General features: G+C 41.7%; 8 protein-coding genes across 8 annotated transcripts; 2 read left to right on the top strand and 6 right to left on the bottom strand.

Annotated features, from left to right (window-relative positions):
* Positions 1 to 5104: 5104 nt before the first annotated feature.
* Positions 5105 to 9157, bottom strand: LOC306944639 (transmembrane protein 14C-like; the record flags this gene model as incomplete). Its single annotated transcript, XM_079533217.1, has 4 exons — positions 5105 to 5162; positions 5361 to 5448; positions 7473 to 7574; positions 9082 to 9157. The coding sequence occupies 4 exons, from the start codon at positions 9155 to 9157 to the stop codon at positions 5105 to 5107; spliced, it is 324 nt and encodes a 107-aa protein (XP_079389343.1).
* A 2925-nt stretch (positions 9158 to 12082) lies between these two features.
* Positions 12083 to 20931, bottom strand: PAK1IP1 (PAK1 interacting protein 1; the record flags this gene model as incomplete). Its single annotated transcript, XM_079533952.1, has 10 exons — positions 12083 to 12263; positions 12993 to 13119; positions 14901 to 15000; positions 16405 to 16502; positions 16587 to 16732; positions 17197 to 17249; positions 18017 to 18091; positions 18187 to 18307; positions 20065 to 20227; positions 20869 to 20931. 10 exons carry the CDS (start codon positions 20929 to 20931, stop codon positions 12103 to 12105), a joined length of 1107 nt encoding a protein of 368 aa, XP_079390078.1. The 3' UTR covers positions 12083 to 12102.
* Positions 20932 to 24985: 4054 nt separating this feature from the next.
* Positions 24986 to 30758, top strand: LOC306944499 (tRNA selenocysteine 1-associated protein 1-like; the record flags this gene model as incomplete). The annotated part of the gene is made up of 7 exons (XM_079533040.1): positions 24986 to 25015; positions 25109 to 25251; positions 25796 to 25927; positions 26799 to 26918; positions 28970 to 29165; positions 29670 to 29715; positions 30503 to 30758. 7 exons carry the CDS (start codon positions 24986 to 24988, stop codon positions 30637 to 30639), a joined length of 804 nt encoding a protein of 267 aa, XP_079389166.1. The 3' UTR covers positions 30640 to 30758.
* A 5069-nt stretch (positions 30759 to 35827) lies between these two features.
* NUP153 (nucleoporin 153) lies at positions 35828 to 81424 on the top strand (the record flags this gene model as incomplete). Its single annotated transcript, XM_079533951.1, has 22 exons — positions 35828 to 35944; positions 53821 to 54034; positions 56169 to 56417; positions 57632 to 57771; positions 57854 to 57982; positions 60110 to 60226; positions 60353 to 60397; positions 60509 to 60562; positions 62568 to 62714; positions 63810 to 63862; positions 66868 to 66991; positions 68487 to 68624; positions 69752 to 69844; positions 70077 to 70167; positions 70474 to 70593; positions 71882 to 72496; positions 74154 to 74348; positions 74880 to 75722; positions 77371 to 77739; positions 79372 to 79644; positions 80728 to 80887; positions 81340 to 81424. The coding sequence occupies 22 exons, from the start codon at positions 35828 to 35830 to the stop codon at positions 81422 to 81424; spliced, it is 4371 nt and encodes a 1456-aa protein (XP_079390077.1).
* Positions 81425 to 85201: 3777 nt separating this feature from the next.
* FAM8A1 (family with sequence similarity 8 member A1) lies at positions 85202 to 91173 on the bottom strand (the record flags this gene model as incomplete). Its single annotated transcript, XM_079533985.1, has 5 exons — positions 85202 to 85346; positions 85595 to 85734; positions 85943 to 86066; positions 88089 to 88209; positions 90624 to 91173. The coding sequence occupies 5 exons, from the start codon at positions 91171 to 91173 to the stop codon at positions 85202 to 85204; spliced, it is 1080 nt and encodes a 359-aa protein (XP_079390111.1).
* A 4809-nt stretch (positions 91174 to 95982) lies between these two features.
* CAP2 (cyclase associated actin cytoskeleton regulatory protein 2) lies at positions 95983 to 160069 on the bottom strand (the record flags this gene model as incomplete). Its single annotated transcript, XM_079533237.1, has 13 exons — positions 159974 to 160069; positions 148645 to 148769; positions 145046 to 145146; positions 129397 to 129474; positions 117041 to 117184; positions 116727 to 116812; positions 114960 to 115065; positions 103173 to 103368; positions 102143 to 102318; positions 100758 to 100881; positions 100464 to 100546; positions 97659 to 97799; positions 95983 to 96066 (listed from the first exon to the last, which is right to left on the bottom strand). The coding sequence occupies exons 2-13, from the start codon at positions 148766 to 148768 to the stop codon at positions 95983 to 95985; spliced, it is 1443 nt and encodes a 480-aa protein (XP_079389363.1). The 5' UTR covers position 148769; positions 159974 to 160069.
* A 29845-nt stretch (positions 160070 to 189914) lies between these two features.
* Positions 189915 to 198219, bottom strand: RBM24 (RNA binding motif protein 24; the record flags this gene model as incomplete). The annotated part of the gene is made up of 4 exons (XM_079533577.1): positions 189915 to 190245; positions 196399 to 196453; positions 197466 to 197589; positions 198052 to 198219. The coding sequence occupies 4 exons, from the start codon at positions 198217 to 198219 to the stop codon at positions 189915 to 189917; spliced, it is 678 nt and encodes a 225-aa protein (XP_079389703.1).
* A 31563-nt stretch (positions 198220 to 229782) lies between these two features.
* STMND1 (stathmin domain containing 1) lies at positions 229783 to 238611 on the bottom strand (the record flags this gene model as incomplete). The annotated part of the gene is given in 6 exon segments (XM_079533850.1): positions 229783 to 230055; positions 230554 to 230598; positions 230600 to 230680; positions 235233 to 235387; positions 237541 to 237721; positions 238528 to 238611. Coding segments are annotated over 6 exon segments (819 nt in total).
* Between the last annotated feature and the right edge of the window lie 49747 nt (positions 238612 to 288358).

Raw genomic sequence — 288358 nt, forward strand, 5'->3', positions numbered from 1 at the left:
GGGAGTCCTGTGGGTTTCATTCTGCGACTCAAACATATCTAACACAGTCTACGGCTGTTTTCTGTCTTCTTGTAACACACCGCTCCCAGCACTCCCAAGCTAACAGCTAACCAAAAAATGAATAATTGCAGGCTGCTGCCTTCTCTGCCTCAGAAAAGCCTGTAGCCTTTTACCATCCACTATAGGGAATATTTGCTGGCTCCTAGGGCAGAGTGACTGATGCACTGCTAAACATTGGGGATGTGTAAGTAGCTGGAGAACGTGGAAGATCATATTCACAGATGATGGGTTATGATACATTCAGAGGATTTTAGGGTTGCCACTGTGCCCTCTGTCATGGCCCTTGGCTTCTTGCAGCCATCACAAAATATTTCCCTTACCACCCAGTATAGCCTTTCTTTCTTAGGTAAGTGGACCAGTCTTACCTTGGAGTATTTCAGGTCTCCTCATAATCCCACAGACTAATGAGAACCTCCACAAAAGGAAATGTCCATCCAGAATTCAAAAGCATTTACTCTAATGCTGCTGCTTTCCATCCATTTTCTCTCCTGCTGTTGTATGTTTCCTTCCCCTGCTGGCAGTGGTGCTGCATGCTGATGGAACACACCTGGCCCATCCCAGGAGGAAGCTCTGGATGGGTTTATTGGGGAGCAGAGCAGCAGGGGGAATTTCAGTGCATCCAATGACTCTCCTACCTATGGGATACCTGCAGGTAGCAGCAGATGCTGCCATTTCCTATGGCCACAGCAGTGCTGCAAGCGTGTGACCTTCAGAGAAACATATCCAGCATCCTCTCCCTGGTTACATACTGTAAAGCTGTAATGTTTATCTATTTCTTAAGAGAGAAAAATCCCTATAAGTGCTCGAAAAAGGAGATTTGCAGTGCTAAACTCCTCAGGCTGGCTGAACCTGCAGATTTTGTTTCTTGATGCAAAAGTGCGTGTGGGAGAAGCTGGGCTTCAGATACACTTGGGAAGTGATCTCCTTCCGAGGGCACAGGAGGAGAGGATGGGGGCCTTTATTTGTTCTTTGTGTGGCTCTGCACTCCTTAGCAGCGCTGGCGGGATGCTGTAACACTGCTGGTGGGCCCCGTAGTCACGATGGAGAAGCGGCCGGGCTCTCGGGTTGGCCTGAGCGAGGCCTTGGCAATCCAAATCTGACAGCTGAGGAGGGAGCCCCGTTTTAGAGGCAGGGGAGCTCGGATCAGGGCTGCTCATCCCGGCCAGCCCCTCGCCCAGCAGAACGTCGGATGGGCACTGCCGCCCTCTGCCGGCTCCCCAGCGCGCATAAACGAAAAACCGAACCCTAACCGAACTAAAAATGAATAATAATAACAAAGAAAAAAATGAAACCCACGGAACCGACCAAAGAAACAAAAAACTCAGCACGAATATGCAAGACCAGATCACAGAGGAGCGCAGGGAACACGCTGCTTGCTTTTGGATTTTGCTCAGCACGTCATAGCGCTGTTCGTACCTCAGTGCCCCTGAAGCAGGGGGCTGTTCCTGCCAGCAGGCTGCTTGGAGAGAAAGGGAGGGACCAGCACTGAGCTCTCCCGGACACTGGGAAAAGAGACGTGGAAGAATCTCCACGTACTGAGGCAATGGGGAAGTGGTGCTTTCAGCAAGCACTGTTCCCTTCTGTGTCACTGGGCTCACAGAAGGAATCATCCTCCTCCTAATCTCACTCCCAAAATCTGGAATCCTTGCTTCATCTTTGAAAATGAAATATGTTAAGTATTAATACTAAAACTCACCTCAACTTATAGTACTTACAGAAAGGGATTTTAATGTACTATGCAAGGAGTTGGGCTTGATCTCTTCCAACTCAGAATATTCTATGATTCTATGAAATGCTAACATTTAATGTAATGATAGAAGGAAAATAACTCTACTGTATTTTTTCTTGCTATTTTTTAAATGAGGATCAAATTAAAACAAGGACAGGCTGTGTTAGTTACTAGCAATAAGCAGGCATCAAACTTACTGCTCCTCGCTCCTGGGGCAGGGAACGTGAAACGCCATGCGCTGTTACCATCAGGGATGTAGAAAACAGTGTACAGGAGAGGAGAGAGAAAACATTATCACCAATTCACATACTGAGAAGAAAGGCACAGGAATACAAAAACCATCCAAAGTCACCTGTGAACTGAGCTGGGGGTACAGCACAAAAGCCTGAGCACTTTGATCTGCTCCATTGTGGCACTTCAAGGAAGCAGGAGAGGAGACGTATCAGGATGTCTCTGTGCCACTATTGATGCAGAGCTTTGCCATTTTTTTCTTGTAGGGATTCTGGGGGAACAAAGACTTTCCTCCTCCTGCTGTCACTGCCTGGAGGTTCTCTTGACCTTTTTTTCCCCTCTCATTTTTCCAGGTGATTAAATTGTTCAGTCAGAAAGCATGAATGCATTGCCAAGAAGCTAGGAATTTTACCACCACAGCAATGATAATTGCCGAATACTTCAGGCCATATTAGTTTCAGCACAGACTGCCCCTCAGCCAGGGATGACAGAGTGCCAGCAGCTCCAGCACAGTGACTGACAGAACTGGGACGTGGCAAATAGCATTTCCAAAGCCTGCAGCAGAAGGAGAGCTAGAGGATATGCTTTGCATTAAAAACAGTCATTGACTATATTCTTAGAATGAGGGATAAAGTAGAATGGGCCATGACTACTCCCTTCTAAACCATTTCACTCGAAACATTCCCATCCTCTCATTCTCCTTTGCTATGCTGAAAGACTGGCACGTGTTCTACCAGCATAACCTTACCTGTGTTCCTAAACTACATTATGTGTTTGTACTAAATGAAAGGGATTTTGCTAGCCATGAAAGTCATATGAATTGAAAGAACAGTTTAGGGTGTGACATCCACTGATAGGTGAGTAAAAGGACTTTTTGCTCCCCTCAACTCAATGCTGCCATTGAACTCAGTACTTCACTGCTGTATTCCAGGTCTCTATCCTATGTAAGTAAAGAGTAAAGCACAGTCGAGACACTGAAGATTTTGACCCCCGAACAACCTCCATTCCAGCCAGCTGTGTGGTTTGTAACATTCCCAGCACATCCATGCCTGGCACTGCCCAGGTGTGAGCAACTCACCTCAGCCAGAAGAGATCCCTCAATGGGACGCCAGCCCTTTGGGCTTTCAGTCTGCAGAATAAAGATTTGCCTACCTAAATTCTCTTTTCCTTCATTACTATGATGTATTTATTGAGTTCTGGAGGCACAACTAAACTCTGATTTGTTTAAGTCTGATAACTCAGTCTATGTAGTTTTCCTTTTCCAGGTCTAAAAAAGCAGCACTCTTTCCATGCTTTTTTCATGCTATCCACTATCGGCAATGTTTTACTTCTTTCTAATTTCAGAGTCTGCTTTGAAAAGACTAGCCGTAGCTTAATTATTTTAACATAACTTTAATTATTTTAACGATTCATTTCCTGCAAATAATTGAATTTTAATAAGTTAAATCACTCCTTAAAAATGTTACATTCAGAAACAACCTGAGCAACAGCATGGAGCTTCTCTGAAGCCATGGCATGGTCTCAGGATGAACTCAATGCAAAAGGAATAATCTCAGTTTATATAGATCCCACCCTAGGTGGAATAAAAATACAACACCAAAACCAAAACCTACACGATAAAATAGGAAGTGGAATTTGTAGAACTGCCTAAATACTCAGCTTTAAAGAGTATGAATGTATTTTATTCTTGAATGGCTAAAGAAAATTTCATAGCAGGGATGGCATTTTCCATTCAGTTTCATACAGTGGATTAAAAATATTCTAGGGCCATTACAAAAATGCCATTAGGTTTTACTTACAGCACAGTCAAAAGAGAACTGTGATTTAACTGAGACTAGAATTCAGACATAATTTTACATGCTTTCAGCATTGCTCCCTGCAGATTGGGTTATTTATGGGTTAAGTGCCCAGAAACAAGGGAGGTCACAGTGTGAAATATGTTTGAAAACCTGGAATTAATTTGATAACTTTTGTTAAGAGAATTAATAAAACACTGCACGATTGGCCCAGCATCTACAGATCCACCTTCATTCTTACTTTCTACTGTAACAACGCTCAATCTACTACATGTGGGTTTCCATTGATCCAAAACAATGCAATTGTCACTCAGGCTCAATGTTGTTAAATGAAATGTTCAGAACAAGAAATACATCTTGGGCAGTGGCCAAAGAAAGAGTGTAATTAAGCAGTTTAAAATCAGCTTGCTGTACTTCCCCAGAGAATTGTTATATACTCCTTTCAGCACTACCAAATGAGAAGTAGTTGCGTAACGTTTCAGTTGTATATCTTTTCTATGTCATGCTGTTGACAAAGTTTGGTATCCTTCATGGCACAGAGGTCCCAAAGTCAAGTCTTAAGTAGTCACTACACAAAATATCACTTTAGATTATGAGTTACAATGTGGAAGTACTCAGCACATCAATGGCTGTAGATCAATAAAAGATAGTGTGTTAACAAAGGCCCCTAACTTAATCTTCTGCTCTTCCACTTAGAAAGTGATTTTTGAATACCATCAGAAGACAACACTCATAGAGGGTTCACTGCAGAGACTGAGGTAAGGACAAGAAGGTAAAAATAAAATATACCCCATACACACAGAAAGGATCACAAAAACATACCCAATGAAGGTTTGTAACAGGTTTTACTTGTAGAAAAGCAATATTTCAGCATCATTTCACAATAATAAGATTTGTTTGGTGTTACACAGACATGATATATCAACTCAGGATACAGCAGGTAAAGCATACTGTAGTACTTGGTATAAAAGTTATGAGATACAGTGCTGTATTCAGCCAGTTGTTTCTGGTGACACTGCATGGTTGCTTGCCTAATTACAGATCCAATCTACTTCATATATGTCATCAGTATATTTTGGGATATAAAAATCAAAAGTATCAAAATACATTGAAATGTGTTTAAAAAAAACAACCAGGACCAATTTCTCACTGCACAGTAAGAGCTCTACCAGATTCTTGAAATAAATGGCACTTCATATGTAACTATCCATCCTCATTTTCTTGCTTCTGTGTTCACAGTGTCATCATCAGGTTTTTTCATGCAGATGATAAGCAGTAAAATCAGCAATTACTTTTCATGGGGCTTCTCCACCATCTTCAGTGCTAATCTTCCAACCATCAGCAAACTGTATAAGGTGAAAAAGACCCAGTAAATTCACAGAACTAAACAACAAGTTATAACTTAGCAACTCATTTTCAAATATTTCTCATGTAACAGGTGCAGAGAAACAAAAAAGATGCAGAAAATAAGATTTACTCCATCTCGGTTGAATTAAGGAAGTAAAAAAGCCCCAACAAAACCAAAACAGTATAGTGTGTTGTACCTGACACCAGCAATCAGCCCCGCAGGCATGAACTTTCCAGAGTTGTAAAACCTTGTTCCCATTACGGCAGTCAGTGTTCCAGATGTAACTTAAATGAAAGATTAAAGAGTTCGGTCAGAGGAGATGTGCATGTGTAAGAGAGAGGCTGCAGTTCAGAACAGAAATAAGTAAAAACCAAGTGAAAAGTGGAAAGGGTTATTTCACATGATGGATTTAAAAAAAAAAAAGGAAAATAAACTGTAAATTTTGGAGTGCCTCAGTGCATGAAGATCGCATATTCTATACCAACTTCTGGCAGATGCTGCACCCTGTGCTTCTGCACACACACTGCAAGTTTGTTTGTCAAAGTGAGCTTCTTTAGAGACTGGAAATAACCTACAGCATGTCACCCTGGAACTCGACTCTTTCCCAGCAAAACGCTAAGCCTGCACATGTAATTTCCCCACTTCTTGTAAGAGGGAGATAGCATTTTCTTATCTGTTACCAACCCTTTACAGCCCCGCTTCACCTACTGCTAAGATCAGAGATAGCTATCCACCCTGACCACCTGACACTGAGAAAAGTGAAGGAGTTTCACCCAGATAGTGAAATAGAAAGGGCAATCTCTAGAACACCGGATCTTGAAGAAATTCCAAAGAAAACTACATGGAAATGGTGCGATGAAATGCTTAGCATGGAGCTGCTATCCAGGGGTAACAGCTGCATGTAACAATGCGATTGGAACAACATGTTATCTGGTTGCACTGCTTCTGTGTGATAGCTGGGCTGGCAAAGCCCAGCTCATTCTCAGCCCTAGTCATGGCATTCTTCCTCCCTAATGCTACTCTAAATATTGTCACTGACATCTAACAGTCTTGTGTAATTACATATGTAAAAGATTGGGACCACAATCCAACAAGAAGAAAAGTATTTCAATATTCAAATGCCTCCAGCTCTGATCAATAGCCAGTATTCAGAATGTGCACACCAAACGAAATGCATTTTCGTCCAAAACATACCTTCTCCAAAAACCTCAAAGCGTGAAAAGGAGAATAAAAAAGCCTCTGTGTGTTACTGAACTATTGAAAAAGTATCTGACTGTCACTGACATTTGGGAAAATACTTGGTCTCAGTCCAGTTCATCTGGCTGTGCTCACAGCTGATGCCACTCGATGAGGCGTGACTGTGCACAGCCTCTGACCTATCTAGTAGCTGGGGAAATGGAAGTGAGCTGCACCGCAGACAATGCTAAAACAGAGAAATGCTGAGCCCTCTCCTTTCACTTCCAACTTCCATATGTATGAAAAAGAGTGAGGTGATATGGCACAGCCTCAGCAAATGAATGCTCTGTCAGTGGCACCCCTTTAAGCATGAAGTAAGCAGTGATCCTCAGCTTGTTGGCTTCTCAAAGGGGAGCCCCAGTTCTGAGAAGGAGGAAGAAGAACTCCTGAACCTTGCTTCTGTTAAACCTCCAGAACCGTGCACACATCTGTCAAACATAAAAATAAGCCAATTACAATCTCTGCTATTTTCAGCAATAAGAAAATAACCTGCTGGGGGCACAGGCAGCCTGCAGGGAAATCTCTCCTCCTGAAGCTCCAGACTCATGCTGGCTGCTGAACATTGGATCCAGGCAAAAAGAGGACGCGCAGAGGTTAGACATCAATTTACTAGAATTTTCCTTTCACTGTGATCTTCCAAATACCCCAGTGTCAGACAGGTGCATGGTGCCATCACCAGTTCAGCCAGTCCAGGGGGACTGCACCATGGCTGGCACCAGAGAACAGTCACATACTGTGGGAACAGTGTCTTCTGCAGATCAGGAACAGAGAGAAGATACAGCTAACACAAAGACTGGCAAGAGAATTACACCAACAATGCACTCCCACAAGCATCTGAGATGTAGCAGCCTAAAATCTAAGCAATGCAGACAGCTCATGTTCCAGAGAGAACAGTGCAGATTGGCCACTATTAGAGATTTTCACTGGACGTAAGTTTAAAGTTCTGTTTTAAACTAAATTTATAGTACTATCAGTTTAATTCCTCAGCAAAAATCTGTAGGTGTTCATCTTTAGTATCCAGATGTTTTAGGGTAAATATACTCCTTTGTAAATAAAATGCTAAAAGACTTACTCAGAGAAATCCAAACATTGCTTGGATTCTGGGAGAGCTGATAGGCACCCAGTCCAGCCAGACTTCCAAAGAGCAGCCCAGCAGCCAGCGATGGAACACTGCCTGAATAAAGAAAAGACAACACATTTATTGGAAGCTCAAGAACAAACTCATTACTTGTTTTGTAAAACACTATAAATAACAAAAAATGTGGACATTCATTGCTGTGAAACAGAGAAATGGGGGAGGGAAAGGGGGGTGTCTTATAAGATTTTAAGGCCATGCTGACCTGAACCGAGAATCATATCAGATACTCTTGCACGTGATACAAACAGCATCGGTATTTAAATCCTTAAGTCATGAATATATTTATAGCAGAAAGGCCAATAAGAAAAGTGAAAGAATTGATGTTTTCTTTTTGCAGACAAAAGTACTTTGTTTCAATGCAACGATTCCAGAATTTCTTGAAAAGCAGTGCATGTTTAAGATCAGAAAAAAGAGGTGAGAACTGAACGAGGCGGGAGGGATTTACACAAACGAGAAGTTTCCAAAGTAGAAAGGATTCAAACACCCTGGGCTCACCTCGATCAAGGGATCAAGTTCTCAGCACAAGTGATAATCCTGAGCTACACAACACTGGTAATTTGTTCATTGAGCAATGAAGCGATAAGATTACAGGGGGTGAATGCTTTCAGTCAGGCAAATGGAGAGTTCAGGACTTAATGTTCATGATCTGAATTCCCACAGCCACGTCCTCCCTGCCCAGTCAGACGTCTCCCACACCATCATGGCCTCAGAGTAATGCTGAAGAAACTAGTTACTGAAGTTCTCAGTATTTGTGCCAGGGGAAGTTTAGGTTGGGTATCAGGAAACAATTCTTTACAGCAAGGGCTGTTAAGCACTGGAAGAGGCTCCCTAGTGAGGTGCTTGAGTCACCATTCCTGGGTGTGTTTAAAAACCATTTGGATGTGGTGCTCAGGGACGTGATTTAGCAGAGGGTTGTTAGGATAGTATGGCTAGGTTGTGGTTGGACTCAAGGATCTCTAAGGTCTTTTCCAACGTGAGCAATTCTATCATTCTATTGTCTCTCCTGCTCTGAACTCCACTTGCAGCCCAAAGGAAGAAGCAAGCCAGCAGAAAGCAGGCTGGAGTGGGCACGAACACCTGCGTAGCCGTATCTACTGGGATGCTTCTTGGTGTCTTCCATAATGAACTCACACACCTTTGTATTGCAAATATTATGTAAAAGGACTTTCCAAATACAAAGAGTTTCAGGAGGGATGAATCCACACCTATGCCCAGAGTAGGGCAAAGTGGGGAAGCGATAGCAACAGGGTGGCAACTCAGCACGTGACGGCGAGTCCGGGCGAGCTTAACAACAGAAGAGCATTTCTGAAGCGAGCTACGCCAGGGCAGCCGCACCGCCCAACGCCGAACCGGGCTATCGGCGCTCCGCAGGAGGCGGACTGCGGCTTATCGGGCCCAGCAGCAGCTCTTCCTACGGCACCGCGCCCCGAGCCCCGCTATCAGCGCCCGGCACAGCCTCTCGCTTCTCTCCCTCGGGACCGCGAGGTGGGGGGCTGTCGGAACAAGCAGGGAAGAGGGTCGGAAGGCGCTTCCAGCACCGTACCTGCTTTAGCGTAGCCAATGAGCCCTCCCGATGTCACCAGAGCGGCGTAGCTGAACCCGATCCAATCCACGGCCATGCTGAAAACCGGAAAATAAACTGGGGGGGGGGGGGGAGGGGGAGTCGTTCTAAACGCGGTTGGGGAGGGAGGCAGATAATAACAAGGATATTTGTTTGCCGCGGGAGGACCTGCCCGAACCCCAAGCCAAGGATCACGCAGGATGAGCTGGGAAAGCAGCCGTGGGGCCGGCTATGGGGCTGGCTGTGGGGCTGGCCGTAGGCAGGAGCGGAACCCGGCCGTGCCCACCTACCGGCCTGCAGCGGGGCGGAGCGGGGCGCCTTGCGGAAGGGGAGGCGAAAGGGAGTCGGAGCGCGGAGCCGCCCCGTTCCGTCCGATTCGAGGGAGAAGCGACAAAAGAGCCCGCCCGTGCTGATGGGTGGCAATGGTGGCAATGGTCCGTGTCTTCTCATTCGGCTAGAGTTGCGAGTAAAGCGCCTGGGGTGCTGAGGAGGCCCCCAAGCTGCTGCTCCTGGTTTGCTTCGGGGTTCTTGTGGCGTTTTACCACTGCCACCCATCTCGCTGTTCTTAAGGCAGGATGAGCTTTTTCATTTCTGGTACCTCTTTGGGTCGGCCTCTCCCAGGTGACACCGATAGGGCGAGAGGGAACGGCCTCAAGTTGCACCAAGGCAGGTTCAGGTTGGGTGTTAGGAAAGATTTCTTCTCCTCTGAGCGGTGAGGTGCTGGAATGGGCTGCCCAGGGAGGTGGTCAAGAGTTGTGTGGATGTGGCACTGAAGGACGTGGTTACTGGGCATGGTGGGGATGGGTTGGCAGTTGGACTTAATGATCTCAGTTGTCTTTTCCAACCTTACCCATTCTGTGATTCTTTTTCTCTGCTGCTGCCTTCTGTTGTTCTAGCTAGTTCTCTGAAAACCAGAATGGGAAACATTCTGAAAGGGACAGCGTGCACCAGAGAACAAATTGCAGTGCTGCCAAGCGCTGGTTGGTGGCCAAGCGTGCACTCAAGGTATATGAAACAAGACTTGCTTCCAAGACTTTCTGCATTTCATCTTAGAAGCTGTTTGCACTGGATTTCTCAGTCTCCTCTTCACAAATTGTTCTGAATCTGATGAGATGTTAGTACCAAGGGAGTTTGGATTTTTACAAATGTGCAATTTGATTCGTAAGCCTAAAGCTCCGAACCAAAGATCCATGGAAGTTTTGCTTTTTCATTCTTAAAATGATGTGCAGACTGGGTTTTTGCTGGTGCTCATGACACCTGGCTTCAATAGCAGTGATGCTCATGGCCATGGGCTCATGTATTTGAAATTTCAGTGGAAATTGCTCTACTAGTGACAGCCATTTTGCTAAGCACAGACATAAGGCAAAAATTTTAAATCTCTTGTACTTCATGAAGTATAAACTTCAATGAGAGAAAAATGTAAGTTCTACGTTAGCTGTAGGAGCCTATTTAAGTTAAAAACAACCCTTTATTGCTGGGCTCATTTAAACGGAGCGCACTGCCTATTCAGACGTGGTGTTCTCATAACTCATCTAAATAAAGGGAACAGTTGCAAAGGAGAAACACAGACATCTGCCTTCAAGAGAAGATTGCTATTGGCACATGAGCAATCTCATAACAGCTCAGATGCTCTGTTTCAACATCTGAGCATTCTCAGAGCTAGGCTGGAGTTGTACCTTATTTTACAAGCCTAAGGCAGGAGGCTGCATTTCTCGTTCCAGATTGGGCTCACTCTTCTTCCTGTATTTTTCCCTGTACCTTTTCTCTGGTGACACTGATATGGAAGAGCATATTGTTATTAAACTGAGTAAGGATAAAGCCTAATTCCAGTTACCTTATGAAAACAGAATAAATAATGACTATAGTATAGGAACACAAAACATTAGAATCCCTTCATTTAAAAGAACAAAGAGAACTTTGAGCTGGACAAGGTCAAATACTACACTTTGTTTTTCCCACTGTGTAACTGAAATAAGACTTAGGACAAAATTCTGTTCTTGCTGACTGAGAATGCTGAGAATGCACTTTCTGTTTGAGTGCAAAACAGATGGCTGACATTTTATCAAGGTGACAAATGTTTCAAATGTTAGATTTTTTTTTTTTAAATGCCATGATTCAGATCAAGGACATGAAAAAATATGGTATGGAGAAGAGACAGTAAAACCCTATTAACTCTTCCATGTAAACATACATGCTGTATTCTGAACAAAGGATTTCAATCATGTGAATCCCCAAAGCCAATCTATCCATATTTCATTCACACTGGAATTTTGGAAGTTCTTGAAAGTATACAATGTAAAGTTTTAATAAACACTCTTAAAGTGTTTAACTGAGTCAGGAAACTCCTATAAAAAGGGGGGACCTAGACTTTATATAGGGTGCTTATAGGGGGACTTAAAGAAAAAATTAAACACATAGAGTATAGAGTAAAAAACCAAATATTCTGTTCATAAAATCTCTGTATAACTCTGGGTTAAGAACTAAAAAGCAGTTTTTTGTGAATGTATGAATGAAAAGTGATAATATTGTAAATAATTAGAATATATTCCTTCTTAAAGTAGAAGTCATGAGAAACAAAGGCAGATTATATTTTCAGTGGTCTGAACAGAGAATTTTCAACGTAAGAATGACTTATGAGTAAAGAATATAACTTTAATATGTATTTAGCTGAGACACAAAAATTTAACTGAGACAGATGTAGCTGTTTTTATCATTTTGGCTGCCTATTTCAGAATCTGTTAAAAAGTGTATGCTGCTGTAAATATAAAAATACAAGTATTACGTACTGTGAGTTTATTTCAGCCTCATTCTCTCAGGTAAAGTTGCCATCCCTTTTACTATTTCTCAGAATGATCAGCCAATTCATCTGGGTAAAAAATAATGACTCTTGAAAACCGTATCAGTTCAGAGGTGTTTGTCCCGTCAAGAAGTTTTAAAACATCCTTGTAAAAACTACAGCAACACCAGCATTTACTTCTTATTCAGGAGAAAAAGCATTCGCCTTCATTCTGAGCTGTTCGGCTTCTTTTTCTTCTTTTGCAGTGGAGCTTCCAATTTTCGCTTAGCTGGAGCAATTTGTCTGTGTTGTTTTGTCCGTTTACCACTTTTATTCGTCCCACAGACTTTCTTCTTCTTGTCTACTGATGGCTTCTCATCTTCATTTGCTGAAAAAAGCAAGAAATTATTCACTCTGACATTTATTTCCAGTCTGTAGTCTAAAACATTACAGAGGCTTATTTGTATCTCCCATTAAAAAAGGAGGAATTTAAGCCATAACTGATTTACAGCAGAGTGTGTCATCTATGCTACTTTTTATTAAGAAAATCCCTAAAGATCACATATGGAAGTAACTCAGTATACAGGAAAACAACAGCAGCAAAAAAAATCAACAACTCCTGCCACCAACCAATCAACCAACCAACCAACCAACCTCTGGGCCAGACTTTGCCCAACTGCACTGGCATCAGATCTAAGTTCATAGCAGTACAGGAACATTCCGTTCTATCAGACTGTTCATTCCTTTGTTATCTGTCCTGAAAGCTTCAGAGTTCAGTTATTCCACTAAAGAGAAACAAAGCTTTCGTATCATAGAAGTGAAAAGATGTCCTCTCATTACAATGCAATGTATCACAAATTAAGTTTCCACAAACAGAAGAACTATTTCCCTCAGTTCCAAATCATCACTCAGTTCCTGTGTGCATCTGCTCACAAAGTTTCCATAGTTGTGGCTTTATTAAGTGCAGGCCTGAGACTATTAAGTAGATGTAGATATCTATGCAACTTGCCACATCCCCAGTTCCTTAAACTACAAAAGCATACAGTAAAAACGTCCCATTCACTATCTTACATTTCACAGTCACGGTAACAACTGAAAATACAGATAATTTTATTACCTTGAGTTGATGTTGCAGTTTTTTCACAATTTTCTTTCATTTCTGAAGCTTGGTCAAGCCACACTGCAAGGCATGTCAGCCTAGCTTTGGTGCTGACTTCACATAATAAAGATGGCACGTTTTTAATCTGAATATGGAAAAAGAAAATTAAACATCCCTTCTATTTAAAAATTTACTAAACTATCTAAACTGAGGAAGAATTGTATGGCCCAGTTCCCACTTCTTTTCTGGAGAATCATAGAGTCATAGAATGGCCTGGGTTGAAAAGGACCACAATACTCATCCACTTCCAACCCCCTGCTGTGTGCAGGGTCACCAACCAGCAGACCAGGCTGCCCAGAGCCACATCCAGCCTGGCCTTCAATGCCTGCAGGGATGGGGCATCCACAACCTCCTTGGGCAACCTGTTCCAGTGCTTCACCACCCTCTGAGTGAAAAACCTCCTCCTAAAAATGGTAGGGTGCCTAACAATGTTAAGAAGCAGAGGCTGCACGCAGGTTAATGGGCACAGTTACAGCCCTGTTTCTGCTACCACTCCTCAGTGGTGCTTTTTATAAAAAAAACTCCCAAGAGCTGCCAGTGCACATCTTGCTAAATGAAATCAGCATGCTTTACCATGCAGAGGTGGTCTGACATGATGAATAAGCAGACGAGTCACAGGCCCACAAAAAAAAGTGAATGTTTTCAGAAGTTTATCCAGATTACAAGGCGTTTTCAGTAGAGTTAAAATAATTTGAATTAAGTTACTGCACCAGGTTCTTTTTGTCCCTCACAAAAACATGGCTGCTGATTGAAAATAATCCCTACGTAGTGTGTTTCAAATTGCTTAACTGCATCTGTATGCTCAGCTCTGCAACTGTTGAGCAAAATCCTACTACTTGATCAAGGGTAATGTGTCACAAACACACGTGCAAAACAGCAGCACTGATCCTCTAGAAACTACTTCTAGGAAAGGTATTGTGCCTCTCAGAGCTGGGCAGAGCAACCCACACAGTTATGCAGGGGTTTACAAAGATTTGTCTGTGCAGTAATAAGAAAGAAAATAAATCACACATTTGGTTAAAGTAAAGACAACGTTACAGAGGAAGTTAAAGAGTTCCTCGATCGCTATTTCAATCATGCAAAAGCAGACCTGGGATTTCAGACAAAGGGGAAAAAAGGATTTTCACTACTGCGCTTAAAAGAATATAAAAACCGTCACGAGGGCTGAAATTAAAAATGTATGAATTCAGAATAGAAATACAAAGTGAGATTTCTTTCAATGTTAAGATATTTATAGCAGAATACAGTAGAGCCCTTATTATTGGGCACCAAATGAAAAATCTAATTCTGATTTTACAAGGCAAGTCCCAGAACAAAACAGTAAAGAAGAAGAACTTGAAAGATAAGGCACAATTCCTTGTTAAATTGTGCTACTCGGAATTGTTGGAAAATACATGAAATAAATGTACACAGAATAGTAATGGACTTGGTGATTTAAGGTCTTTTCCGACCTGAGCAATTCTATGATTCTGTGATCTGAGTTTTTCTGCACAACAGTCTTTTGCACCTTTAAATGGTTGGCAACAGCCAACAGCACTACACAACTTCACTGCAGTCATTGTAACATATCTAACTGTTTGGACAGTGGAAAATTTTGCCAGCTGTATTTGAAGAGAAGCATGATTTCATGTATAAAAGAGAGCTTCATAATCTGATTTTATAGCTTGTTAAAAGAAAAGATGCCAAAATATACAGGTGCATAAATTATGCACATATATATGTGCACTGAACGTAATGGGGAGAGGGATCAAGACGTGCAGATTACAAATAAAATTCCACCAGTGCTTTAAAATTGATTATTACAACAAAACACTCCACAATTCTGATTGATGCTTTTCCGTAAGTTGAGCAGTTCAACAGACCCACCTTATTAAGATCCAGATTCCACACTTTAATGTAACCATCACTGGATGCAGTAACAATAACATGTTGTCCTTCCCTTTCAAAACTATAGATATCTTTTATTCTGTGAAGAAAATGTTATACTTGGTTACTGCGTAACACGGCAGATCCCTTCAGAACAGTAAGCTGACAGCAATTAGAGCTGCACAGGCAACAGTACAGGAGTCAGTTTGAACAGTAAAAAAACCCACAAAGGACAGGCAGTAACTTGGAAAGATGACCCATTTTGAGTGCTGCCATTTACAGTAGGAATACATGTCCTTGCTAGGCAGATAGGATTCAGTTCAGAACGTGTCAGTACCTTTAAGTACACACTATTGTCTGCATCAGGGGCACAGTAGTTAAAGTTTTCCTGTTTTGATTAATTAAAATAATTAAAATCAGAACTGGGAAAAATACATAAATAAATACACGACATCTCACACATACATAAATAAATGTATGCAACAACAGAGAATATCCTACTGTCTGGAATGAATACAACTGGTATGTTTTATGTAAGTATCCTAAACAATTAGAAACTGTAAAGACTGAACATTCTTTAGACAGCCTTGCCTACTTGCCAAATACCAGTGCCCACTTTCAGAAATACATGAAATACACTGAGAAAAACTGTACACATATATATGTAAGCACGTTTCATATACATATATAAAAATGTTACATATATATGGCATGCATTTGATATCAAATCCACTAATTTGGTAGGACCTTTTGTGGTTTGATCTCCCCACCTAGCAGCTTTCCACTGCAAAGACCCCAGGGTGACCAGACATTCAGAGGAACCAGCCACCCTTGAGCAGCTCCCCACCAACCTGCTGGGTAATTCACAACTGCCAACGGTGCAGCTGTCATGAGGACAGAGCTGACTATGAGAGTCAGACATCACAAGATGTCTCCTTTCAAATGTGCCTGTCCAGTATAATCCAGTTTGGCAGTGGAAACCCTGTTGAGCAATTTTCATCTCATTGGCTGAGAAGAGCTACAGAACCCAGTGGCCCCATGAAGGTTTTCGGTATTACAACTTGTAGAGATGTATCAGTTCAGACACAACAAAGCTTTGAGGAGGGAAAAGAGAGGAAGACCTTCCTTGTGAAAAAAAAGTATTAGTGCACAGGCACACCAGTAAATGTAGGTCTTATATTTAAGACATATATTTAGACATGATCTATACTGATCTGGAACTTAAGACCTTAATATTTTACACAGTACTTAAATTGCTAAGGTTAGAACTGTAATATTCCTAATTCTAAACCCAGCTGTTTTTGTAGCATGCAAGGATAGCACAGTACTTCTGCTCATGCCAAAAGCAAACAAGTCTGTTCCAAACTTGGAACTTAGCACATTGAGTAAATTTACTTTCTATACAAATACAAGAACAGTAGTAAAATGTGTGAACACTGCAACTTTGTATACTGAGTACTCAGCACTGCCATAAATATTTAAGTAGTACACAAACATAAAATACCTGTTTTCATGAGCTTTAAATTCACACAGACATTTTTGAGAGTCACAGCTGTAGAACCTTATAATTTCATCATCTCCAGCTATGGCAAGGACAGAATCCTTGAAATGGGAAAAAAGAAATGCAAGTGTGATTAAATTCATGTTTCAAAGCAGTTAGCTTCCCAGCTTTTCTTTTGTACTTACTGTAATAAATCTAATGGAAGAAATTCTTTTCTCTATTGTGATAGTGCCAGTGATTGAAGCTGTATCGAGTTTGTAGATATCCACTTTATTTGTTATCACAGTCACATATTTCTCTCCATCAGGGGACCACTTAATTATGTGGGCATCTGTAGACAGAGGAACATTCTTAGATACATATACACAGTTTTTTGTATTCTGCAACGCATGAGACACTAAAAGGAAACATCCTTCTAGTGGCTACCTCCTATGTTCTAGGTGAAGCAGAGAAAAATTCAGAGAAAAAATAATCTAGTCAATGTATGCTCTTAAATGTTCTGATTGACAGAAGTGCATAAAGGAAGGAAAAAAACCCATATTTATTTAAATGTCCTGATATCAAACTTCAAGGGAGGAAAAAAGGATTTTTACTGTCACAACGTTTTCCTTTTGGTAAATGACTACAATTCAAGGACACGTACTTTCCAGCATGTGTAAAATACACTGTGAAAATAGCTCACAATTAACTGACTTGTTGATTTAACGCAGTCTGCCTTTCCTTCTAGAAAAAGAGAACAGAAAACCCCCAACTGTCTAATTCCACTTATTAATGGATTTAGACTGATAAACTCACTTTGCTTCAGGTTTTTGATAAAGGCTGATCGTCCTTCTACAAGATTCCAAGTTCTGAAAGACAACAACAGATAACGTGCATTCTGGTTAAACGGCACAGTGAAACCGAAGCCCTGTCAGCTCACATCTGAAGGAAGCTTTTAAGCATCTCTCTATCTTTCCATGCTTTCCTTAATGCAGGAGAAATTGATGACTTAATGTATTGCTTGTACACTGCAAGGCTGAATCTGTGATATTTATTTTTTAAATCAGTTTGCAATGCAGAGCACAAAAGGAAGCCAAATACCAATTTGTCTTGATAACACAGCACGCTTAAAATACTTGTACGTATCTGTAGCAACTCATATACACTCCAAGAGTAAATTTACTTTTCTAACACGGAATAAAACTTGATGGCTTTAATTTTTATTCCAGAATGCAAATGTACACATCTACAAGTGACTAAAAAGAGTTAGAATTCAGCAAGAAGAATCATAGAATCATAGAATGGCCTGGGCTGAAAAGGACCACAATGCTCATCGAGTTCCAACCCCCTGCTATGTGCAGGGTCACCAACCAGCAGACCAGGCTGTCCAGAGCCACATCCAGCCTGGCCTTGAATGCCTCCAGGGATGAAGCTAGGAATAGAAAAGACTATTTTAAAAAGACTTGATAATATTACTTGTACTTAGAACTTTAAAAGACAAACAAATGATTTCATGTGAAGATATGCTTCATCAGTCTCACACAGTCTAGTCACAACAAGGAATTGTTGCTTATAGCAGAATTTACTAAATTACTGAACTATAATTCGGAGCCCTTCTTCATTAGTTTGGACTCACCTTAATGTTTTATCTGTTCCTACTGACAAAGCTAATTTCCCGGATGGATGAATAGAAAGAGATGTCACATGCCCTCTGATAAAAACAAAACAAAGTGTTAGCCACATATATTATTTACAAGGAAAATAATTACGAAAACTCATCTGAATATGCAGATTTTAGAAACTCACTTATGCGCCTTAATGGATTTCAGGCATTCCCATCTCTTTGTGTTCCAGATACAAATTAGTCCATCCTCAGCCCCACTCAGTAGATGTGCAGTACCATAGAACTCCAGACAAGTTATTGTGCCTAGAAATTCAAGCCAGAGCTATCAACAATCTTGTACATACTGAACAGTTACCACACAGAGAACGTATTAGCTAACAGAGGTGCTTCTAGCATTGAAACTAGCTACAGACATTCCTGTTACATTTGTTGATGTGCTCTGTTAGTTCCTCTACAGTCCTACATGTCTGAAATGTCTGATCTGCTCTCTGCCATAGCAGTACTTGGCCAGCATGGTGCAGGTGACACACAGGTTCTACCAGTGATACGCAGTGTTCTTACATCAAAGCCTTGCTCTTGGCACACAGCTGAATTTACCACTGTCCTGGTTTCAGTTGGGACAGAGTTCATTTTCTTTATAGAGCCCGATATGATGCTGTGTTCTGGCTCTAGGAGAAAAGCAACACTGATAACACAGACGTTTCAGTTGTTGCTGAGCAGTGCTGCACAGAGACAAGGACATTTCAGTTTATCAGCTTCTCGTACTGCCCTGCGAGTGATGGGCTGGGGGGGGACAAGGAACTAGGAGTGGACAGAACCAGGACAGCTGACCTAAAGTGGCCAAAGGGATATCCCACACCATATGTCATCATGTGAACAAACTATAAAACTGGGGGAAATTGGCTGGGGGGGTTCAGCTGCTACTCAGGGACTGGCTGGGAACTAGTGATGAGCAACTGCATTGTGCATCACTTGTTCTGTACAAACATAATTATCATCATCACCATTTCCTTTTTCTCTGTCTTAGCAAATAGTTTTTGGGTTCTTTTTTTCCTTTTTTCTTTCCTCCATTCCACTGGTGGGGATGGTGAGCAAATGGCTGTGTGGTGCTGAGCTTCCAGCCAGCTTCAACTGTAACAGAAGCACCCTGTTTACTGTACATAAGTTGAACACAGATACCACGGTGAATTTAGCTCCATTATACTTCTAGACTATCAGGAGAAAAAGGACAACTGGGATTGAGCCCCAGGTGACCTGAACACATTTATATGGACTAATATCAACTGTCTTTTTGACAACTGTAATTTAGGAAGCACACAAATCAGGCAAGGTGATAAGGAGGATGTGACAAGGCCTCTTCTCCCAGGCAACAAACAGAAGCCGAGGAAATGGCTACAAGTTGTACCAGAGGAGGTTTAGGTTAGACATAAGGAAAAACTTTTTCTCTCAGAGTGGTCAGGCACTGGAATTGCGGCCCAGGGAGGTGGTGGAGTCGCTGTCCTTGGCAGTGTTCAAGAGGTGCCTGGATGAGGAGCTACAAGATGTGGTTTAGTGCTTGTGGTAGCAGTGATGATGGGAGGACGGTTGGACTACATGATCTTGTAGGTCCTTTCCAACCTTGTGATTCTATGATTTTAAGGTACAAGGCAATCTTCCTGGCAGCAGCAGCCTGTCCTTACACACAAACCATCTCTTTTGGGTGAATGATGGAACAAGGACACTGAGAAAGATGGCTGTTTGGAGCAGGTATGGTCTGGAGAAACTGTCCTGGTAGAACAAAAATCATTCTTAACGTCATTTCTGGGCCATAAATTCTGAAATGAGTAAAACTAAAAACATTTGGAAGCAGCAGATGTATTTGTGGTCTGACACCTAAAACAATTTTTGGATTTTCACGCTCAAAAGCTTGCCTTGTTTGTATCATCAGACCACGGTGGCTGAAACACCACCACTATTAAAGACTACAGCCTTATGAAATGCAGAACAATCTGAATTTTCTTCTTCTGGTAACAAACAAATGTTCAGAAACTCAGTTCTGAGTTTCTATCCCCGAAGCTTACCATTGTGCTGCAGCAGTGCCCCATGCTCCACCTTCTTCCTCATGTCATAGATCTGGATCGACTCATCCCTGCTCCCCGTGACCACATACTTGCTGTTCACTGCTACAGCCGACAGAGAAGCAGTGTGGGCATGGTGGGTAAAATCGGGGGTAACCGTCCAGGGCTGTGAAGGAAACAAAACGAAGGGGTCTTTCTGAAGAGAAGATCCTCACGGCTTCATCAGCCAAGAAGTGACCAAGATAAGAGTTCACAAAATCTGAAAAAGCCGACGTATAAAACGCAAAGAAATCACACTTAGCTACAAGGATGATGGAGCAGCATCGAGTTAACATGCTGTTACAAGACCAGACAGGGCGATCTCAGCGCCCAGACCACCTGTTATAATCAGCTCCGCTTTCAGACGCGGCTGTGCGCACGCAGGACCCGCACGCAGTTATCAGCAGAGGACTTTGGCGGCCCGACTGCCCGTTCTCCCCCGCTGACACCCGCACGCCTCCCGCCTGGCGCCGGTCCTCGGGGATCACGTGGCGGCTCCCGGTGCGACGAGGCCGACAGGAAGGCAGCAGGGCAACGAGCCGCGAAGGACCCGCCGCTCCCACGCGCCGTGGGCCGAGCCCGTGCTTGCGGGCAGCCGCCCCGCCCCCGCCGAGCTTTAAAAGCCCACCCCGAGGCGGCCCCGCGGCCACAGCCCGAGCGAGAGCGGCAGCGACGACGACGAGCAGCAGCAGGGCTGCCTCAGGTGGGTGGCGGCCGCTGGGCCTCCGCGCGTGCTTCGCCTCCCCTTCCTTCCTTGTGCCGCGTTACCTGTCCGGGCCGCGCGGCGAAGCCGAAGAGGACCTGCTCGTAGCAGCCGGCCACCAGCTCCATCGGCGTGGTCGCCCCGCTGCGCCCCGTCGCCGGCTCTCGGCCCGTCCTCGGCGGTGCCTGCCGGGGGGCGGCGGTGCTTTGAGGGGCGGCGGGGGAAGGCGCAGCGCCGCGGAGTCAGGCGCGCTGCCGGGCAGCCCGGCTCAGGGGTCCTCGCCGGGCAGCCCGGCTCAGGGGTCCTCGCGGGGCGGAAGCGCGGGGCGCGCGGCTCCCGATGGCGGCGCGGACGGCGAGAGGCGTTAGTGCGGGCCGGGGGCGGGAGGGCCGGGCTCGGGAGGCGGGAGGTGAGCGGTCGAGCGACGCCAGGCAGGGAGAAGCGGCGCCTCCCGTAACTCGGCGTATCGGGGCCGCCCCTACAGGGCCCGCGGGGCGTGGAGGCCGCGGCCGTTAGGCCGCGTCACCCCCGTGGCGGCGGGGGGAACCGAGCGGTACAGCCGTGGCCGCCCTGCCTCCCCCCGCTTCCTCCCCACTCTTGGCTTCCTCGTGATGTTGCTATTTTTTGGCGCTTTTTATTGCCGTGGGGCGCAGCAGGAAACGGGCAGCGCGGCCCCGGCGCCAGGCTGCTGCGGCGGAGGACTTTGACCGGGCGGGGCGCTGTTGTCGCCCGCGGGGCGGCACGGCGGCGAACAACCCACCCGTGTCCCTCTCTATGGTAGGCCGGGAGGGGCGGCCCGGCCCGGCCCAGCGCTGCCGAGACGGCAGTGCGGCGTATTAACAGCTAATGTGCAGCCAAGCCGTGGGGCGAAAAGCCCGGTGGAGAGCCTATGTAAGCCAGAGAAGGAACTGCTTGAGTTCCGGAGGTTATACCTGCCCCACCGAAGGGATAAAGGTGCTGTGAGCGTAGCTGGGCTTGAAGGTGTACACGCCACGTCACACGCGTGCTCTCTCAATTGGTTTTTAAATGTGTTTTTGACTTGCAGTGAAAAGAGGCACCACTGAAGAGCGGATGGGAGAAGAGTACGAGAGCAGTTGTGCATGAGTCTGCAGTAACTGTGGTCGCAGAGCTGTTGCATCGTTTGCCCTCTCATACTTTTTTTTTTTTTTGGTGTAAAGTTGTGTTGTAGTGTTTGGCATCTCCTGGTAAATCTGCACCAGTGAAGAGTGGTAAGTTTTCTGAAAATAAATAAAATAAAGCATTATGCACTGGGGAATACAAAGATGAGTATTCCAATATTGAAGGCATTAAGCGTTTGAGCTTTTTAATAAAAGTAAGGTTTAAGTTAAGGAACTGAAGTTAAGAAACTTAAATTAAGGAACTAAAGTCTATTCTTATTAATACAACCTCCTTAATTGGAAAAAATATGCTGATGATCATCCCTCAGCACAGTTACGTTTAGTGACAGGTTATACACTGACCTTACTGGTGTGTCCCTGTATTTAAGGACTTGTTTGTACTTAATTGGGTGTGAAATGGAGATGAAGTGCATAGCTACCTTGTGTGACACCATGCCTATCCTGTGTCAGGATAGCGTAACCCATTTTCAGAAGCACCGTGCTGAACTGTTCACCTCCATGGCCACACCTCTAAGGCATTACAAATACTCTGTAATTATGCAAACGTGACTCCAACCAATCAGTTTGTAGAGTGTTACATAACTCGTTATGTGGAAATGGGAGTTAAATTCCAGCAATCAAGCGTCTGCTTAGAAGAGTTACCTTGGATATAAAAGCAAAAAGTAGTGGTGAATTGGAAATGTATTATCCCCTTGCACACAATCCATAGGTTGCTCTGATAGTGATGCCTCCCGTTTATTTCCACGAAAGCTACAACAGATAGAAAAAGCCTAATAGCACTGTTTTTCAACATAGTCACCAACATTAGCTGTGTGCTTTTGGTAGCCATGAGCAAGAGCCTGCAAGTCTGTACCAGCAGAGGTGACCCACTGTTGCTACTGTTGAAATACATCATTTACTGTGCTCACATCTACCTTTTGGTTTCCTTAAATGTTCAGCAACTGTTGATGAATGTCAGTGGGTGCTGTTTTTTCTCCATGGAGGAATTAAATTCCATCCCTTTGGTTCATACATGCTTCCATGTCAGATGCCATTTTGTCAGGCTGCCCCTCTGCTGCTGTCTGTCCCATGGCAACAACATGGAATGGGCTACTGGTGGGAAGGTTCAGCCTTTACTGCCACACAACAGCATCCACCTCTGGCATTGTGGGTCAACATAACAACATAGGGGGCATTGCTCTTAGAGCAGCCCTTGTATTCTGTAAATGAAAATGTTTTCTGGGGGACAGGAAAGGTTATCAATTGGAAATAGCTGTATGCTTCTTAAGGGTGTCCAGGATTTTAATAGTAGGAAAAGGTCCCTCTTTGTTGCTAATTCATTCGTAGGGAAGTCTGAGAAGAGACAAAAGACAAGATATAACTAAGAAAAGATTCGGAGAAGGAACAGTTGGATCAATTTTACCTTTACTATTCTTTCTTTATTTATTCTCTTATTCATCAATGCTTAGGAGGTATCACTGCTCCTTTTCAGCTGTGTAACTTTGTGCAATAGGAAGTTATAAATCCTTATTTAGCTCAAAAGGGGGTGGAGAGTGGGGTGAAGCAAACCTTGAGATATTGTAGAAAACAGCTTGCATTTTTTTTAATTATTGCCTTGTTTTTAATTATTTTTAGAGCTTGTAAATTATGATCTGGTGTGTTTTCTGGACATGAGTAAACTATAGGTAACTAAAAAGCTGTTTATAAAACGTTGTAGTGCTTTGGACAACAGGAAAAATCTGTGAACTGCTACAACTTCTAATTGTAATGCCCTTAGTCATACATCATTTTTATTTCTATTGCTTTAGCAATGACAAGTCAGAACTTACATTCCCTAGCTGTGAATTAATAATGTTAAAACTGTTAGACAGAGTGAACATCTTTGAAATTAATTGATTTCAGAATTAAGATTCTTGGTCCTCCCTCACACTTTCTTTCAGCTGAAGGATTGCAATAAACTGAACTGTTGCATCTGCGCCCCTTGAAGAAGGCAGAAGACAGATTTTTTTTTCAACCATGACGAGCCAGGTAAGATCATTTGGTGAGAAATTCAGGTTTGTAGCATCTAAATGGGTTCCAGAACATTCAAAATCCCCGGTGAATGTAAAGCTGAAATAGCTAGCTCACTCTGAGTGGGGTATTCTTCTAGTCCCATGATTTCCTCTGGTAACTGGTGGTTGTCCTGTGTATGCTTAATTGTAACAACCGAAGCAGGTTGGGAGCATGGCATTAAACTTTGCAGTTTGGATTATTTGAGCATGAGTTCTTCTGAAGGATCTTGCAAATAACACTCTCTATGTAAGTTATGTAGAGGTGTTCTAGAGGAAGAACGTTAAACGCTGCGTAAGTAAAGTTAAAAATGATACTGAAAAATACCATTCTTATTTTTGGAAATTGTTCTTCAGAATATTACATGAGGGAGGCAGCCTGTTAATATGGCTGGTTTTTTTTTTTTTTTTTTTTTTTTTTGTTACCCCACATTTTTTAAACTGGCTTTTGGGGTTTGCAGTTTGTTGTTTGTTTTTTTTTGAGGTGCTTTTTATGCCTCTTTCTTCCTGGCCTTGCATCTGGGTTTAGCGCTTTCCCTCAGCCAAGTTGGTTTGTGGTCTTCTTCTTACGTTTCATTAATGGGCCTCCTGATGTTGTTCCTGGCCTGGGAGAGTAGCCCACTGCTAGCTAGTGAGGAGAGGCATCTCATAGAAGCAAAGAAGAATTCCTAGGAGAGGAGAAGTAGGGACAGCTGAGATCCCTTTCTGAGCAAGAATGATAGTTTGATATATAAATTTTTTTGGCTCACTGTGCCACTGAGGGCTTTTTATTTTTTTTTTGAGAGTCTTAGAGCTCAGGTGGAGCACAGTCCAGTCCTGGAGCTACTTAACATTTAGGATTGACCAGCATCGAAGGACTAACTGCTTTCTTCCGAATTCCAAGAGGAAGCTGTCAATCCGTTAGCCAGCTTGACAAGTCAGGGGAATGTGGCTGTTCATACAATCCTTTGGCTCTGTTATTTTTGCCAGGCGTTTTCCCCAGAGGCTGCTTTCCCTCATGGGAGGCGGAGGGAGAAATGGGACCCCAGGCTTCTTTCAAGGGCAAGGTGAATATGGGGAAATCACCTGTGGTGATGGGGAGTGGGAGGGAGGAATGTAAATGAGGCTAAATACTATAGAGGTGTTTTTTATCCCAACAGGATTTACTTGGGAAAAAGCGAGAATGTCTCCAGGCCTACAGCTGGTGGAGAACACCGCAGAAGAAGCGGAAGAAAAAGAACAAAATAAAACCAGGAAGAATAGAGTTTGTTAGTGCTACTACTACTACCAGCAGTACAGTCAGGTAAAGCCCTTGTAACATGAAAAGCTCTGGCTCTCTTTATCTGCTGAGGTTGATGGTGACCACTGAATGTCATCACTCACTTGAAAAACTCTGTGGTCACTGGCAAGCGGTGGCAAAACAGTCACAGCCGCGGCTGAAGTATGAGCTAATTTGTCAGGGTATTTCTGTGCCTCTTGTTTGGGCAATCATAGAATGCTTTGGGGTTGGAAGGGACCTTTAAGATCAGCTAGTTCCATCCCCCTGCTATATATATATATATATATATATATATATATATATACCAAGTAAATATGTTGATTTTTTTGAAACAAATTTCTGAAAGAAGATGGATCCTTGTTGCTAAAGCAGTAGAGTTAGACCTACAATACTAGAGAACCGTGCTGGTGTGATGGCATTGCAGTTCTGTACATTTCAGTGTCTTTTGCACTGAAGTGCTCTAGACTAATTTGTCTGGTTCTAACAAGCTGTAATATAATAATTGTTTTAATACTGGAATCACTATTTTGGTCTGAAAGTTTTAAAACTGTTCTTTATCTTCTTAAAGACCAGATTATTCAATATTTGTTGGGGAGCTTACTCCAGAAGTGGATGATTTCCAGCTCTATGACTATTTCCTAAAGAGGTATCCCTCATGTCTTGACTGCAAAATAGCAACGGACCTGCTGGGATATTCCAGGTAATCCAGTGGGGATTGTAATGCAGTTGGTTGTGCCTGCTTCTGTAGTGATATGTAAGAACTCGTGGCAGAACTTCCCTGCTTTTTTTCTGAAGCAAGAGGAATGAGATTAGTTTTAAGCACTGCTTTTCTTAGCAGCACAGGTCCTTGAGTTTCTGAAACGCTGGTTTAAGCAGTTAGTTAACTTTGAAAAGCTTTGATTTAGTCATGTAGATTTACATTAAAAAAAAAAAATAATCAGATGCTGGGAGAAGGGAGAGCTGTGCACTGAAATCGGTGCAGCTTTGTATCTGTCATCTGCAATACTGAGGTCAGAATTCCCATTCTTTGTGTGGGAGAAAAGCACGAGGCCTGGCAAATCTGAGGGGTTTGGGAGATTGAATACAATTTTACTGATAGTAAATAAAGCCTAGCTGAAACTGTTGGCCATGCAGTGAGTCAAGCAGGAATGCAGGAGTTTATGCTCAGGCGGTGCTGCCTGTAACAGACTAATTCAAGAAGCTTAAGAGAAGGCAGTTGAAAAGAATACTAGTGTTCTACAGTAGCAGGAGTGTGTTAATAACTGATAAATGAACTCTGTCTATGCAGAAATATAGAATCTGATTACTTATGCAGATAGCAATTAAAATGTATTATTCTGCTGGCTCTCAGCAAGTTGCATCTTATTGCTAGCAAAGAGCAGGCTTTTTGCTTCTGGCCCAAGTTTTTGATTTGGTGAAAGCCTCTTCCGTGCATATGCCAGAGAGGTTGCTTAAATAATAGAAGCGATAGTAGCTGCTACCTTCTGTTTTTGTAGAAGACAAACTGAATTCATTAGTCTTGTAACTGTTATGCATACTAGAATTTGTTTTCTCCCTTTTGAAAATTGTAGAGGGTATGCCTATGTCAGATTTGGTGAGCAAGGTGATCAGATGAGGGCACTGCAAGACTGCCAGAATGCACCAGGTCTGGGGGGAAAACGAATCCGGCTGAGCATAGGAATTTCTAAAAGGTAACCAATGAGTTGTGCATTGATACAGTTATTCTAAATAATCAGATTCTCGTAGCTCTGCCTTTGTAAAGTCTGTGGCCCTTGCTGTAACACTGGCTGTAGGATGCAGTCTACAAAATCAAGAATGCAGAGAGATTGTTTTGACTCCCTGGATTTATCAGCCTGTTTCAGGATTGCTGGGGGAATCCAACTGCAGTCTAACCACACAGCGTAGCTTGGGCTTATCTGCTCTTGCAGCCAGCTTTATTTCATTTCTTAGCAAAGCTGAATGCATTTGTAAATATTTTCCAGGTTTGGGCCTGAATAAAGTAGAAGGGACAGGGAGCTTTTGTTCTTAGACCTTTCTCTCTAGTTAGAGGAAAGAAGCACATCCCTGGTTTTACAGTAGGCTGGTGGGGAAAGGAATTCTTAAGTGGGGAAAAGACGTAGGAATATAGGGAGAAAGTCAAGGGAAATTTTGCTAGAACTGTTTTCAAAGTACTGTTCTCTACTTTCCAGTAGCTTAGGCAGTGGGGAGTGTAGCACTTTCTGAGAGGGATTTCACTCTTTTCATCTCAGGTCTGTCAGTTACTTAAGGCAATTCAACTCCGAACATTTAAAAGAATTAATACTAAATTTGATAAATTTTGATCCAGGATACTGGGAAAAAACCCTTCATATGAACAATTTCAGTATGTATGCGAGGTTAGCTTGTGTATTCTGTTACACAGAAAGAAATGTTACTTTTGTTTCTGTTTACCTGGCATAATTCTGCACATGTTGCCTCTTTTTGCTTTAGAATGGAAATGCTGTTGCCTGAGAGAGCACTATCTAAAATTGCTGTGACCATAATTATTTTAGAAACAAAACAGGTCACACAAACATGTTTCCCTGCTTCTGCTGTCCAGAAGGATGTTAACAGTACTTTTAAGGAGAAATGCAGTTGGAAGCAGAAGTCTCAAGATAATTGTTCCCTACAGTAGCAGGGCAATAGAATATCTATATTAAGACCTATGTACTTTACAGTGATGAAACAAATACAACGTAGGTATTAAAATTTACATCATTAGTATGTTTCTGAAGGGCTCAGTATCTGTCTTGGCATCAAAATATCCAGTTGTCAAACTAAACAGTTTGACATGAATGTTTACTCATTTTGGTGACTGTTTCTGAACTCCTTCAGTTTCTATTCAGCACACACAAAAATGTACATGACTGATTTTTCTGCTTCCCCACTTTAAGAGGAGGTCTGCCTGTATAGAATTAGTGAAAACATGTCTAAAAAGGATTTTCTGCAGTACGTAGCATGGTTATCTGAATGTCCTTTATGCAGTGTGCATTAGTTTTAGTTAAGATAACCCTTGTCTTGATTCTCGCCACTTGTGTGAGGCTGCCCCAGAGAAAAATCTCAGGCAAGGGGGAGTAATGAAAATTAATCACGTGGCCCCTTTTTCATTAAAAAAAAAGTGTATTTCATAGTTCCCCCACTGATTTGGTTGTCTTGCTGAACAATTAGAAGTATGGTGTTAAGCAAGACTGGCTTCACCTGACAGCTGTACTTGGCCACTAGTGAATGCTTGATAAACTAAACTGTGCAGGTAGAGGCAAACTAGCAGGCAGTGTAAGATGCTTCTCTGCAATGGATAATCTGACTTCATTCACATCTTTCTGGAAGAAATATCTTGTAATTAACCAAACAAAATATGAAAGGGTTAAGACTGCATCTTTAAAGCAGCTGTGCTTGAGAAATGTCTCTGGTTTTAAATTAATCTTTGCAGAGCACAAAGGCTAATGAGCAGCTTGCTTATGCCAACACTAAGAATACTCTGTATGATAGTAGTGTCAAAGCTCTGGATTTAATGCAAAGCAATTGCTTTTGATATTGGCGAAGGTGAGGACATCTGCTTCTGTTTAAACACAAGATCTTGTGCCGTGCCTTAAGCTGTCACTTAATGCAGCTGTTTAGGAAAGCTTCCTTTTAAGCTTTGAAATGTGTAAGCTGGCACGTTGTGTAACTGGAAAACTGGGTTTACAGTTTGTGATTCTCAAACTCTCAACTTTTCGTGTTTCAGACTGAAAGCGGAATTCCAGCGGTACCAGTCATACAACTACAATGATTATTACCAGGATTATCAGAACTACTACTCACAGTGGAATTATGATGCATATGCTGAGTATAACTACAACTCCTATGCTGCCTATGATAGCATGCAAGCTATTGGGGACTGCTCTTTAGGAGATGCTGTTATGGCCCCAGCTGTGTTTGAGGTAAAACACACTACGCACTTGTCTTAAATAAGGAAACTTTATGGATAGCTGTACAAATTGTGTGAATTGGAGCAAATATGTTCTGAAACTGAAACTATGCTGTCTGCTTAGCATGGAGATTAGAACAGCAGACTGCCTTCAGAGGTATCTGTGCTTATAGTGCTTATAGTTTATGCATAGAATTAGTGGTTGATATGTTATTTGTTTATGTATAACAAATAACAGTTTTGACAGCACAACTATGTATGCTTCTTCTGTTCTTTCTTCCCCAGTATGCTTTGCTCAGAGCAGATAGCTGTTGCAAATGAGCTTATCTTGGTCAGTTAGTCAGTTATGACCTGCAGAAGTCCCTTCCAACCTCTACTCTAATACTTGCTTTCTTTTAAAAGTAACCGCAAGGGTAAATGGCGTTTTGTATGTCTGTGGAAAGAGAGAATGTCTCAGGGTAACAGCATTATTTTGAATTTATAAAGCTTTGTAAAATGATTACATTCTGTCTTGCAGGAATCTTCGGCTATGGCTGAAATCAGTGATGACCTGCTTACTGAAGGTAATGATGATTCTGTCATTGTGTCTTCTGTCTTTAGCCATACTTGTGCCCTTAAACAATGCAAGGCTGGATGAACTGGAAGAGGATCTTGGAAATGGAGCTGATACAAGAGTCAGCCCTCTGTGGTTCATCTGAGATCACTTAGGGGTTTTAAAGCTAATATGACATATGCTATATGAAATAAAATGAGGCATCTACAGTAGGGTTCCTGTAATTGTGCCTTCAGTCTGTTTTGAAAAGTTCTGATGTGGGATTTATTTTCCTTGTATTGATCCACTAAGCAGATTCTACATGAGGAAACTCATTCATAAGCATGAGCTTTGTTTTCCATACTGTGAGGTAAAAGCTTTACATTGCAGGTTCTAAAGGCAGGTTCAGCTTCCACTTATAGATTTGGTACAAAATGTAATTCTTGGTCTTGGGAAGCTTGCAGGCAGTTTCTCGTACGGAGGCATCTTGCTCTTGTGTTGAAAGCTTTATTACATGGAGTACCTAGTATAGCAGAAATGAATACATGATTTTTGTGAAGGCTTTGTTGTTGATTATTTCTAAACCTGATTTTATCTTGAATGACAAATAGAGTCCTAGCCTTCTAATACACAAATCCCCAGAAGAAAATTGGAGTTGTCAGGTTTGTTTAAAGTTTTAGGGGAATAAACGTCTTATTAAAATTATTACTAAATCTATTTACTTTGGTTAGCAAAAATGTTTTACTAGGCATATCTCTTGAGATTTTTGTGTGCATACCTCAGTGCTGATGCTTTACTTACTGGGCTTTTATTTTCAGATCCACAGTTGTATTTGGATGTTGATGAAATGAACAGACAATTTATGGAGACAAGTGAAGAACTCTATGATTCGCTTATGAATTGTCACTGGCAACCTCTGGATACGGTCACTTCTGAAATCCCCTCTGCTATTTAAGTGTCTTATATAGCATGGCCGTTATGACCAAGGTGCTAAAACTACACTTCTACATTATTCTAGATCATAAGTTTTAAAGCACAACGATAGGTTGGATTTTTTTTGCTATGCTTTTGACAGTTTCTGTAATCCTTTTTTTTTTTTTTTTTTGTTCATCACTCTATTCTTGGAGCATCATGAAATCATGTAAATATTCTAGAAATGTAAAGAGTTAATTGAGGTCTAAAGATAGACTTGCCTGTGTAAATAAAATTTTGTTTCTGCAAACCTGCCAGCAAGGGACTTCACTCTTACATGTGCGTAGGACATTCTCTTCTGGCTTACAGAATTTAATTGGGGGTAGTAAGGGCATCTCATTCATCTTTATTTTTGTACGGGTGTTAGGACACTAGCAAAATCTAGCACTCACTTGTAGACTACTTGTTTAGTTCAAAAGTACAGGGTGGGAAATGTTCCTAAGTTTTGCTATGAAATTTCTTGTGCTCCCTTCCTCCTGCAGACATCTGGCACTGTTATTAATCTGCGTCAGTTAAAATTGGTTTATAAATATGGTACTTTAAGCATACAGAAGTTCAGACTTCAGCTGCCATAGCTGCCGAAGTTCCATGTACTAAGGATGATCCCTGCTGTCAGTTTCAGCCTCAGCATTCAGCTCTTGCTTACCTTTCTAAGTGTTATACTTCTCAGCTCACACTTCATACATTTACAGTGTGTATGTTGTATACGCGTGTATACAATGCACTTTTCAACCTGAAAATTATTGGAGATAACTTGCTGGCTCAAAGGAGGGAATAACACATTGGGAACAACAAAAAGCAAACAAAAACACAAATATCCTAGTAACAACTCTCCAATTTCCTCCCTATCGTTGGCAATTTCTGTGATATTCCTGGTGATTTAAATGTTTTTATAGTTAGGAGGTTACAGAACTTTGAAGTGATGACTATTCAAAGAAAGGAAGGCGGGAAAATTAGTTTCAAGTTAGTTTAGAAGCACCCACATTGCTACTTTCATCTTGAAAGCTGTAAATTATTTTCCAGACATAGGGTTTAGTTAACCCTCTGTGTATTGGATTACTTGTTACTTAATGTATGTAATGATAAATAGGTCAGGCTAGAGACAGTAGAATATTCTAGGAAAAAAGAGAGCAGAAAGTGCTGTAACAATAGCTGTGGAAGCTGCTAAAGCCAGGTGAGGTGGTTTGATACTACTGTGTGTGTTGTAGGGGAGATCTAACTGTTGTGATGGCAGGCAAGAATTAAGTTCTTTGGCCTTTTTTTATGGAGTGGTGTAGGTTATGGCTTGATGCAGGTAATGAAAGTAGTGGTTATAAGCTATGTGCTATTCCTGAATGAGCTGATGACCAGAAATTCCCTCTGTTTTCTTCACTGTTTTAAGTTGTGGTGGTAATATTGTCATAATGTTGCCATGAAGCCAGGACGTTCTGAAATGGAAGAGGCCTTTGGACTACTAGAAATGCGTTCTTCCTGCTTTTAGTGCAGGCATATGTGTAGGAAGGCAGGGGTAATGGCATCACTTTGAGCAGCTGCAGCTAGCTCTCCCCAAAGCAGAGACACGCTGGAGCTCAGTACAGGGATTTGTTGGGCCATTCCCTTGTGTGAGGTGAGTCTTTGGAGCATTAGTGTGAGGGGATTTAGTAACTAGAACACGATGTTAGGGAGAGGTGAAAGATGAAGCAGAGAGAATTTAGAGGGAAATAACTTGCTTGTGTGCATATATGGAATTGTTTCAGGGGACTAAGCAGGGGAAAAACTCAAGATGATAAGCATAGGCTTCTTGAATTTGGATGGTGGTGGTAAAGCTTCAAAAGCTTACAAGGTTTGCCACTTCAGTTGTACATAGCTGTGGTGCTTGAGCTTAAAAGTACAAATTGGTCAGCTAAGCAAAGGACTTTATATCTAGCATCCTGACTAGCAGCAAGACTGCTTCCAGGTCTGTGCCTGCATAATAACTGCTTTGACAAAGTTTGCATAGCATCACTGAACCCTGTGTTTAGGTTGCCTTCATTGTGTTATGGAAATATTTGTTGTTATCCACCAAAAATGTGATATTAGGGATATCTGTTGCCATAACGAATACTGTGAAGTACCTGTGCTAATTTTTTTTTGTATTAGCAAAGTTGGTCTATAATATGTGAATTGTGTAATGAGGGGCCCATGTAGGTATGTGATTTCACTTAGTCTGATACAGTGATGGTGTATGACCAAAGTATGCCAACCTCAGAAAAACAAGTCTGGCCACCCCATTTTGTGCAGTCTTAATGCTCTATGACTGTTGTCAGATACATGCTCCTTCTGTTCCGGACTATGAAGTACCTAGGTAGTGAAAGTACTATTTTTTTTGTAGCTCAGTGAATGAGAATTGTTTGAGCCATTAGTTCTCCAGATCTGAGAAATGTTGGAAGCATATTCTCTTGCAGTCAACACTAACAGAAATGAGGTGAGGAAAAGGGTGTTGGTTGCAGCTGGTGTGCAACAGTTCTACAACAGTTTTCTGACCTCTTTTTTGTCTCTTGAGACTTATTGGTGTATTCCTCTTTCCTGCTAGGAGTGTGTACATGGGATTAGGGTAGCGTGTGCAGTACAATTCTTTGCCATCAGAGCATAGAGGATGGCAGGTTTCTTCCTGTGCTGTTGCTGGTGGATGGCCAGTACAAGAAGATGGAATTGCACCAAAACTGCTAGAGTGCTTCTCTGAGTCTTTTTACTGAGTAAACTCACAGCTGTTTGACAACTGCCAGCCTTTTTAGCTGAACACATCATGTGGGTGTCTGCTGTCAGTTTATCAGATCTGCAAAGATGGGATGGCAATGGGAGCTTGATTTGCTTCAGACTTGTTAAATTAAAAATATATACATACTACTTCAACCCCACAATAGCTTGCTTCTAGTTCTGTTTTGTTTCACTCAGCTGAACTGGTGTTTACTTTTGTTTGAAGTTTTCTACAAGAATACCCAGTAATGAGTAATTTCATAAACTCTTTCATTTGGGTACAGCTGCAATAGAGGGTACCTTTACACAGAACCTGCTAGATTGTTCAAGAATAGTAGTGTTTCGTTTCCTATCTCTTCTGTGATCAGGAAGGTTTGAGGGGCTACTACTAATCTCGTGGTCAGTGAGCAAGGAAAAAGCAACTGTCAAGAAAGGTTAAAGAGTTCTTAAAAGAATGCATGAAGAGTAAATGGTACTTAAGCCATGAATGTTTCTTTTTGCAGGGATGCTCTGGACCAACCGCTTCTTTCTAGCGCTACCTCAAAGTAATGTGCAGATATAACTCACAGGGAAGATTGATCAAATGGTGATGATCATTATCATACTGCTGGATGCATATATATTTGCCTTTTTGTTTTGGCTCACTTTTAGCAACAATTAACCTAAGTGACACATGTTAATGGACACTGACTACATTTGCAAACATTTCTGAGTCATGAGTGTCATTAAAGGCCTGTCGCTGTTTAGAAATTGTTCTAAATAAGAAAAATGGAAGCAAAATAAATAAAGCAGCATTTGAATTTACGGAGAAAACAGCGTAGCTGCCTTTGATGCTGAGCTTGAAAAGAAAATCATGTTACCATAATATGGTTACCTTAATGTAATTAGTGTGCATGAGAAAAAGGGAATTGTATTTTACCTCTGCCTAGCTATTAGATAGCCAATGCAGATGTGATTTTAGTCAGATCCCCAAGGAGATGCCATTCCAGAAGTCAGCATTTTCTCTGCTCAATGTGTTTTCAAAGGGCAATTTATCTCTCTTTGTGAATCTTGCTCCTCCCAGATTGGAAATGCATTGTGAAACCCTTCTGTTAAGTTAGAATTTAGTATGATAATCATGTTCTAGACTAAAGATGAGGGTTTTTCATGTTGTGGAAGGACGGTGTTGATGCAAACCATCCTGCTGCAAATGAAGGTGTACTGACAGCAGGTGAGAGAAGAAAGCTCTGAAAGTGCAGAGTGTGATATGAACTACCTGGCAAGTAATTCTGCTTGGGGGGAAGGAGGGTTCAGAAGTCACTTGTATGGCAGTGGAGGCAGGACTGAGGAAAAGAAAGCTAGCAAGTTCTGGAAGACAGCTGGGAAAAAACCAGAGGGGGGGGGTTAAAAAAAAAATAAATCAAGGCTGAAACAAGCAGCAGAGATTTAGTGCAAAACTCCTGACTGAGACTCCTGTGGCAGTTCCTTTGCTCACTGATCAGCATTTCCCTCAGCTGTGGACTTTGGGCAGACACAGGTAGGAGGGATGTGGGCATCTGTGCCACTGAGATGACGTGATGGCCTCGGTCACCTGGGTCCTCTCCACGTGAAAGTATTCTATGATCGCCACCTCCTACACTATTTTTAGCACATTCTGTACCTGAGGATGCACATTCGTGCTGAATTCTGTGCAATGAAGGTGCTGCGCCTCCCTGCTCTGCTCACCCCCACACAAACCACCGCGCTAAACGTACCACAGAGCCACAGCTGTACCCTTTCAGTACCACGCTACAAAAGGACAATTATTTTACGTGTTTCCAATTCACAACAGAAAGGCGTATTTCCTTTCGAGGAAGCGCAGGCCGCGCTGCAGACTCCGTCCGTCTCCCCGCCCGCCCAGTGAGGCCGCGCCCCGCCCGCTTTGATCGCCCTTCCCGCTCCGCTCGCCAGCAGCCCACGCGCCCCGCGCTCGCGCCGGGGTTTCCCGCGCAGCCCCGCCCACCCCGCGGCGCGGTGCACGCCGGTCCGTCGCGGCCGGATGACGCGACGGCGCGTCCGGTTGACGAGAGGCGCAGTGTGGTTGGTCGGAGCCGAAGCCGGAGCCCGAAGGGGGGTGGGGGCGGGGCGCAGCGGCTCGGCCGCGAGCGGGCGGGCGGGCAGGACGGGGCCGGCCGGCGCCGAGCGCGCGAGGCGGGAGCGGGCAAAGGGCGCGCGGCAGCGGGGCGAGGGGGGGCGCGCGCACGGCCGAGGAGAAGGGGTGCGCGCGCGCGCGCGGAGGAAGGCCGGCGGAGCGGAGCTTTGCCGAGCGGGGCGGAGGGGAGGGGAGAGGAGAGGAGAGGAGGGGAGGGGCAGGCCGCGCGGGGCCCCCGCTCCTTCCAGGCCGCGCGGCGCGTGGAGGGCGGGGGACGGGCGGTGACAGCGCGGAGCGAGGGAGCGGCCCGGCGGGGCGGCGGGCGGCCGAGGGGCCGCGTCCCAGCATGGCCTCGGGCGGCGGCGGAGGAGCGGGAGGAGGAGCCGGCGGCGGCGGCGGCAAGATCCGGACCCGGCGGTACCACCTGGGAGCCGCGAAGCCTCCGTACGGCAGGAGCAGGCAGGTGAGGCGCGGCGGGGGACGGCGGTGCGGGGCCGGCCCTTTCTCGGTCCCCACGTGCGAGGCGCCGGGCGGGGGCGGGCCCGGGGCGGCCCCTTTTGTTCCCCTCGGTGCCGGCGGTGGGACCGGCGGGAGAGCGGAGCGCCGCGGGAGAGGCCTCGCCGCCCGGCGGCACGGCGCGGGGAGGGCAGCGGCCTTCTGCTGCCTCGAGCCGCACGCCCCTCGCTCCGCGTGCGGCCCGGGGCGAGGAGGGGGCGAGTAACAAAGGCCGGGAGCTCGGGGCCCCTCGGAGCGGGCGGGGAGCCCGCCGGTGCCCGCCGCACTGGGGGTTCCGGGGCGCCTTCATCGCGCGCCTGGAGTTGGCCGTGCGGGTGGACCTCGCGTCTGTTCCAATAGGAACGCGAGCGACGGCGCTGCGTGCCGGGCGCGGAAGTCGGGGCGCGTCCCGCGTGTGCTCCTGCCTGAGCCGCGTCCGGAGCTTTGGGGGAGCGCTGAGTCTCGCACGTTCCGTTGACTGAGCGACGCTGTCCACGTGAGGCTGTCGGCACTTCGTGGGGAGCGTCGCCGCGCTGACAGAGTGCTGAAAGCCCTTGGTGAACGAGCGTTCAAGTTGCCGTGAATTTCCTGCGCCGATACAGCGTCGATAACTGATAAGCCTCGCGATTGTGTTTAAAGTAATCGGCAGAGATGGCTTTCTAGCCCCGCTATTGTCTGGTATCTCGAAGCGTTTCTCAGCAGGTTTGTTTAGGCAGCGCAGTGTGCTGGGGGATGGATGTTTCACGGCTGTTTTCGAGGCTGGATAGTGATAGGACAAGGGAGAATAGTTTTAAACTGAGACCGGGGAGGTTTAGGTTAGATATGAGGAGGAAGTTTTTCACACAGAGGGTGGTGACGCACTGAAACAGGTTGCTCAAGGAGGTTGTGGATGCCCCATCCCTGGGGGCATTCAAGGCTAGGCTGGGTGTGATTCTGGGCAGCCTGGTCTGCTGGTTGGTGACCCTGCACATAGCAGGGGGTTCGAACTGGATGAGCACTGTGGTCCTGGAAATGGTTTTAAGTTGAAGGAGGGAAGATTTAGATTGGATGTCAGGGGGAAATTCTTTCTCTCTTACAGAGAGAGTGGTGAGGTGCTGGAACAGCTGCCCAGAGAGGTTGTGGATGCCCCGTCCCTGGAGGTGTTCAAGGCCAGGTTGGATGGGGCCCTGGGCAGCCTGGTTTGGTATTAAATGGGGAGGTTGGTGGCCCTGCATATGGCAGGGGGGTTGGAGCTTGATGGTCCTTGAGGTCCCTTCCAACCCTGGCCATTCTGTGATTCTGCCCTTTTCAATTCAGGTCATTCTGTGATTCCGTGATTCTTTGATCCTGTATTTGTGGGTTTTGCCTGGTAGTGGGTACTGCAGAGCCAATGTGTAAACAGAACAATAGCAGCTTGTTGGAGGGGAAAAATGTAGTCAGTTAGTAAATGGGAGACTGAGAGGTGTGCTTATCATAGTGAATAGCTTTTTAACTGTATGAACTGTATAAACTTGTGTTACATAAAAGAATGAGCTCTGGGTAGGTAGCTAACTGAAAACTGAGTTGAAATTGAAATTAATGAACATGTGTTCCTGTTTTCAATGTAACATTCGCTTTCCAGATTTACTGGTCTTAGTGCTGAGTTTGGGAGGACCTGAGAGCAATTGGTGCAATTTTATCTTGAAGTTACACCTTTGATTCTGATCTTCTCCCCTCCAACTTTTATCATTGAGTAGATTCACTGAGAGTGAACCTGGTTGAGATGCTCTTGGTCAAAATTGTGGCCCTGAAAACCCTGTCTCATACCATCAAGCTCTGAGGGTGCCTGGGCACTGTGGGCAGCATAGCTGACAGCTTTGATTTTCTGGGAAATCGGATTGATGTTTGTTTCCCCCTTGTGTGAGGGATGATTAGCGGGATGCCCAGTTCATCGCCGCCTGCTTTCTGGATGTTGCTCTTTAACTGTAGTTCCTGGGGATTTTTGTCAGCTGGGAATTCTCCGATCATCTCCAATATATGCTGCAGTCGCTCTTCTACAAAATACAGTGACAGCTTTGGAAGGCATTTGCAAGAGGACGTGCTGATGCTTTTTAAAAACTATTAGTTAAAGCATTTGTTCAGAATGTGGTAGACCCTGCTTCAGTTTCCTTTTTTGCCTGGAGCAATCAACCTACATCTTCCACTTTCCAGGCAGATATCCCAGTCGTCAAGCTGAGTGTTATCCTCAGTTCTCTTGGTTGAAGCTGTGCTGCTATCCAGAAAAAGAAAGCATGATTCACTGAGCCAGAAAGAGGATATATAAGAAAATGCTGCCCTCCAAGCATGGAGGTGTTCAGGCTCTGGTCCATGGTTTCAAAACTTGTTACTTGTTTTACATTAGATGTTCCTGCAGCAAGCGTCCGAAGCCTGTTATTTCCTGCCTGTATGCTTGATGATTAATCATTAGAGCCATGCTTCGTTATGTTTTTATTTGCTTGTTTGTTTTTAAGTCTTTGCCTTTTTAAAACCAGCCATGATAGGAGAGGTGAACAGACGCTGCCTGGAGAAGAACACTTGGAGACTTGCAGTTTGTGTGCTGTCCTGAGAGATGGAGATACGGATGTTGATTGCCCCACTAGTGAAGGAACTTAAGCCATGGTGCTTTCCCTCCAGGACTGCCATCCTGCCTTACAGCAAAGGGCACCCTCAGTGGCTGTGTTATCAAACAAACAAGCGAAAAGTAGCAGCACTGCTAAGTAAAGGTGGGACAGTCGCCCACTGTGATGGCAATCCTCAGAGACAAAAAGGCCCTTCTGTATTCCTGGAGGTAGAATTTAGAAGTCCCTCCCAGCGACTGGGTTTCCTGATGGCTGAATGATGACAGCTCCATGCTGATTGTGTTGACTTTAGGTAATGCCACACTTGGCATGCTACCTGTTCGCTCAGCTGCCTCGTGCTGAGACTTCCATTCTGTGCTCCACATAAAGAGTTTGGACACTTGGCTTAAAGTCATGTCTGTGCTCTGAGGGCTAAGTATGGTTGGAGAAGGGAGCTGTTGTGCCTGGCATGTGGGTTTCATCTTCCGGACATGGCCGCAAGTGCTTTAAATGCTGGGTTGTCCTGGTCATTCAGGTAGGCTGATGACTGCAATTTCTAGGGTGGGTGTGTTAAATGGGATGACTGTTGACATTATTAAGTTATTAAACAGCTTCATTATGATATCTCCGTGTTTTTATTGTTGGCTTTAGGTTTAGCTTTGCTTTTTTGTGTCTGTGTACCGATGAGCCTGGAATGGTGCCATTCTGTTCCAGGTAGAATATAGGTAAGCTTCAGAGATTCAAAATTCTCATTATAGGAAGAGACTAAAATAACCTTTGGGGTTATTATTTACTTGCTAATTAATCCTTCAAATGAAAATGTCAGAGAACTTGGATTCTCCTGTACTCTTAGACTCCTACAAGAAGATTCAGGCATGAGAAAAAGATAATCAGTTATACTTGAGAAGCCTTTTTAACCTTCCCATAAACCTGTTTGCTTATGTTAAGCTTCAAATTAGAGGTTTTTGGTAACTGGCCTTCATATTTGTAGACTGAAACTTCAGGTGGTTTTTACTTTTTGTCAAACATATACATATGTTCTCGTGTGTACTGGTAGCGATGCTACCCTGGTATAAAGCAAAACAATCTAGGTGCTTTCATTGAAGAAACCAGCAGAAGTTGCTACATGTTTGTGATGAGTGTGATTCTGAATCCTTGGGATGGTATCAGAAAGAGGAGAGGTGCATTTTCTGTGGGTCCCAATCGTAAAGCACCTCTGCTTGGATGGTTGAAGTTTAGAATCACGTGCGGTGTCACGTAAGGACAGAGTAGTTATGGGATCGGGAATCTAAACTGTGTGCAGCAGTGCCTGAATCATTACATTATCACCTGATTGTGTAATGAAGACGGGCCAGTTATAAACTCGTACTTGATTTATGCCTGGGATTTTCTTGGTCTGCAGCGCCTGCAGGCTGTGGGCTGGAGTTTTATAAACTGCTGGGTTGGTTTGGGGGTGAAATCTTGAAATTCATGCAAAGAGTTCCTAGAATATCCTGTTGAGTAATGTAAGTTAGTTCTTGTGTCGTGAATCTTAGGAAGCAAAGTATTAATCTATAAAAATCTTTAATCTATTAAGAATGTCCATATGGAACTGAGCACGTATGACTATTGGTTTAATTGTTAGCAATAGGATCATACCTCAAAGCGTGCTTAGGTGCTTGTGTTCATACTTGATGTCTCTCTCTGCTAGTTTTGATTTAGTAGCAGGTTAGCACCTTGGGCTAAATGTTTGTAAACTTTAAGGAATGTTTAGAGTGTCATCCTTAAATGATGTTTTGTCTCTGTTCCAGCAATATCAAATTGTATTAGCAAAATGGATGTGAAAATGTATTACTTGGCTTTGGACTGGCATCACATGCAAATTATGTATCCTGGTTGGGAAGACCTTAGCTGAGATGCTGAGTTTCCCCTCACTTAAGCTGTCAGTGGTACAGCACACAGTAGAATCTGATTGCTGTCCCATTTTATGAATATTTTGGTTTCTGTCTTGCAAAGTGTTTTCATGACAGCCTTGGGGAAGAGTAATATTAGTGAGTGGTGTCTTCAGACAGAGGATTTTAAAGTAGATGAAAGAATTGTCCCTTAGCTGGGGCGCTGACATTGCCTTCATTTGCCAGCAGCTCGTCATTTCCTCCGCGTTATTTATTCCTCCAGTCAGTAATTAGCATTGGTTCCTGTTTCCCTGCTGTGCGGGAACTGAGCTGCTGATTCAGAAGACTGAGGATAGAGTACCAAATTTCTTCTGCTTACCTGAAAAAGTTTGAGCAGAGCTATTTTGGGTCGGCGTGAATGCTACCGCAGCGTTGTGTAACAAATTTAACACAAGCAGGATGGATGTCTGGCTCAGTCAGCGTGGCTCACCTGGAGATCAGCAAGGCACTCAGCATGGTCTTCTGTATTATTCTTGCAGACAAATTGGGGAAATACGTGCTCATCAAGGAGGCCGCCAAGTGGCTGGAAGACTAGCTGGACACTGACTTAAAGGATTGTGATGGTGGTACTGAGAGACACTGACAGCCAATTGTTAAGAGTCTCCTGGGGAGATATTTGGACTAATTCTGTTTTATGTCTTTAGTAAGCAACAGGGATGAGAGAAGTGCAGCACCCCCACTGGGTTCCTGGATAATAGCAAACTTAAGGAACCTCCAAATGCTGAAGGACAAGGCTGCTGTTGGGGTTTCTTGACAGTAATGGGCTGGCAGGAACCTCGTGTTGTTGGGGCATAACAGCTCCATGCAGCAGTACAGGCTGGGGAAGTGTGGCTGTAAAGCTGTCCAGCAGAAAAGGAGCTGGAGGTGTTAGTCAACAGCCAGCTGAACGTGAGCCATCAGTGTGCCCAAGTGGCCAAGGACACCAGTGGCATCCTGCTCTGTGTCAGAAATAGTGTGGCCAGCAGGACTGGGGAAGGGATTGTGCCTCTGTATGCAATGTAACTGATGCACATCTCAAATCATACAGTCACAGAATCGTTTGAGTTGAAAAGGACCTTTAAGGGTCACCTGGTCCCACTCCCCTGCAGTGAACAGGGACACCTACAGCTACATCAGGTTGCCCAGAGCCCGGCCAGCCTGACTTTGGGTGTCTCCAGGGATGGATCATTGATCACCTCCATGGGCAGCCTGTTCCAGTGCTTCATTACCTTTACTGAGAAAAATATCTTCCTTATATCCAATCAAAATCTTCCCTCTTTTTGTTTGAAACCATTTCCCCGTATGCCATCACAACAGTCCCTGCTAGAGAGTCCTTTTTTCTTACAGCCCTCCTGAAAGGCTGCTATCATGTCCCTCTGAAGAGAGGCTGAGCATCCCCAACTCTCAGCCTGTCCTCAGATTTTTGTGGCCATTCTCTGGGTGTGTTTGAACAGGTTCTTGTCTTCACATCTGGATGCAGTTCAGTTTTGGGCCTCTCACTATGCAAAGGAAACAAAGTTGCTCTAGTGCATCCAGGAATGAGTACTGAAGCTTGGGATGAGACTAGAAAATATGTCTTTTTGAGGGAATTGGGGCTGTTTAGTGTTGAGAAGAGGAGGCTTAGGGGAGATGTCATTGCTCTCTACAACTATATGGCAGGAGGCTGCAGCAAGGAGGCTTCCAGCATCTTTTCTCAGGTGACAAGTGGTAGGATGTAAGTGATAGCACGGGAGAGGCCTAGGTTGGGTATTGTGAAGAATTTCTTCATGGGGAAGTGATCAAACACTGAAATGGGCTGTCCAGGAAAGTGTTGGATTCATTGTCCCTGGAGGTATTTAAGAGACGTGCAAGCGTTGCACTAAGGACGTTTCAGTGATGAGTCTTGGTAGGTCAGGTTGATGTTTTGATTTAAAGCATGTTATTGAGAACACTATCCAAATTCTTCTTGGACACTGACAGTTGTGGGACATCAACCACCAATGTAGGAAGCCTGTTTTCACTTTGTTTTCCTCCTCTGGATGCATTCAGGTATTTAAATATATTTTTAAATTGTGGAGCTTAGAACTGCACATAGTATTCGAGGTGAGGCTGCAGCAACACTAAGTGCAGCAGGAGATGTACCTGTTTTGACCAGCTGGCTGTGCTGTGCTCAATGCACCCCAAAATGCACTTTGCCCCCTGGCTACCAGACGCTGCAGCTCATGCTAAACCTTCTGTCACCTGCACTTCCAGGACTCTCTGCTGAGCTGCTCTCCAGCCACTTCTCTTCCAGTCTTTGCTCGTGTCTGGCATTGCTCTGTCATGGGTGCAGCACTTGCATTTGTTGGACTTCATGCCATTGCTGATGACTGAGTGTCCTGTCCATCATGATCCCACTTCAAGGCTTCTCACCCCTCCAGGGAACCAGCGGCACCTCCAAGCTTACTGTCATTGGCAGTCTTGCTGAGGATGCAGTCCAGTCCCTCATCCAGGTAGCTGATGTAAATGTTGAACAGGACTGACCCTAGAATTGAGCCCTGGGGAACACTACTGGTAACCGCCTGCCAGGCAGGTGTAACCCCACTCACTACAACCCTTTGAACTCTGCTGTTCTGCCAGTTCATCCTCCAGTGCTCTGTGAACCTGTTCAGCTCGCTATTGGACAATCTGTCCAGAAGGGTGATGTGAAGGATGCTATCAAAGGCCTTACTGAAGTCCAGAAAGACTGCATCTACAGCCTTCCCTGCATCCACCGAGTGGGTGACCTTATCCCAGAAGGAGGTTGGATTTCTAAGGCAGGACGTTTCCTTGATGAACCCACACTAACTACACCTGATCTTTAAATGCCTTCTGTATTCCCTGGGATAATCTCTCTAATTTTTCCAGGCACTTATGTCAGATTAACAAGTCTATAGTTTCTTGGGTCTTGGCTCACGCCCTTTTTGTAGCTGGGTATGAGGTTGGCTAGCACTCCCCAGATCCTGTAGCGTGGGTAACTTGTTGAGCCAACTCCCTCAGTACTCAGATGAGGCCAGTCAGTTCCAACAGACGTATGTATATTCAGCTTGATGATATATTGAAGATGTTTTCCAACCTGAATGATTCTATGATTCTATGACAAAAGCAAAAAAGTCCTTCATCTGGAACAAAACAACTCCCCAAAGCTGCTGGACTACAAGTTGAACCCGTGTCAGCAGCATGCACTTGGGGCAGAGGAGGCCAACTGTGTGCTGGGCAGTATTAGTAAGTTTGTGGGCAGGAGGCTGGGGGAGGTGGTTGTTCCCGTCTGTACTGTACATCCAGGAGTGTTGTGTACTGGAGTTGACAAAGCTGGACACACACACACAAAAAAAAAGACATTGACATCCTGGAGTGAATCTAGCTGAGAGCCAGCGAGATGGCTAAGGTTAGGACACAGAAGGAGGGACTGAGAGAGCTGGATGTGTTCACCTTAAGAAGGGGAGGTGAAGGGGAGACCTGCTGTCAAAAAATGCCTATCGAGAGTATAGGAAAGGTGGAACAACGTTCCTTTTGCTATTTCTGGGTGGTCAGAGCAATGGGTAAAGAGGCAATGAATTTAAGTTTCAAAATGGGACATTCTTTTTCATTGCAGCATAGTCTTTTATCTGCCAGAGAAGACCTGTCAGAAGAACTTCTCACAGAGGTTTCCATCCTTGGAGATGCTTGAAGCACTGCTGGACACAGCCCTTGGCTTGGCAGACTGCTCTTCCTGTCCTTTCTCTGAGTTGGACAAGATAACCTGTGGTGCTGTGCAGCCTCTGGCATTGCTGCTGTTGGACCATGATGTGGTTTCAGCATAAATGCCAATTCAGGTGCACAATCCTCTTTGTTGAGGGAAGCGTCTTAAGGGCAGTGCTGCTTTTTGAGGAAAGAAATAACGCTTCCATGATGCTGCTGCATGTTGTCTAGAGTAAATTGCAGGGTTGCCCTCAAGAAGAACCCCGCTAAAGAGACTTCTGTAGGGTTGCAATTTCCAACTCATTTTTTTTAAAGTAGCTATTGTATTTTTAATGATAGGTCGTGCAATATAGCTTGCCATGGTTTTTTTCCAGTATTAATCGAGTAGTGATCATACAAATAGGAACTGTTGAACAGTGGTGTTTATAGAAGCATGATTGAAGGTGTTCCCCAATATACACCATTGGTGTTTTCTACAAAGACAACGTGATGAAAACTCTCCTTTGTGCTTTTTGTAACATAATATACACATCTGAGGCTGAAGAATTATTCGATGTCTGTAATGATTTTCTAATGAAGAATTTTAGCTATTAGGTAGATTTTCTTATTACTGTTAAGCTATTCAGTAATTCATCTATTCAGTTTCATGAGCAACTCTCCTGAATTTGGACTTTTATTACTTTCCCTTGTACCGATGTCTTGTGCCGTGGATCTCCCATTCATGCCACTATGTTCTGTTGGCTTTTTTTCCAAATAGTTTTGCATTAAAGCCTGGACTTGCTTTCTCCTTTTGCCCAGGTCTTCTCTACCCATTTCGATGTTGAATCAAAGACATGGTTTATGTTCATTTTTTAAGCTAAAGAGATGTTAATTTAGCTAACAGTTGAGGCACTTGAAGCTGGTGTTACTCACAGCTATGCATCACCACTTCAGCTTGTTACTCCCTCACCTCTGTTAGTGAAAGGGACTGGAAGATTACTCGGAGCCCTTTCAAGCCAAGGCAGATGGGTCATCAGAAAATGGGGCCAAGGCGAGTAGGAACTAGCTTGTTTGACTGCCTGAAGCATAAGGCATTTTGCAACTTGCTGATACAGTATTTGTCATTGTGGTGTTCCAGATTACTTTACAAAAATGCTTATTAATAAAAAGATCCTCTCAACTGTGCTGTTTGCTTTTCTTTGTTGTTATTGGAGAGATTGCAGACATATCCCCCTTCTTTTGACAAGAGAGGACTTGAAGTTATTTTTCCGCTGTCTAGGAAATAGCACAGCAATGGAGCTGTTGTGTTGGGGCAGCACTGCTGACGTTCTCAGGGCGGCAGTTCCTTTTGAGATTCTGTAACTCATCTTATAATTGCACTTTGCATTTAATTATAGTGTCTGTATGTGTGCTTGGCGTGGTTGTGATCGCCATCTTTTTTTAAAGTAAGCGTAAGCTCATGATAATCTCTATTGCTGTGGAAAAAATGTGTGCATTAACATTTATACCTCTAACACTAAGCTTAAAGCTACAGTTCTAACACACGTGCTTGCTTTGCAAATACCTGTGCCAGCAGAAAATTTTCTTTCTCCTTGGTAAGGTTGTTTATTCCTGTCTCCATAGCTCTGCTTGTTGGGAGGAGTTGTGCAAGTGTGTCCTGAAAAAATAGCTGACTTTGCTTTGAAGCTGTAGTTTCTTTTGAGTCTGACTCTTTTCTGCATGAGCTGGGTCTCGTGGCTCCTTCCCCTCTTAGTGCTCTACCTCTGGTTGCCTCCAAGACCAACCAAAGATTTGAACTGTTCATCTGTACCAGGGACGTGGTAATTCTAACGTCACAACTGCCATAATGTCAGCCTTAAGGATTTGTTAATAAACTTAATATGCAGAGCTGTAGAATATATACAGATTTATAGAGCTGTATACTACTGTTTACAGCCACTGGATAGATCTCTGTGCAGTGACAATCTTTTTTTTGTATTAGTGGTAAGAGAATGATATTTACAGATCCGTTGTGAGATGCTCTTGATTCTGTCAGATGAACTGTGGAGAAAACACATGGCCAGAAATATGTTGCTGCCCCTATTTGTTGGAGAATGCTGCCCTGCAGCAGAGGTGAACCTGTGTTGGCTTTGCCGTTTCAGAATATTAGCTTAAAATGTCAAAGATTATAACCATAGCTGCAGCTAAAGCGGCTGTGTCTGAGTCAGCATTTTAGTTTGTCTTAAATCTGGTCAGAAATGTGTGCAGCAGGATCAAATGTAGTTCAATTTTTAAAACTCCTGCCCTGTTTAATTGCAGGTTCTGCTGACTTAGTTGAATTGTGAGATCTGACTTGCACATACTAAACAGCACTGATGTGTGATGCTTCAAAAGTAAGAAGGCTTAGAGCTTTGCTTACTTTCAGGTGAGCGCAGAGAATAACTAAAGGTGATTCTTTGATTACTTACTTTTAATTTGCAAGGTCAAGTTGGTGTATAAAAACAAAAAAGATTCCGTGTTTAGCAGGATTGACATGATAGATTTTGTGTGCCCACCAGCGTGCGCTGTGATCAGCTCAGTTTGCAGCTCAGTAGTTGTTCAGAGGGAGCATAAGAGCAGTTGGTCATCTTTTATTAACACCCCATAAAATGAAAAAATGTAGTTCCAGTCTTCTTATTACAAGTTTATGATTTACTCTGGAGTGCTGCCCCAAAGTGACAGAAAGCACTTCAAGTTATCTGTAAGGTCTGCACTAGAAGACATTGGGCATGGAGATGAGCATCAGCAAGCTGTGACTTGCCCTTGAATGGCATTTAACCGTTGCTTCAGAAGCTGCTGCGGGATTTGGCCTGCTCTTGCTTGTAGTTTACCCACAGAACGTGTCCTCTCTGCTCAGAGCTGTAGCTCGTGGGTGCGTTTAGGCAAAGTGGCAGTGAAAATATTGTTTATTTAATTGCTGGGAGTCAAATATATTATCAGAGGTAGCAGATGCATAGGATGAGATGTGATATGTGGAAAGCATGCATTTGTATGCATAGACTTATTTCCTGTGAAGGGGGGGAAGGAACAGAAAGGTTGCCATTTCTTTTGGCAGATAGAAATGAATATAATGAATCGTGCCTTATTGTACAGAGAATATCTACAAATAAGATTTTATGCCTAAACTCTATTTAAATCCGAAATATAAATGTTTGTTATCATGCTTCTTGCTAACTCTCATAGCTTGTTCTAATGGCCTTGCAAAGACCATCTGGTGCTTTGGGAAGTGTATTTTTTGATAATTTTAACTTTGGACCAATTAGACTGCGTGTCTGTGTGGTTGTGAGAGTTTGCTACCCTGGTACCATGCGTTGCTTTAGATGTTGAATAAAGACAGTTTAGACTGTGGGGTACCCTTACAGGAGAAGAAAAATAAATCGAGCTGAGTTTTGGTTGGTAGAATTAGGGCCCTTGCAGCTGTGCTGCAGACACTCTGCATTGTGCAGCAGTCTTTCAATAAAAAAATGTGCTGATAGCCCCTTCTTAGATTAAGAATGAATTCGGTCAAAACAGCTCATGAAGTCGTAAGTGCAGGTTGTCTCCTTAGTCCTAATTTTTGTTTTTGATGCTGATAGATCTCAGTGTCTACCACTCCATATGCACTTCATAATTTGCAGCACCATCTCTTGATTTCTGCTGAGGGTTGGCTGGAGCCTCGCACAGTGCTGGTACCAAGAAGGGAGGCATCCTGTACATTGCTCCATCTTTTGAAAATGTGGCTGTAGGTGTGGACTAAACTCGAGATAAAACTGTTTGGTGTAACCAGGATTTAACCTGGGTGTTAAGTGGGTTAGATGCTGGTTTACTTACAGGAGCACACGCTGGTTTTTTGCACTTGGATGGAAGGGATAATGATGGGTTGTTGTCTTCCTTGTGGAAATGTACAGGCAGTGCCAGAATGCAGAACAGCACTAGTGTCCCTGGATGTCCATCTTAGAGCTAGGCTGAGAAAGGCTCATTTCACACAATAAGAGGGAAGTACTTACATCTGGAAGCATAAACCCTTCTTCATGGTCTTTGGAAATAAATTTGTACTAGTCCAGTTGCCTTAAATAAAACAGTTGTTTTTTTCCACTGTCACATAATTGATGACATTCCTGTAACATATTGTTCTTATTAAGTCATAAGTTTTATTGTCTGTTTTCTAAATGAAATATCAAACTGCTGTCCTACATCCAGACTGAAACCACTCCCTAAAGGAAAAGAGCAGAGCTAGTTCAGAGCCGCTCTCCGTCTGTGCTGCTGCAGGAGACAACCATGTCACGTTTCCATTTCTAACCTTGCTTTTGCACTAGCACCACTGTAACCAAATGGTGAGCTGTTGCAAGCCGTAGGTGAAATTTTGGCTGAGTCAGTTCGATAAAGCCCTGATATGGATGTTACATGACTGAGTATCAGTGCATATTTGGTCAGAGGAAGGGAGAAGTCTTGCTGCTTCTTTCTCTTGTCCCGCTGCCTGATCTTTCTCCTGAGCCATTTCTGTTGCACTGCGCCAGCTGAACTCATTAGTCCAGCAGAGAAACATGTGCTTTTTGCCAGATTAACAAATTCAGCTAGTAAGGAGAACAGCCTGCTGCGCCAGAGCTGGCACTGGGTAATGTGGGGGATGGAGGGAGCCCGAGTTCTGTCAGTGGTGGGAAGTGCTGCTTCTCGCTGCACTTCGCCCTCAGGTGCAGGCTTTCTTTTTGAAGACTTACTGATTTGTATATTTCAAGAGCTTGAGCTTTGAAATGGGAAGCAAAATAACAAAAAATCTGAGTTGGCCTTGATGCTCTTAGAGGTGTGCATATAGGGAAGTAGAAATTGGCTCTCCTGACAGGTTGTGCTTTTTGCATCTCTGAAGGGTTCATGTCAGTGTGTAGCCCTTCTGTGTTTTTTTTTTTCTTCTTTTTTTAATACATCCCTTGTTGTACAGTGGGATTTACTTAAGCCTCTTGGATTGAAATCAACTCAATTACAGAAACCAGAATTACCAGAACCGTTTTCTGGTAACGCATTGTTTCTGAGTATTTCTGCCATCACTCTGCCCCCACTGCTATGTGAGAGACCCCTGAGGAGCTAGACAAACTGTCCAGTTCATAAATAATTATTGCCAGGAGACGGCCTGCTTTTAAGGTTGAAAGTCAAACTGCAACTGAAACCTATTGGTTTTTATTTCTCGATATAAACCCTTTCAGAAAACGTCATTTTAAAGTAGTGAATTAGGATCCCTGCTTGTTTACTGTCGGGTGCCTACAGCTCATCATTTGTTTGGAGTCGCATCCCAAGGCAGCGTGCCTGTGAGCTGCAGCTGTAGTTACTGTTGCTGTGGTGGTGCATGTATGTGTTGGTGGAGACATACCCAGCAGTGCTGCAGGCGCTTGGGATGCAGAGTGTTTGAAGCACTGTTGTAAATACCTGTTCATAAGCTATTGGATCTCTTCTCAATGTTCTGTGCTTTGTTCCGCTTTCCTGCTGCTATTTTCGGATGAACATAGCGTGTGAGTGCATTTAACATCAGCAGATAACCGTTGGAACTGAGAGAAGTTCTCAAACTGCTGAAATCAGTGAGTTAATTCTGAATCTGCTGAAGGACCAAAACGTATTCACTGACTGAATTGCTGCAACTACAACTGGGATTCTGCCTGTCACCGTATCACGTTGCTGAGCCTCCTGGTCCGGTAGCAATGAGGAACAAAAGAGCTGCCCCTCCTCTGAGCACAGGGCTGGCACCAGAGAAGTTGCTGTGCGGCAGCATGCTGGGCATATGCAGTGAGTTTAGGTGACGAGGGAGGGCCTGGTAAGTAACTGTGGTGTGAGGGGTTGAGCATTACACAGGCATGTCTTGTTACAAAAGGAGGCACGTCTGATTCTTGGGTTGTTTCCTTTTTTTCTGCATTGCATACATTGTCCAGTATATTCCAGGAATTGCAAGATTCATTAAACTTTTTTTTTATTTAAATGAAATTAACTTGGAAGTTGTAGGTGAAATATAGGTGGCTTTTTACTTGTATTTAATGTGCTTCACCATATGCATCGATGGATTGATAGGCTCAGGCCAGTTGTATGAGGTTCATTGAGACCAAGTGCCAGCTCCTGCATTTTGCTCACAACAACCCCATGCAATGCTACAGGTTTGGGGCAGTGTGGCTGGCAAGCTGTGCGTAAGAAAATGATCTGGAAGTGCTAGTCAGCAGCTGGCTGAACATGAGCCAGTAGTGTCTCCAGGTGGCCAAGAAGGCAGCCTGGCTTGTATCAGAAATAGTGTTGCCAGCGGAGCGGGGAAGTGATCATATCATCCCTCTGTTTTCTGTGCTGATGAGGCTGCATCTCAAGTACTGTGTTCAGTACAAGAAAGATGTTGAGGCCCTGGAGCACATACAGAGAAGGGCAACAAAGCTGTGAAGGAACTGGAACACAAGTCTTACAGGGAATGTCTGAGGGAACTGGGATTGTTCAGACTGGAGGAGACCCAGGAGAGACCTCATTTCTCTCCACAGTGACCTGAGAGGAGGTTGTAGCCAGGTGGGGACTAGCCTCTTCTCCTGGATAACTAGTGACAGAATGAGAGGTAATGGTCTAAAGTTGCACCTGGGGAAGATCAGGTTGGATATTAGGAAAAATTTCTCGTCTAAAACAATGATGAGGCATTGGAACAGGCTGCCCATGGAGGTGGTGGAGTCACTATCCCTGGAGGTGTTCAGGAAACACGTAGATTTGGCACCAAGGGACATAGATTAGTGGGCATGGTGGGGATGGTTTGGCAGGCGGTCTAGATGAGCCCAACCTTAGTGATCCTATGCATACTACTGAAAGCATCAGATTTGATCTCTGGAGAGCTGCTGCTACGGATGAGATATACAGCATCCTTGTCAGCCTGTGTCATTCCGCTCGGTGGGTTGTGAGGAAGTAGGACAGTCCCTGGTCTGCAGGGGTTGTGGAGGTGACAGAGTCAGACAACAACTCAGAGCAGCAATACAAAACAATTTGAGTTTTCCAACTACAATTAGTCAACTACCTTGAGGCGAAATGAGGCAGCTTTCTACCAACAGTAAACATTATGGATAAAAGATACTCTGACACAGGTGTTATTTCCTAGTCAGCTACTTTGAGGCACATTTAGGCAATGGCTGTTAGAGAAAACAAATGAAAAGAGATCGAGGGGAGAAACAGGAAGACAGTGAAAGATAGACAAAACAAAAGTGAAAGAGATTTTTCACCATGTTCTTGGACCCAGTGTTGTCTTGAGTTGGAGCCTTGATCTGTGATTCAGCCAACAACAGAACGTGCATGCTCACTATCACGTAGTCCAGTTGGTTACAGACTGCCCTGGACGTGGCAGGTCCCTCATGTCTGCTCAGCTGGGGGGTTCCAGAAGATTGGGGAGTTTCGGCAACGGCCTCTGGTGCTTGTGCACCCTCTCCTCAGTAAGTTGCCATAAGAGGAAGTGGGTAAAACTGCTCGCTGCTCTGCCTCTGCAGGACCCAGACCTCCTCTCTCTTGAACTCAAGTCTCTGAGTCAGTTTCCCACTGGTCCCTTACACCACCTCTGGAGGGACTGCTGATGCCCATGCAGGGAACCTGGAATGTACCGGCAGCACTCTGCAGTATGGCTGGGTGGAGGCTCCCAGCTTCTGAATTGTTTAAGGAGTTATCTTGGGCTCAGAAAGGTGGTAGCGTGGACAACGGTGGCAAGGCAGCCATGTGCAAGAAAGGGTCAGACCATCTTGGCTTTAGATGTGGATGATAAAACGTCATCTCTAACTGCTTGTCTAGCTAGACTGCAATTATTCATTTGGATTACTGCAGATTGACAGGGTGATTGCTCTTTTGGATGCCTGCAGCTTCTTCCTTCATCTTTGGCAGCGCTCAGTACTGGTGGGATTTCTTCAGCAAGAGAAACCCGTGGGCCTATTGTAATAGCCGTGCTCTGTGTGAGCAACTCTCCAGCAATAGTAGGTGAAGCAGTGCCTTTAGTGAAAGAACGCTGCCTTGGGTGCCTGAGCGTTTGCTCTTTTTTGCAAACGCTATCCTGTATGATGCTTTGTCCCGATGCTCTTTCATTCTTAGGGCTGGTAAAAAGTGGAATGTGTCAGAGGAAAAGGTGTCAACGAGGGGCTGGGGGATTAGAAGGAGCCGCTCTGCTGACACCGTGCGTTGAACTGCTTGTGAACTCTGGCATCAGCTGCATTTGTGGTTTCTGCAGAAAAGCTGAGGCTTAGTGTTTAAGAGAAGAATAGCAACGTTCTGAGCACTTTGTACTCATTTTAATGAGTGCATTTTAATGTAGTAATTGTGATGGATGTGTTTATTCCGTGGTATCCTGCGCGGCTGAAACTGTCCCGGGTATTTATTCTGTCCTTGTGCAAGTAAACAACAGAATAACAGATCATTAGGAAAAATGTCTAATTGTGAATTAGAATGACTTTCTTCCTGTGAAAAGACTTTTTGTTTTCTACTCTTTCCTCTTCCCTTACCTCCCTCCTAGTTCTGGGTTCAAGGGTGTATCAGTGTTTATAATTCTTGTATCTCAGTGTTTGCGCTGTCGTCTATGGAATACTTCAGTGATACAGGCTTCTATTTTGGTTATGTGGGGTTTTGTTGTTTTTGTGTGTATGCACGGTTGTTATCTCAGAATTTTGTTAGTCTGTAACTAACTTCAGCATGTTCAAAGCATATTATCAATTTTTTACACCCAAATAATTATTTCAGCTAGAAAGTTCTATTTCCCAAAGCCAGAAAAGTGGTAGAGCAGGACTGTTGCTACAGAACCAGGCGCACACATCAGCAACCGCTGAACACATTTTTTGCTGTATTCCATTCACATTTTGTCACTTCTTGGTTTTCAGTGTTGGAGTTGCTGAGTCAGCCTTCATGTTTGCTTGTAGCGCAAGGAGCCAAGCAGCTCCGTGGCTGTCAGCAGTGTGAGAGGGAGTGCTGCAAGCCATTGGACAGAAAGGGATGCTAAAGTTTTGAGGGAACGATGGGGAAAAAGTGAACATCTATAACATGGTAAATTAGCATTCTTATAATGAGGAATGTAAGAATTGCCAAGGATTTGTAAATGGCAAAATGGAAATGGCTGTTAAGCGTATAGTAGTTGTGGAGTAATAGTGTTTGGAGGTCCGAAACTTTAATGTCCATAAAGTGAAATTTGATCAGAAGGGGTCTATTTAACATATCTGCTGTGATGCAGCTGATACTGCAGCTGTAGCTGTGTTTCTTCCTGGATTTTGATCAGGTTACACTGACTGTTCAGAGTATAGCAATGTTTTTTTTGATGCATGTTATTACTGTGATTCAGCATGAGAAGAAACAGCAATATTTAGACTCCCTGCTCTTAGTGGATGGAATGATCATCACTGTCGCTGCAGGTAACTGCTGGGTTTCTGTTTTAGGCGGTTTCCAATTGAGTATGTGGAGGAGGAGTTGTGGAACAAGTATGTAGATCAGGATTATGTAGAAATAGTTTCCTGATGGCCTTGTGAATTGACAAGCTGCTGGAGAACTTCGATGGAAGCTTCAGAACTTTGAATATCAATAGATAGTCAGGAATCAATCTTAGGGGAATTTTAGGCATCCCCAAGGATCAGCCTCCCACATCTTACTCTTGGTCTCAGTGTTTGCTGTATAACCTCTGTCTTTGAGGTCTGTGGAAGATTGTATCCAGCACATCCTGTTGGCTGAATTTCTGTAATTAAAGAAGTATTTCTTCTTTCAAGCAGGGAATTATTAGCAGAATGACAGAATCAGTGAAAAACATCGTACCAGGATGGCTACAGAAGTATTTTAATAAAAGTGAAGATGAATGTGTAGATACAAATGAATCTACAAATCAGGAAGAGAATCCAGTAAATTATCATCATAATTATAGAGATGAAGATACCATAATGACCGATGGGAGAGTCACACCTGAACCAGCAGGAATTAACCTGGAAGGTATGTGAAAAATCATTGAGTGTTCTGGTTATCTCTATTTCTTCACAGATTTCTGGTTTTGAATTTGAATTTCCAAAGGAATCTGCTAAGAGGGTTTTGATGTAATTAAAACCAGCCCCTGCCCTGCAAGTTAACAAAAAAACCAAGCCTCAAAACAACAACAGTTTGTGAAACTGTCTCTCAGCTTTAAACTGTAATATGGTTATAAAGCATAGAACTTAGAACTCTTGGAAGCCATCCGTTAACTTCATGTACTCTGTTAGTCAGGTAGCAAATGCTGAAAATACTCATTTACAAGTGTGCTAAGTTGTATTTTCTTCTTTCTTTGTTAGAAGACCTGGAATGAAACTTTGTCTAACTGCCTAAGGCAATTAAAAACATTAATTTGTTTTGAAGTCCTGAAAACAAAAAGTAGATTCAGAGGAAAAAAATTCTTCTCATGTCTTGGTTTTTTTAATGGTATTTGTTTACCTTTTGGACTTAAATCAATTTAGTAAAGCTCCTTGTTAGCTTAATGGCAAACTGGGGAACTCGTGCATGTGATTTATGTCAGTATTTTTAGAATATTCAATAAAATTAAGATATGTGTTAGTGTCTGGGCTGTTGTCTTTGAAAAGATATTTGGACTCTTGTCAGAGACTTGCAGCCTCTATACCATGTTAAAAATTCATCTTTGTTTTAAATCAGGTTCCTCCCACTGATTCTGTAGTCCTGCTGTGTAAATTTGCTTGTGCTTTCAGTTGGGTTCCTCTTTGATAGCTGTTGGGGGAATTTATCTTTTAATAAGGAGAGTGGTTTTGTCTGAGCATGTAAAGGTAATCATAGATAATATGGAAAGTCAGTTGCTTCTGTTGTCAGAGTCAAAAATAATGAGGAAGTATCTTTTCCTCCAATGTCATCTAATTGTAAACAAGGAGTTTATTGCTTTCTGTGTTGCTGTAGCATGGGAGTAAGCTTGAATAAAGCAATAGATAATGTCTTCATGACTGGGGAACACATGCTGGCTTTTCTGTAGAACTGTGTGAAAGAACCTTTTAGTAAGAACAGCTGCACAGCAAGCTCACTAACTCCAGAAGATCAGGAGCAGGTGGGCCGTGTAGAACCTTTGTAACTTATGTTGCTGTCTGCGTTTGTTACTTGCTATGTTTAAGATTTGTTTTGATTTTTTTTTTTCTTAAGATTAGTTATTACTACAATTGTAGATAAACGTGTTTCTTCAGCTGTGAGACACCTATGTGCTAGAGCTTGTATTCCTTGCTTGGCTGATGAAGTATCTCAAGCAATACTGTCCTAAAAATCTGCTCATGTTTTGGAGAACTGATTAGTGGTACTGCAGTGGCTATGAGAATTGAACTAGCTAGTTTGAGCTTCGGTGCAAGTATCAAGGGGAGAGCTGCTCAAAATCGTTTGAATTCCCAGGATTCCTGAGAGAGTGAACTTTCATCAGGCAAGATATTTATTAGTAGTCCTGTTCATTTAGCAAGTTGGAGCTGTGAGGCCACCCCTTCCAGGCCACTGGCAGTGTTTGTAGACCCTTTGGTTCCAGAGGGAAAAATGCTTGTTTGGTTACTTGGGCCAACATGCTTACTTGTCTCTTGGCTTACAATCTCAGAAGTTAACGGATAGGAGATAACGTTTACATGTGGTGTGACCTGATTTGTAGGTTTGTTTGGGAGGAAAAAAAAAAATGCTGAAGTACTGCAAACATTCATTTTCATGTTGTATTCAAACTAATGAGATCTTTGTGCCAAGATTATATAAACTGCAGTGTTGTCTGCAACTTGCCACATGATCTCAAATTTTGGAAGTTTATTGCAAGCTTTTCAAGCAAGAGGAGGGAGTCTATATGCTTGATTAGTAAACGATCCAGCACATGAGCATGATGTCAGAACCTGGTGTTGTAAAGCCCCATACTTAACTTTTTCTTGATGTGATATTAATACTTAGAATTGCAAGTAGTGTTGCTGTTGTAGTCACACAGATGAAACCCTATCTGGATGAGAAAGAAGTTAAATTTGGCTTCTCTATTTTTGTGCTTAGATCTTGGCAATAGCTTGACTGTTGATAGAAAACAGGTTTTGGCTTCTATGAGCTTGTCTATAGGAAAGCTGATCATCTCCCTGTTTGTATTTAGAACCATCCACGAGTAGATCAGCACTGAACTTTTCAGTTGTGTTAACAAGGCCGTCTCTGCATCGGAGCCATTTGAACTGTACCGTGTTAGATTCTGCTGTACCACCTTGTCAGCCCTCTACATCTTCTACACTTGGCATTGGCAATCCTGGACTGTCTCTCGTAAAAGAAATAAAAGATTCTACCTCTCAGCACGATGATGATAACATCTCAACAACCAGTGGCTTCTCCTCTAGAGCGTCTGATAAAGGTAATTTTCATACTTTCTTTTAATTTTTAGTTTTGTTCTTACATAACGTGAAGTACTTTGCATTCGTTCAGATTCCTCATCAACTTAGTAAAATAAGTAAATGTCAGCTTTGGAAGTGAGAATTGAATTGAATTTTTAGTGTTTAGAAGTATTTGTTTCAGTCAAAATTTTAATAGAATTGTGCTCGGAAGTACATTTATGAGACCTTGATGTTACAAAAAAATCACTGCTGATTACCTACTTTCAGCTAGTTGTATGTAGGTTTTGAACAGTGGTTCAAAATGGGGTGGTAGCAAATGAAAGTGACTTGTTCTGGCTTGACAGCTGGGTTGATTACTTGGAAGAGGGACTCAATGTCCAACAGACAGCTAGTTAAAAGTGAGGAACTGCAGGTGACAAATGGAAATGCAGGTTGTTTTCTTGTGTTTCACAAAGAGCAGATAAAGGAACCATTCTGACTGTGTTTGAGCTGCTTTTCTGGCCTTTCTTGAAAGAAGGCTTCTGCTGTCGATGCTGCCATGTTTTATGCTGAGCTCACTAAGGAATGCACAGTATTTTAAAATAAAAAATGGATGTTGTATTGATGTAGATGGGTACCTGGGTCACCTCACTGTGAAAGGGCAAACAGCAGGTTTGCAGCTTTTTCTAGTATAGACATGGATTGAGGCATTCTCAGCAAGTTTTGTGGAGTACATATTTTTGAAGTTCAGAGTAGATGTTGCCAGGATTTAGCAATATAACCTTTGCCTACTAGAGCATTCTGATGTGTCTTCATAAAAAAGTACATGGGAAACAAATTAACTCTGTTAGATCAGCCTCTGGGGAATCTTTCAGGTTTAAAACCTTGTGCAGTTTTGACCTATCTGGCCTCCAGCCTTTCACCAACACAAGAAAAACTTTGTGTCCTCACAGATGCACTGGTGTTATGCAGTTCCCTTTAATCTTGATATGAAAGAAAAAAAAAAAAGACTTTGCATTGGAAACATAGAATTGGCTTCCTAAGATTGCTGAAAAGTAACTGTATTTGTGTTGAACAGTTTTCAAGTTCAGAATTGGTACTTGATTTTCAGACTGTATGTGAAATGGATCTGTTTAAAGAATGCTGAAGTCAAGGTTATTTTTTGTATTAAAGAACTCAAGTCAGTGTGACCCTTAATAACAGGAGTTCTTTTTGTACTCAAGGCATTTACATCCAGTGTGTTTCTTTTTGGCAGATATCGCAGTTTCAAAAACCAATTCAGCACCACTGCTCTGGTCCACAGAAGCTGAAAGATCTCATTCCCTCTCCCAGCATTCTGCATCTAGTTCAAAGAAACCTGCATTCAATTTATCTGCTTTTGGAGCTCTCTCTCCTGTAAGTACAGCACAGTATTTATTTGAATCATTTTAAATGCGTGCCCATTTTACTAACCAGTTACCATACTGTGTTTCTGTAGTCGCTTGGAAACACTTCTGTCTTTAAGACAAGCCAGCTTGGAGATTCTCCATTTTACCCTGGAAAGACCACTTATGGTGGAGCAGCTGCAGCAGCAAGGCAGACAAAAGTGCGAATTGCTCCTTATCAGGTATGGGAAAAACAGCGTGGTAAGAAACAGTGGTTGAAATACTAAAGTTGTGTACTATAGCTTTCAGAGCAGAGCTGAGAATGTGGCAACAGCTCCTATTCTCCCCTCTCTGTCTGCAAGAGTAGAAATTTAAATGGCAATTGCTATTTAAATTATTTTCAGTAGGTATTACGTAAAGATTTGTTGTAATGAACAAGAATGACTGTTAAAGCTAGATGTTTGTAGTTGGGATTTCCTCTATTGTTAAGTCTTTAAAAATATTCCATTTGAGTGCCATTGTGTACCTCTAACTGTATCATGTTTAAATGACATCACGCAATTAAAACAGTGACAGCGTAACATCAAAAACCTGTGTTTATAGTAGCAAAAGCTACACTAGTCAGACCTGTCTGATATTTATCTGTAGAACTTACACAGTCATATCTATACTCATGCTATGAATAAATTGTATAAGGCTGTTCATTCTAAAATAGCATTGCAAATCCTTTATTCTACTACTGCCCAGAGAGGGGCATGCAGGACTAAATGCAATCTCAAGGTGAGCAGTAGCATTCTTTTTTATTTTGTTTCATACTGTTCTTGAAAAGAGTTATTTGCCTCTGAGAGTTCTGGGTGCTCTGAAATGAAGCTGTAAGTAAATGCTGATGGCTCTCAGTAACAAGAGTTGAATCAAAAATAGAAGTCAAATCAGGTTTGATAGGAAAGTATTTTAATCAAAATGCCCTTTATAAAAAAAAAAAATCAAAAGGAACTTGAAGGAAATTGAAACACAGCTTTCTGGATTTATTCTGGCAGTCCATTTCAGACATGGAACAAGGGCATTCTGATGCATGGGAAACCTTGAAAACTTGTTTTTAAAACTTCCTGCAAGCTGGGAGCCCTCTTTGATCAGTTATTTTAACTTTTTGCAGTGTAACTGTGGGTTACACCAAAAAGAGGAACCAAAAGATTAGGCTTTTAATGGAGAGAGTAGCTTGCTTATTCCTGTTTTCTGTGAATTATAGCAACATAGTGGGAAGAGTCCAGAAGAGGGCCACCAAGATGATGGGGGGATTGGAACATCTCTCACGAGAGGAGGCTGAGAGAGCTGGGCCTGTTCAGCTTGGATCAGGGGAGGCTCAGGGAGGATCTCATCAATGTCTGTAAATCCTTGAGGAATGGGTGCCAAGAGGATGGAGCACTGGGCTCTTTTAGCAGAGCCTCGTGCTGGGACAGCAGGCAGTGGGCATAAACTGGAACACTGGAGGTTCCATGTAGTTACCAGGAAGCAACTTCTGCGCTGTGTAGGTGATGGAACATTGATACAGGCTGTTCAGAGGCTGTGGAGTCTCTTCCTTGGAGATCTCTCTGAGATGCCTTGATGCAGGCTTGGGCATCCTGCTCTGGGTGTCTCCGCTTGAGCAGGGGCTGGACTTGGTAGACCCAGAGGCCCCTTCCCAGATCAACCATCACATGATGCTGTGAGCCTTGCTGAAGTTTTTGTATGCTGTGCAGTCTGCTTCCTATCTTCACACTGTGTGATAAGCACAATGTGGTTACACTGCCATGCTGAATTAAATTGTGGTGCAAGTAAAATAGTTTACTTCTTCATTGTAATGTGTTTTGATCTGTTACTGTTCAAGTCAGAGCTTTATCTTACTAAACAGAGAAAAAGATTTGCAGCCTCCCCTCCTGAGGGAGAGGAAGAAGCAAGAGAGAAGTAAAACTAGGAATTCTTGGTTGTGGTTGTGTGCACTGATTTAAAGATGGTACACTTGCACCATTATGAAACTCTTCAGATGTGTTGTCAGTCAAAGTGCTTTCTGCATAACAAGCCTTTGCTTCAGTTCTGTTTTTCTGATTACTACTTCAGAGATGCTGGCACTCATAACATCTTCTATCTTTACTTTCTACGCATATGGATTTCTTTTTTAGTTTTATCCCTTGTGCAAGATGTATTGGAGACCCAGTTAAACTGCTATAAACTCAGAATGTATTTTCATTATGTCTTGAACTCCCAGTGAATGCATTTTTCTCTGTTGTCAGAGAATGTTGGTTATGTTGTTTGTGTAGCCTACGGACGTAAAATACATGTGTATTTAAATCAAAATTGAGCAGCATGACAATTACAATGTTGGTTTTTTTCAGACACCAGTAAGAAGGCAAATGAAAGCTAAACAAGCAAACGTGCAATCCTATGGTGTGACAAGTTCCACAGCACGGCGCATCCTGCAGTCTCTGGAGAAGATGTCAAGTCCTCTGGCAGTAAGTGGCACTCCTTTTTATCTGCTTTATTTCATATACTTATAAAGCTTAGTACACGTGCCAGTAAAGAATGAAATTCTTCCCTATGTTGGGCCCTGTTTAATTTATTGATTGTTTTTTCCATAGGACGCTAAAAGAATTCCATCTTCTGTTACCAGTCCACTGTCTTCTGTAAGTTGACTGTGAAACCCACGCATTTCTATTGCATGAAACTCTCTCTCGAGGGGCGGGGGGGAGGAAAGAAAGGATCTCTAATATTTAGGCTTTTTTCCTTTCCCTTAGCCTGTGGACAGAAGCGTGTTGGATATTACGGGCTTCCATTCCTCTCGAAAACAGGTAAGAACCAGTGATGTCTTAAACTGAGAAATCTTCTTTGCTTCAGTGCTATCACAAGAAATTTGACCTCAGTGGCACTGTACGCATGAGTACAAGTTAATGTTAGCATTACAGGTACAAATTCATATCTTGGTCATGTGAAAACAGCTAAAAAAAATGCCATTCTACCTGCACTAAATGAAGAGCTGTGAAGATTACTTAGGTTAAACATTTATGTGATCTTTGTGTGGTGGTGTCTTGATATGTCAAATGAACAACTTTTCTAGAACACATAAAGTAGTTTTGTCTTGTCCTTCATCTTGGAGTGAAGCTGTGTGTTAAAATTCCTGTTTGGGAAAGCTTGATCTTGAAGAAGTGATCACAGATAGCAAAGTAATGATCAAGTGGTCATATAGATTTAGTGCAGGCTTCTGTGTTGATTCAGGTGCAGAGAAGGAGTACTTCTGTTTATTATCACCATCCAGATAATGAAAATGAAAATTGTTAATTTCTGTCCTTTATATAATCCATTGATTGGATGTATAATTAAGTTTACAGTCACTTCAGTGTTTACAAACATCTGAGACTTCCTGCACCTTCTTTTTTCATGTGTGCTAAATTATAAGATTACAGAAAAGTAAAGTACAGCATAAGTATTACCCAGTTAACTGCAAACAGATCTGGTGTGAATTCTCAGTTAAATTGTAGAACCACACCTGTGATATGGCATTAAGAAAGATCTGCCAGATTTGCAACAGAGAGCTTGAAGTTGTCAGGCAGTAAACGAGTGTTGCACACAGCTGTCACTGGGTAAAAGGAGGTAGATTGTCTATTCATAATGCTAGGATTCATAATGTTTGGCAGAAGAGTAGCCTGTGATGAAAAGCAATTATTTGCAAAGGACGTGGCTCTCTGTTTTCCTGCTGAAGGGAGCGGTATGGTTGACAGAACCCTTGTATGCTCAGGCAAAACTTTTGCAGTGGGTAGCAGTGATGTATGTGGTATTCCACTTATTTCAAGGATCTGCACTGGGCAGAATAGCTCTCGGTGTACTAAACAGCTAACTGGGCAATTTTTATTTACTTAAGTCATTTACTTTTAAAGCCAGCAATGAAACTGTTCATTCAAAGCAGAACTGTGAATTTAAATAAAACGTGTTCTAGTCAACGTTCCAATAATTCTTAGAAAGATGCATTTTTAATCACATTATAGGTAGTGTGAATTTTATTACTGGGTGCTGGGAGAAGTTAAAGTTTAGTGTGACATTTTCTGTTCAGAAGAACAGCAAACGTTGTAAGACTGATTCTTCTGTTCATTGAGACTGTGGATGGAGCGTTTGGTAAATCTCATAGCCTCTTGAGCTTGCTTTCTGTTTGACAGTTCAGTGAAGTCAGTTTTGCAGAACATTCAGAGCTTTCTGTTAAAAAAAAAATCAGTTCTGGTCTGTGAAAATACTTTGAATGGGGAAATTGAACTAGTACTTTAAGTGTACTTAGTACAAATCTAAAATGTTAGATGACGTTTTAGTGAATGAGATTATTTTAAGGTTATTTGGCAGCATTTTTTTTTAAGTGCTCTAGTGTTTGTTTGGCTTTGAAGGAGGAAAATGTAGGTAGTATGAAGCCCAGAAGGCTCTATCAGTTGCTTAGTGCTTTGAATGATAGATCAGTGGATTAAGCTAGTAAAAAATATCACAGTGTAGGCAGAGGAAAAGAGAGGACTATTATAGGAACATGAGTTATTTTGATTATGGTAGCGTGAATTGTTTTGTCTATGAAATTAACTGCCCAATTTGAAATGAGATTTAGTCAAACTTTGGCTACTTCTGTGTAGGTTTCTGGGCTTTATCACTGATTTTCTGATGATTTCCCTCTGTGAGTTGAATGCTTTTAGAATTTTTTAATGCTTATCATTGAGTTCCAAGACTAATGGAATGTTTATAGTTCTGTAATTGTTTTCATCCATAAATGCTGCAGTTAAATTTGGTGGGTGCCAGAATAAATTGATTACTGCTTCCCTTTCTAAGATGGAATCTCACCATCCGCCTGTTCAAAAACTGGTGACACCAAAGGCAATCTCTCTGTCAGGAAGTCGGACCCAGTATTTTAAACCATCTCTGACTCCATCTGCTGATTCTAGCAAAATTCACCAGAGAGTAGATACAAAGCACAAAGTAAGTAAATTCTGCAGTCCTTACCTGCCTGGAATGTTTGTAACCAATTACTTTAACGAGATGCTCTTTCTTTGCAAAGAATACAGATAGTATGCTTGAGATAGGCATGAAAGCAGTGGGAACTATTGAGAAAAGGTTCAGGTTTTCTGGATTTAACTACGTTTTTGGAATAATTAAGTGGCTTCTGGTGGTTTCACAATGTAATGATGTACTGTAGGGTCAGGCTGTTTTCAGTGAAAGAATATTAAAAGACAGAAGCAGTGTTTTCCTTTTATATCCTCCTGTACACAAAGTTGTCCTTGATGGAGCATGCTGATGTTGTGTGTAAGCTCTCCCAGGTGAGCTATGAGTTCCAACTGAGATTTCTGACAATGTGCTTGGTTGTAATTCTTGGTCCCTTTGGTGTAGATGGAGTCTCTGGTAAGTTTTCTGTAAAAACAAGAGTGGCATCTCTTTCTGAAAAACCACCACATTCCCAGTACTGGTCTGAATGGAAAAACAGCCAGGTGTTAAATCTGTGGGCCTTCTAGGCAAGAGATGAAAGTGGGCAGTCCTTACTGATTGGGTACTGCTTTGAAATCTCTTAATCTCTGTATTGTTCAACCAGCACAATCTTTCTTTAACAGAGCTCTAAAAAAGAGCATAGCAGCAACTCTTGTGTTTGTTTTTTTTGAAGGGAAGGGTGTGTTGTTTTGTTTTGATCGTTGATAAATGATATAAGTGAAGCCCTTTTAATGGGTTTGTAAATTAGCACTAGCTTTATTAAGAAAACTTGATTTGATTCCCCATCACACAATACGATTACCATTATGTTTCGTTCAATTACTTTCTTTAGAGAGTAGAGAGTTTGACAAATGTGATTAACTGTTCTGTCAGTTCATCCTCAATGCTAAGAGAAGCAACAGTACTTGTTTTAGCCCCCAAATTTAGCTGTACCTGGAATATTGAATTAGAGAACAAAATTAACTAGGTAGAGGTGTATTTAGTGGTATAAATTAAAAAAACTAGCAAAAAAAATACAAAAAACAACACAATTCATTGTTTGCACTTTGTGTATAGTATATATGTTCAGCTAAATCTTGAAATAATTTGCAGGAAGTGAAAGAGAAGAGTTTGCCTGAAGAACAGCGTGTGGAACCATCTGAAAGGTATGACAGATCTATTAATTTAAGGCTAACTTGAATGAAGAAAACTATCTCCTTTGTCACTGCATTCTGCCTGCATGTCTCTCTGGAAACGCAGTAACAGTTCTAGTAGTGGGAACAAAAATTTTGTCTTTTGAGAGCTGTAAAGTCTAAATCACATTTGAAGATCAGTATAAGTTTGAGAAAATTTTTGTTTTTAAGAAAGGAAGGAAAATGAACAAGAATGAAATCAGATTATCAGTGATGTGTAAGTAATGATTTTTTCCCCATGTCTATCTCCTTAGTAGGATATGAAGGTTGGAAACAAGGTATTGAATGTAGCAGAAATGCTAAGTCACACCTGAGGCAGGATTGAGCACCTGGTGGGAAGGCAGGAGCTCAGGTACATGCAGTGCTCCTGAGTGACCAGAAGGGGTGTGGAGCCAGGATCCAACCCTTTCCAGGCCTCATTTAAAGGTTGGCAGTGGAGGTGAGGGTATCTTGCTGGAGATCCCTGCCTTCCTGAGGCCTTCCAAGGGCAAGCAGGTTTTTTCCTTTTTTTCTGCATCCGTCGCTGCTGCATTTGGGCTCATCCTCACCTGCTGCAGCCCAGGACTTTGCTACCCTGCTGTGTTTTCCATGGAGTTACAGCATTACAGTTATGATGCTGTATCCACAGAAAGGGTATTTGCTATGGAGGCCTTTTTTCTTTAGGAAGTAAAGATAGTTTAGTTTTCAATTCAACTAAATCACTAGTGTTAGAAATTTCAGTTTGGCAGATATTTTGTAGTTTATCAGTTTACTTATTGGCAATTAAACCATTTATCCATCTCGATATTATCTGGAGTAAGAGCCATTAGTTTTAGTGATTTGTTTAGTCTAATTGCTTGAAGCTTGAAAGCTGGGTCCTAAAGGAATGATTCTTTGTGAAGGATTCTTTATAAGACAGAGTGGTGTACAGCTCAGGAGTATGTTTGTAGTTATCCTTTGGTTTGTTTGGGTGTTTTTGTTTGTTTGTTTTGAAATTCCTATCTTGGAGAAGTCATTTCTCTGCTCTGAATTAGCATGAAAACTAAGAGCTTCACAGAACCCTTTGAGGTCCAATGTTAGCTTGGTTCTAAAACAACATTCCCAGGGAGCTAACAGTTGTGATTGCCTTGAGGAGATTGTTCTGTGCCACACGGCTTACTTGGTTTAGGTAGGTAGAATGAGTTCTGCTCCTCATAGCTCATAGTGTTTTCAATGAAGCTGGAGTGGAGGCGCTTTGCACTCTAATGTTATCTTTTGGGGTGTGGATTTTTCTCTTCAAACAACACTAACAGGACTCTGTTCAAATGCCAACCCATTCCTGTGTGGCCTGGGGCATTCTTTGGCTCATACAAAAAAAAAAACAAACCAACCAACAACACCTCAACGCTTTGATTTGGTGTCTAAAAGTTTGATTTCACAACAGCTGCCTTTTCGGGAGTGTGAGATTGGCTGTAAGGTTTTGGTATGAATGCAGAGAGGTGCTGGACTTGACTTGTGGTTTTTTTCCCCCAAACAGTTCTAAATTGTTGTTTGCAGAAATCCGTTCTCCTCCTCCATGTAAAAAGGAGATTCAGAAAACATTCTGCATTTTATTTCATTCTCAGTGCTCATTGCAATGTTGCCATGTCTTTCTTTTTGTTCATACAGTAGGTAGATGTTATTTTCTTTCCTTTTTTTTTTCCTTTCTCCCTTTTTTGAAGCCAGTCTTTGTGTGTCGTGCTGTAGATCAGGAACACAACACTGATACTCTGGCAAGAGTGGAATACTGGTTAAGCTATTTTCAACCTACCAAAGGCTATTTGTTCTTTAAACTTGGCTGGTTGTAGGATGGATTTACTCGAAGACTGACAAATGTCTTTGCCCCTTGAAGCTGATATGTGTTAGGAGAAAGAATTAATAGACTCTTCTGTGCAGGCTATAGTTGTCTGAATAAAGATCTGTTTTGACATAAGGCTTTTTTCAGAATTCTGATTGACTGGCAGTTTGGTTTACAGAAAAGCCTGAGCGTATGGCCTTAGGGATCTGGCTTCCTCTCAGCAGTTACAGTGCTAATCAGACTGCTTTCAAGTGTCTGACAAGTTTACACCAGTTCTTTTCTTCAATCTTCCAGAAACTGGACTTGGTGTCTTCCAATGTGATCTAATATAATTCATTCTTTAATGACTGATTGGATAAGCTTTGATATAGTGATTTTTTTTTTTTTTTTCAGGGATATTTCATTTTGTTGCCATATTACTTCTGATGTTATTCTTTATTTCACTTCCGGCTTGTGATGTGGTTTTTTCTTTTTCTTCTCTTAGCACTTGCATTAGGAAATCTTTCTGGTTTTGATCAAGGCTTTCATAACAAACAGAGAAATGCCTTTGTATGCATTACAAAAGGGATCTGTGTTGGTGTCTGAAAAGAATTCTGGAATGTTGGCACACCCAAACACCTCTGCTGTTCCTTCTGATGGCCACATAAAAGCCTGAGCTGCTTCTGAAACTTCTGCCATATTATCTCACCATCTTGAGGGCTCTCTCTTCCATCAGAGCTGTTGGCAGTGTTTTTCCCATGTGTGCATACATACACTCTGTGTATTTTCGTGAGTTGTTCTTTATATCCTTGCAGAATTAATGTTCGTCACAGAATTGGAGAACCAGTCCATGCCCAGGCTATCTAAAAGAAGCATTAGAAATTATCAGTATGAATCAGCTCTTCTATTTCAGGTCTTCTGGCTTAGTCATCATTCCCATATGGATGTTGCAACTTTGTATGTCATTTTCCTTGCTTTTTTTAAAACCATTTTATTTTAAACTTGATGTTCTAAATAGCAAAAATTGTATTACCAGCATTTGGGAACTTATGAAGCAGCTTTACCTTTTTCCTGATTCTGATTAACAAGTTTCAGTTCTAGGACTGATGATGGCTATAATAGCTTGAAAATAAATTGATAACTTTTTCTTCTCTCTTTTTTCTTTTTTTTAACCCCCAACCCATGTGTTGTTATTCTGTGCTAGCAATTTGACCTACCCCAAATTCAGTACTCCTGCATCCAATGGTCTGACTTCAGGAGGAAGTGGTGGCGGCAAGATGAGAAGGGAGAGAGGGGTACACTACGTATCAAAGTCTGGACAAGAACAGGTAAGTGACTTTTCCTTTGATTGCTGTCTTTGAGATGACTGAAGTCTGTCAGTTTTATTACCTCACAGCGAATTATAAGAATGCAGCCTTAGGTTTGTGGGTTTTTTTTTCTTGTGGCTTCAGAGCAAGCTCCTGTTTACTTACTCTGTTTGAGCCTTGCTATGTAGCTCTGAAATCTGTAGTTCTGCTGTACTGGAGATTCCTCGCGCTAGAAAGTTTCCCACCAGCAGTTAAATGAATGAGTCCTAAGAACAGGAATGTTTTAGTGGAGATTTGTATCATTTCTGCACTGCGGTGATCCTTGAAACAAGTGCCAAGTACGTAAACAAAGCATGCTGAATTTACTGTTTCCTATTTACATCTCGTAGACACGTGGGCCAGGAGTTCATAAGAGAATTAGAAAATGATGTTCTGCACGTCTGCTAATGATAACTTAGCATTTCTGATACTTACTCAACTTGTTGTGAGGGGGGTTTTTCTTGTTCTAAAACTGTAGTCACAAATACTCAAAAGATGATTTTCTGATTGGATGTTATCTGAGCTGCCTGTAACTGTATCTGTAGTGTAAGTCTTTAAGTTGGTCTTTCAGCTGATGCAATATAAAGAAATCATTAACAATGGAGTATGTATGTGTAATTCAAATAAAATAGTGATAGAGATAAAACTAGCTAAGTTCTGTAAGCTTTCCTAATCAAAATAGTGAAACATTGTAAGTCATAGGATACACTGAATGTCTGTGGTACCAATTTATCTCTCTGCTTAGTCGTTCATTTCTGTTGAGATCTTGGTGCTTCTGTGCAGATTGTGATTAGGTTGGTAGTTCTCATTTAAACCCAAACTCATCCAGTCTTGGTTATCAAATAGCTTAAAAGGCAAGAACAAACCCAGTTCTTTTTGAGATGTACTGATTTCTGATTTGCATCCTCATACATGGCAGGATTTATCAGAGTACAGTCTTCTGTAGCTTTCTTTGCAGGCATTTTCTGTTTTGTTTGTGTACTGAACCCACATACCTTAAATGTTACATTTTTCTAAATTCACTGTTGTAGTGGCTTCAGAAACTTGAGCAGCTGCCCTGTCCAGTTCTGCAAGAACACTTTCTCATTTGTCTTAAGACTTTAATATTAAAGGAAGAAATGTGAGGATATTTAGAAATGGTGATGTTTCTTTAGAGCATTAATGACTAAAGCATAGAAAACAGCAACAAAAAAGTCTGATCTGTACCTCTCTGTTCTGCACAGGTAACAATTTTGAGGTAACTCCAGTATTCTTACTGGGCTAGTGGTGAATGTGATGTAATGTGAAAGCAGGCCTGCCATGAATTAAAACTGCACAGACTGAGATGGGGAGATTAGGAAACCCTTTTGAAAACTTGCTTTCTCTTAATCTGTGTCTGTGTTACTTTTATTGTTTAATTTTATTAAGAGGTGAGAGTGGAGCAGGATGAGAAAGTAGCATGTTTTGTAAAGGGAAAAATTTTAATTTACAACTCTAGGAAGTAGAGGAACCGGTACTCCCGAAAATATCCCTGCCCATCAGTACTGCATCACTGGCTCCTTTCAACTTCAGTTTTCTGACTAGCAGTACTGTCTCGTCGTCACCAAGCACTGTTTCCACATCAGTGATGAACAAGGTAAATCTTTGTTGTATGCTGTGAATGCTTTTCAGTATGAGTATATATCTGCTTTGTTGCAAGTTAACTTCTGTGGTACTCGTGGAACTAACCAGCATTAGTTCATACTGAGTTGAATAATTCAGAGTTGTATTGCAATTTGGAGAGAAAAATGCAGTTTTTTGATTGTCAGTCTTGAACTTGCAAACATCTGGTTAAGGTAACTGTATAACTGTGGAATTTTAGGGGGGTGGGATTTTATGCCAAGTTGTTCATCCTGGTTTTGGCAGGGATAGAGTTAATTTTCTTTATAGTTATAGCTGTGCAAAGTTGCCTGTCTGCAATGAACGCAGTGTTGATAGCAGACCAGTGTTCAGCTGTTGTTGTGTAATGCTTATACAGCATCAAGGCCATTTCTGCTTCTCACACAGCCCTGGCAGCAAGCAGGCCAAGGTGCACAAGGGCTGGGAGAGGGCTCAGCCAGGACAGTGTCCTGTGTGACCGCAGGGATGAGCCATACCAATAGCAATGTGCTCAGCAGCAACACGGGGGAACAAAAGAGGGGATGTGCAGAGGCACAGCATTTGGTTTTCCAAGTGGCCATTGTGCTACTGAACTTTTACCTGTCTGATTCTTTTCCCTGCCCATGTGAAGGGAGTGACTAGCTGCCTACGATGGTTACACCATGGCATGAGGTTATTGAATGAGAGCTAGATTAAGTGGTCGTTCAAGCCTTGCATAGAACGAGCTTAGGGTGCAATAATTTAGATTAGTATAGAAAAATAAACGTTAATCAGTTCCAGAATACTTGAGATAATTTTGCATTTTTTGAAGCAGATATCTGCTTTAACCTGTCAAGGAAGTTCTTTAGTAGAGCTGAGTTTAGACATCTTCAATTTCCTGCTTTTCCGTATGTTTAGACCTAAGTAGCATCTCATCTTTTTCTCTTGGTTTGTGTGATGTAGTTTTAAAGATGATGTCTTGTGTACTCGTTAGCAGACTTCATTTTATTTTATTGTTGCTTTCATCTGTGGATTAGAAATAACTAAAACATCAGATTTCTGAACTTCTGCAAAACTTCTGTTGGATTCTGAATTCAGGTAGTTGCTGCTCTTAGGTATAAACTTCTGATTCTTTTGAAAATGCAGGTACAACCAACAAGTAATGTTGGCAGTCCTGTGTTCAGATTTTCATCTCCTATTGTGAAATCTACTGAGGCAGAAGTGCTACCTCCGTTGTCTGTAAGTAAAAGAAAAAAACTCAACTTTTTATCAGACCTTTAGTAGAATATTGCAGACCATTAAAACAGGGCTGTGCTAATGGGAAAAACGATTATGTAGGTTTCTGGCTTATAAGCAGTCATCCAGTATGTATACCGAAAATTTGGAGATTTGGTGTCAGACTTGCATTTGTGTGTGAATTTCATTAAATTTCTTTAGTTTCAGACTCTGAAAAACCTCTCTTTTTTTGTAGCAGATGGGGTTTACATTCAGTGTTCCTGTAGTAAAATCGGCAGAGCGCTCTGGATGCAGCGATACAGCAGCGACGCCCTTCCTTACCCGCGGTAACTGCAACTTTAGCACTTCACTTCTGAAGTGCAGGTCTTCTTTTTTGTGTTATTAAATACTGAATCTATTCTTTCTGAGCATGCTAGCGATTTCAGACAGTGTTGGGCTTCTGCAGTATTTTTTTTTTTTCAGTGACAGATCTGCTTTTACAAGGTGTAACTAAAAACTGTAAAGCAGGTTGAATTTTGAAGATTCTTAGATTCGGGAAAGTTGGAAGTTCTTGTTACTGGCAAAAGTGGGTGTATTCTGTTCTAATTGGATTGCATCATGAAAGATGTTTTTGTTTTCTCTTGTTTCTGAAGATACCAGCGCTGTAAACAGCATCAGCAATAAAAAGGAAGAAAAAGAAGAGTATGATGGTCCCTTCAAACCTGCAAAGGTCTTAAAGGAAGGGAGTGTGTTAGACATTCTAAGAAACCCTGGTGAGATAATGAACTTCTTCTTAAAAGATACAGCAGAAAAAATGCTTACATGGATTTAAAAAAGAAAAAAAAAGCTTATGTCATGGTTAATGCAGTATCAGCTCTAAATACAAATGTAGGAAAGCATTAAGTGCTATGTCCATTAGGATGAATCTGCCCCTTCTGAGTGGTTTTTATTGCTGAAAGTAAAACTGCACCTTCAAAACCAGATGGATTACATCTCTGCTGTGCTAGGATGTAAATGAGTTATGAAAACAATCAAATAATCAGCGCTTGATTTTAAATAAGTAAACTTTATGGAATTGAAAAGGAAATGTTTGTAAACCTCAGCGTTCCTGTCCCACTTTCAACAGTCCTGAAAATATAAATATATATGTAAAAAAAGAAAGAATAAGGGATTCCATTCCTGAATATGTTGCAAAAGCTGCAAATCTTTGGGCCTTAAATTGTAATTTTTTTTGTACTGGAAGGAGCTAAGTGGGAGAAAATTCCTTTGTTTAAGGAAAGACCTCTGAATGAAGCGACAGTCACTTTCTTCTTCAATTTAAGAGAAGCAGGATCTACATCCACACTGTTCAAAGGCTTCATTGCTGGCTAAAAAATAAGCCAACGACACAGTATTTATTTTAGCTTTACAGGCAACTTGAGCTGCTACTGAAGGTGCATTTCCTTTACTGTATCTTTGTTAGTAGCTTCTGTTTTCTGTTAGAATTGGCACCTTAAAGGAACAAGTTGGCCTGTGTCCAGCGCACTTTAAAGGAAGATTATAAAATTGAGACAATTGTTCTACTGTCTTCTTGTTAATTTATATTCAGCACCTGTAGGGAAATAATCGTGCAGATCAGTGTTCACAGGGCAAACTGCTGCACGGTTACTGAAGTGAATTTGAATAGTTACTACAGAAGGAATGGCTTCAGAAATTTGATTTGCTTGGGCGTGGTGTCTGAATGAAACTGAATTATTTCCAGTGCGTGATGGACAGTCAGATTTCAGTCAGCCACTGTTTGCTCACACGTGTCAACTAGTGAAAAAATTGATTTCAAACTTTACTGAAATTGAAGAGTTAAATGAAGCTTTCTGTTGTGTCTCAGTGCAGCATATGAAACTCAATCCCTTTAGATCAGATTTCCAGGGACTTCCTTTTGCACTCAGTCTGAATGTATATTTGTAACTGTTGACATTTGAGTTGAAATTAATTTATAGGCCCTGTAGTGTCCTTAGTAACTCTGCTAACTGTAGTGAGGTACAGCTTTAACAGGAAGATATGTATATTTTTTTCCTCCTCCAGGATTTACATCTGTAAAAACACAATCCTCTGCATCTGCACAGCCTATCACAAGCACAGCGGTCTATACAAGGCCTGCAATAAGTAGTTTTTCTGCAGGTAAAGAGACCTCGAAACAAGCATCGTCGTATTGGCAGACTGATCCGTGTGACCCGTGTTTGCAGAACAAAGCCACAGACAGCAAGTGTGTCACTTGCCAAGCTGCTAAAGTGTCAACAGCTGAGAGTACGAAACAGACGATGAGCTCAAGTCCGAGTGGCTCCACAAAGGCAGCAGCCTCTCCAGTGGGGATGCTGGGCTTTGGAGACAAATTCAAGGCAGCGCCTGGAACGTGGGATTGTGATACTTGTCTGGTCCAGAACAAACCTGAAGCTACCAAATGTGTAGCATGTGAGACACCAAAGCCTGGCATGGGAGTAATGCCTACTCTGGCATTGCCAGTGACCACAGAGAGCTCGGTGACTGTGACGTCCTCCTCCAGCAGCACTGACACCACAGTCACTCTGGGCTTTGGAGACAAGTTTAAGAAGCCAAAAGGCTCTTGGGACTGTGCAACATGCTTTGTATCAAATAAGGCAGAAGATAGCAAATGTGTAGCCTGTCAGTCCGAGAAACCAGGTATGGCCTTTTTTTTTTTTTTTTTTTTAACCTCCTGTTAAGAAAACCTGTTGTTTCCATCTTAGTCTGTGGTTTTTGTTATGGAATTAAAAAAAAAAAAACAACAGAAAAACATAGAAAATATTTTGAACAACACAACAGCCAGATGTGATTGGTGGATGAGTGCCTGTCTGCAAGAATGATTACAGGCACTTTCAAGGTGTCAGCCCAGGTTCCAGCCTATCCCATTAATTGAACTGATTGTGCAGTGTGTAAGTACAGAGCTGAGTCAAAGCAAATACTCCCTGCATTGCTGTTGGTGAGGAAAGATGTCTGAACTGGGTGGCTTAATTTAAGAACTATTCACTGATTTTTCACTAGAAAAAAATGTGAACTCTGTAGAAGGAGTTTAAAAAAAAAACAAAACTTTTTCAAAAAAGTAAAAATCATATTTACAAACCACAGTCAAAAATATCTCCACTCACCTCTTGTATTACATGAGGGGAGATAGGAAGCTGGATTTCAAGACTGTGTAGTCCTAACTAGTCTTCTTTAGCTAAAACAAAACCTGATGTCCAGGTATCTCAGTGAAGGGCAGTGGTAGGCTTCAAGAACACAGGTAACCCACTGGGTTCTTCAGTCCGGTTCTGGATTGTCACCCTCTATTTGACATTGTAAATGTCTTGACTCTACACATCATTTAATATACTAATATGTCAAAAAACACATTTTCAAATATATTCCTGAAGAAAAAAAATAAGGACCAACTAGATTTTGGTTTTGTAATCATCCTGTACAATAAGAGTGAAATTTCATCAGGTAAGATAATGCATTTCGGGGGGAGCTGATTCTATTGGAGAGCCTCTGAGAACCTTTATCTGAAACTGCAGCCGTTGCAAGGAGGGAACTGCATGGATATGTTACATCAGTGAAGGGGAAGAGTGTTGAAAATAAGATGAGGATAAAGTCTGCTGGGTATACCATGAAAGAGAAACCCTGCCTTTATTGTTTCAAATACAAGGGATTTTTTTGTTTTTTTGTTTTTTTGCCTCCCTTTTAAAAGCTGCCCTCAGTGATTTAAAACAGTTGGAGTGAAGATGTCAGTGTGATGCTTTTGTGCCTTCTGGGTGGCTGCTTCAGTCCTCATGCTTGTGGAGCTACAAGTTTTCTGCCGCAGCATCAACTATTCCTTTGCAGGGAGAAAAGTCAGAAGGAAAGCAATGTCTTTCAGGCCTCTTTCATGGAGGTTTCTGCTGCTCTTGATGACAGTGCAGTTTGTGTGCTGAACAGAGCTGCGTGTCTGGAAGCTTTGGGTTCCTTTCTGTTTGTTTCATGATGGTATAGTTTCCAACATGTCTGACTTTGGAATTTGGAGATAAATAAATCTGATAAATTCTTAGCTTCACATCACTTTACACTCATCACCGATTTGTGTGTGCTAACATTGATTATGGGTTACTTGTGTCAGCAGAAATTATTTTTGTAAGTTTAGTTGATAAGAATATCCATGAATTACATCTGAAATGGGCTGTGTTGTTGAATTGTATGAATAGCTGTTGTTTGATGTTTCACTGTTGCACCTGTCTGATTTGTAAACCCGAGAGCATTTGAGAGGTTCTTAAACTTCATGTTCACTTTATAACTCAAGCAGAGTGTTTAATTACTGCTTATCTCCTAGGGAGTTCAGTGCCTGTGACCAGCAGCAGTGCGTCTGCATTTGCTGCTCCTTCTGGAGAACTTCTGGATTTAGACAAATTCAAGAAGCCTGAAGGAAGCTGGGATTGTGAGGTCTGCTTGGTCCAAAACAAACCGGAGGCCACAAAGTGTGTAGCCTGTGAAAGTGCAAAGCCAGGCACCAAAGCAGAGTTCAAAGGTAATACTGAGTGGTTAAAATGAGGATGTGCATTCTGCAGTTTGTTTTGCTTTGACTTTTTTTAAAGCTCAGTTAGTTTTTTTCCTTAGAGCTAGGGCAGGTCTGTTCATTTTTTCTTGTAGTATTGTCTAGATAAGGTCACGTGTATGTTTCCACACATTTTCCCAAGAATAAATGTATGCTTTTTAGAGAAAAGCCTTTTTTAACAACATGCTTGTTCTTACATGATGTTCATTTGCAGTTTAGACAAAAAGTGTAATAATAATGTAATGTGTATTACATCTAATACCAGTGCACATCTCAAAGCCAAGCAGCAGACAGAAAAATGCCATTGTGAAAAGGTTTATTTAGAGAGAAGCGTGAGGGAATTTTGTTTTCCATTTTGATTTTGGGTTGTTTTTTGTGTTTTGTTTTATTTTTACAGTTTTGATTGGGAAGTTTGGAACTAGAAACTCACTAAGTAGCTGAAGCCTTCATGTGCCACAGATGTACCATAGAGTACAAAGTAAACGTTATTTCTTACTTCTGCAGGTTTTGATGCTTCTGCTGTGTCCACAAATGCTGCAATGCCATCATTTACATTTGGTGTTCAGTCATCATCCTCTGATTCTCAAACATCGAGTACCGCAGGAAGTTTTAAATTTGGAGAACAAGGGAGCTTCAAGTTTGGCATTGCATCTGAATCTGCATCTTCTAACGCTGCGCCTGGGGGATTCAAGTTTCCTAGCAGTTCAGGGAACTTCAAATTTGGAGTTTCATCCTCGGACTCTAAATCAGAAGAGAATAAAAAGGAAGATAAAAGTAACAATTTTACCTTTGGCCTTCCGTCTACAAGTAGTCCGGCTCCTTTAACGTTTCAGTTTGGGACAGCAAGCCTGGGACAGCAGGAAAAGAAAGAGCAACAACCAGTATTGGGAGGTTTCAGTTTTGGTTCAAGTTCTACTTCTTCCATAACTACCAATGAGAATAAAACCGCAGTCGCTGGCTTCACTTTTGGAACTGTGGCAGAAAATGAAGTTGCGTCAGCTTCTTTTGCATTTAAGAAACCAGATGAGAGAAAGGACGAAACTCCTTCAACAAAGGGAGGCTTCTCTTTTGGTAACGTGGAGTCGGCACCTGCCTCGCAGTTTGTTTTGGGAAGGACAGAAGAGAAACAGGATTCTGTCAGTTCTGCTGCTCCGTTAGTGTTTGGGAAGAAAGCTGACAGTGAAGAGTCAAAGGCACAACCTGTCTTTTCCGTCGGGCAGTCTGAGCATACCAAAGAAGAAAGCACAGCAAAACCTATGTTCAACTTCAGCTTTGTTAAACCATCAGAGAAGGAAACTGAGCAGGCAAAGCCAGCTTTTTCATTTGGGGCCCAAGCCAGTACTTCAGGTAAGCAGAATATCTTTTGTCTTCAACTGTCTACGTCCCTCAAATAGTACCTCTGAAGTCATAAGTTACAGAGTCTGTAGGAGCTGATAAGGTTCACGTACTGGAGCTTTAGAAAAAGCTTAACTACTGTACGTAGTGTAATTTCTGTTCCAGTTGTTGATGTATAGACAATTAGTAGCAATTCCTATTTCAATTTCAGTGAGTTTTAAGACTAGGTTTGGACAAGAAGAAAAGAAATCGTTGCACCTTAATGAATTTGTGTTGCATCCCACACGAACACAGATGATTTGTATGGTTTCTGTGCTAGCACCATCATTGGTGGTAAAGTTTTTAGCGTGATGACAGAGGCTTCATGCTATGGTTTTCATAGTGAAGGGAGATCTGTGAAAGTTGTCTCATTCGTGTGTACTTGCAGCTGTGCTGCCGGGTGTACTGCTGCAGTTCTACTGCCACAAAGGTGTGGAAGTAATTAAATAGATACTGCACATTCTGTGTGTCTTTTATCTTCTGAAAGGCTGGACTGAAAGATTTTAGTGACAATTACTGTGTGGAAAAATTCTGATTGTAATTCCTTTTTGTATGACTTACCATGGTGTAGAGAACAGAGTTCGTTACTAACTTTGGCTAACTTTGGAAGTAATAAGGGAAAGAACAGGGGGAATAAAAGCAATGCATAGGGTTGTGGTATTTTTAATCTTTGTAGTCTTACGATTGAGCTGCTACTGAGCAGATTGGGGATTGGGGGATTTGGTGGAGGGGAGGTTGTATTGTTTTGGCTTTTTTTCTCTTCCAGTTGAAGTTCTGGAGTTTGATTTAGTCATGGGAATTTGACAAAACACCTTGTGTAACAAGGAGACTTTAACAAGCCTTCTTCAACACAGTGGAGAGTTACTTACAAGTGGCATAGATGGAAAAAGGTCCATAACTGCTGGAAAAAATGGCAGTGGGAAATGAAGAACAGGGTCAGGTATAATAATGAGAGAGCAGAAGCTTAGGGAAAGCTGAAGAATTATATACTTAAAAAAAAAAAAAAGCTTTAAATCTAAAATTGCACTCAGTACTTTGTGACAGCTTTGTAACAGAGTGCTGTTCTCCATGGCTCCCAAATGCAGGTCTTGAAAGTACTGAAGTGCAGTGAGCTTAAGCCGTAAGAGTGAGGCTGCAGGATGATCAGCTTAGCTGGCTTTCGGGCTGTAGGCTCGGGGCTGTAACTTCAGGAGAGGCTACAAAAGAAACCGTTCCACTGTTGTTGTTTTGTTTTGTTTGTTTGTTTGCTGTGTTCTATTTAACAAACTATAGAAGTGTTGCAGGTAATTGATGTTGTTCTTCTGGGAGCATCTGAAAGATATTTTTGTTTGAAGAGATGTACTGGTTAAATCTGGTTCTGATTATTACAGCCAATGCTTGGTGTCTGTAACTGCTAAAGCCTACAGCTGTGGTGGTGTCATCGTTCTTCACGGTTCTCCCATTCCATTAATTGTGAATGGCAGCAATCAGTGTATTAGATCTGGATCTTAAGTAATCCACAGTAGCTGCATAGTAGCTGAGGCATCAGTCAGTGTTTCTCCTTGTACAGCCTTTGGGACAGGGTCTCCGTTGCGCACACTTCGGTGTTTGGCAGCGTTTCATGTTCTGTTCTGCCCCGCAGATCAAGGAGCAGCAAAGCCATCCTTCAGCTTCTTGAGCTCCAGTTCCTCCAGCACAGCTGTGCCCACCACTTCAGCCAACAGCAGCAGCGTGTTTGGCAGCGTCACCTCTTCCTCCAACCCTGCGCCGGTTCCCACTCCCTTCGTGTTTGGGCAAGCCAGCAACACTGTGAGCAGCACTGCTTTTGGCAATTCTGCAGAATCTACAGCATCTCAGTCATTTGGCTTCTCTCAAGAAAGCAAACCAGCAACCACATCTTCCACCACTGGTGCAGCAGTTGCTCCGTTTGTCTTTGGTTCAGGAGCCAGCAGTAGCAGTGCAGCAAGTTCTGGCTTTACCTTTGGAGCCACGGCCACATCAAGTTCAACAGGTACGTTTAAGCAGGTGCTTTTGTTTTTGCTGTTAGGTCACAAAATAGATAAATGGAGCAGGGAAATAGTGTTTCATGGAGAACGTGTAGGCAAAACGTATGGAAAGAAGTAGTGACTATTTACATTCAACAACATATAAACAATACTAATGCTTGGGGCTCAGGTTTTCGGGCAGTCTGGGAAATACAGTTTAGGAATCAGCTGGCTGTGCTGTTATTCTGTGCAGTGGACAATCCTTTACTGGCTTTCATTCACGTAGGAACTTGTCATCGTGAGAGTGAATTTCCCTCTTCTCAGTATCAATCCAGTGCTGAAGGTTAAAAGTCAGTGACAACTTCAGTTTTTTTTCTCCCGTACCTAAAACTATCAAGCACTGTAAATAACATCAAGATTTGTAATGACCATCCTTCACAAGTGTATATCACAAACACAGTATTGATATATGCAACTGCTGCTTTGTGAAGGGTGACTTCTGGAGAGCATTATAGCCAGTCGTTCATTTTCTTGGTTACCTGAACACAGAAACAAGAATCTGGATATTTTTTTTTCACGTTCTATATGCATTGCTATTGAAGTGCAGCATGAATTTAGCAGTATGGCATAAGGCTAAAGTTTCCAAATAATGTGTATTTCTGCCTAGAAATCGTTGATAATAAAATTAAACCTGTAAGAAAGCTACAACTATTCTGATCAGTTTCCTTAAGCTTGTCATTCATGGGAATTAAATGTTATTTTTTGTATATCAGCAACAGAGAGAGAACAGCCCTACGTTACAGCAATCAGCAGATCAGTCTTAAGCCACTAGCAAGTCAGGACTTCCAGCATCTTTTTGTTAGTAAACAAAGCTATCAAAAATCTTCATAAAAGTATTTAAATACCTTTTAGCCTGTCTTACCTTCTGTTTTCCTTCTTGGAAAAACAGTTAGCCATTGTGTTGCAGAGATGGATATTTTTTCATTGCATGACGTCTGCTTAAATTGCATTAGATTACCAGTGCTATTCAGAATGTCTCTTTTTGCTCAGCAGCAGTGTGTGTGTTTGAAGTCACTGTTCAGTCATGGATTTTCTTCTCATTATTTCTGCTGGCCATGCAGAACCAAAGCAGCTAATTGAATGAGCTTGTTTTCTGTTACATGGAGGGACGGAATTATTCTGGTAGCTGGGTTAGGTCCCTGCAAGCCTGATTTGGTCTCCAGAAATTGATAATTGTAAACACTTGGATGAGGAAGGGGTGCAATTGCTTACAAGAGGAAAGATTTGCGTTCTCCCGATTCCAATAGATCAGGAGCTGTATTTTGAATGATTGAAATATTAAAAATAAATGAATGAGTATTCTTTACCCGTGATATAAATAACTCCTAGTAAACACAGATCAGCATGTGCTATTCGTGGGAGTCTGTTTCTAGAAGGTGAATGGCTAACGGTAATTTGAGGCTAGACAACCAGTGTTTGAGGTGTATGTTGACTGACTCTTGAAAGCATGCTGTTTTTCATCTTTCTTACAAGAAAAGGTATAATTCCTATTATGAAGGAGGTACTGTTTGTTGTTTTACCTACCCGGCTGCAAACATAAGCTCTGTAACAAACGAAACAACCCAGCACATGCTGAAATTGCTCTTCTTTTCCCTCAGGGTCATCCTCTTCATTTGTCTTTGGGTCTGGGTCTTCAACGCCTGCTGCTGGCCCGGCCTTTGGTGCCGGTCAGCTACCAGCATTTGGCCAGAGCCAGGGCCCCGGCCAGCCGAATGCTCCCAGCTTTGGATCCCTGTCAACAACGCTGTTTTCAGCCGGCCCTCAGCCTGCACCTCCTGCCTTCGGCTCTGTGACGAGCAGCACTCAGCCCCCTGTGTTTGGACAGCAGTCGAGCCAACAACCGGGTTTTGGCTCCGGCACCTCCAGTGCTGGTGAGCGTTGACCATCCTCTTCCTTTCTGGTGTCACAGAGAGCTTGCTTGGTCGGTGGGTTGTTTTCCATGAAGTGCATCTGAAGTTTAGTGAGTGAGATGACTTCTGCCTTTTGCACATACTCAACTGTAAGAATTAACCTCCATAAAAGGGAGGACCAGAGATGTGCAGGTACACATAGGTTGTACAGACAGACCAGAGCAGCAGAAGCGCTGCGCAGTTGTTTTGGGATTTGTTACAGAGTAGTTTTTAGGGTTTTTTGCCAACTTATTTGGATTGGAGACTTTCTTGTGTGAGATACATTGCTAATACTAGACCTGTATGGGCGAAAGCTTCATTTAAAGTTCTTTTTCTGAAATATGCTGGCAAGAATGATCCTTGCAATTTAAGTGCAAGACCTGTTCCACAGTAATAATTATTTTTTCAACTAAACACATTCATAGGTAAAACACTTGTATTTGATAACAGGATCAGATACAGAAAAGGGTTAGGGCCAGTTAGAAAAGAAAAGCCTCTTTTCTTCTTGGATGTTTTACAAAATACTCTCTGTTGAAAGCAGCCTGCATTTGTATTAATCAGTAATTAGTTGGCACACCGTGTCAGTTGCTCTTTCATTCTGTAATGAATGAAGTAGGAGTTTAAAGAGAAAAGTCCCCGTGGTTTGTCTGTGTTACTTTGATTGTAGGAACGGTTAATGTTATTTTCCAGACTGCAGTTACACAACAAAGTTTGTTTAAATGGTATATGATAATTCAGTACTGCAATTTGAGACTTCATTGATATATTTCAGTGCATGCAGGCATAAATTAATGGCAATACAGATAGCAGGAAACAGTTCATTAGCAGTGTGCCAGCAATCTTATTTAGAATCCCTTTATGATTCTCTACTGAAGCAAATGAAGTTTTTTAGTGTTGCTCCTGTGGTAATTTAGCATTTCTGGTAAACCTTCCTCCCACCCCAAGCTTTGCCATCTTGAGCAATGTGTGACAGAGGTAGAGGGAGGATGGTGAGGTTTTTGCTGGAAAGAATGAACTCAAATTTCATTTTCTTATTCCTTTCTGCTTCTGCCCCATCTTTCTTAGGTCCCGTATTCCAGTTTGGAAGTAGTACTTCTAATTTCAACTTTACAAGTAACCCAGAAGTATTTACTTTTGGTGCAAACCCCCCTGCACCAGCAGCACCGGTACAGCCTTCTGGCTCTTCAGGATTTTCATTCAGCCAGCCTCCAGCATTTACAGTGGGGTAAGAGACCATATCAGAATTTCACTTGAGCTTTTGGTAGTATCAGTGGACTGTGTGCAGCCTCTGCTGATGTTAAATTGTGAGGTGCTCAGATGAACATTGGAATTTATGTCTAAGCACGGCAGCTTTCCTCGCTCTGTTAGCGTGAGCAGCTAAGTGAACAGCGCTAGCTTGACAGCAGCCTAGTTCTCAGAAATACCATGCACCCATTGAAATGTTCTTGAAAAATAAGGTCTGCAGTTAGCCACTGTGTGCTGCTTACCTGCTGAATGAGAGATTTAATTGCTTTTGGTTTCTGGAACTCTCTTCCTGTTCGTCATACGCTGTGTGTTGCCAGCTGCTAACTAGTGAGCCAGATGATAACACAGTTGTTCTGGAATATCTGCTCAGTGCTGCTACTGCATTGTCGACTATACTGTCCTAAACTCTGCACTGCTAATTTCTTTTGATAGGACTAATGGAAAAAATATTTTCTCTGCCTCTGGATCTTCAGTTTCTGGTCGGAAGATAAAGACTGCAGTTAGACGTAGAAAGTAATCGCCGATTGGTAAAGCAACTTTGAGAGCAGCTGCTGCCCTGCATTGTTCAGTTGTTGGGATCGTACCTCATGCTGGGTTAGCTGAAGTCAGATCTGCCTAAAGGAATATAGAACTCTGCTGCCCTTTCCTTCCCTCCCTCCTTTAGTCTTTTTGTAACAAGTAGAGTTGGCACCGGGGCCGTTCTCAAGCAAAACTATTTTAGAATCCAGCAAGTTACTTGTGTCACTGACTCGGCATGGTTCGGCTATAGAGATGCGCACAGCCCGCGCAGTGAATGGCTTGTACAATACCTCTTCATCTGCACCGCTCCGTGCGCCCATCTGCGTTTACTGACGCCTCCGAAATGTAATTATACCAGTGAGGGGTTCTGTATAGAGTAGAGAATGTTGGTAACGAATGATTTCTATGCTGAGTTTGTGCCGGTGTATGTGTGAAGTGAGTGAGTTTGGGTGTATCGTGCACTAAAATTTTCTGATAGAGGAAGACTGATTACAGGACGATTCATGCTAAGGACTTGTTAGATCTGTAGTTCTCCATTTAATAATTATATGCTATTTCTATATTTTCATTCTTACAGCCCTTTATCACCTGTCTCGCCTTTATTATTTTATTATGAAACGTGTAAATACAGTTTTGTTTCTCTATGTACTTTTTTGGCATAACAGATCTGTGAAATGGAAATTTTAATTTTGTGTGTTACGGCCATTTTTGTTTAGTATTGTCTCAGATTTTATTATGTAAATCCCATTATTCAAAGTTGCCTAAATCCATTTAGAAAATCTTTAAAATTGGGAATTCTTAAAGTAAGTTTATTGGCTTTTCTGATCCATTTTTGTTTGGACCAAAAACCAGTATTGTACAAAGTATTAAGTATATATTTTTATATTTACTGAAATGGACTGTGGTGACTTTGGATAATAAGGAAAAGTTTAATATTAAAGCCATGTTTATTACAGTATAATTAACATGTTAAACCATGGGATAAATGCCATCAATAAAAATATGAAATATTGTCTGGCAGTTTTAACTCCAAACAAAGGCCTCAGTGACTACAGCTGTGCTGCAAGGCAGTGTGCTCATGCCCCGTGCTGTCACATGCTTTCTGCCACCACAGTGGACTTGAGAACTCTTTAAATTAGCAGGGAACTGGAGCTTCTCACTTGTTAGAGTTTTATTGTAGGCTTGCTTGGAGCCGTAAGTGTGACTCAACTATTGTAGCTATGAGGCTAACTTCTGCTACAAAACTTAACTGTAGAAACATTCACCACAGCAAAATATACCCAACTGTAAGTGCATGATGTGTTTTTTTCCCACTTCTACAGGAGTGAGAAAAGTTTCTTAGAGAGCAGACAGTCTAATAGAGGAAGGAAGGAGGCTCTTGATTCTTCAGGGACGACAGCTGAGCTTTTGGTAAGCAAGAGCATTTAGTTTATGGTTAAGATCCAGTCATTTACTGCAGCAAACAGTGAAAGCACCACTTCCATCTCATAGTGCCAGGGGAGAAAAGCCTGCATGGCCCACCTGGCTTAGAGTTGATATAAATAATTTCAGATACGTTAGTGGTTACTTGGCAGCACTTTTGCCATTCAGTGCTGCTTTGCATTTCTACATGCCCATGTTCTGAAACTCTTCCAACTGTGAGCTATGCTTCACAGGAGGGCAAAGGCCAACTTTCACTTCTGTCAGTCTTGCAGCATGTGTAGAATGGATCAGTATTTCCATATACAGAAGAAGCGTTTAGCAACTGGACTTGAAAAGCACGGAGCTAAGCTGTTATTCACGTGGTCACATCTTACTGCTGTGGACAGATTATATGCAGTTAGATATTTCCAGGTGTCCAAATCAGAGAAATGCCACTCAGTTTTCCTCAGCCCTTTTACCTGCCAAGTACAGAACCTACAAACCGGAAAAATAAACATGCACTTGTCCAGGCAACTGGATATTTGTTTTTCCCTGGCCAGCTTTAGCTTTTCTGAATTGTAATTTTTTCTTTGCCTGCTCTGGACAGGGTTGTATTTTTCTCCAGGCTAAGAAAAATCTGAAGCTTTAACTGAAATTTTATCCAGCTATGGTTCTACCTGCCTCCATCCTGAATCCCAGTTTCTAGATCACCACGACAAGAACACAAGTTCTATCTGTATTCATGGTGAAAATATAAATAGGCAACACCCAACCCAGCATGGCTTTTGTCAGTTCTAACAACTTCAGCTTCTGTCAGGCTGGGCAGCCCCTCCTCAACTTCTAGCACTCAAATCAGCAGTGCTGTTCTTCGTGTTTTGGTACAGATACATTTTCTGATGATGCCTTTGGAAGTGGGCTTTCTAGGTAAGACAACTGATTGCTCATAGCAAAGAATCTGAGAGTTATTATCCAAAAAGGCAGAGACTTCATTCTGGAAAGTTGTAGAAAGTTCAGTGAGGAGAAAATGCCATTCTTAACAGATGGCAAATAAAGATCAGAAAGTGTATGCAAAAAGTTCTCTTCATAAACAAAGTAGCAGCCCTTGTCAAACTAAACTAATGCAGAATATTAACATGTTACTGCTTTTAAGCTGTTTCACCTGAAGAGAGAAGAAGAGCTCATACAAGTACTTCCACTGTCTACCTCCAGAAGGGAAGAAAGGGTAAGAATTTCAGCAGCAGAGCAGCAGGTATGCTTCAGAGAAGAGCAGACAAAAACTGCTCTGGGAGAATTTTAAACTCTTCAAATTTTAATAGAATATCAACACAGTTGTAGATGGCCCTTTCCAAGATGCTAATGCCATAAGAACAAAAATCAAAGCTATGTATAATCATGCAAAATATTAGGCTTTTTTATTCAGTATTTAAGTTATTCTGAATATACCAACAGTTAGCCAGAATATAAAGAGAAAACAAGTAGTATTTGTACTTTGGTAGACTTACACCCATAACACGTGTTTCAGTTAATAGTTCCTGCATGCTCCTGGAAACTCAGTCAGCTGTTTTGCTTGATATTATATGCAAGAAATAGACAAGTGCTTTCACTCCAGAGAGAAGCAAATTACGTGTGCTGTTCACAGCTCCAAAATTATATACATGGCAATTCACTAACACTGCAGTGTAAAATGCCCTTCCCAGATAAAAAGCAGCTACCATTTCACCTCATTAGCTTTGACACATTAAATAAATGACAATACTTAAGATAATCATGCAAAAAAAAACTTGTCACATCAATATTCAGATAAAATACTTTTAAGAGGTGAGGGAATATGATCTGTGAAGCAATAGTAAAGGCAGCGATAAACACTGTTTTCTTTCTACACACCGGTCACTGTAACTCAGTGAATATGCCTTACTCTCCAACACTGCAGTCCCCTTCCCCTCAAAGAGTCTGCAACGACACAACTCAGGCAACTGCTTGGAAAACAACATTTTCTAGTTAGTTCCCTCCAATACCCAAAACTGCAGAAAAACACTTCTTTCGAGGTGGAGTATTTCTCAGTATCTGCTTTCACCCCAGGATGACAAACAGAACAGCAGCGTTCTGCAGTTATTAACAGAGCCACTTATTTTCAAGGTGCGGTTAATACACATCATTTCTCTCACAATTCTTTGGCATTGGTGAGAACTCCAATACTTTGAAGGTAGCTGCCGGCACCGCTCTGGAGCAACGCATTTCCTTTAGCTGCAGAATGATTCTGCTTTAATTTGGGCTTAAGATTCGGACGGTCATCTCAGTGTCAGTTTCGGGGTAGGTCTTTGTTCATTTGGGAACGGTATTCAAAAACAGTCTGGGAGTCTATCCTGTTTTGATATCATCTGATCCCATTTCTTCTTACCACAATAGTTCCTGCTACAATATCGTAGGCTGTTCTGTTGTGCTGAAAAAACAGCAGCGTAATGAACGCAGGAAAAAATGAAGCGATAGAAAAATTCTTGATCAAAGCTCTTATCGTAGACCTGAAAAGAGAATAAAAGTATTCAGTGCCTTATTGTCACTTCTCTGCTTTCCCCAAACCCACGACCTCCAGAGTTTAGAGATTATTTTACCACCTGAACTGGAAAATATTCACAATGGAATAATTGCTATATTGAAAGAATCTGAGAATGGCTCTTGGCAATCCAATTCCGGCAAAGCCAACAATAAAAACACGGTGCATCTCCTTCCAAACTGCACGCTTTCCATACCATTGACATGAAATACTTACGTTGTCATACTGACATTAGAGGATGGAATGACTAACACACGACTGGGTGCGATGAGCACAGACGTATCACATGTCACAACTCGCAGTCCAAGCAAGAACTTCCCCGGGGTTGCTCCGCCTGCTCCCCAAATACAGATTATCTGCAAAAAGAAGTTATTTCAATTCCATACAACGCACTGCAGTTCACTGCTATGGCAAACTTAGCTTTCAACTGAAAGTCACGTAGCTTCACAGAACTCAAAGTAAAAAGGATTTCCTTCACTGGCCACTGATGATACATTTGTTTTGTTTGTTTATTTGAGAACTGCCACGTATGAATTACAGAAGTTCCAATGTAGGAGTAGTTACCTCGTAGAAGCAGACTAACAACCTGTAGATGAGAGCTACTACCATCATTTTCTGCAAATCTTCCATGGATGTATCTTCATCTATTTCTTCTATTATGTAATGCATAGCAAATTTAGAGATGTCTCTGTTGAAAATAAGATAACTTTAAAAAAAAACAACAAAAAAACAGCAACAACAAAACACTACACAAAAGCCAGAACTCATTTGTCCCTTCTAATACTGGAATTCACTTCAGTCTGTTATTAAAAAAGAATAATAGCTTTTCAGCTTCTGTGATCTTAAGCCATCCACTAAAATTCCCAACACTGGTAGGCTTCCTTCTGAGTTGCTGTTTGGTTTTTCATTATGAAAAAATTCACTGTTACCACGTTTGCAACAGGATGGCCTATGTAGTGAGCTGCAGAACTGTTAGGAAAACTCTCATTCTTGAGAGATACACAAGGGATTCCACAGTCATCTCACTAAATACACGGATACAAGTATCTTCATTAAAAGGTAGGCAAGGGAGATGGGAACCCAAAGCGTTGTTCTCTTGCAAGGCAGAACTTGCAAGTCACTAGGCAACAAAGGACATTTCTCCTTTGCATGACCAGGGTTTGTCTTCTCAGCAGTTTCAAAATGCTTTCACTGAGCAGTTGAAACTTTGAGCCACTTCCCCTAATGAAGCTACGCAAAGCAGCAGCCTGGAATCAGCTGTGTATTTTCACAAGCCAAAGCACAGATCTGACATCTGATACGTGGAATAGGCACACTTGCAATGTGTACTCGGGAGGTGACTTTTCAGTGACCTATCTAGACTATAATTTCCATTCAAATAGGTGTGGTCCCACCTGAAAACAACCCATACGTGCACTACTTGCTCTCCTCTCTGTTCAGGATCAAAAAAGATAAGGAACAGAGAAAATGAAGTATGGCACAATCTGCTTTTCCCTTCAGTGCAATGTTGGCCCGAAGCGTTTGTCTTCAGTGAGGACGTGCTTTTTCACGACAGCTCAGCCTGGCCTCCAGCACACAGCTCACCAGGAAAAACAAATGTTTTTCTGAAGCTGCTTGTAAGCAACTTTGTAGCTCTTGCAAGAGCAGTAATATTCAATATGCCGTACATTAATTCAAAAAGAAAAAGATTCTCTTTCAATCACCAGCACCATTTTTGCAGAAGCAATGCACGTATAGCTGTTCTCTTTCTTGTACCTTCTGTATCATTTTAGGCCTACAAAACCAAGCTAGAAATACAAGCTGCCAGGTTAGAGTTGGAGGTTTTGGCAACTGAACAGAACTGAGAGGTTGGCATTTCATTTGCCTGCTTACTTGAACAACGAACACCGAAAATTTACACTGACATTTATTGTGTTGGTTTTAAGCCTCTTCCCCACACCCTTCAAGCAGCAGTTCAACCTGTCCAGAAGATGTTATCTCTGTAGTATCAGTTTACATCCAGCCAACATTTGGAAGGCTGTTTTAGCAGAAACCTTCAATTCTGAAATGTAAGTGTATGGACCATACTAAGCCTCCATCTCCTCGTGAGACTGAAATACCTGAATGTATCAAAGTGGAGGAACTGAATCAGCTATGGAATAAGAACTATTGCAGAAGGAGAGAGCCTTTGAGGTAATTAAGCACTAAAAAAAACCAAATACATCAAGTATAAAAACGTGAAGACTTTCATTCTGGTGCATAGTTGATGCATAAGATGCTTATTCCATTTTCCCTCCGGCTTATGCACAGTAAAGCCTGCAGCATGGCAACGTTCCTAGCAACCTTCCTGCTGATACATATTTGACGTGATCTGAAATAAAAACCTTCTTTAAACAAAAAAAGTTTCCCACAGAGATTTTTTTAAGAGCATTTAAAAAAATTCTTGCTAATTTCCTGAAAATCATACACTGCAGGTCAGTCTAATTAATCCTTAGTAACGAGTTTGTGAGCCTACAAAATTACTCCAAAATTCTTCCCCCTGCCATCAGCTGACCCCAGATCAGGAAAGATTTAAAAGGAGGTTATCCTATAGTGGGGCTGTTTCCTCTACCTGTGCCAGTTAAGAAAGAGACATCAGATGCATAACCACAGCACATATACATCATGACACCTCAAAGAGCGCAAAGACCTTAAAGCTGTGTACAATAAACCTTTATACTGTTCTACTTACTTTATCCCACTGAGGTGCATAATACTTAAAACTATGGTTGCCTTTATGAAGAACAGAATGAAGAAATCCACCATCTCTGCTATGAACCTGTGTGCCAGCGAAGGGATAATGAACTCCCGACCTGCAACAGAAACAGTTCGGATTACCCAGCTTGTACTGCACTAACAAGTTCAATTCTCTCAAGGATGTTTCACATATACCTTTCACAAGAACACAACCAACAGCTTCATCTCAGCTCACACCAAGAATTCTACTAAAGAAGTCTATCAATTAAAAGAACGCATCTGGATTACTTCAGTTATATGAGCCTTCAGGTTAGACCCAGAAACAGGAGCAGATGAAAGCATTAGTCACATCTGTCAGAAAGGTTCCTATGCTGTTTATTATAATACAACACAGCACAGCGCTCCATAACGAGCCAGAAAACATAACCCATTTCCCCAGCATCACTGGCCAATGGCAGATGGGGGCAAAATAAACAGCATTTCTGCAAATGCCTGTCCCACACACAGGAAAAGGAGAAAAAGGGGGGGAGGGGGAAAAGGAAATTCTCACCCCAATCTCAAAAAAACATCATAAAAAACATCACTGCTCTATGCTAAATTTCACCCAGAACAGTCCAGCTTCCAAAACTGCTACTGCCAGCCCCGGCCTCACAAGCTGTGCATGTGAAGCTGCAAGCCCAGGGCACTTCTGTACTTTTAAATGCAGTAAGTACAATAAAGCAGTGATTATGCAAGAGCAAGTTTTTGCTTAACGCAACTCAGCTTGTATCTTCCCTTCACAGCTGTTTACACTGGTAACTCCACATTGATACTATCTGTCAAGCAGCACGACTTACATAAGGAATACTAAAATAGATCCAGTTTGCACTGCTGAAGCATATCCAAGTTGTCAAAAAACTTCTAACAGAAGACTCTGTACCTCAGCCTCCGCTGGCCCAGCTTAAGCATGTAGCAGCAAAAAGCACAGAGCAAACGCCCTCCTCAAATGCAGCACAGTGGCTGACAGTAGCAGCAGTGCCATTTGGACACACAGACACAGCGACTGAGGAAGGCAGAAGTGTTTGTGGCTGTGGAAGTATTCAAGTTACCTTAAATTCTGCTGAGACTTCAGCGTATTTCCCCCACAGCAATTTAAGGAGATGTTTTTTACATCACAAGTTAACATGTGTGGTGGGGACAGCAGAAAGCAACGCGCAGCTCAAAGCCCAGGCTGTCACATGAAGGAGGGGTCACACTAATCAGGCAGTGACACAGGGCAACTGTGTCTGAGCATGCTTTGTTCTACTGTGCTTAGTGTAAGAGTGGTAACCTGCTACAGTAAGGCAGCAAAGGGCAAGGGGACGAAGCATCTTAAACCACAATTAGCATCCAACAAAAGCTTGCTGCTGCCCAGCGTACAACTACGTACGACTAACATACAACTAACATGTTTTGACACTCGGCTGCAGGCAGACTGAGCTGGGAGAGGCGGTCACCTGCTCTGCTTTTTGACGCTCCAGCTAGAAATGTGCAAAGTTCAGCTGAAAAAAGTGACAGCCTATGTTACATAAGCACACAGAGCTGTAAACTACAGCAGCACCAGGATGGAAACATGTCCTCTCCTGCCAAGCTTGCTCCAAGGACAATAATCCGCAGCAGAAAAGGAGATGTAATCACTTGAGCTGTTCCAGATGCATCCCCTCGCAAGCTGGAGCACAAATGACTGCATCGGAGCACTGGAGCATGCAAAGAATTCCCTTAGGAAGGCCGGGTGTCACGACAGTAACGAGCATTCAGAATGACCACATTCACCAGCAGGAAGAGCAATCTGTGCCCCCAGCTGCCTTGGGCATACTGCATTTGTTCCTGAAGAGCTACGTAAAAACCCAGGAAACATTTCCATCCACCTTTGTATCCTCTGCCTTAGGGACAGGGAGCTTCTGTTCCAAAGCAGTCTATAAAAGCAATCTATAACCCCGAACGAAAGCAAGCACTGCTTTGCACCGCAACCAAACAAACCACGTTTAAAAGTCAGAATCCCTTCCCTTCGGAGAACAAGAAAAAAAAGGAAGGAAAAATGCTCTCCGGAGAGCGAGCTCACACCAACGGCACAGCTCTGCCCGCTGCACTTTGCCCTGCGGAGGGCCAGGACACCTGGCTTTTCTCCAGGGGCCTCGGCAGCACAGTCGGATGGATGCCCGTCCATCGGCAGCCCCGGAATAAAGGAGGCGGCCATTCCAGCAGCCGGCGGGGAAGCACCTGCACGCTGCCCGCGTTCTCTCGCACGCAATCAGTTTGCTTTGCTCTCAAGAGAACGCAAACAGAAGCAGTGCTATACACACTCCGCAAACACTGACATCTGAAACGAACTCCAGTTCCCGCTGCCAGCCCCACGGCTCCGCTTCTTCCCTTCGACTTGGCCAGGCGATGTCACCGCAGCACGGAAAGAAGCAGATGAAGTCAGTTCGGCTCCCGTCACCCGAACCGCGCTAGGAACGAGCGGCATCCACACGAACACGGCACAAACGCGGCCCAGGCCGCCTTCACTCACCTGCCGGCCGGCCCGCAGCCTCCCGCGGGGCCGCACTGCCGCCGCCGGAGCCGGGAGCCGCGCGGGGCAGCGGCGAGAGCCCGGCGGCAGCCGGCGGCCAAGAGGAGGCGGGGGCGGGCGAGGGGGGGGCGCGGGGCCCCGGAGCGGCGGCGGCGGGCGGCGGGGCGAAGAGGTAGAAGGGGCTGTAGTAGGCGGCGGGAGCGGAACCCGGCGGGGCTGAGGGAGGGGGCGGCGGCGGCGGCGGCGGCGGGGCGGCGAGGCGGGCAGCGGGGCCGGCGGCGAGCAGGGCGGGCAGGCCGCAGTGCCAGCTGAGGTAGCCGCAGTACGAGTCCCACAGCCACTGGTGCACCCTCCGCGCGTACTCCGCCGCGCTCAGCGCCTTCCCCCCGTCGTCGCTCCCCGCGGCCGTCGGTGCGGAGCGGGACGGCGGAGGCGGTGACGCGGGAACGGCCTCTCCGCCGCCGTCGCTCCTGTCCTCGGCGCCCCCGGCCGTCGCCGCCGCTCCGGCGCCGCTGCGGGCCGTGCCCGGCTCCGTGCCGGGATCCGCCATCTCCGGCATCGCCGCTGACGCCGAACGCCGCCCGAACCGCGCACGCGCCAGGGCGCGCCTCGCCTCTCCCTCTCGGCGCGGGGGTGAGCGGGGAAAGCCGAAAAACTCCGCGCGCCGGGAGGGAAGCGGCTTTCCCACCCCTGTGCCGCCAGATGGTATCGCCCAGCGAAGAGAGAGGGCCGCGCTTAGGCCGGGGAGCGTCCGAGCGCCCCTAGCGAGGGGAGCAGCGGCCCCGCAGCCGCCCCGGCTGGGCGCAGGCAGGGCCACTCCTGCCCGCCCCCACCGTGCCGTGTGAGGGCGCGAGGCGCCGCGGCTCCTCAGCAAGTCAGCGCCGCTCCCTTCCCGCCTGTGTGTGACGCAGTGAAGAGTTTCTTTCGAAATCCGAAACCAACTGGGAAACAGTGGCACTGGGAAACAAGGATCTAGTTTGCTAGATGGCTGGGAAGACTTGTGGATTTCAAATGCAGGCTTGGCATTGCTCAGCCTTTTCTCCTCTGCAGCTCTGTTGAGTATTAGCGCCACGACCGGGTTTTTTATGACGTGCTTTTAATGGAGATGGCGTTAATTGTGGAAGTAGCGGTGTTCAAAGAGCAGTCTTACGTTATTCCAACAAGAAGATGGTTTTTCTTCTTCCGCGCTCAGTCCCCTCAGGCCTTTAACCGAGATGATCTTTCAACGTCTTAACAGTGACGCTCAGAGAGCAGTTTCTCAGTCCCTTGATAGACAGCGCGCACAGCCTTTCCGAACACGAGCCCAGCGGTAACAGAACAGCGCGCCATTGCCCGCGCCTCAGCTGCTCTCTGCCATCTGGTGGATACGCGGAGTCACCGCTTCGATACTTCCCATTTCCACAAAGGAAGCGATGTTCTGAATAACTAAGCCGGTATCGCACAACCGCAGGGTGGCTGAGGCTGGCAGGGCTCTCTGCCCACCTGGCCCAGCTCTGCCCCAGCAGCGTGCTCAGAGCCGTGGCCAGGCGGCTTCTGGACATCTCCAAGGAGGCGACCCCGCAGCTTCTGGGTAGCCTGTGCCTGTACTCCATCACCTGCACAGCACAGAAGTGATGTCTGGTGGTTAGACAGAACCTCCTGTGTGCCAGTTTGTGCCCAGTGCCCCTTGTTCTGCTGCTTTCTACCTGAGAGGCCCCAGCCTGTCCTGGGTTTGGCCCTTCTCCTTGTTGCGCATGAAGCGGTCCTTTTACAGAGGAGCTATTGAAGAAAGCGTGAGATCTCACAAGAAAAACACTGTTTACATATGAAAACTTACATCAAAATCTCTCGTGCATCTTACCAGCTAATTTGCAGCCTAGTGAACATTTGACCCACAGAGGTTTATAAAAATGAACAGGCTAGTTACACCATACACATTCATTCCATAACAATGTATGCACCACAGATACTGTTCTCTAGATTCAGAACAGAAGCACAATTTCAAAGCAGTGCAGACTGTATGGGAACTGCTGAATTATGGCCTGAACCTCTGATTGACCACCTGAGACGAGCACTGCATCAGCCCAGGGAGTACAGGTGAAGGCAATTCAGCTGTGCTGCTGGAAGGGGGGGAGCCTGGCTGCACCTCTCCTAGACCTATTTAAGAGCTGGCTACCAGTAGGAAAGGGTCTGTTTTTGGAGATCCCTCAGTTTGAAGTTTTCCAGTGAGCCCAGGGCAAGGGTAAGCCCTTTGTCTATTCTTTTTTTGGTGTAATAACCTGCTTAGCTGCACTGTCTTGTTTATTTCTTACTTTTAGCATCTGTGCATTCATTGATTATACAGCAGACCAATGTGGAATACATGGCATATCTCCTGTGGCAGCGCGTAGTAAGAAGAAAAGGCTGATAGAATGTTAGGACTGCTCAGCATTTAGTGCTTCTTTCCTTGCTGCAGTAAGTCTTTAAACACAGCTCACGTTTGCTGGTGAGGATGTGGACGCAACTGACCGCAGTTGGGATCTTTCTTCAAATCATCATTCTGCAGCTTGGTGACTATTTTTAAACTCAAGATGTATGTAATGATTCTTTAAAAAAGGAGCTTTTTACATTTAATTGTACATGAATTCATATAGGGTAGAATCAGAACCTAGGATTTATCTTGTTTATTTTGCATTCCTCTGCGTTTTTGAAGACAGGTTGCAGAGAGCAGCCTGAGAACACACAGCAAATATTTTTCCCAAGGATTACAGCTGACGAAACACAGTTATGACTTAGTGCCACATGGCTGACTTTGCGTACTTGATAAAAGATGTCTGCATGTTTAACAAGTCTCTCTCCCATTCTACTTTTCTGGTGCCTAATACTGCATGGACTTTATTGGCCTCCATGCCTCCAGTTATCAGCATTACCTTGTGTCTTTTAATGTAAGGCCTCCTTCCTTATCTTTTCAACCTCTGCTCTCTGACAAAGTTCTCAGGTGTGGTCAGACCTTCAAGCACACAGTGTGACTGGACAGGACTCCTTCCTGTTAAGAAACTCATCAATGATTGTGCTTGGGTCTTGCACGCTGCAGGAGTGTGAGTGTAGAGAGAAGGCTTAGCCACAAGGGAGTTTGCTCTGAAATGTTTAAAAGGAGACTGATACAAGCAAACCAGCCTCGAGGAGAAAGCTGAACCCTTTGGAAGAACTAAAGGAGTTTGTCCTTGTAACAAGTCAGAGCTGCATCACTGTTTTCTGTTCACCAGAAAGCATTTTAGACTTGCTTTGTGCAATACCTTCACGGGAGCACGTGGCTTCCTGTCTTTGTGCAACAACTTCATCCCTGTTTGAAGCTGGATTAAAAACATGGCTCAGTCGCTCAGATCAGAATGAGGTCGTTTTACAGAACAAATCATGATTATGATTTGAAGATGAAACAATCCTCCCACAATCCTTCTATCACAAGTATGTGATGCTATTTTTCAGATATGCTGCGTGTCTAAGTGAAATATGGGATGGACTGCTCCTGGAGCTTGTTAACGTGGGAAGGATGTATCCAAAGACATGTAGAGAAACAATGGGAAAGGCTGAAAATAGAAGGTAGACCTTATAAACTTGTTCGGGTCATGACATCTCCCTAGACAAAATCTCTGGAAGATACAGGTGTACCTAGAAATGAGAACCACGAACAGCTGGGTTCCAGTGCTGTCACAGAAGTTACATGCACAAAACTTCACCTGCTCACATGCAACACAAGCACTGCTTGCTGTCAGGTGAGTGATGGCTGCTGGTGTGCTGATGTTTCCTTAGATGGGAGGAGCAGCTACTACTTCTCATTTAAGCTAATGAAATGGCACTTAAGATGGGGAGGGCGTGTGGGACAAACATTACGGCACAGTAAGCTCTGAGCAACTTTATATTTAAACAAGTACATTTTTCCTTTTTTAATCCATAAGAAGTTTACTGTTGAAAAATGCTATATACTAAGGCAAACACATTATACATATAGATTAAAGATCAGATAGCAAAACCTTGCAGAATGAGCACTACTGTTGTTATGTAGGGTTTACAATTAAAGATAGTTAAAAACCCTCAAGGATTAATGTACTTTCAAGGTAAATTAGGCACAAAATTTAGCTTGTAACTAGCTCTGCAAGCATCTCACTGATTTCACCATTACCAAGTATTACAAGTGATCAAAAACATATGCTGGCTGCAAAACTTTAAAATTTTATTGTACTGTGTGCTGAAATAGTACAAATGTATACAGGACTCCACCTTTGTTAAAAAAGCATGTACAGTAGGGACTATAGAAAGCAGAATTGAAGGGCCAAGTGGGCTTTGTTTGGGCTCAACTGGTAGGTCATAAATCTATGGCTTTGCTTCGTGGATGTAATTGAAATTGAGTAAGTGTAAGAAATGGAAAGATATTTTAATTAACAGAAGCTATGACAGCTATGATAGATTTTAAAGGAACTTTAACAAGCAAACTAAGTGAATCTGCTGTGTGCCTCTCGCCCTGGGAAAACCACCTGCCCAGTCATGGTACTTCCCATGCCAGCTTGCTGAATAGCAAAGGTGCAGTTTGCAGGATACAGTGTGAAACTTTAAAGCATGAGAGATTGTGTCTATAAACAACAACAAAAGATACCTGTGGAGCAAAAGCTTTCAGGTGATTTGCTGCAAGCTGTTAGCTCAATGAGGCTTCAGTTTCAAAAAAATTCCTGATTCTTAAGAAACGAGAGGGTTACAGCAAGTCTGTGTGGACCAGAATAAAACCTTGTGTCGCTGAAAACGCAGGGATCCTCTAAATATGTGTATTAGAAAAGTGTTAGATTAAAATATCGTATCATTTCATCTTCCCTTAGGAAAATGTATTGCTGAAAGTTACCCTTTTTTGCTTGCTTAAATAAAAAGGTTGCCAGAGAACTACAAGGAACTGTCACATAGTTCTCTCTCAGGATGCGTTTGTACTGCATTGTACAGGACTAGTGTAAGAGGTGAGAATCTCATCTTAGTCTTAATGCTGTTTTTGATTAGCAGAAACATAAAAAGGAATGCCCGGAAGCAATGTGGTAACAGTGTATCATGCAGTGTTTTGGCTTAACGAATAAAGTGTTTCAAACCAATGAGGTGGCTGGAAGGCAGGGGTTTCAAGCCATTACATTCACATGACATCATTGAGAAGTAAAACCGTAAGTGAAGGCAAACTGGAAACTTGAAATGCTGAGGTGCCTAACAAAAGCGTGCCAGACGAGTTATAGTTTCTAGCATGCACAGCTAATGCTTGAAGGCCTATGAGAGCAGTAGGAGCTACTGCTGTTTCTAGTTGTTCACGTTGCTGCGTTGTTTCTGCTGGCTGTGGTCTGATCACGGTCAGTGAGCGCCGGGTGCTGTCAGGTTAACCCACGATCTCTGCAGGTTCAGTGACCAACTTAGATCCATCCCACGCTGTCTTGAACTGTTCAGGAACCGGAAATTCTTTCTGGTAAGAAACAAAAGCGCCAACACTGATTAGATAAACAGCGGATACCTCGTGAAAAGTGGTGGGATACTATTAGTGCTACATGACTGGGAAAGCATTGAGAGCTCAGACGTGCCAGGATTATAGAGAGGCCTTCCTCATTACCCTAGGAAGCTATTTTCAGTGCCGCACAGGAAAAAGCCTTACTGCTACCTAGTTTCAAATAGCCTTGCTGTGGTACTCCTGTGTAAAAATCCCTCTCACACCATTATTTGGGACAGCTAAGTAAATAAACCTCAGGTCAGAAATGACTTTAGGCTCCATCAATGGCTGGCCTGGAAGACAGTAGAAGGGATCTGATGTGGAGATTTGGTGAGGAGACTAATTTTAAAGAGGAAAGCAAATAATATAACACAGAAGAATGAAATCTAAAATACCAGCCTATCATTTTACACGTGATAAACGTCAAGAGACATGGCATTCTTTGTGGGCCAGACAAAACAAAGCAGAACCTTGAGGGAAGTTTCCTTCCATTTCATGTGTTCAACGAAAGCATGAGAGATATTGGATCCTCCTTGGTTCTCAGAGAACAAAAGTGTGGAGGAAAGGATTTTTTCTTTCAGATCTCACAGTGTTTTGGTAGCCAGTGACTTCACACAACAATTTAAGGAGAGAGACTCATCAAAGAGATTTTTTTTTTTTTTTTCAGCAGGTAAAGATATGGTAAAGAAGCAGGTAGATATGCACTCACTGAAAAATAATTCTCTTTTTATTTGCCTGAAGATGAGCATCCAGTAAGCACTTTAGGAAAAGTGGAGCATGCAGATTCTCTTGTCACATCTTTTCCTTTGTAAAGCCTAAACTCTTCTGCCATACGGTATTCCAGAGTGGAAGACTTATGGCAAATTCAAGTTCTCTCTCGAGTCATTCAGTGCAACTTCAAAGCTACTCTGTTAAGTATGCTTTACCTGCATGTTGCCTTGCTACAGTGTGACACAGCAGTGGATAGCTTTAGTAGAAATGATGGAGAGACAAGTATTAAGGTCTCACTAGGACAAAAAGGAGCCTTTGAGTTAGAAAAGGCAAACCTCATGTTTAGGTGATGTTTAAGAACCGTATTTTGAAAAAGCACTAGAAAGAATTCTACAGATACTGCCTGCGTATCAGCAGTCTTAGGAAAAAAATAAGTAATACTTTATCATTTCACTTGGAGCTGAAAGATTTCTATCTTAACTTCAGCGTCATCCTCTTCAGTCAGAGTGCTCTCAAACAATGTGTGAAGTGAGTCCCACTGGGAGGTCATGTTTAGGAACCAACTTCAAGAAAAGAAAATTAAGTGGATGGGAGATGAAGCCATCATCTGTATTTAAAAAAAAAAAAAAAAAAAAAAAAAAAAAAGATAACATCTAATCTTTAAAGTTTGTGCCCCTGCCAAAGAAGTCATTCTTTCTGCACTGATAGCTGAGAAAACAGAACACAGGAATTCAGTTGTTTTGGATCATCTCTTGATCGTGTTCATACGTGTGGTGTGTGAGCTCTTTCTTTCCTAGCAGTTTTATCTAGCAAGGCTAGATGGGTAGAGGGAGAGAATCTCTAAAAACAATCTCACTCACATAATCGCCATCTTGGGGGATGAGGATGTTCATCTCAGAAGACTTGGCACTCACGATCTCACAATCTAATGATTCCTCACTGAGGTAGATGTGACAGCCTTCTGTTTTGTTGATGGAAATGGTTGGCACTTTCCCCATCACCTGGAAAATGAGATATACTCGTTATTGAATCTTAAAAAGCAAATAAAGGCTCTATTAACCTAATTTTTATTGCCTGCCAGGTCTAATTTTGCCCGTCAACATCTGATCTGTATGTCATCTGCCTGCATGATGCTTGTATTTGAGATAGAAGCTACCGTTTGCTAAGCACTAGAAGTTCTTGGTGGTGACAACAATGTTCTCTATGCAACTGCAAGCTTATAATACACAGCAGACTTTTAATGTATGACTTGGTGCAAATTTTTTCTCCATTCTCTCTGCTTCCAGTGATGTTTTTGTGCTGATACTCAGGCAGCATTCAGCTTGTTCATCAGCAGGATGGCAAGAAATCAAACACATGAACTCCAACCCATTCTAGGCAAATGTAGGATCTCAGCATCCGAAAGAAGTGTTTTGTGATGCGTTCCAAAGACTTAAAAACTCTTCCTGGATTTATAGCACAGAACAGGAGAGGGTTTTATCCCCTTCAGGCAAGATAGAGCCCTAAAAAAGCATGAAGATCAATTTAATTACATCTTCAAAGGTATTTCTTACATCACGTTAAAAGCGAGCACAAGATTTACTTGAGGGGGGCAGAAGGAAGTAAACTTTCTCATGTTGACCATTCTGCAGGTTAAAAGGTCACTACCTGGCTAACTGGCTGACTCATGGCTGTCAGTAAAAATTCCTCCTCCTCCTCCTCACTGGCTGAAAGCATCAGTACGCTCTGGTCAGAGTATTGAAAGGGCAAAGGTAGCTTTGAGCTATAAAACAATAACAGCGTGTGACAGATAGCCACTCGCTAATAAAAAAAGTGTCTTCCATCATTCGAGTTTAGAATGTAATTTCAGCTTCAGTTCCTTACATGTGATGGCAAACAAAGAGCAAGTGGTCTGTCTACTGCACTCTGCCCTCCTCCTGAATTCTGAGCTATGTGATGATCAGTGCTTCCTAGCCTCATCTTTCCTCTCTTTTGCCCTCTATTGCATGAGATCCTGCAAAAGGAGGCTCTGTTTAATGTTATACATTTAGCAAACAGCAGGAAAAATAAAATGCTGCTGGGAGAAAGGAGAGCCAAGAAGTAAGGCACTGAAGTAAATATAGAAAAAATTATAGGGTAATTCATTGCATTAATATGTGATATATTTGCAATTTATGAGCTCAGATCTTCAAAATACTGAGAAAATGCAGGTTCTGAGCACTTGGCATGCTCAAATCCTTCAGAAGCAGGCAGCTTATAGCAGGAATCTTAAGTGTAACTCCACTCTGTTCTATGCTGTAGAAGCCTTATGCAATATTCATAGAACCTGCTTAATCAAAAGAATTTTTATTCTTAGTAAAGATATTTCCTCTTTGCATGAATATTAACAGCGTCCAGTTTTGCTGTTCCTTACATAGGAGTTTTTGTCTCTCATGAGAAGTTCTAGAAGTGCTGATAAAAATAATCCATTTATTTAGGAAAAAAAAACAGAAACCAGCCAAATGCCTGGGATGTTCAAATGCCTGTGCCATAAGTTGTGTAGTGATCATGACAAACCTGCTTGTTACAGCTCAGAAGATGACGTGCAGCTGGTAGCAATGTCAGTCACTTGCAAGAGGTGCAAAACTGCAAAAAAAGCCCTGCTGTTTTTTAGTGTGGTATCTGTGACCAGTATTTCTGAAGTACAGAATTTACTGCAGGCATAACCTTTTAAGCAGAAGACCTCAGCTTTTGTGAAGAAGACAGGCAGTTTAATATAATTTAATTTCCATTTAATTATTTTTCTCTTAAAATAAAACATCCCAGAGGCCTTTCTTAAGATCATCTGTGTTGGTCCCAGCTTGTACAGTTAGACCTCTTTGGAACGGAACGAGTGAAGTGCTGTAAATGCCAGGCAGGCTGTCTGTATTTTGAATAGGGCAATGTCCAGTACAGGGAGGGCAAGATCTGGATTTAAAAAGTGTATATTTTCATTTCAAAAGAACCACAAGAGAAGGTGATCTCTGATGAAATTTTACTCGCTGGTTGTCTTGGACAAAACCAGAGACTCACAGCCCGTATCTGGGTAAGTTGTCTGCATTATCTTCTCATGTAATGAGTCAAGTTGTTGGCAGGGAGATCTTCAAAATCCAAGAGCCTGCTTTCACTTTATGTCACTGAGTTGTCCTTGATAGTCTATTTGAGTGTTTTCATTGAGAGAAAAAAAAAAAAAGAAAAAAAGAAATAACCAACTTCTGGGCTCAGAAACCAATTAGCTAACTGCCAGAATTTGAAGCGCTGCTAACCTTTCAATTTCAGGAGCTGTTTACCATGAAAGCAACAAAATTAAAGCCAGAAGTAATAATATTTCAACCCTGCTTGGGCAGGAGGATTGGAACTGAATGACCTCAAAGGTCCCTTCCAACCCAAGCTATTCTATGATTCTGTGATTCCACTGAATAGATCTCTCCGTTTCGCTGGAACCAGGTGTTGGACTAAATGAAGTTTATTCAGTAACGATCAGTAGTTTTCATAAGCACTTCCTAAATACATCAGCAGAATTCACTGTATATTAAGATAGGTTTGGCTGCACCAGTCTCTCACTCGTCATGTGCGCATGAGTTTCTAATAATCTCTTGCAGCCACGTGTCAGGCTTGTTCTTTCTGTCTGTTCTCTTTCTCTCTTTGTTTCTCAAACAGATCTTTACCTGAATCTGAATATCCCTGGAATTGATCACTTCCACGATTCCCACAACGTTGTCAAACACAAGGCCAAACTTTTTACAGTTATCTAAAATAAAAACAATCATAAATAAGAAAGGCAAGATAAAAGCAAATATATGCACATCGGTTGCATTAATTACAAAAGTTTCCAGTCTCATGCTGTGTAGCTAATCACTGGTGATCTGCCCATCACAATGAATGAAATGATTCTGATGCATTATAATTGCATAAGTTTTTTCAAGATTGGCATTTAAAGTCCAGCTGAGCTATTCACTCACCAATAGTAATTGAATTGATCTTTCCTTTTATCTGAAGTGTAGACTTGTTACACTTGAAGATGTAGGCTACTTGCTTGAGTTCAGTGTTGGTAATGACCAGGTCATTCTTATCCTCTTGATATTCCTATTTCAGAAGAAAATTTATTTATTTGGTTATCTTTAACTAGCTCACAGTCAGAGCTTAGTACAACACATCATCAAGTCATTGCATCACTGCAACAGAACAATATCCTCCTGGTGGCTTAAAAATCCAGTGTGATTGGTGGCTGGATATTTCACCTACCTCAGCCTTTGGTGACGCATGTGTATGTTCTAGAGCTGAGGAACTCGGCACAGACCGAGACAAACCCACTGACTTGGTAGCAAAGACATTCTGCTCTCAGCAGTGTAAGAATGCCTTCACAGCAGTTTGGCTTTCATTCAACTTAGAACCAGCATGTTGAAGGCCAAACCAAGTTTTCACTCCCAGCAATGCTATCTAGGGCTGTATACAGTATATTGTGAGATGGTGCAGGCAGCAATAAGGAGAATATTGCAATAATATTGCAATAAGCAATATTCCTCCTTAAACAATAAGGAGGAATATGTGAAGAAATTTTCTCTCATTATGAAGTGCAAAAGGTTGTTTACAGTCAATGTATGGCAAAGAAAGGCTAGGGATCCACAAGGGAAGTTCCAGGTAGTAAAGCCCTAAAGCAAAACAACAGAGGTAAATTGTGGCTACACTCTGTGCAAACTTTACTCCATTGTAATGACTGTGTATTGAAACTTCTGCATGACTAAATTGCTTACTGCTTTCTCCCTCTTTAAACCAACACAGTGACATGGCTTTTCACTCCCAGACAGTTTGGTATATGCCTCCATAAATTAAATTCCATGTTATAAGCAAAGCTATCTTTGTCTTCTGTAGATGGAGCAAAAGGAAAATAGTTCTGAACTTTAAAGCATGAGAGAGGAGCTGGCATGGAATGAGCGACTGAGTGATGAAAAATAAATGTATAATTCCATCAGTTAACAAGGATGGAAAAAGTGCTCTCTGCTAATAATGTATGTTTTCTCACAAGAGCGGCCTGCAAAAAGGGATTTTAATTGGGATTCTTCATGGGATTTGTTTCTGGAGCGCTGTCTGATTTTGCTACAATTTATTTGTTGGTTTTGACATTCTCCGTTTCGGATGAAGTATTTTGGATTCTCAGAGACAAATGAATTAACTTTAGATCTCAGAGAATAATAAGCTAAACTGGAATAAGGCATGGTAGTTACAAATTTTAGTTGCAAACTTGATCTGTTGCTACTTGATCGCGGACAGCCTTGTGCAAGAAGCTCAGTGCTCAGGCTGCTCTGCAATGTGCAGCGTGCAATTCCGCGCTGTGACTGGAACGCACCACTCTCCATTTTTTCCCCTCTAGCTCCAAGACGGGGGCATGGCTCTGCTGCGGGGAGTTCTTGGGGGAGGTGGGACTTGGAGTATGGCTTTTCGTGGGAGAACGAGCGGGTGGACCTTGGGCACGTAGGCTGGGGTTCTTGTGAGTCTTCTGGTCATCAGAGACATGGCGAAGCCCTTGGGAAAAAAAAAAAAAGGGTCGTTATTATAAAAGAGAATCTGTTGTCTTGTCCTAAGGCTATTCGTACTGAAATAAGAAAGATAGTATCTAAGTCATTTGCAATTGTGTTAAATTATCTGATGAGCTGACATTTTTTATTTCCTCGTGCTTTGCCAGGGTAACCACCTGAACTGTAACTGGCGTAGATGTTTTTAGCCCTTTGTATAAAACCTCTTTGACCTGGGATGGGCTGTCTTAAAATCTTTAAAACGCAGCAGTCTTTTAGTCCCTCTCCATCTGTAGAGAGCTCTGTGATCTTGCTATCGAGTATTTTTACATCCAGAAAAGTGAGATTCTTTTTCTAATTTGGCACTAGAGGCAGACATATGAATTGTAAGTATTTAAATTCACAGCCATCCACTTTAATTACAACTATCCAGTGTTAATACAAAAGGTTTTATCACACTGATTTGTGAGCCATACTTTTCCACGCAACATATGAGACATTTTGACACAGGCTGGTACACGGACTGTGGGTCAGAAACAGGAATAACTTCTGACTGTAATTGCAACTTTGAAGTTCACCAGCTGCTGGGGATTGAAGATGTCTAACACGGGTGCATTGAAATTAAATGGGGACTTTGAAATAAGTGGTGTAAATTTCAGGAATACTGAACAATTTTGAGTGCTGCTACTTCTAAAGGGGGTTTTAGTATATGCTGTCTCATCCAGATGGATCAGTACAAGCCTTGGAAAAATCTCTGTTGCCAAAACATAGCTTAAAAACATTGGTGGAATTTGGGTCAGTACATACAACAGCTGTTGATATAGTTTGACTCAAGGGTCAGAATTTGATTTCTTTTCTCCTGACCTTTGGTAATTGCCTCTCCTTGGTTAAGCTGTGCAAACAGGGCTGAGCGAGATGCCGTTCCTTCATCCTTTGGGGGGGTTTCTGTATCAAAGATGGGGGGAGGTCCTGGGGGAGGCGGTGGTGGAGGAGGTGTTGAAGAGGGGCACGACCCACTGGTTAGGACAGACCTCATAGATGTGGGTGATGCGACAGGACCCTGTGTGGGATAGATGGAAATTAGTTTTAAATACAGTGTGACAAGGAACACTTTATGGTGATAGCTCTTACTTGTTAACATCCTTGGATAGTGTTGAGTTTCATTGATTCCAGGCAGCCACATGCTCAGAAGAACTTCTAGCATCATAAGTGGTTATTAAACACTATTAGTCTTTCCTCACATTGACGGAAACCAGGCTGGAAAGGCAGGCAGTCCACACTGCCACTCTGCTGCAGAGCTACTCCGCCTAACGTATTTATGCAAAATGCTTGCCAAGAGTATTATTAAACATCTTCAATATTAAAGTTTCCATACGATTTACATGTGCTGTGATATATAAATGCTTCTCAGATGTAAAAGCAAAAATCTCTCTTTTTTTTTTTCTTCAGACACTGTATGCAGTAACTTGATGTTCAACAGAAAACTTTCTGTCTAAAAAATAACTGAAGGGGTCACCAAATGTCAGTTATGCATATGCAAGATTCTCAACTATAAAAAAATATGTAAAATGCTGTTCTCCAGACTGTTGAAGTAATTGCAAAGATTCGAGTTGCAGCAGAAAACAAAGCTATGGTCGTTCAAGTTCTTCATGAAATTCAATATTTTTTGATTTCTCAAATTATTTTTTTTCAATTGCAGGAGATCACAGCACATGAATAATGAGTGAGGGGACCCTGATAAAGTAAGTAACGCAGTCATTCTATTAGTTTGTGTAATCAAAAGTAAATGTTTTGGTCTGAATGGTGATGCTCATATATAATATTATCAAACAAACAGGGAATAGTGATAATGAGCTGATCACAATTTTATGCATCCTACCGATTGAAAAGACACAAAGAATCTGAGAAACCGAGAATCACTTTTCTTGTCTTGCCACTGAGTGTCACTCTGATGCCAGAAATTGCTCATCCAGACAGCATCTCTGCAGCAGAGCAGACACTTTTATAAGAACTGCTGTGAAAAAATTAGGTTGGTCTGATTAATTTAGCTTCCTATCCAAGTGTTGTGCATTGCACTAACTCATTCGATAGGTAGGTAGATACAGTGGAAAAATGACAGAGAATTACAGAGTCGTGTCTCCTAATTGGCTGCCTTTGTTAGGAGATATAGGTTGTTAAAAATGCATCCCAGGTAACCAATACTGGAAAGAGATATTGCTTAGCTGGACTCAAAGGATATTTTTAATTGTTTAATGTGCCACCACTTCTGCTTTGCACTAAGTGAAAACATCAAAGCATGCATCTGGCTCACGAGGTGCACACACTTTTGTTATTCTTCAGACATCCTTTAAAAAAAAAAAAAAAAAAAAGACTGGCACACTTGTGTACCCAACAGTATTCAGACCTCTCAGTCTGTATGACCCTGAGTTAAGCAGCACGGAAAAGTAATAACAACATTAATTAACATCTTAATGTAACCCTTCTCTTGGCCCATGAGTCTTCAGCACGGGGGTACTGTTCCACTTGAGGCAACCATTGATGTTATGGTAGTGATAAATACACTGCAAGACACTTTGTCACATTAGTGGCATTAAAAGTGCGCTTGCACAGTAAGACTCAGGTGAGTAACAAAGCTGATGTAACAGCACGGTCTGATTGTTTCTGAAAGGATCTGTGATCTCTTAAGGCAATGAGTTCTCCCCCGTGCTGCTAAATGATTTTAATCAAATGTCAACAAAAGAGAATCCCCTTCTGGAATTGATTATCATTTATTGTCAAGATACACCAGAACCAGGTGCTGATGTTTTTTGCTCTTAAAGACATTTCACTGTTGCACGGATACATTTAACTCTGAGCATTTCTGCATATGTACTTGGTAATTATTGGTTATTATTTTAGTCTGGGGACAGCTCCCCCACTGGGAACTCGATTTACAGGGCCCATCTTCCTGCCTGTGCTCATGTCAGTAATGTTACCTGCAGCAGAGTCAGCACAACCGTGAATTACTATAGTAAAAAATGAATGCAAGTGGATTCAGTGGCACAGTCAGTTATTGCTGCCTGAGGTGCAACAGAGATCTTCCCTATCTGTTGCCTGCAACCATAGCAACTGAATTCACTATGTCCTGGTTATCCAGAATTATGAACGTTGCATTTGCAGGTCTTTTTAAAATCCTTAGCTACACAGAAATGGCACTCACCATCCACGCTGCAGTGTGAACCTGCAGCTATAAATTATGTATGCTTTAAGTGAGTAGATTAATGGTAGTACTGGCAGTAGTGGTTAATAACTTGTGGCTTGAGATAAAAATTTGACCTTCTGATTTCCCAACATACTTTATAGCTTCCACCTGCATAAATACAGTAGTGTGATTTTCCAGAAACTTGAATGTGAAAGAGTCATTGTTTGAGGAGCAACTGTCACCTAGAAGCAGAAGCAGCTGACATTCTTTTGTAATTAACACCAATGAAATTCTGCAAAAGCTACAAAGGTGCAGGAGTTATCTGCGTGTTCTGCATACAACACAGAACAGTGGGTCGCTGCCAATCTCTGCTTCAGGTGCTAAAGGCCTATGCCTGATCTATGCAGGAGACTGTGAGCTCAAACGATGATGCTAAGCAGTGTATCAAAGGGCAGTTTTCCAAACAGGAACAAAGGGAAGGGAATGTCCAGTAACCAAAGTAGAAGCAAAACTCAAAGGAATTTAATCGTGGGAAGTGGATGATCCCCCTCCCAGAACTCTGAAAGGACTATCTAGTGAAAACACAAACAAAACAGAAGGATTTTAAATAATCAGATTCAGACGTGGTCTTATGTGACTAGAGAATGTCTAATTTACTTTTCAAGGGCAGAGGTGGGAAAGGATTTGGGCAATTACAAGCATGTTCTTCTTCTAAAGCAGTACTCATGGAGATAAGCCAAGTCTAGTCAAAAACCTCCACTTTTCTTTACAAGCCTGGTCCATCCTCTGAAGTCAGTGGCTATCTACTGAGCTCAAAAGATGTTGGGTTATACATAATAACAGCACAGGAGTGTCACAACTGGGGTTCTTCATTTTTCCTCGTAATCTTGTGAAATCACAGAAATAAGAGATGGACGGAGCCTTTGTTGTAAACTTTTCTGCTTCGTGACAAATTCTTGTTTATGACTGAGTTGCAGCTACAGAAGCTAACAGAACATGGTGACGTTTTCAATTATGTCTAAACATCTATGGCCAGGGTCTGAAAATCTCCTGCCATTCTGAAAACTGTAAACAATTTCAGTCATAATTTAACACAGGCAAAATGAAAAGGCAAGTCAAAGTCTAAAAAGGTTGCTAATGATAGGGCCAGGACTAACTGCTCCACTGTAAATCTACCATCTAATGGCACGGATACATGCAATACGACAATCCTCAAATGAAATAGAGCAGCGTGGAGAAAACATAGAGGTCTGGAAGGCTTGGGAAGGTATACAGAGTCATGCTGCATGGAAAGCTCAATCTCACTCTAGCTTTTATCTTCTTTATTTTTCCATTTTGATTTACCTGATGGAAATCAAGCTAACAGTCAAGTCAATATGAAATTTTTTTGTGGGAGGAGCATCTCAGGGTAACACTCAGAAGGGGATGGAAGGCACAAGTGAACTGGAAATGCAGGAAACACAGTGCACTTCTTGCATTCCCTGCATGCCAGGGAGATTGTGCTGGACTAAAACGCGCTCATGCCAAGGGCAGTTTTAAAACCAGACCAGAGAAGTGGCCAGGAACTTTCTTCTTTTGCTTAGTTTCAACCTCTATTAATGCACAGACCTCAATGTTATCAACCTAAGTCACTGGAAATTGCTTTCCTTTTCTTAGTCATCTTTCTAAGACCACTTAGATCCTCGGGCTCTAGAATATTTCTGAACCAGACTCCTAAACTGTTCTGGTATCTAGCAGTACTTATGTATAGTCCTATCCTATTTCAACTAAAGTGCTCTTCACAAAGTCCATTCATTTCTTTTCTGTATAGCACGGTGTTTACAAGAGCTGCTGGGAATAAAATAGCACGTTATATGCCCACAAAAGTTCATCTTTCCTAAGGCAGCAGGTGCTTACCAGCTTTGCTATTTGCAAACAACTCTTTATATTAACTTCAAGCAGATGTTAACAACAGTGTGTCTTTACACAAAGAGTATTAAGAGCCATTTGGACTAGCAAAGGCGGTTATTTGCAAGCCGCCTTTCTTCCTCTTTTATTTCAGCTGTTTGCCTTGGTAACAGCTGCTGTTCTCAGTGCAGTGGTGTCTGTACACGTCGTGACAAGTTGTGCTGATAGCCAAATGTTCTCATTGCCATGTTGGTGAGGTCATTTTTTTCATCATTTGAAAATATTCCCCTTGAAAGAACTGCGAGGGGGATAGATAGCCTCAGCCTTTCGTTATGAAAATGCAACATAAAAACAAGCCATTAATGTTTAACCTGTCAGCTTTGTATCAGAGTGAACTTGATATGATTTCAATCTTGTTCTGGCTTCCTGAAATATGGGAGAAGGTGTCATTCTCTAAGTCAGGTCCTATCAGGAACAGAGGATGCAGGCCCTGTGTCATGTAGAAATAGTTACGAAGAGGACAAAATATTCCAGAATTCTTCTCTCTGGGAAAAGAAAAATGTCTTTGGCCTCCTTCTAAACTATGATCTGAATGAAGGGACAGGAAGGGGTCAGGGATAGCCTTTGCTGGATAGCCCAGAGCCATCTGCAGAGGCTCAAGAGCTTCCCATTGCCTGTGCCTCAGCCATTTCCCTGGAGCCAGCATCTGAAGCTGCTGACAGCCTTGGTTCTGATAAATGTACATTATCGCCATGGAAGGGTTTGCAGGATTGCAGTACAAGCTCAGAGTAAGCTGTATTTCTACCTTTATCTCATAGGACTGGCAGAAGGGTGAGGTATTTTTTTTTCCTCCAAGCTGTCTGCCTACCTGGCTCAGTGGAATAAAGAAGAGACTGTTTATTTTGGGGGCAGCTGGCTAATTAAAATTCATCTGTGCTGCATCTTATTTAATTCCCTTGAAATTACAGCAGAGATGAGTGAAACCCTTGGCTTCTGGGGAGGTAGGCCTTGCATACAGAGCACGTCTACCAAGGGCTTTCCTTGGAGCACAATGCAGTGGCAGTCTTGTCAGAGAAACACAACAGTGTCTATACAAGTGCTCTGTAGGTCCTAGAGGCTGTATGCAGCTTGACATGCTGTTGTGTTCGTAGTATCGTAACAGCCTAATTAGAACCCTAATTAGAATCTCCTGCCTCTGTCATTGGTTCCCAGTGGCAGCTGGGAAGAGCTGAAATGGAACCATGCAATTTTATCACATGGGCATGCTGCTGTCCTGGGGGAGGATGAGAAGGTCTTGTGAGCCAGGCCCTGTACAAACCACCACAGTATTTCTCTGTGTTTATCTAGCTTTAGCTGACACAGTGCAGCATGTGTACAGGGAGGAACAAAGTTCTTATGGTGGGAACCTAATGTGGAATAATTTAAGTGGACTGTCATCTCTTGTAACTCTAATGGACAGTTTTAACCAAAGACATTATAAATATCTATACAATGCATATAAATAAATTCAGTATGAATGTGCACATGATATATGGTACTTTTGTGTTTGTAACTCACGTTAAGATGTAAGTATCTATCTGTGGCTGAGGCAACAAGTGGCTTAGAAATAGGCATAAAACCCTCCATTTATTGCAAAGCCATCTTTTCAAGGCAGCAGGTAAATAGAAATCTTAACAGGGACTATGTTCTCCTTTAAAAAAAAAAAAAAAAGAAACAAAAAACCCCTCTCGTTTGGTAATCCTAGTTTCACACCTAAAATCACAGCATTCTGTATTGTTCTTGTACATATGCACAGGCAAAGATGAGAACTGTGGAGCTCAAAATATCGTGTGTCAACCTCTGGGAACAGGTGGACTCTGACTTAGGGGCGCAGAGCTCTTGTTAAGGTGTTTGGGTGTGCAAAAGTAGCTTAGCACAACAGTCCTATTACGTACTGTATTTATGCCACCTGTCTGCATGGGGTTCTGCTGCCCTCAGACACAGTTTACTAGATGAAACAGCTGACTTGCAGGGCCTGTAATTGCTGAGAGTTAAATCACAAAACAACAAAAACCAGACTAGGCTCTTTTTTTCTTGTTACTGAGTCCCAGAATTAGTTATCTGTTGAGTTTGCAAACTTTTAAGCCCCTTTTAATTCATTTCTGCCATTTGTCACCTGTTGGGGATTTAAAGTGGTCCTCACATCTTCCCAGGTACCCAGTCAGAAATGTTTTACACAGCCAAGGTCTTCTAAATCATCTGAAAGCCATATCTTAGTGCAGTTGTCAAGGAGGAACTTGCTCCCACAGGTACATTAAACCATCCTATACTTAAACAAAAATCCAGTTAAAAAGAAGATGACTCTACTGCATTACACTGAAGTTTTAATAGATGTTCTTTTTTTCCTTTTCTCTCCATTTTACATGCTTTCAGTTTTCTCTTACCTTTCCCTTTTCCACTGAAACCAGGCTGCATTATGTTACATGTTATGTTTGACAGCTGGTGTCAAACAAACCTCTCCCAGCCTCTTCTTCAACATGTCTGAGCGGTGTTGGGTCACTGATGTTGAAAGGACACCACTGATAGCCAGCAGACATGTATTTTCAGCCATTTTTAAAATAAGGGAATAAAACCACTTTTTTCAAAGGCACTTAATGTCATAGTGGCAAATTCCAACGGAAGCAACTAATTGTAGAGTTGCTAGGATGTTTCTAAAATGATGGGCAACTTTTAGGGCAGTTTCCAAATAAGATGTTGCCTTAAGAAAAGGGATTTTTTTGTATCTTTCTGGTGGCCAGTTTCTAAATTAATCATATAAAAAAGCATGTATGTTGTATATTCTCTGAGAAACAAACAGCTAAAGGGAACAAATTTTTAACATAAAATATAAGGAAAGGAGGAGAGGGAGAGGAAGAGGAAGAAGAAAAGGGAATAAAAGGGAAGAGAAAGAGGCAGAAGAGGCAAAGAAAAGCTATGACAAGAAAAACTGAGCACTCTGAAAAAGTGTGTGTCTTATCCAAGGTATAGACATTTAAATCAGCCTATCCGTGCTGCCATTAGTTCTGTCAGAATGAAGCCTCTGGGATTGCAGTTGCGGCTTTGGATGGAATTTGGCACTACAGTTTTGACCTTTAGCTTCAGTGAAGTGGCTCAGACGATGGCTTCTTGATAAGTGAGTCAAACCAAACAGCACGGAAGAGATACTGTAATGATAATAGAAGGCTTTCGCCTGCAGGATTTGGTCTTTTTCAACTTGTTCACATTGGTATTTAGAGAGTTGATACGTTGCAAGAAAGTATTTTGATAGTACAGGAGACAGGCAGAGCCTTTTAATAGGAAAATGTCTGCAGGTGATTATTCTGGGTGAGCATGAAATGGCCAAAGGTTGCACTGAGGCCAGTGTAATTGCACTCAGGCTGATGTAGGAAGCGTGATGGCCATTTGTAGAACCTGTGGGGAATTTCAACTTTTAAAGAATGTTTTTAGAATAGTATATGGCCATATATATATGTATATTAACGAAAGGAAAAAAGACTTCAGGAGGTCCCTTCCAACCCAAGCCATTCTGTGATTCAGTGGGAATAGATATAAATAAATCTCAACTGATTCAACTACAGCAACTGCTATGCAGATGCAGGCTTCCTGCTAGCAATTTGTTTTGATTTGTAAATGGGGGTGGGAGAGCATTCATTACTTGAGTGTCGTTTTGTGTTCAACCAAACACTGTAAAGAAATTCACCCCTATTTTGTGAATACCTCTTCAAATCCTGCTGTCAAAATTTGTCCTAAATGACAACTGTGTACAAACAGCAAAAACTTACTGCAGCTCTATCTGCAAGTGAGAGGAACATTTAGGACAATTATCCTTGAGCAAGATCTGTTTCCTAACGCTTATTTGATGTACAGGAAACTACAGCAACCTCTCATTATCGCTAGTTGTTTTCTTGCTGCAGAGTTAACCTGCTGTAATAGGAGCAGAAGTTTCACTTCCCCCAGCTTACTCATGCAGTCCTTGTAGCAAACAAACTTTTATGAGGCATTCTTGTGAGCTTATATTACCAGCTGTTCGTTTCTTTACACCACCAAGAGAAAGAAAAAAAAAAGCAAGCAGGGAGGAAAGAAAGAGCTGTGCTTCAATAGAATCCCTTCTTTAGGAGGTGGGGGGAAGGAAAAGGACACTTGCTATTTTCAGTAAAGACTGAAAAAAGGACGTAGGTTACTGTTACAGCTGTACATTTCATGTTTAAGTCAGAAAGCTGTAGCAAGCAAACATGACAGTTGCTGCATGGGTAAAATGCTGCACCGGACATTTACAGCATTTCATTTTTTGCATAGAACTCACTGACACTTCAGAATTTCATATATGGCAGCAAATTAATGCTTGCTTATTTCTATTAGGTGGGTAATTGCTATTGTTCCAATTATCAAGATGCCTTAACTGATATATAGAGAGTATATTGAACTGGTACTCACCACAGGATACATTTATGTGTTTTAGTTTTAGTGCATGTCCTGTAATTTATTAAGACATTTCTGACACTTTTCTCTAAAGTGTCTGCCTGTGTGCTGCTGCCAGAGCCAAGAACTCTACTGTATGTACCAATGATTTGTTACCAAGTTGGCTGCAGCTGCCCTGTGCAGCTTGATGGATGGGTACATGGGGGCTGGAAATTGCACAGCTTTGTGATACTGCCTTGGAGCACGGCCAGAAATGTGTGTGCCACACCATGCTGCATCTATAGATAAAGAGGCCAACTGCCCATTAAAAAAACTGCCCCGTCCTTTTTGGAAGCTCAAGTTTAGCCTGATCTGGGCTGATGCTATTGGTGTTTTGCTGTAGTCCAAACTATAATAATACAGCTCTAAGAAATGCAGTAGTGAATGTTCTCCCTGAATATTGAATTTCTTTAGAAATGCCCAAATATCTCACTTAACAGCTTTCTCTATTAATGCTTCTAGCATTGCTTTGTTGACTTCTGCAGTTAAAGGCTAAATTATTGCTATAGCATACTTAAAACTGTGTACTTACACTGCTCAAAGACTTGCTTTCTTTCTCTCCCTCAAGCAGAATAGCTTTTCTGTATCAACGTCTCCCTTTCATAAATGTACCACCTTCTTAATGTCTTGCCACACTGTTTTTTCCTGTTATGCATATAAGTGGAAGCTGCTGTGTGCCGTGATTAACAACTGTCTGGAATATTTCTACAACTTTTAAATATTGCATTTCATAGAATCATAGAATCATTTGAGGTGGAAGGGACCTTTAAAGGTCACCTAGTCCAACTACCCTGCAAGGAACAGGGACACCTACAAGTGAGATCAGTGCTCGAAGTGTGCTCCAGCCTCACCCTGCACATCTCCAGGGACGGGGCATCCACCACATCTCTGGGCAACCTGGGCAACCCTTATCATAGAGAGCACTTTTCCTTATATCCAATCTAAATCTCACCTCTTTTAGTTTGAAACCATTTCCCCTTTTTCTATCACAGCAAACCCTGCCAAAGAGTCCATCTGCTTCTTTCTTATATCCTCCCTTTCTGTCCAGGCCCTGATTCTGCAGACCTTTGTGCTTAGCTTCACGCAGCATGAATCCGTCACTTTCATTCTCACCTTAAAATGCATTAAAAAATCACAGTATCATTTTAGTAATTCATTGCTTTCATGGAGGTATTTGTTACCAATCTTCATAAAACTATTTAAACAACATCTACACAACAAGGTACTTAAACAACCTGCTAACTTACTGGATTCCAATGTCCTTACACTCACATGAAGTAAAAATTTACCAACCCTTTTCCTGTAGACGTATAACCTTTAACTTAATCTTTCTGGCATACACTAAATGAATGATAGTTCATATGAACCATACCTCCAAGATATCTTCTTTCAAATGAAAGTGATATCCGAATGGAGTGAAAGCAAGGCTTTAGATGTACTAGTGGACTCATCACTCAAGAAATAACAAGCACTGTTCACAGTAAACTACGATTAATACGAACAAACAAGTCACACCTAGATTTGGCTTCAGCAATTTGCTGCACATCTAAAGAAAGGAAAATAGAGAGGTGTGATGGCTGAGATGCATTTAAAACCAGTCAAATACAATCTGCAATAGCCACACTCTCTGTGAGATTACCAGTACTCACAGCAGAGGCTTCCTGCTACGTTGTATAACAAATATAACAAATCTCTATTGCACTACTTCTGTTCTTGTAAAATTCCATTTAATTAAAGATGCACTGATACATGTATCTTTCTTTATTAACAGAACTAAACTTGTTCCAGATTTTAGGATAATTCTGCTAGCAGGATGCTATAATTTCTTACACTTTTCTAACAGTCACTTAAAAATCATCAGCTCTTCTCACACTCACTGATTACAATAGAGTCAGATGTAGCATATATGAAACTTTGTGCTGAATTAAGAAAGAGCATCATATTTAATATTTCAGATTTTTACAACAGAAACCTACAAAGCAGCAGATAATTCCAGTCTTTCAATTGATCAGGTTTAAGTATTTTTGCATTGCTTCAAACTAAAAAGTACACACAGATCTTAGTGTCTCCTGTATTTGAACTTGCATTTGAATACTGTAAGGACTTGTACAGCGTCTGTAGCTGAGAACAAGTAGTGTATGTTCTACATTCTTTCATATGATTATCTCCTCCATACGTGGGAGATGAAGAAACTTCTCCAGATACCATGTTAATATACATTCTATCATAAAGATCTGTTTCACTTCCTTGTGTTGTCACCGTGATTTGGGTCTGAGAATTAAGTTATCTGATGGTCTATGTCAGCCCACTTAACAATCTTTCAATTAAAAATAAAAATGTTTGCCTGTACAGAAGTGATAGTCTTGGTATGAATGACTGTATGTGCAAGTATGTGTGTGCACTGGTAAGGTTAGAAAATTATGACAGAAAATCTTGTAACTTGGTAAGAAATGTGAGTACATTATTCCAATCTTATATAGAACATTGCATGAATGCAGACTATTGACATAAACTCTCACCTTTATGTCTAACAAAATTCATTCCTACTGTTTTTTACTTCTTTTAGAGAACAATATTCATTGTGGTCATCTCGTTATGCGTTTCAGATGTATCACCCAGAGATGCTGATACGGAGAGCATAAATAGCACAGTTATACATGCTATCTCTCTGAATATATATATGAAATATATATATTTCAGAAATTATCTCTGTATGTATAAAATACTCATTTTATACAGTTGACTATCTGTGGACTAAGAACTTGGCATGAATTCCCTGTGTTTCTTTTTCCTGCGTTCCACTGTATCTGGCCTGGAGAACTGTGCCTGTCTTTCCTCGCTATCTGCAACTGGGAATTATAGTTGTAATCATCCCAAACAAATCTTTGTTTCTCAAAAACTGTACCACAGTGGCCTGATAGATCAACTTCGCCTGTCTTTCAGGCTTCTGTCATCTTGGCTAGGAAGTTCTTTGGCCATGAGTTCTGTTTCTCACCTGGGTGTGTATTTTTCTAAGTTAATGACCTACATTAGAAGTCAGATTGGTTGCTTATATTTTATGTGGGGTTTTTTTGGTTTTTTTTTGTGAAACAGTAAAGGGTGCTTACAGTTTTACTCCAGGTGAGACCTGTAGTATGATGTTCTTTGATATATGCTTGAAGATCAGACCAGATGTTCAAGTAGGACTTCACCCAATCAACATGACGTGTATCACTGTAAAAAACAGAAACAATATTTATATCTGTGTTTGTACTTCAAATCAGAAAATGCTGCTATTCATGCTTAAAGCAAATAAAGCCTGCAGCCATGGACAAACCAGTCAGCAGGCAGCAAGTCAGCACAGTGCTGAAGATACTCAGGCCTATTACACTGCAAAGTTTTCAGGCCCTTCCAGAGGACAAAGAAGGGCAAAGGTGCCTCTAGCACAGCCTGCTGGTAGGGTGTTACGTGTTACCTCCTCTTGTTCAAACTCACAGTCAACTGAAGAAGCACTGAAGCTATCTGGAACTTGGTAGCAGCTTCCTGGACTCAACTCTGAATTTTAGAAAATGAACTATTTGTGGGTTACCTACAGTGCTCTAGCTCCCAAGTTCCTATGTAGCCAGTGTGATACTAGCTCATGTAATAGGCATCTGACTGAAAAACTGATACATCAAGAATTTTTATACAAATTAAAAGTTGCCTCTGGAATCATTATTTGGAAGGCTTAAGTCTTCCACTGGTACATTAAGTGTGAACAAGAAGTACATACAGATAGAGAAACTGCTTGTAAGATGTGGTCCTTACTTAGGGAACTCCACGTAAGAATAATTACTGAAGAGTGACTGCCATGGAGTGGATGCTCACAAGTGCTTGGGTACCTACCCCCTGTTTATTTCCTTGGGAGCTTGATGTTTAATACAGCTGAAGATCTGGGACAGTGGGTTTAATCCAAGGCCTAGGGAAGTCAAGAGACAGCTTTCCACTGCTTTGGAAGACATTGTGATCTGGTCAAATATTCAGTTAAAAACATGGGAAGAATTCCTTTTTAAGAGAAGAGCTAACTTTATGCCTAGCTAATGCACCCTCCTTATACCTTGATGTGAGATTTTATTTTGCTTTAGGATAAGTACCTCCAAAACTACTTTGTAAAAATGTTCAGTTACCTCGAGCACGTCAACTAAGGCTTCAAAAATAATATATAATATATATTTCACACACATAGTACATACAGAAGAAACTGAAATCTATACATAAAATTACATATTTAAATACATAAGTATATAAAGTTTTCCTTGCTAAAGAGAAGAAACTCGACTGCAAACACTATTTTTCACTGAGGATATAAAAATAAAAAGCCAAAATCTGGCCTCCAAAAGTACCAAACAAACAGGATTTATACATGACGTTTGTTAAGAGTGCATGGAAAGGACCTACACTTATTCTCTTTTTTGATCTTATTCATGGAACTGTTCTGTGAATTCCCTGTGCTCTTTAAGAACAATGCAGTAGTGCAGAAAAAAATCACTTTGAAAGCTATGAGAGTAGATGCTCAACTGTACACACTAAGCATGTAAACACGCATTTCCAAGCGGAGACTAAAAACAGCAACAGTTTGAGTGCACAAGTGAGACAGAGACACATAGCAGCTCGTTGGCCAACATTCTGGCACTCCCGAAAATTAATCATATTAACTTGCAGAGAACAAAAGCCAGCATTGCTGGTCTAAGATGAGGAGGGGAAAACAAGCTGCTGTGATCAGATTTTAGCAAATGCTTTTTTGTTTACAAAATGTTTTTTTGTGTGTGTGTGTGGTGGGATTGTGAACCCTGTTAGTGTGGTTAATGCTCTCTTCTCTCATGGTGGCTAGTAGATACTGGGGCTTTGCAACATACCTGTGCTTGTAGTCCTTTAATACCCTGTTTGTATAAAAGGTGGCAGCATCATTCATCTCCTTGACATAAGGGCCTGGTTTAGGAGACTAGGACCATCAACCCACGGTAGCAGGAAACAACAGAAGGAGAAAGGAGGTAAAACATTAGTCAGACACCTTCCCTGATATATTAGGTATAATATAAAGCAGCTTCTTGGATGTAGTAGAGTGAAGAACTATGCAGATGAGACTACAAAGTTCTGCAAGATCTGGACCTTTCTCTGGGCCACATCCAGTGGATTGGCAGCCCTCCCAGCTGGCCTATGTGTGACTTACCACTGCGATCCAGCCGAGCGCAGGAATGCTTTCACTGACGGCTGAGAGATGGTTGAACATTTGACTTCCTCTGTTTCTTTCTCTGAAGTTCTGTATTTCCTGAATCTTCTCTGATATTGGTTTGAGAAGCACTGCCACTTCATTCTGCAAGAAAAAAAGAAAACGCTGCTGTTAACAATCGGCGGGCCAAAAACACCCTACGGTGTAACGTTGTCCTCCCTGCCCATCGTGTTAACAGTGGGAGGAAAAGGAAAGCATATTCTCCACATTAAAGTAACAGTTTAATTACCCTGCTCTGGCTGTAGCAGCAAAGTGCACTGGCATTAACTATTAATAACGTGATGCAGCAAAAATTGTTCTCAGCACTGGCAGCATTTTTACACGCCATCCTGGTTAAGGCCCATAGAGACCCCGCATCTCAGAGTTTTAGCATTTTTCATGTGATCTTTCTGGAGCTTTTTCAGAGTTTTTACACTGGCTGGAGCTTTTCATATTAATCACCACGCTGTTCTTTCCATAAGAAACAAATTACCTGTTAGTTAGTGACCCCTTATCATCTGGCGACAAGATTTAGAAAGTAATACAGTGAAGGTAATATCCATTTTAGTTCTCCCTACTGGTAAGTTTTAATGTTTAAATTTCCCTTGGCTGCAAGTAATATGGGAATGCTTCATGGGAAACACACTGCCTGCAAGGCATGGCTTGGAGAAATTCCCCTGTGTTAATCAGAAAGGAATGGTATCCAGGGGAATGACTGTTGAGCGGAAGGCACAGTGTCTGGAGTGAGGAGAAAAGCAGAATGAATGTAAAAGCTATCCAAGCTCTTCTCCTCTGCAAAGTGAATGTTAATCACACAGATTCAGTGTCTCAGAAAAACTAATTTGGAGCACTTACTTGCTGGGAAAAATTCTTCCACTCAGAACAACGCATTCATGGGAGAAACAGTCATTAGTTTACAAGCAAAAGAGCTGCTGAATTTTGCAACTTTGTAATATGTTTCTAGAAAAACAGTCAAAATCTTTATTGCAAAAGTATGCCTGCAGAACCCATACTATGTCCCACCAAAGAGAGTGCCCCATTCTGAGTTTCCCTGACTCTTCACTCAGAAGTCACTCAAGATATTATTTTCCTGACAAAGTAGCAGAACTCTGTACTTTCTACTCACCTTTTTTTTTCCTCAGGAGTCCTTGTTTAGTGGATGTGTTTGCCAGAGGAAACTAATGCTCATAATTTCGAGGACTGTCCTGTTATCACACAAAACAGTGTGTATATACCTGCTACTTGGTCTCTACATTACATCTTTCCAGCTTCCCGTGAGACCTCAGCTTCACAGAATATTATGTCATAGAATTATAGAATCATGGAGTAGCTTGGGTTGGGATGGACCTCGAAGATCGTGTCACCTGAAAATAAGCATGTTTGCTATGGATCGAGAAAACTCAAAAGACACTCGTCAAGATAGGACAAAAATAGGTTATGAATTTTGAAAAGAATTTTGATCCAACAACGGAGCCTTAATATTTTAGTGGTAATGTAGTTTTGAGAAAGGCTTGGGCATCTCAAGTAAATGGGAATATTTGGTCTTCTCCTGCAGCAAAGTGGGCTGGGAGAAAACCAGTGTTTACAGTACTACTAGGAGATGGAAAGATTTTTGTTTATGACTTAATGACCAGATAAGTCATTAAGTCTGAAAGAGCCCCGAAACCTCTGCGATTTACAGTCAAGAAAAATTGATTCTGTGTCCTGCAGGAACTCCTCCTCCTAATTTTTCTTGTTTACAACACACTGCAGCTGGTTGGTTCTTTGGTTGTTTTTAGGGAAATTTTAAGTATGACAGCAGTTAGCAAAACTGAAATTGAAGACAGTGCTTGTTCTGCTTTGAAATGATGCCAGTTTTCCTCCTATAAAGTTGAAGGGATATTTACAGTCTTTGGCTTATTGTGAGTCTTCATGGTCCAGTTCCAGACAGAGAGAATATCAGGACTAAAAATACAGCTGTGCAGATGCCTGGCATATCTAGAAAGCGCTGGGAGGCAGCACGCTTCTGTGGATAGGGCACTGAAGTGGGAGTCTGAAAAGGGAGGTTCTGTTTGCAGCTCTTCCACCAAATTCCTGTCGGATTTTAGGAAAGCAGAGTTACCTTTCTGTGCTCCAGCTTCCTCTATATAAAGCACTGTTAATATAACTGATTGCCTTTGGAGAACATTTTAATATTTGTATTTATTTTGATAAGAAGGCAACATCAGGGCTGAACATTTTCCTCAGTGGGAACCTAAGAGCTGCCCCTCCTCCTACTCCGCTTACAATGTTGGAAAAACTCCCAACCACTTTTGTGAAGGTTTCCTCTCACTGGTACAGACAGTATTTCTGTGCCTCAGAACACAGGACTTAACCTGTAGGGAATCAACTGTTAAGAACATTGTAGTGAATGGAAGTAATTTCACAGAAGTTCAGTGTAAGAATTTTAAAGGCAAATAATAAATTGCTAAGGGAAGTAGCTCAAAGAAATCATTCACTTGGCAAAGAACCACAAAGGGCTTGAGGATATCTTCAGCTCTATCCTGTCTATTTTGCACTGTAAGAACAGTATAGCTTACCTTCCCTTCTCTGAGCACTTATCCCATCTTGAAATGATTTCTGCTTGTCTGGATGACTGTGCACTCTGTGTGTGTGTGTGTGAGCTTCTTCTGATCTGAGCTTCTGTGTAATGGTCAGGAATGAAGGAATACAGGCCTGCACAGAACCACTTGAGTCTTGTCTCCATGCAGTTGATTCAAAACTTTTAGTTAGTGATTAGACTGCAGATGAATTATAGTGTATATGGCATATGGATATAGAAAGGTTTGTTAATTCTGGCACGAATCAGTCTTGTTTGGCTCTACAGTCGTGCTAAGGGTTCTAGGAGAATGATCTCTTCATGGTAATGACTATAAGAACAGCTACTAATTAACCGATTGTCCATATTGTATCTCTAGGAAAAAATGAATTCAAGGAGATGAATCAGAGCCGTTGGAAAAATCTGCAGCATGCCTTTGGCATGTGCCAGATAAGATGTCTTGTCATTTAAGACACAGCACAGTTGTTTAACAGAATTTTAACAGTCTCTGTATGAACACTATTCCTATTATAAGATCAGTTTTGCTGAAATGTTTAAAAATGCAACAATGGCATAACATAAAAATACCAAAAATAATTCCTGTATTCCTTTGTTCCTTCTTAATGATTATTAGAACCAGACTGTCTTTTCAAATATTAATACCCAAACAACTAATCAGCTTCGATCCACGACTCTTAATAGAAAATCAAGAATAGTGAGACTACTGCACTGAGTAGGAAAAAAACAACAACAAAAAAGTTACAGAATACAAAAAGAAGTGCCTTAGGCTTTGGATTCAGAGGTTGAACAGTCCAGGCCCACTCTTACAGAATGGCCTGGAATACCAGTATTCCCACAGAACCTACTGAACACATTTTTTTTCCTTCAGATTCTTCATAATACTCACAGAAATTCCACCAGTGACAGGTTAACAGGACTGAGGCAAGTGGATTTAATTCAGAGAAGGGCCAAACTGTTGTATTTTGGAATGTGACTATTAAGGCACAATAAAACTGCTTAAATATGCATAATAAAGCTTGCTTAACCTTTGGCTGCTGGACCAAGCGACTGTTGAAAACCTCAGGCTTCACTGGAGAAAACAGTATTTTCTCAGGTATTTTCTCAGGATCGTTGTTGTCCAGAAGCCTGCCAGCATGAATCGCAACAACACAAAACCCAGCAGGTAAATAAAAATACAGCTCTTAAAGAACTTATGTACTTTCTGGCTAATGTTACGTGGTGTTGAGGGTTGAGATTGTTAACTGAAGAATTTTTATGTTGATGGGTGGTGACTTTTCAACCTCACTATTAAAATGTTTAAGCCAACCCAGCCTTCTGTGAAAAAAACATGGCCAGGGAACAAGTACTCTTTTAAGTTGTGTTAAATGAGGGGGTGGCAGCCTTTGGGATAGGACCAGTAAAAGAAAACTGAGAACATCTGAGACCAACAGGGCCTTCATTTTACTCTGCTGCAGCCTGAACAACCTTAATTCTATGCTGTCTCCATTCCACAGTCCTATTATTTTCTTCCATCAGTTCAAAATCTCCGTTGCATTTGCATTATATTTTTCACAGGCAAGTCTGAAGCAGAGTTGATTTGAATCATCTGTCTTTGTGCATGTTGGCAAATAGTGCAGCCTAGTAGGAATGGATCTGTAAAGCAAAACAGTTGGTGCTGAGGACCTGGCATTCACACTGTATGCATCTCTGGGGGGTTATTTTGGACTAGCTGTAAACTGTAGTTGAGGTGCTCTATGAGAGTGCAGCAATCCTCCATTTAACGTCATCAGAAAGGTACCCATTTTGCACATCCTCAGACTGCGGTGTGATCACAGCACAGTAAGTAGAGCTGATTTGGAGAAAAAGCATTACGCCCCTGTGAATTAAAACAGTAATGTAGATTCAGCCATTCTATCTATGTTAACAACCTAGTACGGTCCCATCCCACGCTTTCATGGGGTGAAAGATGTCATGGACAGCATCCACCACATGCAGGTCTAACAGCTTAAGGAATGAGGATCTGCTCTCTCAGCTGAGACTTAATTTCCTCTATTGTAACTGAAGAAAGTGATATGCCTCAGGAATTCTTTCTGTCTTTAATAGATGTTACAGTGTGAAGATTCCACTCAAGATGTGCTGCCATTAACTGTAAAGAAGGCCCAGAAGGACACCTTAAGCAAGATGCCTGCCTTGACTCTTAATGCTGATGAGCACAATCTCGTTCTGTTCTGTATGTTGCACCCTAACATATAGAACAGTAGTTTTAGTGACCACCAGCGAAGCGCGTTTCTTCTATGGATGGCTCTGATATGAAACTAAAATAGTTTCAGGTCAACTGTACTTTCCCATATTTTGTAGGAGGCAAACTACAAGGAAGACTTGAAAATTGGAGCTGATCCCTTTTTTGGCATACAAGTGGTATCAGAAGGGCTTATCTTTTCTGTTGCGTCTGTGTATGTGAATGGAATCAGTGCTCAAATTAGGGTGAGGAATAATCTTTCTACGGAGTATATGGAAAACATTTTTTTTCAGGGGTGAATCTAAGCTAGTTCATAACTTTCAGCCTCCAAGTAATGCTGCTTGTAGTGAAAATCTGGATTGCTCAGACACTTACATTTTTTTCTTTACCTCATTTTTCCAGTGAAACACTCAGGTTTTTTTTTTTTTTATTGGCTGCCACCAAACTTCTCTTCACTGCTTATCTCCATCTCTTGTAGCATGAAGTGTTTCACATCACAGTGTTTCATATTCCCATTTCACACCACAGTGTAACCTACTGCACGTGAACCCAGTGGTTCACATTCCCATCCTTAGAATATACTGATATTTCTAGGGTTCAGAGGTCTCTTAGCTAATGACAGAGAGAGCTTAATTTATTTTGGTCTCGTTTTCTTAGCCTGTACATTTTCAGCATAGTGGTATAACAAGTATTTGTCGATAGTACAGGTTTTGCCACTTCAACTCACTGCTGTGCAGCAGGACTACGGCACAGGGAGATAAATGTGCAGAAATGTCTCGTCAGCTTCATCCACACGGAAGCTTAGACACATTTGTGTGCTTCCAAAGTGACTTAATTGGTATTTGGCATTTATTCCTCTTAGCACATAAATTCTCAATCTAACAGCCAAGTTGAGCTGTAGCAATTTTGTGCTTGTGAAAAAAATGGGAACACAAAAACCGAATCCCACATGACAAATTTAGTCATTTTGAAATGCTAACTCTTAAGAAAGGTAAATGGAGAAGAACATCAAAGAGAATAGCTGCTAACCTGTGGAGAAATCCAGGGCCTGATAGGAGCCACATGCAGCAGTTTGCAGCAGTGCCAAATCACACTCTATGCTTTTGGACAACACTGTTTTTTAAATAGACTTCAGTGCTCTCTATATTGTTTTCCTTTCCACTGCAGATCCTCAGCAGCACCTTTAGCACGGAAGGGTGCCTCCTGCTTGAGGCACACAGGCCAAAAACCATCCCACATATCATCAACAAGAAAATTACACACATGAATTGTTTCCAGCCTATTGATTTACTCCTTGATCTTTGCTGCTGCGATCGCAGTCCATGCCAATGGGCCCTAGGCCATCTGAATTAGCAACATTCTTTCAGAAAATGGTATTGTATGGAGCCACAATTGTTCTGTGCATAACATCTGAGATCTCACAAGTTTTTGTTAAGGCTGGTTAGGTTCCACATAGGTATCTGCCGGCACAGATATGCTAGATGCTCGGACATTCACGTGGTTCACCTGAGATCTCCCTAGTGAAAAAATATAAAACTGACAAGTTCAATAAGTAGTCTATGAATGAGCATAACTCTCAGAATTCAAAAGTTAGTTATTGTGGTCCAATTTATTCCAAAATGAATTCAGAAAACTTTGGAATCAACCGCGAACCTGAAAAGCCCTTCTTTTCAGTTGGCTGTTGCCTAAATCTTTCCCTCTTAGCAGCTCACACGTAATCTAAAAATCCTGGGAAACAATTGGGGAGCACAGGTACAGGAGGGTATTGTTTTGGATTTGCATTTAACGGAACTAAAGAACATTATGCTAAGTGGGAAAGGGGGTGTCCCAGCAGCACAGTTCACTGGGCTCTTACATGACATAGTTTGAATATGAGCATTGCTAGAGGGATCGAAAACTAGTCTGGTGATTTTAGGACATTATTTGAGGGCACAGCAGTAAGAGCCTATGGGATCCCCAAATCTAGTTAGCGGGTATATCAAATGAAGAGCTAGGTCATATGTGGAGTGCCATCTTGGCTGATGTCTTCCTTATATGGTGATACTGTTCTTAATCCCAGTATTGATGTATGAAGTAAAACAAGGGAAGAAGCCTGTGCTTACTGGAGCCTGGCTTTTGCACTGGGCATTGGAATGCTGGAGAGTCTCTGCTTGACGGTGTTGGCATGAGCCAGTCTAGACGTGTGTGCTGATGTGCATCTCTGCCTCTGCTTCCCTGCCGTAGTGACTGGGAGATGTGGCACCAATCTGACCCTTCTGTGTTCTCTGGATCCTGAGGTGTCTCTGGGCCTTCTTACAGCCAACTGCTCAGCTTGCGGGACAGAACTGAATTTCACTTGCGTCATTCTTTTCACTAAGGGATTATCAATTTGGGAGTTTTGGTAAACACAAGCGAGGAAAGAGACATGGTACAAGAATACCTACAGATATTAACTACACTATCAGAAAATATCATGAGCTTATGCTGCTTAAATGCTATCTAACACTTTTGAGACAACATTATGAGGTAATAGGTGCCAAGGGGTTATCTGGCAATACACCTGCAACAAAGAAATAATCGAAGATGAAAGCCAGTCTGAAACTAAGAGTTAGCAACAATATCCAGAAATGAGCCTGTGAACACAGCAAGGCAGCAGAATAGCAACTGGAAACTGTCAGTTGGTCCATTGCTGTGGCTGAGACCACACATCTCATGCAGTTGTAGGCGTGCTGATAACAGAAATATGTTAACAGTTTGACAAGATTTCAGAGAAAAGGATGGGGGAAGGGGTTCCCTTTGGAGCTCAGGACTCTCAGGGTCTGTCCATGTCACTCTTCGGCACCTTCTGTAAGTTTGAGACCTGAGGACCTTAAAAGGACTGAACCAAATTCTTCCTTAAGCTATTTCTAGATGCAAAGGTGAAGCTTTGCAGCAGTCAACCAACTAAGTAGAGTGGCAGCAAAACTTGGCTCAAACTCTTTAGCATAAGTAAGTAATGAAAGAAATGGAGAATATACTGCTCTTTATATTTTTGGAAAAAAAGTAAGGGTGATTCTGGGAGGTATGGGGAAAAACAGTGGGAAATGGAATGACGTAAGCAAAAACCAAGTCAATATAATTAGAAAACAAAATCCTGCTAGGATGCAGGACTCCAAGGAGTTCTGTTACCAGAGTGATTTAAAAATAGGAGAAAAAAAATGACTAATCCTAAATTGAAGCAGAGTATGAAAGTGTAAATCTCCATCTTTAATTTCTAGAAGAAAAAATCTGAGAATAACTCTATTTAGAGAAATGACCAGAACTATTCTGTTTCTACAATGGAATTTTTGCTTGACTATGAAGAAATTAAAAACGTCAGAATTTGTTTCCATGGTTCTCGTTCCAACTTCAAATACAGTTTCCTGGGTTTATGTTTTTCCACTTTTCCAGGAAAAAAAGGAAAAAAGAAGGCCTTCTCTCACCTCTCACTTCCCCATGCATACATTCTGGATAGTTAAGCAGGTATTTCATTGGAATGTTTGTCTAACCATGTTAGTAATTAAATCCATGAGTTCTGCCAGTCACATGAACTCAGCATTTTATTTTAGTTCAATGAGGAGTTACGTAAGCATTTATAGTCTGAACTGCATTCGTCACTGTTTGCAGTGCTTCTTACCACGGGATGCATTCGTCCTGAGTTTTGCCTAATTGCAAGGACATTTGTCTGTTTGTGGGAAGGCTTAAGATATGCTAAAACACTTAAAAGTTTCAAGTCACCAATGTCAATTTATGTACCATGCTTCATTAACTAAAACTAACCCCCTTCACATAACAGCTCAGAGGATCAAAGTAAATGTGTGTAGCTCCCATTAAACACAGCAGCATCTTACCTTATTCTATCATTATTTGTTACTGTGAGCTTCAGAATTAATAACTAAAAACAACAATATATAAATAATATAAAAATAATACATGAATACACTGTTAAATATTGCATAGAATATTATATCACTAATAAAATGTGTAATTTAAAATTATTTGAACATTTAAAATGAAATGAAGCAACCTATAAAGAGGAGATGATATAAGTTACTGTTGACAAGGAGTTTAGTGCAGTGCCTCATATGTTTGGTGCAGTGATCTCGTGTTTGTGTACAAGATCCTGAATTTAAAAACTTGTAAAAGAGTTGCTTAGGAAGGCTAATAACTTTTAACATTATTATACAACATAATAATTTTTCAGTCATAATTGTATTTGATTCAAACTACTGGGAGAAGAAAATTCACATCCAAAACATGTATCATAAATGTTTTGTGAAGGTGATGGTTGACGTTCCTTTAACACATTATCTTCTGAATTGCCCCAGCAACATCCTCTCCAAATACCTTTTCAAAAACATCTCCCAGAATAAATTGACAACGTGATTTGTTTTCCATTCGCCATCTTCTTTCTGCTATCTCTATATAATAAACAACTTCCTACAGACTTTTATTTTCAACATTTGAGGTTTGATGGCAGAATGTAATTTCTGAGAAGCAGATGAACTCAAGTATTCGCTCTTGCTGAATGAGCCTGCACCCAGCAGCCGTTAACTGGGACATACATAAACAGGAATATCAAACGGTGGTTTTGCCATGTGATCTCTTCCACTGCACACACAAATATAGAACATGACCATAAAAAGTAACAGAACATGCTCTCTGCTAAGTAATTTATTGCAGTTGATGCTAGATCGGTATGCCAGCTGGAATTACCTTCCCAGCTCCTACTGTTTTCACATATACAGATAATAGAGGCTATGCGCTGCAGCAGATTCCAATGAAAAAATATCAGCTTTATTATCAAGGAGCAAAACTCTGCAGAAGCAGCTTAAGCAAGCTGAACTGAAAATGTTGCTAGTGACTCACAGAAGGAGCTCAAGATCTGAAAGAACACTTCAGCCTGCAACATTTTCACAGAGGGGAAAATTTTGCTTGTTGTGTGATACGTATTTCTCTTCCTTTTTTGCTAAGCACAGAAAAGTCTAAGGATCATGATACGTGTAGGAGCTTTCTTTTAGTTTGAATTCCTTGTTCATTAGTTTATAAGCTGCAAGAGCTGAGCTAATTTATTTTTGCAGGGCATTTTCCCCTCCCCCTTTTTTTTTTTTAAAGGCACCACGTATGACATCCCAACATGACAGGAACTCACTAAATCCCCTCAGTCTCCACACCGCTGTCTCTGAATGTCTGCAAAGCTACTATGCCATAATCGCAGCCCGCTGGCTCATTCACAGCTTTACATTATAAAGCAAACAGTCTAGACAGCTGAATGACAGAATTACTCTCTTTTCTCTTGCATTTATAGATATGCTGTCATCTTCATTTGCTTTTCTCTACCCTGTGCATTCTGATACACTAATGACTAGCTTTCCTGTTTGGATTCCACACTGACTCTGTGGCTCTAGGCTGTAAATACAACCAGAGCCCAGATGACATTGCATCAATAAAGTCCTGGGGGGGGAAGGACCCCTGATTCTTTCCCTCCCTGGCGTTATCTGGTGTTAACTGGCTTTTTCAAAACTGTTAACCAATACAGCTTTGCAAAAGGATTCTTTTCCCCACTGAGATGGAGATATAAAAAGCCTGATGCTTTTTGTGCTGTCGGTCTCTGCAGTGGAGCATGCTATTCAAGTTGCATACAATAGGCAGCCTTCAACTAGTTTCAGGTTGTCTGCTTTATAGCTGCATGTAGGACCGTGCAAAAAGTATGTGCAAAAAAGAGGAGAGGAATTAACAACTGTACAGTTTTGGATGTCTATCAAAAACCTATCCAAAAATGCACCTAACAGTCTTCACTTTGAAAAACTTTCAGTAATTGGATTGGGTTTGTTGTCACTGAGAAACGAACCTTAACCTGTAATATTCCTGCCATTGTAACATATGTGTCACCTGGCACTTCCTCTGACCTAAAAGATAATTCAATGATAAAAAAATACTTTTTTTTGCCATCAACAAGCTGAACAATTCTATGCAAGCCTGATAATGCCCAGCTATACATGTGGCCAACTGTGGTTATATTTATGGCAAGGTTTTTATTATTTGTTGCTTTTCTTAATGCTTCTGCAGCTGCCGTTCTGGATCGCAGGAGAATCTCTTTTTACACTTGTTCTTTTTTTTTTTTTCTTTGCTTGTTTTGTTGCCATTTTAAAATGAAAGTTTCTGAACTTTACAGCTGAAGAAATATCAAATTTTTGACATCAGGTTCAGAAAATGTTAGGGATAAAATTGAGGAGAAGCCACTCCAATTCCAATTGAAAAGCAGAGAAAATCAGACTGGTAGCACATCACCAAGCAGTGAGCCAGAGCTTTAACTTTCACCAGAGGGGGACAATGCCAACAATCTGGAGCACTGCATTACTTTAGTGGCCGTTGGAGATTGTTCATTGGGGAATATTTTACCAGCAAGCACAAAGAGTTTTGTGGGCCTCTGGGTGCAACTGTGTTCACAGCCAATACAAATGACTTCTTGAGGCCTGTACCAGCGGGAATTTTGCCGGTTCTCTGCAAATCATGACTCACTTTTACTCTCTGAGATCAGGGACAGATGGAAAAACAACAGATCCCTTCCCTTGCTTGGAACTCCATAAATCAAAAGTCTCATCTGGAATATCTGTGCTTTTCTTTTTCTTTTTTTTCCTTGAGTACATTAAAAGATACTGATTAGTAACACTTTCAATTTGTATCTCTACGATCCACAGTGACAGCAAAATTTCAATAATCCATCCTAGTTGCAGAGAGCTCAGATTTGAGAATACAGAATCTAGTGAACTATGAGCTACCAGAAAAAGACAGAACGGAAGGCTGTGCAAGTAGAGTCTTCATTCTCTGCACACTCACAGAAGGAAGGTTGGAGAACAGTCCCACAGAAGGGCTGCCCAATCATTGTTCCCAGGACTCACACAGTGCTGCTATCCAAAACTTTGTGCCCTGCCGAAACCACAAATGACATTTCATTTCATTTCAAATGACATTTCTTAACAACTCCACAGTCTCCCTGAGCCTTCTAGTTGTGAAAGCTTACCACTAAAGTAAATAAATCAATTTGATCTAAAATGCCTTTTCCCTTTCTTGATGAAAAGCATTGCCTCTTCCAAAATCAGACTAATCCAGAGCTCTGAGAGTATTCAGTCTAGGGGCTAGTATTGATCTTTTTTTCTTTCAATAGCTTATTCCCTAACTTCCAAGTCTATTACACAACATCCCTGTGGGGTAGCAAGAAGTCATTATATTGCCTAGTGTCTTCAGCTTCCAGAGAAAAACTGATCCTACTTACAGCCCTATAATGGAAACCTCCTTTGCTTTCTACAGTGATGTTATATGTATTGGTTCAGAAAAATTCCTTCACTCTGGTTATTGTAAACTTTCTGGTTATTGCAGTACCATGCTAATAACACTAAAAGCAAGCATCTAAGTACACTGTATAAAGTAAGAGATAGAAGCAAATGCAGGGATGATACAAAACATGCAGGAAGACAGCCTTTTGATGCAGTGACTCTTGAAACTGTAGGTCAGTTTTCTTACCTCTTGAGGCTCTTGACATTGAGATGCTAACACCAGGAAAGATCTCTGTGCTTGGAAAGCAGCACGTACCATCTCTGCCTGTAAGGAAAGGAGATAAGTTAAATCTTAGCCTGTGACCTCCAGTACTTCTCTTTGGCAGCTCAAAGTCAAGTGTGACAGCTCAAACTTTTCTTGCTGTTTCTCATCTAAATCACAGCAATGCTGACTGGAAAAAATGTACTATAGTGGCTTAGCTATATATATATATATATATATATGAAATCTCAGGTTAGGCTTCCTATCTTCTTCAGATAGGAAATAAAACAAGTTGATATGCAGCCTTTTGCTTATCATTTTAAGATAAGTCACGGAAGGACTTAATTTTACCACTTCGGAGAATGTTCAGACATTTTGATGGCAATGTAATGGCAGTGTTTATACTCAGAGTGCAAGATAACAACTTACTACTGCTGAGACCTGCAGCCTGCAAACTTTCTGTTGAATGATACCTTAGGCTGTAGTGATGTTCAAGAAGAGTTGAGTTTGGCATATTTATTGAGAGATGAGCTGTTAACTCATTCCTTTCCTGTATTTCCCTGTGCAGACCCTAAGACTGATGGCTACGAGAGATGAGGGTGGCTGAGGATTTTTGAGCAATTTCCCCCCACTGAACTCTAGAATTTGGACTAAATCTGCAAATCTGACAAATTTGTTTTTGAACACTACACATTTTTCTTCTATTATGAATGATGTATGTTGTTTTGAATCTAATCAGTATTTCAGTATTACCTATATCTTATTCAAGTGGATGAGTAAAGACTTAGAATGATGAGTTATTAGCAAAGAAAAGAACTATTCATAAATAGTACGTATTAGCTATATAAAACCAAACCAAATGCTGTTAAGTTAATCTAATATGAATGAGTACATTTATGATCACTTTGTGAAAGGGTGGGGAAGTTCATGCTATTTTTCTTTGAGGTTCCTTCAGTCTAAAAAGAAAACAAGAAAACTTTATGTATGGGCCTATGTGGGTGCAACTTAAATTACATTACAGTTAGGAAGTTCAAAGTTCAAAACCAAATGGTGTTTATCTATCTTAAAATGTGATGGCATGAATAAAACTTAATCTGTTAGGATGAAAATCACTGCAAGGAAAGGTGGTAAAAGAGAGCAACTTGGACACTATTTGTGTAGAAGGGGGATGTTATGTTCTGACAAGCTGAGATTTGTAAGAAGGCAGTCAACTCTATAAATGGATAAATAAATAACAAGGGAAATTATATGAGTACAGAAAACAACTTTTTTGGACAGACAAAAATACTACCAATAATGGCAAGATTTGGGTTTTTTTAGGCATTTCAGAAGACTGACTTTTGGTACAGAAATTTGTAAAACAACATGCATGCTATTTTAAGCTTAATTTTTGTGCATAAGGAGGACCTTGCAGAGCAGCTGACCAAAAAATAATATCCGAGGAGGAGTGATTATGAATGGATTTAGTTCTTCTCAAACTGCAAGATGGACAAAATAAATCTACAGGTCGGTATTTCTGAAGGGCCAACTTGTGGAAAATAGAAAAGTCAGTGAATGAAGATGAGTGGCCTGAGGAATTCAATTAACTGAATGCAGAAAAGAATGGATTTGCATTAATAATGGAAATAATCTGCACATGCTGGACGAGAGAAGAATTAACCAGTCTCTGGATGCACAAATGACTGAAGCAAGATACTAAGTACAGAACCTACAAAGAGTGAGAAAAGGCCTCGATTATCAAGGATAATTTGGTTCAGAGATTATAAAATAAAAAAGCAAGGGAATGAAGGATAAAGGCCTTGTTGTTCTGTATTGCACAGAGAAGTAAAACTAAGCCATAGGGTTTTTTTTAGCTACTGGAACAATAAAGAACGCAAGAGATGAATTGAGGCCATGGTCATGAGCTGAAGAGTAAGATGAGCATCCTTACATCGTTCTTGATGTATAACTTCATAGAGTCATAGGATGCCTTGTGTTGGAAGGGACTTCAAGGATCATCAGGTTCCAATCTCCCTGCCACAGACAGTTGTCAACCACTACATCAAACATCTGATCAGACTGCCTGGGGCCCCATCCAACCTGGCCTTAAACAGCACCAGGGATGGGGCACCCACAACCTCTCCAGGCACCCTGTTCCAGCTAACTCAGAGGTGAAGTTCAGAAGGGTTCTTCCAAATTCCTACATAGAGATAACACTATTTAAGACAGAACTTTGAATGCTGATGGATCACAAAACAAGAGTTTGAAAATAAAAAGTCTGGCTTTTTTTTTTTTTTTTTTTTTTTTTAATACTGCATTAAATCCATACTTTTGGGTTCCCATTTACACATTAGACTGAGTAGAACTTCTTTCTCCCCTCATAGTATGACGTAACAATTGGTTTTGTGCCTAATTTTTCACTTCTTTTCTGCTGATGCTCTAGCATTCCACATTGTTTTTATTACCCCTTACTTATTGTAGGACATTGGAAACACTCATTGGTCAGTGCACTCGTATTGACTGGTGATACCACATCCCCTGAGATTATCCAGCCCCATAGGCTTTTAGCTGTACAGGGGGAAAAGCACTGATATTTCTTACCTTTGAAATTAAGTCTTAATCAAAGGATTGTGCTAACACAGGTTTTGAATTTTTACGAGCCCAATTTCAGAAGACTTCTGCAACAGATACTTCCTTCTTTCTCCAGCAGCATTAAAAATGGGTTTCTGAGTTTAATGTTTCCAAACATGCAGTATTTCTTTCCATGCATCCTATCAAAGTATTAGAAGATCTTCTAATTAAGAATGCATTAGTTCAGTTTATCACCACCTCAATTCTTTCAGTATTTGAAATGTGACACTTCGTTGCTACTTCCTTCTTTTTAGCAAGCTGGCTGTGTAACCAAGCAGAAGCACTTTTTAATATGGAACTGACTCTTTCATTAGACCTCCATATCCACTGAAGTCTAGTAAGTGAAAATGGACCAGAGGGATTTTTCTCAACAGCTTGTGCTGCTCAGCCAAAAGATTGCCACAGAATAAATCAACGGAGATTCTTTCAGTTATAATGAATGATAGTAATGAAGACTGAGTGTCAAAAATGTATGGAGATTGTGAGTAAATTTATCAGAGTAGACCAGAACACAAACTTGCACACATTTTTCTGCAGATAGAAATGGGATATTTTGGAGCAGCAGATAAACATTATCTCAGAACTTGGAGCAATCCTTTTGGCATTCTTGGGATTATGTACTGATACAGCAATCATCAGATAGATTCTGCAGCTGAGGCAAACATTTTGAAGGAAGCAAGTGCTTCAGAATATTTTCTATTCTGCTAAAGGCTGGAGGAGATGGCTGTGACTTTGGGCTCTAATGCCCAGACTGCCTGCATGCCATTCTCCTCCTCAGTTTCCCAAACAGTAAATTGTGGAAGAAGCTGTCTTAATCCTCTACCTAAGGTGTGCTTTATAGCTGCCTTAGCTGGTTACTATGACTGGAACTGAAGAATTCTGATATGTCAGCCCAGTTCCATTCCTGTTGAAATCTGTGTCTGACTACAGGGAGTGGCCTCTCCATCAATGTCACAGTAACAGCATAGACAGACCTCTTCACAGTTCAGCTTGCAGAAATTAATGGAGAAATCATTTGTCCTTAAGATGTCTCTTTCTTATTTTAAACATTTTATTTAATCTAAGTTGCCCATCACACTGGTATCCAAGCACTAATGAATACAAATATTACTTATGTAACAACAGTTTGGCAGCCTACAAGAGGAAGACAAGCACGTGCATTCAGATCTCGTTATGAGTAAATTCAATTTTTGGAAAAAAAAATAGTAAAATAAAATAGAAATAAGAGAAACAAGAGATTTCCTTATGAAATTCAGTCAATAAAATTAATCTATTGACCTGATAATATAAATTGGCAGGTGTGATTATATTTAATAACGTATTTCCTCAGTCATAGCACTAAAAAGCATAATGTAAACATCAGAATTCACTGAACTTCTATACTTGGAGAATACTACACATCTGCATATATATACACTCGGGCATTAACAGTGGTAATTTGCAAATCAAAATACAGATATATGTACATTTTAGATTTTGAAAATACCCACGACGACTTTGTTCTGAAACAAAATATTAAAGAGGACACTGGGAAAGAGAGTGAGGATTTAGTTAGTGGCCCAGAGTTTTAATCACAGGTTCTGCAGCAATCATTTGGGGTCCTTTTGATCTAGCAAAAGACACAATGACTGTTGTCAAATAGCAACTACAGATGGAACTTTAGCCTTATGGGCTAATACCCAATCTTTCTGTGAAGGGAACAATGCTGCCAGAGAAGGAGAAAGAGTTCATCTTCTACATTCTGCTTTCAAGAGCCTCTACAAAGTGAAGTGGAGAAGTGGCTGGTGGCTTAAATGGAGAAGCAAGAAATGGAAAAAGAATGGTGTTTAGATTAAGTATGGGGCTGCCATAGAAACTACCCAGGCCAGCTGAAGAGATACTATTTGTTTTGTATGGTTAATTGGCTGATATAGATTCCTTTTTAGAATTGAGCCAAATGCTGAAGTTAGTGACAGTTCTCCAAGCAACGCACTTGATACGGGAAAAGAAAAGAAAAGAAAGAAAAAAAACTATCACCTTTTCTTACTGGTATATGCAGAAAACAGGGTTGAAATTGTGGTCAAAATTGAAGTCAGTGGGAAATTTGCCATTGATTTTGATGGAGCCAGACTGCACCCCAGATGTTTTCTTTTCTATTTTCAGTGACAGATAAATTTGGCTACCACTAATCAGCTGTCCTGTATTTTTATAGTGTTTTTCAGTCTCCATAGCTATGTCTATATTAGGTAATTTTTGCTAAAATTTCTCAGCATTGCTTCTGCCTGTCCAGTACCAATCTAAGGTTAGAACAGGGCTGGTCTTTCTAGTTGTTTATATCTATTGGTGTCTTAAACACAGTCGTTTAACTGTGCACAGTGCTAGCCAATGTTATTTATTTGTTGTTTCAGAGAAACATCTGTATCTAAGTTCACTAATTTTACCTTTCAGATAGCTTGACTGATTTAAAATACTCAGAGCTCTTAGAGTTCTTACTTCCAGTGAAGCTAACGACCTAAGACAGATAGTAATTGTTTGGCACAAACCTGTATTCACCTGTCATCTTAGTTGTCTGTATGACATGAACTGTGTAGATGCAGGGGAGCAAAGGAGTACTTAAAGCCACATCAACTTCTTTTACATAAATTACAAAAATATTGCCTTAGAGAAAGAATACACAGTCTCTTTTGCACTATAAAATTTGCTCCAGTGCTCTAGAATTTATGCTCTACCAGTTTTGAGTGATGTGAACAGGGCTTATTGATCTTACAAGACTGTTAATTTTAAAACCCGAAGAATGTCACTAAAATGCCAGCTTTGTTAAATAATTCTTCATTAATTTGCATAGCAGAAGTAGTCAATTAGTTTCTTCGTCTGTCATTTCAAACAGAAAAATATTTGGCTGGAGGGCCAGTAAGACTACTAACTACTGCCGAGCAAAAAAGTAGATCATATTCTTCCAAAACATCTCTAATATCCCCCCAACCACTAGAGAAGAAGAGCAATACCAGACCAAATCTGTACTAGTTGATGCTTTCTAAAGCTCAGACTGCTTTTTTGACTTCCAGATTCTTCAGTTCCATGAATCTCCTTGCAAATAGCCAAAAGTATCTCCTGACCTCTGCTCCTTTCAGCTTTTATAGGGAAGTTCTGAAAACAAATGTAGAGTACTGATGGTTGGAGATTCAAGAAGATTCAGTATAGAAAAGTACTGAGAACTGTATGCAAGAATTAATCCAGACATTACTGGAGTTGTGATCTACTTACAGACTAGAGGGTTGGGTTTTTTTTGTTTGTTTGCTTTCAATACCTTTATTTTGAAGATTTTCAAGAATTCAAGTTTGCCACTAGCATTGCAATCTGCTATCTTCTGCAAGGAGCCAGTTACCTGCTAAAGAGTTCAAATCTACCTCATTGCATAGTGTACAGCTCAGGATCTGCATTTAAAGGACTCCCCAGCAGTGGAAGTAAAAGACGGTACTGGCACATTGCAACCCATGATCTTCCAGTCTCTGGGGCTTATCTGAACATTCCCAACACTGATTCTCAGCTGTGAAGAACTTGTGTTGACACATTCTGCCTTTATAATACATAAATACTGATCATCATTGAAAATAACCAAACAACTACAACAAAAAAAAACAAAACCAGCTGATAAAAACATCCAGATATTTTAAGAACAAATATAAAAACATCGTAACAAATGGATTCTTTACGCTATAGAGGAGACATCACTACAGTCCATACTAGGCCAGCATTGCTGATTTGAGATTTTAATAACTAAAGACAGTCATAGTATATTTCATGAGATATAGAATATGTGAAGCAGCAGCCAGTGATCAGTTGGTTTTGACCTGCCTTCAAGTTGCCTCCAGAATTCCTGAGTTGAAAGGCTAACACTATTTCTCTATTTCTGAGAATGACTACTCATAAAATGATGCAATTTTCCAAGGAGAATCAATTAATTAATGATATTATGAGAACATTCTTTATATCACATCAAAGGATGTGGCATCCCAAAATTGCAATTTTCTTTTTAATCAGGGAGGGCAGAGAGAAAGCACCCCAACCTGCACACACATTTACAGAAGTTAACCACAGTCTTTGAAGAAACAGCTCTTGTAGCTTCACATCCAGACTACCCTGCAAAAGCAAGCTTGTTTCTCAAAGACAGATGGGAAAGAAAAACCAACTCACTCCAGGACTTGATTAAAGAACAGAAATCATGGTACATTCAAGTCTCACAGACTCCCAAAGCTTCTAGTTTCTGCTATTACTTGGAGCTGCACTCTGTATCTCAGAAAACATGTATTACTTCCTGAAATCAATAGAAACCACATAGTGTGTACCAAATAGGTGAATTCCAAAATTGACTGTTATCGGGGTCAGTCATTTTTTAAAATTTAGGTTCCTTTTTTCTCCTGTTGAAGTCCAAGTTCAGAATTCTTGTAGGACCTCACTGCGTGTGTTTAGGAGAAACCTCATTTCCCCAAGTAAAGGTAATTCTACATTTTCTGCAAGGGACAGAAACCATAAAGCAGCCCATCTGACAACAGCCGAGGTCCCAGCAATCTGCAGGCCTCTTTGCCACTAAGGTTTTCTGCTAAGGCCAAACTGGAACTGGACTTGGAAAGGGGTGCAAAGAACAAAAAAGTCTCCTACAGGTACATCAACCATAAAAAAGTTGAAGAAGGTGTACCTTCCCTAGTGAGCAATACAGGCAGTCTGGTAACAATGGACAAGGAGAAAGAAGGCTGAGATACTCAGCAACTTTTTGCCTCAATTTTCACTGGCAACTGCTCTTCACACATCCCTTGAGCAGATGGGGGTCAGAAAGTGGGACTGGGGGAGCAATGTCCCTCCCACTGTAAGTGAAGATCAAGTGAGCGACCACCTGAGGAACCTCAACATTCATAAGTTCACAGATCCCGACAGAATGCATCCCCGGGTGCTAGGGAATTGGCTGATGTAGTCGCCAAGTCAATCTCAGCAATATTTGATTGCTGATTTGATTGAACTGTCAGCCTCACCTCTGTGCCAGGGAAAACCATGAAACAGATACAGTCTCCTGGAAGCTATGCTAAAACACACTGAAGAAAGGGAGGTGATAAGAGACAACCAGCATGGCTTCACAAAGGGCAAGTCCTCCCTGACCAACTTTGAGGGTACTGGTGGATGGCAAGCTAGACATGTGCCAGCTATGTGCCCTTGCAGCCCAGAAAGCCAACCATATCCTCGGCTGCATCAAAAGAAGCATGGCCAGCAGGCTGTGGGAGGTGATCCTGCCCTTCTACTCTGTGCTGGTGAAGCCCCATCTGGAGTACAGCATCCAGGCATGGAGTCCTCAGTACAGGAGGGACATGGACCTGTTGGAGTGCATCCAAAGGAGTGCCACAAAAAAAATCCAAGGGTTGGAACACCTTCCCTATAAGGACAGGCTGGGAGAGCTGAGGCTGTTCAGACTGGAGAAGAGAATGCTCTGGGAGACCCAAGAGCAGCCTTCCAATATCTAAAGTGGGGCTGTAAGGAAAGAAGGAGATAAACTCCTTAGAAGGGTGAAGACAGGACAAGGGGAAATGGTCCTTGATAGCTCAAGGGGAAATGGTTTCAAAGTAAATGAGGCAAGATTTAGACTGGATGTAAGAAATGTATGATAAGGGTAGTGAAGCGCTGGAACAGGTTGCCCAGAGAGGCAGTGGATGCCCTGTCTCTGAAGACATTCAAGATCAGGCTGGATGGGGATCAAAGCAACCTGATGTAGCTGTAGGTGTCCCGATTGCAGGGGAGCTGGACTGGATGATCTTTGACCTTTAAACACCACTTCCAACTCAAATGATTCTGTGACATCAAAAGTCCAGGTATACGTGGAGGCTGGATCTCAAGCTCTCTGAAAGGAAAGATGCATGTTGATGTGATTGAAAAGTAAGCCTGTAAAAAGGTTGTTCTTTGAACAGAGTATGTATTGAAGCAACAAAAAAGCATTTCAGCCTTAAAGATCTCCCTCAAGGTTCCAAATCAATCTTTCATTGCTCTGAGCTCTGGAATAAAACACAGTTAAATACCTGAGACAAAAAAAAAGCAAATAACTGAACTGTTTTGCAATTCAGATTAATTATAGAAATACATCCACTTATGGATGTCAAGAGACTAATGGAAGTGAGCAGTGGCAGTGACATGTTTTAATCTCCTCTAATGGACTCTTTAACATTCAGAAATCCTGCTACATGGATCATACAAATCAAACTGGATAAAGAGGCAATACAGATTTGTAGCCATATTCTATCTCATCATTCCTGACCGTATTCCCAGCTTATTAAAAACAACACTGAAACTGCACATTGGTTTCCCTTGTGGCTTAGTTTTCATTATTCACTGAACTCCTTTTTGCTAGAAACTATCTGAAGAGCCAGATTCTGAGCTCATTGTTTGGTTTTTTTTTTTTGCTGACTGCGATGAACAGCCTTCTCACTTTCCAGTCCTAGCAGTTCTATACACTCAAAACATTTGCAACCACCAACTCACAAAATAAAAGCAGGGCAGGGATGGGGAGGCAGGATGAGTGAGAAGAGCGTATATGTGCTTTTTAGAAAGAATGAGAGTGAACATTACAAAAGGCTTGCTCATAGCCTATAGCAACATATGATGTTAATCAAGCACAGGAGATAAGTGTCACAGTATGGTACCAAAAAAGAAAAAAAAAAAAGTTAAAAAAACTCAAACATCGATGGATGCATATTCTGCAGCTTGAAATAAATGAGCTTACATAGCGTTACAGCTTCAATTCGAAGTTGTAGTTCCTCCTACAGCAATAAGAACCATGAGCATTGGTGTCAATAAAGGAAGAGTTTTCAGTCACAAGAAGTTCATCCTGATGATGAAAGCAGGAATTGTCTCTCTGCTTCTCTGTCTCAGTTTTCCTGATGGATCAATATGGTCTGATTTGTGAGTGGTTCACTGCAAATTACTCTTGTAAGAAGCCCAGACCTCACTTTTCAGAGGTGGAGTAACTAAAAATGACTGACACCTACGTCCTCATAAGCCCGGATTGCTTTGAATCAGAACAGTAAAAGACTGAAATCCGAAATCTTATCAAGGCTTCTGACAACTCCCTCATGGGCCTTGGGTCTCTGCCATCTCCATGTCTCAAGTCCTCCCCAGTAATCTTCTCCGTGGTTTCCTCTAAGATCTGTCCTGCCCCATGACTTTGCAACAGGCTCACCGAGAAGCAGTCACACTGTGTTTGCAGCTGTGAGTGCAGCTGGTCCGCACACAAAAACTACCTGTCATTTGGCTAACTAATTTAGTCGCGTAACTTTATTACCTTATGGCTTTTGGTTAAATTGCTGCAATGTTCTTCAACTTGTGGGGCACTTCTGCCTCTAGGTCTGCAGTCTACTTGTAACGAGTCCATAGAAAACCACCAAGAAGAACAGTTTTCATGTCAGCAGATTCAAATTTGCTCTTAAAGGGCTTCAATGAAAACATTTTAGAGGATAATAAAATTAGCATGAGCTAGAGCATATAATCAGTTCTGACTTAGAGACTTAAAACGGCTGGACAAACATGATGGAGTTTTAATTTCATTTCCCATTCTTCTAAGACTTCCCACATAAATCTTCCTGATACCGTTTTTCAGGCATCCTTTTGAAATCAGTCTTATTTTACTGGATAACCACACACAGACATAATTTCTGCTTTAAGGATATTAGACTCTAATCCAAGAAATGTCCTCTGATCAACTCCACTATGAAACAAACATTTGAATTTAGTTGGGAACTACTCCATATGCAAAGAAGCAAGCTCCATGAAAACAGGCTATGAAAACTGTTTGACAGCATTGAGTGTTAATGTTTTCTTATGTTTCTGACTGAGGCAATACTGTATGGAACATCTTCATTGTATATTCTGACCAATACTACACTGTATTTGCAGGTGCATGTTTCTCATGGCAGCAATACACTAATTGCCCAGTACTGACCACCATGTCATGTATTTTTCAGTATGGTCTGTTAGACTCTCTTCCTTGTCTTTTTAAGTAAGAGAAAAAGCAGGCTGCATTTAGTACAATGACATTATTGAGAAACTGTGAGCTCGATCCAGTTTTCATCAAAATTAACAGAAAACCTCCCAGTCTCTCACGGATTGTTGGTTTGGACAATCCAGGCCAGGTTATTCATGTTTCAGAGCCATTCTTCTTGCCAACCAGGTGTCTTACAGTTAGACAAGTGTAACCATGCCTTCACCTGACCCAGTAAATCCTGCTTATTTTGTAAGCCAGATCCAACCCTTGGTCTAGAAATGAAGTCATCCCTTGGAGCAGTTGTAAAGCACCTCAAAGTGGTAATTGCTCTGGATTAGCCACTTGGCTTCATTGTGTATATTGTGTCATATTTAAGCAAACATTTTTCATAGCTTATATTATGAACTATCTTGTTGTACATGTGCAGGGTGAGAAATATGACTGCAATATCATTAAAAATCAACTCTAATATTGCTACGTTCCCAAGGCTGTTTTTTCATTGCAGATTATTTGTTTCGGTTCTTTCTGTTTGTTTTTGATTTTAGTGGATGGCAGTACTGTTTTCTATGCTTAGTTTCTTTCTTTCAGCTGTTTTGTTGGTGTATAAAAATACTTGTCTTTATTTATATTTTTTTTTAATTCTGTTTTTTCCATTCCTGTGGTAGCTACTTGGTTTGGTGTTTATTTCATCCACCAGAAAATACCTCGCATAGAAATGCAAAGGCAGCGTGACAGCAAGCTTCTTTTTGGGCATGTTGACATCATCCTCTTCTCTGAGCTCTAATTCAACTTTCAACACAATGCCTAAAACCGCACAGCCTCTGGGCACAAAAGAACAACACGAGAGTACACTTGTGCATTCTGTTGCCCTGTAAGCAAATTGCTTGTTAATGAGGAATCAGCCAGATAATGGGTTTGATAGTCTGTGCTTTGATTAGGTAATATGAAGTGCAGAAGTGTTTTTTGGTGTACCAGAGACAGCACATCCTGTTCAAAGTTCAAGGCTATGAAAGTCATTGAGTAACTCATCAACATCACGCACAGGAAAAGACAAGATGTGGCAATTTCACGTGTAGTAACTACTTTTTGGATGAAATGAGAAAGCGATGATTTTTTAACTTTGTTGACAGTCCAGACTGGAACTGCGCTTTTCTAAGAGCAAGTATAAAGATAATTCATGAAATGTACCTCATTAAAGATAGCTCTTGCCTTCAGATGCCTGACTGTATTTACACAGAATGTGCCTGGAAAGAGTAGAGGCTTTCACACAATAGATAAAGAAAAGAGAACCTCTGTAAATATAAGCAAATAAAATTTCTGTAATGTGAACGCTGCCTCCCCTGCTCACAATAGTAGATCAGTGCATGCACACAGAGAGCCTCTGCAGATGGGATAACATGCTGGAAATCGCTGTTCCCCAGCTATTTGTTTGTGTATCACACATGTAAATGAGTCGTATCTTAACTGTCCCAGGAAGGAGCAAGCCAACCAACAAACTTTTTATTGCTGGGCACTCTGATGTATGCTCCACAATGTTACTGGTTGTCTGTCTGAGCTCTGCAGGTCAGCAGCTGGAAGTTGATGATAGAGAGGAGGAAAAAGATATCAATATTTCTATAGTTTTCCTTTCCAGGCTAAATAGCTTGGATGAGAGAAGCAGGAACATAACTGAATCCCCTAGACAATATTTTCTCTGAAGTGGTGGGGTTGGGAGGTTAGGAGATTTTTACAAATATAAAATAATTAAAATAGGAAGTATTAGTCGATTTGTTTGACAGGAAGGCTGTAATTCTCCTCTGTTCTGTATCACATAAAATATCATACTATGGACATTTTATGTTATCAGTCCTTTTCCTGTGGAACTAGTACATTCTCTTCTTATCACTATGTCCCATCTGGTACATTGTTCAAATTCAAGCCAAAGTATCTTATCACTTGCAGTATCACATAAACAAAAACAATGTGAAGAAGTTCATCACAAAAAATCTGCTCGTGGCCTTCTAAGATCCTGCTTGCTCTGCTGTGACATGACAGAGCCCATCAGACATGAATGCCCAGCTTCCTCACCGGGATATGATCTGAAGACAGGCTGTGTCTCCCACAGGCAGCTCTCCATCATCCTCAGCACATTTTCTGTAGTGGTGGATGGGCAAATACTGATAGGACTACATTTTGTGATCGAGCAGTCAGCCAGTGCTGTCTATCTGCTGGATATAAGAACACTGTCTATACTGCAGACCCACCATCTATCCTCTACTGCTTTTGAATTCCCTCATTTTGACAGAAGAATGGTCCAATGTTGGCACATATGGTCAATCAGCTTCAGGGTGGCTGTTCTAAACTGTAATAGCTGGTGACAGCCTTCAAGACACGGGTATGTCAGGCCAAGGACAGCTGGCTGGCAGCAGTCCTGGCCGTATTCACTCTTCCACTGATTTCACATGATCTGTAGTTACGACATGGACAGAATACAAGTTCTTCATTAATTCTATGTCTAGGTACAGCTTCATAAATTATATGCCTGTGGGGCACTTTGCATGCCACAGAAGTACCCATATAATCACCAGGTCTTTCTGCTGTAGTGACAGGACAGCCAAAGGATCTCATCCTAGCCATTTACAGAGGTAATTTTGTTTTAAACAGACTATGTAAAAAACCTAACTATTCTCTCTGTCTCTTTATGTGGTTAGTTTCCGTACTGCGGTTGACCTCAGAGATTCAGCATTGCTTATACTGTAATCTGAATGAGAAATAAGTTGCTTTCAAGATTGAGTCTAAGCAGTACGCTTTTTTGATAAAATAATCTTTGTGAAATCCACTGTGCTGCATGGAGCCAGGAGCTAGCTGCTAGTTCTCTTTTTTTTTGTTCGCTTTCAATAGACTGTTTCAGCATGCTGAAAGAATAGGAGTTGGGCTCCCCAGCGGATATTAGTTATGGCTGTGTTCTTCCTTTCACCAGAAACACAAACCACACAATTCTTACAGCAATCAGCACAAAACATGTTAAATCCTTTATTTCTGTAGCATAATATAAAGTCTCCCTTTCTCTCATATTACCATTCTGGTGAGTCAGGTATGTGAGGTTTTCTAGGCAACAGGTGTTTTCTGAAATAAAATACAATCTTCCCTTCAGCTAATTATGTGGCAGAGACAGCAGCTGCAAGTATAATGCTGAGGACACATAATAAGACACCCAGAAGAAAAATACTCCTTGTTCCACTTGTTAAGGTAAAGCACAGATGTTGCTGCTGTGATAAGTATGAGCATAAGGCAACCACAGTCTGCTTCATCCTGTATGTTCAGAATCTAAGATTTCAGAATATTTAATAGGCTGCAATCAGAATCACCAGTTTCTTTATGTAAAGGAAAGTTGTTTATGTCTAATCTAATAGTCCTAACATACACTCTGTACCACAGTTTGCATTACACTATCATCAACAATATGCTGCAGACTATCCACAGACTTGAGAGATAAATTATAAACATTTTTGTATATGGACTCGGTGATAAGTGTCAAATATGTAAATTAATATGCTTACTGATTTAAACATTTACAGACACCATAAATTAAAAAAATAATAATATTACAAAAACTTCCAGTCATTTAGAAAGTTACATGCAAACGTTTTTATTGCTTAGTGTTGGGGTGCAGTACTGTGGCTATTGCTATCTACCAGGTTTAGACTGTTGAGAAATCAACTGCAAAATAATGGTGCCTTATGATCTTTATGGCCAAAGGTAGAACAGATCCTTTCCAGGGATCAATTTCCTGCTCAATTAGAGGTATACTTCTTTTGCTCAGCTTGGTATTTTTTCCCTTATTTATTTTAAGAGCTAAGTGCACATACAGTATCTTATAAGATACTGTATAACTGTTAAGGTGAAGAGGCTTTCAAGTTAAATTGAAGCCTGGCATTTTCTGAAAACATCAGGATCCTCAAGAGTCATTTCATCTCCTACTCTCTCTAGTATTTTAGGCCTAACTAGGTCAGAATCTCTACCCTGCTAACGAGAACATATCGTATCACAGAAAAAGCACAGACAGAAGAATCCCAGAGCTCTTGCTCTGCGAACAGACTGTTACTTTGGCTGCCTTGCAAAGTATTTATTATGTCCTTTCAATCCCAGTTTCCTCTAGAACTACACGCTTTTCTGGCTACAGGGTTTTTTTTATGTGGAGCAGCAGCTGCAAGGAATTGGGGAAAGATTAACTCATGTGGAGAAAGGCCTGATTGCATGGATCTACTAGATAAAGTCAGTAGCTTCATGCTCCTCCAGACCAGGCTCAAAGTGACCGTATCTCTTCTGCATGTGATTTCTTGGCAAGACATGTATAGATAAGCTGTTGTGAACTGCAGTAAAATGAGCCCATTTTTTTCATTCTATCACTAACAAATTTAGAGAAGACAGTATTTTAAAAAAAAAAGTAATGAAACAAACTCTGATCACAAAGTTACAAACTGGTTTCATCATGAAAATACCATTTCGCTTTCTTGCTATGACATACATGGTAAGAAAGAGACACTTTAATGTCTGATGGACCCATCTTTTAGTTTTCTATGTTGTTCCAAATGAAAGAGAAATGAGTAAAAGAAGAGAGTCAAAGCTACATTAAGTGGTATGATGATGTAGATGCTTAGCAGACACGTCCATGAGATGTTGCCACTGCTCTGATCCACCTTTCTTCCTGTTGTTTCTCAGTTGCTGACACTTGTTCTTATGTTTGTTCCTGTCCTGCAAAGTGCTTAGCAGCCAACAGGACAATTCAACTTGCTTGCACCTGAGAATATTTAGAGGTTTTGTGTATTATGGTGTTTGATCTTGGGTGTTATAGAAAAGTCTCTTCTCATGAATGCAAAAGCCCTTCCCCAACCAAACGCCCCCAGTGTGTTATGCCAGTATTATCAAGAACAAATAATTCAGAGAACTGCCATTAAAATTCTCCTCTACTCAGCCATCAAAGCTGATCACACAGCTTCCAAAATGTGTACATTTATATTATGGGCAGAAAATTCGAGTAATACTCACATGTGTCTTCACATCACCTTCAAGAATCTTGCTGTACCTGAGAAACTCAGCAACACTTCCATTCAGCAGCCTATCAAAGGCCTCTACGTATGGAGCTATGCCTACAGAAGAAGAGCATTCCATTATAATGGGTCCATAAAGTAAAGTATAGGTCTTCCCTGTGTAGCACATGGAGGGGAAATAATAAAGAAATGGGGAAATAGCAAAGAAATAACTTAATTTCTGCTGTATTCATTGATTTGTGAAATCAGTGAAAAAGGATGCAATATATATATTTTTTTTTAGTTTCTAAAAAGGAAAAATACTGCTCCTGGTAAAACTTGTCAAGGAGCACAAAGAGATTTTATTTTGCATACTGTGGGATGCCTCTTTTGTATTAAAATAACAGGTGCTAAAGTAAACATCTCTCAGCCTTTCAAAAGCATAATGGTGAAACAAGGATGGTTGTCTTAACAAAATTCTATTACTGTACAAAAAACAAATATTACTCCCTAAAAAGAATCTGCACTGTCCTGAACAACTGTTTTTATACTATCCACCCATTCCTGAAGATTTCTGTATTGTTTGGTGGCCATTAATAACAAGTAATTAAATTTCCAGCATTTAGAATTTACTGACAGTCAGTTTAGGCAGTGAGATGTGGCATTGCAATCTCCTTATTTTGTTGTGTGACCGTACAAAACAGGCACTGGAGAAAGAAGGCTGAAACAAATCTTCTAGATGACAACATCCCTCAGACTATTTACGTGGTATATATTCTGCCAGAAAAACAGAACTATTGTGTTTTATATAGTATAAAGAGCTGTTTTCTGATGGACAATCGGAAGACCAAGGTGGGACTCAGTTTCTTACATAACTGGCTTTCTAAATCACTTTGTGTGATATCCTTTAAGATGGAAAAAGAACTCTTTCCTTCAGCGTTCTCCAGCCCTCTCCTTCCTCTCTAGCACATCCTCCTGTCTTGTTGGTGCATCAGAACTTTTGTTAAGTCCAGCATGAGCAACGCATACGTGAATTTATGGCATTTGTAGCATCTGAGAATATGGTGAAAATTCTTTCCAGCCTCTCTGCCTGCTTAAAAAAGCCTGGAGATTGCTCTGAAGAGGTACCGGGCTTTTTTCAGAGAGAGTGCTTTAACCTACTGCATCCAAATTCATAATCTTGAAAGCCCTCTTTAATTCCTAAGAGTCATCTGGCTCCTCGACAGAAAAAAGAAGGGCTTTGGTAATGGGAATTTGCAATGGCCTGTGCAAAATAAAAATGTAGTTAGACAACTAGGCGGGATTTCAAGGCTTCTTTTGTTCTCTTGATGTCACTCACCTTTAATTCTGAGGAATTTCTGGGCTTTCTTCCATATTCAGTGCTTGTGTGTAAACCCCTCAAATGACCCAGGCAACAAAAGGTTTTAGTTGTAGAGATGCTTTCCAAAGCCTATTTATGTTCTTTGTTGAAATCTGTGCGCGTCTCCAAGAGAATCATTGTAACCTTTTACTTTAGAGCACACTTTTAAATAGCAGTTCACCAAATGGCATTTGTGCTATGCAGAACTAGAAAGCGACTGCTATTTTTTACTATTCAATACAGCTAACTCCCAGGAGCATTTACTAGAGTGTGCTGTGAGTTGTGCAGAGCAATTGAATGATTTGTTTGCAATCCCATTGTTGTAGTGCCATTTAGGAAAAAAGGAAAAGCACACTACATTCCTCTCATGTTCCCCACTATTTTGTTGTTTTTTTTTTAAAAAAAAAAACTAAATTAAAAAACTCAAGCTTATTTTTGGGGGATAATTCTAATTATGGAATGGTCATTTAGGGGAAGAGGGCGTAGAAGAAGAAAGCAATGTATCTCCATTTCCACTAGGGACTTCAGAAATGTCACATTCTTGGGCAGAGTATCTGTTTTAAAGTAGAAAAAGAGCACTGTAAGACTGTCAGCTCTGCAATTGTTGTGGGGACTTATGGGAGCCTCTGCAAAGTAACAAGAGCATACAGAATTATGTTTGTGGCACTGTTTGTACATCAGTCGTTCCAAGTGAAAAACGGATACAGTCTGTCCTGACTGCATCAGCAAAAGCTGATTCCTGAGTCCCCGTGTGAGCCAGCTCAGCCTGGGCAGCTCCCCACGGTGCTGCTCTTATCAGTTTCTTGCTGCTGCTTCTCCCAGCAGGTGTGGTTTACAATCTCACTCACACAACACTTGTCAGTCAGTTTCTTCTGAGGACCTGCTGAGGGTTTTTAAGGCTCTGCTTCCCTGTGGGGGGGGGGGGGGTTGAGGCTCTTCATCTTTCTTCGATTTGTAGGGTAGGCTAAGGATATGCTGATTTTCTTGGGGGTGAATTGACCTCCTTTGTAAAAGCAGCCCTGGTTCTGCAGTTCTAAGCTTTGTGTTAGTAGAGACTCACCCAAATTGATTCATTGTAGGATCAAAGCCAATGTTTTTGAAAAATGTAGACTTCTTAGTAGCAATCAATTTATTTGTACGTGGGTCATATCTCTCCATGACATTACAAGCTGTCTGGATTTTCTCCACACTGTACACATTTTACTACTGAAGCTCACTCTGACCAGCTAAGTCCCCTGCTCTGGAAGCCTGGAAGATGTTCCCTTCCTGCCACAGAAACATTGCTTTCAATCAGCTGCTCCACAGCAACTGCTGGCATTTAGGCCTACAGCATGTGTAGCCACACGTGTTGTTGGATAAGGGCTGGCATACAGTTACAACAAAGCAGCTGACATCACACAGTAACTTGCTTCTGTCAATAAGGGAGCTGCCCACAACTTCCTACTTTTTCTGCAGCATTCTGTATACCAAGTCCATGACAGGATGTGCTCTCCCAAGAAGAAGGTGGGGAAGGGCTAAGGAATGTGCAAAGCAACTGATGTGAAGATCAGACAGGGATATATGCAGGGATTCTGGGTTTAAAAAAGCTAAATTAAAGCTCCTGAGAAAGGAAAGAGGTACTTCTATTAAACCAACATCAGTACTACCACTTTTATAAGGTTTTTTATCCTACAGACTGCAAGAACAACAAAAAAAAAATTAAGGGGCGGAAAAAATGATTTGGCAGTATCAGGTAGATAAATGAGGACAGGTGTTTTTTTCATGTATCTCCAGTTAGTGCTTTGGAGATCCACTTGAGAAAGGAGAGCTCAAAAGTAATAAAAGTAAGGCCAAGGATGTGTGGCAGATCTGAGTGAGCAAGCGCTTATGAACAAACTCATATTTGATTAAGGATGGTAATCGATTAAATCATGGTGCACAGCATGAAGTTCAGAGAGCTGGAAAATAGACTCGGTGTTTATACTGCTGACATCTTTAGCAGTATTGATGCTGTGCATTTTTGAGACGTCTCATTTCTTCTGCTAACTGGGCTCAAGGAGATGTTGTTATGTGGTGAGTTATCTACAACAATATAAATGCTAAAATTGAGAAAGCAATAAAGCTTGAAATATGGACCACATATTTAAGAGGTATGACTAATATTGAATTTTCTAGGCCGTGTATGTTTGTAATCATGCTTAGAAGACAAACACACGCTCTTTTTACAAGCTGGATTTCTAATAGCAGAAAGAGGTGGTACTTCAAAAAAAGAGACTTACTTCCATTGACACCGTTCATCGCATCACACTCCATTCCACCAGATCTCTGGGAATCTGAAAATAATGATTCAAGTCGAGTCACTGCTTTCTCCAATCTCTCCATCAAGCCATGATTCTCTGCCATTCTAAAAAAGTCATTCAGGAAAGAGCATTAGACCCCTTTGAGAAAGCCCATTCTTTACCTCGTGTTCTACTCATGGCTTTATCAACATTTATAGTAAAAGCTCCTTTTTGTACTATTGTCTTTCCGGCTGCAGTGAAGAGCTGACAAATGAGAACTTACTTCTGCTGATCAGTGCTCAGCCTTCGGTTTTCCTTGTAAAAGGATACAAACTACTGCTGGTGTTGGGCAGTCTGTATTTGGACAGTTTGTGAAATCTTTATAAATGTGTTTGGTAGAAACGTATGCCGGCAGTGATTTGCATCAGTCAGTTCCTGGGGCAAAAATACAGATTTGATTAAAACTTGATTAAAAGCCAGCCTTTAAGTGTCTACCTCCTGACTTTTCTAAAAATACACGCTGAAATCTGCCTGGGTCTTCTAGACTTTGTAGTAAGGCTCAACCACTTTACTGAGTGACTATTGTGAAGAGGCAATTTTGGTTGTTCTTGTGGTGTGATTTCCCATCTCTTAATTATTTTTCTTTTTCTTATGAATGCACCTGATGTCAATCAGTGCATCCCAAGCTTTTCAAATCAAGCACTGATTAACATTTGGAAAGAAAAAGCCAGGAGCCTACTTGCACAGTGCTGCAACAGTGATTTGATGTAAAATGAAATAGAAATCAGGCTACATTTTGAACAATTTGCAAATCATTTCATTTCTCCATGAAGTGATTATCTGTTTTCTTACATGTGGGGAAGTGTAGGCATTGAATTTCTGAATGCTAGCCAATGTCTCAGGCAACACTGTGCTCTATACGCTACAGACTAAGAAACAGTTACGTAAGTAAAGAGAAAGCTATGTTTAAATCTCCCATAGTTTAATATAACAAGTGGTCTTAACTTAAGGTTGTGGGTGTTTTATTCTGAGTGACATACAGTAAGGGAGCCGGTGGTGATCTATGGCTCTTGATGAAAACGTGATCCACATGAGCTCAAGCAGAGCCCCCACACGACGGCTTATATCCCCTACTCTATGCAATATTTTTCTAGTGAGCGAAACAAATAAAATAATGCTGCTTCAGTGTTCCCTTGCCCTGGGGAGAAAGTGTAAATTCTTTTATTAAAAAGTAGAGTAATATGAAAAGAAGGGCTTCTGATTTAAAAATCAGTATTTGTAATCTTTATAATCATTTTTATTTTGAAAATTTAAGTGTGAGAGAAGCTATGAGGATGGTGGGAGCACATGCAGAGCTCTCGTGTTAAGTCATGCTGTCAAACAAGGTGGGGCTTTCAGGCTTTGCACTATAAATATGAGGAGATTTGTGTTTGACCTAAGAGCGAAACAGAAGATTTTACAACGCGGAAGTCTTGGGAGAACCATTCTCATGAGAAAGTTCTGTCTGGAGATTATGCGTTGTTTTTTTCCTTTCTTTTTCCCTATTTACATTAAATAAAAAAGCAAACCCCTAAAAGAGGACAACATGAATCAATGTGCATATAAGCACTGTCTAAAACTCGGGAGGCGGGGAGGAGGGGGAGGAGGGGGTCTCTTCTGCATGTATTTAAAATGTACCCTGCTCTGTTTGAAAAATAATGAATTCTCCAAAGCAAAACCAAAAAAAAGCTTCACATTTGTAAGGTTACAACTATCTTGGCAGGAGTAACATGAACGTGTCAGGAAAGCTTCTGAAATGTGCAAATTTTTTCTCAAAATATTGAACTTTTTCTTAAAACAAAGCACTCATTCCTCAAAGGTATTAAGGGCGCATTCTTTTCACATTCTACTCTACTAGCTAAAAGCTTCAAAATGTGCTTATTTTAAAAGTTATCTTCTAGAGCAGTTTAAAGTCTGGCTGATCTAACTGAAGCATACTAACAGTCAGTTCTTCTCATCAGCATTTTAAAGTATATTTCAGTGTATTTCCTGTTTGTCTTTACTTGAAGACATGGTCTGATACGTAACTATATTTGTTTCCATCTGCTCCAAAATTTCCACTGATGAAAAGTACAAAATTTCTTTGGAAGAGTGGCTCCTTTTTGTCTCTTTAGCCTGATTTTGCTTGTTGAAGAATTCGGTTCTGATGTGACTACACACACTTGGAGGAATCTTCCAAACAAACAGCAATAGATCAGACTTGTAATGCTCTACCCAAGAAATCGGCCCCTGTAAGATGCTAAAAATATGGTTTATGGAGTCAGAAGCTCTATGGAATAACCCAGTGACCCTGTGGACATTTCTATGCAATACCTTCCAATAGCAACAGTCTTTTGTTCACGATATTCTTCACAGTTTTATCCAGTGCCAAAAAGCTGCAAGACTACAATGTTGTTCTAAAGTCAGATATCAACAGTGGGACAATTACAGAATCACAGAATGGGTTGGAAAGGACCACAATGCTCATCCAGTTCCAACCCCCTGCTACGTGCAGGGTCACCAACCAGCAGACCAGGCTGCCCAGAGCCACATCCAGCCTGGCCTTGAATGCCTCCAGGGATGGGGCATCCACAGCCTCCTTGGGAAACCTGTTCCAGTGCTTCACCACCCTGTGTGTGAAAATAACATATTGTTCCAATTTCTTTAGACAGAAGTCAGAACCATTTTGACCACAGCTTCAATGCTGCCAGTTTTTTTGCTGTTTTTAGAAGAAATGTTACTCTTAAAAACTGCTCAGTCATCATGTTTATGTTGAATTCCACTTTCCATCTGCCTACTCATAGACTCAATGCATGATTACATGGTATTTGTATCTATACTCATGTACATGCGTGCACATAAGTATTTATTCAGGTACCTTGTCCTTTATGAACAATGTGCAAGTATACTTTCACCGTTAGTGTGTAAAACTCTACATCAGCTGTACATACAATAACCTGATATATACATTTGCTTTCCTGTCAGTCAGCTAGGTTTCTTACAAACAAGACTGAACTAGAGTTACTGTTCTGAAGTAAAGACTCCACTGGCCAACAGCACAACTCTCGATCCGTTTCCAGTCTAAACATTGGCAACTTTGCCTGTATTTAGGGATTCACATATTTGACTCATGTTATGACAACCTTCATCATTTTCTTGACCTGTATTTAGAGTCCATCTGATTAGTTAACAGTCCATACTGCACTCTGGAAGGTCAAACTGATGCCACAAACCCGGAGCTCAAAAGAGCTCAGAGCACAAAGCAGAGCTTGACTCTGTGAAGCAGTCTGTGCAATGTAGTACCAGAGCTAAAAATTATAAATAAAAATGAGACCGGTCTACTTACAGTGCCAAATAAAATCTTTGCATCTTAATAAAGAGGATGTAAATGCATCTGCGGGATGCCCCTACTGCTATGAAGCTAGATTTTACATCAAGCCAGATTCTCTATCTTGTTTTCACTGGGATTTTAATTAAAGCTTTGTTCTTGATGTGGATCATCAGGGTTATTCATACACCTTTCTCAGGTTTGATGCTGATTACCTATAAGGAGTTAAAACCAATAATACTTCAGGTCCAGTGTAATCCTGGATCCAGTTTTCTGTGTGGAGAAGCAGAATGTTCTTCATTGAACACACAATCAGCTAAGAGCTAGGAACAAATTGTTTAAATGTTGGCACTGCTCTAGTGCACAAAAAGCACAGAGGATTCATAGAGCTGCACTGTTTCCTGTCAGTGGTATCTTTTGTGGGGTGCTAACGGCATATGGCAATGCAACTATCAATCCTTTCTGCACTTAAAGAAGCGAAGAAGGACACACTGAAGACCAAAAAGCAGATCTGTTTTTGTACACAGAACAGCACTGCTCTACTCCCCAATTTGACACCTGTCTCAAAGCACCATTTATCTACTATCAGTGGAAGAAACTTGTCTGTACGCTAAAATTCCCTGATGTGTTCATCCCAAACTGCAGTCAAACCGTAAGCCAAAACACACAGGTACTGTGCTTGCTATCATTGCATGTGACTTCTGACAGAGGACCATATTGTTCTGTCTCAAGAAGATACAAGCTGTAACAAGCCCACAGGGAGGAACAGTGTAGCAGCATAAGGGGTAAAAATAAACAAAAGAGTTGATTTGTCAGGCACATAAAAACAGGTTGAATGTAGGAACGGTGCCACCCTGTCATGTATGATATTCTGACAAATATCATCAGGAGATCCCATGGCTTGCTTTAATTCCTAGTGCTCTTTTAATTTAGAAGGAAAAAAAGGTGTTTTTTTTCATTTATTTGTTTTGTGCTTGTTTTTTTTTTTCTTTCGTACCACTCCTCCCACATCTGTGACACTGACTGGGTCTGATTCATTTTCATCATCTGAGATGCTACAGGTTAGATTTTGCTTTCCTTCTCTATGCTAAAAAAAGGGCAGTTACCTATGACAGGCAAGAATCCGTTATTTTCATTGCATCTAACATTGCTACGCTGCTTGGAAAAACACAGTTTTATTCTTTAAAGTATTGCAGCCTTTACATGTGTCTCCTCTCATAGTCTTTAAAAAACTGCTACTGAGATATGTGATAAACAAAATATGCAAATCCTCACACTGCCAACTAGTACTGTCTTACAGCTAGTCACAAATGCCTTATAGATTGAAAGCGTGGTCTCCTCAAAAACTTCTTCTGTACAGTGTATATCAAAGGAGGGGAAATGCATACATGTTTCTGAATGTGCCTTCAAATTACAAAAGCATCCTACGACACTTTATACACAGTCAGCTTGAGCCATAACTGGCTAGCTTTCCTGCACTGCCATTCAGCTGTATGTACCAACTCCAGACTGTGTAGAGCATGCAGCCTTTTTGCTGTCTTTGGCATCAGATCCAAATTCTTGCTCCACCCCATTTAGTCCAAACGATGAAAACCTCTTGGTTTGGGGGTCTCGGGGGCTGCTCATTCCCAAGTAGAACTGAGAAGCAGGCTGTTACCAGATGAATGGTGAGTGAGGTGCTGCTGAAGCTATCTGGTTTATTACCATAAAAGCTTTTGGGTGGAGATCACAGAGCAAGCATGTATTGGTTAGAAGAAAATGTGTTGGTAGACAGAAACATTACCTTGTATGGTTTGTGCTTTGTTTCCAATTAGCTGTATGGGAGGAATGTAAACAGAGGCTTGTCAAAGTGATGTCAAGTCGGATTAAAGCAGAGGACCTCTTGGAAAAGGCCTATGTGAGAATGATCCAGGGGTCAAATTAGAGCTTTTGATGACCTTTTAGTCTTGTTTTGTCTTTGTGTCTCCTATGAGTTCCTTTGGAAGCCATGCTCTTCTAAGTATAGGAAAATTTTATTTTATCCAAGTAAAAGATGTACTCTTGTATATTTAAATGTACTTAGAATTGTAACAACTTTCTTTTGTGTGTGTGTGTGTGTGAATATGGCCAAATTTTATAGCAGACAAAAATGGGTGACTTCTGCTTTTTGTTTAGCTCTATGTGTGTGTTTGTATACTAGAAATGAGACCTGTGTTGCTGCGCACAAAAGTGTGCTACCAAAATAATCTTGCCTGTAGACGTCTGTATTTGGCACACTGATTGTTTTTAAAGGGTTATTTTTTATTAGCAGAAAAGGTGTAGAACTGGCAAGGTGCAGAAGAAGAAAAGACAAGTTCATGTTGTACCTCTTCAGTTTAACCTACATTTTTCCTTTGTCTGGCTTTATAGCACTGGTACCACAAAACATACTTTGCTGCTTGTACACCAGCTCTTGCCCTGCTTCCTTCACTCCCAGTGCTGACTCCCTGCTGATAAAAATAAGCAGGCAGGAAAGGAATTGAGGCATCTCTGTACGCCACTATCTTAAAAATATTACAGACTGGCTTTGTAAAGCCATCTCTGTTTTGATAGGTATCCCAAAGACTGCTGACTGTTGTTACCACAAAGAAGTACCTCTGCACGTTTGTATGGTACTTCCCGTGTTCAAGTTATAAAATATGTCATGTATTCCTGTATGAGCTGAGTGCTTCCTGGATTATCAGTTCATTTCTAATTATACGTAAGTTTTGTGAAGAGCTCCCACCCCTTGCTGAATAATTCTGGCTGTCTTACCAATTTTGTGATCACAAAGAACAAGTTCATTATTTAATGATCTACTGAAGCAGTCAAGACTTGACAGCTTGTGTAAGCATGATTGACTTAAAATAACCAAGGCAACCCAGTTTCCAAGTACATTCTCCTTTCTATGCTCCTTTTTTTAATGTTACTGCTGCTTATAGTCCTTTGTCTTGTTTTCATTTTCTTCTTTCCATCCAATGAAGTGTAAGAGCTTTAGTGTCTCTTCAATCAACTGATACATAGTGTTCTTATCCACTTCATTTGCTATGTATCAGCATAGTGATTTTCATGTAATCAAGCATCCTAAAGGCCTTACAAGCCATTTAATTACCTGTCACAAGTCCAATTACTGTATGTAAGCAGACTGCCTTGCTGCTCTGAGAAAACACTACATGCAGGCACTGATTTTATTAAAGGGCTTTAGTTCAGTTCATAATAACTGAACAGTAAGATTATTTATGCTATGATTCCAACCAAATTGAATTTGTACTGCTCAAAAGGGTAGTAAACTCCACAAAGCACAAAACCCTACATTGTGTTTCACTACTTCTGGCATGTGACAGAAAAGCAAATGGAGAAAGTTAACACCAAACAAATAGAGTTTCAAACTCTAAAAATACAAACTATGCAATTATTTTTCTCAGAAAAGATGAGACTGTTGAGTTCCTCAGTACCAGGGTTAGTAACAATGTTGTTTGCTGGGAGGTTGGCCTTCCAGAACGCCACCACATCTTACTTTGCTTGCATATCCATACTGAGCAAAAGCTTGAATTTCCTGATTATCAGAGGACTTTCTCCACCATTCACACTGATGGAAATCCCTTCCACTCACGCAGCTATCTCTCATTTCAACCTGCAAGAGCAGGCATGCCAAGTTAACTCTGGAATGCATCCATTGCTTGAACATATCTCAGTTTGAATTCAGAAGAAGCATTCCTCTGGCTGTGCAAAGCAAGTCACTCCGATGCAATCAATCACATTAAGTGAAACAACAGCAACTGTGAGTAACAAAGAGTACTACAAGTAGAAGTATTGGTGGACATCCGTCAGATGTCAGAGTAATTGGGGTTAATTTCAGTCAAGTCAGCTTCTCTAGCTCTCTCCCCAGAATGTCCTGCCACAGTTACCATCTCAGCACTCTGTCTGATGCTCTCAGGCTCTCATGTCCCTGCGTAGCCTACAACCACTGACCCTTCTCTCAGCATGGAGAAGCCAGGAAGGCTGAAGCACACTTTGCCATCCTACTCCCTTCACTCCACAACGACTGTGGCTTTATTGTCTGATCTTCATTGATCACAAAAACTCTACACCTTGGCCTACCTCCCATCGTAAAATCCACACCAGTGATTCTGCAGTGCTACTAGAAATCCTAGAAGTGCACTGTACCTTCATTTCTGATTCAGGATGAAATGGGCACCTCTACTGAAAAAGATCTTTCTATTTCCTGCTGTAATCTACTAAATTCTTAGAGATCCTGTGTTATAATGATAATCCATGTAACCTTGCTCATGTACAAGATCTGAGATGTTCAGCTTCTTATTCCTCCTCGGTTTCAGCCCAGAAAGATGCAATTGGATTCATCTTAGATGTTTATAAGAGTAGCCTTCAGAGGACCCAGAGCTTTTAGGTGAATTACTCAACTATCACTTTTGTCTAAACAATGACACACATGGAAATGTAAATCGTTCCTTGCATTCCTTCCAGGAAGCAACTAATAGAGTATTTAAAATAATAGAAAACATAGCTGTAATGCACAGGATCTGAGCATGTCTTCTTGGAAAAATAAGACATTATTCCATTAGGGACTCGACCATTTACCTGTTTTTTTAATATACACCACATAAAGCCTTTGATTCCCAGAATAGCACTACTTCTGCTTTGGATTTTGAAAGCAATTTCTCTAATCTCTAAGTTTAGGTTTTTTTTTCCTCCTCTGCAACACGTGGGTCAGACACAGCATTCTCCTTTAATATATTCAGGAAAGTATCCTCACTGGGACCTTTTTTGGTAACAAAAACACCCCGAGGTTTGACACAGCATATCCAAACCTCTGCAGGAGAAACAAAGACCAAAGTACTCAGTTTACAGACTAAGGTGTTACATGTGCCATTAAGTCACGCTATCATGGTGACAAAAGTTACAGAAGTTAAAAAGCAAAACAACAAAAAACCCTCATGCTCTTGCTGTACAAAGCTGAATCAGCAGAATCCCTGCCATAGGTGCAGCTGCACTCGTGTGCTTTTGTCATCTCAGTGTTCACTGCTTAGCAGAGGTGTTGATATTCTGGCATAGTTCTAAGAGTGACATTCTCCAAAAATAGCTGAGCCTTTTGAGTTCAAAGCATTTATTTGGGAGTCAGTAAAACACATCTGTCAATAGCACTAATTTTTTTAAAATATGAGAGCAGCTGAAGCTGACTGTATATCTCAGAAAAAATTATACTGATGGCAAGCATTCCTCCTATTGCAAAAGATGCACCTAAAATTTTAGAGAAGACAATTCAAATTATTTCTCTATATTGTAAGTGCTTAATCAAGCAAAAAAAAAAAATTACCATTTTATATGATCTGGCCCCTGGGCAATGTGATCCAGCAGTGGATGTCCCTGTTCACTGAAGGGGAGTTGGACCAGCTGGCCTTCAGAGATCCCTTCCAACTCTAAGGATTCTGTGATTCTATCATAATAAAGTAGCTGCCTGAATAACTGAACTAATTTATACCTGATTTATTGGAGGCATTTTTTTGGTTTTGTTTTTGACCAATGAATATGACAAAGAATATTTTCCTTCCCCGTGCCAGATGATGTACTAGGCAAAACTGCAACTATTGAGTTTCCTACCATTGCGCACATCATTTAAAAACATGAAGGATCACCAAGAATATTTTTTAAGAATATTTTTTAATGGTTGTCCACCATTTTTCTCTCTGGAGTTCAAACCTCTCAGAACGTTATCGTCTCTGACAAGCTACAGATTGCAACATGGAAAGGCCCTGTGACTTGCTCCAGGTAATGTTGCAAGTCAATGTCAAGACTGTGAGCTGAACACAATTGTTCTGCATCCAGTTCTCCTTTCTGCATTATACTTCTTTTTCTAATCCCTGCTAATTCCAATTCCCATGATTTTTTTTTTTTTTTCTGTGGGAATTTTAATTCTATGGTTTTATTTCTAGTTCAGGCTGACTTTCGTATTTTAAATGGCTAAAATAGTTAATACACTGGGACTAGAAATTCTAATGACAAGGGGTTTTGTTAATAAATGGAATCTTAGCATCCTTGACAAGATCATACATATCTTGCCATGTCTTCTCATGATACATCAAGAATCACCACCTTTTTTCCTCTGAACTGAGTGCCATAGGTGACAAAGAATAATGAAAACATGTCATACAACTGCTCTACAGTAATAGTAAATAATGCATATTCTCTTCATTTTTATTTAATTGAGAAAACATATTTTATTCATGACATTTGGAGTTCTGCCTGTCCACCTTCCACATCTGAGCATCGTTCACTTGAGGGGAAAGAAACAAAGGAATCATCAGAACATTCTGAAGACTGACATTTTTGTTATGCCCAAGACCTAAAACGTCACGTTTCTCAGCGTAAATGGCTTTGCTACAGTAGGTGTATTGCTTTTTGTTCTTGGGCAGACCTGCTCAATATAGATTCTCTCACTGTCATGAAACCCCTCTTTTGAAAACACATAGAATCAGAACAGAGTTTTTAACTGTTTGCATAAGAGCTAATTGAAAGGAAATGGTAGGGGACAGTTTGCATAAACTTGGACGTCCAACTATTAGTAATGCTTTAACAGGCCAGCTCTGGGAGTACGGTATTAGTCTCAACTCATTCCATCTAACACTTTTCCTATTTTAAATCATGTTTAAAGTTACATTTCTAAAATAGTCCTATTTTTCTGACCGCAGCTTCACAGAACAATGGAGCCATTGCCACATTTGTCAGATTTAGAAAAAAAGTAATTAAAAAATGAAGTATTGATCCCACTCTGCCTCTTGCAAACTTGACTCCCTTAAATAATTTTACTATTGCAAAATCCTAATTCTATGCAGGATTTTATTTTATTTTCTGAAAACATTTTCTATCATTTGATGACAACCATGCCTAGGTAATACACATAAAGACAGGTATGGGATTGATGTTTTTTTTGAGTTTTTTCTCCAGATAGACTTTGTTTTTAAGATTGCCCCTACTCACTAAGAAGTCAGCATTTTAACTGATTAAAAGCCTCACTGTTGATAAGGTACAGCTCAACAGCAACCCTCAAAGCAAAGGACAGATTTACATTTCCAGCTGGGGTCATGGCAAGCTTTGTGCTTTGTGCTGAGGCTCTGGGGAGTGCTCCTTTCAGATGTCAAGTTACTGCAAACCGCAGCATCTCAGCTTCACAATTCTTGATTTCTGTCTTCCTCCTGCTCCCCCACAACATCCTTCAGGATCTGTGGAATCCCTCATACATGCACGCATTTATACAGATGTTACGTTTTTCTTAAGCTCTCTCTCGCCGAGATCCCGTTTAACCCAGCTCTTTGCTCACAGCTTTACCCGGGGGCTGCTCAGCACCTGGACCTCCGCTCACCTCCAACGCACACCTCCGGCTCAACCAACATTTTGGAGCCCGGCTGAGCAGCGAGCCTTCCAGCTGCCTCGCACAAAATGAGATCACCTCGCGCTGATGGAGAGAGGGGCCGGGTGCGCTGCCAGGTCTGCGTGAACAAGCAGGGGTAATTCCAAGACCCGACAGGGGTCGGGCCGGGGGCTGCGGGACAACCACCTCCACCCCCCGGACTCGTGCTGCTCGAGGGCTCCGAGTCCGACCCCGGAGCGGCACCGTCACCCTCCTGCCGTTTTTCGGGACTTTTTCTCGCCCTCCGGCTACTTCCTCACGACGAGGGCAGCGCAAGGCTGTGCCGCGCAGGTGGCGGCTGACGGGCGGACCAGAGCCGGCAGCCGGGCCGTGACCCAGATGCTCCCGGCGCCCATCCCCGAGCCGCGCGTCCCCGGCCGTGCCCTCATCCCCCCGCAAGATGTCCGCTGCGGCCCAGCCCCTGCCGGGCCCCTCCGCTCCGGCTCGGCGGCGAACCCGCAGCCCCGGGCCCGCCCCAGGCAGCCGGCCGGGGGGAGGTCGGGCCGCTCCGGCTGCTCCCCGCATCCCGCCCCTCCCGGCGCTGTCTGCTCTTGAATTACCTGTTTTGATGACCCGCGCAGCCCCTTTTTTTTTTTTTTTTTTTTTTTTTTTTTTTTTTTCCTCCTTCTCTCTGCAATGACAATCCGTGGCCGGCCACTCGCTCCCCCCCTCCCTCGCCTCGCCTCTCCTCGCCGTCGCTCTCCCTCCTCCTCCTTCTCCTCCTCCTCCTGCTCAGCGGGAGCCGGTGTCAGTCAGTCACATCAGCTGCCCGAGCAGGCAGGGAGAGAAATGCCCGTCGGCTTCCGGGAGTGCCAAATAAAGACAAGTCCAGAAAGAGAGAGAGACGGTGACAGAGACGGAGAAAGAAAGCAAAAAGTGGGTGGAGTGTGAAAATGGAAGAAGAGGGAAAGGCTGAGGTGTCTCTTAGCGGTGACGGCAGCGCGGTGCCGGAGAGGAAATGGCAGCCGTGCGGCATCGCGGAGGAGCGGGCAGCGGCCGGGCTGCGAGGGCAGGGGCACGCAGCGCAGGGGCACGCAGCGCAGGGGCAGCCGTGGCCACAGGTGTGCCGGCCCCGCTTGCCTGCCGAGCACGGCTTGGGCGAGCGGGAGCGCCGTGCGCTGGGAAAGGGGTGCGGGACGGTGTGGGAAGTGTGTGCGGGCAGAGCCAAAGGCGTGCTGCGGACAGTCTGCTGCCTTCTGCGAAGCGGAGTCAATTGCAGGAGCCTGAGCGCTGCGACGGCTGTGTCTGCGCTGGGGTGGCTGCCATACAGCACGTCCTCTCCCTGTAGGCAAACCCACGTGCCTGGGCCTTGCGCGTCGGGCTCTGCGGGCTTCACGCTAGTCTCTACCGCCTGTGACCACATGGGTTCTGCAGTTGTGCGGTGCTCAGCCCTGCGGTCCCAAAGGTGTGTGATCAGTCACCTGAAATCTGCTTCTCCTCCAGGTATTGCTGAGCTGACTTTCTGCACGGAAGTCTTGGGGGAAGAGCACGAGTTCATAGCCTTTAATGAAACAGTTTGCTCTGAAATGAAATAGGAGTCATTAGTCAGTCATAAAAAAAAATAAATGATTGCAAACATTTTTCCAGGTCAGCCTTGTGGCTGTGCAAAAGCTGGTGGCAATTTTCTCTGTCAAATACATAGTTTATTTTAGAAGACTTTGTGTTTGACGTCTGAGCATTTGACAACACTGTAAAATGTAAGATGGAAATACTGGTCTCAATTCTGCAGTTCTTAAATGGGGGCTGTGGAAAACTGTATCATAAAAAAGACGCCATAGCTACAGCAGACCTTAGTGTCTGTACAGAAATGAGATGTGGAAACAGCAGTAAGCAAAAGCAAGCTGACTGCAAGGAGCAGCCTAGGATCAAAACGCTGCTGTGGTCAGTGCTATCATCGGAAGTTGCAAGAAGTCAGAGCTGCAGCTTCCTGTAGACAATGAAGGAACAACTTCTTGGTGTATTTAAAAGAAAGAAAAAGCACACAGATGAAATCAACAGAACAGCTGTTTTTAAATAAGAGTCTTGGCAAACCTTCCAAGTAGGAAAAACATAGTATGAAACTGAGCACCTGGTTGCAAAAATACTCAGGACACAGACAGTGCTTGAGAGAAGCAAGAAAGAAGCTTAGAAGATCTCCTTCTGGAAATGAAGCACAAAAAGTTTAACCAACTGTGGAATAACTAAATGAAAGCTCCAGATCCATATACCGTACTACAGAGAGAAAAAACATTCCAGTACCTTTGCAGTGTCAGTGGGATAAGTGGAAATTTTGGGATGCCAAATGCCCTCCAATTTCTCCAGTGTCAATTTAATTTGAGGAAAATGTGATGCCATTAACTTACAAAACATTTTACAAGCTCTTACTGTAAGAGCACAGTCAAGCACTCCACATCACTCTTTGACATCACAGGCATGTGAAAAGGAGGGGAAAACAGTTGGGCATTTTCTTTACGTGGAACAGTTTACAGGCTACCAGGCTGGCAGATAACTTGTGCATCTGAAGTAAATTCCCTGTAACACATCTTCCCTCTTGACTTCTTCTAGGGCATTTTTAAGCGTAGGAGCTACACAAAACAGTCAAGCTCTTTTGCTCTTTTCACCTCCCCAGGAGGACGTTGGCAGACATCAAAGGCTAAGACTAAGGTAGAGAGGACACAAGAAGTGATAAATTTAGCTAGAAGGGAGAAACAAGAGCTTCTGTAATTGTAAAGTGACCTCATAATAAAGAGGAAACCCAGTGGCAAGTAGAGATGTAAGATGTAGCTCCTGCCTGAAAACATGCTATTAGAGGAGAAAATCTTTCCCGTTTCGGTTTCTACATAAATGAAGACAATCTTAAAAGGCAGTTCTATAAAGAATTTCACAGTTAACTCAAGCCTAGGAACAGCCCCCTACAGGGAAGGAAAGAATGAGAGAGATGCAAATTTTGGACTTTGCAAAATATTGAGTAGATGACATACTATTGTTCTAACCCATCCAGGGAAAAAAAGGAAAGGCTTGGACTGCAATAAAAATGTGTTTTGAAACTGTTTGGCATTGACATCAAGTGAAACACTGAGTGAGGAAAGCCTGGAAGATCAGATTTTGAAGCTGAGTTTTTTTTTTCCTCAGTCTAACAATGCATTCATTTGTTGGTTTATAGGCAGAAAATAAATTGATGCCAGAAATCGCAACATTAAAAGTTAGAAGTCAGAGATTTTTATTTGTATACTTTTTTTAGTACAGAAAGAATCAACAACTGCAGAACCAAAAGGTTTAAAAATCTTCTCAAAAGTCTTCTGAAGTCTTCTAAAAGTCTTTAAAATGTAGATACCACGCATTCATGCTGGAAGAAAAAATAAGTCTTACAATTCCAGTTCATGGCTGAAGTTATGCAGAGCTCTTCTGTGCAAAAAGTGCAGTAAGAGCCCTCTTGCTGAAAGGTATCCAATTAAAATACAGTATGCCATGGAGAACAGTATATGGCATTTAATATAACTTTCTGATTTTTTTTTTCAGTTTTGTTTTTATCTTTGCTCCTGCACACAATCTCTGCCAGGGCTGGTCTATTTCATTTCCTTTTTTAGAAGAATGTATTTCTGAAGTTGTGCAGGGATCCCAAAGTACATGCCGGAAGCTGCTCTAGACACACCAAAATCTCCATAGGATGACAGAATTGCAACCTACTTAGAAGAAAATATTCTGGTGCATATTCAATTTGCATGCATGTTTGTTTTTTTTTTTTTTTCCACAGAAAAAAACTGTTGAAAATGTTTATGGCTACCTTCTCAGTATTTGTTGAAAATAGGCTTTGGATGTATGCAGTTGTAAAATTTCCCTGTTGATAAAAGTTGCATCTAAATGATTCATAGATGAGTTTGGAGAAAAGCACAAATATTGCTGTTCATGTCCGTGATTTCATGGAACTTGTCTTTGCTGGGGCAATACGTAAAAATGAATTTAAATTGAGTAAATATATATTGAGGTGGAACCAAAATGGAATATCTTATGGAAGTCTTGGTAGTGTGACTTATTAGGTCTACATCTGAGTGCATTTGTTAGGATGCCCTTTGCTTACCAAATCTATTGTTTAGTCTTCAGAATCTGAAAAGACATTCACAGTAAGCTAAATGAATCAGTAAAGAAAGCTCTGTGGGCATCTCACACAGATCCAGTGCCAGGACACACGGATAAAAAAAAGAGAAGATTCTGCCAAACAAGTGGACTATCTCTCCTTTTTCAGACTGGTGTGAAATAAGGCTGAATATGTCAACATCCAATCTGGTTGCCTATAAAATAAGATTAAAGGAGATCAAATTATATTTGGCTGATAAGTCATCACTGCACTGCTTGTCGTCTCTTCTCTGCAATTCTCTCTTTGATTCTGGGAGTGTGGACTCTCATAACTGTGCATTAATAAGTCGGATGCTTCTCTTTAGGCATGGAAACATGAAAAGTTAAATAAAAAGCACGTGCTTAATATGTCATTAAGTATGTGAGTAATGGCATCTTCATGCAGCAGAGCACTTAGGCATTCCAGTTGTATTCAAGCAGCTTGTCACTTAGGGATGGAATTGCTCACTTGTTTATAATTCAGTATATGCATAAGGGCTTTGCTGAATCCGGAGGGAAAATGTCTTGATCTCACAAATACTAATTTTTGTGACTACTTTCACTAATGATAGTTTGGTGTTTTAATTCCTTTCTGTGGAGCTGTTCTATTGGGAAAGCTACTCAGAGAATACCATAAGCTTGAGCTTCAGTTCTACTAATTATTTAAATTGCCCTATCTATTTATTATGATGAGATACAGGCTGTTGCACTGCTAAAAATCCTATCTTGATACCGATTTTGATACAGATTTCAAGTGAAGTTTCATGATTTAAATTACAGGCAGAAATTTGCAAGGAATACTTTTAGTGAGGATGCTTGAACAGAGAATCAGAAGAAGGAAAGCAAAATTTCCAAGTGTGTGACTGTAGTGTTCTGTCATCTTCAACTATGCTTTTGTTGCGTGTGAAAGCTGTGGATGGGACAGTCAAAAGGAATGACAGAGTCTCATTCATTGGTCACTGCTAGTTTTTCCCAACTGCTTTGGCTCGTTCAAAGTGTCCCAACATCCTCAGGAGTTCCAGTAAATCCAGACTGCAATCATGTTTTTTTTCTCACCCTGAAGATAGAAAGCATAGGCCAGCTCTAAACTTTGTCCTGGGATGACTTACTAATGATTCCCTGAGATTGATGCTCTTGTATGAGAAAGCCCAGACAGAGCAGTAGAAGTACTTAAAAATCCAGATATGGGAAAAATATGAATTTTTGAGTATATTTTGGGTTCTTGATGTTGCTTTTTCTGAGATTCGAGGGAATAACCAAGTCATGGATTCAAGGTTTTCTGTACAACCCTGGACTAGAAGCTTAATTATTCTTTGTCTTCATTGTGTTAAATTACTAGATTCTAGGAAAAGGCAGTTTAAGGAAAACACCAAGCTATGCAGAATTTATGGTAAAATCATATGAATTGATAACTTGCTTATTTAATTGTTACAGACAGTACACTTCATAGGAAATATAGCCACATGAGTAGGTAGCCAAAGTATTCTAGCAGACATATTTAGCGTTGTTTCAAGCTCTTAACTAGGCTATGCCCTTTTTCAGAGCTGTGAGTAAGAGATTTATGTTCTTTATCTGAAATTACCTGTAGTAAATTTGGTGCTAGGTGACTTTTGCTACCCCTTTCTGCAAACAGCATTCCTAGCTGGTTTTGTCCTCCTCCAAGCTCCTCTGCCTTGGAAGAGTGAGAAGTCCTTTCCGACCCAAACTATTCTGTGATTCTGTTTTCAAACTGGAAGCGGTAGATTTAGACTAGATTTTAGGAAGAAATTCTTTATTGTGAGGGCAGTGAGACACAGAAACAGGTTGCCCACAAAGGCTGTTGATGCTCTCCCCAGAAGCATTCAAGGCCAGGCTGGATGGGGCTGTGAGCAACCTGGTCTAGCAGGGGGCTGGAAGTGGATGATCTTAAAGGTCCCTTCCAACCCAAACCACTCTATGATTCTGTGATTCTATGAAGTGAGGGAGAGCAAGATAGGCACTCAGTCTCCATTAGAGCAGTTAATTCAGGCAGAGAATAAAGTCCTTTGCCTTGCCGTAGTCACTGTGATTGGGCTTGTCCTCTAAGTAACCATTTAGCTTTTGACATTAGTCTTCTGTGAGCACTCTTGCTAACCCTAGTAAAGAAATGAGTGGAAAAGTTTTGAATGTCAGCATCTTTGACTTAATCTGGAAAGGTACTGAGGTGATTTGTGCTTTTTCATACAGCACTGGAATGCCGAGGGTGACAGTGGTGTGAATTTTCTTCTGTTCCTTCAATCTCTCTCTCAGCTACGGACTTCAAGACTGAGGATATCTCAATTTTACATCCTGCTGCAAAATGAGACTGCAGGTATGGATCCCTAGGTACAGTACATTGTTTACATTAGTATGTAGTTTTGTTGGCCTAAATGACTATTTTACAAATGATGACTGCCTAGATTAGATATGAAGAGCTGATCAAGTACAGCAGCACAGAGCCACGCAGAATCGTTTACCCTACTTTTCATCTCCATGGCAAATGAAAACGTTTTTTCTGTACTCTGAGAGCTTTCTGAGACCAACCCCATTATATATCCCTATCAACGCATACTTTTCTCATTCAGCTGAGGTACAGGAGTTTCTTCTGGTAAGTGAAAAAGTGGTTTTCCTTTTATAGGCCTTAGCTGAGATACTTTGCATAATGGCTTGCTTTTTTCCCTTTGCTTTCTGAATTACCATCATCTGTGTATTGAGTCTTTCTATGAAAACAGAAGAACAAATACAAAGCCAGAAAATGATTCTGCCTTTTTAGCCAGATGATCTTCCTGTAGCCACACTGTCTTCCAGTCTACCTTTTATTTTTTGTTATTTTTTCCCAAAAAAGGAAGGAGAAGCAAACAAAAGTTAAAAAAAAAAAAAAAGTGTATTTGTTTGATGGCTGTATAATCAATAGATATCAAGATGTTATAATCACAATATAATCAAGAGAGTTAGGCAAAATAGACAACGATCACAAAAAGAGAATAGGTGGAAGAGCTTACCCTACGGCTGAGCTCACCACAAAACACCAAGAGAGGTGATCTCCAGCAGAGACCCTTCCCCACTGGCAGCCAGCTCTTAAATAGGTCTAGGAGAGGTGCTGCCAGGCTCCCCCCCTTCCGGCACACAGCTGAATTGCCTTCACCTGTGCTCCTGTGGCTGACTCAGTGCTCGCCTCAGGTGGTCAATCAGAGGTTCAGGCCGTGACTCAGCAGCTCCCATACAATGGCTAAAATGGTTTAGAAAGAATTACAAATATTTTGCTCTGCTGGGGTGAAATCCTATTCCTCTCAAATCAGTGCGTGTTTTGCCACTGGCTGATGAGATTTCACCCTAAATTTTCACCTTAATGTTTCACTTGAATAAATATAGACCAATGATTCAAGTACTAGAAGAAAACGTTTTGTTTCAAAGCAAGTCATTTATTTAATGCTCATTTTCCTGCTTTCCTGTATTTACGTGGGCTCTGTACCTACTGTACCATATTTCTAGAAGCTATCATTTTCTTTAGAGAATATTGTTTGCTCTGCTGAATAATTCGTCTTGGGGATCTCCTTTAATCCCCCATCAAATGTGCCACTCTTGTAACTTCATAGAGGAAAAAAAAAAAAGGAACACAACACTGCAAAGCTGATTTATGAATTAGGCCATGAGAGTTAAAAATAAATAAAGTGTTGGTGTAAGTAAGTACATCAGGTTGGATTCTGGTTCAGTTATATCAGTGTCTCTGAAACAAAACCGTTGGTTCTATGCAGATTTCCACTAATGTGGAAAGATCTGGCTCTGACTTATTACAGAGTATAAAAAAGGAGCATGGGAGAAGCGTGGTGACAATTTGATATTTAGATGTCAGATAATTTGTCTGGCAATGTATGTAAGTTTTGAAGGAAAACAGAATTGTTTAGAATACAATATAAATTCAACAGTAAATAACATGCAGTCTAATCCAAAATTCTATGTATCTTATCAGGTTAAAATATAAATGTTTTGGGTGGAAAGGAAATACTCCAGAAGTATCTTCAAACTGAATTTGTGGTCCACAAACACTTTTAAGTTCTTTCATGGGATTTACACATTTGTTATAAGCAACTCCAATTAATTTTCTGTATATAAGATAGATTCAGGTACTGCACCTCTTACAAAGCGTTGTTTCAAAGCCGTGAGTCTTGAGGTACTTGTAAAACATTAAAAGAAAATAATCAAAACAGTTGCATACTCGAAGAATGTATGCCTTGCAAAGTCAAACCAGTATTAAAGGTGCATATCAGTCCCACAGCATATAAGGGATTGTTGCTTGTATCTGAGCTGACCAATTCAGAAATGTCAGCCTCTTCCAGCCACCAGTTTCATTCAGCCTGTAATAAATAGCCAAATTGTCAGCTTGTGCAAGGGTTTTGTCTGGCTACTGTGACCTCCTGTGTACGTACCTTAGTCATAAGCAAAATTATGGGCTATACTGGGGGACCTTGGGCATTGCAGGGAATTAACTGCTGCAAGTTCCTCTGTATAGCAGTTAACAAAAGGAAAACAAAATACATTAGAGAAACAGAGAGAGTGAAATCTTCTGGAGAAACAAAATAAAAGATGATTCCTACATTAACATTCTTGGAACATCAGGCTGATGTCCATCACCTGTTCTGGTGAGCAACCCATATAGTCCCTTCTTTCTGAGTCATCTATCAACATCAGTAATTCATCACCAGCATTAATGTGATAATAATAAAAAAAGAAATAATTCTGTAGCGTAGTTTTCCTAGGAATCTTCAGTGTTCTTTCATAGCAGGTCTTCTGTACGTCTTTTTGGTTTTCAATGTTATCAAACAAATTTGGTGGAGAACCTGATGCTCCATACATGGAGTTTGTTCAAGATTGATTTCTTCATTGGTTGTCCTCGTTTTTATTGTGGTACATGTCCTCAGCCCGAAGGTTGTATGTTTTATGTGGTCCTTGGTCATTAGGTTAATAAAAACAGACCTGAAGGGCCTATTATTTGCTTTCTTTCACTGGTAATTTAACTTGTCATTCCTGTTGGATGTCAGTTCTAGGACTTTAATCACTACCATTTCAATTTCTTCGTTTTCTGAAATACAAATATTGGTTTTGTAAAGGATACAAACAAAACTTAGATTCACAGTCACCGTGCCAGATATCTGACTGTTGGCTGGATGCTAACAAATACGAGCATTAGAAGAATTATCTTCGTGTATATTTTCGAGGAAGAGAGAAATGAATGAAAGGTCAGATCCTCAGAGCCGTTCAGGTCTCTTACAAGAACGTATTTCCCTAAATAGAAGATCACCAGTGCTGATTCATTTTTATTTATCTTGGAGCTGTTTTTAGACATTGGAAGTTCATACAAGAACCTTTCTGAGCAAAACACCTGCTGGTTTTAGTCCGGTTTTGTTTATGGGAGAGCCCCGCGCTTAAAGGTCTATTTGTTGCAGGATGATTGAAGTCAATGCAAGTTTACCCATTGACTGGAAAGAGCAGGTGGCAGTTCTTACAGGTCTACTCCTGTAGCAGCTGAAGTCAACCAAGCTGCTACTTTTATTTAATCGGAGGTAGCTGTAATTCAACGAATAATTAGCAAAAATGTCAGTGCAAACCTCCTGAAGCCTTTGTGCAGCTGAGTCAGCTCACCTCCGAAGAATGTTGTTCACCTCCTCCAGATACTGGGTCTACTGACTGCAATAGCAGTAGCAGATGCTGTGTGGGTGTGTATGTGTGCATCATGCCCTGCAACCTCATTCACTGCCTGTGGATTTCACCTTCATGCTCCACCTGCACAGGGCATTATTACTCAGTTTCTACATGGCAGCACTGGGTTCTGCCTGGTTTTTATTCTTGGTTGAAAAGCAATCACATTCTCACTTTTTTCTTTTTTTTTTCTTTCTTTTTTCAATTTTAAAAATCTTTGGATGTTTGTTAGGAATGTGCCTGTGGCTCCCCTTACACAGTACACACGAATTTCAGACTGGCTGGAGAGATGTGATCACATGTAGGATGATAAGAACAAATGCGCCAGTATAGTATTAAGACTATGTTACCATGTATTTACAGAAGTGATCTGTTTTGTCTGAGGAATTCCAATATCAGTAGCCATAATAGTTATTGTTGTTATGCATATTGCTATTAATATCTTCATCAATCACACTGACAGTGGGGTCAAGTGCACATTCAGCAGGTTTGTGGATGATACCAAGACATGGGGTGCAGTCCGCACACCAGAGGGATGGAACGACATCCAGAGGGACTCAAACAGGCTTGAGCATTGGGCCCAGGTGAACCTGATGAGGTCCAACAAATCCAAGTGCAAGGTCTTGAATGTGAGCAAAGGAACATCCACTACCAATGCAATCTGGAGGATGAAAGGATTGAGCACAGTCCTGCCATAATGGACCTAAAGGTACTGGTGAATGAGAAGCTGGACATGAGCCAGCTGTGTGCCCTCGCAGCTCAGAAAGCCAACCATACCCTGGGTTGCATTAAAAGAAGCGTGGCCAGCAGGTCGAGCAGGTGATCCCGCTCCTCTACTCTGCGTTGGTGAAGCCTCACCTGGAGTAGTACTGTGTCCTGATGTGGAGTCTTCAGTACAGGAGAGACATGGAACTGTTGGAATGTATCCAGAGGAGGGCAACAAAAGTGATCCAAGGGCTGTAACACCTCTCCTATGAGGACAGGTTGAGAGAGCTGGAGCTGTTCAGCTTGGAGAAAAGAAGGCTCCAAGGTGACCTGAGAATGGCCTTGATATCTAAAGGGGAGCTACAGAAAAGAAGGGGGCAGACTCTGAGCAGGGTTTGTGGTGATAGAATGAGGGGAAATGGTTTCAAGCTTAGAGAGTATAGATTTAGGTTAGACATAAGGAAAAGTATTTTACAGCGAGGGTGCTGAGGCACTGGAACAGGTTGCCCAGTGATGTGGGTGGATGCCCCATCCTTGGAGGCTTTCAAGGCATGGCTGGATCAGGTCCTGGGCAACCTGATAAAGCTGTAAATGTACCTGCTTATTGCAGGGGAGTTGGACTAGATGGCCTTTAAAGGTCCCTTCCAACTCTAAGGATTCTATGACTCTATGATATTGAATTGCAGTGTGCCATTAAAATATCTGGTCAATAATATAGAAATATTCCTTTTTCTCGTTCACTTTTTTTTAATCTAAAATATCTTAATTTCAGCAAGGAAGTCCTTTCATGAAGTTGCTTCTGCCTTATGTGTGACTTTTTTTTTTCTGATGCAACCTGAAAACATGGAACCAGGGAGCTACATAGAACAATATCTAAAATAAATAAAATAAATACTCTTTAAAAAAAAAGCAACATCATTTAGTCTGAAATAATGATCGCAAAGTTCAACGATGTACCAACATTTGCTCCTTTGAAATTAATAATGATAGCATGATTTATAATATCTGCAACTTTATATCTGAGTTTTTCTCCGATTGTTTCAAATCATCACTGCGAGTTTTTGTCTCTTCAGAAACTGGTTTGACCATCCCGTGTGTGAATCCACACCCTGAAAAAATGAAAGGCTTTGCACACGTTGTTTGAGTTTTAACCTAGTATCAGGGTTAAACCTGTTTCACTTTGTTGTTCCATTGCTTTAAGTGGCAGTGGAACTCAAGGATTTCTATGTGCTTGTTTAGCAAATCGGTCTGTTATAATCTGTCATGGCTTAGAACTTGCTTCCTGCGGTCTGAGCTGTTTAGTGTGTTTATATTCCACTAAAAATACTTTCAACTGCATTAATGTAACGAGAGAGCCAGCATGACAGCATTGTAAGCCACAATCTTGGGTTTTGTTGGAGCGGACAAGAGACAATCAGACCTCCTCCCAGACACACAGAACCCTTTAGCCTTTCACTTAAGTGCAGCTGTTCTTACATGCTGAGGCTTTCAGCAATGGTCACAGCTGTTGATCACCAAGAACTGGACTGATACCACTCCTTATTGCTCCTGAGCTCCTAAAAAGGTTTTGTAGGAACTAAGAAAGTGACTTATTAATTCGTGTTTCTTTAGGCTGTCATGATACTATAGTCTGAAAGGCTTCTAACTTTAGAGCAGCAGAAACCCTGGGAAGTTCAGGAACCCAGCTCCATGGTGATCTTTTCTGGAAGAAAAAAAGGGTCAACATGCCGCATGCAGACTTGCCAAGTCAACTGCTTTTCTCCATAAAGTAATGCTTTGTGGTCTTTTCCACAGATGGGTTAGGAAACTTGGCCAAGTTGCTGCTTTTTGTTGTTTTGGGCACAAAATATGTGTGATCTGTGTGTTGAATGGAGTTTCATACTAAGTAAGACCGATTTCAGTAAAGTGGAAGTAAACCTTGCGTTGAAAATGCTTAAAATACATCCTGTGGCTCCCTCTACATTATCTCCAAATTTTTACAGTTTTAATTCAGATTTCCTAGATTTATTCCTAGGTCTTGGTTCTGTACAAATCTCACTCCCAATTTTTATGGTTCTTATCCTTTTGTTCCCTGGAAGCTGAAAGAGGAATAGTCTTATTTGATACATTGGAGAATGATCTTCCAACAGTTTAAAACAATCTCATTTGCTACCACAATTACTACCTGATTGTTTCCTGTACCAAAGAGTTTTTGCCATGGATATTTATTTTGGTGGCATTTTTTTTAGCTACAGAATCTGGACACGTCATAACTCGTTACTTTAAATACAACCATAGATTTTTTTTTTTTTTTTTGCTGTTGAGAATGGCTTTGGGTTTTTGCTTTGACTTTGATTTTGTCTGAAAATGAAATTTGGACATTCTCTCCAACCTCTTCAAACTTCTTTTTGTGAGATAAATACACATTAATATAGATAAGACTGCAAATTGAAGATTTTATTGTATTAAATCTCTCTGGTAGCATAGTTTCTCTCACTTTCCTTTACTTCTAGATGATGTTGTTACCTCTTTAGGGCAAGAATTATGTCTTGGAAAAGTATTAATTGGCTAATATATACCATGATAAATGCTTTTTCTTAGTATTTTGGAAGTTGACTCTTACTTGTAACAATTATTTTTACCTATTAAGTATTCAAGATCAAATTATCAGTCCTTCTGCATCACTAAACTGTTACTGAAAGTTGTAGAGATGTGCTGACTTATAGTCGTTATATGTCTGTCCCAGTGTTCATGCAATTGGGTAAATTCCTTCAATTACAATCTCCAACCAGAAACATTAATGCTTTAGGACTTTATTTATGTGACTGCAGCAAAAACAATGGCTTTTCTGACAACTGAATATTGTCAGGTCGTTGTCCAGCCGTGCCTAGAAAGGCTCTCCAGAGACACAGCCCTGGAGTCAGGTATGACACCAGAAGGTGGGAGGTGAGTGGGAGCTGTGAGGTTGTGCCAATAGGCATCGGTGAACAATGGACTGATCTGAGGACGTTACTCAGTTAACTTTTTTACTGACCGCATAGGAAGCCTCAGTCAAGGTTCTTGCAGCAAAGGATGAGTGTGTCAAATTCCTGTGTGAGTCACAGACCAAATGCTGTGGATCAAAAGCTCAGTTGTTGAACTTTGCATTGGGCTTTAATAGAATAGTTTGAGCTTGAGAGTCCCGGTGACACGTGTCGCGCTGTGGGTTCTGCATTCAGATAGCTCTGCAGTGTTACAGCTCAGCACAAATATATTCATTTAGAATGTATTATGGGCTTTAAGAAATAAAGCCATCAATCCCGTGTGTTAGTAGCTATATAGGTAAGTGAGTAAAGTTCACGGCCGTGGCAAAAAAGCAGGGGAATTTATGTTACTTGGTTCTCCAGTTGCTTTATGATGCAGCTGGCTTGTTTGGCTCAAATCAAGTTTTATGATACAGCTGTCCCTTCTGTTACCTTATGATAATTTCCAGTCAAGTTCCATTTGTTTCAGAAGGGTAACAGTTCTGAACTTGTGGAACTCGTGTCCTTTGGTATTATCAGAAGGACATAGTGAGGTATTTTGAGTTTGGCAGCACTATTGGCTATTTTGGCAGGTGGTGTGGAAGCCAAAATGGGATTGGCCATTACCAGCTCCAGAGGTGTGTATAGCAGCAAACATTTGGTTGTCTCTGTGGGTTGCACGTACTGCCAGGATACAGCGATGTCCTAAAAAGACAAAGGAGGATAGCAGTCATGCATAACCTAATGCTCGTATTTATACAGTGCTATACTTAATAATTGAGGGAACGTTGGATTTTACAGCATGATTCTTGATGCTGAAGCTGTGAAATTCTGGTGCAACTTTATAAAGGACCGAAACTTTCTAAAAATCGTTTTGCTTATATGCAACAACTTTTAAAACTTTTTCACAACTTTCAAAGTTACAGATCTGTTATGATTACTCCCTTGTAAATAACCTCCTGCTTTCTTTTGTCTGAAGAAAAGTCATTTAATAAACACATTTGCTATCGGTCCCTTGTCCTAGCCAGATAGATACGGCCAGTAAAACTACAATAATACCTGCTCATCAGTCAAGAATTTTGAAAGAATTTATAAAATCTGCACCTCTTAAAATGTAAGGAAATGTCTGTATTTCCCTAGCAGTTTTTTTTCCCTCACGAGTACCCACCACACAATGTTATCAGACAAACTTAAAGAAGGCTACTCAAGGATAATATCTGTCCCACTTAGCTTGTTTGAAACTCTCCTCCTCTACGCAGTCCCTGAGGCATTTGGGTTCACACCTTTGTGCTACTGAGCCCATGCTAGTTCCACGATGGGTGCATCTTTTCCACATTCCACACATTGTCTGGCTCTTAATCCACATGCAAATGCATGCACATATATTCATACTACAATGAGTAAGTGTCATCAGAAAGAGCTGATGCCCTGCAACATCCAAGCCAAGCATTGGAATGGGCTGTTCAGGGAAGTGCCTGAGTGCCTGGCACCGCAGGTCCTTAAGACACACGTGGATGTGGCACTAGCAGTCATGGTTTAAAGAAGGGACTTGGTAGGTCAAGTTGATGGTTGAATTTGATGATCTTGAAGGATTTTCCATCTTAGATGAGTCTATGATTCAATAACGCAGTAGAAATGTTGAGGGAAAATCAGTGTAGAAAAGGCTTTTAGATAGCTGTGTTCATCTAAGTGTGTGCCTGTGTAAACAAGCAACTCTGTCTCAACACTAAAAGAGTTTGTGGGTTAAAAGAATAAACTCATGATGCAAAAAAATGTTTCTGTTTTGTACTTTAAATGACTGTGTTGCATATGTGTTTGGTATTCCACAGTATATCTCAGATAAAATTCGGTATGCGGCTATGTGAAATCATTTACTATATTTGATTAATTCCTCTCATTCTTTCATACCTTAGCGTTCAATGATAGGGATTCAAATCTGTGACAACTGCTCTTCAATTATAGTGTGTGGCTTTTAGAGACCTACAAATGTTCATTTGCAGAATCTATGTGGAAATATGTGTCCACGTAATATAAATACTGTGCAGTATCCTCACTGTGCTGACCAGAGACTTATTGGATAAATCTTGGATAAATCTTAAAAATTAGTAAAAACAGTAGTAATTGTCCTTCTCTTCAAGGTGTTAGAGGTCCTTGTGCACTTCACTGACCCTCCAATATGAACATTTAAATGGACTATGGACTTACAGAATTTCGCTGTAATTATTTTGTTTCAGAAAAACACTGTTCATTTCTTCTTAGACAACTGTTTCCTTCTTTATTGAACTGTTTACTGGAGATGTAGCTTTTACAATTGACTGGGAATTCTCACAAAATAAATCCATCTTGATTCTTCTGGAACTAGTTGAAATATATCATGAACATAATCCTCCAGTGGTTTCAAATGGTCTGTTTAGACACAAGCTATGTCAGTAGCTTATTTGCTACTTTGAATATCATAATCTAAGGTTATATCTTTAGGGCTGCTAGTGGTTGTTCTGTGAATTAGCAGTGAATTACCATTGCTGTTGATACAACCCATTCATAATTTACTTTGTTGCTGTATTCTTTTATGATAGTGTCTATGAACTATCTTCAGGACTTAGTTCAGTTTTAGAGGTGCAAAATTAGTCAAGCCCTGACTTATACTTTACATAGGAGCAAACAGAACTTGATGGAGAATCCTCAGAAGCAAGCTTTACCATAGATGAACTCATCCCCCTTACCTCTTTTTCCATGCATCCAAAAGAAGCTCCTTCAACAGTAACTCAAAGGATCTATGTGTCTCTTGTCTATATCCAGGGAGCAAGCTAATTTTCCTAGAATAAAGTCAGGCCTGTGGAAATTACTGTGTCTCTATTGGACACAATTTCTGCTTTCTGTCAGATCATAGTATTCAGCACTTGTAAAATGCAGTACACAAAATTGTAGTAGTTGGCAATGGCACAGTACTGGTGTGATGATTGCCTTAAGGAGAGGACAAGAAGGGGAAGACACATTTGGAGGAAGGAGAAGGCATATCTCTTACTGTTGTGTTTGTGATGTTTTTTTTTTTTTTAAAGAGGGAAAACATTTGATCCTATTTTTGCCTTTTAATTTGATGTTAGCTTGGTTATAGAAGGTGATGCTGTAGTTTGTATACTGAATATATAATCCCATTCTCGTTTATCTCTGTCAAATATATCTGGTGATCTCATGTGGAAAGTAGAGAGTGCTGTGTCACAGTCCTATTTGGTTTCTTTGGAACCAGGCAACCTCAGCTTAGTCTAATCCAAATAACGCCATTTCTTATAATAGGGTTCTTTTTAGAGTAGCATTAGTACTTGGCAGGTATAGAGAGCTGTGTGTGCTAGATGACTTCCTAGTTAATTGTGGAATTTGATTCTCCTTTGTTTCATGAGCTGACTTGTAAATCCTTTCAAAATCATCAGAGAAGGTTTTTGGGAATACCAGAAACCCAGCTGGAAAGGAACCTCGTGTCTGTGTTCTCAGGTTGGGTAACAATCATGTATGCTGTGAAGAACCCAAAGCTGTCCTGACTCCATCCATGCTAAGGTGTGTTTGAAAGTGCTTGTTAATACGCTTTACTTAAGCCTTCTAGTCTGAATACAAGATCACAAGACCTGATCTAAAGGTCTTTGAAGGTATCTGGAGAACTTTAAATTATTTCACTGTACCCTGGAGGACGCTGTGTCCAAATGTCTGTGATGCTCTTTAAAATCTTTCTTCCAGCCTCTCCTCTATTTTGCCCTGCCAGCTTTATGTTTGCTTCTCTCCCAGCCACTGTGCTAACTAAATCAGCTCTTAAACTGCACACTCCTACTGATATTTTTCCTAAGAAACCTAAGAAGACTGTTTCTTTTTCCTTCTAATCGTTTAAAACAAGCAGATCCAAAATCCTTTTTTGCTCTGCCTGTGATGGGAGAGTCAGCAAGAGAAAGAAAAGATGATGAGGACAGGAGCCTTTCTGCATAGTGGCAGAGGAGGGTTCCTTGCTTGGGCAGTTCCAAATATATTCCCTTTCTGCAGTCTGCTGCGATGTTTATAAATGGATTTTCCAAGTTTGTGACCTATTTCAAAGCAAGTGCTGGATGCCAACACATTTTGTCCTGGCTCATCTTTGGACTGTGGGCACCTGTTGCAGAGAAAGTGCTTCAGCCAGTACACTCCAGTGGGTAAATCTAAGCTTCTATCAGGATTTATGAGTATAAATATCCTTTCCTGAACCTTCTTGTATGTTTATTCAAATGACATTGTTGAAGGGGAGATTATAGAAGGCCCAATTAAGATTCCATAATATTTAAGCACCTCTCCCAGCCATATTTTCATTTGGCTTTTGCCAAAGTTTTGGAGGAAAGAAAGTCTAATAGCTTTGAAATTTAAATTTGAGTAAATTTAATTAGATGGTAATGAAGTTTTTCTATAGTCACATAGGTTTGGTATAAAATTTTGCAAAACCAAGATGAAATGAAAGCGTTACCCATTTCTTAAAGTGCAAAACAGTGTGAGAATAGCCACCAAGTGTGTGTTTAAACTGTCATTTACGCAGTTAAGAGGAATTGATTTACAAAGTTTATTTCTTGACTGTGAAAGTCAAAGGATTCACATGTACTGAAGTGTAGTGTTGCTTAAAAACACATAAAGCCTTTTCCTCCTCGACCCAGAGCCTGCAGTCTGCAAGAGTAACTTAATAATCTGGACACGATTGGGCATGAGATTCTACACTGTAACCTGGGATTTCTTCTGAACTTCAGAACTTTCGTACATACTGTGGGAGCTTGGGCACTATTTAGAGTCCAGAGAGCATGATGCATGAGATGTGTGAAACAGCAGGAGGTGAGATTTCATTATCTGATCATTGATGTGTTTGTAGCACCTTAGGGATTTTAGCAGCCCTTCTCTTCCCCAGCACTGACAAATAGCCCCCCAAATTTTTGAGTTAGGTGCATGAAAATCTTGAAAGGATTTGAATGAAATTCCTATTAGGGCAGAAAGAGGCTTTGGAAACTTTTGTCATCCCATTAGCCCCCAGAAACACTCCAGAGTGACATATTCTGAGGGGGAGAGAGAATGAAAAGTATCTAGAGCACAAATGTGGCAGCTGGAAATGATTTAAAAAAAATACACAAGATGAGTGGGCCAGTAATGTTGTGAGGGGTAAGAGAGGCAGCTGGGAGATGTAAAAGAGAAGGCCTGAGAGCAGCTGAAAGATGCCAGCAGTCTGCTAAAGAGAGAATCTGAGAGCTAAGTGGTCCTATGTGAGAAGAGAAAGCATGCCACAATGATAAGAAAAACAGCTGGAGAAAAACAGAATTCCAAAGCTTCTGAGACAGGAATGGATATGCAAATTCTGTTAACTCTATTGAAAGAGTGAATTAATTAATCTTTTCTTTTGGCTGGTCTGCTTCCATACTTTCGTCTCGTTTTCACAAACGAACCCTTTCTGCAGGATCTCCAGGAGTGCTTTTCTGCTCCCTCCATCTTGAATTGTTCTTTCAGTTTTTGGTTGTTTCCTCCACAGAAAGTAGGTCGCTCTGAAAAATATTGTTTACTAGTTAGTATTCTCTTAAGCTACTGCTTTAGCAGTTTATCTTGTATTTCCTGACCTTATCAAGACGCTCCCTACTAATCATTTGGCATGTGAATGCCTTTCATTGGAATACCATTCTACTTGAAGAAAGTGTGCTGGTGGCAGTTGATTTCAATTGTTCAAAACACCTTATTGGTAGGATCTGTTAGATTTAGATAGATTTGTATTCCAGAGAGCAATCTGGAAGAGGCGAATTTGGCAGGCTTGAATGGTCTGTCAGTCTCTAGAATTTGGCAGGGTCTAAAACAAGTTTGTAATAAGAACATGGTGACTTCAGAAAGTAAACTATAAGAATGTACGATGGGACAGTTTTTTAAGGCTTTATGCATTGCACATGTAGTTTATTATACATACAGCTTTTAATTTACTCGCATATATAGACAGTAAAGCACCTGGTCATATACTTGAATCCAATCTGGGTGAGTGCATCAGTGATGTAAAGATATATGCCAATGTCTGTATACAGGAGCTTGTAGCAGCAGCATGTTCTTTACCTTTGAAATCGTGGCTCTGCTGTTTTTCAGCCACAAAAGCAAGAGACAGTATGAGAGTATCTTTCCTGTATCATTAGGAACAAAGAGCTTATGTGAAAAGAAGAGTACAGGAGAAGATCTTAAGAGATTCTGTCCCATCAAAAACTGAAATACAGCACCATGAAAAGAGCAAACACGCTGTCTAGCTTCTCTGAAGCTGTTTGCTAATGACCTCCAATGAACTAGAAAATGTTAGAGAGCCTGGTCTCAGCTTGAAGCCTGAGAGGAGAAAAAATAGCAGGCAGAGAGAATGGAAAGAAAGTGAAAAAGGGAATGGAGGTAGTCAATAATTATTTTTCAACAACAACAGCAGCAACAAAAATCTAATCAGGCAGCAAATTTTTGACAGCTTTCATGCTGCCTGACCTGCACTGCTGGGTCCGACCTAGCAGAGAAGAAGAGCTGCAGCAGCTGTTTTGGAGGTCATGAAGCTAAAGTCACAGAATAATAAAATAATTGAGCAAATTGTAAGAGGCAGAGGGTATAAAATGCAAATTAAGTATATTTGATCAAACATTTTATGATAGAGGCTTGAATGATTACCACTTATTGGTGAAATATAACATTATGTAGCCTATAGTAACACTTAAAGGAAAAGGTTTGTGTCAGAAAACTTACAATCAAATCTGATAAAGTATCACATGAGACACAGAGAGATAGAACTTTTGCCAAGGAGAGCTACGTGTGTCTGGCATAGGGAAAAATGCTTGAAATGACTGAGAAGTAATGTTCACAGTGCAGGTTAATTATTTTTAAAGAAAGAATTTGCATTAACTTTTCAGATACCTGAAAGCCTTTGACTGTGTATTTAAAAGATAATCTTTTGTTTTGGAAAACCTTGACCCTACGTTCCCGTAACAGGAACGTTTAACCAAAAGCATAAACTGATTCAAAATCTCACATGTATGACCTAATGTTGCACTTGTAACGCTTCAGTGAATTTCTTGCGATACCTTTCTCTTTCTCTTGCAAAAAGAAACTTCAGTTTCCATGTGTGCTGAACTCCTCATTTTCTCCGCGATTAGCAGCAGACAAGGCAATTTATTATTTTGCATTCTTGTGTAAATATAGATGGCCTCTATTTTTAGAAAGTGAGTTTATGAGAAATGAGTGCAGGTGCACTTATCTGGAGAGAAATGAGATAGTCAATTTGAGAAATAATGAGGGAGGCAGAGTCCATCTGTTTTTTCAATGTATTGCCTATGATAATTGAAATAACTCTGCCTTCTAAATGTCCAGCTTTCCAGCCTATAGGTTAAGAAGATCTTTGCCAGTGGCTTTGCACCACCTGGTGACTTAGAAGAATTTCCCTAAAAAGGCTCTTCAGGTTTCTGTCACCATAGTACTTGAGAAAAAGGATAGGTTTCAATTGTAGAAGGAAGAACAGTTAGTTTTATTTTTAATTGAAATGAGGCAGTGGTGGAAGGTCTGAATTTGTAGAACCTCATATAGTAGGATCATGAACACATAAATCCAGGCAAGCTTCCATGAAGCCTACAAACTAGAGATGTGCTTAGGTGGCTGCATTATGTGGACTACAGTCCTCCAACTTCATAGTTGACATTTCTCCCCCAGATGCTTCTCTTAGAATGATCTTACTCCATATCATTTGTCCCCAAATCCCTGGATGCAGTGCTTTCTACCACTTCTCAGAAATGGGAGCAGCATGAGAGATTTCAACACTGATAGTATCATAGTGAGCAGCAGAATTATCCTACCACCATAGCCATGCAAGGGTTGGAATGTATTGCTACGGTACAGATTTTATAGCAAGTCAATGCCTCGTAGAGCAAAGCGATGTTTGTAGGTTTACCTGCAACTTGTTTTGTTCAGCATTTTGAGTTGTTCTCTGGAGGAGCCAGATGTTCTTGCAAAGATCTTCTAAATAACAGGATCTATCAACGATGCAGTCCAATAGCTATGGGTTTGGGGGTTTTTTTGTTTTCTTTTTGTCTTTTTTTTTTTTTTTTTTTTTTTTTTTTTTTTTGAGGTCATTGCTGATGTAGGAATTTAAAGCCAAATGTTATCATTAAATCTTCTACCAGTGCAACTGGCAGAACATGGGACTTCGCAGGAACCCTGCCTACATCTGGTAATATCCCACTAAAAAATATTCTCCTGTTGGCCTGTTTGTTTTCATGTGTCAACAAATGGGCAAAAATTACACTCATTACTACTCAACCAGTAAAGACATGAAAGATTAGATTTAAAACTTAGATTTAAAACAATTATCCCATCATGCTAAGCACGTAAAATACCACAGTAAATGTAAAAAAAAGAGAAAAAACATGAAAACTTTCTTATGTTTGCAAGCAATAGCACTTCCATGGGCACTGAACAGACTGTACTTCCAGCCTATAAAATAAACCTCTCTGACCTCCTGCAAATCCCTCAGATTTTTGCAGATATTCTGCTCCCAGTCTGGGCCCTGGCTGCAGTCCTAGGGTATCAAGCCCATCTCCATTGTGCCCAAAGCTTGCTATTCTGCTCTCTGCAGCAATGGCTGTGGTAATTAGCAGCCAAGCAGCCCTCCTGGAACAAAATACCTTTAATACAGTGCTCTTGTCACGTAAACCATATCTTACATAATACAGAAGGCAGAGTAGACACAATGCCTGCTTCTCCCTCATACTGCCATTCTCTGTTTAGGAATGTTGGATGGAGTTTAGGAAAGCCAGATGCCATGATCTCCTCCGCAGACAATGTCTATGCAACCCTTATTTTTGGAGAACTGCTGTCAAGCACTGCTACCACAAGTGGGGTCAGATCAAGGCGCTGCGTTACAGAGTGCATTAAGCAGAGGACAGGACTTTTGAAGCCAGCTTGGTTTTCTGAAGTTCCACTGAGCACCAAGATTTTCTACCCTAGAGAGTCACTACAGTGCAGTCATGTTTGCCCTTTGCTTAGCCTTTATTAAGCTAAACCAATGCATTCACATAAGAGAGCCTTTCAACTGTTGTGTGCCCTTTGCATGCCTTCAGCTGAGCTGAAACAGCCCCAGGAGGAGCAGCTCCCTCCCCACACAAGTCCTCTGAAGGCTGAAGGACGCGCTCCTGTTTTCACACTTAGCCACTGCTCCTGAAGCTTTACACTGGGTTCTGATTTCTTTTGGTAAGATTCCAGGTGCTGTTAGAGTAGGCAGGAAAATGGCTGCTCTTGATAAGGTCAGTGGAAAACCAGTCTCAAGATACAGTAGGGTAAGTGGAACTGATGATATTTATAGAAGAATAAAGTCTGAAGTTCTTTATATTCTCTGTTACATGAAGAACATAAATTATGATGGCACTCTAGTTAGTGAAAGGATGCACTTTACAGAAAATGAGAAAAGAGTGTATTTAATTAATAAAATTATTCACTAATAAAAAAAGAAGGTAATACTGATGAAATTTGGGAAACAATAATGCTTAAATTTGCATACTGTAATTACCTAATGTTTGATTTATGAAGACCACTTCTTCCTTAAGTAGTGTATGTAAAATATATTTATGCCTAGAAACGTGCACTGCTCCATAACTGTGTGTTGAAAAACACAGGCAGTGGACATCCCTTATCACACTGATATGCCACTTACCATCTCCCATCTTCTGTGGAAGGAAGAACACTGCTCAAAGAGGCCAGCCCAATTTAAGGCATCGTTAGCACTGATAAAGAAATTACATTATAATAGAGACTGACCATCATTTGAAAAAGCTTGGATGCTTCAAAAAAAGCTTGCACGACAACCGGATTATTTATGTTCATGCTTTTTTTTTTTTTTCTCTTAGCAGTGTTCACTTATCTGTATAAAATATTCCCAAACTGCCTGACCAAAGTATTCCTACTGGAGTTTCATTTGTCTGAGAATAATCTTTGCCTCTACATTTTCCTTGTTTCTGTTTTCATTCAGAAATATTGCTAGTGATCAAATTAGGAGAAGAATTCCAGTGGTTTGAGCAAATAGCTTGGGAATCCTAATTTTTGGCATCAGTATGGCATCCACAGCCTTGAGCAAGTAATCAGTCCTCCCTTTGAAGCAGCTGGAAAGTATACTGAAGCAGAAGTCTTTTGGAAACTATTCAATTGTAATGGCTCATGTCAGGAAAAACCAGGACATTCTGCTCCAATACTTTCTTAATGCAGGGATATTTTCTTTTAAAGAATTTATGATTTTTTTTAAATGGTTTTAGCTATTTTTTAAAATTAACAAAACACTGATTTTTATTTTTATTTTTAATATTATTTTTCTGAATTGTGTCCTTATTTTTCTCATTTCTACAAACCAGGAAAAAAAAAAACAACCACCAAAAAACCTAACAATAAATGTGGCGGATAAAAACTTTTCTTCAAAGGTGTCCTAAAGATTGATTCACAGCCTTTGCAAGTTCAGTGACAAAGCTCTATTAACAAATGAATGGCAGGCAGAAGAATCACTGAGCTTTCCTGATTCGCTACTTCTGTCAGTTTTGCCATTTTGACATTTTTTGCTCTGGTCTCAAATGAAGTAAATAAATTCAGAAGATGAATTGTGGGTATGAAGGCTTCCTTTGTAAAGATTTTTTTTTCCCCCAGATTTCTTAAAGTTCAAATAAGTTTGAGGTGAAAGACTGGAGGCTTGTCTTACTGTAACTGACACATTCTACCCACTCTTAATCAGGAAGTGCACCTACAAGAGCCCTTGCTCTGTTTGAAAGTGGAGAACTAAGGCCCACCACAGCCACATTTAGAGGGAGAAGTAGCAGGCACGCCTATGAAGTCTTGTCCAAAGACTTAACATGGTTACATGGAGCTAAAGAGTGTATCTGTCTCAGAGACCTCTCACCAATTAATTTGGATTTCTGCAGCCCCTGACTTTTAGATGTTTGGTGATGAAGCAGACTTTGGTGGGTTTTTCCCTTAATCCGAGACTTGACTAGGTCAAAAATAATGATACTGTAAGCTAATATTTAAACATATTTGGGGCTTATCACAGCAAAGTTGGCACACTGAACTGGGAAAAGGAGTTTGTTTTCCTCAAGTGGAGAGAAGGAGATAATTGTTCTGTGTGCATATCTGCATGCTTGAGCACTGTTGTAGTTGCAGTTTTCTCTTTACTCTTTGGCACTGTGTCAAGCTTATTTGTTCTCATAATTTTTGACTGGGCTTTAGGGGAAAAAAAAAACCACAAACACAAACTCCCAAAGCCCAGTCATCATTCACAGTATGCAGAATGTAAATTTGTCCATAACTGTACTATTTTCAAAGCTACTCTTAACGTATTTGCTTGGTTTTGCTAAATGTAGTATATTTAATATAAATAATACAAAGAATCTGTGCCTTGGGACCCTTACATCTAGTAGTATGGTGGCATGAAGTAATAAACTGGTTTAGAAGAGCATTTCCTTGTTGTTTGCAGGATACACTTGGAATAGTTGGATGTAAACTTTTAGTGCACACCTTATGTAACCTTACTAGTCAATAGGCTGCATGTTTTGAGCAGAACTGGGGAACTGCTCAATTTGAAAAGGCTCGGTATCTGATTAGCAAGGCTGAGGGGTGCTTTGAATGGTTGCATTTTATTTTAATCCTAATATATTCCTTTCACTTGTTTTAAAAATCCAACAATAATAGATGCAATGAACTCTAGTAATGCCAAGTTATGTTCACAAGTTATTAGGAAAATGCAAACATTCAGAAAAATTACAATTCTAGCAGCTTCAGCTCATACATGAAGCATTTCAAGGCATGGCACCTTTTTCATCTGCACACTGCTGAACAAACGTGTTCCTAGTTTCAACTTCTCCATCCCACTCTGCAAGGAGCTCAGCAATGGTCACTTTTTCATGTCAAATCTCTTTTGAAGATTTTGGTAACAGAACTGGAAGTTTTTTTGTATGCAACTTGTTGCTACTTGCTTATATGCCATCCCTCAAGTGAAATGCTGACATTTCTGCTGAGTATTAGCACTTCACAATTAAGTGTTGTTGTTTCTCAGTTATTTTATGTCCTGGTAACATGAACTATTTCCATTTCATGTACGTGGAATGTTATTGATATGTGTTTCATATCCAGAGGCCTGTACATCTACACATTTAGCAAGAATAAGGTAGCGTTTGTGTTGTATGTCCAAAGCTAGGTTTGCTAGTAGAACTTACACATGTACATTTTTGCTGAGGTTATTTAAGTTGTCAAGTTACAGAGCCAGCATGCAACTCACCTCTGTAAATTGAATCATAAGCTTACTCTGTCCCTGTTGTGGCTTACCTCAGCACAGCCCCTGTCCTGGGGAGCAATCGTTGCCTATCATACCGCACCCTGGGCTATCGGTCATCTCTGAATGGAGACCAGAGAAGGTCCCAGGATTGGCAGGAGTGTATCTGTGTAGGGCAAAGATGTCTTCCTTATCCTAGATTAAGCAAGATTTTACTGTACCGCATATTTTCATGAGACATCTGTGCTCTCCTTTTCCTTCCACAGGAAATGGACAGGTGTGTCTGGTTTTAATTCTTACTTGATACTGTGTCCTGTAGACAGACCTTCTCTAGGGAAGATCATGAAGGGGAAATGGTAGAAGAGAGTAGAAAATGGAATTGGGTAGACAGTCACAGCCAGAGGATTGCAGTCAATGGCTTTATGTCCAGGTGGAGGCCAGTGTTGAATGGTGTCTCCCAGAAGTCTTTCTTGCAGTCAGTGCTCTTCATCATCTTTATCAGTGAGCTGGGTAGGGGGATTGATTGTGCTCTCCACAAGTTTTCTGATGACACACACCAAGCTGAGTGGTGCAGTTGATAAATCAGAAGGAAGGAATGCCATCCAAAAGAACCTGGACATGCTTGAAAAGTGAGCCCACAAGAACCTAATGAGGTTCAACTAGGCCAAGTGAAGGTGTTGCATTTGGGTTGCAGCAATCCCAGTTATGTGTACTGTCTAGGAGAACTCACTGAGTGCACCCCTCCAGAGAAGAACTAAAGGGTCCTGTTGAATGAAAATCTTTGTGTGAGCCAACAATGTGTGCTTGTAGCCTGGAAAGCCAATTGTATCCTGGGCTGGAGGTAATTGTCCTCCTCTACTCTGCCCTTGTGAGGTCTGGAGTACAGGGGGCCACCAGCACAAGAAATATGTGTAGCTGTTGGAGCAGGTCCAGAAAATGGCCACAGAGATGATCAGAGGAACATCTCTCCTACAGAGACAGACTGAGGGAGCTGGGATTGTTCAATCTGGTGAAGAGAAGGCTCAGAGTCACCTCACTGCAGCCTTCCAGTACTTGAAGAGAGCTTAAAAATAGGAGAGACACCAACTTTTTACACATTAGTAATTGTACTAGGGAGTACAATTGCATTAGTAATAGTACTAGGGAGAATGGTTTTAACTAAGAGAGTGGAGATTTTGATGACATACTGGGAGGAAATTCTTTATTCAAAAGGATGGTGTGGCATGGGAGCTGGTTACCCAGTGAAGCTGTGGATGCCCCATCCCCAGAAGCATTCAAGGCTAGGTTGGATGAGACCCTGGCAGCCTGATCTAGTTGGTGACAATCCTGCCTCTGGCAGGGGGGATTGAAAATGGATTGTCTTTAAGGTCTCTTGCATCATGATTTTATGATTCCATTATATAAGTCCTGCCACTTCCCAGATGAACTGCAGCTATGGATAATAGGAGGGCTGGATGTTGCCATTGTGAGGCTGCTCACTATCTTTGGAAGGGTACAGAGATCAGGATCTGCATTACTGAAGAAAGGCAGGTAATGCACCCATCTTCAGTGGGGCAAGGAGAATCCAGAAAACCGCAGGACAGTCAGTTTCTGGGACAGTCACAGTGCAGGCAATATTGGAAGTCATTTATTGGCACATGAAGAAGAAGGTAGTAATTGGGAAAGGTCAGCATGGATTTACAAGTGTAAATTGTGCCAGACCTGCTAGATCAAATGAGTTCACTGTGGATGAGGGGAAAGCAGAGGTCTACCTTGAGTTTAGCAAGGCTTTTTGTGCAGTCTCACACAGAATCCTTGTATTCAATTTCAGATGTTTCAGTTTGGATGGGCAAAATTCCAACCAGATTGATGTTCAGAATCATACTGTGCCTGAAAGTTGGTTGCAAATCGAATTCCACAGGGATTGTCCTGCCTGATGTCTTTGTCAATGACCTAGATGCAGAGGCAGGATGCAGTACTTTCAGGCTATCAATGATGATACCAAATGGACGGTGTAGTTGATGTGCTTGAGATCCGGCCTGCCATTCAGAGAGATTCATGTTTGCTAGAGGATAGGGCCAACAGGAGCCCCATGAAATGCAGTGTGGACAAATGTAGCATCCTGCATCTCAGATGGACAAGGACCCTGCACAGGCTTATAAGGCATGGCTGGCTTGGTAACAGCTCTGCTGGAAAGGGCATGCAAGGCCTTGTGTTGGGCTGAGTGTGAGTTAGTGGCAAAGCCTGGCAGCAGTGAAAGTGCATTAAACCATATGAACAGCAGCACAGGTGGCAGATGAAGGGAATTGGTAATTCCCTTTCACTCAGTGCTCATTAGATCACATCTGGCAGAGTGAGTCCAGTCTTGACTTCCCCAGCATATGAAAGCTTTTGATAAACCCTAATGAATCCATTGGAAGAACAGAAAGATGGCTGGGGGTTGAAGCATGAAATTTAAGAGCAGAGGCTCAGGCAATGGGGCTTGTCCAGCCCACAGAAGAGAACGGCAACTTTCCAGTTGCTAAGTGGAGGTTACTGAGAAGATAGGGTTGGGCTCTGTGCCAAAGAATGAGAGATGAAGGTCATAAATAATCAGGGAGGCTTGGGCTACATGAAGGAAAAGGAAAAAAAAAAAAAAATACTATGTGGACAATTAGGCAACGAAATGGTTGACGTAGTGGGGTTTTGCAGTCTCTGAATGGAGGATTTTAAGACTAAACTGTACAAAGACATAAAGCAACCTGGTCTGGGATTTGGTGAACTCCCAGAGTCCCTTACACTCAGTTATTTTACGATAACCTCTAAGATGGATCTTCTCCATTTTCTCTGTAGAGTTTCTTCTATTTAATACAGTTTACAGTTTGTAGACTTGAAGACACTGCAATGTTCAGCCCACAGACCAAGAAAATTATATAAAAGGTTGGCCCCCAATTTTAGCTAGACACGATCTAAGACATTTTGAGCAAAGACATCAAGAGACAAGATGCGACGACATCTTTTATTGTTTTTAATATGAGTGAATTGATTAAAAGATCTGAAATGTTGTAAAGCAATATACATACTGAATAAATAATATGCACAGAAGAGTCATGTCTACATTGTAACACTGGCTAGTACTCAGAATACTTAAAATAAATCCAGTGACATTGGATAAAAGTCCATAAAAATGCTATCCTGTCTTCCCTTGTATGAAATTGTTCAAGTATAAAAAAATCCAATACAGTGTAAAATATTAAATTCCATTTCGGTCAAGAATAAAAATTGCAAGTATTGTAGTTTCACAGGACAATGTAAAGCAGCATTTCCTAGCAAAGGGAAAAATAGTCAGTCTACATACAGATGAGTGAGAAAACTGCACTAATGTACTTGAGAGGTCTACATGAAGAACTATTAGAGGGAAAAAGAATGAACTAGCAATATTTAATGTAAAAACCTAAAAAAAAAAAGTGTTAATTTAAGAGTACCCTCATACAGTGCACATACTGAATTTAAATAAATCCAAGTCAACATCCTTAGTTAATTAGGTTAATATTTAATATGCTACATCTAAGTCTACTAAATAATTTATGCCATGAGATGAATACATAATTATACAGTGTCACATCTAAAGTTGCTTTCTTTAGAGCACAGCATAGTAAAACTTTCAAAATAAATATTTCTTTTTAAATAGCATAACAATTAAGGCACAGTATAAATCACATACCATTAACCCTTCAAGAACTGCAGTCTTGGTAACAAAAGTTGCCTTGTGTAATGTACGTTCACTAATAAATATTTTAAATATAGTCCTGAAATAGATATTAAAATCGTACAAATGGTTTCAGAAAAGAAAATTCCCTTAAAACAGTTCTTAAAAGTTTTAATTCATTAAGCTTCTTCCTGCCTTTATTCACAAGTTACGAATAGATGCAATAAATAGAAAGAGAAGGCTGTTGTAGTAAAGGGCTGATCCTATTTTAGAATCAGAATAGCTGACACCAGCAGTTAAAGTTTCCCAAAAGTGAAACAGGATGGGGCGAGGGATTAGGATGTGACAAGCTCATCACATGAGCATGAGTGATGTGTTCTGTCCAGAACTGTCTGTGTTATTGATTGTCTCTACAGCTGTTGCACCCCTTACTTCCACATCACTTGCTCCATAGTTCCACTCATCCAGAGGACAGATAAGAAAATAACTTTGGTGCCTGTCCGCCATCTTACTAGCAGGCCATCTTCCTTGGGTTGTTCGGTGCCCGTTAGTGAAACGGTGGGAAGATGCCATCTCACGAAGACAGCTTCTGAAAGCTACACAGGACAATCAGTGCTTTAAGCTTGTTTCCTCTTAAATGGATAAAGGTTACATATTGCTGACTCAGTTTTTTCCCCTGGTTCGAACTTTTTGAATACCACTTTCTCACTTATAAAAGGCAGTTTTGCTTCCCTGATACTGTAAAAATACACCTTTGCTTTTTTGGTTCTCGTTTCTTTTAAAATACAAAGTCCCATTGCTACTCCTGCCACTCTTTCATGACAGTACAGTATGTTTTCCCCATTTTCTTCTGGATCGATACTTGAAACTAGCCATGCCGCACTACCCCTCCCCTCTAACAACAAGATTTGGATGCATACTGTATGAAGACAGTGGAATAAAAACTCTTTAGTTTCGCAATAGCGTCGCTTTCCTTAAAGCTCCTTAGTTAACATCAATCGTCTCTGATTAACTACTTATACTGGAAGGCCAAAAAGAGGAAGAGAAAGAACGAGCTTCCCTCGGGAGTCCGTCTGCTATTGCATACGATCCGTCTGCAGCTGTTGGGGTTGGTACTGGCCAAAAGCCGCAGCCGCCGCAGCCGCCGTCCCCGGTGCCGCTGCGGTGATGGGCTGCTGCACCGCGTAGCCGTAGCCCCCCGCCGCCACGTAGCCTGCAGCGGCGGCCGGAGAGGCGGCGTACGGGTATTGCTCATAGGCGGCCGCCGCCGCTGAGTACTGGGCGTAGGCAGCTCCGGTGTAATCGATGTAGGGCGTAGTGGAAGCGGCGGCTGCTGCGGGTTGAACGTGGGGAATTACCACTCCGGGCTGCACAAAAGCCTGTGGATAGACATAGTGAGCTGGGATCCTGTTGAAAGATGGGAGAGGGAGTCAGAGGTGGTAGGCGAGTTAGCGCCTAAGCGTCGTATCCATACTCCGAAGTCAGACAAACTCAATTTAGTTGTTGTTATGTGCATAGGGTTGCCACAATAACTGGGTGGAACAGACCGGTTATCAGTTGGTTGGCCTGAAAACATGAGTTGCTCTGAAGCACAGCCTTATAGCCGAGTTAAACAGGAGCGTTTAATGTTGCTTGAGGATGTTACGTGGGATGTTATCAAACCCTTTAGAAGGCCCAGGATTACTGATGTCAGTTTAAGGCAACTCTGAAGGAGGAGGCTCGATTGCAGCATTTGTTTTTCACAACACCTCAAGTGGTTTTCGTGATCCTGCTTGTCGCCGAACTACTTGCCTCTTAGTGAAATTATTTCCTGTGAGTACTGTTATTATTAGTAACACGGCGGTTTGACAGCCTCGCTGTTTGACAATGGCCAATAAGGCAACAAAACAGCTTAGCCCTGTTTACGTAAAGTGTTCTGGGGGGAGCAGGGAAGAAAGGTGTATTGTGGCAACCCTACTTAAGTTGCTATGCAGACTCAGCACACATTAATTTCTCTGCAACCTCAGTCACCCTTATTAAAAATAAGAATAAAAACAAAAACAAAAACAAAAAAAAACAAAAACAAAAAAAACCAACACAGGCGACAAAAGAGTTTAAATAAAGTTCACAAGTGTGGTAAACACAGCAAGAATCACACTTTCCAAACGAACTATAGTGCAGCTCACTCCGTCACAAGAGGCCATTGAGGGAAGCTACATAGATGCTATTAAAATCCATAACAGTGACTCCTAAGTACATGTGCATCACACTTTTAAAAAGTTCATAAGGACACAAGGGTCAAACCTGTTTGATTATCAGGCCACTGCTGTCCTGTTTTGTGCCAGCTTGTTTATTTCTATGCAAGACATACAGCATAGAGTTTTTTGGAAGGTGGGAATAGGATTAAGTCTAAATAGATCTGGTGCTTAACAAAAGCAAAAAAAAAAACAAAACAAACAACAACCAAACAAGCAAACAAAAAGACCAAACAAATGTATGGCTTAAGCAATAACCATTCTGAACAAATCAGTACACACACTTTCCCATCTTCTCCACAAGAGAAGTGTACACACAGATTCATCTCAAAATTGTGTTTGATCACGTAATACAGTTTATTAAAATGATGCATCTGATATAATTTTCATTTAAAATCCATAGCTCTGTCTCACATCTGGATTTTCACTGAGAAGTCCTTCACATTCCGAACTCATTTCCAGAAAGTGAGTTTTTATAAACTCGTGTAAAACTGCTTGTGCAAATTTACAGCTATTTAGTAATGAAATTTACCTTTACAGACAACTCTGAAGACTGCACCAGCCTTTTAGTGCACTGTAGCATAGATGCAACCTGCAATAGTACACAGTGTCCTCCAATTGCAAGTTTTAATGGAAAGCTTTTTTGCTTTTTTAATCTTTAAAATGACATCAAGATTTACCTAAATGGTCAACAAGGAAGCATTTCAATCAGAAGGGGCACTGTCACCTAGATTCATAGCAAAGAAATAGTATAAAATACATGAAAACCGGACTTTGGAACAGCCTGGTTTTCTTTTTTAAGAAGAAGAAGAGCTCAGTGGCGTGAATAGGAGCACTGCACTCATAAAAACCCAGCGTGTCAATGGAATTCACTTCCTACTGTATGAAGGGAGAAATGGAAAAAAAAACAAAGAGAGAATGACAAATAGGGATGGGAAAGGAAAGAAAGCATAAGATAAAACAGTAAGTTGGGTTTTTAAAACTCACCTAATTTATGATGTGATTAGCCAGAACTGCATTTGAAGCATATTTAAGCTGGCTCTGTGCATTTAAATACACATCATTACCTGAGCTCCCCATACAAGATGGATGAGCAAGAGCATGCGTTTCGTATTGGTCACCAGCCAAGGAAAATTTCAATAAATATAACATCATGTTTTTAAGTATTAAATAAAGAGGAATAAAAACGACTTCAAAGTCACTGAGAGCCCCTTCTGCATCATGTAAGAGCCCATTCAGCATCACATCACAAGAATTTTTATGTACGGCATTTATGAAATAGAATAGTCCTAACAGAAATGGTTCAGCAAGAAGGCTTATCTAAGTGCTCCTGTTGTCTGCAACTGATGTTACTAGAATTTTCTTAGGACATTAGGACACTCGATCGGATCCTTGAACAAGACAGAAAGATACATGTGCTCCCACTTAAACTCTTATGACTTGTTTCATTAAGCCAAGAAACTAACAGGTGGTGAAGTTATGAAACATTACCCGTTCGCCACATCTTACCCTACAACAAACATAAACCCCAGGCAGGCTCCTCACCACCGTGCCATTTCACACGTGGTGATTGACAGCGTAAGCTGCACTGGGGCTATTTTTGATCATCTGTCATGCTACAACTGTTTTGAGTCGAGTGAAACGGCTTTATATGGCCAAAGTCAATTTCTACCTACTGCAGAGGCCAGCACGTGCAGAGCCTGGCCATTCAGAACCCAACTGCTTTTAGTGCTCTGCCAGGTCAAAAGTTGAAAAAGCAATGCCTAATAGTGCTGGATATCCTTAGTGTCAATAATTTTAAATAAAAGCTGCTGCTTTGTTCTTGAAAGTAAGAGTGTGGGAATTGCACATGGTTTGAGCTTTCTTTCCTGACAGTAGTTTTTATTTTGGAACACCTATTTGTTGTTTTAAGCTCTTGCACTAAAGGAAAAGGAAAGCCACATTTAACTTTAGCAACAACTATAGCTTTGGGATATTCAAAATGAAATGACTCCACGCTGCCGTGTGCCTTACGACTTCCCCTGTTGTTATAACAGAAGATGTGTTTTTAACTAAGACCTCCCAGAATAATCCTGCAAGCAATAATAAGGCGACAGCTAATTGTTTTAGAGGAAAGGACAGTTTAGACTAATGCAGAGAGCTGTGTCATGCAGAAATTCAGCCTTAGTAACACATAATTGAAATCTCAACGCTACACTATTGAGAAGGTGGTTATTTAACTTTGAATGACATGTTTTGCTTCAGACCATGGTAAGGTTTGGTGAGCATCACTACCGAGTAGAATTTAGTCAATGAACAGCTTTCCTGATAATAAAAATAGGTTACAGAAGCACCAAGGCATCCCCTTAAGGTGCTCCCTTTTGAATTTGCGTCTGGTAACAGCAAGAGGACGTTTAGCAATCTGCAGGTTCACTTCTGACTGTTCTGGCTTCATTCCCTAGAGCCTGGTTAGCAGTACTCTGATACTACACAGGTCTCCCGATCACAGACTAAAAGAGGGCTTCTCCTTCTCTCTTAAGGAAGGCAGAATTGCCTGGCTGGAGACAGAACTATAGGAGACAGTAACAAGCAGGCAGTATCAGCTCACCATTTGATAGCAGCCTTATCAACTTGAGATTTAACTCTGGTCTTACTAGAAAGAGTGGGAATGGGAATGCCCTCATTTTGATTGAGGCACTACAAGTTCTAGAAAAAAATAAGGGAACAAACTCTGACAGAACAAGTCATGTCCTACACCGGTCCCTCTGCATAACCCCATATTTTTCCTCCATAATATTAAAATAAAAATTATGTAAGCAAAATGAGAAAATCTGTTTTAGGAGACAGAGTTATTTTTCCCTCTCCTTAAATTCCTATTGAATTCAGGGGTAGTATTTCTATAAGCAGTTCTGAAAACAGAGCTGTAGATAACCAGTCCTGTGACCAAACAGCTTCCTTCATGCAGTGAAGCTAACCTAGTTGCTAGCTCCTTCCACTGCAATAAAAGCTGTATTTAATTTGGAATACTGTATTTCTGCATCCTTTCAGTAAAGTAATTTGCCATACTCCAGTTATCTTCAGTTTCTTGCTTGTTAGGTGGGCAATCATGACAAAACACTGTTGACCATCCCAGAGTATGGCAGCACCTTACTAATCTGCATTCTGATTGATAGGAAAAAGCAAAATAAAACTTTTGTAGCTTCTATGGAAGAGTTAGCAGAGGGTTGGTAATGAATCATTACTACAATCCATTTAACAGAGCATATTAGTAAAATGTTTTTTGTTTTTTTTTTTTAAGTGCAACTGCATGGGAGGATGAGAGGTTTTAAGGTGCGCAATCCATGCAGCATCATCTGAGAGTGAGCTCTTAATAAATGTAGATTCAAGCACTGAAACAGCCCAGCAGAATTGTCAAGGAATATAGAGAACGAAGGTTTTCATTTATCCTAATGAATGCTGTCCTTCCTAATTTGAAGTACATCCCTTAGAAAATACACAGGCCATTGGAAATTCCCAGGGGGAAGCAGGTTTAGTAATCTCCTTTGTCTGTACATAGCAAAAGAAAGGCAAAAAGCAAGGATTAAAAATGACTAATTTGATATATACACGACCCTGGTACCAACATTCCTCTCCTCAGATTTATATACTTTGCATTAGAAATAAAACCTTATTCAGCCTGCTGGAAGAATTCCCCTGACCTAAGCAAGATTTCAATGATCTATTGTTGGCTCGGGGTAGGGAAAGCAAGAAGGAGCCCTCCACTTGCACAGTGCTTTCAGCAACAGATTGCACAGGTTCTCCTTTTCTGTTATGCTCAGCAAACACTCTCTCCACGGCTGCTCCCTGGGCAGTTCACTGGTTCCTCTTTGCAGCAGGGCTGTAGCAGCTCTGCAGACCACGCACTCCACCTCCTGCCCTCCTCGGTGCTGGCGTCACACACTGAGCACCGCGCACACACTGCCGTCTCCTCACACTTCAAAGAAGTCAAACAAAGTACAGCAGAGGAAGAAGAAAAAAAGACAGAAAGTTTTCCACGGCCTCCCCAGGTGTCTCAGGAGAGCAAACGTTCTCCTCTAAAAGCACATAAAGCTTCTAGGGAAACTGTTTCCTACAGTTACCTACAGGTTTGATGAAGCAAACTATTGAGAAGCTAGTCCTGCTTATGGCAGCTGGGTACACTACATGAAGCTATTCTAGTTGTGACACGTTTTCCCTACTTGATTGTTAGCTTTTTCATTAATTAGCCAAATGCATTATTTTGCAATGAGTTTCTCAGCCAGTGCGCGTTAGTGAAGTGACGCCGTATCGGAATTTTGAAGCAGACCTCACCTCCTAATTAAATGCCTACAGGAAGCAAGAGTTAGAGATACTTAGGAACAGTATAGTCGAGTAAAGGAGAAATGTGCTACGTATTAAAGTCAGACCGAAGGAAAAAATCTCCAATTAGAAAGCCCAACAGGACGCACATTGTTAATAAGGAGCTCCACACCCCTCCTGAGAACAAACCCCCCCAAAATTATGAACATGCAAGCAATATGTTGATTCACTTAAAAAAACCAAGAAGTCACACCATTTAGCACTCACTACAAAATAAGGTTAAAAAAGTCACAAGCTACAGCTTGAAAGCAAGGAAACAAAAAAGGCCCTTTGCTCCCCATGGCAAAGTCACTCCTCAACAACAAAAACAAAATTAAAAAGACCCCCCCCCCCCAAAAAAAACCACTTCACTACAGCTCTTTCGAGTAAATAAAAGCACACAGTTTAGCTATCAACACCACTTCATTACCGTAATAAATAAATGAAAAAAAGCACACGGAGGTCTATTGACTATATGAAAAAAACATACATGCATCGTTAATCACCATTTTAGCTTGTTTGTGTTTGAGTCTACTGGTTACAGAGTTTAATTCCAAACAGAACTATTCCACCTCTTATCATCATATCCTTCTGATCAGTTATCTTAACTGTAAACGATCCCTGTCAGATTAGAAAGAGATAAATAACATTGAGTCAAGCTGAAAAAAGAGAAACGGGGCACAGCAATCTTGCATAAAGTCATACCTCCTTGTTTTATCATAGGGTCATACGGGACAGGGCTGCTTAGGTGGAGGGGACGCGTCCCACACAACTTGACTCGGCTACAGCGTTCAGAACGTTACCGACAAGGAGAGCACAGTTACAGGCATACGTTTGTAAGTCTGCAATCTGCAGTACTGCTGCTGTGTTTATAAGGATGCTAGTGCCAGAGGCCTTCAAGGATCATACTTTTGCTTTCCACTTTTTAAAAAAAAAAAAAAAAAAAAATGAATTCTCCTCCCCTGTTTGAGGTCCCATTGAACAGACTTACCCAAAAGGCCTCTGTATGAGAGCTGGATGAAGCTGCTGAACACCAAAGGCAAAACCTACCAAGGAAAACACATCACATTCTCCATATGAGTTTCCTTTGGCTATTTGCCACACACACGCACACAAACGCAGGGTAACGGCCTCCAGTGGTGATGTCTCTAAGGCTGGAGAACCACAAACCAGAAAGCAAAACACATCGGTCCCTACACACACACGCACACAGACATCCATGCAGAAATTAAAACAGTGAAGCTCACGCTTCCCTAGTGGTGTTTAGAAGAATGACTCTGGCTAAATAACGAGTAGAAAGTTTTCATTAACTTTTGATTTTATGCTCCATTCTGGTCCTTACTGTCCATCTATATATGGCCCTTTTTAACCATCGGTGTATCTGTGCTGTTTTTACAGACTTTAGCCTTAGCCCTCTCCACATGAGGATTTAGCAGGGGTTCAAATCCTTGACTTCGTTTCTGCTCTCCAAATGCCCAAGCACAAAATCCCTTTCCTGTGTGGGCACAGAACTGCTCACAGTGCTCCCAGGGCTCAACACCTTCAGAGCACAGACGTTTACACGCGCCGTGCTTGAAGCTCTCTCAGGGTGCGAGGCAGCACTTTGGGAAGTGGCAAGGACATCAGATTGGCTCAGATGTGGCCTTGGGAAATGCTATTTTATTTTAAAATCCTTCCCATAGCTCCCATCTGTTTTAGGACTTTCCTTCAAGATACTGTTGGTATTAATAAGACCACACACACTCGAAGCGATTCATTCCCAGGCCACTCTTTCCCTGCAATGATACTGTAAATGGTCAGCTCCTCCACGTTCCCAGCAATGGAAATAGCCAATGAAGAATCTGAACTGTGCAAATCCTCCTGGAGAACTTGGGATATTGTATCTCCAGTTGCTTTTGGTGCTTAAACAAATAGCCACAAAGTTACTGCGTGCTGCCTTTAGAGACAAAAGCACACCTGACCCCTCGATGCGCTTCGGGGGAGTGTGGCCCAGCACTACCTTTCCCAAAGCTCAACTCCCTCCAGGAACCCAAGGTGCACGCAGGGCCGCGTCCTCACCTGGCTGCATGATCCTCGGCTTGGCACCCAAGTACGCCAGGTTGACATTGGCCTTCCTCCCATCGATGATGGGGTTGGGGTCCTTACACGCTCGTTCGGCAGCGGCTCTGTCGGCCATGGTGACCTTCAGGGACGAGGCTCCGCGTTAGATCTCTCCCTCGGGGCGACTGGGAGAAGTCCCCCCCCCCGGTTCAGCCGCCCGGGGTTCCCCCCGCCTCGCCTTGCTGCTCCGGGGCAGCCGGCAGCCGCCGAGGGCGCGGGCCGAGCTCCGCCGGCAGCAGATAACCCTCGGCGAGGCCGTATCAGGGAGCAACAGGCTGGGCGAGAAGCGACGGGATTCGCCCTCCATCTCCTTTTTCAGTAATCCTCCCCCCGCCTCTCTCCGAAGTGCCCAGCAGGGAGGGGGAAAAAAAAAAAACCAACAAAACAAAAAACTAAGAAAAGAAAGAAAGCAAAAAGAAAGAAAGAAAGGAAGGAAGGAAGGAAGGAAAGAAAGAAGGAAAATCCTCCAAACCCTCCCGCTCCCCACGCAGCGACCCCCGCAGAAGTTTCTCCCGACGGCGGCCGCAGCCGTCCCCGCACTTACAAAGCCGTATCCCCGGGACTTTCCCGTCTGCCGGTCGGTGATGACCACCGCCTCCTCGATGTCGCCGAACACCTCGAAGTACTTGCGCAGGCTGGAGTCGGTGGTGTGGTAGGGCAAGCCCCCGACGAAGATCTTGGTGTAGGTGGTGTCCTTCTGCGTCGTGTGCATCTTCCGCCCGGCCCTGAGCTCTGCACCCACGCGTGGCCGCCGGGGCGTGCGGGTCCTGGGCGCCGAGACCCGCTCCCAGAGTCAGCCCCCGCTGTTCTCCTGCCTTCTTTTTCCTCCTCTCTGCCTCCCGTCTCCCCCCCGCCACCCGGTCACGGCGCGGCTCCCCGCTGCTTCTGCCCGCCCAGCTGCCTCCTGCTCCGGGCGCGGAGCCCCACAGCCCGCGGGGGGCTCGAGGTAGGTGCCGGGGACGGGAGGGGCAGCGGCCGGGCAGCGGCCAGCCCGGCGGAGCGGCGGCGGGCGGAGGAGCGCTAAGCGGCGAGTGGCCTCCCCCCCTAAAAGCCACCGGGTCGGGCACTCTCGGTTCCTCCTCCTCCTCCCGCAGGGGCGGGGACCGCGGTGGGGCGGCCCCCGCGCTCGGCCGCGGCTCGGCTGGGGCTGGCACACAGCTGGCGGCAACAGCTGGATGCCGTCGGAACGGGGGCTGCTGCCGGAGGGCCCGGCGGGGAGTCTGCGCGTGTCCCCAGGCTTGGGCAGATAAGCAGTGCCGGCGGGGTTGTGGGGTCACCGCTGCGAGCTGGCAGCCCCCAGATGCTTACATCCCAAACCAAACGCCGGCGGTGACCCCCAGCTGCATCACCTGCCTTACACCCCAAGATGGAAAAGCCGGGGCCCGGCAGCATTTCCATTACTACTGTTATGGTGGGGCTGGTGGTTGTTATTGTTCTGCACGCAGGGCCAAAGCAATTGGTAAAGCTGCTTCCCTCCTCTTTCTCTCCTCTTGCTGCCTCGGCCCTGTGCTGTGCTGAGAAGGATGCGGCAGAACAAAAGAAAGGACATGGAGGGCTGTGGGAGCTGGGGGGCAGGGAGGCTCACAGGGAGACAGGAAGGATGGGAGGAAGGTTACAGATTGGAGAAACATATGTGCACATGTGTGTAGACTTCTGAACCAAACCCTTGTGGTCACAAAGCCTTGATAAGTGCTAGTGCCTCTATCTCCTTGTGCTCTTGTCTGTTAGACTTTCCCTGTGAAGTCCCCTTTCTTAACATAAAGGAGCGATGCACTGGTTTCCAGAAATGATTTTCAAGATCTTCTCAGTCCCTCTACTACCAAATGTTACCCATAATGACATCAATCCTAGTCTTAGGCCCTGCTTGCCCCATATCTAATATTGGCTCTGCCTGATTTTCTTCAGCAGTCGTTGTACTGGTTCTAATGGCCTAGAATGTGCAGCACCAGGCTGTGCTGTCACTAAAACTAACCCCAAACCCCGCACCATCCTTCAGATTCTGCAGATTAAACAATCTGTGTTATTATGTTAGAACTAACTGAGATTGAAGCTCAGCAAACCTAGCAGGATCCTGAGAGATGAAAGACTGAGAGAGATGAGACTTTATAGCCTGGAGAAGAAGAGGCTCAGGAGGTATCCCTTCAGTGTCTAAATACCTAAAGGGAGGATGCAATGAAGATGGCGCCAGGCTGTTTTCAGTGATGCCCAGTGCCAGGACAAGAGGCAGCTGACAAACTGAAGCACAGGAGGTTCCCTCTGAACACCAGGAAGAACTTCTGTGCTGTGTGGGAAATGGAGCACTGGCAGAGAATGCCCAGACAGGTTTTGGAGTCTCATCCTGGACATGGGTTTGGGTACTCTGCTCTAACTGCTGGACCAAGTGGACCCAGAGGACCCTTTGTCACTTCAACCATTTTGTGATTCTGTGATCCAGACATAAATGTTGCTTTTCACTTCCTGTGATTCCAAGACATTAACTTTGGCCTGAATCCAGTACGGCCATTAACTCTGCCCCAAGACATCTCCCAGCATACTTCTTATAGTGGTCTGGAACCCTCTGTTAAACACAACAAAGCCAATTCTGCTCTGATGGTTAATTGTCACCGTAAGCTCTGGCCCAGTGACCTGAACTTACGTAGTAGTCCTACTCAAGGTGTCAGCACCGTAGAGCACTACAGCAAACTGCGTAGGAGAACTGTAAACTCCTCGCCCCTTTGAGGGCCAAAAGGATGAACTTCACCTAAAACCAACCATAGCATTCCCTGTCCCTTTCTGTGCCCACCACTCCCGCTTGTCTTGTGATGTCTGCAGGAATGGAGAATTAGCCTGGTTTTGTAGTCACTGTAGTTCATGTAGTCATGGATTCTTGCATTAAGGCCAGAAAAGTAATGTTTGGCTATCCCAGAAGTAATTGCAGCTCTATTAAGGAATTTGCCTCTTTCATTCCAGACACCAGACTTCTATCTTTATTCTCTTGCCCATCAACTTTTGATTGCTATAGTGTGATTTCTTACAGCTAACTACATCATCCATCCTCCAAATATTGCCAGCCTTCTACAGCCACCTAATGCCAGTAGATTTTCAGTACAAAGCTTCCTTAAAGCCTCGAAGCTGTCGTCGGATCTGATCCAATAGAGGGGTTTTTGGAAACAAATTTGCAGCTTAATTGGCTTCTGGGATCCAGTAACAAATACAGTTTGTTTACTGTAATTGAGCAATGACTTCATATTGTCAGCGCACATACCAGACCTGCGGACTTACAGACTTCAGGCATAAACCGAACCCTCACACTGCTTTGATATCTTTAATCTTGGATCTCACTTCAGCAAATGAATCCTCTTCCTATCCTGTTTGCCTGGGTTCTCTCTCCAAACCTGCAACTGCCTGCTGTATAGCTAAGAAATCTGTCCTTACTTCTAGCTGTAGTCACTCAAGAAATTCTTTCCTTCCCACAGTCCTAAGTGTGTTGCATCTGCAGAGGCAGCACTCCTCTTCCCAGTCTTCTAGCCTATAAAGCCTGTGGCAACAGATGGAGCTGATCAATCTCACCAGTTTCAAGCTGTATCCACAGCCCAACACAAAACTGAGCCCGAGTGGAAGACTGGAGATTTTGGCTGACTGAGCCCAGAACAGCTGGTCTTCCAGGATCCAGAAACAAAACTTAACTTTCCATATCTATATCCCAATAAAGGGCAAAATTCTTATGTTTAGACAGGATTCATCAGCTGGCCCTTGTAGTAGCCTGAGTCTGTCTGTCACAAATCAAACACAACCACAATGACATAATTAACTTGAGGTCCAGGAAGCATTTCTTAAGGAAAAAACACACCTTAATTCCCTCTGATGTCTCCACTCTTCTTACTGCTTTTGCAGCCCTTGTCCTGCAATGAACAAGCCTTTTCTGGTTCTTCTCTCCTAAGGTACACATGTGATTCCAAGCAATCATAGCCTTCAACAAGGAAAGGTAACTCTCACAGCAATAGACCTAACTTGCACTACAACACTACCATCATGCTACAGACATACAGACCCTACATGAACCAAAAATATATCTTCATCTCATTCTGTCCTGTACTGGTTTTAATTATGAGTTTAAAATTTAGTTGAGCAGACCCTTTTTAAACATTTTCCTAACTAGTGTTGCCAGCTTTTTCTACTCCGTCACCTCTTCTAATTCATCCATCTATCTTCTCCAAAAGCTGCATCTTTTCTTTCATCTTAATCATAGATTAAATCCTAGGCTAGTTATCTTCATTTTCCCATTCTCATTCTGGTCTGTTTATCTAAAGCACAGCGATCCTTTCCTAAACCCTTACAGCCTATGCAGGAGTTCTTTCCCAGCCAGCAGTAGAACTAGCTCTTCAACCTCTGCTTCCTTTCTGCACAGTAGCTCTAACTCTGCCCCATTCTTGAATTCTGTCACCTACCTCAATCCTGCTTGGAGTTCACAAGGGCTGTCAATCTGAGCTTGTTGCAATGGATGCCATAATCCTGTGAAGACTGAGCCGAGGCCGCCTGTTGATCAGGACAGAAGAGCACAAATTTGTCTGGACATCTATTATCATCATACTATCTGGATATCTCTACATCTGAGACATCTATCTCAGATTATCTCTGAGTTCAGTTCAGAGAATTTGAGAAGCCAAGGGCAGAATAACTTCATTTGTTGCTGGATCCATAGGATTAATATGGTCACTAACAAGCGGTTGGAGCCATGGGATCCAGTGCTCAGTTTGGGGTAAGGTGAACTGGGAATGGCTTTCATGCCACCCTTTGGAAGAGCCATGGTGCTCAACTATTTCCAGGAATGATTAGGGTATGAGTAGTTTTGTCCGGGCAGAAGTGACAGACCTAACCACAGTTCTGAGATAAAGAGTTCTGGGCAGGAGGTGCTAATAAACTTATCGGGATCAAAATCAAGAGTGGTGCTTTAAGATACTTCTGTGGCAGACAGCGAACTCTAGGCTTGGTCAGGATTGAGTTTTGGTGGCCCCTGCAGGAAGGAGAAATGACCGCAGATCTTCAACCCTTTGTGTGTTAGAAAGCAGCTATCACCCGTTCCATCAGCCTAGTCCTCTCAGGAACAGCTGCCAACTGAGTATATAGTTCCCACAGAATTCAGAAATAAATTCAGTGTTCCAACACCAGTTCTTCATCCTAACACTAGCCTTGATTCAGGAGAGTGAACACAATTATCCAAGCCCAAATTGTTACCCATTACATTTTCTTGTTTACTAAGCCTCATTCTACTCAATGGCTCCTGCAGGCTTCACATTTAATACCAGCAGTCCTTGCCCTTCTTTCCTAATCTTGGACTGAAACTATCAATGACACCACATCTTTTGCCAACCATAGTATTCCTAGAACCACAATTCTATCATCTCATTTCTCTCACATCCTAATGCCCATCTTCCAGCTAGCCACAGTTTAACTTAGGAGGTGACTGCTGTGAGTATCATGTGCAATCTCTCTGATACCATCCCTTTTCTTCTTCGATATTTCTTCAAAGATTAAGATGATCACACAATTCTCCAAAACTTAGCTTTTCCTAAAACTAAACACTTAATGTAGCCTTAAGATGCTCCAAAGCAATTTTCATATTACTTCAGCATATTAACAGATTCTCTTTTCTAAAGCAAGGAGAGATGGCCCTGGCCATTAACAGATGACAATTCCAGTGAAATTCAGAAATAAATACAGTACTCCTGACGATTATTTCCTTTAGCCCAACCATATCACTAAGATAAACACAAGAATAGAGCCCCTACCATTGAGGGGTAACCCTTCAAAACTCAGTTTTTATCCTTTCAGCCCTGCCAGGATTAAACCTCTTCCTACTTCGGTGATTCTGACATAATGTAGGATGAACATTTCCAGCCTTTGGATACCTCAGGAATTCTAGCCTAAATCCCAGAGAGGTGCTGCAGCTAACTCTTGTGTGTTCAGTATTGTCAACATGAGCCTGTATTTTTGCACACCCTATGAAAAACAAACACAGCCCTCTGACTCTCACAATGGTGATCTTTACTATCCTGTGACCAAATTAAGGCTTGATTTGGCATTACCGTACCAGCCTGTATCTTATTTAAACAGCTATCAGAAAATAAAATATTTTCAACTCTTTCTCAGTCTTAACTGTCAGTTTAACTCCATGCTTCCCAAAGGGAAGTGACCTCAACCATCTGGAAATAAATTCAAGACCTTCTGAATACTACCGTGTTCAGGCATACAAGGTGTGCTTCTCTCCTAAACTGTACCCTAACCCCAAATTTTGAGCTAGCCTTAATCCAAGGGAGCTGACTACAAAACTCCAGAAGGGTCAATCCTTATTGAGAGGACATCAATCTCATAGATGTTCTGGCCTGATCAGGCCTTGTATCTTTTTGCTATAGGTGTCGGGGTTCAGCACAGAGAAGCCTGAAGATGTCCTGTGGAACCTGTAGATATCACAGGAAACTGATGAAGTTGGATGAATTCTGCGATGAGGATGACTCTGGGGTTAGCTGTTGATTGATTACTGCTTACCTGACTACACTGGATGCATGACTAAGTTTGCAGTCAGACGAGTGGCTTTGAAGATTTAAAGACAAGGATTGTACTGCATATGGTTTTCTGCAGTGAGGTCTGTGGGCAGCTACATCATAGTTATTATCTCAGTTGCTTGTAATAATTTGTATTTTACATTTGTGGATGGGTCACTGGGATGACTCACTGCTAGGGATCAGGTTGTAGCTTTGAAATGTAAGTGTGGAAGAAACACATATATTCCTATATCCTCCAGATTTTGCAGTAGTGATGCCACTGGTGAAAGTGTGATTTTTCAAGCAAGCAGAGAGAATGTGGAAAGACAGATCTATGGAGAGCATTCCTGGGAGAGATGAGAAACTGGGATCTGTAGGGCATAGAGAGGTTTGAAAACTGAACCTGGCTCAATCATATTTCAGTAAGCACCACTGTTATAAAAACCAAAAGCAGTACCTGTCCATTAGGTGGCTATTCTGGCATTTTCAGGATTTCAGTTTCGAGTATAAGTAAAATGTAGGCACTTTGGTTCTGCTTCACACTTTGATATTGCTGTGAATCTCTACCAGGATTGTAGATATTATTGCTGACTGCTATTGTGGCTGAAAAACGCCTCCCTAATAATTTTAATTGTTATTGTAAGTGTATCTGAAGCTATACATTAAAGAGCAGTCTAGTGTTTCTTTTGGAACCTAGTAATGTGACTTCATTGGAGGAAACTGCAATAGCTATCAGTTACAATTAATTGTTTTTACTCAGATATTTTGTGTTTTTGTTGTCGAGCTAAGATAGAGTAGACAACTTGCCAGCTTACCAAATGTTACCACTCGGTGGTATCAACCTAACTGTATCATCAGGCTTTTTATTTATTTATGAACACCATATGCCTGTCATGTCAAAAAGCGGTGGATGTCATGTGTTCATTCATTAGGCTTCTGAAAATAACAAAGACCCCTGATTATATTGCACGCCATTCATTCTTGCTGGCGCTTGTTTCAGTAAATACGAAAGGTCGTCAGAACATTCAGTTCACCATGAAGTAAACACACCCAAGTGAAATCCCAAAAATTCTCTGTATATTTATATATATACGTACACACACTGATTTGCTATTGCTATTACTAGAATGCTTAGTGCCTAAAACTCCATGGGTTTTGAGCAGCGCTGAAAAGTAATTATTTTTCTGTTAAAGCAGTAAAGATGATCAGTTTGGACAGTGAGACATTTCTGCTGAAGTTCCATAATGCCATAGCTCTGTGAAAGCATTCAGCTAATTACATCAGACATGGCTTTGTCTTCTAATCCACCAACCACATCCTGTTGCAGAGAGGACCAGCGTGTCTCTGCTCAGTGGCTTGGGCAATGCGTTTGACTGCACTGGGAAGCATAGCATACAGTAGTAGGCAGTGCACTCACATGTTCTTGAGAAACTTAGAAACCTCAACGTCCTCATCATCTTCTCATTCTTACTGTTGTATAGTCCTTATCTATGATTACTTCTCGAATTGTCAATTTCTGTTAGAAAAATTTTAATTGGTAAAGCTCCTACTATGTCTCTCCTGGCAGTATGCCTGTTAGAACAGATTTCACCATAGGATTTTTTTTTTTTTCCCCTGAAATCTATTAATCTCACTGTTTTCCAAAGTCTCTTTCTCTGTAATATCTGAGCACTAATCAGCATGATCTGTCTACCATAAACCTCACTACTCCCAGTTGCATCACCAAATGTAGAGCACCAAGGGTAGTTTCAATCTGATATGGATGTTCTTCCCTTTCAAGGGCAGTGGAAGAGCTGACACAAAATTTCAGTGATTCAGCAAGCAAAATTCAAAGCTTGTGACACTGTGTATGAAAGACATATTGCCTGTATATAAGAAAGTAATAGATATGTCAGATGAAGCAGAGGTGAATGATAACTGTACGCAGAATGTTGAATGCATCCATAAAGGGTTCTGCAAGCACATGCTGGTGGTAGAGGAACACATGGCAAGCCTTATGAATACCAAAGCATGAATGCCATACTGAGTAGTGCTTCCCAGTGCTACAGCAAGATCTGAAGTTGTACTATGACGGTCATATGCTCTAAGAATGGAGGGAAGCTCTCACACTCGCCATATGAACAAGTAATGTCAGGAAAACAATAATTAATGTCAACATCAGGGGAAGGAATAAATGTAGATTTGCAGACTAGCTGAAGCTTAGCAGTGGAAGTGTTAAACACCAGATTTATTTGTCCTGGCCACAGGCAGCTATGATACAGAATCACAGAATGGCCTGGGTTGGAAGGGAGCTCAAGGATCATGAATCTCCAACCTCCCTGCCACAGGCAGGGCCACCAACCTCCCCATTCAGTACTAGACCAGGCTGCACAGGGCCCCATCCAACCTGGCTTTGAATACCTCCTGCCCTGAACAGGGCATCCACAACCTCTCTGGGCAGCTGTTCCAGCACATCACCACTCTCTTGGTAAAGAAATTCCCCCTGACACCCAACCTAAATCTTCCCTCCCTCAACTTAACCCATTTCCCCTTGTCCTGCTAAGGACAGGTATCTAGAAAGTATCTAACAAGTCTGCAAAACCATATTGAATTTTGCTTGGCATAACAGCTGGATGACTCTATGAGAAGCACAACCCTCTCTATCCAACTCCTGCACATCTTTAAAATGCCTTATACCCCCCTCATCTTGTTATTTGATGGAAGAACAAGTGGTCAGAGCTGCCTGCTAAGCCATATACATGTAGCCTGAACTGATAGACCCATATAACTCATTGCTTGCTTGTATTTCATACACAAAACAAAAACTCTTAGTAAAAGAATATCACCATGAAAAAATTCTCTGCCAGTCCAAATTGGTGGATCTCTGCTAAGGGCAGTGAAACAAAACCCAGTTACATCATGTTGAATCTAGACTTCAGTCAAGATAAGCAGGAAAAAAAAGAAACACAAATACTGGGATTCTGATGAAAGACAGAAGCCATTAAGCCCTGGTTAGTTACTATTACAAGGGATTAAACAGACAGTTGATGTAGAAAGCAGTGCACATATATTGGTAGGATAGCAGAATAGAAAAAGAAAAGGTGATAGGTGGGAAAGGAAAGAGAAAAGTGGATAGGTGGAGAGAAATACAGAGAAAAGGTCATTCAAACACACTTTATTCCCTTCAGTTCTTAGCCATGTTGGAGGAATGCTTCTGGGGGAAGTTCTAAGTGAGCAACTAATTACCTGTCACGTGAACATCTCAGTACTGCAGCTCTGGATCCAGGAATCAACTTCTGTGTGGTTCATGCACTCTCAGCCCTCCAGGGAAATTACTTGCACATTCCTGTCAGAGAGCTGAAAGGCTCTAATTTATGGCCTGGAAATACCACATCCTCATTTGCGAAGTTCAGCCCAACACTTCTTTTTTAAAAGGACTTAGTTCCTCTTGCACTGCTTGTCCTGGGGAAACCAAGCTTGCAGGCAACTTAACTTTCATCTAACCACTGAGACAATCAGAGCAGAGGTCCAAAATGTGCCTCTGCCTATGTCACATTAAGAGGAAAAGGAGGGTTGTAGTGTTCCTCTGTCCTTGCCCAGGGACATATCTGCTAATCCCAGCATGAAGAGAGAAAAAGAGAAGGATGAGCTGCTCCACTGAACTGTCCTCCACTTTCCTTTGAAGGCATCTGGGGTGTGGAGAAACATGGAGGAAGAAGAGGGGAAACAAATATGTGCTCTGTCTTCTTCACCTGAATATGAGAATCCCTTATATTCTGATTCAGGCACTCAAAATAGAGCTTTACAAGTGCTGGAAGAGAGTTTGGGAGGGCACAAGCATCCCACTTGCATGCTGCCTTCTCAGGACAAACAGCATCTTGACAGTCTTGCCAATACTGAGCCAGACAGTGGTGTTGTGGGAATACACAACTGTTTTTATTACCTCAGCTGTGTTTTCTGATCCAAAGGTATCAAATCTTGCCATCAAGTATTTTTAGCCCAAACTTTTTACCGTTCAGTCTACTTTGCAGGCTTGGTTTCTTTGGCTAAAAATAGTGCCAAGCCAACAATAGCTTTTAGGTGGCTCTGCTTTTTGGATTAGATGCCATTTGTTAAAAAAAGCAGTGACACATGACAGCAGTTTGGTGCCTCCATTCCAGAAGGATCTCACAGGGGTTGACTGGCCTGCACTGCGTCCCACCACCTGCTGCAGTGGTACAGCTAGTTCTGCACTGTGACACAGCATTCCTCTCCTTCGAGGACTGTCAGAGCAGATTATCTTCTCCTGTTCAGAGATATTATTTTTCTGGCTGGGATTGAACAAAAAAAAATTGTTTCTTATTTCATTTTGGTAGGTAGATTTAGCTATGTTAGGATTTGGCCAGAACCCCAAAGTGGAAGGAGCTTCCTGCTGAGAAGAACCACGGTGATTTTCTTCATTCTCCCCCAGAAGGTCAGGATTTCTGCAGCACATGGTGCTGGTAAGGTGACATTTGCAGCACACAGCTCTCCTCTGCCCATCTTCCTTCCATGTCTTCACGGAAGTGACTCAGGAGGGAGGCGTGCTGCAATTGCCATTGCTTTCTGTATTCATCCTACAAAGCTGAAAGTCAATTTTGTCAAAAAATTCGGTTTAACCTGCAGGCTATAGCTTCAAAATGCACAGTAGATTGTTGGTTTTTTTTTTGTTTTGTTTTGTTTTGTTGGTTTTCTCTGTTTATCAGTGAAATTCAAGCAAATTACACTTTGTCAATTGCATCTACATCTTCATTTCTGCAACCAAAAAAGTTTATGTGGGGTTTTTAAGCATTCTTGTAGCCTTTATTGCCCTCATTTGGAAAATGCATGGCTTTTGTCTTTAACAAGAAGGAGAAAACCCTTCTGACTTTGTCATGAGGATAAAAATAGTACTGTTTGGCTGGCTTGTGCCGTTAGACCCTTAGTCTTAACTTTCACAGTTCATCTAAGGTGTGAGGTTATGAAGTAGGACACGGAAAACGTGTCATGCTCTAATGCCTCCATTTTCCCCTCTGGAAAGGACCTTTGCTAAGATGCTACAGCTGTGAGCGTGCTGTTAGTGCTGCAGAAAAGCTATCACGTTGCCTTTTGGTTAGCCATGCACAGGGATCAAGGTGGATTTAATTCCACTGAGGAATTTTCATGGATTTGAAAAACAGACTCTGTCAACATGAAACCAGTTAAATGTTGTGCTTATTGCTTATAGGGGTTAGGTACAATGCTTGGATTTTCTGTAGGCTGTCTCTTTCGCCCCACAGCATCTAATCTACCCAGTTACCTTTTGTCAAAGTCTATCAATTTGCCATGAGGTTTACCAAATCAATACTTTTTAAAATCAGTCTGAGGAATAATTTTTCTGAGATTTGATCATTTTACCAAGATCTGCTAAAGAGTTAAGCGAGGTCAGATAAGCAAGAATTAATCCACCAGTTGACCCAATCTCACAGACATTGGGTCCTGCAGGTATGTTGTGTTGCAGCATCTCTCCAGGGAATTTGAGAAGAAGTAAGAAATGCAGGAGTGTTATCTGGGACCTTGGTGAGGACTGTGCAAAACTGACTAGCTGCTGGACTGTACACATTCTGCCATTAGAATAGGCTTGCTCTAGACAAGATTGCCCCAGTTCTAAGTACAACAGTAATTTAGGAATCTAGAATCCGATATCATTGCATCAGTATTAAGAGAAGAAATTGGAATCCTGCACATTGGAAAACAGGATTTTGATGCTCTGGCTTGCTAGCTATTGTCATACATAGACTGTCATCCAGTCCATATTATGAGTTGTATTAAATGAAATGCCAAGGCAACAAAAACTTAGCATTAAATATATATATTTTTTACTTCCCTGGGAAGAAAGCACATGGTTGTTTCAGCCTATCAACTACTTCTTTGGTATTTATTTTTCTCTGTTCATCTTTGAAACTCAGGAAGGAAATAAAATACCAACATAAATAAATGAAGAAGAAGCTTTCTCAACACCAATAAGCTAGACAAAAGAAACAGAACACGAGATAATGTTTACTTATTCATGATATCTTCATGAATGCCATACTTTAGAGGGAAAGGGAGATTTTTGTTCACGTTTGTCTCTCAAGCGTGTTAATCGGGTTTTATTAAAGTGGGGATGGGAGAAAGCTAGCTTGAAAACAGCTAAATGCAATCCAGATTAGAAGTTCATGTGAAATACTGGAGAGTGAGAGGAATTGTTTAAAGATGGGATGATATGCAAGGGGATAGAAAAATATTTTCATATTCTTATATAAGGGGAGGAAATGTTTGTGAAAGGATGCATGGGCGTGTGGTAGAAGTAGTGATTCTGTTCTTAGGGGCACTTTGTTCTGTAAAAATGTCCTATGTAAGTTTTAGTGGTTTTGTCTGTGCTGCCAGTCTATCTGATATGCGTCTTCTGGGCCCCTAGAAAATAAAGGAATTCCTTGTAATGAGTTAAGTACATGCATAAGTGTGTTTGAGAAGTCAGAGTATTTCTGTCATTCAGATCCATTTTGTCTGCTTCTTGCTGTGACTGTTTTGCGTTAGCGTGTTGCACAGGGAGCTCTTGTGTAGAGTTCCTCCATGATGCTGTGACCCTGGATGTGTCAGGAAAACAGTCCCGAAATTTAAAGCTAGGTATTATGCAGCAGTTTTCTCACCTGGCTCATTGAGATTTGACAGAAAAGCATAAGAAGATTAATGCAGGGAAAGAGTCCCCTGCACTGGCAAGGGATAAACTGAAATGTCAGATCAGTCCCAGCCAGTTGACACTTCTCAGAGCTCTCTCCTGGCAGTGCACTGCATAGCTGCTCTCAGTACAGAGGTCTGGGAGTCCGTTTGTGTCTAGCCATCTTAAAGGCTATGTGGAGAAAAAGCATGCAGCATCTCATAGGATCAGGTTCAAAACGCAGTCACTAGAGCCTGTTCACTGTTTGTATGGTCTGGCTAATGTCACTGCAAGTTACCTGATAGCAGCTCTTAAAATGCTGGCAGTTTCCATGCTGCTAGGCAAATGAGACATGGAAGAATTAACTTATATATATGGTCAATAACACAATATGAAACAGTATGCTTGTATTTTTCATTGAATGAATTCCTCATAGATCCTCTTCTGTCCCTAGGATTCCTTTGCGTTTATTTACATTTTCATTATTCCTTTTTAAACACGTACATTAGAAAGCAAAACATCAGATAACACCACAGTGTAGCTGTAACCCATTAACAAACAGCCACCTCGGGGCTGGGCGTTCTCTCTCAGTTCCCTGTCCTACTAAGCTGTTCAACCTTAAAAGACTTCAGATTTGTATGAGTCTTTTACTCACACAGGGAAGCGAGATATTTCTTTAAGAGGTCTGGTAGCCTTTAATTTTACTAGAAATACTGGCTTTTTAAAGACTGTATTAATAAATACAACGCAAGAAGCCGAGCTGTAAGCTTAGGAACCAGCAGCAGCTGGTGCAGTGGGTCCTGCTGCCATGGGCTGCATGTGGCTGAGAGGTCATGCGTTTCCTTTGCTATCCTCAGAAGGTGACTTGGGCCAGGAGGGGCTTGAAAGCTGAAGATTAGAGGGTAGTCATGGCAGCTCTATTGTTTTGTTCTGGGTTTTCTAAATGCCTCATCTCAATAGCTACTTTGCTAACTTGAGTTTCTTCCAATAGGTGTAAAAGAAAAAATAAATCTGCAAGAAAACCCACAAAGCTCAAAATGAATGCAGTGAATTTGCAAATCAGAGACTAATCATGCATTTCCCTTCTTCCAGCTTCTCCGTTTTGCTCCGCCATAATTTTGGTCGTGTGAACAGCGTAGCTTTCAGCCATCTGATAACAGTGACTTAAAAGGTGCCCATTGCTGCTGAAGCTTCTCACACAGCTGAGGCAATCACAAGTGCGTATGCTTTTTTGTTTCCAGCTCTGATGTGGATTCTTGCAAAAAGAGAGCAATCTAGCTTTCCTAACAGTAAGGACATGGAAAGGATCTTTGTTCTCTACCAGTGACCTATTTCCATGAAACTTAGCAGTGAAAACATACCTCCTTTGCTACATTTGGTTAACACTGAATAAGATAGATTTCTAGTGATTATGAGGAGAAAAATACATGGACAGACACATGCTCTGACCACACACATTTGAGGCCCGTGTTTCTAAAAACAGGAAAGTAAAAGCAGATTGGAATCATGCATCTATCCTGTGCATGCCATCTCATTTGGCAGTGTGAAAGGCTGGTGTTTGTTTGAAAGCATATTTAATATTTGGTTTAATCTACTCAAGAAAAGAAACGAAAAAGACAAAAAGAAAAGAAGCTCGCGCAACTGCTCAACATCTCTGAGCTCCACACAAGCGCAGAGAAGCTCTTGCAGCCCTCTGAGGTATCCACTGCCCACCAAAGACTCCCTGTCCACAAAGCATGGCCTTCCCAAAGCTGTGAGAAGGTTGTGGACTCATTTGGCAAATTTAGCAACAAGGCATAGGCATGACTTGGACATTTCTACTGTGTACTGCACGTAGAGTCTCGCTGGTGTGATTGACATGGCCAGGAGTGTATTCTGCAGATGGGGCTGGCAAAGCGTCAGCACCTTTTATTTTCTATTTTTGCCTGGTGTGGACACAAGGGTCAGCCAAGACTGTCTGTTGAAAACAACAGGTTGTTCTCTGCCGTCATTTTTCCAGCCGTGCTCAGCTCAGTCAGTGATGGAGGGGTCACTTTAATAACAAAATGCAGTCAGCATCCACGGATTCGCTATCCGCTCAGTATCCCAGAGACTCTCAGCACACTAGTCAGGAATAGGAGGGGGCAAGATGAAGGGAAAACTGTGGATCCTGGTTTCAAGATCTGAATGATTTTAAACTAGTGTGAGATGCTACCGGAGAGGAATCTTTGTCTAAAATACTCAGACTTCAAGTTTATCTTACTCTGAAGGAAGATGTTCAGTATAAGCTAAAAAGCTCAACAACTTTTGCCGTCATAAGGAATGTGGGGAGGCCATTGCCAATCAGCAGCAAAACTACATCCAGGAAATATTTATTGCCATGGCGACCATATTAAGTTGATTCCTTTTTCTGCTGTACAGAGCTGACTTAATTAATTCAGATATGTATAAATAGCTTCCTGTAGAGCCAAAACTAATGGCTTCAAAGTGAAGTTGCGCAGGCTTGGTGCAACTTTATACAGATAGATGGAAACCCTACTTCAACAGAGGAGTTGGTGTCAGCGCCCAGCTTTTAGTGCTATACTGCATTCAGCGTGGCTGCGTGTGTGCTTAAACTCACGTATGTGCTGAAATAGGTTGCTGCAGCTGATTAGCGAGCATTTCTGTTTTAAACAGTGTGTTGTGGTTTGATTAATTTTCAAAGACTGGTGAAAATAAGTATTTGCATCATTAGTCATACTAAGAGAGGTCAGTTGCTCAGAAGTTGCTGTGAGAGTCATGGAAAATATGGGTATGTTCACCTTTGGTGGATTCATCTTCTCCTCGCTAATACTCAGCCTCTGTGGGTCATCCTTGCTTCCTTACTGTTGTGTATACTGGAGCCAGTGAAATTGTTGAATGCAATTTATAATAGTCTAAATCAGACTTTTTTTTCTGTGAGTGGGTAAGTCGAGCATGCAGTGTGCATACCCACCAACATTTCTGGTCCCTTCAGTAGGAAATTGTCTTGAAAACTTAATCACAGAAAGATCTTTCAGCCACTCAGCATCATTTGCGTAGAACGTGAGTTCCACATCCATTGACTCTGTGTTGTCCCAGGTGTTAATTCTGCTTTGTAAACACAATCACACTGTCACTTCAGGGAAGAGAGGCAAGAGGAAAAGGTTAAGGGAATTACTATTCCTGCTGCTTTTCAGAGCTTTCATCCCCTCCAGTAGAGCATGGCCTATGCAAATGGGTTGCTCCACATTTGGCGTGTCAGGGGGCATTAGCCTGTTGTCCAGTGTCAGGATAGCAAGGAACAGCTGAAACTGGGAGAACAGAGAGGGAAAAATCCAGAAGCATCTTAAAAATGACAGTGACACAAATTGCCATCTGCAAAGACAATGAGAAAACTGGATGTTTCTTTAACACCCTTGCATCATCTTCATCCATACTCCTCTTCCATTTTTTCAGACCATACTTTCTATCTGACATTTGACACCTTTTCTAGCTTTCTTTGCTGTTGTTTTTTTTTTAGCATTGCAAATTGATTTTTGTCTAAGAGTGAGAATCCAGGCGGTATCTCTACCAAAAAAAAAAAAAAAAAGTGCTGTTTTTGTTTTTGTTGTTGGTTGGTTGGTTGGTTTTAATGCACCCTGAGGTTACGGTTCTCATTTTTTCCACCCAGAAATTACCCGGTCTTTGCTATTTTCTTAGACTGATGGAGACCCAGGCTTGAGGTGCCTCAAACTGTGTACAAAGAGGGGAGTCAAGAGACCTGATCTTCAGAATTTCCTCTATCACCTGCAATAGGAATTCATTGAAAACAGCTAAGATGTCTTCAGATGGTATCAGCAAACTTCCCATAGAAAAATTTAAGCCATGGAGCCCTTATCTCTCCCTGCAAGTCAAGACCTGATTAGAAATGTTTCTGGGACAAAATGCCCCTCCTGAAGCTGGTAGGCCCATGCAACTGCTTGACGGGAACAAGATCTCCTCCTGCATCATTTATTTTGGAATATCCATCAGCTCCAGAGGCCTGCTGTCTGCTTTCCTTTTGTAAGCGTCTGTGGGCAACTTCTCTTCATTTTTCCATGCAGAAGTGTTTTGGGAAGGGCAGCAGGATTCCTTTTCCATGGAGGAGCTTTTCAGAGAGGACCAGCAGTCTCCCTGGAGCTGGGGCAAGGAATAGGAAAGGAGTCTTGTCTGTCTCCTTCCTGTTCCATCTCCTGTCTCATAGGAACATGCACAGCAGCATCTCCCACAGCAAGAATCTTTCTAGGATGATCATTTGACAATTTTGAGCTTTTCTACTTTGCAGTCCTCACAGTAGTTTTTCTGAGTAATAGTTGCATCAAACTTTGTTCAATTAAGTAAGAAGTTCAAATAAATAAGATGCTTTTAACCCATAAGTTCATGTCCTAAGAGCAGTGATGCCATGACAACTAGCTGATTTTGTCATCGGTGCCATATTTATCAGAGATTGGGAACTTACCCCCAAATAAGGCAATTGATGTGCAAAGGAAAAGTCCTCTCCTCCCCATCTCATCACACCTCTGAGTGAGGAGGGCCTTTTTGTGCCAGAAGAAAAGCCAGATACAGTCAAATGAAGGAGGAAAGGAGTGGCATTTCTCTGCCTGGGAAAAGCCAGAAAAGGACATGCTGGAGACCCCTCAGGGCAATCTCAGAGGGATTAAGCTGTAGTGTACTGTACAGAAAAACCAGAGCTGAACCTGGAAACATGCAGCTCCATGAAGCATGGCTCCTGCGCCCTGTGTGCAAGAGGCTGTTGTCCGTCAGCTAAAGCATAACCCCATGCACAGTGCTATGACAGCTGTTGGAAACTGTTATGTCAGTGTACCTTTTCTGTCTCTTCAGGAATAGAAGATGCTGTGCTCTTTTGGATTTCTTAATGCCCTTCTTAGTCTGGATCACAAGCCAGTGAGACATTGATAATTTTAACCACAGACTGCATGAGCCTGTTTGTTTATATTGCTGGGACAAACACTTCCAGAGGAAGCCCGTGCCAAAAGTGATTGGAATAACTTCTCTTTCTTTACACCTTTATCTTCTCTCCTTTTTCTGCAGAACATTGCTGCACTATCACTGCTTTCTTCTAAAAGAACAATCTTCTCTGCCTGTAGTTTCCTTTTGGAACTGTGCTATTCATTTCCAGTAAACTGTAGGAACTTTTGTATTTTCATACCAAATGCACTAAAATTTGTTACAGACCCCAAACCTGCACAAATCCACTGTAATGCCAATTTTACAATTGCATTCTTTGCTTTTTTATCCCTGCTGCTGTTTGATTTTCAAAGAGAAAGAGAGAAGTTAAATATTTATACAGGGGAAACTGAATTTACACAATAAATAAACAGAAAAAAGCAGAACAATAATCCCCCCTCTGCTCTTTAATTTTCACTAACACTGCATGTATGCTGTTCCACAAAGAAGTGTGCCTCCTACTCTCATCCTATATTCAGCAGATGTGCTCTTAACTGCTCTTACTCCTTTTCAATTCCTTTACATAAAATAAAAACTTCCATTGTGCTTCACAAATTCAACATGATACGGAGGTTGTTTTGTTTTGTTTTATTTTGTTTTCTAAAAAGAAATGTGTCCTGCTTAACCTTCGTACAGCAAGGAAATTTGATTATCACTTGTTGAAAGGCATGCAGGCCACGTCAAGTGTTTCTGACATGTCTATTTTAAGTTAAGTTAGAATTTGTATTCGGATTAGGAGAGAGTAAAAAGACTTGGACAAAAGATAAGTGTTTGCCTGTGAATGAAAACTGGAATATGCATGTTATGGTCAGATAGACTTCTTTTAGGGATGTGAGGCTTCGGTTGGGTCACTGCCCAGATGTCCTAATTAAAAAAAAAAAAAATGGAAACAAAGCCATACAGGAGAACTAATGTGAAATTGCTTGTGAAAGTTAACTAGAGTTTTTCTTCCTATGCATTTTAGTCCAGTAGTAAATTACCGAGTAAAAGTAGTAAATTTTGTTCTATATTCCAGAAACCTGTGTTTCTATAGCATTGCTGTAACTGTTAAAAACATCACAGGTCTTGGCTCCTTCAGCTTGCAGCAGCACCTAACTCAATTGGAGTCAGCAGCTGAGTCCAGAATGAAACTGCTGTCTGCTCAGGAGTGGGCTCTCAGCATTCTCTCATGCCTCCAGCAGAAGCAACACTGCTGCACATTCCTCCATGAGCTGAAGTACTCCGCATCCCTTCCTCTGAAACCAGGGGTCACATCTCTGCGTGGGGCCTGTAAAGTTAGGAGCAAAGTACAGAGCCCAGTTAGGAGCCATTTCTCCACGCCCATATGTGGGGTCAAGGGCTCATCAGAAGTGGAGTCTCAATTTGAAACAGGGGTCATGACCAGAAAATGTCTGAAAATGGCTAACAAGGATGCCAGGTTTGAGAATTGTTCTTGGTAGGAAAAATGTTAAGTGTTGCTTTCCAATCAGTTATCATGTGACGTTTGGAAGGGAGGGCTGCACTGGTCGCTGCTCAGCTCACTCCTTTTGGAAGCAGGCTGGTTCTTGGAAGAAAAAGTCTGAAGATCTGAGTTGTTTCTGCTGAGAGAGATGCTGAGACTTTGCTGGATTCGGTGCCTGTTTAGTCTGTAGCCAGCTCTGAGCTGAAAGGCAACACTTGTGATAATACATTTTCTTCACCGTAGAGACAAGTGCACCTCCTGAGGGAAAAACAGTTGCTTTGACATTTCAGGCTGGGAAACCTGTCCTTGACACATGCACAGCCCTGATACACGGTGCCTTGGCTGCGGTACTTAGGGCTGTCGGGAGACTGGCACCAGCCCTGCTTGGAGGCAGCGGTGTGCCAGCAGTGCAGAGCAGCCAGTCCCCAGCAGAGATGTTTGCCCTGGGAAGGCAGCAGGGCACTGCAAGTACAGTCTCTGTCACAGGAGATCTGTTCTCTGCATTAACTGCAGCGCTGAGCACTTGCTTACACACGGTAACGTATTTATGTTAGCAAAAGCCCCAGTGGGACAAGGGAAAGGAGAAACCAAGCTTATGTTATGCTGTGACTGCCAGCAGTCACAAACTGCACCATGGCAGGAACTGAGTGTGAGAATCAACTGTGTTCTCAGACTTCTAGGAGCTGCAGTCTTGATTTGCAGAGCTGCCAAAGACCTGCAGCTCTCCTGCCTTCAGCTGGATGGGGGAGCAGGCTTTCTGGAAATGTGCCCACGGGATTTAAAATCAAGCCTCTGGCTGGTAACAGAGCTTTACAACCAAACATTGGTGCCCAAAGGGCTAGGCAGCAAAAGCACAGAAAAAAATTACTGGGCAGAGAGGTGACTATGCTGGAACATATATCATGAATGGTTTATGGTTGGACTAGATTATCTTAGTGTTCTTTCCAGCCGTAATGGTTCTATGATTCTACAATTAATGTGAGTGACAACGTGAAGCACAAATAAAGTCACATCGTACTTTACAGACTTACACTGTGGGTCTGCACCCATAGTCACTGTTTCATAACACTGGCTGGCCAAGACCATGCTAAAACTCAATCTGAACAAATGTAGCCTTGGCTCAGTGAAAGTGATGGGGCTCCAATAGTAACGGAGAATTCAAGGCAGCCAGCTTTACTGCCTGTTTGTGCTTCTTCACCGTTATAATCCACTTTCAGAAAAATCACCAGCTAATTACAGAGGTGAGAGGTTATGGGCCCATGAACCAGGGAACACTAAGCGGTGATCCGTACATGTGACAGATGAGCAGTCATGTCCAAACACAAACTATGCCATCAGTATTACTTACTTTTAAAGCGCTATTATCCCTGCATTGTTCTCTCTCCTCAACAATTAGTCATTCAGGCCCTTGAGAACTTTAATTCAATAATCCATACAAGCTCATCAAGCAAATCTCGCACAATCACAATGTTACGTACAAGATTTATAGGACAGAACTGGTTGGATGTGAATGTGGGAGTAATGGTCCATAAGCAAATGTGACATAAAAAGAAGTCAGCCAGGGAAGCAGCCTCCTGAACTCAGAAAGCCTAGCAGTAGCGGGAGATGCTGTTATTGCAAAATGGCTTTAATCTTTTGAGGGGAAAGGGAGTCAGTTTTTCATAGGAGAAGAAGTAACTGCATAATGTTCATGGTGTTTACATACGAATCAGTGAAAGGCAGTCCCTGGTTTTGAAATCATGTAGAGCTGTACGCATTTTCCTTTTGAATGTGGCATTAAGGGAGCCTGAGCTCCTCTGTTCCCTCCCTCTTCTTTGCCTTCTTTTTTCAGCAGAAAAAGACCTCACCGATGGAGAGAAAATAGATTGAAAGCTCTTGCATCCAGACTGTTTCAAACAAAGCTTGGAGACACTTTGGCACATAATGTCTCTGACATTATGTTCGCTGCCCTTAGAAAGCAATAACCAAATACATTCTGCTGGCAGTTAGCAACTGCAGTGATTTCAACACAGATGAGAGAAAAGAGGACAAAGAAAGAATATGCTTAGTGCATCCCTTTCACTACAAACCTATGGGCCAGCTGGAATGTTTACAAAGCTCTAAGGCCAGCCAGCAGGGAGTTGCAATAATCTAATTTTAATTATGTGACAAAAGCATGAAGAATCATTTCAAGGGCCAACAGAGGGAAATGGTTGCAGCTTGCCAATATTCCTTAGATGGTAAAAGGAGACAAGTTAACCCACAGAATTTAGTTGTTTCTCAAAAGGCTAAATGGATCTATCAAAACTCCCAGCCCATTGTTGTTAGAGAACAAGTTTGTTGCCAGGATAAAAAGCTTTAGATGTTTAAGAAAGTTTCAAAGAAGCATCGAGGCAAAACAGCGATACCTGTGCCCCTCTTCATAAATAAAAAATGTACTTCAGCAGTGAGAAAACAAAGTCCCATAATCATATTAAACTGGCTAATATGAAATGCAGAGTATACGTGTTGCTAGGAACAAGCTGACAGAGCTTCAGCCTGCATTCTCCAGCCTCACAGCCTTCTGGCAGGATCACAAAAATAAAAGAGCTGTTATGCTCTCCCTAAGCGAAGCACAGTTAAAAAAGAAAGAGAAAAAGAAAAGAAAGAAGAAAAGAGGAGCAGAGCTGAAATCCTTCTCTCTGCACGCATCACAGCCCTTTGGGAGAAAAGGACTGCTGCCTCCTGGCAATCATAAGACGGAGCTGACAGCAACCACCCAAATCATTGTAACTCCACTGAGTAGATGGCCGTTGTAAAACGTGAAAATGAGTTATATTTCATGTTCATGGAAGATTAATCCATGGGTCTTATAGTAGTATGTTCTTTCGGGATGCACTGAATCTAAACTTTTAATACAGATTGTCCTCATTTTATTGCTCAGTAGTGCTTTATACTGTCGTTCTCTTTCATCTGCTGTTGCATGGGGATTTTGTACTTTGGTTTTATTATTGCTTGAGGAGAAAAAGGAGGAGAAGGAGGAGGAAGAGGAGGAAGAGGAGCAAACAAAATTTCAGTCTTTTGTGAAGACACTATTGGAAATACTGCATTTCCAAAATTAACATTCAATAATTTAACAGTCTCTCGGGCTTCACAGAAACTTTCAAATAATAGCATAGAATGATTCAAAGCTTGGTGATGCGCTTGAGCTATTCCTCTTGCCACAGCATCACTTTGATGACAGCATTACAAAGGATGCCAAAAAGTGCAAGCAGTCTGTTTCTGCTTCTACTTTTTGTTATTCCACTAAGCGAAACAACACGTTGCAAAAAAAGTGCATGACTTTCAAGTTCAAGAAATGTTAACCTTGTCTTCCATACAGAAGAGCTTCAGTTAAAGTACATTATCATAATTTAGAGCAATTGCCATTTGAAATGGGAGTGCACTACAACAGTGTGTATGATAAGCAACCACTGAATGTGGTGTGCATAGTCACTGTGTTGGCATAGTCCTATTTCCATCTGGCTATGCAACTCTGCAGAGCAGTTATGTCATGGAGCAGGATTTGTCTCCTGTACAGCCAATAGAAATTCAGGTGAAAGTGATTTTCTATCTATTTTGCATGTCCTCGACATGCAAGTAGTTCCCTTCAGAAAATCAATTGGGTGTTCCTGTAGAGAGACTTTAACAAAAGCCTCTACATAAGTAGAAATTATTATTAATAAGGAACTATGTAAATCTTAATAAAGTAACAAACTCAAAACTTTTCTCTGCTGACATTCTATATTGCTCTCTTCTTTAGAATGATATCAATAACAACTAAAGTGAACTCAGAGTAATAATTCCCCAAAACACTATCAGTGTTTATTGCCACCTGCAAGGTATTCTTCCCCATGATGTGACCATGACATTCTCATTCTTGATCAACGCTATCATTCAGATTTATACAACTTGAGGTCTTTTTCTGTGACACTAAACACTCTTGTGTGGGATTTCCTTCCAGTGCCAAATGCTTTTGGCTCACTTCAATTGTGCCTTTTTTGCATTTCTCTGTAGTAGGATTTAAGGTGTGATGTTTGCATTACTTTGCTTATATTCAAACCATCCCTAGCCAGGTTTTAACATAGGTATATTGCACGTGTTAACACACACTGCCATCACCCCTTGGATCAGGGACAGCTTCAGACACTGATAATTAAGTCACAAAATGACAGAATTATATGGGTTGGAAGGGACCTCATCAAGTCCAACCCCCAGCTAAGGCAGATTCCCTACAGAAACCTGCACAGGAAAGTGTGCAGGCTTGATCATCTCCATAGAAGGAGACTCTACACCCTCTCCAGGCAGCCTGTTCCAGTGCTCTGTCACCCTCAAAGTAAAGCTCTTCCTCATGTTCAGGTGGAACCTCCTGTGTTCTACTTTGTGCCCATTGCCCCTTGTCCTGTCAGTGGGCACCACCAAAAAGAGACTGTCAGTATCCTGTGTCCTCAAATCTGTCCTCCTCAGTGACTGTCCATGGCAGTGTGCTAGATGAGGTGAGAGTGAGCTATCTGACCACAGTGTGCTGCCTGTGCATCGCTTCTGCTGATGTTGTTACCAGGGACTGCAAGGGTCAAGGCAAGATGGGAAACGAGGTGAATAAGGCAGTAATTACTGCTGTGGGGTCTTCCTTCTTCCTTGCAGCGAAAGTCACTGTCAGATCTCCTGAGAGATGAAGTCAGAGTTGGTGAGAGATGCAGCGTGATGCGACATTGGGTCATAAAATACAAAATAAGTTGTTTTTGCAGTCAGACAACACTCGTTAGACAGTTGATGCTTGAATTCCATTAACTAACAGCTTTACTCCATCATACTCCATCTTAGGAGTATGCAAGAAGTCAGACTGATGGATTCTGTACAAACCATTGGGCAAATTTAGGAAGCATGTTAGAAAAGAGCAAGGAAAAAATTAGAAGAATTTGGGGTTGCCATCAGCTTTCTGATTGTATGAATGTTTGCATATGGTTATATATCTGCTGACATGAATAATTCTTCAGATAGCTCTCAAGAAATCCTTTTATATTCTATGGTTATTTCCTTAGTAATCTGGCAAGGGACACTTGCAGTTTCTGGAAAATTAAATTCATTTGCCATGAAATTGGCAACTTTGGGTACTAGAGACTTTGATCAATAGCCTGGAGTGGAAAAAGCAAGAAAGGGTAAGACCTCAAAGTGTCACTTCTGAAACAATCTGGTTTCACTTTTCATTTTAAAAGTGACCCCCTTTCGTTTTTACAATGAGGTTTAAAATAGGTGGTCTTCAAGCTAAATCGAATAATTCCGTACTCAATTCACATGGGTTTTTTGTTTGTTTGTTTGTTTTTCCCCCCATTTATTCAATGCCTTGAAGTGGAAAGTAGATTATTCAATCAGCTCCAAAGGGTGTTCATTTGAGAAGCCAGAACAGGGAACTGAGGTGACAGAGCAAGGCGCAGTGGAGGGATTGATAAGCTAAGCACTAGCTGTTGGTTGACAGAGATTGTTTTTGTTAAGGGAAGGGTTGGAAATATCTCCTATCCATTTCTATCCTTTGTTTGTTAAAGGAAGATGAATTTCACAGTGGCATTCTCAAATGATTAAAGGTCTATATGAGGGCTGCTCTGAAAGTAATGCCCCCTATTTTATTATGTTGGCCCCCAACATCACAGGTGGATGTTGGTGGTGTGGCAGTAGGGGTTGAACCTTCCCACCAACATTCCATCACATTTTACTGCTGTGCGACAGATGGCAGCAGAAGGGCAAACTGAGAAAATGGCATCTGACATGGAAGTGTGAATGAAGCAAAGGTGTGTCACTGAATTCCTCCACGCAGAAAAAGTGGCACCCACTGACATTCTTCAATACTTGCTGAATGTTTATGGAGACCAAGCACTGGATGTGAGCACAGTGAGGTGGTGGGTTGTGTGTTTCAGCAGTGGTGACAGTGACATGAAAGACAAGCCACATTCTGGATGGCTACGCAGATCTTTATGAGCATGGCATGCTGGCTCTTATTCATTGCTGGTGAAAATGTGTAGTTCATGGTGGCCGCTGTTGAAAAGCACTGTTTCGTAGTTGCAAATTTGCTCTATCAAGCAGTGTTTTTGTGCTCTTTGTATCTGTTGTCATTTCCAAGGAAATAAATAGGAGACATTACTTTCAGAGCAACCTGTGTACAACAGCCCTTTCTCTCCTTCCAAGTTACCTTTAGAATCATGATCCCGTTTTCTAACAATATGCTTTTTTCCCTTTCAATAAGGTAACTTTTTCTCCACGTGGGGAAATGTCTGGAAGACTAAACAGGTGCCTTAAGAAAACTCCGCTCAAATTCCAAGTGGGCTATCTGGTAACTTCATGGATTGCATATGAGCAATAAAAGAGTACAGAAGTTTGCCCGCTGCTCCATCTAGTGCTTGTATCTTATAGGATCATGAAGTATCTTTTACTTTCGAATGCTCATGTCCTGGGAGAGGCATGAATGTGCTGAGAAGCAGCTTAGCTGGTGGGGAGCACTTCTAGTCCTCTGGCTTCCTAGCTCATGAGCTGTTGGTTAGAAAGCCTTCTCTGGTCTCACTTTTGCTTTCCAGCCCGCTATAGAGAACAAGAGTTCCTAAAGGAAGACTGAATTGCCTTTGCAGAGGAGAGGGGTGATTTTCCAGGATCTCTCAGGGAATAGGGAGAACACGAGTCTTATCAGTCACTAGTGTCATGGTGATAAAAGCTCAGAGCTTCTATCAAGAATTCTGGGTGCAGTTTAATGAATTTGATGTTGAATATGACAGTCACTAAAATAGCTGATTTCTATCTGGTACGTATGAAATCAGGGGATAATTAAGTCTCTTGGCCATATAATTGAAAGGACGTAATATAGAGAAGAGGGACCATCACATATGTTAGAAAGATGAGAAAAACATATTTTCAGACAATGTCCACCCTAGTAGTTTAAACAGTGGCCAGGAAGGTTTCCAAATATAAACTAAACTGTCCAAACAATCTCCAGCAGTTTTTACATTTCCCAATTAGTGCTTTCCAAGGCAGCTCCAAGTTATAATTCAGAAGATATTATGATCGAGGACCATTCCTGTGTTCAGATACAGACATTTTTTAGTGATGATAGAATTTGATAGGATGGTTATTGATGTTCCATGCCATCTGGCTCAGGCATGTTTGATTTTCCAGCATAGATGAAGTCACAGCATAACACTGTGTTACTGAGAATTTAGATCCTTTGCGGTTCCAGCCTGGGAGCCTTGTCTCTGTAACTTCAACTATTCATGTCTCCAGTTCTAAGCATCCAGCGAGTGTAACAGGAAAGGTAACAACCACATGAGAGGACAACATCAGAAGGAAATTTTTAGTTCCTCGCAGGACTTTCTACATTTTGTAGATCTGCAGCTGGTTCTCATACATTTGGTTTTTAAGCACAACTGTAGTCTAAGCAGCTCTTAGAGATGCCGCTGCCAATAATCATCATTCCATATCATAGCTGGCTTATATTTATTTACGTCCATCCCGAATATAAATAGGCTCAAAGTAACGGAAGCAGTCCTATCAGCATACTGGAGTGGTTGGGCACTACATGCTGCCACAGCGCACTAAAAACTTCCATCTGGAGCAGAAAAAAATTTCCCTGGGCTGTCTTTGTAAATCTCTTCTCTGTGTTTGTTTACCTCCTTCGTTGTCTTTCTCTCATTATCCTCTCTAAAACAAAAACACTTTATATAGTAAAACTGCCAGAGAAGCAAGAAAGCAAAATATCAGTGAAGTGGGAAAGCGCTGTAGACAGCAAGCATATTCTGCTGTTCATTGATCTGTCAGGTCTCTATTTCAGAACAAACCACTGCACAGCATAAAACCCCAGCAGAAACATTAGCGGGGTGGCTGGGAGTGAGGGCATTCAGGGGTTACACAGCTGGGAAGGGTGTTTGTACCCTGCTCCATCCTCACACCCCGAGATAGCCTCTATCAGCTTGTTTGGGAACACATCTCCCCAGCGAGCTGCCTCGTGGTGAGAGGGGCTGGGACCAGAGCCTCTGGAGTTATCTGGAGGGAGGGCTCCATTAATATCCCTGACAAGATCTCTTTATCCCATGCCTTCCTAATCTGCAAGACAACAGGAAAAGAGGGGGAATTCACCGAGCAAAATGGAGTCCCTGCTGGGTGTGATTGTTGCCATTTCTTCTTTGTAAAAGTTGTGTCTTTGTTTTATCAAATGGTTTGGTTTTTCAAAAGGAGAAGGAGGGAAATATTTTTTGTTATTCCCACTCTGGGACGGGTTGTGCAGCAGAGGCTTCTCTGCAAAAGCATTCCATTTCCCACCCTCTCTCCTCCTGAGTCCAGCCCTCTGCCCCCAGACTCCCCCTCGTGCGGTGCGACCTGAGATCTTCTGCCAGTTGGGATTTCTTCAGTAGTGGCTTATGCAATCATTCACATCTCTTCTCAGTACTCACCGGCTCTGTGCTGGGAAGAGAAATGATGGTTTCTCTTGATGTACTGCCTGAAATCAGAAGTTACTGCTCCTCAAAGGGAAACCAGCCCTTCTGACAGCACTTGAGAAGCAGCCAAGTTATTTTGAAATGTCAAATTAACGTAGGAAAACAAAGCGAGGTTGGAGGGCCCCGGTTCTGATTTTTTGTTTTAGATCTCTCTGTACCCCGCCAGCACCACAGCCAGTAATTAAACGCGATGTTCTGTATGTGCAGGAGGTCAGATGACATTGTTTAATGGCCCTTCCCAGCACGGAAGGCTTCCTGAATTTGTGCCAAAGCATCGCCGCAGATAGCTGAGTTTTACCCCCACCATGTAATAACTCTGCTTGGCCTTAGGTACATTTAAAGAGGCAGACAGCTAAAGCACAGCTCGGGTAAAGCTTTAGGGACAGATTTGGGTTTCATCATTCCAGGTGGTATTGAAATGCACACGGAGCAAATTAGGGAAGAGTGCAGCTCCACGAGGCACAGCTGTAAGCGTGCTGCGCTGCAGCACTCGGCTCCTCGGGCTGCTTGCAGAGCAAGATGCACGCCGAGTTCACGCACGGCTCGGTCAGAGATCTCACTTCTTGCCATCCCCATCCTGGGAGAATGTAGAGAAATTCAGAGCAGCAAGGGCGAGATGGAGACTGCCCGCAGGCTGGAGAGGAAAGAGAGCTGGGTCAAACAGGAAGAACGCCGGAGGGACAGAGGAGCCGAACGAGGAAGGCAAGAGAAACGAGAGAGAGACAAAAGCTGCCCCGAGGCAGCGCCGAGCTGGGCCGCGGCGGGGCGGCAGCGAGCAGGGGCTGGCGGCCTGAGAGCGGGAGCGGGGCGCGGCGGGGAGCTGCGCGGGGCAGGGTGACACCTGCTGGGCGTGGGGGCGGCAGGGCCGGGCGTGGAGCCTGAAGCGAGGCCTCGTGGCGGCTGCTCACGGGGAGCGGAGGGGAAGCGGTGAGCTCTGCTCTCTGTGGCTGCGACAGGGCCCGAGGGAGCGGCGTGGTGATTTAAAAGCAGGCACGGTGCTCCTCACTTGTGTCTGCGCCCGCCGAGAGCCCTGCCGTTGTCAGGTCGTGCCAGCGTTGGTGTATTCGCTGGAGCAGGCACAACATCCCGTTCCTCTGGGTGCAGGCAGAACAGCGGGCAGCTCCTTTGCTTGAGACGTAGCTCTGTTCTCCCTGCTTTGCTGCTGTGCATTAAGGAGCGAGTCCAGCATCCGCTGAAGGCAATGGGAAGACATGGATGCCTTTCAATAGGAGTTAGATTAGTTTTTGGGTAAATACACAACTCAGTAAGGCAAGCTTTAACTGCTTTTCTTGTTAGCAAAGCAAATGTTACCGACAGAGAGATTTGAACTCTGTTGTAAAGCGACACCTTCAGAAGCTCTCCTGTCCAGGTGTGGAGCCCTCAGTACAAGAAAGACATGGAGATTTTGGAAAGGGTCCAGAGGAGGGCGACTAAGATGATCAGGGGGCTGGAGCACCTCCCCTATGAGGACAGGCTGAGGGAGTTGGGCTTGTTCAGCCTGGAGAAGAGAAGGCTGCGGGGCGACCTCATTGCAGCCTATCAATACCTGAAGGGAACCTACACCCAGGAGGGGAGTAAACTCTTCATAAGGGCTGACAATAGCAGGACTAGGGGAAATGGATCCAAGTTGAAGGAGGGAAGATTTAGGTTGGATGTTAGGGGGAAGTTCTTTACGAGGAGAGTGGTTAGGCCCTGGAACGGGCTGCCCAGGGAGGTTGTGGATGCCCCGTCCTTGGACGTGTTCAAGGCCAGGTTGGACGGGGTCCTGGGCAACCTGATCTAAATGTGTATGTTTGGTGGCCCTGCTAGGCAGGGGGGTTGGAACTACATGATCCTTGAGGTCCCTTCCAACCCGGGTGATTCTGTGATTCTGTGATTCTGTGATTCTATATCATCTAATATTTAAAATCAGCTTGTAATTTGTTCTGAATTCGGGAGCATTTATTTCACAGAATCATAGAACTATGAGGAACCTCCAGAGATCATTGAGTCCAGCCCTCTTCCTTAGCAGGCTCCTACAGCAGGCTACAGAGCCTGGGGCTGTGCTACTACATGAGGAAGAGCCATCATTATGGAGGGGCAGCAGAGCTGGGCAGAGCTAGGAAAGATGGACTGAATTGTGCAAGGGCTTATTCCACATGATGTCACACCATAAGGCTATAAAGCTGTGGAGAATTAGACAGAGCCTGGCTGCTACTCAGGGATTGACTGAGTGGTGAGATGTTGCATTCCTAGCAATATGTCAGTCAGAAAGCAGTTGTATTCTTAACTTGGTGTCAGATGGCAAATAATTGCATCATGAAGATGTGTGTATGCAATGCACTTACACATATTGCTAATATATGCTACTATTTACAAACAGATGTACATCATGTCCCTGCTCAGGACATGACTTAGCAGAGAGCTGTTAGTTAGTATGGTTAGGTTGTGGTTAGACTCGATGATCTTTAAGGTCTTTTCCAACCTGAGCAATTCTGTGATTCTGTGATTCTGTTTACTGTTGCTTTTCTCAGGCCATCCTTGCTGTGTGGTTGGTGTGGGAGAGCAGTGTGTCTGACACAGCTGAGCCAGGTAGGAGCCCACAGGTGGTCATGGTGCAGAAAGGCACCTTGCCTGCTGCTGTGCTTCTCTCTGTGTGTCACGAGGCCTTTTGTGCTGCAGGGAGCTAAAATCCTTATCTGGAAATAGTGGAAGAAAGGATGTCGGGTGGGGACAGAGAACTGTTTGTCCCATCCTTCTGAAACCACAGGAAGGCTTTGGGCAACTACTGGTGCTTCAGTGTCCTTACCTTCCTTTAAAAGGAGGCTCATCAGCTCAGTACAACAGTCTGTGTGGATGTATGCGCACACAGACACGTGTTTTCGTTCTATTCCTTAACTTAAAGTATCTGAGAGAAAATTCAGTGAACAACATTGGTTAACTGTATGCTGAAAACACATCCTCAATCTCCTGCTTCCCCTGCCTGTCAGACTGTTGGATACCTTCAAGCCAACTGACCAAAGTTCTTATTTTTCCTAAGTTTGTTACTCTTCAGTATTTTTACAGTTCTTTCCAGGCAACGCAGGGTAATTGTCAGTATTGCTTTTCTGTTTGCTGCTGTGTCCCATCTTTTTCTTAAAAACCAACAACATGGCCAAACCTGAAGCATTGGTCTCTTCCTGATGAGCTTACTCACTCAGCTGCTCAGGTGGGATCCCAGCTGCCCGAGTAATGAGATGAGATCTTGTTTCTACCTTTAATGTTTCAGCACAAGCATTGTTTATTAGTTTATTTAGTTTCCTGGGAGTAATGGGGAGAACCACAATAAGGCTGTACAAATAAAGGCTAAGTTTTTCTCTTTTCTGTAGTGCCTGGTGAAGAGAGCAATGGTTCTGTACTGCAACTGAATTTCCTTGGCTTGGAAGGCAGAAAGGAAGAATGCTTCATCAGGAGCTGGAGGTAAAGAATTAAAAAAGCCAGCATAGGAGGTGGGAGTGAGTGTGGTATGGAAGTAAGGATTAGGCATATTTAGAGATGAACCAGAAGGGGATGGTGGGGATGGTAGGGCTGGTAAGAGGTGAAGCACAAATGCAACCATTGCTGTTACACTGATTTTGGAAAAGCTGGATATGTGTAAGAGGTAGGGAATGGAAGATTGCAAATTTATAGCTCTGTTATGGAAACAGTCCTATCCTTCCCATGGAGACTGATCACATTCTTCCTGTCCTCACCTGTGCTTTTATATCTCAGCCAATTAGTTGTTTTCTCCACTGCAGTTTCAGTATTACTCCTTGCTCTGTATTCACAGATGTTCCTGTGGCCTGTTGTTGCCTTAATGTCTGAAGCTTTCACATCTCTGCCTGCACAGTAAGTTAAAACTCTTTGTTCTTAGGTTTAGGTCTCCACTGTGTTTTACTACCCCAAATCTTGTAGCTCTTCAGGCTTTTTTTCTTCCTTGCACACTCCTCCTTTTAGTGCCTTTCCAAACTCCTGTTCTCTGCTCTAGAGTTAAGTGTAATAGAACCGTGTTCATACGTATGTAATCCAACTAAGAGACTGGCAGGTCACTAATTTGCCTCTTCCTTTTCTTTATTTGTTTTGTTTCCTTCAACTAGTGTGTAAAAATGTGAAATTAGAGTTTTCCAAGGTGAAATAGGTAACCACAGCTCAGGATAAATCATCTTCTTAAGCCCCGAGATAAAAAGCAGCGGGGAGCAGAGAGGTTCCTTCTTTGCAGGGTGGCTTAAATCCAGATTGTTTCATTGATACAGTTGTAAGTTATATCAGACTCAATGGTAAAGTCCTCAGTGTAATAATTTGTGGTTTCTTCTGCAGTTATTTCCTGCAGCAGTACACTTACCTCACCATGTAAAGGTGATGACTGAGGGGCATCTGTGCTTTCTTGACTTTGAAAACTTGGGCAGTCCTTCTCAGTCTGTTTACCTGTAGTTTGGCGGGCTGTTGCTGGATAAAATGCAATGTGTTGTGGTCTCCTGTTTAGTTCCTTTTCCCTAATCTAAAACAAAACAGAAAAACCCCAGTGCTGTGTAAAGAGGGATGGAAGTAGGTAGAAGATTCATTGATCATGTGCAGCATTTCTTTCTATCTTTGTACCCAAATGCAATCACAACATCACTCCAGTTTAGCACTGAACTTAGCCGATTTACTCTTGTCTGCATAGAATATGCTTTTTTTTTTTTTTTTTTTTTTTTTTTTTTTAATTGCAGGAAAAACTGCTTTAGAAGCTTCCCTCCTCTGCATATTTTTAGGATAATCTTTCAGGCTTTCAGCAAATTTAAACTGTTAACTTGGCCTTTCAAAATCTATGAGAGGAATACAGGATCCACTTGCTGCCATTGAATGCATTTTGGTAGCAGCCTGCACACAAACTCTCTGCTTTAGGTCAGTTTGTAAAAAAGCAGAGGATTTCATGTGGTAAAGCAAATATAGATAGAAGAATATGTGTAGAAGAATACACAACAGAATCAGATGACCTCTTTTTTTTTTTTTTTTTTTTTTTTTTTTTTTCTTCAGCAGTCTTCATGTCCTTTGCTGTAAAAATCATTCACTTCCTTGTTTCCAAACCACATTTTTTCCGGCCTAGCTGGTGGTTTCTTCAGCATCTTTTCCAGGGCATCTCTCTGTAGAGACATTAAAATATTTCAGCAGAGTCTATTTTGATGTTGGATTGACATTTTGCTGCTTGCCTTCTGCTTTTTTTTTTTTTTCTTCTTTTTCTTTCCATGCATAGAAGTGATAGACTCAGGTACTAAAGGAAGCCTGTAAATAGCAATGCGGTAATAACTTGAGTGTTCACTTGCTCAGGAGTGCTGTTGCAATGAGAGTTCCCATTTTCTGGTAAGTGATGAGTAGCTTTTAATGTTGCTGTGAAGCTTCTAATGTTGCTGTGTACCCAGTTGATGTGGGAATTCAGTAAAGAAAAGGAAGCTACTTTACTACTGCTGAAGAAATTTAAGGATGGTTTTGTTAAAGCTTCATAATCACATTACTGCTGGCCTCTGCTGCATGCAAATGAGCAGCCCAGTCCTAGATCTCTATTCCTGGAAAGATGCAGTGATTATCTGAGCAGCCAGGAGGATGAAGTCTACTATAAGCAGCTTTAACGGTGTTGAAGTCAAACCAGGGACCTCTGGTTGCTGAAATACACACTGTCCTGTTTATAAATCTCCTGGGATATCTGCTTGCCATACTTTTGCAGCCTTAAATAATTCTGTAAGTCAGACCTCGCTGCCAGAAGTGTTAAGTGCTGCAAATAGTATAGAGGGTGACTCATTTAGTGAGATGAAGGTGGAGCATGAATCAGTAGGAAGAAAACCAGTATTCAGAGGGGATGTTCTGAATGCAGGTGACATACAAGAAATCTGCACAATGTTCAATCATTGTAAAAATGAAACAATTGTTTTTTTTTCCAAAAGGGAAAAAAAAACCCAAAAAACAAACAACACTTCTTTCTAATGACAAAGGACTTTCTAACAGAACCCTAATGTGGGAATGTATTGCATGCTGAGATTGTCCTTCCTCACCGAAGATAAACTGTGGGTTACATTGGAAGAGGCAAATTGAATTCTTCCCTATGTGTCTATGCTGAGTGGAGTGCTCAGCAACAATGTTGCTTTCCAGGCAGTTAAGTGATCCTGTAAGCTGAGAAAATAATTTTCTTTGAATTAAACAGCTGTGAGGGATCAGGAGTCCTCATAGGTTCAAGGACTCACAGAATCACAGAATGATTTGGGTTGGAAGGGACCTCAAGGATCATCAAGCTCCAACACCCCTGCCTGTGGTAGGGCCGCCAACCTCCCCGTTCAATACCAGACCAGGCTGCCCAGGGCCCCATCCAACCTGGCCTTGAACACCTCCAGGGACGGGGCATCCACAACCTCTCTGGGCAGCTGTTCCAGCACCTCACCACTCTCTTGGCAAAGAACTTTCCGCTGATATCCAACCTAAATCTTCCCTCCTTCAACTTAAAACCACTTCCCCTTGTCCTGCAGTTATATACCCTCTCAAATAATTGATTCCCCTCCTGTTTGTAGGCTCCCTTTAGGTACTGGAAGGCTGCAATGAGGTCATCCTGCAGCCTTCTTTTCTCCAGGCTGAACAAGCCCAGCTCCCTCAACCTGTTTCCAGAGGGGAGGTGCTCCAGCCCCTTGATCATCTTTGTGGCTCTCCTCTGGGCCCTCTCCAACAGATCCCTCTCTTTCTTGTATTGGAGGCCCTAGACCTGGACACAGTACTGCAGATGGTGCTTCACAAGAGCAGAGTAGAGGGGGACAATTACCTCCCTGTCCCTGCTGGCCACCCCTCTTCTGATGGAGACCAGGATACCATTTGCTTTCTGAGCTGCTCACTGTTGGTGCACATTGTTTTTCATCCACCAGGATCCCCAGGTCCTTCTCTGCAGGGCTGCTCTCAAGGGTTGCTCCTCCCAGTCTGTGTTCCTGGGGTTCCTCCCAAGTGCAAAATCTTGCACTTTGTCCTCCTTGCTCCTTTTCTTATAACTGGGAGTGATGTGACCCTTCTTCCAGTCACCTGGGACCTCACCTGACAGCCAAGACTTTTCAAATATGATGGAGAGTGGCTTGGCAACCACCTCAGTCAGCTTCTTCAAAACCCTGGGAACCCATAGTGAAAGCTAACTGCAATGGAAAAGCTAAAATAATTACCTATGCATATTTTCTATAAATGGGAACTCACAAGTAGATCAAATTCCCATAGGCAGTTCCATTTGAGACAATATATTTGGATCCTTCTGGTTACCCTCTAGCTCACACACATGAGAATGTTTCTAAAGGTAGACTTGGAAAAAAGGTACTTGATTGATGATATGCTACAACTAGCCACTAATGAACTAAAGAAAAGCTTAATGTAACTCGGCAGTGGTGAGCATGAAAATCTGTCACATTGGACTTCAGCTAAAATATTTTCAAGTGCTGGAAGAAAAATAGTCGTTACTTAAAAAAACAGGAAACAAAAAAGCCTAAATGCCAAAACACAATCACACAAAGAAATTTTGGTATCTGCCGTTTAGGTGGAAGTCCTGGCTCTGCTGAAATTTTTGGCAGCAGTCACTGTTAAAGTTACAGAGGGTAGTTTATCTTGTTGTGTGAGCAGCTCTTCCTGGCTCTGTTAGACTAGCCCCCCAAAACATTGCTCTCAGAAGTACTCACCCCTTAGAGCAGTGATGCTTAGAAACAAGCCTCTTAGCCTTTACTGCTCAGAATTCATTTGGTTCAGGATAAAGTGAAGGACAAGTCAAAAGACTGAAGGCTTCTAGTGCAGTGGTTTCAGAGTTTTGGCAATGGTAGGAAATCCTGAGAGGACAAGTAATGCTACAAACCTTAAGAGATGCAGATACTTACATGGAGTAGAATTACACACAGGAAAGGAGAGCTCCCACAAGGATATCTCAGTCTCCAATATTACTGTAAAAATAACCCCAAACCTGGTTATACTAGTCTTTCATAGTGCTATGAAAAGCTTAGCACTATGAAAACTCTTTTCTTTGTCACACCTATTGCTGGACTGAAATTCACTACAAAGCCATTTGTCCTTACGTGTGGTCAATTCCAAAATTTCAGGTGTGATTTACCCGTGTGCTCACAATCCAGCACCACATGTTGTAATTTGGAATGTGTTAGGGTAATAACCCTTTTCTACTGTCTGTATTCAGTGCATTTAGACCCTCTGTTCATTGATAATTTAGCTCTAACGTAATAAATTATTCTTACAGGAGGCAGCACAGGCCAATTTTTCGATGGCTACTAAGGGAGAGCTAGCAGCTAGTGGCAGATTTATGTTTTCAGTTGTAGGTTGCCCAGCAGTGGGCCCAGCTCAAATGTGAAATATCACTTGGAAAATCTGGCTTTTTTTGGTGAAAAGTTCAAGGCTCGCTTTTTTAAAAGCTGTATTGATATATATACATTAATTCATTTTTTAATACTGTTGAGGGGGAAAAAGCACCAACATCATAGGACTCTGCTTCTGTAAGGAGGTGGTATAGAGAAATTCCCTAAGGAGAAGTTGCTCAAACTGAGCTTCTGTCAGTAAAAGAGTATGTGCCATTTAATAGCAGAGAGCTTTTTAATACAGGAGGGAAAAAAAGAACAGATGCTCACCTGTTTTACAAAGGGGAAAAATACAAAAACCTGCCTGCAGGATGTTAACTAAATCTAGCCACAGAGGGAATATTCCTCTCAGATACTCCAAAAAATAAAAAATAAATGTCTGAGCGAAGTAAATAAAGGCTACGGAGGAGCTGCACTCAGATATTTTTCAGTCCCTATTTCCAAAATACTCACAGTAGGAAGTGTATTGTGCTGCACCACTAGCCAGACCGTTACGTGAGACTTGTTCAGTGCCTTTTATGAAAGTTTCCACGTTACCTTGATGTAAGTGGTCAAGGTTAGAGATGAGTAAATGCCTCAAACTTCAAAGCTACTCAGAATCATCCTTGGTCTGAGCTTGAATTGTCTGTGTCCAGTCAGTCCAAGGACTGTGCTTTGGATGCAGCCACAAATGGTGTTAAACTTATTACAATCTCCTTATGGGTTTTCTCCCTCCCACCATCTGTACTTGAAGCCCTAGCTGTAAAAAGCAACTGATCCTTAGCACAATGCTTAACAACAAAGAACGAGCTTGAGTTCAGAAGCCAAAATAAGTCTCAGGTTATTATTCAGAATGAAAAGAAAATGGACACTTGTTTCTTAATCCAATACTTGTTCTATAAAATTATTTTTAAAAAATCAAAGCAACAACATAACTAGACAAAAAAGCTCACAACATTTTCTAATGGTTTTTCAGTCTGAGATCAAATGCAAATGTAATTATTAGTAATTATTAGTGATGTTTCTCATAGTTTTGTGGACTTGAGAAACAAGTTTATGGCATGTACTCTCCAGTGAGTTGTTCAAAGAACTAGTCTCTTAATACCACCCCTTTCTCTTCTATACCCATTTGAAACAAGCCTGGAAGCTGTAAACAACTGAATGAATACTACTGCTAGCTTGTTTTATTAGCATCCTCATTATACAGTTTTATGTTCAACATCTTGCCTCTAAAATTGTAGAGAAGGTTTGTCTGGATGCTGTGTGTGTAGAGAAATCGACTCTCATGGAGCTCACAAAAGAGTCAGAACTCCATAGCAGAGATCTTGTGTAGTGTAATGATGCTCACCTTGTTTTCGTGTGCTTCTTCAGTCCTGGCAGCAGTACTTTGGCTCCCGATTATTCCCTGCATCCTCAACTCCTCAAGAATGTCTGATGATTTTTGTCTCGCTGTTTCTTGTAAGGGCCGTGATTTGCTGATGAACCCACTGGTGAGCAGTGCATCTTGAAAAGATGAAAACATCAAAGCACTTAAATCATGAAGTTTTGTTTGAACGCCATCTTCAAGGTGAGCTTTTAATTGAAGAGATTGCATTCCGAGAACATGTTGTAGAGAAGGCCTGCTTGAGGATCTCTTTATGACTTAAATGCTGCAGTAAGCTTTCTAATGTCTGGAAAACTGGAGTTCAGTTTCCCAGTATGGCAGTTATACCCAAAGGGCCAAATGCATGGAAGCAGGTGCTGAAGGTTTGTGAAGACAATACGTTCCCAAAGAGAGGCTATGGACAGCTGTTTACAGTTCACGTTCTTAAGCATTGTGTGAGCTGGTTAGAGAGGACCCATTAATAGGCTTGTATTATCCCATCTTACACTGGCTGTCTTGTAAAAATCACTGTGCTCTTCTGTTAGATGAATGCAAATTTTCATATGCTTTCATGGCTTATGATTTTTGTTGCAACAGTGCATTTAAGCATTATCACATGCATTCCAACACTTAATCGTGTACTTATAAACAACAGTTAAGAATAATTCCAAATTATTTTGATAACCCTTCTGAGGGGCTGTTTAGTTTCCACTTATTAGACATGATTAAGCAACGAGTTTGCCAAGACCTATCAGGTATTTCAACCCTCAGCTGACAGTTATCCCATCTGCCCAGTCCCTACTGGCAGAAAATAGAGCTTTTGTATGAAGAATACTTGGATCAAGTCAAAATCACAGTTACTTGATATCTGCCCATCTTTGTAAGCAAAGTGGCTATGGCAGTGTTGGCTTTTCTTTAATTTCTGGTTGTAAAACACAAATACAAAACATCTACCATCTTGTATAAGTTGACTCCCTCTCTCTCCTAAAATAACTGAATCAGTCACCCAAAAGGCACCAAGGCTCAGATGTCTGCCAGTGCATGTAAATACCAGAAGGCTGTTTGTGCTAAAACATCCTTTGGCAAATAATAATAATAATAATAATAATAATAAAAAAGCATGATAAATGGACAATATTGATTAGCAATGTCCATTTGTATGAGTTTCACTAATGCATTCATTCAGGAGAAAAAAAGAAGCTACACTATCTCTTTTTTGTTTCTTGAAACAGAAGCTTGAAGGGTGATTTCAAAAATTCTGTTTAGAAATTTCCTGTGAAGTTGTCTTTTTAGCAAGGACAAAGGAAAGGAACTCAGCTTAATGAACTTAAATGAAACACTTAATTTCAGAGCAAGCAAATCGTTTTGTTCAATCTGAAATGAAATCCTTTCATCACATCCTTCTGTGGCGTTGGGAGTTAAGTCTTCTTTAATGAATAGCAAACATCAGTAATTACTCCTTTTGTGTTCAATTTGGAATATGTTATTGGAGCCCTTCTATATAAGAAAGAGTAAATAGCCACTTTAGATTTTCTGTTCAGTGTTTTGTGAAATATAAGCTGTTCACAGCACTTGAAAAGTAAACTACAAAACTTCGTTATTCACCGAAGACAGTACTACTTTTCCATCAACATCTCTTACATCAGTATCCTAAGAATACACGAGAGTTTCAACTTAGACATTCCCTTGCACTTAAGAAATTTAGAAAAAGTTCTTAGCAGATCTCTGCGTCATGCTGTGATAACTTTGGGAAATTCTGTTGTTTTCTTTATATGATAACTTGCCCTGAAACTTTTTGCTGCAGTCTTAAGTAATGGCGTGGCATTTACTCACTGTCTGCTAAGAGAATTGTGTTTGCTGTTCTGTTTAGGGGGGGGGGGGGGGAAGAAAAAAGAAGGAAAGCATGACTTGATAGCATCAGGCTGAGAGCACTACTGTGGGCAATGTGTGTTCCCAGTGTGCCGTGCCATAATCCCTGTTAGCGAGTGCTACCTCTGGAGACAACAAGGCTGAGTATGTTCTCCTGGTCTGTTCCCAGAGTCTGCCAAGAAAAGTATATACCCTTCTGCCTGTTCTGGTAGCGAGAGCTGAGTCATGCTGCAGAACATAACAAGTGGTTAGGAAATACTTCCCACTACTATTGCAAGGCTTCAAACCAGTGTGAAGAGCTCGGTCCTTGTGGTGTCACAGCAGTGACTTTACTGTGAATTGAAGAGGGCTGGCAATAGGCTCAAGATGGTTCATTTCTAGGTCTCTATCCCTGGAGCTGATATGACCTTAAACTACTGTTCACCTGCGCTTTGTGCGTTGCTTCTTTTTTCAGACAGTGTAAATCTTTCTGTTGATTTCTCATGAAAGCCTCCCTCGCTGGCTTCAACTTCAAGTTTGCTTCCATTCTCTGAAGTGTCCCCTGTCCAAGCTGCCCCTTCGTGTGAGGTGGCAGCCCATGTTTTGTCAGCACTGTCACTTGTAGTCTGCAAGAAAATGAAGAAAGGAATGAGAGAAGTCCTTGAGGACTCCTGAATGTGTAAGGAGAAACAGTCTCTAGAATAGTCCTGTAGGCTTGACACGTTCAGAGTAAAGTGGAATATAGTGACATTCCTGATAGTTATCTGTGCTTTGTCACGGATTGATTGATGTTCATGGTGATGAAAGGTCTCATATAATTTCAGAAAGCAAAGAATGACCTTAATCTTGAATATGTCCATAATCCCATTGCCTGTACTGCTGTATTGGTTTAGTACTTCTAAGTGCTATCTGTACGTTGGACATTGGTTAGAAATTTCAACTCCAAGAGTTTTTAAAATAAGGTAAGGTTTTAAACTCTCTAAGTGAGAGCTTTGCATTTGCAAACAGTGCAGGAGTAGAGACTGGATATATTCTTGTGACTGAGTTGGGGTTCAGCCAGTTCAATTGTGCAAACCTCACAAAATGCACATGTTTCACGTAATATTTGGATATATACAAGCTCTCTGCCTCAAAATAATTTTTTGAGGCAATATGTACCCTGCTGAAGTGCTGCAAAATGATGCAGACTGTGAGAGGCAAATTTTCAGCTGCTGTAAAATCAGGTCATGCATGTGGCCAAATGGTGAGTCTCATTCCCCTCTGGCTTAAGACTCATATGAAGCTAAGAGATAACACTGTTCATAAAGAGCTCCCTGGCAGGCTCTGAGATACAGCAGAACTGCTTCTCTCTATGCATATATCCTTGTACACTCCCGTGCTAAGACATCTCATAACATACTCTGTACAGAGACTGTTAGGAAGAAATCGCTACCTGGATTCTGGCTTCATGGTTGTTCTGTAGCTCCTCAGAAGACAGCTGTGCTGCAGCAACCCTTTTAGATGTATTGCAGCCCATGATGAAATGGGGACCATCTGCTTCTCCCTGTTGCAAGTCCAAGCAGTGGAAATGCCCTCATCTCATCACTGGGAGTTTGGTTATTCATGATCACCATGGCATCAAACTGTTGCCCGCGCCTGTTGCTACAATAAATAGCACCACAGAAGGCTTTCATGTTGTGTCCTGGCGTGCAGACCTCATTGTCTTTCACCAGGCTCCCTCATCTGAAGCTGAGAGGGAATGTGCTTCTTCTCAGCTAGCTGGAGATGTTGATCTGCTGGTCACTGAGGGGGTCACTGAACCTCCTGAGGGAACTGAACTGAAGACATTTGAGTGTCTCCAGCTTCTTATCTTTTTTTTTTTCTTTAGGAATGACATACTATCAGATAAAGTAAAACATACATTATCAGTCTCTGGTCAGATTTCTTAAGTATTTCTCATCTCCGTTAGAAATTGGGGAAAAAAATAACTCCCAATTTTAGCATTCCAAACAGCTTGGCAAATTTTTAAATGAGAGGAGATGTAGTCAGGAAACAGGCTGGCTGTGGTTAAGGAAAATGTTTTAAATGTCCTCTGAAATCATTGTATAATTTCTTGATTACTGTTTGCATCTGCTCGCATCCTTTGAGATAGATGTTTGTAGGAGATGGAGGAGGGAAGAACCCAACACCACAGTTTGTGCTTCCAAGAGGATTTTGTAAAAGCTGTCAGAGAAATAGGAACAGAGTGCTGCCAGTTGAAGATCATAGCTGATCGTGTCTCGGGTTACTTTAGCTGAGATCAACAAGTATTGAAGTTGGAAGAAATAATTATTTTTACAAATAATGAAAGAAGCAGGCATTTTGCATAAAATCAAAGTATTCAAAATACCGTATGCCAGTGAGACGGTATTTTTGTTGTGTCCTGAGATGCTGGTAACAAATCAGTGTCAGCTTGTGACCTTACTCTGGTTCGTACTGGAAAACCAACTGTAAAACTTGCCATTTTTTTCCATGGATGTGAAACTGAGATGTTCACATGACAGATGAGCCCTTCAAGTGGTAAGGTTGATGAGCTTTCAGAATCAAACAAATCCCAGCACTGAGAGAAGGACTCCAGCCTGGGAGATCATTCTGGAGGCACGGTTGCAGGCAGCCCTCTGTGTTTCTCTTGTCTGCAGTCCAAACGAGTCAGCTGGGGTGGCTGGAAAGCCACAAACTCTTTTACGTGGCAATGAGCCTGAAGTAATCTTCTCTGCCTCAGCATGCCTCATTCTATTGTGCAAAGCACTGCACTAAGGTTATTATATGGTTTCCAGGATGTAGCTAACATCTCTCTGTGCATGACTGTTCATACCTACCTGTGCTGGCATCCTAGAGCTGCCGGAAAGAATCAAATGTGATTATCCTGTCTCTTAAGAAATGAGTCTGTACAATTTTTCTTCTTTTTCTCCCTTTTATGCACAATCAAAGGAGGCCTGTTTCTTATGTCTACTTTGAACTCGCACAGAACTCAAGTCAACCTTTTGGTGCGCTGATTCATTGTTGTCGCTTTTCTGTTGTTCCTTTCCACTAGCAGAGGTTTGTAGGTTTGTGTGGTAATGCTGAAATATAATTGCTGCTCAGCGTGTGTCAGGATGTGATGTACAGGCTGAATTTCTTGTTTGAATTTCTGATTAAACACTTGCAGGGATGGTGCAATTCTAAAACTTGTTTGTAAGTAAGCAGTAGGTGATATTTTAGTCATTCCAAAAAGGTGATTTTTATTTGCTCCTTCAAATGCAAGTAATAAAATAGAAACTGAAATTCAGTTTCTAAAGTAAGGAAATTGATCAAGTGTAAGATTGTAGGTTCTAGCATAAGTGGAAACAAGGTAACCTTTATGATTCATATTTTACAAATTCTTGGTACATAAAAAGAAAAATAGGTGATCATTTAAAGAAATAGAATATGCAGGATATAACAAATGGCATGAGAATTGCACTCATTTATTCTGTTGAAATGAAAAGAACCTTCTCAGATCTTTACAGTTTGTACACCTAAAGCCTGAGCCTTGATATCTCACGCATGTGATTAAGTTGCCAAGCTGGTCATTGTTTTCAAGCAATAGGAGCTGCACACTTCAGACTGATCAGACTGAAGATCAGACTGCTCTCAAATCAACACTGACTGAAATGATGGAAGATCTTCCCCTCATTTTAGTAGCTTTTCGTGGGTTTGTAAAATGGAGAACAAGCAAATTTTACTACCATCAATGTGCTAGGGTGTATGGGGTTGTTTGAAAGAGGGCAGTTCTTCATGAATACAAATACAGGATATTTCCCTTTAAGAAAACCCATGGAATACAGCATATGTGAACCACAACTTTAAAAGTGGAAAGAGAGAGGAGCTGTGAAAAAGCCAGTAATGGTGGGAAGGGGAAATGTGCTGGCCTCAATGTCTTGTCTTGTGAGAATGCAAACCAAAGCCAGTCACACGGATGTGCATGTTGGGGAAAAATGACAATGAAATCAGAAACAGCTGTCTCCATAATTGCTTGTGTTATATGGAGGAAATTGAAATGCATCTATATTTTAAAATAAGAAGAGTTGTTTTCAGAACTCAAATCTGAAGTTGTTAGGTGATTTGCAGGATTGTTTTGAAAACTGAATGGGAACAAGGGCATCTCAGTGTCTGCAACCTTATCAGCTGTCTCCTCTGTAAGCTCCTCAATTAGTGAGCTACTGCAGAGAAGTGAGAACAGAGACCATCCGTGGAATGGCTTTCCTGATACAGAGCAGCATTTTGTTGGTCTTGGTAAGTAGAAGAATTGTCATGTAATACCACCAGCCTGGTATGTCTGCAGATCAGAAAAAACACTCTCCTCAGGTTCTGAGGCTGGTTCAGGTGATTGAAAAAACTTATGAAATTTTTAGTCTGATAACATTGCTATTGAGTTTGAACAATAGAAAACTACAGGGCTGAGAGGGGCAGAAGACAGAAAACAAGCTGAGTTGTACAGTGAGCAGAAGGAGGGGAGAGGGACAGAAATCAGAGGTTGAGCGAGAAGATATGGGCCTTACTGTGTGAGGTAACCAGAAACACCGGATGCAGACCAAAACTAACAAATCTTGTAACAGAAATCAAAGCGTCTGAAGACCAGAGGCTGCATTTCAAAGGTTGTTGCTTAGTTGAATCCAAGTAGACTTTAATAGCCATGCACTGTATAATGTTTCTTTCCCCACCGTTTCTTCTATCTTATGTGGTTGGAAGTGGATAAATTTCCGGGCTTTCACCTTAAGGGTAACCCCCAACTACAGGATGGTTGAAGACCAGCTCTGCCTGAAATCCTGAATTTCAGTGCCATGGCATGCTACACTTCCAGCACGTATACACAGAGAGTTTGACTCCTGCTGAGAAATTTTCACCCTGCTGCCTCCACAGAGCATCTGCTATGGAGACCAGGGTAGTCTGAGTTTCACAGGGATGACAAAAGGCACTTGAGACAAACATAGGCCTCCTGCCTAATTTTGACCTAGAGCAATGGGGCACAAGAGTTTTTCAAAGAGTAGCAGCACAAAAAAAGTGGTGGTGAGTGGGAGAGTTTCAGCCCAAACAAATCGGCTGTTTTCAGTACACGGAAAATAAGTTTATATTTTTGGGCTGAAGCGTTCCTCCAAGAGGGCATTGCCTCACTGAAGGTTTACCCCAGCTCTACAAGATGTCTAGGCTGTCTGGGAGGTGCCTAGAGGCTGAGCTTCCCTTCCCAGAAGGGCTAAACACCTCACAGAGCTGGGCTTTCACGTGGAGCCCGAGCTGTGGTATGAGCCTTAATATTTGGAAAAGCTAGGAATGGGAAGAAGACTAGAAGGAGATGAGCTGACTGAGTGGCTGTAGCCATAAGGACTGATTGCTGGTTGTACATAGCTAAACCAGCTCCATGGCTGACTTTCCTGTGTGTGTTGTATTTCAGTATTGTGTGTGATCCAAGTAGCATACGTAATCTCTCCATGGTGACTGCACGGCATTTGTTTCTATTTAAGGAGAGAAAGAGGTTTGGGTTTTCTGCCAGAATTCCCACTCAGGTAATTACGCTTCTGCCTGCAGAATTTCCCTCTAGCTTCAATTGTAGTAGTCGTTCTTCATCCCACTCCTAAAAAGCACCAGCACAGACCTGCTGATGCATTTCAGGAGTGTGGCACTGGTTGCTGTGCTGACACAATGCATGACCCTGCCATGCATTGCTTCTACTTGATTTGTTCCTAGTCAAGATTGCTGCACATAGACACTCTGCTCTGCAGTTCTCCTCTTTCTATGCCTGACTTCAGCATAACAAGTTGGTCTTGCTGGTGATACTGCTAGATGATAGTGAGACAGCCAGCTGGAAGCCAATGAAAAGATGATTAAGAGCCAAGAAAAAAACATATGGAGAGAGCGGGATTTCTTTTCACAGAGTTTTAAGTAAAAGTGTTTGTCTTTGGATCCCACTAGCAGTTTTTTTTCCCTTCTTTCCATCAATTTTATGGGTGGCAAGTAGTTACAGTTGATTAACAAATTCTACCAGATCTCTTTAGCTAGAACAAATGTTGTATACAGGAGAGAATTCTGTCAATATTAAAAATCAGCTGGCCAGCCTTTTGATGAAAATAAATATTTAATGGCCAATAGGCTGATGTTAACTACAATGCTACGCGTGTTACCAACATTCTATAAATAACAGTTTTGCAAAATATGATCTATTGCATGAAAGATCTTTTGTCTCAAATTTAGATTATGTGATTTTTCTGAACTTAGGACAGCAGAGCAAATAGAGTGCAGCACAGTCTGGAAAGCAGTTCTGCAGATTCTTCACTCTCTTTGAAGTCAAAGAAAATACAGGCCTTGTTCGCTCAGTCCTAGGCAGAGATTTAACGTGGATGATGTCCAACATTAATAAAACATTAATAAGCTAATACTCAGCAAATATAGCATAGTAAACAAAACCAAGGCAATTGAAACAAATTATCGATTCATGGAATTTAGTCTTTCTCTTGACAGAATGTTCGCATGCAGATTGTGCTGCTATTGAATACATTTCTTATTCAGATTTACTAAATGAATGTTATGGTGAGAGTGTGGGTTTAAAAAAAAATATCTGTATAGTTCACATCCTCAGGAATCAAGCTGTTTCACATATGTTATTGTTTCAGCTTCCCTAACTGACTAAATTCTGTTCAACTAAATAGCACCAAATCCCCACTTGAATCTCTATGAGGAGTAGGGGTGCTCACATTCTCTTCTTGGGGCTGCAGTTTTCTCACGAACATGTGGCAGTTCATGAAAAGGCTCCTAAGTAGGAAGTGAGAGTTTGGGAGCGAACTTAGTGTCTTTCTTTTCAGCAAGAACAACTTAATTCTGCCAGTTGCTGTTCCTAGAAGATTCATTCAGGTACTGTGCTCCTTATTACTTGGGAGTGCTAATTTTACTCTTACCGCTGTGTTCAAAAGTGGCTTTTGCGTAGTGCTGTTTTGAATAAGAATTCAGGCTGGCCTTCAGTGGCTTTAATTGTAATGTGGTGAAATGAAGTGTGTGTGTGGGGATGGGGGGCACTGGCATCTGACTGTAAGGCTGCCCTGGCTGTTTGAAGGACAGAACTCCATGGTTTTCACGACCTCTGTGTTCTGTGCAGAACTGGACCAGGAAGACATAAGAGCTCTTTCCTTCTCTGTCCAGCTGGAAAAGCTTCATAATGTTGAAAGATGACGCTTATCTGAAATGTGTTGTTTGCCTGCATCTCTTTTTTGTTCTTCCCCCCCTCCCCAAATAACATCAAACTCTTCATGCTCCTCTTTTAAACTTGGAGTGCTACTCATGTCCCCATCTCAGATGCTTCTGCTGTCAGCCAAATGCAGCAGCCTTTTCCATCCTTACTGAAACTGCTGACATAAGTGTATCTGTTGGTCTCAACAGGATCTGTGTTGTCAATCTAATGGGAATTGGTGGATTTTCTGGTCTTCTGAAGAAGTATTGTTTGTACCCTTGAAGATTTCTCACAGATGACATGAAAGAGTCCTGTGCCCTTCATTAACAGTTGTATTTGATCTTCTGCATGGAGTGTTTTTGTAGTAAATGTCAGTGGCAGAAGGCAGCCTTTCTATCAGATGGGTTGGGAATAGACCAGAGGTCTCACTTTGATTTGCTGGGCTGAGATTGCCTGCTCTTTAGGCTTACTACTTGATGCTAGATTTTTTTTACTCTTTCTGTCTGATTTGGTGGTGATAGGCTGAAACATATAAAGCCTATGATGCTAGTGATGAAGCTTTAGAAGATCCAGTAGAAATTGCCAGGGGTTCTTCTTCCAGGTTTCTGGGTTAAGTCCAAATGTGCTTTGCCAAGGGAATACAGGAGCCTGGAATTGCATGCCATTGTACTGGAATCAATGAAAGCCCTCTCAGAACGGGGGAACTTCTGCATGGTAAGAAGAGTGAGCATAAATTGACATCTCCTGGCAATGTCTCTCCATCCCTTGGAACAAGCTGTGTGAGGTGATGTGCTACTGGGGAGGGAAGAGTGGATGTACACAGTCCCACCTTGAGCTGGGTAAGACTGCAGTTTGGGGAAATTTACCCCACGGGGGGTGAAGGAGGCCTAAGATTCCAGATCCCATGCACTTGTAATTGTTGGAGCAGGTAAGGAATGTTCTGGTCATCAGCCTCACCATGCGAAGTGAAGCTAGAGCACCTTTCTGTGGGACAGGATGGCTCTGTTCATGGAAGACGGCTGTCCAGAGACAGCTCCAGCTGGCTCCAGAGTAACCTCGGGCATGGGCAGCCTTCCAGCCCAAGTAGCCAGCAGTAGCCTCACTTGTTCCTGCCTGATTCTGGGCTTTGTGGAAGGGCTTGGGAGAATGCTGTTGTCTGGAATCTAGGTGCCTAGCAGAAGTGCACAGAAACTCTGCCTGACTTCCCTGCAGCTTTCCCTTGTTAGAGGTAAGAGAGTTCTGTGATGTTAATTAGACTTCAGATTTGATCTTTTCTCATGAGTATTTGAATCTGGCATTCTCCTTTCAGCTCATCTGCATTTAGGGCTGCTACACGTTGGACTTGGGATGTTTCTGAAATGAGAAATGGAGCATATAATATAGATGTTTTCCAGGGACCGCCTAGTCAGAATCTATTTCAGCTCTTTGCCTTATGGATTAAACTCAGAGCATTCACATACTGCTTAGATTTTATTTCTTTTTAAGCAGTTTGCTGAGGTGAAATCTGTGGTGTTAATTAGAGCTCCGCTGTTGTTTGCAGAATGCAGACCGTGCTGAGCAAAGCTTTTCAGGCTCAGTTTTCCTGAACTGGAACAGGCAAAGCACAAAGCGTTGGCCTCACGTTCCCTTGGCAGGCACCAGTGAGGTGGGGAACTGCTTATTCCTAGTGGCATTTCTCTTCTGCTGGGAGACAGGCCATGCAATGAGGGGAAGCCATCTCCTTGGACCGCCAAACGCAGTTCATCATTACTGTGAGCATCTCATCATTAACATACTTTTTGCACAGTGACCAACTGCCACTTTAGCAGCTGTTTAATACAAAATTGTCAGAGCTTCGAAAGTAACTGTGCCGCAGCCTTACTGCTCTGCTTGTTGGCAGCTTCCTTCAGACTCCCAGCCACCTTTATACATAACAGGTTCATAAGCTTGTATTTGTACTTTAACCTTTTGCAATCTCTTCTTCCACCTCTTGCTTCAGCAGGCCCTTTGTCAGGCGATATGCCTCTGCTTCTCTTCCTCTTCCTTTCTTCTGAGTGAGGATATTCACTCTTTGTCTGTTATTGCCCTGGGTTGGTTCTGTTTCATCTGTTGTCTTGGTTTCTTGTGGGACGTGGGCTGTAGCTTTCATTGTTTGCAAACACCTGCACAAACAGTGTTGGCCTGCTGAAAGTTTTTGACATTCTTGTAGCAAGTAGTATGTAGGAACAGATTTCTCATATCTGTATGCAAAGAATTAGCTAAATACTTATCCTTATTTAACCTTGATGTGTGTTCTATTCCTGAAGTCCTCTGCTATACATTTATGCAGAGTCATAACGCAAAAGCAGTTCACAAATAGATTGATTCAACTGCTCTGTCTAAACGAAGAATGGTCTACGAGAGGGGGGTTAAGGTCAGAAACCTGCTGTTTGTTCAATTTAAATGGGGTGTGCTTTAAAAAAAAATAGACAAAATAATAAAAAAAAAAGAACCAATACCCAGATTCCAAAACCTTTCCTGAAACGTTTTTCACTGTTACATGCTTTCAAGAAGATCAGCAGAAACATGTTTTAGCAGTTATGCAGATTGAATTTAAAAACAAAACAAAACAAACAAACAAAAAAAACAACAAAAAGGAAGAAAAGGCAAGAGTTAAAATAGTGTGAAGGCAGGAGCTAAAATAGTGTGCTTCTAGTAAACACTCTTCCACCTATCTGTGTGGCTGGGGTAACTTTTAGGTCGGAGAAATACTACAGGTCTGTTCATTTTACACATGAGCAGTGATATACCAGAGTGCTGTGCGCTGTGTAAATGCTGTGTGCAAAAATGCCTTGCTCTCATGAAGCCTCCATCTCTGGAGTGGAGGCAGCACCTATTTTTAGTGGTGTGCTGCAACATTACACAGGAGAATATAGGATGATGCCCTTTCCCAGCTCACTTTGTAGATGACTTGTAATTTACTAAGGAAGTGTCAGATGACAAAACCAGCAAAGCTGTGCTGCAGAGCAGTTGTTTCTTAATGGGGTGCTGTTCGAACCCCATTTGATGGAGATTTAACCAATTCTTGGACTGGCTGCCATCCTCTGTGTATGCATGAGACTTATTCTGCATTCCCAAGAGATAAATAACACCAATCTCACGTCTTTCTGACATAAGCGGTCGGCTGAGGTGAAATCCTAACATGAAATGTCACAGTAAAAGCTCATGGTACTGCTGTGGGTGTGTGGTCAGCCTTGCCAGGTTACTGGAGTTTGAGTCAACATTTCACTTGGGCAATGATAATGGGACCATCACAGTTACTCTTCTGTGACAACTGTATTGCTGATTTCCCTCAGCAGATGCTTTTGGGTTTTGCAAGTATAACTGGTGAAGAGCCATGTGAGTGTGACAGAACAGTCTGTTACTGCAGTAAATGGAAAAAGCAGAATGCAAACACGCTGTCAAAATCTCTCCTCTTGTATTCTAATTGCTCACTTTTAAAACCGTTATGGTTGACGTTTGGTGGAGTTATTTTATGCTGTCTCTTTCCTGGTGTGCGTGCATGAGTGTTTTTTTTTTCTTTTTTTTTTTTTTTTAGTCCAACCAATACTAGACTTATTTTAACATAAAGGTTATTTTGTGCCCAAGAGCCTGCTGTCATTGTGGGTGGTAATGCATGCAGTTCAGTGAGGTGGTTACTAAAGGACATTATTTCAGCAGTTGTCAGAGAATAGATGTGCAAAATGTAGGGCTGTCTAAACCAGCAAGTGCGTGCAAGATGTGCGTTTTCCTGATTAGCAGAATCGCTAAAGTTATAAAAACACAGCATAATTGCAGGTCATTCTGCTTTGATGATTTTCTTCAAGAAAACTGAAATATTAAAAGTGATGGATTTCAATGCAGTTTAAAGACCTGTGAGGTTCCTATTCTACCTTTATGACTCTAGAAAGCCTTGCAAGAACGTTGTGAGTTTGTCCTGCTCATTTATAACAACATGAGGTGACACTGGGAGGAGAAATGATGTTTCATTTTGCATGTTCAAGCAGAGGCCCTCAGCTGTAATCACAACATGAATATGAAAAATATATTGATTAAAAAATCAATTGGTCACATTACAAACTCTGGCACCTGAGCTACTGTAAAAGAAGATGACAAATGGTTCTGAAATCTGTTTGGGACCGTGACTTGGTTTGTCTACCTGTCACTGTAGGTCTTTAGTGCTGTACGTGGTTTAACATATGACCAACGTAATAGGACTGGTGATGTTTCTCTGCAGAGTAAATTAAGCAAATGTTCAGCCTTTAAATAGCTGTGATAATTTCTGCTGTTGTTTACAAGCGACTCCCATTGAGGCCATTAAAGAAAAACATATGGCTTGTTAATATAATGTCAGCTCCTCAAAGCATTTCACGCTGTGCCTGTTCCGGAATGGATGGGTATGTGACATGCACTCTGGAGCACTGAGAAAGGAAAATGTCTTTAGATGTCAAAAACAGTTCCCAGGTGAGAGCCTCACAGCTGAAAGGAGCAAAAAGTGACCCTTGGCCTTTGATCATCCATTACCTCCCGTGCTCTTCTCAGGTATATCAACTTATATTTAACTTCCTCTGAAAGGAATTTCTTAGCTTTCAATGTCACTTTTTGTCTAATACAAACCTTTGCAGCATAATTCACTATTAGTTGTAGGATGTCTCCACACCACGTGGTGAGAGCGAGTGCTCTGTCCTTCTCTTTAAAATTAGAGTACTGCAGTAAGTTCTACGGTGTGGCCTTTGTAGTTTTCTCTAAGAGCTTGGACAGGTACAATCTGGCAGGTTTAGCTGTGATCTTCTAGAGGAAAAAAACAAACAACAGAACAACAGTGGGGATTTATGCAGTATTTCTATTGGCATAGGTGTTCTGGATTCAAAGCTGTTGATTCATGTGAAGTAAGACCTCTGTTTTAGAGCTGGTTCAAACACGCAAACCCAGACTTGGCTGCCAGTGGTACACGTATCATGGTGTGGCCAATGCAAGCTGAATCAGAGCAGCTTCAAGGTGCAGCCCAACCACAGAACAGCAATTAAATCAGCAGGTGCCAGCCACAGGGCTGAGTGGCACAGGAATGTGGTGTGGGCTGGACAGAAGGAGAGTGGTCTGGCTCAGAGCCCCCACTGCAGGGTGTTTGGCAGCTTGTCTGTTGGGTGAGTCTGCTTAGCCTTCTGGCCTGGGTGCTCAGTAAAGTCAGCTCTGAGTCAGGGTACAAGTGTTTCCTTAATGGAGAGCTTTTGGGGTTAGGAAATCAAACCAAGTCGACCTTGTGAATTTATATCCCAGCTTGCAAGCAGTCACATAACATGTAATACATAGAATGGCACAAAGGTACCAGCCTGGCAATGACTGTGCAGTGCTCTGCACAAAGCACAAGCCATGTTTCCCAGAAGCACCAGCTCTTCCATAAGCCAACCCAGCTTTCTTGCAAAGCACCTGCAGTGTACCTTTTGGGGGGCGGCTGCTTCGAACCTGAAAGACTTGGCTTTGATAGAGCTTTTTAGTCGTAGTCTGGCAAGCGTCTGCTGCTTCTCTTCCTTTGCCCAATGAGAATTTATTTATGCACATTCCCAGCACCTCTTCAGAAAACAAGGTATATCTACTGGTTTTGCAAAACACAAGCTTCTGCCTTAAGTCCTCTTCCCTGTCTCAGTGTTCTCCTTGTGTTCTGCAAGGACTGTATCTAGAGCTAGGAAAACGATTTGGCTTGCCCTACCTTCAATACATTCATCCTTGAAATAGCCCTGTGGGTAGGGAACTCTTATATCTCTAGCACAGTTGTGCAACTCATCACGTAGGAACTCTGTGACAGAGCTGAGACTCAAACCTGTATTTCTCCAGGGCAGAGCTGGGCTCCATGCATAGAAGTGGCTGCTTGTCAGTCCTTGCTTGCTGTTCTTGCTGAAGTTGCTAGTGGCCATTCTGAGAGAAAAAAATGCTCGCTTTTTTGAAAGCCCTGCTCCCAGTCATGCTCTGAACATGCAGTTCAAAGTACATTTTCTTGCTTAGCGTATCTCCCTCCTGACTTTTCAGAGACCGTGTTAATAGTATTATTTCTCATCAAACGTTCATCCATACATCATTTTTGCCAGCTGAAGCATGAGTAGGCTGCAGTTCTATTCACCAAACAAGTGTTCCTTTCAGTTGCTGCCTGGACTCTGCGGTCATGTTGTTAGCAGCTGGCTGTTTGGGTTGTGTTTTTGTTAAGTGGAGATCCTATTTATAGGTGGCAGAACACATGCATGTCCTTGTCTGTGCTACTGCAGATCCTGGTTAATCTCTTCTGTTACAAAAGCCTAGCCAACCAGTTAGCATGCTCTATATTAAAATTAGCGTGGGAGAGCCTTAGAGGGCTTTTTCTTCCTCCCCCTCTTTCCATCGCTATCTCGAAGCTTTGGAGCAGACTGATAGCACAGAGACAGGCTGCTTGTCTGAAAGCTGGGGGCAAATATTTCCCTTGCAGCTGGTCTCTTCCAGGTTATGGATCTGTGGCAGTGATGTCCAACACAAAATTTCATTAGTTATGACACATTTTTGTGGCAAAGGAGCTGATTTTAAATGAGGTGTTTAATAAGTGTGCATAGCTCCCCAGGCTTTACCCAGAGGAGGGCAGAGTTAGGTTCTGTTTGCTTCTTGAAAATCAGACAGCAGGCAAGGTATCTGTGGTGACAGGAGGCTGGCAGCTGTCTCATTGCTGCTCAAGGGCTGAGGGAGTAGAAGGTGTTGGTTAACACCCAGCAGAGGAAAACTGATCTGTATCTGCACACTTGGCACTGTTGGTGAGATGGGGAGTACGACCTGGTGCCTTCAGGCACTCGAGCAGTCTGTGGCACTGTGCTATTTAGAGGGGCTGCTTGCTTGTGTCACTCCTGTTGCTGGTTGTGCTTAAAATTATTATTCCAGCACAGCACCAGATAAAGTAATTAATCATAAAATTGAAAGCAAAGTTAAAGAGAAAAATAAATCACTACAGCATAATTCTATATATTAAACAGGTTGTTGGGTTTTTTTTGTTTGTGGGTTTTTTGTTTGTTTGTTTGTTTGTTTGTTTTTTTCCCCTTAGTTGCTCTAGCAGCTCTGCCATTTTAGGAAGTAGGAGATTTTGTGGGAGAGAGCACGAAACCAGGCCCTCCTTTCTGTACTTGTCTCTTCTAGGGTTCATACAGTTCTGGGCTATTTTTCTGTCCTTATGTTCAGGAAGGAATTCCCTCAATTTCACACATCTTTTTTTTTGCTGCTCTCTTCCTGACTCACGCTGTTATTTGTTTCACATGTAGGAAGGAAGTACAGTCTCCCAGTGCACCAGGCCCTGGGAGCTGCTTTGCTTTTATAGTTGTACCATAATTCTTGTTCAGCACTTTCTACGCCGCTGGTCACAGTATTTTCAAGGACTGTTGCAATATTTTAGGAATCCCAGACGAAAGGATGCCTTTGGTGACCATAAATCTTACTGAATGCCAAGTCCCTGGCCTTTTTAGAATCTGTTTCTAGACTTGTCCTCTGCATGGCCTGAAACTGGGACAAGTGTGGCTTCTCTACCACTTGTGCACAAGCATGATCTGCACAGAGAACCAAATGTGAGTGAATGTGTGGGAGGGATGGAACGTGTCTGGGTCTTTCACTATCATGGCTAGCATATAAGCATGGGCCAAACAGCTGAGCATCACTCCAGACTGTGCTAGAAATGCAGCCATGGAGTCATAGCTAAAGAAGTTGTGACATGGGCTGCACACTCGGCGTTTAGAGGGCTTTTAATATGTCCTACACCAATCTTGCAGGTTAGCCAGTCAGTATTTACTAAACAGGGAGTGCTGTGCAGTTGCATCAGCCTATACTGGCAAATCTTTAGAGACCACGTTCTGAATGGACAAACTGTAGAGGCTGAAGGAGTTCCTTGGTATAGCCTTGAAGTCTCTGCCCTCGATGGAGGCAAACTCCAAGTCTTTCCTTTGCACAAGTGATAATTTGATTTGTGGCTCTAAAATAGCGGGTTATGTCTCTGGGTATCCATCTCTAAGTACATGAGAGAAATTCCTGTTTGGGAAGAGATCTGCTTTTGTTTGTGAGCTGGGTACGAATTAGCTGGATAATTTGTAAATGTGCAAATGTACTTTGCTTGCCTGACTCAAAATGATTTCATCCACAAATACTTAGGATGACAAGAGGGGAAAAAAAAAAAAAGCTGGCAGTGTTTCAATGTGTGCTTTAGAAAATGACTAATTCCTGCAAGGATTGTCAGGGGTATTTCTCAGGGTACTTTTCTGATCTCCCCGGTGAGCCATGTGTCCAGGGCACATGTAGGTGTGAAGTGTCCTCTCCAGTATGTTGTCCAGGAACTGCCTTCCCTTTGGGAAGAATGACTGTAATGACTGTGTTTTCCCACCAGAAGATTCTCCCTCTGTCTACAACTGCAACGTGCTCAGTCCTTGAACTTGAAATGAGCTTTTTAAGGAACTTTCTAGGGAAGAAGCATTTCCAAACTGTTACTCAAATCTTACATAAATCAGTGCCTGGATGAAAGGCTAGCATCCTCAGCCAGAAGATATTGCTGAGTAATGTGCCTTAATAGAGAGAAGGAGAAAGATTTCTGTCTGGCTGTCCTGCTGGTGAGAACAGTGCTGCAGACTGCTCAGACAGAAAGCACATGGGCATTTTGGGAATACCTGGTGAGCTAACAGTGCTCTGGTGAGAGGACAAAAGAAAGAAGTGTACTGCAAAGAATGGTGTCCAGAAAAATCCAATTATTTTCCAATCTCAGAGCCTGGCTGTTACAAACAGGACGTGAAGACAGGAAACAAACTGTTAGAGCTGTGGAATCACTTTTTTCTGTGTTTAAAGTGTTGTTATTTCTGACACGTGCATCACACAAGTGTCTAGGAACAATGTGATGGTTCACATTGTTTTACATTCGTGGGTATGTCTCTATTTTAATGCCATGTGTCTGGGAAAAAAAAGACAGATGCTGCTCTGTATTGTGCAGAATATAGAACAACCTGGTTTATCTGTCCTTTTCTTCTCAACCTGTCCTTTTTTTGTATAGTTCACTGCTATTGAGAGTTTGGAAATAGGTTCAATATGTGCCTGTGCTAGGAGAATTGTGTAAGCTTTAAGCTGTTTTGGCCACTGCTTTATGATGGGTATAAATAGGTATGTACTTCTGTGGATACTGTGTAATGTCAGTCTGTATTACCTGAGCATTGCCTATGAAGATCACATTCATATACCTGGGATATGATCAGCACTGACCAGAAAGATACTGCTGGCAAAGGATGCAGAACAACAGCAAAGCTCTGGTGATTTTTGCAGGGCTCCACATCAGCCTGCTACAGATGATGGGGAAGAGCTGAGCAGATACTTTACATCTCTCTGTAAACTCTCCCTGTTCTGTCAGAAAAGCAACTCATTTAAATAAAAACATAAATATAAGGGATGCAATTAAATCATGCCATTCACAAGGAAGGTCCAGAGACTGACTCTGGGCACCTGTCTGGTTGTGATAGATTCTCAAGGCTTTGAAGCATATACATGTCTGGAAAAGTGATTCATGAACTTCTGACGGTCTGAGATGATTTCTGAAGGATATTGGAAATGCAAGTAAGAGAGGCAAGATGCTTGTTGTAGGGGCTTAAATCTACTATGCAGAAGTACGGCAGCTGTTAGAAAATGCTGAGGTTTGTGAAATGTAAAAAGTTGACAGTTATGTGTCTGGGCTTTTTCCTATCTTTAGATCTTGAAGATGAAGTAATACTGTAGGGTCTTTGGCATTCAGTGCCAAGATAGTTCTGCCTTCTCTGTATCAGAACCAGAATCTGTGGAACCTGGCTTTGGTTAGTGTTGGGGTTTAACCTGGCAGGCAGATAAGTACTGCACAGCCAGTGGGGTGAGGGAGAAAATCAGAAAAAAACAGCAACCACTCAAGAAAATAGAATTTGTGGATTGGAATAAAAGCTGTTTACTAAGACAGAAGAAACAGATAGGAAAAAAAATAATTACAAAATGAGTGAGTGAGTGACACACAGTGCAGTTGCACACCACTGATGCCCAGTCAGTCCCCAAGCAGCAGCTGCTCCCCACCTCTCTGGCCAACTCCCCCCATTTTTATAGTTCTTTCACATACTGTCTACAGTATGGGATATCCCTTGGGGCAGTTGGTGTCAGCTATCCTGATTCTGTCCTCTCCTAGCTTCTTGTGCCTCCCAAGTCCCTCACTGGCAGGGCAGTATGAGAAGCTGAAGTGTCCTTGGCTCTGTACAGCCACTGCCCAGCAACAACTGAAACATCCATGCGTTATCAACATTGGTTTCCTCCCAAAAGCAAAATATAGCACCATAGTAGACACTATAACTAAAAAAAACAACTCTGTTCCAGCTGAAACCAGGACAGTCTGTTGGTTGTTAATATATTACCTCCCCCCGAGCCCACTCAGTCCTGGTGGAGTTGCTCCTGCTAGGAGCTGATCAAGCTGCTTTCACTTGCTTTCATATGTTGTACCACTGTCCTTTTTAATTTCACACATCTGAATATAGGTCTAGTTTTTCTCCAAAAAAAAAACAAACTTCTGCAGGTTTTTTACACTTCCCAGTTCTTCCAGAGATCTCTTAGTTGCTTGAGTACGACTTACCTTAGAGCCACGAGGAAGTGGGGCCTACTCTGTATTCCCAGTTCTTTGTGGACAAATGGTAGGGAAACAGGTTGTGCTAAGGTTTTCAGAGCCAGTCTCTTCTGGAAGCATAAAAATATTCAGAATGGAGTATGGAATACAACATCTGAATGTTTTTCCTTGTTTTAGTTTACTTACCACTATTGAGTGCTCTTTAGAATTAGAGATTACTGGCAAGTGCCAAGATGAATGGCTTACCTTCTTGCCCACATTGGTTTATCTGTAAGCAGTGTTTGGTTCTGTGCTGCAGGAGGATCCCTTTACTCTGGTAGGCATGCAGGCAGCACTTAGCAAAAAGTATGCAGCCTGAATCAGAAGTGGGGGATGACAGGCTACAAATATGCTTAAGCAGACTAAATCAAACTGTGGCTTGTAAGATGTACGTATATGCAGATTTTCAGAAATGCACTTTCTTTGGGAAGGGCTTGAAAACAGAAGATGTGTTTGTGGCAAAGTGTTTGAGAAGTGGAGTGTGGAAAATGAGGGTTAATTATCTGGGGAAATGAGGGTTGCATGTTTAGTGCTGCAAGCATGGAATGGTCCGAAATCTCCTGCTTTTCAACAGTAAGTAGGCTCCCCAGTTCTCCTGTCTCCCTCGCAGGGAGAAACAGAGCTGGCTCCTGTAGAGCAGGTCGCAGAGGGGTTGCATGGGCAGCTTGTTTGTTCCTCAGGACCCAAGGAAACTAGGCTTGGATGGCCGATGACACTGATGGAGCAGGATGCAGAAACGGCTGGATGGTGGCAGTACACTCTGCCCATCAAGGTGGGCTTGTGTTCTTTTTCGCTCTCTCCACGCTGGGCTAGCAACAAGCGATTCTTTCCCCAGCTAAGTGACATCCTATTGGGAGGTTGGGTTGAAATTTGGAAATCAATAGGAGCTTTTTTTGCCGTTATTCCATTCTACTGCCCTTGAATCTCTATCAGGTGGCTGGTATTGCTGAACCATCCCTGGAGTAACGGGAGGGCAAACGTTCTGTGAGGTTTGTGCTTGCTCGAACAGCTGAATTAAACAGGCGGCTGCACGCTGACAGAATGGGATGATGGTAGTGTTCGGATCTCCTTGGTAGGCTCATGCCTCCGGCCGTGTGGCAGTCATTACAGAAAATAGCTAGCCGGGGGACCGCAGGCCTCTGTGCAGCGTGTCCCGGGTTGAGCACCTTCAGCCAGCTGGAGCCGCGGAGCAGGAGGGGAAGGCGGGAGCAGAAAGCTGCCGGCAGTGGCGGGGTGCGGCCGCCAGGGGGCGCGGTGCTGCCGCTGCGCCACTACCTGAGGCACTCCCGAGCCCGGCGCTGAGGGGCAGAACGAGGCTGTGGCGGTGCTCCTCGCTTTTCACTCCCCCCCCCCCCCCCCAATCTTTCTGTCTTTCTTTTTTAACTTAAAAGCTCTCCGATGAGAAGGATGCCAGGACCCTCTGAGTAGCCCGTTCTGTGTAATTACACCTACTGTTGGAAAGGTTTTTCCCTGGGTAATTAACTAAACCCTCTTTACCACAAACCACGTTAATGGTACTACGTGAATAAAGAAAGTTGCAAAATCTTCATTTTATTCAAAAAGCCACCAAAAACCCCTTCTGTTTCTTGGGAACATACCTCTCCTCCCTTCTTTCTAACTAAACAAACAATTGTTTTAACCTTCCCTTTTTATTATTGTTTTCTAAACCCTTTCAGCCTCTCTGCCCCTTTTTGTATGTATTCCTTCTGATTCATCTACATGTTTCGCAGTTTGCCTCACTGCAGTGGATACGAGTACCACACAGTTGCCACCATGGCACGTAATGATTATATCTCCTCTGAATGCCTGCAGCACATGCTTATGAAATCATTGGGAGCTTTGCTACATTTATGATAGCTTAGTTCTTTCAGGCTGGCATCCTTACAGCAACATCTTAAATTGGAGGAAAAATAGCAGAGCTTTTATCCTTAGATGAAACCTGTTCCTCAGTCACCTTATTTCAAGTAACTATCCTAATAAAATTAAAGTGAATCTCTATCCCTCATGTGCTGCGAAGTGTTGCTTAGGGCTTGAGCAGGGCTTGCACTGTGCAATTAGTCTCTAGTGTTTAAAAAAAAAAAACAACAAAAATCTTGATACATGTATTTTTTTCCTTCTACGCTGATTTAGTTTTCAAAAAGATTTCTCACAGCAAAGCTTCCAATAGTGTGTACCGTTCACATGGCATTTGTATGTTTTGAATGGCAGAAAGCTCTGTTGCTTGGAGTCAGCACATTTCTTTTTGCCTGCCTTGCAGGTCTGCCTTGCCTTGCAGAGAAGCAGTAGGTAGGGTATTAATGGGGTTGTAATTGGAATTCAGGATGGTCTGACAAGGCGTTGCTGCTATTTATAAAGACTTTATAAAGATATAAAGACTGGATGTTGTGTTGAGGGACATGGTTTAGTGGGAGCTATTGGTAATAGGTGAACGGTTGGACTGGATGTTCTTTTAGGTCTTTTCCAACCTTGGTGATTCTATGATTCTATTTTTTATAGACTGAACAACTAGTCTGCAAATCTGTAGACATGCCAGGGCCTGGATGGGGAAGCCCACAGATATAGAATCATAGAATCACCACGGCTGGAAAAGACCTCTAAGATCATCCAGTGCAGTCGTCCACCTATCACCAATATTTCCCACTAAACCATGTCGCTCAGTACAACATCTAAATGTTCCTTCAACACCTCCAGGGACGGTGACTCCACCACCTCCCCAGGCAGCCCATTCCAATGCCTGACCACTCTCTTGCAGAAGTAGCACTTCCTAACGTCCAACCTGAATTTCCCCTGGTACAATTTGAGGCCATTCCCTCTAGTCCTGTTGCTTGCTATGAATGATAATCTATTACTTCTCCTGCTTCTAGCTGCCCTTCAAGACTCTCTCTGAGTGGGAAGGTGGGCCTCATTTGCTAGCTGCTCCCTTCAGCTCCAGCTGAACCTTGTGAGCCCTGGGAAGCTCTTATAGAAGTGCAGTCTGAAAGGACGTTGTCAACCAACTTCCTCTGAAACCAGAGAAAATAGAAGATAGGCAGCTAGTTGCAGCCCAACATACAGTTCCCAGATTGAGTTAAAAGCTTCATGGAACAATTGAAAATGGACTTTTATGAGCTGCCCTCACAGTGTGTAATTGGTATGTTTTCTTCTGAGTCTTATGGTTGTGTGAACATTACAGCAGACATGGCACAAACTGACATGCACAATTGATCCTGCCTTATCTCCACATGCACTTAAGAGATCACACAGGAACAAGCACTTATGTTGTAATTGTGCTATGGGTTTTATGCTGGTGTTTTAGGCTGCTTCTGCCACTTCTGTTGTCCCTGCTGTTCTGGTCTGTAGGATGGGACTGTAGAGTGAGATCTGTGAGCCTGAAATAAGTCTTACACAAGAGGGTGCAGGCAGCATCTCTGATTGTCTTTGACTGAAAAACTGTAGAGTACCCTTCAGGCTGCTCTTCATGTTCACTACTTTTTCCTCTAAGCTAGATTTGATATATCTGTATGCATCTTAGTGTTTTGTTTAGCTTGTCCTCTTGCCACACATTAAGCCCCGTGTTGGCATTTTTAGCATCCTAGCCGTTTCTGTAGTTATTTCTTTTTTCTGTTGGCATATTGGTATGCAGCCCACCGGGCACAACATTTAATCTTCTCTTTTATGTGCAGCTTTTTTTTAGTTCTAGTTAAGCAACATATCTGCCTGTTACATTCTCACTGCGTAACATCTTTTACCTTGTGCTTCATTCTGAGTTTCAGTAACTTATTTAAGCAAATAAAAATTGCTTCACCAGGGAAATGGCTTGTTATTATTTTTGTGTTTTGTAAAACTTGCGTAGAACTTGCTATATAAAGGTGCTGCTTTAGATAAATAATGCTGCTCAGGGGAAGAATGGGAAAGAAGGGAGCCTACACAATTGCTGTAAATGTTCGTGTATTTTCTGGTGGCTGTTATCTTTTTTCGTACCCCACAGATTTTTCCTATGCTCTGGAGTCTTTTCATGACCACATCTGAGAGAGGTTGTGGGGGATCCAAGGGAAGCAAGATGGTGAAGGCAGAGAAGATGTTTCTTATCTTTGATAACTTTTCCATACTTTGTTGTACTCCTACAGACTCTTTCAACTTTCTGCTGTTCCCTCCCTGTTCATCTAAGTCACACACATTGGTCTGTCTGTTGGGGACCTCTTCCAGGGCCTGAAGTGACAGGACAAGAGGCAAAAGTGAGGGAGGATAGATTTAGACTGGATATAAGGAATACGTTTTTCATAGTGAGGTTGTGAGACGCTGGAACTGGTTGCCTAGAGAAGCTGTGGATGCCCCATCATTGGAAGTGTTCAAAGTCAGGTTGGATGCTGAGCCTTGGCAAACCTGACAGTTAACGTCGCATTATCAGTGGTTAATATGATACAAGCAGCCCTGCTAAGCACAGATCATGAGTGTGAAAGTTACGCAAAGACTAGATCATCTGCATAGAAGAGCTGTAGATGAGCAGAGAGCAGTCTCAAATATCTAGCATCCTAGCCACTCTTCTCTCTTTAATTTCATCAGTAATGTTTTTATAATAGGTGTGAGCAGCCCATGAATGTTTTCATTTTAAAAAACAGAATTTTTTGAATTCTCTGAGAAGGACCTCATTGCTATCACACTAAACATTTTTTAAACTGCTTTTGCGAGCTTTAAGTACCTTATTCTGATATGACATCATGAATTTGTTAGAACTCTGAATGATTTCTTAGTGTATAACTTAGAATGCATTAGCATGAACTTGTATTTTCCAGTTAGAAATGGTTTTTCTTTTGAACCTTGTCCGTTCTCCATTTCTGAAATGACAGCAGGTGCTCTAATTGCTCGCTGTATACTTAGCCCTGTTGCACTCTGACTTGCGATGTGAGTACCTACAGATATGTCAAGCTGCTCATCTTTCAACAGCCTTAGTTAGATGGTCTCTTGGTGTTCTGCCCCTAAAGATGAACCCTGAGATAATCTCATCATCTATTAAATTTGTGTTTCGGTTTTAATTTTGATAAGCTGCAGTTCTCTGGGCGGTGCTGTTGAATATACTGAACTTTATAGAGTGTGAGATTACCTATTGATGACACATCAAAGTAAAAGAATAGTAATAATTGTCCCTCCTGACACGTTCCTATTTTTCTCCTTTTGCAGGGTTTTTGTAGGGTTTTTTTTTTTACATGTTTGTTACAACTTAGTTGTCCCAACAGAAGCTTTAAATACCTTCTGGAATGGCTTTGCTATGTCTCAGCTTTTTTTTTTTAATAATATTATCACTATATGGGAACACGGATATCACGAAGGGTAACAACAGCTAGTAGTTAGTTTTGAGCATTTGCAAAGAAAATTTCAAACTTCCTTCTAAGACTCCGACTTCCCAATTTCTGTTAGCTCTCCAAAACATTAAAAAACAAACCAAAGCAAACAAAAAAACAACAGAAGAACTTGTTCCAAGTAATGAAAATCTGTAATCTACATTGGACCGGAGACTTTGAACAACTTTTAAGCCAAGTAATTACAGAAAACAGGGAGATGAAGTTTATCTCACTTGAACTCCGAAATGAGATTGGAGGATTACACAAATGCTAAGCTGGAAGGAACTTCTCAATCTTGCAGTCCAGTCCACGCACAAAGCAGGGCCAGCTCCGACAGGTTGCCCAGGACCGTGTCCAGTTTGTCCTGGGTATCTCTAGGGATGAAGACTCCACTACTTCTCTCAGCCACCTGTCCCAGATTTTAACTACCCTCAGTATACACACACACACATATATACATAATTTTTATATATTTTTTTATATATATATATAGTTTATATAGATAATATATTATATAAAGATATATCTCTCTATATATATTTTAAAGAAAGGTATTTTCTTGTTTTCCGATGCAACCTTCTATATTTCAGTTTGTGCCTATTGACCTGTCCATTGGCACAGCTGAGAGGAGCCTGGCTCCCTCTTCATTCTTTCAGATCATGTGTTTATAAATATTGATAAGGTAGCACCTGGGCCATCTCTTTTCCAGGCTGGACATTCATGGGGCATCCATAACCTCTCTGGGCAGCTGTTTCAGCACCTCCCCTCTCTCCTAGTAAAGAACTGAAGGGCAGTGCTGCTTAGTAAATGAGATAGTGGAAGACGTGTATCGAAGACAAGTGGTTTGACTATGTTTATTTCTGCAATTCATTGCCAATTTTGAGATGAAGCTGCTGGGATTGCTGTGATGATAAATGATTTTACTACAGGTGTATGCATTCAGCTTATGATTCTTGCACATGTATATGGACAGTGTATTAAATATATTGTGTTTTGATTTTGATTTTTTCTTTTTAAAAGAGCAGTGTCTAATAAAAAGATATAATTAGTTTGCTTCTACTGAAAGCAGTCAGGTTTCCAATGTATTGCTCGTTGTTTTTTTTTTTTTTTCCTTTTTTTTTTTCCCCTCAATAATTATTACAATGTTTCCTGGCATTCATCAACACTTCTCAATTACTAGGAAGAATGTGATTAGTCATTCACTTCCTTATGCTTCCTACCAGACATACAGAGATCATTGCAGGCAAGTTGAAATAAGCCTTTTCAAATTTTCAAAATGTGCTGCAACTAGTGGAAATTTGAGGGAAGCACCAGTTCAAACAGTCTATCAACAGATTGCAGTACAAAAGGCAACTTAGTGTCTGACTGTAGCTGAGAATCTGATGACTAACAGTGGATGAGCTATCTGTGAGGAAGGATTTCTGTCACTGAAGTAAATAAAAATCTGTTGAAGTGGCTCACGGAGTTCAAGTCCAGCCTGAATACATCTGAAAGCAACTTGAGAAAGCAGAGTTCAAGTGTCAAAAGCCCCAAATTCTGAGTCAGACCTCGAGAGCTGACTGTCCTGTGTTTGCACTGGGATTTATTTGAGTTTGCTATATTCAATCAGAATTCATATACAGAAAAGTTCATTCGGGCCAAAAAGAGTTGGTAAGCCAAAGAGATAAGTGCAAAATGCAGAGATGAGAATTTTCCTCTTTATCCTGCAAATGCGGAACAGCTGTATGTCTTGCATGAACCTAACTATTTCAGAAATAGTTGCAGTCTAATTTCCCTGCACTGTACCCATTTGCTCAGTTTTTAAAATGAGAGCTTAGCCCTTCACTGCAGCCTGTAGGGAAGAAAACGCCTTCTCAAACAATTCATCAGCAAAAGCTTGAATCCACACTGCTTTACAAACTTGTGTCATCCCTGCAATGAAAGCATTGCCAGCAGTCAAAGAGCAGCAGCCAAGTGTGTTGAACGTGCTGCCCCATGAGGAGGGCAGGAGCATTCTGGGCAAGAAATTTGTGGAAGTGCATGGCTTGATTTCTTCTGAAAGAATGAGGTGATCCTTTTGTGTCCGCATAGGAAAGTAATGGTTTTCTCTTCTTCCTCTGCAGTCTCCTTTTCTAGAAACAAGTTCTAAATAGCATAGTGCAGTATCATAATGGACATTCAAGATCCACATCTGTTGCTATAGGATATAACCACTTGTTTATTAAAAAAAAAAAGCAAGCCTTACATAGTCATTTAATAATTATTATTATTACTGAAAGTTTGGACACCCATTTTAATATGGTAATCAACTACCACGTTTCACCCTAGGTTCTGTGATAAAGGAGATGTGTGCTAAAACGCACGTACATCTGGCTCAACAAAGGCTTCCAAGTGAAATAAGTCATAGGATTTCTTTTAAGTTGGATGTGAACTCTTTTCTCCCTCTCCCTTCCCTCTATTCTAATATTCTGGAAACCTGATTGCTGGTTTGGAACATCAATAAAGTGAAGTCTCTTCACCACTTCTATTTTTTATGCTTTATTTTGAGCTGCTGCTACTTAAATAAAGGAGTATTTTTTTCTGAATGCTTCCTGAAGACCCATTTTCTCCCAGCTGAATATGGGTTGACGTTAACTTGCTGACCAGCAATAGCTTTTCTGTTTGTTTGTTTGACTAGCTCCTCCTTACTAGTGTTTGATTATATGATGTCATTAGGTGCTGGAGGTAAAACCTGCCATTGTAGTGGAAGTGGAAACAACCAGAGGAGAGAGTGTCTGTCCTCACCTGGTAACTGACTGACTAGGGAGGTACTTGAGCCTGCTTCAGGCTATGAGGCTTCGACTCAGCTTGTTGAAGGCATTTGGCCAACGACAGCCTCACACCTGCACTGTGAAGGATGGCCGTGGAGACTCGGCGCAGCAGCAGCGGGACATGTAGGTTCCTTGTTTAGTCCTGTTGTAGATGAAGCATGTTATTTTTCTTAGCCTGCTTCCTTTAGAGTTCAGTCTTCTGCCTTTTTATTCCTGACAATAAAGGAAGTGTTTTACATACTGCAAGAGTCCTAGAAGTAGATCCAAGTGAATTTCCATATGGGGGAGTTCTGAAGAAGTGGGTCCTGTGGGCCATGAGGGGGGAAGGTAATGCTGTGTTGGCCATGATTCCAGTCTGTGGAGGAATGGCTGTTGCTGGAGGGCTGCCTATCGGACACAGTGAACTTATAATCTGTTTGTAGTGGCAAAAGTAAAATAAGCTGTGGCAAATTCCATGTTTGGCTTATTGCAGTACCTCAGTCTGAGATGATTATAGAGTTTGGAAAGGTCAAGGATGAAAACCTGTCACAGAAAACCTAATTCAAAAGAAAGCAGAGAGCAGTTCAGCACCTTTTCTTCTCTCTGGTGCTTCAGCTGCTGAAAGCACCGTGCCCTTATTCACCCAGCGTGCTGTGAGGAAGGTCCTATCACAGCAATCTCATTAAAGAGTTATTGGTTACAGTTCTGTGTTAGGTTCAGTTGGGGGGTAATAAACACTACTGAAATAATCCCGCATTACTTATTTTCAGATCACTCTGGTATTGATGCATTCCCTTGCATGTTCTCTGCTCGTGACCTATTTTTGATGAGTTTCACATCTGCTTTAGCAGCTCTTTGACAACCAGAAAACAGAGCTGTTTACTGAGTTCACAGCTGCTGCTAATATTGATGCAACTAGCCAGAAATGACTGTTTTCTTGGTTAGCTCATCCTGTTGAATGAACCTCTCGGCAGGGTTTGTTGCAAGTTTGTTTCAATTGGAACGCTCTCAAAAGTCCCCACATCTGTGAAATTCTTGTACTTCAGCCTTCCTAGAAACCCAGAAACGTATACACCCCTGCTAATTCCAGTAATTTTCTTATATTTCCCATGGCTTGGCTGCACTGGCTTTTCACAGATAGGGAAAGCATGACAGCTTGTTATAAATGGGACAAAATTCCTCTTGTCGTTAGTGAATACTAATGCTACTGACAGCTTCACACTTAACACGGTCTTTAAGGATACAAGACTCCTGATCTAGCTTAAGGACACTGCTTAATGTTTTATATTAACGTGTTTTTTTTTTATGGTACCAAAGGATATAACCAATGTACCTTAGTTTTCATACTGTCTTTGTATGAAGATAAGAGTTAAACTGTTGGGAATGTAAATTAGTGTTTCAGTGATGTGTTTCTTTGCCTCACCTTTGGTGTACTCGGTGACTGGTTTGTTCACAGTGCATGATTTCTCAGTGAGGCTGCATTCTTAAAGGCTGAATGCCTGGCTGTGCTGAGTGATTGGAGTGTTTATGGACACTTTGATGCTCTTACACTTACTCCTCTATGGATTAGTTACTTGTAAAACACTTGTTCCTACATATCAAAGAGATTTTCAGACCTCTGGGGTTTAGGTGGAAGAAGTTGCAGCTGTGTGAAGTCCGAACACAGCTTTTTGTTTTGCCTTTAGGCACTGATTAATAGCCTAGTACTGCAGGGTGTCTGTGCACACTGCTGGAAGCTGAGAGAGATTCCAGGCTTTGCGAAGCTTGAGCACGTTGCTTCAGGTCCAGCTCTGAGGGCTTGTGTCTGGGGGCCATCCTTCCTGTAGTTGTGATACTGTTTGGCGGTGTGAGCGATAATTGCACGTGCTTTTTATAGTTGTAATTCTCAAACCTTTCCTTGGATCTCAAAAAGCATTTCAGCTTTCCTGTATCCTTATGGGATAATTGTTGTGGGCTACACATAACCTGAATTACAGATGTGGAAACAAAGGCACAAAGAGTATAAAAGATACACTGGAGTCATTCCAGTGTGAAAGACACAAAATTAGGTGAAAAGCTTTCTGATTCCTACCTGTGTCGTACTCTTTCAGCACGTTTCATGTTTCATTCAGCTTGGGAGCTTCTAGTGTCACAGTACTTCACAGGTAGCTTTCATTTCTTAATGGCTTTGAACCGTTTGTTTTTAAGTTCACTTCCAGCTATTGATGAAGCTTATCTTGAATTTCCTTTAGTCCACATTAAAGCTTGGTGGTGTTGACTGCTGAAGTACTCTGTGATCTGTCTCTGCTTATTCTTACGATGGAAAATGTGCTGGCCTTTGCTTTCATTTTGCCAAATACAACCAAAAGGAGACACTAGAACACTTGTTTGAGCTGTTCTTAGGTAGACTAAAACATTTAATTGCAAAAATGATTTTCAGTTTGCATTGTTTCACTCTAGAAGAAAAGTGTTGTGTAGTAACTTAAAAGCGTTCATTGTGACAAATAACTGCATTTATAATACCATGCATATTTGTACCACGACAGCAAGGGAAGACACAGACAAGGTGAGTCCCCACCATAGGAAGTTCTGTTCCAAAAAAACTGTAATCTTACCAGAATGCCTCTTAAACAAATCTTGATACCTAAAAATTCCATACCTAAGTTTCTTTCTGTGCTGTGGAGAACAGCAAGTCTATCTAGAATTCTTTGTATTCCACCTGTCTCAAATACTTGTCTTAGAAAATGAAGTCTTGTTCTTATGGGATCTCTGTTTCATTGATTCATTGTAAGAGGATCCCAGCTGAATAGCTGATGTTAAGCTTAGAAGTTTTAGTCGTCCAACTAATCTGTCCAACACGAATCTGTCCAACACGAATCCCACCTGAGTTTGAGGCAAAACATAAACATGGTAGAAGAAATATGTTGTGAGTGGGTGGTGTGGAGCTGAAAGTTGGCAGAAGTGTCTTACGTTGTGATTATACAAGTCTCAGAATTCTTGTCTTATTGTGAAGTATGAAGAACGAAAAATTAATCCAGTCAAGATAGCTGTTTGTGGACCTTCTCTGTGGCAAGAGTCATTGCCAACACATCACTGGTCCAGCATCTGCAAGGATCATCTGAGCTTTCTGTGTTGAGTCATCCTGCATCAAAACACAGCTTTGAGGCTGTAGGGATGGCAGATTTTCATCATGGCAGCTCTACTCAGCTGACTCCTAGCCACACAGATGTTAGCAGCATTTCATATAGATAGGAGAGTGTTTTTAATGGTTTCATAGGGCCTTGCTGCTGTATCATTTCCCACCTGTATACGGCAGTGTATTAACTGGTAAGCTGACACCTGAGGACTTGACCTGTATGCATTAATTAAGTCCCTACGTGTTTGTCGGAGGTGTCCGTGGAACAGTGCAGGAAGAGCAAATGCTATGATAGAGCAATCGTCTCCTTCCATGGAGAAATTCTGTCACACAATGGCAGAGACTGGAAGGGACCACTAGAAATGGCCCAGTCCGGCCCTACTGCTCAGAGTTGCCCTGAGTTCCAGCAAAACTTGGAGGAAGGAAACAAAGCACTAGCTTGCAGTAAGGCTGGGAATTTAGTGGCAAAAATGCTGAATTTCTATGGCACAGTACAAATCAGCAGATTCTACAGATTGGAACAGGGGAATCCTTCCATCCCCAACTGAGATAAATGAGGTAGTTCACACCTTTCAAAACTGCCATTTAAGGCAGCCTGAAAAGTGATGGAGAGAGCACTCTGTCAGCATATGCTCAGTGCATGTTCTCAATTTGATCTGTACATGTGAGAACAAGACAATTGTCTTATTTTTCAGATGCATGCCGGATTTCTCCAGTACAGTTCTGTGGCAATGGGTGAATTCCACAGAAAAGCTTGACAGCCGCAGAACATAAAGTCTGGAACATGGATAAACTGGTTAGGATAAAATAGAAACCAGCAAAAACCTCTGCCAAAATCTGAAGTGAAATGAATAGAGGTTCAAAACAAGTTCATTCAGTATGCCTGGCTCCTTGTTTCCATCATTTAGGAATAATTACATTTTTGTCACTAACATTGTTTTTAAATGTCAATAGAAACCAGACAACTAGATTTGTAAACCCTGCCCTGTCATATTGAATGTATTAGGTTTTCCAATAGCAGTCTCTTTTAAGTAAGGGTGAAGAAGCATTAGAAGCTCGCTAACTCACAAGAGTGAGGAAGCTATTGAAATAGCTTGTTAGGCTCTATGACAAGCAAGCTGAAATATAATAGGCCCAGTGCTTTGTGAAGGAGCTGGCAAGTTGTGGTTAAGGGAGGACAGTGCCCGAGAGTTTGGAGGCCGGATGATTTGTGCAAAGGGGATGTTGGAAGGTTCACTGCAAAACAAACAAACGGGGCTACCCACAGGGACAGTGTTAAACTGAGACCAAAATGCTTCCTTTTCTTAGCTTCTAAACATTAGTTTAGAGTTTGTCTATCCGAAAATGGTCTTTTCACTTAGTATTTCTTTCTTTCTGTACCAATGGCCGAGGAGATGTTTCCTGTTACCTAATTCACTTACATTTGTTCCGAACCAAATTTTCCTTGTTCTTTCAAATAGTGAGACTGCGGTCTTTCTGCTAATCCAGAACAGCATGTGATTCTTTTCTTGCAATCTTAGATATGATCTGTTAACTCTGTCCAACTCTACTGTTTCTGTTCTTGTCCTTCTGCTTTAATACTCTGCTTAAATAGGCTTCTTTCTTTGCAGCTATCATTTACTTTGTCAGAAGATTCCGATGTGTTCTACTAGAGCAGCTTTGGGTGCCTTGGAAATGGAAGCTAGCTTCTGGCAACACAGATCCCTACTGACAAATGAGGCATTTTCCATATCCTTAGGTAAACCACTGTGGATGACTAACAACAGGACAGATACATTGATAAAGGTTTGCTCCTAGCATTTACAGCTTTGTAGGCAAATTTGAGGATGCAAGTTGTATTGCCAGATGCAGTGGGACTTCTGTGTCTCCTGAAGGCCTCCTTGAACTGTAGCTCAGAAATGTGGAACTAGTCTTATTTATTCACACCAGCTGAGGACTGAGAGCTCCCCAGGAATTTTCCTTAAAATAAACCAAAAACCAACAACGCTGTCTTCAATGGAGAGATGCATTGTAAGGAAAATGTAAGTCTACAGGGACAGCTTGGACCTATATTAATTCCTGTATTCAGTTTCTGGCATTTAACAGTATATAATTCTTGGATGTGTCAAAATGCAACAGCTTAAGTTATCTACCATTTAAGACCTCAATATGTATGCTCAGGGCCTCTAGAACCATCATTAGCATATGTCATCTCACGAAATATTCTCTCAAAAAGTACATCAGGAAACTGTTAGATCTAAGGAGTTGTTATAGCTGTTGATGGCTAACTAGAGAATATTACATTATGCTAACTCAATGTTTCCCAAAGGATAGGAATTTTTTATGCTTATTTCCTTTTTCACAGAGATGACAGATATGGGATATGTAAAGCAGTAGAGAATAGGGAAGCAGGAACGTTTTCAAAATCAGTAGTTTGAAATCTGAGTTTTCAAATACCTTCTTAAATTACATATTTATTCTCTCTTTCTTTTACATAGCGTAGCTGGCTGCAAAGGAATCATCTTTCCTGTTTACACTGTAGATTACCAGTGTCCGTTACTGAACTTTCTGAGTCATCCCATGTCAGCATAAAATTACTGCTACACCGTATCCACGTCACCAGGCCTTCACCAAAGAAAGGTTAGCCCAAACTCTCTCTGTGAGCACTGTGTCTCTGAGGCACTGCCAATTTTTCCTGTAGTTCCATCATTCCTGAGCAATTCAGAAGGGCCCAACTCTTTCCAGTCCTACCAACACATTCCTAGCTGAGTCAGGGAGGACACAGAGCCTTCATGTAAAAAAGAAAAACAAAAACAAACACCAACACAGTAAGACATGAAAGCAGCTTTGTCACCAGCATGTATGGGAACCAATCTGATCTGCCTGCTTTATTGCACCACATAAAGTCTGAAGAATGAAAGGGATTTAGTTATCAAAAAACAACCACCAGAAGAACCTCAAAACAAACAAAAATGTAAAAACTAAAATGGGATGTGCTTTGTCTGAAATTAAGGCAGTATGATGTATGCTTGTTATACAAACCTATGTTCTTCTGAAGTCACATCTTGTAGAATGTAGGGAACCACCTTGTGCAGTAATACATGGCCACAGAGCAACCCCAGCATCGATCTCTTGACTTCACTTTCACGTGCACCATATTTCTTTGCATACTCTTGTCTTAACAAGGACTTCAGAGCTTGTTGTGCTGCTTCATTGTATGCTGGTGGACTGGACAAGAGTCTCAACTTTAGAAACCGCATTGCTGAACTTGCAAAGCATCATTCTCTCCCATTTCATGGTTCATATTTTGCTACTGAGCCATTAGCTTTTCTGTAATTGCAGTTCTGCTGTGGTAAGTTAAAGTTGTGAAAATCTAGAACTATCCCTATCTTCCTGTTTTCACATGATGAATTTCTCAGGGCCTCTTTGAGAGTTGTGTAGATGGATAGTGAAGCAGACTCAGAACAGCATCTTATTTGCTGTTTGCATTGTAATCACTGTATGCCCTTCACAAATGGTATAATCCTCATTTTACTGTTATTCTCTTGGAACAGATTTTAGAGTCAGAGAAAACTCCTGCATAGCTAACCTTGGTAGTATCCAATGTGTCCAGCAGATGCCAAGTGAAACGTTCTGAAATAAAACATCTTTGGCTAGATCTTTTCCAATACAGCAAGTAAAGTATATGAATATGTTATGATAGCAAATGCATACTGTGCAAACCTCATGATGGCTTCTAGCCTCTAAAAATGCAGGTGGTGAATGTTAGTGCTGAGGTGAATAATTCGAGAAGGAAGGAATTTAAAACTGAAGGTATCCTAAATTCATGTTGCTTAGTACAGGTGCCTTAATTTTCATGGGATTTTTTTTTTTTTTTTAACACTTTCTTTCACTTTTTACTGTTGCTCATCTGAGGGGAGAATAAAGTTTTGAAAACTCAGGAAAGCATCTGGTAGCTCTGTAGAACTTTCCCTAGCTCTATTTGGAGCATAATTTTTAGTCTTAAAATACACACATAGGAAGAAAACTTTTTTCCAGGAGGTAGATTGCACTTAATTAGTGATACTGCATGTGCTCAAATCAATTACTCAAAGAAAATACAAAAAATATTTTAACTGTTAATGGTACCCAAGTGCGATGTAAATAAAAGACTCCTCTCTAAAACCTGCAGAAGTATTTCTCTCAGCAGGGTTAAGTGAATTCATTTATTTTCCTTTAAAGTCACAAAAGTAGTATCCAGGCTCTTTTCTTATCTTTTTTCAGGGGACTATTTTAAGATTCCTCTCCTCTCCTCTCCTTTCCTTTCTCCTTTCCCCTTTCCCCTTTCCTTTCCCCTTTCCGAAGATGAATGAACTCACCTGGTACTAACGATTAAAGTAATTTTCTAACATCTGCTGGCAAGTGATTTGTTTATTTTTCACATGGATAAATTTTGAGATGAAACGATTTATCTGTGTCCAGCTTCTCTTTTTAGGGATATTCAGCTATAGAAAATGAATCAGAAGAAAGAACTTCAGAAGAGCTGGGAAGGATAGACAAGAAAAATGAAGTGAACTTTAAGGTCAGCATCATTCATAAAGATATCCACCTAACCTGATTATTGCCTGTCCCTCTGGAGAGGGGAAAATCTTATGCATCTGCATTAAAGTTGAGAAAAATGAGAAGCTGAAAAGAAGCAGAAGTTGTATTACTCTCTGAGGTACATTATGTTGCACAGTTAACGAATGATCACCATTTACATTTTATATATATATATATATATATGTTTTTAAAGCATAAATTGTTGAAGTCATGTAACTGAACAAGAAAAGGTAAATATAAAAACAAAGCAAGTGAGGTGGGTAATTATTTAATGTTCAACTGGTTTCTTTTTCATAGGGGACTAAATAAATGTCCTCTGCTAACAGCAATGTGTTATTTATGGATTCAGAAAGGTTTGTTCTGTATCCTGATAATGACTCCATGATGGCAGTATAAAATCTAAATGGTGTTCCAGCAGCCATTTTTAATGACTTTACGGCTTTGCCTCCCTGAGCACCTGAGGTTATTTCTAGGCTGATGTTCAGCTCAGCAAGAAATTCCTGGGGAAGAAACCAAAGAACAAGGCTCTCTTTTTACCATGCTGCATATCCCATAACATTCACCTTAGCCACAGGGCTGTGTTAGCTGGGGGAGAAAAGCACCGGGGACAGAAATGCTCATTTTGAGTCCAGTAGCATACACTGTTGAAACAGGCTTACGAACAATGCTTATATTGTCTGTTGCAATTTAAAGTAAGTGCATTTAGATTAACAATTGTTTGTGCACTAAGTATGCTTTTTTGTCTTTCACCTGAGTGTGGATTTGAAATGCAAAACTCGGAATGATGATGCTAATTTGGTTTCATTTATTGGAAGTAGCATGTGCATATCTGATGTTTATCTGGGATTTTATGTATAATACACATGCGCAGTTGATAGAAGGACAGGATGAGAGAGATACTGGGCTCAGTAGCATGGTTGATAACTGCTTTGATGGGAAACATAGGTGGGATAATAATTACTCTTGGATTTCTTGAAAACATTTGGTGGAGACTGAAAATGGTTACTTGGAAATGTTACTGTACTGGGCAACATTGTCCTTTAGCCAGGCCTGACATGAAGAGAAACCACTTCTTTGCTGCTGTGCTGCTTTGAACTATAGAAACTTATGTCACAGGCATGAGTTTACTTTTCCTTTTGTTGGACTGAGGGCTTTAGAAAAGCGCAGTGCAGAGAACACAGACATTTTTTCCCCTGTAACAACTTAAAGTTTAGAGCTGCTGCCAACGCAGAAGGAAATACCATTAGATAGATACAAGAAAAGCCAATATTCCACGTTATTCGTGCAGACAACCAATGGTTGAAACTTGCACGAACTGCTTCCACTTAAAAGCTGTCACTCACATTGGTTATAAAAAGCCCAGAGCACTTAGGGACTGTCAATCACTTTCACGAAGAGATAGCTGACACCTTCACATTTACTTTGCCGGTATTTACCAGATGCAGAAAACCAAGGGGCAAAAATGCAAATGAAAACACATTCTCACTGATCGTGTAATACAAGGGAAACATTTGGATCAGTTATTGCAGTTGCTCACCTAGGAGCCTCCAATCATGAGCAGATTTCTCTCTTTTGCTCTATGAATAGAACTGTTGCGGGCTGGCTCTCCGCTGTCAGAGAGAACGCTCCTGCAGGCAGTGCCTGTGGAGGTCTGCCACAGTGTCATCAGGAGAGGAAACAGATTGACTCTGGCCCATTATGATTGGAGGAGCAGTGGGAAAATATGTAGAAAGAAGACCTAAGAAGGGCACATGAAGGGCATTCACCTTGCTGCTTTCTTTTTTTTTTTTTTTTTTCTTTCCTTATGGTAATAGGGATGTGTGTGTTGTAATTACCATAGACTGACAACTTTTTCTCTTGCAAGAAGGGGATTGGCAGGGAAATGAATAGGAGGAACCAGTTAATTCAAACCCATATCCATCTTTTGCTCTTTATCTATAGGCTTCTAGATTTAGTTATCCCTGGATTGCTTAGGTATCAGTGCTGGTGCTTTGGAGGGATGGCAGCTGTAGAAAGCACAGCTCAGGAGCCTCAGCCTCCTCTTGGGACCACTGCAGGAGGTCTAGCTGCAGCAGTGGGCAAGGTGCAGAACTGCTGTGTTCATTTATCCCAGGGCCAAATGCACTGTCATGCTGCTTTACTGCTGAGCCCTGTCTCATGCAGTATCATTTTGAGGTGCACTGTGAAGGTAAAAGTTGTATCCTTGGGGCTGCCTCTAGAAATTCAGTGAGTTCTTTCACTGCACCTGAGCACCAAGTTTGTTTGTTCAGGTTTATTCCCACAAACATATGCACCTGAAGCGATCTGTAACTGACTAGTGACTCTTTTTCTGACCAGAATATTACCTGACACACCAACTGAGGAAATGCTGAAGAACTCTGCTTTAAGTAATCACTCACATGGGTGCCTGTTTACCAGTCCAGTCCACCAGTGAGCAACTTCGACCGTTTACTCCTCTTGGACCAGTGCACCCAGCACCTGCAGCACATCATTTGCTGGTGAGTCCAGAGGTTTTGTTCACTTTACATATCTGGACATTAACAATTGTTTGGCTCAACAAGCCATCTTCCATGGAAGGCTCCTCAAATAAGTGATGTATTGTCATTCGGAATTGAATTTGGCCAGTTTGGCCCCAGGTTAAACCCCCCTAGATGAGGTTTTTGGAGATGTAGTGTATGTGTAGATACTTGTGCATAAATTCATAGAATAACAGAATCATTTTCCCATTGCAGTCCGTGAAAACACAGTCCATGCAATTGATGGAATTGAGTTTTTTAATTTACCTTGGAGTAGATACCTCTCAGATATCAACTGAGTAGTTCTATATGCTTTACATATATGGAATTACCATAGTTAATGTAGTAGCAGGACTGTCTGACATGGTATATGTATACTTCAACCTTTCTGGCATCTTTAGCTTCAGTACAGGCTGTCTTACACTGCTCTGGAGGTCGCCTCAGTTAAGTAGACCAAGTATTTAGCAGTAATTTCTGATCTGTGTGTGTATGTTTTTATCAGATTTGTATATTATCCAGTGGTTTGAAGAACAACAATTTAGATTATGGTTATGAATAAACTAATTACATGTTAGTCAGGAATATCTTGCTGCTGAGTGGGTATAAATGCATGCATGCACCTGTGCTTAAGGAAGCTGTTAAATGCCACAAGCAGATTACAGAGGAGTTGGGGTAGTACAGTGAGATCAAAGGATAGATACCAAGGATATTTACCAAAGAAAAAGCATTCTCTTACTGTTTCTTCCATGCTGCATCTCTTTTTATAAATGGGCCCGGACTGTATTTTCTAGTTTATTTTCACATTAGGAAGTTCTTCCTTCCCTTAGGGAGACTCTTTGTGCTCCTCTCAAGGGTAAATAAAGAATGCTTCTCACCATGATAAATCTAGAGAAAGGAGAAGAAAACAAAATGTCCCAGTATTCATCTTGAATAGCTGATGGATGGTTACTTCAATTCTCTGCTCAGATTTTAGGGCCAAAAAATTGAAAGGTCATGATTAGTTTGGATCAGAAGTTGAGGCTAAGAGAAAAAGTTCGACAGTTTAATTTGAGAAAACGTGAACGTACATTGAGTAGTTTCCTAATAGAGGTATCTACTAGTATGATAATGGTAGCAGTCTCCTATGGTCCACAGGTGATTGTTAAATAAAATGGAGATCTCTCTCTCTCTCTCTCTCTCTCTCTTTCACTCTCTCTCTTTTTTTCTTTTTTTTCTTTTTTTTTTTTTTTTTTCACCTTCTCAAAACACCAGGAAGGTGATGCATGAAGAATACAGTGCCAAAGAGAGCTGCTGACAATCGTATCTTCTCCTCTCCATGCTTAGGTCCACATCTCAGGACTCTTTGCTATACTACAGTTAAGATACACTGCTCAGAGAGTCAGGAAAACAGGTCGCAAACTCCTGCATGCACTGATTATATTCTTTTGTTCCCTTCCAACAATACAGAAAACTAGCAAGTCCTTAAAGTTGGAACTTAGAGCTCTATCAGACAAAAAGATGGTTACACCTGGGAGAGTCTAGGGCTTACATACCTCCAGCCTGGTGCATAGACATGGCAACAGTAATTCCCTGGAGTGTTGATTTCTCCTCTGCAGATCCTGAGCTGGAGTCCTGCAGTTGCGCAAATTACTCTTAATGGTTGAGTGCCAGTGTTTAGTATGGGAGATCTTGTGAAGGTTCTTCAGAACTAAACAAATTTAATCCCTTCATTCATGTCAGAGAATTTAAGGGCTAACTTATGTGCCTTGATTTTTTTACAAGTCTAGTCTTAGGCGGTTTGAGAAGGCCTAACAAAATCAAATTGCATCATCTCAAATATGTTCAGCTTAAAGTAAATTTCAGATTGTGTCCTTGATTCCTTTAGAGAAGTGATTTATTCTAAATTATGGAACAACTTCCCTATTTTCATCAAATGATCATAACTAAATTACAAGAGGAACTCCACCAAAAAGCAAAGAGGAGCTGACCTAGAATATTGACTTCATTCTGGGAAAATCTCCAGCTAGCAATGGCAGCATGTACTTGACACTGCTTCTGTGGCTGAACAACATGCAAGCTATCAGACATGATATTAAAGACAGTTAAATGACATGTGAAGTTGTCATTGTGATCTGATATTTCTTGAGGCTTAACAGACTTGTTAGAAGGCCTTTTTAATTTGAGCAACTGTGTGGCCACCACATTGTGGCCTTCCAATATTTGAAGGGAGCATATAAACAGGAGGAGGAATGGCTGTTTACAAGGGTGAATAGTGACAGGACAAGGGGAGTGGTTTTAAACTGAGACAGGGGAGCTTTAGGTTTGATATTACGAGGGAGTTTATCACTCAGAGTGGTGATGCACTGGAACAGGTTGCCCAAGGAGGTTGTGGATGCCCCATCCCTGCAGGCATTCAAGGCCAGGCTGGATGTGGCTCTGGGCAGCCTGGTCTGCTGGTTGGTGACCCTGCACATAGCAGGGGGTTGGAACTGGATGAGCATTGTGGTCCTTTTCAACCCAGGCCATTCTGTGATTCTATGATTTTGTCAGCTATAAGCAGTGCTCATGACATTTTGGGAAAATTTATTACAATTATTGTATGTAGATATTGAAAAGGGATTAACTTTTCCAACTTACTGCAGAAATTTGATTTTGGCCTAAAAAGATGAATGGATTGGAATTCGAAAATACATGGAAAAACTGGACACAGGGTGAATGCAGGCACTCCTTTTGCAAATTACAAGTGTCTTCTTCAGCTGTTGCATTAGGGCAGAGTATTACTAATGCCACACACTGGTGAGTCAGGTCCTGAAATGTCTTATTTTCATTTGTATTTTGATGCATTTCTGTGACACTCTTCCCTTATTATTATTATTATTTAATAAATCTCTGGGCTTTACTCTTTCTAGTTTTCTCCAATTCAGGAAAGCTAATATATGTATTTTTTTTAGCAAAACTTAAAGTTGATATAAAATTAAATGACTTCATAAAAAGGGTCCTCAAGACAAACATCAAATACTACAAGATTCACAGTGAAGTCTTAGGATTCTGCAGCATAAAAGGAGAGGTATTTGCAAAAGGCTCCCCAGAGAGTGATGCGTGAAGGGAGTGGAGCCTCTGGAGGACCACCAGAATAGTTAGGTCAAGCCTCTCCTCTGGATCACCTTGCTCGCCATCAGAGCTGCTTCCTCTACCATCTATAGAAAAATCTGTGATCTCACTAGGCTGAGGTTAGCTTTTGTGAGTAGCTCTTTCAGTGCCACATGAAGAGAGGCTTTTAACGTAAGGAGCTGCACTTCTAATCCCACGTAAGTGCCAATTTCCAAAGACACGGCGGCTGTAACTCTGTCCTGAATTAGACGCAGTGAGCTGGCCTGCGAGAGAGGTAGTGTTTGTGTGTGCATATATCAGTACTGAGTGGCTACTGCTGGATACCGCCTTGGATTTGGGGGTTGGTTGGTAAACAGCTTTGTGACAGCCCGTTTGATATTCTGTGACGCTAATAGCTTGAAAGAGCACTCGGTAGGTAGAGAACCGCTGTGCGAAATTAGTCAGGCACCAATCTGCTCACAGCACTGTGCTCATAGTGGGCTGCAAACTTGAGCCAGACGGTTTGCGAGCTCTCCTGTAGGCATCCAGACAAGCCTGTTCCGAGATGACATTTGCTTCTCCACAGATATGTCACGGATCATTTTTCACAGCCCTGTTGAAGTGGCTTATTTATTATCATCTGTTCTGGTGTTACATCCTGGACATGGGAGAACTGTTTACTGTATCACGGTGCCAGGAATTCCTTGTTACTGTGCAATCTGACTCCAGGATAGTGCTCAGGATGAGGCCAGTGCTTTCCTCAAGGCTGACTCTGCTGAAGTTGGAAATGACGAGGCGAATCTGAGGTGTTACAGCAGAAGTTGGCTGTTTGGTACGTAAGTGACCTCTAAGTGAAGAGCTACCACATTCGTCACTATTCCACTTGCCCTAGCTGTAGACCTCAAATCCAAAATTGAAGTCATCGGAACAAATTGGTCTTGGATTTCAGCAACCCTGTTGTTAGCCCACACTTTGCAAGAGCAGTGGTTCTCAGCTGTCCTCTGCAGGTCCTGTGAAGCTGTGCTGCCTTAAAAGGTTAACGTTATAAGGCATTGGGGTACACCACTGTGAATTCAGAAAGCTGACAGTGATCCATGAACAAAATGGCAGGGAATTACTGCCACTGCTGCTCCAGAGCATGAAGTTTCCAGTGTTACTAAGTTAATCTATTTCAGGAATGGCAGCAGAAGCCGGATGCTGTGTTTTTACTGAATCATTTTTACAGTTGTATCTCTTTACTCTGTATCAAAATAACTTTCACAGTGAGTGAATGTTGTGAAACCACATTTTCAGGAGAGTCACTCACCTTTTCTGAGTCTGCTCTTCTGACTGGATTTGTGTTGCTATGCTAGAATAATATTTCCCCAGATCTGTATCAGTATGTATGATCAGTTAAATTAATGGCTAAAATCTGTCATCCAAGATGACTCTCTGTTGTTATTAGGAGGGAATCAGATCGATTTTCGTTGGAACCAGGCTAGTGCAAAATGTCAATTATCATGGGGAAAGCATCCTGCTGTATATGCTGCAGAAAATGAAGCTGAGTCCACTTATGATCAGTGTATATGGCTTTTAAAGTGCCCAGCGTACTTCTGTTTCTAATTGTTTTTGTTATCTGTACCAGAGTAGCACTGGGAAGCTCCAAACTGTGGCGTGGCCCCATTGTGTCTTGCACAAACACTCGCTTCCAATTGAAAGAGTCTGATTGAAACAGGAGATAAAAGCAGTCTTTTCTCCAGTCTTACTGGAGGTAGGAGGTAGGACAGATGGATCGCCTGACATTGCATAGAGGGGAACTAATGCTTCTAGTGCTGACAGTTGCAGCCATTTCACCTTTCTGCTTCCCCTTCTGGGCCCAATATCACCCAGTTTAGGAATGGGCAACAGCAGAGGCTTTCCTAGCAGAGCAATCAGTGGTGGGGTAAGAGCAAGAATTCCTTTAGCAAGCTAGAATAATTTATCTGGGTCTTAAAGCAATGAAGTGACATAAAGTATTGAAAAATAGTCAACTATAACTTTGATAACTATCAAAGGAAGTGTTGTCACTTAATGAGTACGTTGCTTTGCCAGCTAGTCTGAGTCCAAATACTATCATTGTTAGCAATTATTTTTTTAAGAAACTGTAGCATAAATGGGACATTTTTGGAAGATGTTGGGACTTTGTTTTTCTGAAAGAAAATGGAGCCATGTTACTAAGCTAGAGCTTGAAAAGTGGCTAGAAAGAAAACTAAAGCAAATTAATCTGATATAATCCAACAGAATACAAAAGTAAACATAAAACAATGATAGAAAAAGTGAACCCAGATTTACATTTCCTTTATTATAGTTTAGCAGCCACGAGTAACAAAGGAAAGTCATTTTGCTTATTTTGTGGAGTTTGTTGGATTAGCAGTGTCCTCTGAGAATACTGTACCTCAGGCAACGGAGTACAGGATTTTCCAAAACGTGTTTAAATATTCTTATTTCTAGAGCATGACTAAAACAGGAAAATTATAACACACAGTGCTCCACGTTCTAGCATAATGTTTTAATTTGCTGAGCGCAAGTGAGGAGTCGTTCAGAAATCTGATCTCTGCTGTCCCCATCCTTTCTCATAGACATGCCTGGTTACCTGATTGAGAACTGCTGTGGGTAGGTGGTGTGTATGTGTCAGTGTTGGTCAGTCAGGGGCTTTGCATTAGCCTTTGCTGTCACTGAAGGTAGCTGATGCATCGGAGCTGCTCTGGGTTTATAGCCAGCAATGTTGGCCTCTCGGTTGTTAACAGAGCCGAAATGTGTTTATTCTGTTAGGCATACTTCCTAATGAAAAAAAGTCATTACGCATTAGAACAAACTGTATTAATTATTAATCTCCCTTCCACATGATGTGACCAATCTTTTATGAACTCGTGGTCTATTGTAACCTAATTTGATAGGGGGCTGGTATGTATTAAGAGTCTGTGGAGTTCTCAGAAGGAAGTGCCTGGGTAGGAGTGAGAAACTGCTGAGGTTTGCAGGCTGCAGAATCCAGAACCTGGTCCTTGTTAGACACCGGAGTTTCTAGGCCGGAATGAAACCCTGAGACAGGTGCTGGTAGGATCTGCTGCTCATGAAGCTCCTTCTCTGTAAGGAAGAGAAAAAGCACTTATTACTCCAGACAGACTGTTTCTGCTCAGGGCTGTAAATTATTTTGTCTTTTTGAAGTAGATATTGCTTTGTCTGAGGGAGAAAGCCTAGGACTTTTATTTGTACACTGCAGCACTATAGTCCTTGGGGCATCAGTGCCAATATTAAAAGCCTACTGTCTACATTCCCTGCTTTCCCTCTGCTTCTTTCCATCCCCCTGTCCCAGTTGCATCATTCTTTCTTCCTATAAGCTCCAGCCCTCATCACCCATCCAGCCTCTTCCATTCAGCCAGTCTTGTTTTCTGCCAGGTTTGCAGGTTGAATCAGCTCACAGATGGAAGCAGACAGCTCCCTGCTCCTCAGTTTCATGGAAGCAGACCCCAGTCGCTGTCTTGGTAAGAGATTGGGTGCTGTGAGGACCCTCCACTGGCCTACAGCCACCTTCTGGGAATGGGAAGCAGAAACAAGCCATTGGGTGTATAGGAGGGCCTGACTCTGCAGCTGTGTCTCCTGCTCAGTTTGAAAAGCTTGCTACCGAGCAAAAGTAACAGTAGTACTTTCAACCCTACCTGCTTTTCTTTCAATTGTTAGAGTGCTGTATTGTAGAGAGCAAGCTGAAAACCGAGTTGGCAGAAAATCCTCAGCTCCTCCCCAGCTTCCAAAACGTTACAGGCACCTACCTACGGTACTGACAACATTGGCTGTGCTGCCATCAGGAAAAAAAGCAGTAAGAGATGCAGCAAAAGCAAACTGGGTTACTGTGTGCTTTGCGGCCCACAGCCAAAAAAGCATCTCAGCACTGGTTATAAGATGCTGAATTAAGTAACAGTGTTGTCTGCTGTGACCCTGAAGTGGTTCTCATTTCATTACACAAAACCCAAATGTATGCATTTTGATGTTTGTGTACATGGTCTCGGCAAAGCAGAAAACATTTTGTTTAAACCTGTTACTTGCAGATACGATAGTTTTAAGTCATTCCATTTGTGCAGTAAATTGCAATACCTTTCTCTTACATTCAGGGAGCAATATACTGCTTGTGGCTAATTTTAACATCTCTGTGTTCCTGTGCACAGGAAACTAAAAGATTCTGCTTTTTTGGCAGGAAACAGAGTTCAAATCCTATTAAATTTAAGTCAGTATGCTGATTTCTTTTGCAATGAGATGAGAGTCGAGAGAAAACAATTGTACAAAGTTCACACCTAAGGCAAGGGGAAAGATTATCTGTTAAAGGGTCTGACTAGCTGAGGGACTGTGGTCTCATTTTCCAAAGGAACTGAATTTCCTGCATGTCCAGCAAAGTGTGGACGTCTTTAAGGGAGGTCTTGTAAGATAGAGCTCATAGAAGCTTAGGATGAGTCTAGAGCTGCTACTAAACCCTTCAGCTTCCTGCACAAGGGTTACCAAAGCTGTCAGCCAGAGCTGCAGCCCTACCTTCCTGCAAGCTCTTGGACAAGATACAGTGACAGAGCCGAGCCCAGCCACCACATCCGGAGCTCATGCAGCTTGTCTTTTGTCTTTTTCTGACATTAGTTTTGAGCAAGATTGTTCTCACAGTCCTGCCTCAAGCTCGTGCTTACTTCACAGGGCAGGGAAGTGTCACAGATTAATATTGATGGAATGGGGGTGGGGGAGTACAAATTCTCATGTCGTATCTGTTTGCTCTGGCACTGTGTTATTTGACTTAATTTTCCCTGTTTCTGTTTTGCAAAGATATTTTCTGTCCTTTGACTCTCTGCTTTTCTAGTTAGTCCACCTTCGCTAAATATCCATATTAATTCAATCAACAAGTAGACCATTAAATAAGGAATCCTGCAGTTTGGATACAAAACTCTGATTCATACAGGAAGTGTTCTTTTCTTTGTTTTAATGAAAACAGGCTCAGCAGCTCACAGACAAAAAAAAAAAAAAAAGAAAAAAAAAAAAAATTCCAACCAAAAAAAAAACCCACACATGGAAAATGTGTGCAATCTGTTTGTGCTTCAGCCTTGAGGAAAATGTTTATGTTGTGCCATGGCTAATACAAATTAAATTATTGTTAAATTCCCAAATGATTTTTTTTGTTGTTGTTTCAAAGCAGGATAGGCCCATGCCCTTTTTTATTTGTAGAACCAAGCAGAAAACAGAAAATGGCCTTACTGAAATGATTTGTTGCTTTGGTTTACAACCATGAAAGGGAATGGCATTTCCAGGGCCGTATGTGTCCCTCGCTGTGGGTAGCACACATTTCTATGGTTAGGATGTAAGATTGTTCCTAGAAAAAATGTCTTCTAGCACTAAACAGTCAGGCTTTTATGTCCTGAAAGTGGCTAATGTGTGCCTACAATAAACTTAACTCTTCCAAAAGCAGATAATCATAAGCATACTTCATTACATTTCCACAGAACCTCCCGCTCTCTTTTCCTTAAAGCTTCTGAAATTTACATCAAATTTATGAATGAGCAGAATGTGAATGGTACACAGCTTAGCATAAGGACAGTTTGTCTGTACTGCTTTGAAAGCCACCAGTCTTAAAAGATTGGCACTTTTCTGATGTAAAATATTGACAGACATTTAAGCGTTTATGCCCTACTTTCCCCCCTTTTGGTTTGTGGATCCCAGATTCAATTATGCTTCTTATGTAAAGTTGCTTTTTAAATTCAGAAGTTCAATTTATCTGAGCACCATTTATCTGAGCTGTCTGGTTTCTTTTCAGGAAGGACGGGTACGTTTCCAAAGTGCTGTTTTTGTCTTCTTTGTAACTGCTGGATTCACCTGAGGCTTTGGAAGCAATTTTTTTTAATACCAGTTTTAATATAAAAAAATGGAGGAAATCCCATAATCAAGAACAGAATAATCTAGCCTCCTTATTTTTCCTCCCTCTGCTGTCCATCTGCACTGTTGATAATATGGGAAATTAAAATACCCTCATTTTAAAAAGGCATATAGAGACCAAGCTGAAAGTCCAGGTGGCTTTTAGATAAATTAAAGAATTGAAAAATCCACGAAGAACTCCTGCTTTGTACAAGGAGACCCATCCCTGCCTGCAAGCCCAACAGGGAAAATAAGTAACCTAAAAAGGTTAATAATAATAACTTAACCTAAAAAGGTGTGTGTGCTATAAACTTTACTTGTGGAGTTGTTTTCTGTTTTGTTCAGTACCTGACTCTCTTTCTTGCTCTTCAGGCACACACAATCAAAATTTCCTTTTCAGTAATGATGCTGAAATTTTCCACTGGTCATTGGTGATCTTAAGAAAAATTAGTTACTCAAATATTTGTTTCATGGGAAATCAGTGCATTAAACTTTTGGGCTTTCAATTAGTGTTTGGGAAATACGTTAATTTTTAGTTATTGGAATATGTATATATATATTTAATTTCATTATGAAAAAAAAAAGTAGTAACTCTTGAGCACGCAGGATTTTATGAGATAATAACTTGAGAAATTAACTTAATCTTCATTGCAATGAGGAGAAGTTTAAAAGCACTAAGTAAGGGATGAGCATACAGATTAAGCAACTCCAGGGAAAATATGGAAGGATTACAGTTATAGCTCTATATTAGCTACTGTACATATGGAACTAAGAAATAGACTGCAAAGCATGTGGGCTAGTGAATCCAGTCCTTCATTCTGACCTGCACTTCTCAAAACAATGTACTCTTTGTCTTAGAAAAACCTCTGCCTCTGCAGGTTGTACTGGAATATGTTTCCTTACTTGCAAAGCTGAAACCATACGTTATATTCAGGATTTTCTGTATTTTTTAATTTCGTTCCAGTTTTCTAGAAGTTTCGAACTTGCCTTTATGCTTTATGTGTTTATTAAGAAATGTATTGAAAGTAGCCTTTCACCAACGTGTCATCTCTCTTTAACATTTCTCACTTTAACTTTTAAGAACACTTCATTATTGTTGACTCTTGCTGGATATGATTCTTGTTAGCTTTTTTTTTTTGCTTTTTTTTTTTTCTGGACCCAGAGAGTCTTTTATAAAATGAGAGGGAAGTTGTTTTGTTTTCTTCTCTCTTTCTCTGTCTATCCCCTCCCTTGGAATTCGGGTAGCAGAACCAAGATTTTTGTCTCTATAATAATATATTGTCAACAATGACAAGAGGTGTAATTACCTTCATAATCAGATTATATCATGAATCACAATCTCTCAAATGTTTAATTCCATTGGCTGTGAGTCCAGACAGCTACCCAGCACTGCCAAGTACATCAGTATTTGCAGGTCTGTTATTTGTTTCCATAAACTCAAGTACAAGTTGTAAAAAAAAATTGGGTCTCCTGTTCTGGTTTTAAATAACCATCTTTCTGTAGCAAAGATTCAGTTGCTCTGAAATCATCACATGTGCACGTATCAGCCATGGATTTCAATAGGGAAGGATCTTTATTTTTTTTTAATTTGGTATGTGTTACATTCTTTCTGTGTGCAAAGCTGAAAGTACTGCCGCTTAGAAGCCAAGGGAGCATGAGAGAACACAGTGCTGGATTTGTCTGGACCAGACTGGGTGCACTGGATAAAGCCTAATGAATTAAACAGGCTTTTGAAAAATCACTGGTATTTTAAATAGCACCTTTGGACTTGTTCAATTGCTCCAGAGACTTAAAATGGTGTAGTAGGTAACTGTCAGGGACTTCGGGTTAAGAATAAGGGTCACATCTTGGTGCCATGGAAATGAACAACAGAAGTCCCACGGATCTCAGGAAGGGGCTGTAATTTAACCCAGCATTCCACTTTTTCCTCTTGCCAAAGCAGACACTAAAACACAAAGTGATTGCTGGAGAGAGCAAAGGAGAAGCGAGAATTTTCCATGCAAACAGACATTAATCAAACAAGCCATTTTATTAAGAAAGACATAGTAAAGAGGGCTTACTCACAGTTAAGGGAATTTTTATGTCCCAGAGTTTGTCCAGCTTTGCCAGATGCCAAGTTGAAAACAAGGCAGGAGGAAGAAGACGACCATAGAAAGAAATATCTTGCCTACTCTTGAGACTGTGCGGAGAATCAAGCATCTCAAGTTCATGAAATAGTTTTAAAGTACACATCCAAAGGGAAACATCAGAAAGAAGTCCAGAAGTGTAACAAAAGCATAAGTGAACTCAGATCAGTAGGAAGTTTGCTGTGATTCTGACAAGGTTCAATTTGCCAAAATCGTGTTTGTACTGCAGTAGATTCCCTATATCCCCACAGTGCAGATGTCTTCAGGAGTAGGAGGAATGCTCCTCCCATTCCAGTTTCCTAGAAATGGATGAAAGCTTAGAGATTTCTAAATGCAGCATTATTTTTTTTTTTCCCACCAGCAGACCTATTTCTCAATTGGAATTTTTCATTTCCCTTTCTATGTTATAGTCTTTTACAATTCCTTGCCACTGGGGGCAATCTAATACAGATATTGATGCGACCAGCACTTGCTCTTTACAACCAGAGTCCTGAGGAGTTCATTATAGTTTAACTATTTGACTTTAAAAAAAGAAAAAGATAGAAATATAGAAATAAAAAAGAAATGATACGGGAAGATCAGATTAAAAAAAAAAAAATGCATCCACTCTGTTTCACTAGAAAATGAGAAGATATTTATCTCTGAGTAAGAAGGAAAGATGATAGCAACTTTAAGATTTAAATTGATCCAAGTATATGATGCTAAGGATCCTAAATGGTTTCAAATTGCGGAAGATTATCTTGTAATTTGTATATATTGCTTCTGTAGGCTGCTGAGGAAGCTAATTGCGATACATCCTGTGGTTAAGTTATCATCTTTCTCAATGACTGAAGATCATAATTTTATCTTTAGGTGAGTTTAATGCTACCCGTCTGTTATGTTCATTTGTATGCTGGAGCAGTGCTGACAAGCCTCCTGTTGTTCCATGTAGCATTTGTGTCAGCCAACCAGGTTAGTGGAAGATTCACTTCTATGAAATTACAACACAGGAAACAAGCTCAGCCCCCAGAGAGCAGCTTTCCTTTTTTCTGAGCGCGGCCGGTGAATAGCAGCTGTGGCTGGAAACAGGCTCTCAGGCTGTGTTCACATAGGTCCTGACTGACCTGGCTGCTCATCTGCAAATAACAAAGTGTGTGATATCAAAGCAGATGGAGATGAGAGATACCGTCACTGGGGAAAACTGGCTGTTGTGTTGAGCAGCGTTCACCTTGCTGCATGATGGCTGCATGATAAGAGCAGCCTACACAGGACAGCAGCTGAGAAAATGGGAGAGCTGAACCACTCCTTTTGCCCTCACCTCAACAGCACAAGCACTGACCACAGGAGGAAGAATTGCACACATCGGCTTTGTTCTAGTGTTGTATTTTATTCTTTATCTAGCACAGTAGATACAGACCAGATCAGAGAGGCTGCCAGGGAAACTTGAGCAGAAAGGTAAATGAAACACTGGAAGGTTTTCTTAGTTCTCAAATGATCTTTGATACAGTAGCGTGAAAAAGGGGGGCTCTGTGGAAGACTGCACCAATTCTGGACATGTTGTGTCCAGCTGGGTGGCTGGGGAATTGTGGTAGACGACAGTAGGTTCTTCTGCTGCTGTATCCTCTTTTCAAGTGCTGTCATAGCTCTTCTATAGCATAAATTTGGATCTTCTGCACGTGAGACTCTTTTCTTAGCTTGCTAAAGTGAAAAGTGCACGGGGAATGGCAAGAGGAAGATGTGTGTAACTGTAAAGCAAGGGCAGGAGCAAATGAATGCCAGCTATGTTAAAAAGGCATGTAGGATCAAGAAAAAAAAGAAAAAGAAAGAGAGAGAATAACAGTCTAGGTGTGTGTGTTGTTGTTTTGGTTTTCTTTTTTGTGCTCACACTTAAGTGTTTTGTTTCTGACTAGGCCAAATGAGACAAGGTAATCTTGGTAATTCTGGCGACAGGAAGAATGCTCTATAAAGACTGAAGTCTGGGGGGGAAAAAAAAGGTGGGATAAAAAGAAGAAAATAGCTTAGCAGCATTGTGTGCAGAATCAGCTTATAGTTGAAGTGAAATTGTCCCCCCCCTTTCAATCTGAGTACAGCATCCAAAAATGTTTGGGTTAGTTTGGATTTAGGCCTAATTTTGGGAGACAACCTGGAGTTTCATCCAATCTGAAGTTTGTCATTATTCATGCTAATTAAAGAATAGATGTCAGGACTTGTTTCTATTCAGCAACAGAAGATGAGGTGAAGGAAACTCTTCTCGTTGCTCATTTTGAAGTCAGTAATTAGATCTGATGTCAGCATGCTTGAGTAAGCATTGTATTTTGGGACTAGGGCAGGAACATTGCTGGGCATCAGATTGTAGTGATTGGGATGGATAAGAAGCAGTTTCCAGTGGAAGGTGGCCAAACACTTTGGGCTGCTGGGTGATGAGGTGTGGGCTGGAGAGAGATGTGAGATGAGACGGGAAACAACTAAGAAGTGCTAATTCTTGGTATGGTTTCTGGCTAGGCATGGCACCGCTGCTGGACAATCTGTTGATGAGAGTTGTGAACCATCTTGGGAGTAAAAATGTCGGGTAGCAAACTGTCCACACATTTCTTAGCCTCTCAAAAAGTTTAGGTTTTGTGTGAATGTTGGTTGGTTGTGGATGTCAGCAACAATTCTTGCCTTTGGAAAGTTGAGATTTAAGACTGTCATATTCTGAAAATGCTCTCTCTGCTAAATAACCTTTAAAAATAACTAACCTTTACAAATGCATATGTGCTAACATCTGTGTGAAAGGCAGCTTCCCACACTGACCAGCCCTCCATCTGGCTGCAGGCGGTTTGGGGGAAGTATGAGAGACTGTCAGCCCTCATGGATGGGGTTCAGCTAATGTATGTGGGTGACCCTGACAGAGGTACATTAGTTTGGCTAAAAGTTTGGAAGCTACCTCTGCAGTCGGAGCGTCAAAGTGAATCCTGTAAAATGGTGTTATCTATAAAAATAGAAACGAGCTATTTCTTAGCGCTGTTCTAGCAGTGTTCAAACCCTGGGCTGGTTGAAATAGCTGGAGACAGAGTTTAGACTGGTTCAGTAGGCCAGCTGAGGTCATGAGTGCCAATTCTGTTCAGCCTACCATGCCGAGCAGTGTTTTTCCTAAACACGCAACAGTGTGGATGCCCTGAGAAGCGAGTGGAAGCAATTGCGTTGATTAAAGTGAAGAATCCAAGCATTTATTCAATGAGTTTTTTGCCTCAGTCTTCACTGGCAGCCAGGATTCTCACATCCCTGAACCTGAACTCCGCGTGGGATCTGGGGGAGCAAACTCCCCCCTGCCACTGTAACGGCAGAGCAAGTCTGAGACTGACTCGTGAGACTGAACGTGCATAAGTCCGTGGGGCCAGATGACGTGCATCCAAGGGTCCTAAGGGAGCTGGCTGGTGTGGTTGCTGAGCTGCTCTCCATCATATTTGAGAATTCATGACTGTCAGGCAAAATCCCCAGGGACTGGACAAAGGGAAACACTCCCATTTACAAGAAAGGGAAGAAGAAGGACCTGAGAAACTACAGGCTGGTGCACCTCACCTCTGTGCCTGGGAAGGGCATGGAACAAATGCTCTTGGAAGACACATTAAAGCACATGAGGGATGAGCAGGTGATTCAGGACAGTCAACAAGGCTTTACCAAGGGAATGTCACCAATCTGTGATGGAGTAACTGCATTGGTGGACAAAGGGAAGGTAACTGATGTTATCTACCTGGATTCTGCAAGGCCTCTGACATGGTCCCCACCGTATTGTTATCTGAATTGGAGAGATATGGATCTGAAGAGTGGACTATTCAGTGGACAAGGAATTGTTTGGAAGGTTGCAGGCCAGAGAGTTGTGGTCAATGGCTCTACGTCCTGATGGAGGCTGTAAATGAGCAATTTCCCCTAGGCGTTCGTCTTGGGACCGGTACTCTTTAATATATTTATCAATGACATAGATGATGGGACTGAATGCACCCTCAGCAGGTTTGCTGATGACACCAAGCTGAGTGGTGTAGTTGATACCACACAAGGAAGGGATTCCTTCCAGAGGGACCTTGATAAACTCAAAAAATGGGC

This window comes from Tetrao urogallus (assembly GCF_951394365.1).
Source record: "Tetrao urogallus genome assembly, chromosome: 3".
Taxonomy (NCBI): domain Eukaryota; kingdom Metazoa; phylum Chordata; class Aves; order Galliformes; family Phasianidae; genus Tetrao; species Tetrao urogallus.